This window comes from Cuculus canorus, chromosome 2, assembly GCF_017976375.1.
Source record: "Cuculus canorus isolate bCucCan1 chromosome 2, bCucCan1.pri, whole genome shotgun sequence".
Lineage (NCBI taxonomy): Eukaryota > Metazoa > Chordata > Aves > Cuculiformes > Cuculidae > Cuculus > Cuculus canorus.
Genome location: NC_071402.1, coordinates 37,315,999 through 37,604,356, shown reverse-complemented (window position 1 = coordinate 37,604,356; position 288,358 = coordinate 37,315,999). Strand labels below are relative to the sequence as shown.

The 288,358-nt window shown below is 41.3% G+C and overlaps 6 protein-coding genes, 1 long non-coding RNA gene, 18 other non-coding genes and 1 pseudogene across 39 annotated transcripts; 7 read left to right on the top strand and 19 right to left on the bottom strand.

Annotated features, from left to right (window-relative positions):
* Positions 1-16,919: 16,919 nt before the first annotated feature.
* On the bottom strand, positions 16,920-43,400 carry ARMC1 (armadillo repeat containing 1). Of its 2 annotated transcripts, none has more exons than XM_009570879.2 (7): positions 43,245-43,400; positions 40,876-41,079; positions 37,238-37,329; positions 22,153-22,342; positions 18,624-18,740; positions 18,467-18,541; positions 16,920-17,954 (listed from the first exon to the last, which is right to left on the bottom strand). In XM_009570879.2, the coding sequence occupies exons 2-7, from the start codon at positions 41,065-41,067 to the stop codon at positions 17,763-17,765; spliced, it is 858 nt and encodes a 285-aa protein (XP_009569174.1). In that variant the 5' UTR covers positions 41,068-41,079; positions 43,245-43,400; the 3' UTR covers positions 16,920-17,762. The 2 variants fall into 2 exon arrangements, with proteins under 2 accessions (XP_009569174.1, XP_053915589.1); XM_054059614.1 differs by having other exon boundaries at positions 40,876-41,076; positions 43,245-43,398.
* A 2,572-nt stretch (positions 43,401-45,972) lies between these two features.
* Positions 45,973-69,513, top strand: MTFR1 (mitochondrial fission regulator 1). Of its 2 annotated transcripts, none has more exons than XM_054057290.1 (8): positions 45,973-46,213; positions 53,151-53,293; positions 56,428-56,526; positions 62,517-62,635; positions 65,830-66,071; positions 67,835-68,093; positions 68,283-68,445; positions 69,292-69,513. In XM_054057290.1, exons 2-8 carry the CDS (start codon positions 53,228-53,230, stop codon positions 69,349-69,351), a joined length of 1,008 nt encoding a protein of 335 aa, XP_053913265.1. In that variant the 5' UTR covers positions 45,973-46,213; positions 53,151-53,227; the 3' UTR covers positions 69,352-69,513. The 2 variants fall into 2 exon arrangements, with proteins under 2 accessions (XP_053913265.1, XP_053913266.1); XM_054057291.1 differs by having other exon boundaries at positions 46,003-46,158.
* Positions 69,514-69,668: 155 nt separating this feature from the next.
* PDE7A (phosphodiesterase 7A) lies at positions 69,669-150,788 on the bottom strand. 6 transcript variants are annotated; one of them, XM_054057285.1, is made up of 13 exons: positions 150,209-150,788; positions 109,231-109,291; positions 101,908-101,991; positions 89,322-89,473; positions 87,612-87,675; positions 85,194-85,289; positions 82,409-82,509; positions 80,523-80,654; positions 80,242-80,333; positions 79,457-79,601; positions 78,518-78,614; positions 77,410-77,490; positions 69,669-74,899 (listed from the first exon to the last, which is right to left on the bottom strand). In XM_054057285.1, exons 1-13 carry the CDS (start codon positions 150,344-150,346, stop codon positions 74,688-74,690), a joined length of 1,455 nt encoding a protein of 484 aa, XP_053913260.1. In that variant the 5' UTR covers positions 150,347-150,788; the 3' UTR covers positions 69,669-74,687. The 6 variants fall into 6 exon arrangements, with proteins under 6 accessions (XP_053913260.1, XP_009569176.1, XP_053913261.1 ...); XM_009570881.2 differs by lacking the exon at positions 150,209-150,788 and adding an exon at positions 116,944-117,018; XM_054057286.1 differs by lacking the exons at positions 109,231-109,291; positions 150,209-150,788 and adding an exon at positions 105,958-106,129.
* On the top strand, positions 74,906-75,859 carry LOC128851117 (uncharacterized; annotated as a pseudogene).
* On the top strand, positions 150,194-152,919 carry LOC128851118 (uncharacterized). Its single transcript, XR_008448370.1, has 3 exons — positions 150,194-150,331; positions 152,364-152,431; positions 152,758-152,919. It is a non-coding gene; the product is annotated as an uncharacterized LOC128851118 (long non-coding RNA).
* Positions 152,920-168,638: 15,719 nt separating this feature from the next.
* DNAJC5B (DnaJ heat shock protein family (Hsp40) member C5 beta) lies at positions 168,639-209,972 on the top strand. The gene is made up of 5 exons (XM_009570882.2): positions 168,639-168,725; positions 171,238-171,368; positions 196,565-196,778; positions 200,531-200,705; positions 206,838-209,972. Exons 2-5 carry the CDS (start codon positions 171,262-171,264, stop codon positions 206,930-206,932), a joined length of 591 nt encoding a protein of 196 aa, XP_009569177.2. The 5' UTR covers positions 168,639-168,725; positions 171,238-171,261; the 3' UTR covers positions 206,933-209,972.
* Positions 174,009-174,097, bottom strand: TRNAY-GUA (transfer RNA tyrosine (anticodon GUA)). The gene is given in 2 exon segments: positions 174,009-174,044; positions 174,061-174,097. It is a non-coding gene; the product is annotated as a tRNA-Tyr (tRNA).
* On the bottom strand, positions 175,456-175,528 carry TRNAA-AGC (transfer RNA alanine (anticodon AGC)). The gene has a single exon. It is a non-coding gene; the product is annotated as a tRNA-Ala (tRNA).
* Positions 175,850-175,938, bottom strand: TRNAY-GUA (transfer RNA tyrosine (anticodon GUA)). The gene is given in 2 exon segments: positions 175,850-175,885; positions 175,902-175,938. It is a non-coding gene; the product is annotated as a tRNA-Tyr (tRNA).
* Positions 176,498-176,570, bottom strand: TRNAA-AGC (transfer RNA alanine (anticodon AGC)). The gene has a single exon. It is a non-coding gene; the product is annotated as a tRNA-Ala (tRNA).
* TRNAY-GUA (transfer RNA tyrosine (anticodon GUA)) lies at positions 176,888-176,976 on the bottom strand. Its single transcript is given in 2 exon segments — positions 176,888-176,923; positions 176,940-176,976. It is a non-coding gene; the product is annotated as a tRNA-Tyr (tRNA).
* Positions 179,499-179,571, bottom strand: TRNAA-AGC (transfer RNA alanine (anticodon AGC)). The gene has a single exon. It is a non-coding gene; the product is annotated as a tRNA-Ala (tRNA).
* Positions 179,879-179,967, bottom strand: TRNAY-GUA (transfer RNA tyrosine (anticodon GUA)). The gene is given in 2 exon segments: positions 179,879-179,914; positions 179,931-179,967. It is a non-coding gene; the product is annotated as a tRNA-Tyr (tRNA).
* TRNAY-GUA (transfer RNA tyrosine (anticodon GUA)) lies at positions 180,935-181,023 on the bottom strand. Its single transcript is given in 2 exon segments — positions 180,935-180,970; positions 180,987-181,023. It is a non-coding gene; the product is annotated as a tRNA-Tyr (tRNA).
* On the bottom strand, positions 182,253-182,325 carry TRNAA-AGC (transfer RNA alanine (anticodon AGC)). Its single transcript has one exon. It is a non-coding gene; the product is annotated as a tRNA-Ala (tRNA).
* On the bottom strand, positions 187,905-187,993 carry TRNAY-GUA (transfer RNA tyrosine (anticodon GUA)). The gene is given in 2 exon segments: positions 187,905-187,940; positions 187,957-187,993. It is a non-coding gene; the product is annotated as a tRNA-Tyr (tRNA).
* On the bottom strand, positions 190,954-191,042 carry TRNAY-GUA (transfer RNA tyrosine (anticodon GUA)). The gene is given in 2 exon segments: positions 190,954-190,989; positions 191,006-191,042. It is a non-coding gene; the product is annotated as a tRNA-Tyr (tRNA).
* TRNAA-AGC (transfer RNA alanine (anticodon AGC)) lies at positions 192,371-192,443 on the bottom strand. The gene has a single exon. It is a non-coding gene; the product is annotated as a tRNA-Ala (tRNA).
* Positions 192,765-192,853, bottom strand: TRNAY-GUA (transfer RNA tyrosine (anticodon GUA)). Its single transcript is given in 2 exon segments — positions 192,765-192,800; positions 192,817-192,853. It is a non-coding gene; the product is annotated as a tRNA-Tyr (tRNA).
* Positions 209,973-211,893: 1,921 nt separating the features above from the next.
* Positions 211,894-211,985, bottom strand: TRNAY-GUA (transfer RNA tyrosine (anticodon GUA)). The gene is given in 2 exon segments: positions 211,894-211,929; positions 211,949-211,985. It is a non-coding gene; the product is annotated as a tRNA-Tyr (tRNA).
* A 154-nt stretch (positions 211,986-212,139) lies between these two features.
* TRNAR-ACG (transfer RNA arginine (anticodon ACG)) lies at positions 212,140-212,212 on the top strand. The gene has a single exon. It is a non-coding gene; the product is annotated as a tRNA-Arg (tRNA).
* A 2,550-nt stretch (positions 212,213-214,762) lies between these two features.
* Positions 214,763-214,835, bottom strand: TRNAR-ACG (transfer RNA arginine (anticodon ACG)). The gene has a single exon. It is a non-coding gene; the product is annotated as a tRNA-Arg (tRNA).
* Positions 214,836-214,980: 145 nt separating this feature from the next.
* TRNAY-GUA (transfer RNA tyrosine (anticodon GUA)) lies at positions 214,981-215,073 on the top strand. Its single transcript has 2 exons — positions 214,981-215,017; positions 215,038-215,073. It is a non-coding gene; the product is annotated as a tRNA-Tyr (tRNA).
* Positions 215,074-218,767: 3,694 nt separating this feature from the next.
* On the bottom strand, positions 218,768-218,840 carry TRNAR-ACG (transfer RNA arginine (anticodon ACG)). Its single transcript has one exon. It is a non-coding gene; the product is annotated as a tRNA-Arg (tRNA).
* Positions 218,841-233,329: 14,489 nt separating this feature from the next.
* On the top strand, positions 233,330-271,400 carry TRIM55 (tripartite motif containing 55). Of its 7 annotated transcripts, none has more exons than XM_054059805.1 (11): positions 233,330-233,657; positions 234,132-234,304; positions 240,528-240,693; positions 242,403-242,498; positions 246,472-246,705; positions 247,756-247,778; positions 247,878-248,002; positions 250,163-250,386; positions 252,255-252,542; positions 254,824-254,914; positions 269,762-271,400. In XM_054059805.1, the coding sequence occupies exons 1-11, from the start codon at positions 233,469-233,471 to the stop codon at positions 269,770-269,772; spliced, it is 1,620 nt and encodes a 539-aa protein (XP_053915780.1). In that variant the 5' UTR covers positions 233,330-233,468; the 3' UTR covers positions 269,773-271,400. The 7 variants fall into 7 exon arrangements, with proteins under 7 accessions (XP_053915780.1, XP_053915783.1, XP_053915779.1 ...); XM_054059808.1 differs by lacking the exon at positions 254,824-254,914 and adding an exon at positions 264,740-264,861 and having other exon boundaries at positions 240,525-240,693; positions 269,761-271,400; XM_054059804.1 differs by having other exon boundaries at positions 233,331-233,657; positions 240,525-240,693.
* A 56-nt stretch (positions 271,401-271,456) lies between these two features.
* On the bottom strand, positions 271,457-275,947 carry CRH (corticotropin releasing hormone). Of its 2 annotated transcripts, XM_054059193.1 has the most exons (4): positions 275,790-275,947; positions 275,592-275,686; positions 273,179-273,287; positions 271,457-272,904 (listed from the first exon to the last, which is right to left on the bottom strand). In XM_054059193.1, exon 4 carries the CDS (start codon positions 272,887-272,889, stop codon positions 272,365-272,367), a length of 525 nt encoding a protein of 174 aa, XP_053915168.1. In that variant the 5' UTR covers positions 272,890-272,904; positions 273,179-273,287; positions 275,592-275,686; positions 275,790-275,947; the 3' UTR covers positions 271,457-272,364. The 2 variants fall into 2 exon arrangements, with proteins under 2 accessions (XP_053915168.1, XP_009569236.2); XM_009570941.2 differs by lacking the exons at positions 275,592-275,686; positions 275,790-275,947 and having other exon boundaries at positions 273,179-273,516.
* Positions 275,948-288,358: the final 12,411 nt, after the last annotated feature.

Sequence of the window (288,358 nt, the reverse complement as noted above, 5' to 3'; positions counted from 1 at the left end):
CCTTCCTATCTAGCTACTAGTCATGTTAATGAAACACTAATCTTCTGAGAATTTCTTTCATCCAAGCACAAAGTTATTGAAAGGAGTAGCAATTGCATGGTGCCATTCCATGCTTCATTTCAGCCATCTCTATCATGTGCATGTCTTGAGGGTGAATTGTTGGATGGCTGTAAAGGAACTTTATTTCCCTGCAATCTCATGAAGTTAGGTCTGGCTACAGAAACAAAACAAACACAAGTCTGTTCATTATTGCACAAATACAGAAGGAGAAAGGGACCTTCTGAAGACTGTCAACTGTAGATGGGAGTGGAAACTAAAAGCAGAACATATACAATTTGAGCAAAACTCATGACAATCATCTCATCTCTTAAAAAAATGGAATATGCTATTATTTTATGAGGTGCAAGCCATTCCTTTCAAAAATGTACAGAAGTCACCTTGCTGTTTTTTCTTAAGGTTGCTTAAAACCACCCCTATGGGCCAAGTCAGCCTGAATTAAACCTCAGTGACAAATGTACTCTAAGTACTGAAGATACTAGCCTTTCAGATTACTTAGATGAACAGGATTCTTGCCTGAACAGGAACTCAGTAAAGAGATCAAGAATTTTAACAATGGTTATGAAGACAAGCATGCAATTCTATCCACACATAACTTGAAACTAAATGCATCCAATACTCTATCAGAAAGATTAATTTTGTTATATGGATGTTTTTCCAAGAAAACTCTCAACCATAATTGGTACCAAGATGTGGGTTTGGCAGGTGTATAGAAAACTTCAATTTTTGTCTCTTAATACATGGTACTAGAGATGGGAAACATTTTTGCCTTCATACAGGACCCAGATGGCAAACTGTGAAAGCTTAATTTCACGAGCATTCAGGCTGACAGCTCTACAAGCAGCAAGCTGAATTTAACTTTCGTGATTATGACACATACACAGGACTCTTCAACCAAGTGGTCCAATGCTCTACCTATTAGAGGCATGCCTACAAGATCTGCATGTGCTGCCTGAAAGCTTTTAATGTGCAGATCAGATTTGGATTAGTACACTAGAAACCACAGGCACACGTGCACACAACATGCTTCCATGGGCTACCTTGTCAGCCAAGACATTAATTCTATTTCTGTTTTTGCAAGGAGTACCGAAGAGTCTCTACAGTCTCATAAGCAGGATCACTTTTACTCTCTACTTTACTTAAAGGACTTCACTCATGTGTGTTACGCCCTACTCAATTTCATGCTGGCACACCACCTACTGACAACCCAGCACCGCTTTCTGTATCAAGTGTTTCTTAAAATCTTGTCCCTATGTGAGCCTATGAACTCTGATCCTGGCAGTGCACAGCCAACACAATAGCATTTTTCAGGACTCTGAAAAGAGAAGGGATTGAGAATAGGGGCCTTTAGGGACCTGTTGGTGCTAAAAAATAGTAATTTCATCTCTACGCTGTTTCAAGCGAGGCAGTGAAAAACTAATTGTCTCTGAGCTGAATAAGGAGCAAGCAGTCAGTTTATCAGTAACGGGTTAAAGGCACAAAATTAACAAAAGGAATAATAATTGTATAGTGTTATCCCATCCTCAATTTCAGCCACATTCTTGTCTTCCTATTGTCAAGGTTTGTTCAGGTTTCTTCTGATTCCTCATTATTTTAAAGTGTTTGTGTGTTTTAGTGTTTGCAGATTTGCAAGCAGATTGTGATGCACAGAATAGAAATGTATTAAAGCACCATCTTTTTTTCCTTTCTGACTTCTAATTGTATACCGTTGCTGCACAACTCAATGAGTCTGAAGTTCTGTCCCTATTTTTGGCAATGTTTGATGTTCTTTGAAGCTCCATAAGCAGCACCCTTGAACCTCATAGGGTATTCTTGCTAAGAGGAAATCATGGCACAAGAGTTGATCCTGCTAGTGAAATTAAGAGTGTCTAGAGAGAACAGCCTACAACTAATGACTCTCATTTCTCCAAATTACAGTTGCCTGTATGTTAATCAGACCTTCCCGGACTTAATAATGCTGGAATTTGACAGATAATGCCACCTCATCCTGTTGTCTTTCACATTATTCGGTGCACCCTGCTCCACTGACTTTGCCACCTTCAGCAAGCCAGTGGTAGCTACTTGTGTCCCTTTCTCCTTGCCCCCCATGGCACAGTTATTTGGTCTGATCTCCAGATCTCAGTACATCTGTTTTACCTCAAATCGCAAAACTTGCTTAAAAGCCCTATTTCTAGAATTTCTAGTGCTAGGACAATACTAGTGATAAAAAAGGAGGGGGAGGCTCTTACACATCTAACTGACCTGAGGAGCTATATGACCATCCTCCTTTCCCTCTGCTCATTGCATGAAGGGTACACAGTTATACCAGTGGAACTCATGTTCCTCAGCAAAAAGATCATCAATTTTTTGTCTCTGCCAGACACGAAATAGCTATCTAGGGTAATAAATGAAGGGATATTTGCTGCAGGAAAAGTCTCTAATGTTGTAGTCTCTTGAAGAAACTAGTGTCTAGAAGTCTCTAATGTCTCTAATCACCTCTAGGGTCAATTGGAAAGAAGGCTGGTCTTATCCAATTAGAGGAGATTTGAGAAGGAAACAAAAAGAAGCTGTAGACTGACCTTTAATAAGTTCTCAGACTCAAGTGTGAGGAATTTATAAAGATTCTGCAGAGCTGCACGAGTATATGTGTATTTTATTATGTGTGGTCTTAGTGGGTCCACTGCTGCAAAAGGCTTTGTCCTCGTATTAATATTTCCCTGTTCGATGCATGTATATTAGTTCACATGGCACAGCATCCACTGAGCCATTCAACTCCCACTGCAGCTGCATTCAGTCTTGAACAGTGTCATTAACCTCCACATCCAAGAGGAAAGCACAATGATGCTTTCATTTTCCCACGTGAGAGCTGAAGTATGAAAGGTTTGATGGTTTGCCCAAGCCACCCAGGCAGACCAGGGAACAGAGCCCTGGGATCACTAATCAAAAATTATTGCTCTCAACAACCAACTTTTCTAACTGGAGAGAGAAGTAGCAGTAAGAGTTAATCCTAAAGTAGTTACACAAAGACCATCAGCAAACAAGCTCATGTTTCTATTGCACAAAGGTGTTGATATTTGTAGAAAAAAACACTCTCTTTACTCCAGTTTTAATTGCTGCTGATAAAATTTCATTAAATTGAACCATAACACTTGAAGATCCAGCAGATGTTGAATCTGTGATGTTTTATAGCTTTTTTTATTTAGGGAAAGAATCCAGTTTTGCTAAAATATTAATGAAAAAATGCTCATTTTGCTTCTGGATTCACTGAATGCTTGTGTTCAACAGTTTATTCCTGTTTTCAGTTCCCACCATTGCTTCTTCATCATGCCAGTGAGACAGCAACAGGCATAAATGAAGAACTAGTAGTCTCTGTGCATTGAACTGTTAGAGACATACTGTGAAGAGGACAACATAAAGGTTTAAATGGACATATTTTTTCCTTTACCAGTGTACCATGGAAGCCTAACTGAAGCAAAATTGAATTCAGTTCCCTTAAATTTCCTTTTAATTATGTCCATATAAGATGGACAACACTCTCCAAGTCTGGAGCTCCAGATCACAGATCTAATTTTGAACAAAATACCCAAGACTGGGTAAGGCATCTTGGAGGTTTTAATATAATGATTGTTTGACTTACCATGGAAAAAATATTGAGAAACCCAAACCAAACAAGTGTTGCACAATGAAACGCAATTTAAGCCACTGTCTCGCAACCACCCAGACTTGCCATGAGTCCTTTCTGCTTAGGACATTTCTAAAGACTGAGACTGAACTCTCTTTTCTGCCTGACTGCTGGGAGAAGACCTCTTTTCTGTCCTCACATTAGGAACCTCAATTTCTTTCATCTCCATAACATGCAATCCTGTGCCTGTTTTTTCCTGAATCACTCTGCTATACATGCCTCTCTGCTGTTATACATCTGTTGTGGCACAGGCTCATATACCCACTGTCATTCTGAGTCAGTATTTGTGCTTCTGTCTCATATTGTGATGAAAACATCTCTAGTGGCACTACACTTTAATTGGTATCAAAATATTTGGTAGCATAGTCAGTAACACCCACAACTTTCATGTATTGCTTCTCTCTACAGAATATTGGTATCATCATCCACTTTTACATGGCATTATTCTTTTCCTATTTTTTATTTTAGTGGTGAGACTCCTAGTTTTGAACAGTCCATTCTAGTAATCCATCTGGGACCCTTTCCAGGGAAGTGTCAAGAGACCTGAGAAGGGTATTTAATCCCTCTGCAAGCATCAGTAGACTTTGCACCAACACCTCCAGTTACACTTACACAACCAGGGTCATCGAGTCTGACATGAAGCCAGAATGGACCATAAAACAAAGGCAATCCTAAAGTTACTGTACGTCAGTCTTCTTGGTCAGCTATGATAGAAATAATATTTACCATGGGTGTGTGCCCTCTGTTCTACATGTTGCTAGAATATTAATGTATTTACTGCTGTAGCAGTTTGATGAATTTTAATCTTTATATATATTCCATAGGGTATGGCCATTGAATACGCATTAGGGCTAGGGTCCTGGGCATAGGGAAGTCTATAAGCACATTGTTGTCTATTTGGGAAAGTCCAGGTACCAAGAAGGGTTCTTTGAACTAACACTCATAGCATTTCTCACTAGTACACACAAATTCAACGACATCCAGCCATTCAACCTTTCTTTCAGCAAACCATTTTGGCCTACAAGAGGAAAAATGATTGTTTTTACTTGCTGTCTTTTAGAATAAAATGCATATAGGCCACCATGAAAAATATCAGTGCATCTCTTCTGGGTTCTAAATTAAACTCTCTTTTTGGACTTCTTCTACATTGATTGTCTCAGCCCAAGGGTGTGGAAGGGCAACACCTTCTGAAGAAGCAGCTTGGATCTCAAATTTTGACTATGTTATCCTGGGACCTAATTTTATTTATACCAGCAGAGCTGAAGGGCGCAGACCTTTACCTAGGCCTCTCCTTTGCCTCACACACCCTCCCACTCACCCATGGACCACCCCCAGAGCAGCAGAGAGGCACTTGTAGTGCCCATGCCACCATCGTAGGAGAATCAGATGTCTCTGGGAAGGGGAAAGAACCAATCCGCCCTCCCTGATGCCAGTGCTGGATGAGGCACAACAGTCCAAACCAGAGCAAACACACACAGACTAAACCTTGATCGTTTTTCAGAAACACTTTTTTGTGCCTTTCACTAATTCTTCACTTACATGGATGCTCTTTCAGTATGTACTGCCATGGGAAACAACAGAAAAAGTGAAGAGGAGGGGCCTTTCTCATATTCCTATATTTTAAAGTGGCAGGAGACTCCAGGGGTGTTGGGCAAAGGCCTGTTGCTGAAGGCTTAGTGGTGTGCTCTGCAGGTCTGAGAGCAGAGCAGCAGCCTCATAACTATAAGCCTTTAGCTGATTTTACCAACTAAACCTGCAACCTCCTGGGCAATACCCAGGGCCCGTGCACAAACGCTGCTCTGGAGGTTGGAACAAAAGGAATGTCCCAAAGTATGACCTAGAAGGGGGCACTAATTTGCAAATAGCCTGGGCTAAATTCTGATTTCAATTACACCAGGATCTTCCGCATTCAGGATAACACTAAGATTAAGTTAAGCTGCGTTTTCATTGCTGTCAGGTAGATCAGATCAGGACTTCCGTCACTCAAGCAGGTGGTACATACAGCATAAATATGCAGATATTTACACATGAACATACAATCCTCACTATCAGTTTCATTTCATGGGTCATTAAGATTGTTTGTAGCGCTGTATAGCAGCTATGAATAAATTAATTGCAAAAAAAATAAATGGCAGTCTTTAGTTAAGAGACAAAAATTCACTTCCAGGGGAAGTTTTTCTTTAAGAGAAAAACACGTTAAAGAAACCTAACAGTGAGATCCATGCGAGAACAAAGAAAGTACAATACTCCATCGCTCCGAACCAGACAAAATTGAGGAAAGGAGTGAAAGACAAGCGTTGAAAGAAATCAAAATGAATAAGATAGAGAGGGGGATCCCCCTCCCGGCTGCCCCCCCGCCGTGCGGGCGCCCCGGGGCTGCGGCGGCCTCTGCCGTGTCCATGCTGCCACCTAGCGCCCGCCCCGCCGCGCCGGCAGCGGGAACGTCTGAGGGCCCGGGGTTAGGGTGCCTGCATCTTTAATTTGCTCAGGGGCCTTCAACAGGACGAGGAGAGACCTTCTTTAAGCGGGCAGAACTGTTGGAGGAGGCATAGAATGCTTTGGGTTGGAAGGGAGCTTAAAGATTGTCCAGTTCCAACCCCCGTGCCGTGGGCAGGGACACCTCTGGCTTGGTCAGGCTGCTTCCAAGCCGCATCCAGCCTGGCCTGGAACACCTCCAGGGATGGGGCAGCCACAGCTTCCCTGGGCAACCTGTGCCACCACCTTCACAGTAAAGAATTTCTTCCTAACCTCTAGTGTAAATCTCCCCTCTTTCAGCTTAAAACCACTACCCCTCATCCTATCACTGCACTCCCTGATAAAGAGGCCCTTCCCATCTTTCCTCTAGGCCCCCTTTAATTACGGGGTGTGTGGGGGGGTACTTAGGTCTCCCCAGAGCGTTCTTTTCTCTTGGCTGAACAAGCCCAACTCTCCCAGCCGGTCCTCGTAGGGGAGGTGCTCCAGCCCGCTGATCATCTTCATGGCCCTGATCTGGACTCACTCTAACAGATCCATGTCCTTCCTGTGCTGAGGAATTCGGAGCTAATGTAGTACTCCAGGCTAAGCCTGGGGATGCCGCAGTGGGGGGCTGACAGAGAGACAGAGCTAGGATGTTGGAGCATTAGCCTTGCATGAAACCCAAAAACATCTGCTGGCTCACCTATCGCTGAAACAAATTGCCTGAAAGTAACTTATCCTCATTATAATGTTAAAATTGACACCTCTAAATATGATAATGAGCATAGAGGTGCACCCTTAACCCACAGGAGCTTGCATCGTGTGTTAGACAAAACTGCAAAACTTCGATCAGTTCTGTGTTAACAAGTGTTTGTCTTCCATGTTACAGAAAAGATGGCATTTACTAACCTGCGTGTGCTAACTTTGTGGAGTTACCAACTAGCACCCACCTCTACACAGACATGAAATAAACAAATATCTCAACCCTGTGGGTGGATTAGCTCTTTGCACACCAGGTAAAAGAACTCCGTTTGGGACAACAGTGTCAGCTGCTGCCTAGGAGGGAATAACCATATTTAATAGCAGTGCCAAGGGCTGCGCAATCCTACGTTTGATACAGGTATGCAAAGACCTAAGGTACGGCAAAAGTGTAGTTTCTCCCTATGCAGCAGGAGGTCTGCAGAGCCAGGCAGGCAATTAAAAGTCCTTTTAAAAAAGGGCAAAAAGACATGTTAGGATTTCAAAGGCTGAGTTAGAAACTCATAGTGAAAGTACATCAGCAGAAGGTGTTGCAGCGAGCACCTGGTTATGTGGGAAACTGGCTGACCCCAACCTCCCTTTGCTCTTCATGCAGGTGGTGGAAGCACAACTGGTGAAATGGAGACCAAGCCTCATGTCCCAGCAGTGCTGCAGGCTCAGAGACCCTGCAGAGGAGGAAACCACCCTTTCTGCTCCACACAGCTAGGGTGGGACTTTACTCTTTTCATCAGAACTGCTGCATAGCCCATAAAAAAGTGCCAGGTCAGCAGCTACCAAAAATACCTGGACTGGTAGTTGTACAGGGCATAAGTCCTTACTGTTGCCGTTGGTGGGTTGCACTAGCAGGCACCCAGGTACCTAGCAGGAGGGATACCAATACTTGGAAACACAAAATAAAGGAGTTTCTTGACATCCCACATTTTAGTCTACACAAGGGCAGGTGTTACAGCCTCTCTTTGTAATATTCAGAAAAAACTTTGTAGTTTCATAAGATGAGTGGGATAAGATTTGCTGCCAGACCCTCCACAGGCCTTTACATCCGTGCTGCTTTGTTGAGTGCCTCTGGTTTAATTCAAGGATTTCATGTGACTGAATCCCAAAAGAGCAGAGAGAAACTCTGCCTGTTGCCCTGGTTTACCTGGTTGAAAGTGAGATAAAGAGTTATGGTAAGCAATGCAGGGGGAAAAAAAAATAGAAGACCTTAAACGCTTCACAAAACCACTGAGTTAAGGATACGGGAAAAGGTAGCGAAAGAACAGCAGAAAGAAAGCCAGAATAAAATAGGCCAACAAGGATGTGGGTAAATTAGCAGAGTGAGAAGAAGGGTGGAAAGCTGGTTTAATCTTGTTACAGGCTTGGTTGTTTTGCTTTGTTTTGTTTTTCTGATGCTTGCTTTTGCAAAGCCCTGATTTGTAAGGGAAGCAATTCTACAAAGTCTCAATTCTCATTAAAAAAGCAAACATCCCTAATCCTCACAGCTGCAAAGAGGGTGAGAAAAAAAGGCTTGGAACTGCACTCTATCATACACAAATGGCTGGAGAAAATGAGCAAGAAACAAGATTATTATTTTTAAATCTTCAGGGAGTCTCAGTCCAATTCACACTGGGGCTTCGTCAACTACAATTTCTTATTTAGTATTACCAAGACTGATTGGGTGGGAAAGTACAATGACAACAACACAATGAGTATTGTAATAAAAGCAAAAGAAAGGAGCAAAGTGTGCAGTAGATGAAGCAGGTTTGCCCAAAACAAAATGCCTACTTAGTTTCTTAAGGATCTCACATTTTGTGCTGATCAGTGCTGGAGCAAGGTGAGAAGTCCAGACATAACAGTATTGGATTTATTTAGGTCTATGAAAGGGACTGTTAATTTTAAGTGTCTGAAGTTAAGGTCCTAAACAGTGAGTAGCTTAGGTCCAGAAACCAAAACCAATTTCCCTGCCTCAGTGCTGATCAAGCCGGTGTTTTAAAGGATGGCCCAGCAAGAAACACTGTACAATTTTGGTGAGTGTCCAGTTCTGGACACTCTGAAGAGCCCTCCCCTTGGCAGAAGAGAGATTTAGTTCTGTTTTCCATTTTGATATCTCACACAACAACTTAGCACTTTCTTTGCATGAACAGCCACCTTAATCAACTTTATATTCTTTTATAACACTCAAGTTTAGAGAGTGGAGGCTCCCAGTTATGCTGGAATTCAGTTATGTTGCAGGACAGTCCTAGCTGTTCTACACTCTGCTACAGGAAAAAGAAGTGGGAAAACTCCCGTAGAGAGGCCGGTAGCAATGATTTCTGAAGAAAAGCTGCTGTGAGAAGCAACCACTAATAACCAAATGGTTTCTTCAGAATTGCATTGCTTTCCCTTGCCAGATTTAAAGGCCAGCCCCAGAAAGGCATGAGGGAACTATGCTCTTGCCAAGAGAACATCCTAATATTAGAAAAGACTACTTAAGTGACAGGGGTGTCTTTGGGATATCGCTGTGCCACTACAAACCACTAATAACAATTAATATATGGCTTATAAGAATTGCAGCTTAGAAAAGGGAGACTGCATTACTCATGGACAAAATAAAATCATTTTTACAAGATTTATTTATGTTGAAGAAAGTTTCCCACTAATAGCAGTGGAAGATGCTGATCAGCTCACAGACGTCTTCTTTAAAATCAGCTTAAGGACAACATTGCAATCACAACAGCATTATGTGGGGGCATTTTTGTCAGCATTGACAATTTTATCCTGTACAAATGGTGGTGTTTAACAAAGACATATGTTTACACAGATGGAGGAGGGAGGTTGTAGTAATGGTGTGATTGAAAGTAAATTGGATTGGTTGAGTAGCTGATGCCAGCTGCCGTTTCAGTCTAGGAGTAGGTGGGTATGTGAGATGGGCCATAGTCATTGGGACTACATGTTGAAAGTTTGCGGGGTACCTGTTATTGTCCAATTAGGTGATCTCAAAATCATCGCTCAGCAGTCTCCATGAGCCCCAGAAGCGCTTTCACTACAGCTTTTGCTGCTGCTTCATTTGGAAGTCTTTCACAGGACTCCCTGTGCAGGGAGCTGGCTCGGGCCTCGGGATTCAGTTGGGCATTTGGCTTTGGGTGTTCCCATCCTCAAAGAAACAAACAAAATGTTCACTAGGGGCATTTAAGCACAAAGCTTTTTAGAGGCATGCACAGACTTAAGTATCCCTATAGCCCTCCAACAAAGACAACCATAGCACTGTTTAGGCAGAATAGTAGGACATTGATCTGGCACAAGAAAGCCACTCTTCTTGGAGCTCTGATGCTTTGGTTGGCCAAAGAAGGGCTTCTAAGTACGAAAGCCTGCTTTCAGGATTTGGTTCTTTATGAGCTATCATTACTGGAATATTCAAGTACTAATCACTGAAGAGCTGATGGGAAGGACACTGGCAGGCTCTGTCTTTTTTTACTTAATGCTAGTCTCACAGGAGCAAAGGGTCTACTTCCCCCCACAGCATAAGCAAAGGGTCTACTCCTCCCAACATCTCTCCTCTTGGTTTACAGGCCCTGTTGCAGTCAGGTGGTGATGTTATCAGACAAGGAGCAGAAAAGGACCAGAGAGGACTGGGCTACATTCAAGCTTTCACTTCATTTTGTGGCATTTCCTGAACATATATAAGTCCATGGGATTGATGAGGTGCATCCCAGAGACCTGAGGGAATTGGCAGATGTGGTTGCCAAGCCACTCTCCATGTTATTTGAAAAGTCATGGTAGTCAGGAGAAGTCTCTGGTGACTGGAAGAAGGGTGACATTGCGTCCATTTTTTAAAAGGGTAGAAAAGTCAACCTTGAGAACCATCAACCTGTCAGCCTCATCTCTGTGCCTGAGAAGATCATGGAACAGATCCTCCTAGAAGACACGCTAAAGCACATAGAGGACAGGGAGGTGATTAGTGGCATCCAGCATGGTTTCACCAGAGGCAAATCCTGTATCTCCAACATAGTGGCTTTCTATGATGGGGTAACGCAGCAGTGGACACAGGTAAACCGATGGATGTTATCTATCTAGATTTCTGTAAAGCCTTTGACATGGTCCCCCCCAACATCCTTCTCTCTGAATTGGGGAGGTATGGATTTGATGGATGGACAGTAAGGTGGATAAGAAACTGGTTGGATGGTCATATTCAAAGAGTAGTGGTCAATGGCTCAAAGTCCAGATGGAGATCCGTGACAAATTGTGTCCCTCAGGGGTCTGTCCTGGGACCGGTACTGTTCAATATCTTTATCAATGATCTTGACAGTCAGATTGAGTGCACCCTCAGCAAGTTTGCAGAAGACACCAAGCTGAGTGGTGTAGTTGCCACACCAAAAGGACAGGATGTCATCCAGAGGGACCTGGACAGACTGGAGAAGTGGGCCTGTGTGATTCTCATGAGGTTCAAGAAGGCCAAGTGTAAGGTCCTGCACCTGGGTCGGGGCAATCCATGGTTTCAGTACACGATGGGGGATGATGTGATTGAGAACAGCCCTGCAGAGAAGGACTTTGGGGTGCTGATTGATGAGAAGCTCGACGTGAGCCAGCAATGTGCGCTCGCAGCCCAGGCGGCCAACTGTATCCTGGGGTGCATCAAAAGAAGCGTGGCCAGCAGGTCAAGGGAAGTGATTCTGCCCCTCTATTCCTCTCTTGTGAGACCTTACTTGGAGTATTGTGTCCATTTCTGGAATCCTCAACATAAGAAGGATATTGAGCTGTTGGAATGGGTCCAGAGGAGAGCTACAAAGATGATCAGAGGGCTGGAGCACCTTCTCTATGAGGATAGGCTGAGAGAGTTGGGCTTGTTCACCCTGGAGAAGAGAAGGCTCAGAGGAGATCTTATAGCGACTTTCCAGTACCTGAAGGGGGCCTACAGGAAAGCTGGAGAGGGGCTATTCATAAAGACTTGTGGGGATAGGACCAGGGGGAATGGGTATAAACTAGAGAGGGGCAGATTTAGACTCAACATTAGGAAGAATTTCTTCACTATGAGAGTGGTGAGGCGCTGGAATAGGTTGCCCAGGAAAGTTGTGGATGCCCCATCACCAGCTTTCATTTACAGGATTCTAGCTTTGAAATGGGTGACATGCACGTCTTTGGTAATAAACACTGCAAAGTCAGATTTCAGGAAGCTGTTTGCACAGTGACAGCTTATATTAGAAAAACACTCCTTTTTTTTTCTTAGAACAAAATTTTGCAGGATGGTACAGAGCATTTTCGTTATCGAAAACACCACAGTGAAAAAGATTTAAAATCCAGTCATTATTTACTTTATCTTTGCTTATTCTGTTGTATAGGGTGTGGATATAGCTTCATTTAAATAGCAACAGAAGCCTTTGAGCACATGTAATTTACTGTTACAAACAGCAATGCATTTTATACACCAGAACATCTACACATATGGAGAAACAAAACCAGCTACATTGACTATAATAATAAGATTGCTTCAGCAGCCTAAATGACAGACTTAATGCTCAACTATGTTAAATGACTGCTATTTCCCTGTTATAGTCAGTGATATATCTTCATTGTTTCAGTAATGCAGCCAACAATTGAGAGCTTAAGTAGTAGCCACTCTTCACCTTCAGTAAGCTTTACAGGTATTTTATATGCGAAGAAATAGGCTCCTTAAAACATGCCACTTACTACATCCCACCAAATTACAGTGTATAAACAATAACAGCTATTTGCCAAAACATTACGGCATGTATTTGTTGTAGCAAAGGAGGTAAAGCCATGAAAACCAAGGACAACAGATGAGCTTAGTTTTGTACTAAGATCATGAACGTGAATGGCTTTGTCAATATTAGCAGCTATTTCCATATTAATGATATAGGGGTTTATAACCAAGAAAAAATCTATTATGGTAGTTTAAGTTTTTATTCACCAAAAGTTTAATCTTGCAATAATACGAATTAAATCATCTTTAGACAGTCTCGTGTAATGTTAAGTTAGTACTGTTCCTCTGGCCAGGAAGAGCAGCCCTTCACAAGTGGGAAGCCTGTTTCTCTGGGAATTGGCTTCCCGCTTCCCTTCCCTTCCTCCCATCCTTTCCCAAAAAATGAGTCCCCATGTTGGATCTTTTCCCTAACCTTCAAAGTTTAATACTCTGGATTCTCCCCCAGTGAAGAAGGCATGGCCAAAAGTCACACAATGAATGGGACATCTTGTGCTATCATTTTCAACCCGTGATCCAGGGGAGGAGGCAAGTTTAACTACAACAGGCTCATGAAAAGTAACTAAGAAGAAATACCACAGTTGAATCAGCTACATGATGGTGCATATATGGGGAGTCTATACAGGAAATCACACCTGAAAGAAGTGTTCAGGGATCAAAAACCACTAATGACATTAATTGCTGGAAAAGGTGTAACCTCTGTTGGGGTGATGTTTTAACATATGTGAAGACAGTAAATGCCTTGGGCATGTATTGCACGTAGCACTGCTGAAATAAATCAGCAATACTATCAAAAATATACATTAACATATGCAAAGACAGCTAAATATTTCTGGGGAAGACAACTAGAAAGCTTATTTGTTACCAAAAGTTCTTTCTTACCTAGAACTGCAACAAATCAATAAGGAGTATTTTGAGAAGAAAACTAGCTTACTTCAAACCAGCAGTACTCTCTTATTCTCAGTATTTACACTTAAATCAGCGTTCCCTGATAGGAAATGAAAGCAACAGTCCTGTCACATGGTGGTTTTGTGGTATTCAGTTTCCTATATCTGCTACTTAGAAGACCCTTTTCATGCCATTGTCATCCACTGTTGGCATGGAAGTGCTTTTCACATAAGAAGTTGAGTTGCAGTTGTGATTTTATGGAGCTTCTTGGAAATGCTGGTCAGATTAGGGATCAGATCACTGCCGACTAACTGAACTGAACTGTATGCACTGGGCAAGTGTTAAACACTGCTGGAAACTATTTAAGCTATTAAGTTCTGTGCAGTCTTCATGCAATGAAGAGAATGAGCTGCTGGAAACTTGATCCAGGCAGTAAACAACTTCTACGACAGCTGGCACAAAAATATGGTGGTAAGTGTGTGCATCTCCTCAGAGATGTTTTTGTATCTCCAGACAAGTTTAGCTGCTTTAAGGGATCTTAATTTATTCCACAGGGGAAGCTTTAACTCTTCCAGTCACTAACAAGCCTAGTGTAAGATGCACAGAAATTAACAATATCATGAAGAAATGTTAAAATAATGTAAAATCTGATGTGACACATGCATCAACTTACAGACGTAGTCCTTGCTCTCCATGTTTTAACTGATATACATGCTATGCACTACAAATTCAAATCAGCTATTTATTTGAACCCTATTCAAAACCTGAATGTAAATCAGGCTAAGCAAGTACAGCATTGCCTGCTTTGTGAAAACTACAAGAAACATGACAATTTCTTTTTGTTAGCAGCTTTATATTAAGCTTTAGAGCAGGAATCTTAGCAGCCAGTCTCACTCCCAAGGCTAATTAGAAGACTCCAGTGAGACTCCAGTGAAAAGTCTCCAGTGACCCCACCGCTTTTCACCAAATAATATGCTCTCAACTGTTTATGAAGAATTACAGTCAGAATCCGAGATGGATTGAGAGATTTTTCTCATCTCTATCTTCATTTTCAATCCTTAATTTTAACAAATAGATTTGTTCGCATTTCAGGAACTCAGAATAATTAAATACAGATGAAGAAACAGGAAAGACTTCACTGTCCAGCCTTCTGCAAAATGAATACAGCACAGAATGCAGCTGCTGATTTTTATTAGGTATGTTTTTAAACTCTGCTAGTTGACAGCTGGAGTGTTGTTCACAGGCAAAAACAGCACCCACATTTTATTTTACATTACAGGCAGTTACAGGAGTACTTCACACCTGCCAGTTTGCATCTGCCTAGGTACTCAATATTTTCTTCTGAATTATTTCCAGACAGTACTCTCCCCATCAGCTTACACGGCCTATGGCAAAACTCAACAACATCAGCTATTTTTGTACAGAATAAGCCATAGGTGATTGTGAAGTGGGAAAGCTAGAGTATATTGTATTTCACAATAGTGGAGAATGCTTACAGTGCTTTGACAGCTGTTCACAGAGGCACAGTTAGGAGCCTCAATTTTGCCTCTGCCTATCCCATCAGCACTTACTCTTATTATGAAGAAACATGGTAGTGATTACTCCATTATGCTGTATGCAGCTATAACCCTAGGACAATTCAAGAGCTTAAACCATGAGGTATGCAGTGTCTTCATTGCCAGTTGAGTACTTTGCAACTAGTGTGATGTGATACCGGTACTCTGTCTCCCAGTTCACCTTCTTTTTGGAAACCTTCAGTTTTGCAGTAATTTTTTTAGCCGCATCCTTAGGTCAGAGTAAAAGGGGTTTATTACCCTTAATCAGGCCTCTGAAAAAGTACAAGCATAAAATCAATCTGCTGTCTATTTTTTTTTTCCTTCACGTTTTTCAAAATAAGAGGCTTTTCCAGGAATATTGATTCTTCTTAATTTCCCTAATGAAATACGACCTACACAACATCAGTTAAACAAACAAGCCCTAAGAATGAATTGGAGATGATAGCCTTAAGTAGCTTCTACTTACTTGCTCCTTTAAAAAGAAGAAAAACAAAACTTTGTTAGAATGGTAAAAATATTCTAAACATACACAAAAGCCCCATTGTGAAACGCAGCAAAGGTCTCACTATGACTGGACATTTGCATTCCTCTCTGTTAAACTAAGACGAAAAAGATGTACTTTAATATCATTAATAGCTTAAAACAATGTCAGAACATTTAAAAAGGCACCAGACATTTTGTTTAGTTATATTATCCTTTATTATTTTACAATATATTTCAAAAACTTTTACAGATGCCTTAAACTGTTCTACAAGAGCTGCAATACTGTCATAAAAGCACACCTACAGACCAAATGCACAAACAAACTGTAATACCTACTGGTATTGAACCATTAATATCCAAAGGGTGTTGTCTTAGTAAATAGATGTGCCGTAATGCAAATGCAAACAGATGTTAATGCAGAAAAATAAAAGTCTGCATTGATGGCTATAAAACAGAGGACTTTTCAAACACATTTGGTACTGTAACATTCTAGACAGCAATATGAGTAGTATTACATACTTAAAGCAATACATGCCCTGAAAAGCCTGTATTTTCAATCTGTGCGTGTAAACCTGACTCAAAAATAAACTAGATATATTAAAAAACATGAGACATCTAGTCTGCCAACAAGCTTTTGTTTCTTTTTATCATAGAATGACAATTAACTTCGGTGGGTGAACTCTGACCTGCATTATTATTTTACATTATCATTTCCTCAGCATTTCTGCAGTATTATGACAGTCTGTGATTTTTTTTTTTTTGTTATTCCTTATGCACAGGGGAATAACCTCTATGCATTACTTTTTTTTTTTTCCGAGTCTCCAAGTGGTAAATATAATTAATATTATAGCAAATACATTACCACAAAAAAGCATTGTATAATGAGGTTTGTAACATTAAAGTTCTCAGCTGTATTTCTCTGGTGCAACAAAGCAGTGGCACTGCAGTTTTCAAGCACTGTGTATTGAATCCTCTCAGGCACACTGTTCATTAACAGCTCAGATTTATATTACTCTCTACCTACAGAAGATTTGCTTTTAATATCACTTCTTGTCACAGAAATTACCAGGGCATCTTTAAATCTATAGTGCCTGTAAGTAATAAGGTAAAGCCAATTGTCTGCATATGTTTTTAAGTCTATCCAAGCTGATGTATTTTCATGGGAATTTCATGAAAGGCATTAGAAGGGAACAGTAATTACATATCAGATTTGTTAGATAAAAAAGTAACAAGGGTTTAAAGTAAAACTTTGAGTGTGGCACTGTGGCAAAAGAGGCATTCAGTTCTGCTTTTTTCTTCAAGTTTAAAGTTTCAGTTACCATTAAATATTTGCTAACAGAAAATACCATTTCTTAACCAAACACAGCCTACATCCCTCTATTCTCTGCAGACAGAGCCGCAATGGGCCATCACTATACTAGACCACAGCTTCTTTGCCATAGTCTTCCCGGCTAGCCTAAACAGCAGTCAGTGGTATTTAGTAGTTATATATATCAGTCAGTCACACCCATCATTACAAATATGTACTAGTTTATTTTACTGTACAATGTATACATATTTGTGTTTATTCAATCCCTTATTTCTTACTCCCAAGCACTCCAATGGTTAAGGGCAGGCTGGAAAAAAAATTCAGTATACATAAGAGGGTTATAAATTTCAAGTCTGTAGTGATTCTAGTTTACCAGTAAAAGGGAAATGTCATGCTCACACTGTGAACACGGTTGGCAAAAATAAGGGCAAAAAAAGGCAGGCTATAATTTTCTCTGGAGTCAAGATCTAGAAAATTAAACAAAATAACACTAGTCCAAAGGGATGAGGAAATAAAAAGGGCATTTTATTTAATGCACAGCAAGAGCTATTAAGAATTTTCTTTCACGGAGGCCCTGAGACTTAAGTTAAATGGATTCTCCCTATCATGTGTTCCACGTGAAGTCAAACTTAAAGCTCTATATGCATATACATTTGGTATTTAACAGTGGACCCATTTTTAAAAAGTGAAGCAATAAAATCTACATGAAAAACAAATGAAAAAACAATTTTACTGGAGACCTCCGCCCTTTGACTCCTGCCCTATCATGCTAAACGTCCAATAAAATGTAAAATGCAGCATACATTTGCTTAATCTAAAATTTTTGTGATGATTTATTGCAAATTGCACTTGGCAGTTCACCACACCAATGGAAAACTGGCCCCCCTGTTGGTTCATTCACAGTCTTTTAACACCAAATACAAGTCACCAGTAGAAAGATCTTGATAGAAAGTTTGCTGCCGTGCTGAGCCAACTTGCTGCACCTTCTGGGTGTGACCCAACACGAGACACTGCTTTGTCCTGTTCCTTAGTAGGGCTTTCATCTTCTGGTAAATATTCAGGTAGATCTGTATTCTGCTCTACTTCCACTGGAGTATCTTGGAACGGAACGAGCATCTGATAAAATACAACAGATTAAAACTATGTTGTAACTTAATGAAGTCACACATATATACATACCCAGGATGACAGGCACACATGTTTTGAGACTCCTCTACATACCCCAGTACAGCAAGAATATAAATGGAACCTACTACATATCTGGAATCTACTATGCTTAGGAGAAACACAAAAAAATGTTTTGGCTTAACAAGGAAGAAAAAATACCAAATATATAAAGTCACAGCCCTTTTACTGTAGTCATGAAACAAAAACACTTCAGCAACTGCAATCAAAAAAAAAAAAAAGCTTCATGGTAATCCTTTTCATGTTATTAAGGAGAGAAACAATTTCAGTATTCTTGTCCTTGTTCTGAACAATAAGTTCTGTAAATCTGTTCTACGTATGCATGTCCTGGCATAGGATATCCTTTACTCTCCTTGTACTGTGTGTGTAACATTCCCAAACATCAGGTATTAAAGATATAGACGAGCTACAACAACTGATGCTTAGAAAGATATATTACCTACCTCCTCACCACTTTCACTCTTTACGACTTGCTGTGCCTTCATAACTTTTGTTGATGCTATTGCCGTTGCCAATGCCTACAAATACACAGAAAAAAACAAAAGCTTAGTGTGACAGAAAGCAATAATGCGACAGTCTGGAGGGTTATTGAGCACTTACCTCTGCTTTTAAGTCTGAGCGAATTCGGACCACACACCTTTGAACAGCCATTTGAAAGGTAAAACTAATAACACCTTTAATTTTCAACAATGCTTCTTCACAAAGATTCCTTCGAGACTGAAAAACAAACAAACCCCCACAACTGAAGTACTTTCATATTACAGCATGTGAAAATGCTCACAATTAATTGTCCAGGAATTCCTGTATGTCTGAGGGCACGTTGTTACTCAACTGCATTTTTACAAAGGTAAAAGAAAAACTGAGACTCACATTTTAGTGTACAAGTATTAGACTCCCTTGCCACAGGAAAAGAAAAAAAAAAGAAAAAAATTGCTTACACTTTAGAAGTCAAAGAAGGATGGAATCAACTGTAAATAATTAGAGAAAAGTGCTGAAAAGCAAAGAATGTTTTTCTCCGTATGATCAGCTAAACAGTCCCCTCTGGTTAAGTTCTGATTGACTGAAGTGCTCATTGATGAGTAGTTAGTGTTTAAGTTGCTATTTATCAGACACCTTGCCTCCATACTGACTGAATGCATCAAAGCAGCTGTTGTATCTTTCAGCTGCTTTGTCTGTGGCAGCTCACAGACACTGCTGCACAGCATAAGCTTAATTCTTATTTCAAAGGGAAAATATTTAGTTCATAACCCACAGAACATTATGTTTAAAGCAAATGACATCACCTACTGTGCTGTAACACTACATTGACCTGTACTAGTTGCATCTGTCCTACATTATCTTAGAATGTTCTATTAATTTTTTTTTCCTGTTAATATTTGCACAAGATGGTTGTAAAAAAAGGATTAAAATATACCCGGAGAGACTGCTAACACAGAAGGAGAAAAAAGAAAAGATGCACCATACCAGAAATGAACTAACAGTCTTACACAGGTTCAAAATAATGATGTATTTTACTGCAAGTTTCTGCAAGGTTTTAAATAGGAAGTTATTTCAAAGCATATTTATAGTAGTGATCAAATAATAACGGGTCAATATTTGAGACAGTTTCATGCACAAGTAAATTACATTATTTTAACCTCTGGAAGAGCTAACTGAAGCAGGTTTGGGGTTTTTTTTGGTAGATTAGCTCATATATTGAAACCTACCCAAATTAATTATGTATTGAAATAATTAACATTTTTGAGATTTACAAAAATAACTGCTGGATAGGCTACCTTTCTTATACACTGGGAATATTTGATAAAGATGACAGTCTGCCTTGCTTGAAAGTTGAAACTACTTTTGGACACAAGAAGCAACATATTCATAGCCAGTTAGCTTCAATAAATAACTTGTGCTTACATGTGTACCTAGCAATTCTGTGACAGAATTAGACTTTTCACTCTGAGATCCCAGGTTAAATCCTAGGCACCTCAGTTTAATTTGAAATGAGGCTTTCAGTGATCAGGTAACTGATGAATCACTTCTTAAAGACAAAACTTACCAAGGTCCACACAGACTCCTTAAAAAGCTGGAAGCTTGGCAGCCACTGGCCCTGCTGTACAAACGTCTTTACTAAAGTACATCTAACTATAGCAATTTGGGATGAACCTCACCAATACACAGCTCTGGAGTCCTGGAGCATGGGCACAGGGTAGGACAGGCACAGGGAAGAATATGTGAAAGAGGTTATTTTCTGACACGCCAAACCCCGATAGCCACATCCTAACAAATACTACTAAAATGTACAGACTAAAAAACTTACTGAGGGGGATGCCACAGATTCTGGCAGTGCTGCTTCATTTTTCCTATTTTAAGCTTATAAAATTTGATAACTAGACCTTAAAATTAAAATATCCAACCCCACAACAAACAACAAGTGGCCTTTCCCTTCTCTTCCTGAAATAATCAATATCTACTATTTGAGGTTTCAAAATCCACAAGCATTTGAAGGATTTGCAACCACTCGTAACAGCAGCTTCTTCTTCTAAGTAACAAAACACAGGAAAACTAAGAACACAGTGTTTGCTTACTACGCCTTTTAACACTCAAATGTGCCACCTAATATTCTTCGCTAGTTAAGTCAAGATTAAATGTTTTCAATGAAACTAAGCTGCTTTTATTGTTCACATTCTTCATTATCCTCCCAGTCCCAACTTATTGTAACATTTAAAATGGCATTACAGGGATGTTTAACTGCTCGCTGAGCACCTGGAGTATCACTAACAATTCTTTTAATGTTCTTATGAAATACAGAGCTATGTACATTAGCCATTTACAGCCAGTGCACAGTCAGATTTTTCTTTTCTTCAACAATGAGCTAAGAAAACATGCTGATGTGCTCAAGGCAACTACAGAAGCCTGCAGTTTTGCTCTCTGGAGCCGAGTATCTAAATATCCTACACTTTTTCAGAACGTCTTTCCCTCAGCATTTAAGACAGAAACTCCACAGACCTCGCTAAGTTCAATTTGTCGAAGAACACCAAGAAACACTTTTAAGATACATCGAACTATAGCCAGAATATCTAATCTCACAAAGTAGAAGTGGATGAAATTTCTTGCTTGCAGGTACCTGTAAACAAACAAATCAACTACAAACTTAGAAACAAAAAGCAGAACAAACTTAACTGAAGACAACTGATTGCAGTGAATTAAAAAAAACAAACCTTCAGATTACAAAAGCCAATGGTGTTGACAAAGCACTGCCTTTCCAGGCAGAGCAAGTGCTGGAAGGACAACACTGTAAAAAATATTTACTCTGTATAAAGTGAGCTAGAGCAGCATGTTATTTCTAAAGAAATTAACTATGGTCTTATGAAAACAGTACGATGGGTATGCCGTTGATAAACTGGGCCTGTGGACACGCTTACTTGGCAAAATGTAACGCAACAAAGCAAAGGATCAGGTTTGATCATTTAAAATGGGTACAAAACTGAAGATACAGAGTCCGGAGGGCACTTGTGGATAACATGCTTAAACAGTCTACATGCTGTTTGGCAGCCGTAAAAAGGCAAACATGGCCCTGGGGTGTTATCTACAGGGGTATGGTAGATAAATCCGTAGAAGTTATTCTGACATTACATAAAGACTCAGTGAGACCTCATTAACTCAAATGCCATTCTGGTCACTACAGTAGAAAAGATCTCACAGACAATGAAAAGATGTAGCAAAATTAACTCAAAGAAAATACAGCTTTTCTAAATTAAGAGTAATAATGAAAAAAATGTCTGAAATCTCTTGTAACTAAAAGGAAACTCTCAGTTCAACACACCTGCACAACCACAAGGTATGGTGTTAAATGGAATGTTTACTCCATTCTTGAAAAAAGAAAGAAAATTAAGAGAGGTGGAAAAAGAATAGTTTTTTAGAGTAATTGGAAAGCCATCAAGGAAACTACCTTAAAACATCTTCTTTAGATATTCTAAACGGATGCAAGATTTTATACATATCTTGTGATTCAAAACATGATTCACAGAAATTGCTGACAATTGATGATGCCACACAAGTACCCTGAATACATTATTTTTGTGGGCAAAATACATCTCAGTACAGCATGCCTTATTTGCATAAATGCTGATGGTTTCCTTACCGAATCATCAAGGCCATCTATATGCAAAACCACTGTTTTGGCACGCTTATTTGTGCTGCCAAGGAAAAACTGTGCTTTCCGTCGACGATAATTCATCTCATTCACATTGTCCATGTCTGACATGTTGGAAGACTGAAGGAGATCATAGACTTCAGAGGCTAAAAGTTTAGTCTCTCCTGGCGTAGTGGTCCTTAAGGAAAGAAAGGAATTAAGATTAGTAAACATTTGTTTTTGCATTAGTGCTCCAAATGGCTATTGACTATGTCCTCACAACTGTTATATTCCACGTGCTGCAGAAACACAATAATACAGTCAACAAAGCAAAAATTTTTAAGGGGAGAGAAATTAGGTGAAATTATTTCCTTTCCCATACTCCAATTTTTAAAATGCTAGAATTAACAGATTGACATAAAGAAGTCTGTGTTCTCAAACAACACAAATTACCTCAGTTTGACAAACAAAACAAGGTAGTAGATGCACACTCAGTACACTGCTGTTACTCAGTTTGCGTTGAGCTTTTATTCTTTTAAACAAGCTCTACAATTGTCTTGTGATGTTTCATTTCCCACTTTGTTACATGATAAAAATTACCTCTGTAGAAATGTAATCTTTCCAAATGTTTTCTTCTTCAAAGTTACTGAGCGTCAAAACTAAAGCAGAATCCCAGATTTTCTTAAAGGATCCAAAGGGTATTTATGATTAAACTAAAATTTATGGCATGAACTATATAATAGCATTTTTTAGATTAAAAAAATTGTAGATAATGGATAGAACATATTAATTTCTTATGATTAATTAACATTAATTTTAATAAGGTACTAATATAAATCTGTTGTCCAAATTCAGCCCTGTTTTAATTATGCCAGTGATTTAAAGCTATGTGTGGAAACACAATTATTACCGTATCAACTTGCAATTAATCTTAAAATGATGAATGACAGCTTTGCTGCTTTATTTAGCAAACACTAAGTAACAAATACCTTTAGATTTTTTTTTTTTTTACTTCTTTAATTACCATACATTAAAAGTATTTTCCATTCTACCATATGGACAAGAAAGAACACTTAAGCAAGCATGTTAGGAGTTCTCAACTTGTGAGGGACCCAGACAACCATTCCCCCATCTCTGCACCTTGCTTTGAACAGCTCCCATTTGGAGAGGAAAATGTGAGTTCCTGTTACCATTCAGTAAGTTGTCAGAATTCAAAGGAAAAAAGAAAGAAATAAAAAGGAAAAGAAAGAGGGCTAATAAGAAAAAATCAAGACCTAAAAGAGCAATGTATTTTGGCATATGTTCGATTTTAATTACATGCCTATGTTCTGCTTTCTTACAGTGAAAAAAACACTTATGGTAATTCACAGAAACAAGTGCTGGGAACTCAAAGATTTTAACTTTAACCTTCCATAATTTATTAGATATAGTAGTAAAATAGATGATAAAGCTGATATCTTGAGGTAGTAATAAATTAGCTTGTGCAAAAGTGATATTAAGGTACCAAGAAATGTACCTACCTGTTAGTTTTGGCAAATTGTTTCAACAACAAAAATTCTATCGCTGTCAAGTGATTTACAATAGAGGATTGGGGTTTTCTGCAAACTTAAATACAGTTAACTAAGCACACTATTGAAAATGTCACTATCCCAACTACAGCACCCAGTGTGCTGGCGGTCAGGCCTCAGAGTTAAAATTTCAGAAAGGAAAATGAGAAGTAAAATATACTTAATATTAGCCATACTATAGATATGCATATAGATACACATACACAAGAGAGAATTTAAAGTTATCAATATATCTACAAATATAAAATATGCAAGCATCTGAAATTAAAAAATTAACAGTGATTTTCATATGTTTTGTGCTCACAACATTATAGTTGGCATAGTTGAAAACGCCTGCTGATTTGAAAACACAAATTTAAGTCAGCTTTTATTCAATAAAAACATTCTAAAATATACCTTAAACAAGTAAAGACAGTAAGCTTTATGCATACGCACACATACATGCAAACTATTATAATAATGTCCTGTATTTTTCTAAATAGAGGATTACCACTCTCTGCCACAAAGTTATAGATGATAATGCTAGTTATGATACTCCTCTTACTTTTCTAAAAAAATCCTAAAGACAGTATTTTAAGCTTCTATAAAGATAATCTGTTGCATGAAAATAAGCAACTGTGTAATAATAAGCAGCATGAAACTCAAACTCTATACTACAAGGGCAAGAACTACAGATGTCACATAAGAATCAGACTTCAAAACAATCCCCTATAAAGGTATAAACCAGTTTTATTCCGCAATATTAAACTTTCAGCAACTCAGTTAAAACTGAGTTGGGGAGGTTCAGATTAGACATCAGGAAAAACTTCTTCACCAAATGGGTTACCAGGCACTGGCAGAGGCTGCCCAGGGAGGTGGTTGAATCACCATCCCTGGAGGTATTTAAAAAGACAGATAGATGAAGTGCTCAGAGATGTGGTTTACTAGTGGACAAGTACAGTTGGACTTGACGATCTCAAAGCTCTTTTCCAACCAAGGGATTCTATGAAAACAAAGACAAAAAATTCCACATGGTCTTCTACAATTTTTAGTGTACTGGTAAAATGATTGATGCAAAACTTGTATTCACTCTGTTATTCTTTCATTAAAGTAATTTATACAACAGCTATAAAAAGAATCCTTAATATCAGACTAGAGATAATCAAGACACTTTTTAGCACAAGGGTGGTGAAACACTGGAACAGGTTGCCCAGAGAAGTTATATATCTCAGATTTAACTTACACTCTTACCACAGAAAAATCCCAAGTACATCAGTGAACATAAAGGACTGAACGCACCATTTTTTTTTCTTCAAAATACTGGTTTGAGAGACTCCATTTCTAGAACAATCCATGCACCTTTCCAAAAAGTTTGAGAAAACTTAGTCCCGTAGAAGCAGATATTTTTATGTGATCCGAATCTTTTTAATACATGCAAGTACTGCCTCTGTAAGGCAGAACTAATATTTTTCCCTAGAATCCCAAATTGTGACATTTGCAACCATCATTTTATTGCTGTAAAGAACCTCACTCACTGCAATAGGATCCTATATGATACAAAAAGCACAAGTAAGATATCAGTGGATTGGCATGAATTTTATCTGAATACATTGTTGGGTAAGTGCAGCCATTTTAGAAACCTTAAAGAATATATTTCGTAGAGATTTATAATTTGATTTAATTATGGTTAAAAATGGCTAAAATAATTATATTAATTTCAACTATGCCTTAAGACCATTGATGTATTTGTTTTCAGGTGACCAATTTCTTTCAGAGCCTTTCATTCTTCCTATATTTAAAAACAGAAATTGTCCCTAACAATAACTAAAGGGAATAGTAAGCTGCAAAGAATTGCTACATCCTGTAAGGGGGGTTGGGAAATCACTAATCCTCAATTCTAGAAGTGATACACAGTGATTGACATGGTTTTGATGAAAACTTTGAGCATGAATGACAAGCCTAAAGAAAGAGCATGGTATTAGAGAAAAAGCAATCTGTTTCAAGACAGTTATCTGATCTGGCTGTTTTTCTGGCTGTTCTGCTCCAGTGCCAGGGCAAGATCCTTTATTTTCTCCAAGAATGCTGCTCTTTCTTGTGAGCTTCTAGTGCATCCCATGATACGGTAGGCTCACAAGCATATGGCTGCTCTCCTGACTCATTCTAGGCAACAGGCAAGTCATTTGAAAACAACTTGAAAAAGAGCATTACTTCAGCACACACTTTCTCATAGCCCCAGTACAGTGCTATTATGCTACCCATCACAGTACACCTCAGTTCCTTCCAGCGCCAAAACACCCAGTAAAGACCAGGTAACATTACACAGCAGCTGACAAAAAGGATTACCACGTGCTTCCTTAAAAGAATTCAAAATCATAAGGAACAGAGACAGCAAGACCCTTATGTTGGCCAACAACATATCAAGCACAGCAGTGGGTTAACAATAGGAAAGAAAAATTCATAGGCACAGAAAAGGAAAAACAACTGAATGTGTAGGACTGAGCAAGTCTGAAGTAACACACACAGAGCTGCAGCACTACGAATCTCCAAATCCAAAACCCAAGCACCTGGTCTGCTTGAAGGACCTATGCACAGCTTGAGTGCAGCTGTGTTATGACTGCACTCCAGTGGTATCAACCGTGTGCTACCTGTGTGCCATATTTATTTACTCCAAGGCCCTTGTGAGGTCAGACTGAGTTTCTACAATCCCTTCTAGACCTGCAAGATGCCTGCCATTTGCCAAGTCTTCCAGACTCTACTCACACTACTAAACCGTGACAATTTGACCAGAAGACATTACATTAAGCTTGGAATGTAACAGGGAAACCAGATATCTTGAAGTTGGTTTTGTACTAAACAAGAGATGCTTTCCTCAAATTAGGAGAGCTGGTTGGAGTGCCAGTCACATGCCTACTGGCCTTAGAAATTTAGGCAAACTCCAAGTATATTTTGGGATTGCAAGTTCTGAAGAATGCTGAAAAACAAAAGCATCTAAATATTAAATATAAGATGTAAAATCACAGTACAGTACCATTAACTGCTGAAAAAACAGTGACTGTGATATAATCTTACGTATTTAGCAAACCGAGTAATTACCCATGCTTAGAACACTTCTCCGATTCATTCTATTGTCCTTTGATCACAAGAACGATCTTTCAAGAATGGGATAACAGATTTTAACATATGCCATATGCTTAACCCAGCTATTCATCCAATTTTGTTTAACTCTTGCTATTTATATGCTAAATGGAAGATCAACTTTTGATCTTCCACAGCTTGGTATCTACCATATGGACACATTCTCCATCTCAAAAAAAAAAAAAAACCCAACCAAAAATCAAGGCCTGTTACTCAACTAAACTCAAAAGGCTTCAGAGTAGCATTTGCTAGACAAGAGTCTGCATAACAGACACAAACTCCATGTTGAATTTCACAGTAACTAGTTCCAACATCTTGCCTGCTAATGAACAGTAATAAATTAATGTACTTATATGGCAGAAATCACGTTTGTTATACGGCTACAACAAACTGTATCGAGGTCAAAACAAAAAAAGTAATATTAAGGGTAAACACTCTCTCCAGTCCTTCCTAGTGGAAGATATCAAATACTGTCATTAAAAAGCCAATCCTTACCAGTAATGCTGTAGTGACCAGGCAGAAGCATTGTTAGCACCGAATTAGACTCTGTACTGAAGCAGTTTAGGAACACGTTGAAGGAAGCCAAATGTCAGTGCTTTTATTATCTGTTACTACTTAATGCTAGCATTAAGTACACGATATAATAATATATGATGATAGTATGTAATTATCTGGAAAAGTCCTTTATGTCTTCAAAAAGCTCACTGTTTATTTGAATTTTGAGAAGTGAGCTTTATCTGAGAAAGTAAAACAAAAAATAGCGAGTTGCAAGCTTACAGGTAAAGGCTTCTCTAAACAAAACCTGTGTGAATAACAACAATTAAACTACAGCACCAACCTGTACCAGAGCAAAAAAGCAGTTTTAGTCTGTGTAGGCTTATCTACGTGTAAGCTTTTGATTGACTTGCTATTACAGTTAATATTAATCTATTCTGCAGACGCTTAAGTAGGTAAATTTGAAAGCAATGACTATTTAAACATCTTGTTTTCATGCTCTTGAACTACTTATTTGTTGGCAATGGATTTATTTTTTTCAAATCAAGCCAGTATTAGCAGCTTCACTGCTAACCAAACAGACAACGGTCATACAAAATTTGTTGAAGTGTGCATGAATGTTTAAAAAAAAAAGTTGTGTGAATTTGATGATGTAGTGCACAAATACAGAATGCATTAACAATCTTAATTTGTCCCAAGCTATTGCATAGGACCTTCTACCTGCAAAATTCAATGGAAATCTTGCAGAAAAACATACTGAAATATGAACTAAGTGTATCTATGCATATATGTTGTGTACACATGCAATATGCAACTAAGTATAAAAACACATTCCTGAATAGAAGCACACCTAATTCAGAAAAATATATTCTCTTTGCAGAAGTTGTTCCAGAGTGAAATATACTTGCTTTTGAAATAACAGCTCTACTCAAAAACTACTAACGAAGACTGTTTCATCATTAGCATTTTTGAGGAATTTTCTTTTGTGGTACTTATTGCCTGTAATACCCATGTAAATTCTAATCATGCAGCAGCACCCTCCTACATTTCTCAATTGAAGATCATTCAGGAAAAAAGAAAAAGAGTTATCTACACACAGTTATGGTTTAACAGAAAAAAATCTTTGATTTTTGGGGGATAAGTAGCATGAAGCTCAAAACCCAGGGACAAACATCATCTGTGGACAAGTTCACCATAACCCAAATGCAGACGTATGATAATGGCAAGAAAAGATGAGAAACCTCACAGTGCTAAGTATCTATCAACTCCCTTTTCATAGATAGATGACTCCAGCCTACAATACTGTCAGTCTGCACCTGCAGTAAGTATTAAATACTTCACAACACAACTTGCTACTTTTATTTCAAAGCATCTTAAGCCTTCTTTTAGTAATCTGTCAGAAAAAGTCAGCATATCATAGAACCTACCCCAGCACTTTCTCTTGTAAATTCAAATAATGACCAGTGAAGGTCACTGTATTCCTAAAATGCTTTCAGCATCAGCTGATGACAAGGTTTACTGAGTGCTAAAGGCACCCTGTGCTGCCATCACTATTCCTGACTCTTCAGGCTATCACTTAAAATCTGTTCCCTTCTACCTCAGTACCAAAAGCCAAGAAGACGGTTGCCTGTTGGTCTGCCATGTCAGGCAGAAGAGTCCAGCATGATGGCATCTTTTTTTCTTATCATACGGTTAGTAATTAGTGAAATGCCAATTCAGATTCTGTTCATTTAACATATTAGAACACTGTGCCACACTCTGTGAAGAATTTCATTTTTTATATTCACAATAATAATGTTTCTCAGGGTCCCGTATCTGTTTTAATACAAAATCTGAAAAAAAAGGAAGAAGACCACCTTAAGATTATACTGCCTTTTAAAATAATTAACTCCCTGCTCCAGCCAGTTTCAAAATAATGAAGAAACTAGCTAAGACATTGAGCACAAAAGGTTTTCCAATATATGTATTTTTATCAAAAGTTATTTTATACTTCACATACCTTTCTTTCAGTGTTTCGAAGCAGAGTGTTTTTTTATTCTGCAATGCTCATTACAACATTTATTGCCTATAATGAAAATCTATTGCTTCATTTTCTGACCTCTCAACTGATTTCTTCTCATTTAAATAAAAAGCACTCAAAATGGCCTCCTCTCTGTCAAAAAAAGCAACATCAGAATAAGGCCTATTCACTCAGTAACAGGTACTGAATATTCTTCTCCACATTTAGGAACCTATAATTTGGTAACATGAGGCTTTTGAAATCTTGTGTATAAATCACCACTGTAAAACTTCAGTACTTCAATGGTTAGGTAACGGGGCATGAAACTCACATTATGTGTTATCATATTCTTAAGTCAGTCACTGTAAACCAGCTGAAGGCCATCACTTTGAAGAACTTATAGGTAGCCTCTAATAGTCTCCAAATCTTACATTACGTAAATGACCAATTAAAACAGCCATTACTTTCTTTGTTACTTCACTATTTGGCAATTAGTTAAATCAGAATTCACTAAACACCAAGAAAGTGAAAAGGGACAAGAGAAACTGTTGAAATGCAAGAACTGTAGTGTCAGAGATGTACCAAGAAAGCTGTGCATTAACTGCAAGGGCTGCAAGGAAACCAATAAAAGTAGCTGGTTCGCTGTTTCACTGAGTGTGCAAGTGTACTGAACTAGCATACTAATAGCTGGTCTATTGAACTGGTATACTAACAAGTTTATAGATGTAAATAGTACCTGAATTAAATTGAGACAGACATGAGATGATGAAAAGTCACACAACCAACAGTCTTCATCCACATGCCAGATATCAAGTGGAATGTTGTAAGGTAAAAGTAGTAGTTTGGAGAACAACTACTGAAACCAATCTGTACTCCTGACTACAGTCAAAAACATTATAATAGGAATTGCACACACAACAGAAGGAAGAAAATAAAAATACAAAACACACAAAAGGCAAATCTAGAGGTCGACAACCACCTAAACTGTTGAGTATAGAAACCCTATTGATCATGTAGAGCTCGCTAAGCAAGTAAATTGCCTGCAAGAAGAAATAAGGACTTTGTAATACCTCTTTGACTACACAGAGGTCTCGAGATATAAAAAAACCAAACCCACAACAGAACATCAAAAGTACATCAAGAGAACATTGAGTACAACTTGTAGAGCACAGGGCAGACCTTTCCACTTGGTCATGCCTTCATATTTTTCTCAGTGACCAATTCTACACACACAAACAGAAACAATAACTCATCCTAAATTGTAATTCATAATAAACCTTCAGAGCAGTTATTTATATGACTGCTAATTTCCATTAACCTCTACAAAATAGAAATCCATCATAATATTTCAACATCTAACTTGCTAGTTACGTTTGAACTGTTAGCAGTCAAGTTTTGGACTACTCTTAAAAACAACATACATCTGTCCAAACCTTTAACACTTATCCTCTTACCTCACAAACCCTGTAAGATTCTCCGAGAAAGTCACCACACATTGACTGACATCCAGATTAACATCAATAATGTAAAATTATGATTTTCCACTATTTCATTTATTAATGCTTTTTGTGGTTTAATTATTATCAAACGTTCCTGTGCCCACATCTCTGTTTGGAGATCATGACTTCCCATGTCCTTCATAACTCATACTACAGGAATATTAAAAAAAAAAGTCATGAAACATTTATTTAAAAATTGATGAACTGTGAGAAAGTCTGAACTCTTGTTAGTTTGCCATGACCAACAAGCAAAACCAGCAAGAAGTTTTACTGAACTATTGCCTTAGTGATCTAGGTAGCCCACAGCATCAAACTCCTCTACCCTGCCCCTCCACTCCATGATTCCAGGAAGCTGTTTGATAGGCAAAAGGAGCATTCAGCAACTTAAAAAAAATAATAATATACTTGAAGAGTACAGATTGATATTTCCTACATTTCCTAATATCTCATTGGTTTTTTTTCAGCAGAGGGTGCTCTTTAAAAAATAACTTCCAAATCAAATCTGTTTCTGAAACTTGCAAGTTTAACAAAATATACAATAAAAACAATCCTTAAAGAAACTAGGGATGGGGGAGGGCCATATTAAGCCACTTTGCTTAACAATGCTGAATAAAACAGCCTACAGACCTTTTCCTACTGTGACCATCTATTATTAACAAGCACGTTGCTAGAGCACTGAATAGACTGGAGCCCCACAGCCCAAACAGATGCAGCAGCAACCAACAGTGTCATATTCTAGAAGCACCTACCTCTGTAGTGGACAAAATGTTACAAAATGGGTAAAACAAGGAAGCTCGGGAAAATAACAGGAAAGGCCTGGGAAGTTAACATGGAATACAGGGAGAAATGTGTGCTTTACTCTTTTTCCAGGTGATAAACTGCAATTTGAAAATTATTTCTAAAATTGAAGTTTTTGGAACCTCCTGCTCACAGGAATTTTTAAGACACTGGATAACCATGTTTTTCTCTAAAAACACTTCTCAGTACAGAATCCAAAAATAACCATGCAGCTTACCATTACCCAATCTCAACTATTTCTCAATTTTATGTGTAAAATCCCTCCACATTCTGAGGATTACAAAACTAACGTGACTAAGTGATTCAAGTATAGAAAAATAAAATCTCCATAGTCTGTAAAAGGCTATTTCCTTCACCTTTGTAAATTATAATTTAAGTACTCCAATCAACAGCATAAATGTATAAATGCAGTAAATATGAAAAGTTTACAGAATTTGTTAGCTATAATTTCTCATTAACTATTATCTTGAAACCAGTTATGATATAGCAACATCCCTTTTCATTACCATATGTCTCTTTAAATGTGTAGTTGGCCTTCTTACTAATTAATACATTGCCTTTGCCCAGTCTTCTCCCAACGATTCCACCCTTATCACAAAGGAGAAAGCAGTGTCACACAACAAAAATGATGAAATTATTGTGATGCTACATCCCTACTGTTTTACTTTCAGCAAATATTACCCAAAATACTTGGGCTGCCTTTTTTTGTCAGGCATCATAAATTCAAACTTTGCTGGTTTCAATGAATAATTAAATTTTCAAGAAGTATAGGTAATTAAGACTACCAAAAATTGAAATTGAGTAAGAAGTCAGCAATTATAGACTGCATGTATTTTACCAGATCTGCAAGGGACTCTAATTAAACACATATTAATTGCCCTAATCTTCTTAGGCAAGTAATAAATTGGAAGAGCTGATTAATGCACTGGATTTAGTTCAGCTTGTTAAATCTGACACCCTGGCAAAGGAAGACTATCTTGAAAAGCTCTTTTAGCCAAGTAATTGGATTTTTACTCTCAGTAATTTGCCGTTCCATAATAAGAGCTATTTAGTATATTGACTCATCAGGTTTTTTTTTTTTAAAAAAAATACACGTTAGTTATATTTAAACAGTACCATTATGCTGCTCGTAAAGATTATGAAAAATTATGAACTTTGACCTTTACTGTCCATCAAAAGTCACTTTCACTCTGAACACAAATTAGTATATTTCCTTGTAGGCTACAAATCCTAATTAATTTTAATTCTAGAAGCTGCTAATAACATTTTATAAAGTCCATACGGACACATTAAGTCCTCCATACAATTCATAAAGCCAGCAACCAAACCAGTTTTCAATATTAACTAACTGCTGATGACTGCTGGAATGCAATGAAACCCCGTTCTCCAATTAAGCCTCCATTTCTCCTCTCCTTTTTTATCCGTTTACGCAAGCACTTCTACACATATACTTAGTGGTACTCAATCACCTGGCAAGGGAGCCAAGCATTTTGGTGATAGCAATAAAACTGTAAGAGCCATTAAAGAATAAAAAGAATAAAAGTTTGGAAACCTGCAGGTAGGGATTTTAAAAGCCTGATTTCTCCTCAACGCAGCTACTACTCCTAGCTTACAACATGGAAAGATGCATCAAGCTTCACTTAAAATTAAGCAGATGTGGATAAACAAAAAAAGAATTCTCTGCTGCAATCGAAAACAAAAAAAACCAGCAAGTATAGAATAGGCCAACAGAAATTGTTAGATTTGAGAAGTGTTTTTAAGTATTCCATAAAACTTGAACAGCTTCTCATACATCCTAGAAAACGTGGAAGTATATGAAGTTTTTCAGATGAAGTATCTCAGAAAGTCATACATGTTCCAAATAAAGTCTGAAAAAAATCCTAAATACATAAATATCTCACTGCCTTCAAATTTTTATTCTGTACTCCTCAGAGCTGACATTTCATATTTCTGCTCTAGAGCCTGTAAGTTCCAGTTTCTACATCTAAAATATGTTACTCTTCTATTACCAAAAACTACTGTTCATACAACATAAAAATCACCGTCACAGTGAACAAGAAACCTGTCCTTTGTTCCACAGGTGAAATACAGTATCAACCAAGAAGTCGCCAAACATTCACTGTAAGCAGCAAATTAATTTTCACACGTGAGCTACAATGCTTATTATAAGAAGATACCAAAATGATGTTATGAGGGGACTGTTAAGTCATGCAGTGAGAAAGAAGGTACCTCAAAGGTCTACAGTTAAACTTGGATGTCTCTCAAATATTTCCTACCCATTTTCCATGATGCAGTATAGAGTATAATTCCATGCTTATCACTGAATAAATGGGTGCCACACAATTTCAACTCTCATCCTCAGCAGTCTTATGAAGGAAACAGTACTTTACCTTCATGATAACAAGTTTAAGCAAGTGCTATATTCTTCTATTGGTTGTGCATTACTTGTAACAAAAGGGGTTTGGCCTCTGCCTGAGGCTCCCATTTACTATTATAAGAAATCATAAGTAGCAAACCAACTCCAACTATTTTCCAGTTGATGGCATTGACCATTTAAAGATCTGTTAGACTGGTCAGCTGTGGGCAGGTTATGACAAGAAATTCCACACCGGAATATGAGGTCTGTAATACAGAGACTTTTAAGGCTTACCAAAAAAAAATGACTCGCATGATGAGAAAAAACCCAAATTTCAGGATTTACATAATGAAGCGAGGGGGAACTGGAATACTAAACAAACTCTTTGACTTCCTAAGCACTGTGTCAGTTCAGCCGGCTGAACATCAACTTAAGACTGAAATATGACATTTAGTTTGCAACTTCCCTCTGTGCATACAAGCTCCATTTCATTGCTTGAAAAGACATAATACAGCTACATCAGTGGCAGAATACAGTCTGTCACAATTCAGTATTGAGCAGGGAAAGCCACTGGATGTTATTTAGTTGGGATGAGAAGTCAATGAGAATGAAATGGGAGAGTTACAAAATCCTCAATGAAAGGGGAAGATTCAGACCACATGATGGGCTTAACTTGTCAAAAGCAAAATGCCAGTAACTACAAATTCTGATCCAGAAGCTGCTGGGTTCTGTCTTGCTTGAAAGAACTGTGCAATAACGGGAGAAGCAGAATACTGACAGTTCATATCTCTTTCTATATTTTGCTCACATTTTTATAACACATCAAAAAAAAACTAAACCCCAAATTAAATTGTGGAAATAATCTAAATATTTTAGATTATATAGAGCAATGAGCCAGATGCGCAGAGCCTAGAAAGTCCACTGGAACACACAGCATGAAGTCATTTAAACCAAAACATTTATGACTGGATTTATTAATGTTTATTTTCAGTTCAAAGGACTACAATGCATTCTGATAAACTGAAATCACATTAGAATCCAGAATCTGCTTTTTGGAAAGCAATTCTGAAGAAGGTAGAGACCTTGTTTTCTCCCCCACAGACTTTCTAACAAAAAAAAAAAAAAACCCACAACACCAAGCCATTGATTTCTTTGTGACAAAAATAATACTACATCTATCTTCTCAGCACTTCTCTACCATCTTTCTCCATATTTCTGCAGGCAATACAAAACTTAGCTTCAGCATTTCCTGTCAACATTAAAGCCTAAAATCCTGACAAGCACATGACAAAGTTTTGTGTTTGAAGATGCTATGTATTTAAATTTTCATGATATCACACTTTCCAAATGTTACAAGCACATAAATCAAATGTATGTTCTTACTCTTGCCAAAGAGCTTTCTAGAAAAAAAGAACACCTACAAGATTTTCAGTTTTTACTGACTTATCTCTCCTTTTCTGCATGTTCCTGAACTTCACACTCTTTTGGTCCTTGAAATCGAAACATAGAAAAAAGTGTTGTTGAAGACATTTCCATAAAATTCTTTAAACAAAAGTGTTATTTATGTTTCCCAAGTAATATTTGTATGCTGCAGAGACTGATAATGAACTACAATTTGCCTTTCAACAACTTAAGGATGTCTTCGTGCCCTAAATAGACATGTAATCAATACTAAAAGTAAGCTCTTCTGAAACACATGCTTCTGTTATTACCTAAATATTTCAGTTCTTATTGTTATTATAAAAGTAGCAAGCAAAGACTTCTGTACATTTTAACTTAATTATGCTCATCCTTAAAAATGATTCATCCTTAAAAATTTTAAAGACTTTTTCCCCATACATGCTATTAAAAATATCTGTAACTTTAAAGTTGTAACTATTTCATTCTTCAAAAACTGGAGAACTATTCTCTTCTGAATTCTAGTAATTTAGTTCATCACCCTATTTAAGACATTTATTTTAAGTCCTTCTGTTTTGGGTAGTCAGTGAATAATAAGGTGATACTTAAGTGTAACACCGAATTTCACGCCAGTACATCTTTTTAATCTATACAGAATGAAGGAAGAACTTAGAGGTAGATGGTTTTGATCTTCCTTAGATCACACACCACACAGGACTTGTGAGCAGGCCAGAATTTCCACTCCAGCTCTTGAGGTTCACACCTTTAGATAAACAGTGCCAGAGACAGAGATACGACAAGAGATGCACCACCAAAAAAGTGGAGGGGCTATGGGATAAAGGAGCTGGCATCTCTAGCTTTGTTGTTTTTTTCCCTAAAATAAAGTTGTAACTCATACCACGATTGATACCCTAGAGAATCAACCAACATATTAAAAAAGCTTTCCACTTTTTCCACTTGAATCTTTAATACACAACTTTTACTTGTGTTTCACCCTTTTCTAACTAGTTGTTTTAAACATGCCTCTGAGAGCAGCCACATGACTTTTCTCATCCCTCATGGAACAGTCCCTCACATCTGAAAAGCCCAGTTAATTACAGTACTATCAAACTACGTGTAAAACAATTTTTTGATAGCTTGATGGTAAATTAATTTTTGCTATGACACACTACTCTTTGAAGGAGGCTGGAGGATTTTTTTTTGCCTACAATGATCCATCTTAGTTCATCATAATAATTTCTTTTGATAAGTGCACATGTGCATCTTGCCCAGCACGCACATACCCACACAACTCCCAGTCCTCAAGACTCAACAGTTAGCAACCTTAAAATCCAACAGATCCAAATTAACACAAAAGACATAATCCAGTCTACAAAGAAAGCAGAGATCTCACTAACTTCTACTCCACCCACAAGATGTTTCCTCAACAGAGCTGCAGACACATACTTTCAAAAATATATCAAAACAAACACAGTGCATATACAATTTCCCTTCCCAAAGGTGGGATTCAAAGAATAAATGTGGGAGATGCCAACCAATTTCATTAAATGCATTGGCGCAAAACATCCTTATAATAAGGACTGTAAAAGAACCAAAAGGGAAGAGACAAAATTAGCCATCTGTAACAAGGGCAAGAAACCTGTTGTTCAGCAACTTACTTCCAAATGAATATTTCTTGTGGACTACAATCTAATTACCTTGCTATAATGTAAAATGAAAGCCATTAATTGCTTGTAGGCACACAATTTCAACAAGGAAGAATGCAATATTACAAATTTGCCATATAGATTAATAGTAAAAGTTCTACTTTGCATCAGAATGTCATGCTCACATGGTCTTTGGATCCAACAAACCATCATAAACTTACTTTTGTATTACATTCTGTAAGCTGAGCATCATACCCAATTCACTCTTCATCTTTTCTCTGTTGGCACGGCACTCTGCCAAATAGCGGAGAGCCTAAAAGAAAGGACCACAGCAAATCAGCAGCAAGTTCAGTACATTATCATTCATTTTTGTCAGTGTACACCTGCAAAACATTCACAATGTAAATTCTAGTAAGAAGATAAAGAGTATTATTACCAACTGTGAATGTTAAAAAATCGTTTTATTCTTATAAGTACACAGAAAGCACAGAGGATCTAATCTACCAGAAAAAGCAGTCAGTCTGGATTTGTTTACACCATCTAAGAGAGTCCAAGGGACAAGGAAAAGCTGTATAGTCAAAAAGCCTTTATGAAGATGATTAGACCAAATTTTCCTCTACAGCAGCAGATAATGTAACAAGGTGGAGCAGCCACAAATTGCAGCTTGGGAAGTTCAAATCAGATATTACAAAAAGTTCTCTCACTATGAAGGTAGTTCAGTGCTAGAACAGGTGACCTAGTGGGGCTACAGGATCAACAAGACAAGCTACAACTGACCTGATTAAGTGCTGGTGACAGTCCCAATTCAAGCAGGAAGCTGAAGTGAATTGACTTCCAGAAGTCCCTTCCAACAAACATTCACATATTCTCAGATCTAAAGTAATGTTTACACACTGTGCTTCCAGTATAAATTCCATCAATTCTACAGGCTCCCCCAGTAGTAGGAAATTCACCACCACCAAGTTTCTACTCTCCATAGAAAGAGGACTACCACGTTTATAAGCTTCTGAAGACTGATTGCAGTACTCATCACCCAATGCAGGAATCTGAATATAAGCAGCAGCAAGGTGCTTAGGTTACTGTCACCTAAGTTGAGAGGTTACACTTAATTGCTGCCCAGGGCTTTGTTTGTTTGACTCTTTGCACAAATTCACACTGGTGACCCCAGTCAGCAACTGTATACTTGGATGATCCTTCCAATATAACAATCTACCAGTTAAAATCTCAGTTGTCCTTTTCATGAGACGCCTCTCTATTGTTAGTGCTGCCAAACAGTTTTCTTAGAAAGAACCTCAAAAAATGTACTGTGCATTGATCTTCAACCAGTGTTTTATTGATGTAAGTACAAGAACGGCACTTGCAAAATCCTGTGATACACAAATATAACAGTTTATAAAATGGGTTTTGCGATAGCAAGGTTTAGAAGTGCACCAGTTTTTTAAAGATAGTCATGTAATAGCTACACTGTTCAACAGCTGTTTTAAAAATAACAGGCTCCTTAATCCCTTCAGAGTTAGACAGCTAATTATCTGGGGTATATTTTCCCCTTAAGTCATCTTCAGCACACCTTAGATACAGTTCAAGACCATTTTATTGCCTTTCGAGAAAGTCTGGCCACTGTCTGGCATGATAAAAACTCTAAATGTGATTTTTGCCACTTCCTGACATGGATCAGTATCAATAATTGCAGTTCATAAATAAATGTTGTATGTGCATTTATTTTCTTACTTTTTAACTATGGGAAAATACCTGAATGATTGCCTTGAACTACTAACTTTCATGTTAAGAGGTGTATTCTTACAGGTAGAAAAAAGCTTCGCATTTTTAATAGTCTCTGTACAGGCAACTTAGTAGGGACAAAGAAAACCCCATTCTCTTAACAGCTAATTATTTGAGTATAAACATAGGCATTTTACTCTCTGTTACATATTCTTTACACACAAATGTAATTTCCACTAATATAAGAGGAAAAACAAAGATATCAGAACAAATTAAGTGACCTGACTTTTCCACACTAGGAAGTCCTATTCCCCCACCCCCATGGCAGATACAAAGGTCTGTACTTTCGAAGAAGGGAAATAATTTATGCTCACTGAATCACAGTCTACTGAAGGCATAAGGAAGATTACTATTATGGACTTTAGCTCAGACTCTGTTTAGCAAAACACTTATCTACAGTGTAGATAACAACCTTCCCAAATTGAAAAACATAAAAAATGAGGACTAAAAAGGTAGCAGCAAAGATATTAAAAGCTACAGAACTTAAGAGGTTCAAGAACTCATGAACACAAGGAGCTTGAGTAGTAAAAAAAAACCAACCAAAAAAAAACATGTTTTCACAGTAAGCCAATGAATTTCTGACTGCAGGACCTCATATATAGCATGGTCTCGTCTAAATCCTGATTCTTAACCGACTCTAAGTCACTACCAAAAAGAACACCACAGCTGTCCACATTCCTATCCAACAAGATGTTCTTACATCACAACTTGAGTAACATCTGGAGCTGTGGAATCACACTGCAAACTGGATTAGCCCTCATGAATTTAAGTCAGTCTTTTTCATGTAGGGCTAACTCTTGTAACATGATCACAGACTGATTACCAAACCTCCTGCAAGCAGTGAAATTATACAGCTCAAAGGAACAAAGGAAGGAAAAAAGAGAGCAAGAACTCCAAACAAGATCCTCTTTTAAGACCACAGCATAAAGAAACTGCACGGGGAAGAAAATCAACACAACATACTCCCAGGAAGTGTAAACTCAACTCAAAGTTCTTCCAGGAAGAACGCTATAGTCTGACAAATGCTATGGCAAAGCTAACCTAAAAGCCAACTAGCAGGACACAGGTCTCCTGCATCAAGGGACATTCCCTTAACCCAGAAGAGTATCAGAAACACTGAAGTAATTCCAAGAAGTCCATTGATATCCACTATGAAGGTAAAACAAATGAAAAATACAGAATTATGCTACAGATAGGTACAAAGGGTACAAAGAACAATGTATACTTGTATGTAAAAGACAAAGCTCTTTCTTTAGTTTCCCATTGTTTAGAATTCAATAATGACATAAAAATAAAAAAGAGCATCCCATAAATTTTAGTAACTTAAAATCTTACTAGAGTAACTGAATTAGACTTTTAACAAAATCCTGACTTTTGTTTGTCCTGTTTCTAAGCAAGAAACAAAGTTAGTATTTAGATGAAGGATGAGAGATCAGGACTTTAGCACTTACGATTTAGAATAAGAAGAAACAAGCAAAAGTTAGATCAAGTTATATCAGATATAAACAGATTTGGGGGTTTCAGGGGTGTTTCTTTTTTTTTCATCTGGTTGGTTGGTTTTAATACTACGAGGGTGGTCAAATGCTGGAACAGGGTGCCAGAGAGGTTATGGAATCTTCATCCTTCAAAGTGTTCAAGAACCAAGCGGACACAACCCTGAGCCATGATTACACTTAATTCAAGCATGGGATTGGCCAATTTCCAACCTAAATTTTCCAATTTTTTTTAAATTTCCCCAGTACAAATGTCAAATCACTGGGTATATTTACCAAGCTCCACAACTACATCTTAAGAAAGAGACTTAAGGATGCTTACCTCCCTCCAAAAAAAAAAATGCAATAGCTGTATGAGAGGAAAAAAAGCAAAGTAAATTAATCTCTTCCAAAAAAGAAACTCCCTTGGAATATGGTGTCATTGTTAAATAATTTTTGAAATACAAATTTTTAAAAATATCACGCACAATGAATATCAACATAACATAAAACCAAGTTTTATTTTTCACATTTTCACTTGCTTAAAGACATATTAATGAAGTTACAAAATGTCCTACTGACATACAAATTTATCTCCAGAGACTTACTAGTAAAGCTGAATGAACAACTGGAGGGTTAGGATGGTCCAAAAACAAAATAAGACCTGGCAGGCATCCTTGATCCTGAACAATGGCCCGTCTGTTCAATGGATCAGCTGCTAGATCTCGAAGTTGGTTAACTACAGAGAGTGCATCAGGCTCCTCGCTCATAGTAGAATTCATTTTTTCTGCACCATGCATACAAAAAACCTGCTGGAAAAAAAAAACCCTTACTATTAATATCACAACATTTGCCATCAATTAAAACACAGGTAAGACAAAAGCATAGGAGAAGCACAGAAGTACAAAACCCCACAAGGATTAGAATTCATGGAATGCGGATGGAATTGATAAGGATCTGGATCTTGAAAACTGTGAACTGGAAATCTAAACTTCCTATGCAGCAAACAGGTAGGTTTGGTTCGTAATATTTTCATTTGTTTGCTATATATAATTTCAGATCAGTCAACCTTCACAGGAGTGTGCTTCTGTTGGATTTTTTTAATACTACTGACAAATATTTCTAAGAAATCCATAATTTTCTCATAACAAGGCACCCTTAGGGGTCTATAAACATCCTTCTATATAAACATACGTAAAATCAAGATAAATATTTTCTGAGTAACTCCAGCAATCATCAAATTTTACACAAAAATGAATGAGAAAAGACAGCAAAAGATTAACACTGCATGAAGAAGAGTGAACATAAAGTGTTAATATGGATCTACAAATCAAATAAGTAGTTTAATAGCATACTCATTCAAAGGCAAAAAGGGTTTCAGAGGGTGGGTTTGCGATTTTTTTTTCTTTTCACTAGTACTCTCTCACTAAAATGAAAGAAAGCGGGTCAAGCCTTGCTCTAGCCAAAGTTCAAGCCACCATATCAATTTCAAAGCAGGCACACGTTAGCTTGAGAGTATCAGATTCCAGACTTGTTGAATGAGAAATAACTACTTCACAGGCAACAAAAGCATAAATTCACTCAGAGAAAAGGCCACATCTTTGTGCAAAAAAAACTAGTTTCCTTCAAAAGACTGACAATGTGCCTCTGAAACTACTAACTGCTAATTGTGGTTCTAGTGCTGTCAGTACCAACACATGCAAGTAAATTTTCTTAAGGCATCAAAGGGCGAGTAAATAAGTGCTCTTCATTTGTATTCTCTCATTTTTTCCCCTGCATAAAATCAAAACAATTTCTTAAGTAGTCACATTCTTTTATCATTATTTCCCAAACAAAATACTGGTGTACAAACATTATATTGTTTTCTTACTGAAGGTAGGCCTTTCAGCAACACAAATTAATCACACTTATCAAAACCAACAAACCACAAATGTGCATTTTCATTATGATAACTTCTGATATTTTCACAGAGAAAAATAATGATATTTAAGTCACTGTTTTTATTCCCTTCTACCCAGAGTTTCTGACTTCCACTGCTGCATCCCAAGCACCAGATCATTCCTACTACTCTCTCCATCCTGATCACTTGTCATCTTTTTTCTTCTAACCAAAGTTTCTGACTTCCAGTTCTGCGCCCCAGCACCAGGTGATTCCTACAACTCCATCCTGATCACTTTTTGCCTTTTTTTCCTTTCTAACCAAAGTTTCTAACTTCCAGTTCTGCGTCCCAAGCACCAGATAGTTCCTACAACTCTCTCCAACCTGATTACTTTTTGCTTTTTTTTTTCCTTCTAACCAAAGCTTCCAAGTTCCAGCTTTGCATCCCAAGCACCAGATCACTCCTACAACTCTCTCTATCCTGATCACTTTTTGCCTTTTTCTTTTCCCTTCTAACCAAAGTTTCTGATGTCCAGCTCTGCGTCCCAAACACCAGATCATTACCAAAACTCCATCCTGATCACTTTTTGCTTTTTCTTTCCCTTCTAACCAAAGTTTCTGACACCTACCTCTGCATCCCAAACACCAGATCATTCCTCCTGTCCCATTAGATCACATTCACGTGCTCCCCAAACCAACTTCCCTCTCTCCTCAGTGACCACTGTGGAGACAACTGAATCCTGACCTTCTCCATCTCCTACAACATCCAATTTCAGAAAATGCGATACTCTGGGCATTGTTTTATGGAACAAAACCCCCCTAAACCCTGAACAATTAAGCAGTTCTACAAGTTTTCAGAAGTTATCTAGAACCCGGGGGCCTAGCAGAGAAGTCTGCCAGGTCCCGGCTCGTTTCTTCCTTTGCAGCTTTGAGCCCAGAGCTAGGGGAAGCACGGTTCCCGCCGGTCCCCGGAGCGGCACCACCGCAGCTTCACCGCCTGAGCACAGGGCTCAGCTCCCGGGCCCCAGCGGAGACGCGACCCTCATGCGCCTGAGCCCTCACCACTCCCCTCTCAGAGCCGCCCCCCTCACTCCCGTACCGTCGCACGAGACGCAGAGAGCCGGACGTCTCAGCCCCGCGCCGCCATGGCCCGGGGAGGGAGTGAGGGAAGGAGGGAGTAGGCCGGCAGTGGGGCCTGCTCTGACCCCAGCACTCCGCGGCCACACCGCGCTGCGATTGGCGCGAGCCCGACGGCGCCCGCTCAGCCAATCGCCGCGCGCTTTGTTCGTACCGAGCCACGATTGGCTGCCTGAGGGATGCTCCGCCCCTCTGAGCGGATGCCCCGCCCCGGCTGCCGCGCCGCTGTGCACGCCGGGAGTTGTAGTTCAGGGCGGCAACAGAGATCAGCCTTGGGGGGAACCACCGATTTCTTTTTTCCTTTTAATCATTTTTTTTTCCATAAATGGTCACCCCCCGAAACTTGAATTTACTACTCAAGCAAACTGTAACGTGCACTGTGGTATAAAATGCACCCAATCCTGCATGGAGGCACAGTACTGACCCCCCATTTCATGGAATCATAGAAAAGACGACCTTTGAAATCAGAAAGTCCAATCACACCTGTCCGCTACTAAACCATATCCCTGAGCACCTTGTCCACTCGTCTTTTAAATACCTCCAGGGATGGTGACTCAACCACCGCCCTGGGCAGCCTCTGCCAGTGCTCAACAACCCTTTTGGTGAAGAAATTTTTCCTTATGTCCAGTCTGAACCTCCCCTGGGACAGCTTGAGGCCGTTTCCTCTTGTCCTATCACTTGGGAGAAGAGGCCAGCAGCCACCTCTCTACAACCTCCTTTTGACCAGTTGTAGACAATGGTAAGGTCACCTTCAACCTCCTCTTCTCTTGGCTAAACAACCTCAGTTCCCTCAGCTGCTCCTTGTAAAACTTGTTCTCCAGCCCCCTCACCAACCTCATTGCCCTTCTCTGGATACACTCCAGCACCTCAGTGTCTTTCTTGTATTCAGGGGCCCAAAACAGAACACAGTATTCAAGGTGCAGCCTCATCAGCACCAAGCACAGGGAGACAATCACTTCCCTGTGCCTAATGGCCACGCTGTTTCTGATACAAGCCAAGATGCCATTGGCCTTCTTGGCCACCTGGGCACACTACTGGTTCATATTCAGTCAGCTGTCAGGCAATACCCTCAGGTCTTTCTTCTGTCCTAGGTGCAGGACCTGGCACTTGGCCTTGTTGAACCCCATTCAGCTGGTTGCAGCCCATCGATCCAGCCTGTCCAGATCATAGAATCATAAAATGGTTTGAGTTGGAAGGGACACTAAATATCATCCAGTTCCAACCTCCCTGCCATTGGCAGGGACACCTGCCACTAGATCAGGCTGCCCAAGGCCCCATCCAACCGAGCCTTGAACATCTCCAGGGATGGGGCATCCACAATGTCCCTGGGCAACCTGTGCCAGTGTCACACCACTCTCACTGTGAAGAATTTCTCCAGTGGTTCGATGTCCAGATGGAAATCTGTGACAAGTGGTGCCCCTTTGTGGTCCATACTGGGACCAGTGCTGTTTAACATCTTCATCAATGACATAGGCAGTGAGATTGAGTGCACCCTCAGCAAATTTGCAGATGACAGCAAGCTGAGTGGTTGCCACACCGGAAGGATGGGATGTCATCCAGAGGCACCTGGACAGGCTGGAGAAGTGGGCTTCTGAGAACCTCATGAGGTTCAACCAGGCCAAGTACAAGGTCCTACACCTGGGTTGGGGTGACCTGTGGTTTCAATACAGGATGGGGGATGATGTGATTGAGGGTGGCCCTGCAGAGAAGGACTTGGGGGTGCTGGTCAATGAGAAGGTTGACATGAGTTGGCCATGTGTGCTCGCAGCCCAGAAGGCCAACTGTATCTTGGGCTGCATCAAAAGAAGTGTGGCCAGCAGGTTGAGGGAGGTGATTCAGCCCCTCTATTCCTCTCTTGTGAGACCTCATTGGGAGTATTGTGTCCAGTTCTGGAATCCTCAACATAAGAAGGATATGGAGCTTTCAGAATGCATCCGGACGTGGGCTACAAAGACCATCAGAGGGCTGGAGCACCTCCCATATGAGGACAGGCTGAGGAGGGTTGGGCTTGTTCAGCCCGGACAAGAGGAGGCTCTGAGATCTTATTAGTGACCTCCCAGTACCTGAAGGGAACCACAAGAAAGCTGGGGAGGGACTGTTTACAAAGGCTTGTAGCGATAGGATGAGGGGGAATGAGTATAAACTGGAGAGAGGCAGATTTAGACCAGACATAAGGAAGAATTTCTTCATGATGCAGGTGGTGAGGCACTGGCACACAGGGAAGCTGTGGCTGCCCCATCCCTGGGCGTGTTCAAGGCCAGGTTAGATGGGGCAGCCTGATCTAGTGAGAGGTGTCCTTGCCCATGGTGAGAGGGCTGGAACTGGATGACCTTTAATGTCTCTTCCAACCCAAACTACTGTATGATTGTATGACTATGTCTAGTCTAAATCTACTCCTCTCCAATTTAAAGCTATTCGCCCTCGTCGTATCGATACACACCCTTACAAGAAGCCCCCCCCCAGCTTTCCCGCACGCCCCCTTCCTACTCTCGAGCAGACCGCCGCTCCCACCCCACTCAGTGCCCGCACACGTGCGAGGGGGGAGCCATTGACCCGCACTAACTAAACCCCGAAGGCCAAAGCCGGCACCACGCGCCCCCGCCCCTGATTGGAGGGCGGCGGTCACGTGCCCCGGCGTCGCACGCGGCGGAGGTGGGGGCAGCCCCGCCCGTGTCCCGCGGCCGCAGTGGCCGCCGGGTGAGGTCGCGGAGCTGCAGCCGGGACGAGTGCGCTCGAGGTTCCGCCTCCCGCTCGGGCCATTGGCCGGGAAGGCGCCGGGGCTGTTGCCGATTGGTCGCCGGGAAGTGGCGGGGGGCAGGGGCAGGAAGGGCACCGAGCCGCGGTGGCAGAAGCGAGTGAGAGATCGCGGCCGGCGGGTGAGGCGGGGACGGCGGGGCCTGGGGCGGCCCGCGGGCTTCTCCTTCCTCCTGGGTAGCGCTTCTCATTGCGCCCGGTGCGGGACGGGGGGAGGGTGCGGGGGGGGACGCGAGCCGGGCCGGGCGGCGTCTGCGTTGGGTGTGCCGGGAGAGGCCTGGGCAGCGCCTGCCGGCGGGCAGGAGCCCTTGTGCGCGCGCGCGCCTGTGTCTGTGCCCGCGCGTGTACCTGTGCGTGCGTGTCTGTTTATGCGCGTGCCCCTGTGTGTCTGTGTCTGTGCCGGCGCGTGCCTGTGCGCGTGCCTGTATGTCTGCGCCCGCTCATTTCTCTGCGCGCGTATCTGCGCGTGTCTGTGGGCACGCCTGTGCCTGCGCGCTTGTGTGCGTGTGTCTGTGCGCGCGCGTTTGCGCGTGTGTCTGCGTGTGTGCGCGTGTGGCTGTGTATGAGTGTGTGTCTGTGCGGGTGTGCACGTGTGTGTGAGTCTGTGTGTGCCCGTGTCTCTGTCCCTGTCCCTGTCTGTCCCGTGGGGAGCTCCCGGGCGGGCGCCGAGGGCAGCAGTGGGTTCGGGGCGCTGAGCGTGGCCTGGCTGCTGCCCTAGCGGAGGGATGAGCCGCCGCCGCCTCCCGCTGGGAGCGTGGCAGCGCACAGCCAGGGCAGGGCAGAGGAGCGGAGCGGCGTGGGAACGGGCCCGGGCGCTGGGGTCGGAGCTGTCGGCTCTGCAGGGAGGCTAGCCGGGGCTGAAACCCTCTTGCCGTGCCGTGGTGGGGAGTGACAGGTTATGGGAAGTCGTGGAAATAAAAGATAATCTGGAGATAAAGTTTCAGGGAAGTTTTTGTGTAGGAGGCTTATAAATACCGAGGTAGCATCTAGAGCCCGGTCTTAAGGAGTCTGGTACTTATTTTCCTTTTCTATAAACTTCTGATGCTTGCTTTTTATACCTTTAGTGATGCTGCTGCTGTTCTTAGGTTCTTCTGCAGTTGTCATAAATAAGTAACTTCCTAGATGCTTGATTTTAGTTTGTTTAACAAGCTGTTGAAATTCCGAATACTGAGTGTGAATGCTGACATCAACTGTAGTGCATCGATCTCTGTCTGATAGCGTCAGCGAGACTTGATTAATATTTACATGCTGTCCTCAGGCAGCAGTAGTCCTCTGTAGCTCTTGTGAAGATGAGACTTAAGACTAAAGGAAGTAATTCTGTGTTCAATACCCACTGCTTTTAACCTAGATGGTAATGAAAAAAAGAAGAGTGCTGAGTTTTCTGCATGTCAGCTCTAAAAGTTCCCATTAACTGTCACTGAACCAAAATAATTTTCTCCACAGAGGTTCACTAGCTGAAATAGCCAATCACCGCACTTAGGAACTCAACACAGAGAGAGATTTTTTGGGAAAAAAAATTGAACATTTTATGTGCTTTTTTTTTTCTCAGACAAACATACCTATTTCTTAATAGCATTTGCATGTTTTTGTTTCTCGAAGATGTAGCAGAAGGACTGGCATTTGCAGCGATGACTAGGGAGGCCTGTATGTCTGTCAGGGAAGTGTAGGTGTGTGGTTATGTCTGTGTAGCATACTACTGTATGGTTTAGAGACATTGAAGGATTTCATTTTGCTCTCCATGGTGTCGCATTGCAATGCATAGGTATAAACTCCACCGAGCAGAGGCATTTGATTACGCTAGTGTTTAAACATGGGGCTTTTTTTGTTCTCCATCCTTAGTTTGCAAGGTGTGGTAACTTGAGTAAGATGTAATGATAGTTTTGCACTTTGAGGTATATACAACCAGGCTGTGTTCTTACAGCTCTAACAACCTTGCTTGTAAGTATGTATTCTTTTCAGTTCTTGTTTTAGATTTCATGCTGTTATTTGCTTACATAAGCCTTTGATCGTGTCTGTAATATTCACTGACTTTTGACTCTATTTGCATGTCTTTCCAAACAGGTGTTTCTGAAAGTAACAGGGCACTTTGTTATTTGTAGTTCCCAAGCTAAAAAGTAGTCCTCTGTATTTGGCTGTGTGATCCCTGCCAGTTACTTCTGTTACTTACACCTGGTCTGTGTTGATTTGGAAGAGGGTCTGGTCCTTTATCAGAAGATTCTTCCTACCTGCTTGGCTTGCTGTTGCTGTGATAATTTTTTTGTTGGCTTTAATTTTTTTTTGTTAAACCTTTCATATGTTTCCTTATGGATATAATTTCATTAAATGACCTTGGGTCACCTGCCGGTCTTAAAGACTGTGAGGATATGTTCTTAGTTCCCTGCTAAAATAAGGAAGAACCTGCTCTTTTTGCATGTGATTTTTTTTATGTGGTTGGTTTTCCTTTGAAACCATACTGCTTTGAAAATTTTGTACCTCTTCATGTTAGAGGTACCCTTTCAATATAGAGACTAGATATCTAATTTTTCAGGTTTTGTGCATTTGTTTATTCTTTGTTCGGGCTGACCTGCTGCGTCAGGCCCAATAAGCCATTCTCTTTTATTTTTGTGTAGATCTTGCATAAATGGGAGAAAATTCCTTTGGTAAGAAAAACATGAATATTTCTTTTTAGAGTGAGAACTCATGATTTGGAAGGGAGAGACTTGGACAAATACAACATTGGAAAATGCACACAGAAGAATTTCAATATGAAAGCAGTTGCATCTGATTTTTCTTTTAATTTTTGATCTGTAGGACTTGCTAGAGAGCCTGGCAAGGGGCTCCATTTCATATTTACAGAGAGGTGTGCCTTATGTGTTCAGCCTCCAGCGCCTTTCTGTTTATTTCATAAACATTTTGTGGTGTGTAAGTGGTGCTATCCCTCAGCTTTATAGACTGATATTTGATATGATAGTATTGAATGAAACCTGTAAAAGTTGGGAAAAGTAGGGGCAAAAGAGAACTCAAGGAAGCTGAGGTGAGAATCATAGAATCATGGAATGACAAGGTTGGAAGGGACCCACTGGGTCATCGAGTCCAACCATTCCTAACACTCCCTAAACCATGCCCCTCAGCACCTTGTCCACCCATCCCTTAAACACTTCCAGGGAAGGTGATTCAACCAACTCCCTGGGCAGCCTACTTCAATGCCCAATGACCCTTTTTGCGAAAAATTTTTTCCTGATGTCCAGCCTGAACCTCCCCTGGCGGAGCTTGAGGCCATTCCCCCTTGTCCTGTCCCCTGTCACTTGGGAGAAAAGGCCAGCTCTCTCCTCTCCCCAATCTCCTTTCAGGTAGTTGTAGAGAGCAATAAGGTCTCCCCTCAGCCTCCTCTTCTCCAGACTAAACAACCCCATCTCTCTCGGCCGCTCCTCATAAGACTTCGCTCATAAGAGAACCCTGACACTCAGAAATATACGTCTTGTTTCTGAACCAAGGAGTTTCTGCATATTTCCATATCAGAAAGAAGATTCTTAAGCATTATTAATTTCCTTGTAAGTAGAGATTTGTAAATGAAGAACCCATGGAATTCCAGCCCCCGAGGTCAAATGTGATTCTTTGTGTTATTACTCTTCCAACCTCTTCTGGGAATCTTGCCTGGGACTGCTGCTTATGATTGTAATAGTTTTGCTTAAGCACAGCAGAAGGATAGTGTTTTACAGCAATATTACTGTTACTGGGCACATTTTATTTTATGAGCTGTGAAAGTTTTAGGGGGATCAAGCTACTGCCATTTTTAGTTTAGGTAGCATGAAGAGGATAGAGGATAAATAAAGCAAGCAACAATATTTAAAAGAGGTCTTATTCTGTCTTAGCAAAAGCAATAAGCATTTAACTCCTGCTTCTGAACTCCATGTATATAGAGCATGAGAGAAAAAATTGCTAATGTCTTCATTCTTCCTGTCCAGCAGTTTCATTTGGAATGAACTCTTTTTCTTCTTGGCACATAAAATAATTGTGAAATAACTGAGATTTATGAAGAAAGGTATGGTGCAATATAGTCTGGAAGAAATTAGTATCAAATTTTTCTGGGGATAATTCTGGAAAACTAATATATCTCTTAAAAATATCAAGCTGATACACTTATCAGCATTTTCCTTTTAGGTCTTCTTTTAGATAACAAATTAGTGGGAGGTTGTTAAAAGATGGTGGGAACCAAGGAAAGTAATCCAGGAACTGGATAGTCCTCTGCAGTCTTACAGATTGACTTCTGTCGCTTTCTTCTGCAAAAGCAGACAACAAGTCATTGACAAGAGTAAAGAGCTAATGACCCCTGTCTTGTGTACTTCAGGTATTTTGGCTACAGAAGAAACAATGTTTTATAATATGAACTATAAATAATCATTTTACTGAAGTATTTGTTTTGCATTTGCGTGAATGCTCTTCTGTGTTCGGTCATCCAGGTCTTGCAATCTGGAATTATAAATGGTTACCTCAGTGTTTTTGGGCAGGGTATGTATCTTGAACTATTCCAAATGCTTTATGTCCTCATGCTCCTTCTTTTATTCCTGGGTCTTTTGGATCTCATTGAACAAGTTTCTAAAAGTAATCACTGATATTTCAGAAATTGCTTTGGCTCAGTTCTGAGCTGTTCAAGGTGAATTTCATTAGACGCTTGTCCTCGGGGCTTATGACTTTTCAGAGCTGTCTGTAACACATTCTGATGTGCCTCTTTTGTTTCTACCATCTTCAAGTGAAAACACAGAATATACTATCTATATCACTCATTGCTTTCCTTCTTTTCCTGTTATAACATGGCTGTGTCTCATCTCCTGCTTGCTCCTAATACATGGGTAGGGTGGTTTTTTACACCGGTGAACTGGAACCCATTTTGCGCCTTGGTGTTTTTAAACTTACTACTTAAGTAAGTTATGCTATTCTGTCACCCTAATATTATGCTTCTTTCTGCATCTGCTTTTGTGCCTTTAATTGGTTACCTTAATAGTTTTTGTGTCATTTCTTTACCTCTCTGCTTCTCAGTTCCTTGAGTTCATGGAAACTTTCCAGACCTCCTCTGACTTCCTCATAGGAAGTTATAAAGCCCTCTTCTCACTTTTACTCAAATTGTCTGTTTTTAAAGACTCAGTCCTCCCAGTTGATCAGAAACAAAATAATACCTTTTCTTTGCTTCCTGAAACAAAGCTTGACTCTGGCTGCATCTTGGGATTTTTAAACTAATGACCTGGCCGTCTATTGAAAGGACAATGTATCAGGACACAGTCATCCCTTCATAGCTCTGTCACTTGCCTTTACCAGCCAGCCCTGTCCTCGGAATTGCTCACAATTACTCAGCAACAGCGTCTCTTATCTTTTTTCTCTTTTGTTTGAATGTCTTGCCACTGCTTCCATTTTTTTTAACTTTAAAATCCACACTTCATGTTCAGCAAGTCTGAATTTCAGAATGAGGTGAAGTGCATCACATGTATCCCACTTTCAGAACGGATTTCCCCTTTTGAAGGAGCTTTACTGCCTCTTATGTTGCTGCACGTCTGTAGTGTCAGATATGATGCCAAACCTAATATGAGGCATGTAGAAAGACTTGCATTCTCCCTGTTTAAAAAACACAGCAGGTGCAGTGTGATCAAAGTTCTATACAGTGCCTACAGTAGCTTGTCTAAGGGCAGAATACCTAAACAGATACCTAAAACAGGAATAGATCAAATAGACGGCAGTGCTTCCCTAATAGACTTTTCCTTTTCCATAAATAAGTCATGTAGCTTATTCATGGCTGTTTGCTAAGTAGCCCATTATTCTTCCCCATTGGTTTTCTTATAACAGTTGCAGTTTCCATTCTGATCTCGGGTGGTCAGTTGATTTTTATTTTTTTTTAAATAAATTATTCTCTCTGTCATTTCATTAGTCTTTCTTTAGCTGATAGATTCGTAGTTTCTCCCTAGTTTACTCAGAAACAAAAGAAAGTCCTGTAAGGAAATGTCTTTTGCTTTCCATGATGATGAGAAACTGGTATTAAGTTCCAGGGGTTTTTTAGGCTGTCTAAAAAAAGATAACTGTAGAGTTGCACTGTTCCTGCCAAGTTTCCACAAGGAGACAGTTATTATTAAGGAACTGAAAACCGTTGAAAGAAACATTTATAATGCTGATGATTTAACTGTAATACTGGGCATTTTCAAACAGCATAGCTTTTCCATGTCCTGATTTTCACTTCCTGATACTGGTTCCTTGCTGCTATGTTGTTTGAGTCATCACTCTGTGTATATATAGTGGCTTCAGCAAGACTGTTCACATTGCAAGTATGTTGTTCAGGGTGGTTCAACAGAGTGTTGTTTCTAGCCCAATACACAAAACAAACGTAAACCTATATCTATGGCTTCCTTTTTGTTTTTGGTGGCATACGCTTCTCAGTGTTGTCCAAGTTATGACTGGTGTAGAACACAGTTAAAGAAAAGCTATGCTGTTTTCACTGAAGGAGCAATAAAACCATCTTGATTTAAGTGAATGGTAGTACATAGAAGTAGACGCAATTTGAAATCTGTCCAATTTTATAAATCACTTGAATATTTTCAGGTCCCACATGTACACTGTTTCCTGTCGGTTGATTGCGTTAGTCATTTTTCCATGTTTGCTTTCTGTCCTCAGTTGTGGGAAAAAGGAGTAAACAACAAAGCTGTCAGAGAATGTGAATGAAGAGAGGTGATCAGTTTTCTATAGTTTGTTCCCACATAGAAACAAGTTTTAGATAAGAATATGGCTGGCCCTTTAACCTCAGTGCTAGTTCTCAGCGACAGGCATTCCATAGTGTTCGGTGCTTACTTTGGGTTGCGGAACACTGTTATCTGTCCAAGCTCAAGTGATCAATCATTTCCCCAGCTTTTTAATCGTTAACTTTGCAACAACTTTGATTTGATAAAAATGATACTAGTAAAAGTCTTTGTCACCTGTATTAAGTAAATGCCTTTTGAATGCCTGTGCTTTGCAGTGCTAGGAATCGTTATCACTTACATCATGTCTTGTTTCCAGCAACTGTTTCTAAAGCTTGCATTTTTATTTTTTTTTTTTTTTAGGAATACATATATTTATGCTGTTTACTTCCATCTAAAATTTTTGTTTCTCCTTTTAGAAGTACTATGGAACCTTTGCGGCCCTGTAGATTCGGAAGGCTTAAATCCAAGTCTGGGACGGCTTTTTCCATTCCAAATGATTTGCTGGCTTAAGCGCTTAATTAGGATGGCTTTTGAACAAATTGGATTAAACATGGAATCGGTAAGTGTTTCAAATGTGCTTTATGTTTTCAGAAAATCAAGTACTGAAAGGACTTAATATATTTTAGTTTGTGGTTATCTGTTCCGGCAGAACACTTGAAGTATGCTCAACACTTACATGATTCTGTGTGGCTGAGAAAGTATCAAGTTTACTACTTGGACACTGAAGTGTTGAGTAATAGATGTGTTAAAAATACCATGCGGTTCCTTCTAGTTGTAGTAACAAACTGTTTACGTTGTAGACGCCACTTTTCATGCTGGACATCTATGTGTCTTTTGAAGCTGGAGGAAAAGTTTCATGTAGTTTTTTAATGGTGATGTTCTTAAATAACCTGATTTCTTTGCTCTTCTCTTGGAGATATGAAAAGCCCCATGAAAATGAGATGGTGATGATTGTGCTGTGTTTAGCTATCCTGAAAGTCTTACAGTACATGAGTGCAGCACAGCTTTGTCTTTACTGGGGAAAGAGGAAACTGCATACCTAGCTCTCCACTTGGAGGAAAGTGTATATAGAGTTTTCTTTGAATGCTTAGCGGAGAGGGAGGGAGATCTGGTACACACCAGTTGCTTTGTCCCTATGATCTTTAGGAAGCTGTATTGGGTAGAAATATCAACCTCAATGCAGTAATCCTTGTGTTGTCAAAATACTTTAATGTTTTAACAGTGGGGAAATCCTTAACTGAATCTGAGACTTCATGTAGTGAAACTTTGAAAATTGAGTATGAGAATATGCTGGACTACCTCAAGTGTTGCTGTGGTCATTGTCGGCAGCATCTTTCATCCTAAACAGGGGAGGGGAAACTCTGTTCCCTCTCTCTCTACTTGTATCAGACTCGTGATAATGCAGTTACCTTTCAAATGTCAGATAGTCTGGACAACAGCAAAGCACTGATGCAGTAGCAGGGAATGACTAAGGAATATTTTGCAGACTTGCTCTGCCAGTTCTTCAAGTCAACAAGAAGTTATGTGGACTTGGGTAGAGTAGTGCTGAGACTTAGCTCAGCTTAGCAGCGTGCTGACTTTATTTGCATGCCTTGTGGCACAGCTTGCATGTAGTTTTCTGAAAATGTTGTCCAGGCATATTTTGAATTAGCAAAACTGAGTCATTAAAAATTTTAGTGCACCAAACCACTGTGTTAAACAACCCCAACGGCATTTGGGCACCAAATAATTTTGAGGATCTGGGTGCCAGTCAGTGTTTTGTCTATGGTCTGAGCAATCTCTGAACAAGTTTTGCCACTTGTTTAAAGTGTGCTGCACTTACGTTGGTAATACAGCACGTCGTCTGGGCTCTTTTTTTGTTGCAGAAGTAATTCTGTAATTAATTAAGCCTTCCTTTGTCGAGTAGTGTTTTTTTTCCAGTGCAGTGTTGCTTTGAGGCTCTCGACAACACTTCTGCCTCTACCATCAGAATCTGTTGTGAATAGTGAGGCTGCATCACTGTGGTGATGTTTGTCAGTGACTTTTTCTTGAAGGCTCCTGAACTACCTGATGCTTGCTCAGACATATGGAGGAACAGTAATGAGATAGAAACAGCCGTGATGTCTTTGTTTGAGGCATCCAAAATGCCGGATCAGTAGAGTACTCTGCATGGAAAAAATTTGTGTTCAAGCTTCAAGCAATTTAAGCAAGAGAATGTGTGTTTTATAGCATGGAAAAAATGAGTCTGAGTGTATTAATGGCAAAGTTGCAGCTCTGATGTGAGGATCTCACACAGCATATGTACAGTGCACATCTGTTTTGTCAAAATATATATATTCCAGTAAAGCCAAAAGAGGGAAGGATAATTACTTATAAATGGGCAAACTGTTTGTGTGTAGTTTCTGAGATAATATAATCTGAGGGTAAATCGTACATGATTTCTTTTTTTAATAGAACCTTCAAAATCTAAGAGTACTCATCTTTGCTCAGTATATCAAAATGTTTTTCAGCTATGTGTTGTGAACCTACAGTAATCATACAGGCAATATTGCCATGCCTGATGAGGGTTGTTTCAGTGTTATTAGCCTAGATTTTATTTAAGTTTTCTTTGTTGGGCAATCTTCTAACAGGATGTTGAGTTTCCTTGAAGCTATGAGCCTTTAAAAATTGAGGTCCAAGTGGTAAATTCATATCTACAGAAATAAGTAAACACTGGCCAATTTTTTTTTATTACTTTACGGCGTTCTCAGTGTTTACTAACAGCGTACTCTGTGTTAGAGTCTTCCCATTATTTTTTCTATTCTTTGCATGTTTTTTGTTGCCTTTCCCTATGCTGAAATTTTTCCTACTTCTGTCTGGGGTTTTTGGTTGTTTTTTTCCCCTAGGATTTAAGTCTCATTTTATTTTGTACAACTTTGGTAAATAGTAGAGCAAACACTCTTGTCCTTAAGTACAAAAAAAGAAAGCAAATTCAATCCCTGATGAGAGAAGATACAAGAAATCTGAATGACGGTAGACACAGTTCTGATTAAGCCAGTTGTGCTGAGGTGCTATGTGCAATTTTCTCTAGGTAAATGTATATTTTTTAATCAAAAATTTCATGTTCATATATTTATTTTCCACCTTTTCTTTTTCTTTGTTCTTTAATTTCACAGTTACATGTTCATGCTTATGCTAGCTGATAGTTATTCTTTTTAAACCAGTAGGCAGTGTTCCTGTGTTAGAGAAAAAAAGGAAAATAAAATAATTAAAAAAGGAAAAAGATATTTTGGGAAATGCAGAATCTTGTAACTTAGGATTATTTGTGATTGACTGGCTTGTCTTGAAACTCCTTAAAAAGAAGTGTCTGACCCAGTGCAGATTCTTCTTGGAAATGGACAAATTATGCTTTTTAAGATGCTTCCAGCTCCTGAATTCTTGGGTGTAACCAGATTTATTACTTGGAATTGAAACTTAATGCAAAGTTTGCCTTGAACTTAACAATAGCTCTGTTGTAATTACAAACACAAACTTTGTACCAGTTTGGGTGTAGATGTAAGGAGTTAGAACTGATAGAAACTTCAGTGGCTAAATACTATATTCTCTTCTCTTGAGAAACGAATAACTTGAAATATGTTTAGCACAAGCATGGTATGGAAGGATAAAAGAGAACTATTACAATATGATATAAAACTCAGTTACCTGACAGCTGGCTTCTTTTTTCTTCTCATCTAGGTGCTTTGGTCAAGCAAGCCTTATGGTTCATCTCGAAGTATTGTAAGAAAAATTGGTACTAACCTCTCTCTTATACAGTGCCCAAGAGTTCAGTTTCAGGTAGGTGTTCTCAATGGTTTGGAATACGTTTCACTTGCATCAAAGGATTTTATGCAAATACACAGTTCATTTAAATAAACGACTAGATGATTTGCAAAAGCAGAATATGATAAACTGAGCACATAGGAGAATTAGTTTACTTCATTTCTTCTCACTTCCAGTTCAGATTTTTTCCAAATGTGGTTTCTTCAGCTTCTGTACTGCCTAAAACCTGAATCTGTGTTGCTGTGGCACACATAATGAAACTTGAAACAATTCTTTTCCTAAGGAAACTGGAATTTCTGAAGTGAGGCAATACAGTATGAAAAGGTTATTCTTGTAAAAAAATGTATTACTAAAAGAGAAAAATGTTTGGAACTGACTCCTAAAATAGTGCTTATAAGCTAGGCTTACTATGCATGTGGAGATGAATAGCGTTACCCAAAAATATTTGGGAAAATAAACAACTGTACCAGAACGTAAAAAAAATTTGTAACAAGGTAACCTGAGTACCCAGTTTGCTTTGTTTTAAATGTAAGGCTAGTGCTGTGTAGGTGAAAGGGGACAATGGTTCTGTGCAGCTTTCTGACTTGTTTGCTTTTAACTTCCACTGTGTATAGTGGGAGGGTAAAAGCTTAAGGAGGAGAAAGTCTTTGCTTTTTATAACAAGTCTTTCAGGAACAGATGGGAAAATAGAAGCTGTTACACATAATCTCTTCAACTCTGTGTGTGTTAGGGATATAGGGGGTGGGTATAGAATTGGAGAAATTTAGTGTTTGAAACTCAAGATGAGAGAAAAATGGTCTTGGGCTGAGCAAAAGTGCAGAATGTAAATATGAATGGTGGGGGATCATCACTAAGACAAGGCGGTTGCCGCATAGCTAAATTTTTCAGTGTTTAGTATCTTTATCCTATATGAAATGTATGAAAAATGTTTAGATTTGACATTATAGTAGCAAAATCGAGTAGTTTGGATTAACAGAGGCCTTTCTGCTGTGGTAGTAAAAGCCATGGTAACGTTTTGGCCCTCTTCAATAATTACATTGAGGAACTAGGGGTGGCAACCATCTCCAGCCACTGGCGGCTTGGTGAAATTTAGAAAATAAATACATAGATTGTGGGGGTGGGGATTTGTGCAGGTGAGGAGGACAACAAAATGGCACGTTGGATCTAAAGTTTTGGATATATAATTAATACTGGTTATGCCAGCAGTAAGGTTTTGTGTGCTTCAGATTTGAGAGAAAGTGGAGTTGTCTTATAATGTGTCTGTTTTCTGTACCGTAAAGGCCGTACAAGGGAAGTAGCTGCTCACTTGCAGATAGGTTGTCAAATACTGCCCTCTTAATATGGTACATAAAAGAAGACATTTCTTGTTTACGTACTTGCAAAGAGCTCTAAGATACATCTGGGAAATCTGTTCCTGAATATTTTTAGTGTTGAAATAAAAATACGGATAAGTCTTCATCTGAGTTCTGTGTTAGAATAAATACAATATTTACCTTTTTTTCCTCTTAAAGAGACATTCAGTCATTTTGCTTAGATTTTATGCACACCAAGTATAAACATTCATCTTCTATCAGTGAAAGAAAAGGATCCTAAAAATTAGAGCTACAGTTGTCAGAGTTGATTGAATTAGAAATGCCAGTCTCAAAATTTGAGCCTTGAAATGCATTAAAATTTATATGGCTTATACAGGCTTTAATCTACTTTAATATATAAACTGCTGAACATGTAAAAATATGATGCTAACATCTTTTTTTATATCTTTATCTCAGCGTTAAGATTCTGTAGTGAAGTTCAATACTGACCTCAATTGTTTTTATGCTGTTTCACCTGATGCTTTCCTATAGCTGTCTCTTCCTCTTTCTTTCTTGCCAGCTTTAGCTATATTATGAAAGGACCATGCACTGAACCTTGCTGTAAGTCACTTTATTTAAAAAACAAAGCAAACCTTACTTGCCTCGTCTGAGGGTGCATGTATGTCTTCAGTGTTTCTAACCTCATCTAAGAGCAACCAACTTTCCACAGGTCTTCATTTTCCTTATGATAAATGGATAAGAGATACTGAAAGAATATCTCTGTTCTGTTCATTCTTCTCTGTTCGGGTGTTTTTGTTCAGTTAGTCTGAAAAAAGAGTAGCAGAACATTCTGAGGTCTACTGTCTGTTGTGTCTGTAGTCAACATTTACATTAATTGCTAAATGCTGCTTATGTATTCAGTAAATGGTGTTAGAGCTTAGCTTGTATACTCTATATGGCATGAACAAATGAAAATGGTTCATATTCATATAGTTCTTTTGTATGCCACATTTTTTAGGTTTATCTGTAGTCTTTAGGAGAAAATAAAGTTAAATCTACCAATATAGCCTAGGTAGATTCAACCAAACCTACAATAATGTCTCTCGAGATAGAGATGCTGCAGCTGAAGAATGCTGTTCTAGCCCTGTGCTTCTCCTGTTTGTCTAATGGAAACCTGATACTCGATAGAAATCTCATAAGGAGTTGATGTGCACGTAGCAAACATCAGAATTTACTGGACTAATTTGAAAAATCATAGCAAGTTTGTCTTACTTGAAGAAGTATTTCCAAATGTTTAATACCTAACTGTAGTAGTAATTTGAAATTGGAGAGTTTATTCTGCCCTTAAATGTATAAAAATATTTGTTCTACTTTCCCCTTCCTGGAGCAAACAAAAAGTAGGAATCCTGCTTTGTCATCCTCCTAAACAGCACTTCTGTAGAGTAGTGGTTGTTGTATTCGCCTAACACACTAAATATTCCCTGTTTGAAACTGGATGGAAACATTGGTAGGGCTGACTCTCTGGGAGCTGGATTCCATGAGTCTTTGTGGGTCCTTCCAGCTCAAGGTATTCCATGATTCTGTGACATCAGCCAAAACAGTACAGCATGTGTAGGCTTTTTGCATGCGCAGGCACTTCCACTGTTCCATTCAGTTCCTGCCATCCAGGAGAACTGAGCCTCTGTTTTAAGCTATCTGTTCTCCATTTCAGGTGCTGTAGACCAGTTGCCCAAGTTTTTTTCAGCTGAGATTAGCTGGAGGAATAGCATAGCGAGAGTTATCTAACCATCATTTTGCAGACAGGTGGAGGTTTTAAGACATGGGTGTTGACTTTTAACCCGTAGATTAAAGTAAAAATCCTGCTTTAAATTGAAATTTGAAATCCACTGCTGTGGAAGGCCTTGTTGTTTTTAGGGATAGAGAAAAGAAACATCTGTATATAGGGTAACAAGCAGATTCTGTTTACGTATAAATACAATTTAAAAATAAGAGGAAACTTGCATCACGGTATAACAGAAGGCTTTCTACTAAATGTTGGATTGGAAGCTATTTATCTTGCAATGCAGGAAACCTGGCAGTGGTAAATGCATTCCTTACTGTTATAAATCAACAGTACGTGTAGTGCCTTTATTTAAATGTGCCTTCAGTCTTTTCATGGTAATAGTTCCTCATGTGGCCATTACCATCAGAAAAATCTGTATCACCTGCAGGAAGTGGCTAATGTAGTATGGATTTTTTTAAATTGCCGTTAACATCAATACAGAGGCTGTGGGCATGAAAATTTCTTTTTATACTAAAAAATAGCCAAAGAAACCTAAACAATGAAAATCCTAACATGCAATATAGTATTCTCTAGACTGTTCTAAAGTGAGGCAGACTGTGATGGTATTAGGCACAACTGTTAATGTGATAAACATATTACCATCTGTGCTGATGCTACCTGGAAAAAACCCTGTTGTTTCCAAATGATCTGATGGTGCCAATACACACTCCTGGGAACTGTGATAAAGGCTCACATACAAGTTGTGAGAGTGTGAGGTGAAGATGAATAATCTCCATTTCCAAAGCTGTTTGTAACAACTCCTGGGGAAGAAACCTACCCCAAAGCCACAGCTTTTATCTTCCTGGGATTTATGTATCAAAGGCTACAACTAAGTATCTGTCAGTGTTCTTCAGAAATGGTTTCACCTCATCCAGGCTACAGTCCCAGTGTGATAGGTCTGCTACAAATTCAGGTTAATGCAAATATTTCATAGTTGCTGCTACATAATAGTTACCTCTTAGAGAGGACAATTGCCTTGAAAATAGACTTAAGTGCTAGCAGGCTAGATCAAAGCTGTGGTTACAGACTGTAACATGCTACCACCATATTTGTCAGTATTACTAGCTTCTTGGCCACTACCAGCAGCAGGCAGCACTTAAAAAGCTGCAACAATTTATGTGTGAATTTAGCCTGTGGATTGTGTGCAATACAAGCAAAATCATAGAATGACCTGAGTTGAAAGGGACCCACAAGGATCATCTAGTCCAATTTCTTTCACTGCGTAGGACAACCGCAAAATTCACATCATGTGTCTGAGGGTGTTGTCCAAATGGTTCTTTAGTATTGTCAGGATTGGTGTCATGCCTACTTCCCTGGGGAGCCTGTTCCAGTGCTTCACCACCCTATGAGTGAAGAACCTTTTCCTAATATCCAACCTAAACCTCCCTTGGCACATCTACCTGCCATTCCCTCCGCTCCCGTCACTGTTCACCAGAGAGGAGAGATCAGCTTTTGCTCCTCCTCCCCTTGTGAGGAAGCTGTAAGCTACTCTGAGGTCCCCCCTCGGTCTCCTCTTCTCCTGGCTGCACAGACCAGGTGACTGAAGCTGCTCCTCATACAACTTGCTCTATAAAACCTTCACCAGGTCTGTGACCCTCCTCTGGAGACTCTCCAGTAGTTTGATGTCCTTTGTATACTGTGGCACCCAAAACTGCACACAGTACTCAAGCTGGGGGCACACCAGTGCAGAGTAGAGCAGGACTGTTGCCTCTCCTGACTGGCTGGCAGTGCTGTTCTTGATGCACCCCAGGACACAGTTGGCCCTTTTGGCCACCGTGGCACACTGCTGGCTTGTGTTCAACTTGCTGTTGACCAGAACCCCCAGATCCCTTTCCACAGGTCTGCTCTCCAGCCTCTTACTCCCCAGTCTGTACGTATATCTAGGGTTGCCGTGTGGCATAGTTGCATTGGAAATAAGTAACTCAAGGAGACAGACTGAGCAGAGACAGACTGAGCAAAAGAAATTGCTGAAAGATATTTCAGTAGCTTTTATGTGCTAAGATATTTGAGACCAGGCTCCTGAGTAGTCAAGTAATTGAGTGCACAAGCCCTTGTCTAACCTGGGGAAGCAACCAGTATTTCAAAGTAGATTGGAAACCATATTGTTGTGGCTATGGAGCATGTATTGATGGTTCAAACAATTTCTCAGATCTCCACTCAGATCACTTAACTGTAAATTTAAGAAAGATTCCAGTCTCTTCAGCATTGCTCACCTTTGGCTACAAACAGCCATAAAGCTACTGGCAGAACCATGTTGGAAAATGGTCAGTTTGCTTGGCATGCTTAGCAAGTAGTGTGTTGTGTTGTGATTGAATCGAGCCTCTCACTCAAAGTCTTTATGATTACTGAGCTAGTAGAAGTGTTCCTCCCTGCCCATGTAACCTACACACCTTTATTCTTGTACAGAATTTCTGGAGGTTGTAGGGGAAGGGAAACACACTTTAACAGAATTTAACTGTCAAGGTAATCCTAAATCAGAGCAAAAGACTCTGGTAGCCTTAATGTCTTTTTTAACTACTGGACGTGAATATAATCTAGAAACGTATTATTTGAGTCGGTATAGCAAACTACTTGAGAATGTTGATGTTTGTTTATCTCTAAGGTAACAATTTGCATTGGATTTACTGTTCAGTGGTGTCATGTGATAGTATATGTAGTTAGTTGTGAACCTCTGTCAAGTATTTGCAGACTAGAACGAATAGTTTAGTGTCAGTGAAATGGTTCTAGATTAAGCCCAGGACAGAAACAAGTGTGCTAAGTCTACAGATCTCTGTGGTGCACGTATGTGTTAATAGCTACATGTAGCCTCACTAGAAGTATTGAGTAAAATAACTGTGACTTAGGCTGGGAATAGTGACTCTAAAACCTTTAATTTTGTCTTTAAAATTTAGCTTACTTCTCATGCCACAGAAGGAAATTATCCTATTTATCATAGAGAAGATGCAGTGGCCTCCTTTGCAGATGTGGGATGGATTGCCCAAGAAGAAGGTGAAGCCTCTACAAGGCTCAGGTATAGTCCTTACTTCTTCTCTTAGAACTTCTGAACCGAGGGAAGAAGCCTAGCTTCTCTCCAGTGAGTATCTACTGTGCATCGCAATTAATGGGAAGTGCTTGAATGCTGGGAGAAGAGAGAGGGAAGAGTGATAGAAAAGGTAGGGTCTGGATAAGAAGTAATAGAGGTTAGACTAATAGGATTATGAATGAAAGACTGGTTTGAGAACATATAGGAGATTCACTTTATACAAGAAACAAGAAGACTGTGGGATTTATTTACTTATTTATTGGGAAGGATTGCATGTGACAGCTTCAAGCAGCCTTGTCCCCATGAAAATGTCTGCTGTGGAGTGCCACAATTGCTAACTCCGATTGTCCAGCTCTCCTGAGAGTTTCATTAATATGAGGTGCTGTACTGTGCAGCATTGTAATTATCGGGAATTGTGACAATCCAGTAATTGGCACATTGTTTTTTCATCTTTCTGGTTAAGGCTCTGCAGTCTGCTAACAACAATTAAAAATTTATAGATTTTATAAATGTATCTTTAATTTTCATAGTGAAAACTGGCAGGGAAGCCTGCGAACACCTGTGTCCAGAATGACAGAACAGGTACTGTTTTGTTGGGCAAAGAGCACTGCATAGCACTGCAACTGCATTAAACAAGGTTGGCTGAGGTGGTTGGAGTTCTTTATTCCAGCTTACCCAGGCTGCCACTCAGACTAGCCAGAAGCAAAAGTACACTTCCGTAGCACAGAGGAAGTTCTAATTGTCAACAAACTATCCTTTCAGAGAAGGGTACAGATTGTTGGCTTCAGAGATTACTGAAGGATACCGTTCCTAATTTGAAAGCGTGAAATAGGTTAGTAATGACCTAGATGCCCTCCAACATGACTTGCCACAGGAAGCTTTGCATAACAAGCATTCTGGCACTGCCGCATTAATTTCACAAACTCAGAGGGGGGTCACAGAAACCAACGCTTGTTTGGGAAATACTATTTATAAAGTCTGTTTGATGCGAAGGGAATTAACTGGCCAATGTTACTTTTGCTTACACAGACACATTTTATTTAAGGATTGAACTGTAAAGCTATTAACATTTAAGGGACAGAATAGGGAGTATGGCTCTTTGGGGCTTCAACGAACCCGTTATGAAAGATGTAGAACTTGCATATTTTCTGAGAAGTCTGCATGTGCAAGGGAGAAGGTGGACAGATGGGTGTGGGATGGGACTAAAATAATTTTGCAGATACATAGTGACCTTAAGGCAAACAGCTTATAATAGAGCATGGTAGTGAATTACTTAGCAAATATGAGTATTTCACTGTGCGCCTTTTATTATATCTGTGCGCAGTATTATGTAGTGGAACTAGCATGCATTAGAGGTTTTCCAGGCATTTGAAAGCCTCTGTCTCAACAAGATCAAATAGTCAAATATATATTCGCTGTATAATTCAGTAGACAGTCTTGCAGATCTATTTTTTTCTGTCAATGCAGTTTTACAGAGGAAGCAAGTAAATGAAAAATCACTTTTCCCCTCTCCTTAGTCAGAGCAGTAGACAAATCAGGCATAATATTTTTCCACAGTGTTAGGTTCCAGTCAGGACATTTCCTTAAAACAGAATTGCTGCTCTGAGTGGAAAATACCCTTTGTTGTTTAGCTGTTCTCCTCCTTCAAAGAGTCTCTGGAAGGTAGGTTTTAAAGGGTGAAATGACAACTGGCTCCTTCCACCTAATATATTTAGGGAGAGCAGGGAGATGGCTGCTGTAGGAAGCATCATGTTTGTTTTTTTGTTTTTTGTTTTTTTTGCAACTCTAGTTGCTCTCTATTCCTATTTAGGTAACAACACCTAAATTTTAACATCCTTGATAATATTTAGTTCTGCCTGATCAGATTTCTGCAAGTTGTCCTGAAGTTTTCTGTCAGTGTCGTGGAAGACTCAAAAGTGTATCTAATCCCAGATTGAGGTGCCCAGAGCACAGTGCTTGTTGTAGCCTTAACTCTTGGCTCTTGCTCTAAGTCTGGCAGAACTGCACATCTAATATGAAATGCATCCGGAGTAGCTTAACCCATGAATCTAGAGCGATGGGGCTCTAAAGTTGTGTTGGTCTGGAGCTCTTCTACCCATCTTGAAAAGTCCTATCACTGTTATTACTCTTATGTTGGAATAAACAATGGAATCCTGACATGCCTGAGATGTTTTGGGATTGAAGTGAAGGAGGACTGAGGAGTTAAGTGCATAGTTATATTTTGCTATTATAATGTTTCTGGTAATCTATTGTCATTAATCCTTATAAATTCTACTTACAGAATCATAGAATGGATTGAGTTGGAAGGTAGCTTTAAAGGTCATTCTGTCCAGCCTCCCCTGCAATGAGCAGGGACATCTTCAACTAGATCAAGTTGGTCAGATACTTGAGATAAATGGTTTGAAAATTAGTATAACTCTCTCTAACTGCTTATTTGACTGCAGATGTTCAGTATTGCCTAAGTGTTTAACATAGACTGAACTTTGGTGGGTAATAAAGGATAGCAACGGAGTTGCCTTTTCTTACTTTCGTGAGAAAGAGCAGGGAAGCTTACAGATTCTTTAAAAGTCTGTGAAGTTTTCTTCTCTATAGTTTTATTTGTTGTGTTAGAAAACTAGATATAAAATGCTTTCCGTCTGATAAGCAGCCTCTGTGCCACAAAGCTGTTCCATGTGCTCCGTACTTCCAACACTGCTAAAATGGTGAACTGTCCCTTCAGAAGTCCAGAAAGTACAAAAATGTGCTGTGGAACAAAGAAACTCTTTGGTTTTCTTCAAATGAGTCAACTACTAGTGACTATTTGCAGCCCATGGTGGGTGGAAACAGTAGCATTTGAGTGAAACACATCGTAAATCTTAATTCCAACAAAAAATACAATAGGTATGAGTCAGAGAAATAGATTGAGGGTGAGGGGGAATATGTCCCTTTTTAAATTCTGAAATCAAGGATTCCACAGAAAGCTGGATAGGGAAGGAGAAGAAATATAGCTCTTGAAGCAAACAGAAAGGAGGTGAAGCTCTTATTTACTTTCAGCTATATAATGTGTTGGTGGAAGTGATTGTGTAAAGCCAATTTTAAAGTCAGGCCTTCACCTTGCATTCCTGGTTTCTTTGTAATGGTGCTTTACTTTTTGTCTTTAAAGAAGCCTTTAGAAATGGGATCTTGTGATATTTTTGTTACAGGTCAGAAGTTTGTTCAATACCAGCCCAGCCTCTTTCAGGTGAACTACATCATTCTCGAAAGTCCCCATGCAGACAGATGTCCTTGCAGAGCCCGCTGGAAGAAGAACCAGTGTCCAGGAGCATGGTGACTGCAAATGAAGAAGCTCTCCAGAAGATTAGTGCTCTAGAAAACGAACTAGCCACCTTAAGAGCGCAAATAGCCAAAATTGTAATCTTACAAGAACAACAGAACCTGACAGCAGGTATTAAATTTGCTCTACTCTTTGCACAACTTAGTTAATGCATTTGTCCCTTTTATAAGTCATGATGTGCTAATTTATTTTTCGAAATACTGCAGCACTGAACACTTCTCCGTATTGTTTTGGTTAGTTTGGTAGACAGACGTAGCATACTCGCCAAGGAATACAGAACAGGTCCTGAAGACAAGAGACCTGCCAGATTTTTTGTATTTCCTAGTATTCCAAAGGTCTTCGTGTTTGTGTGAAACTCTGCCAGAATTCTGAATCTGTGTGTAAGTAAAGAACTACTGAACAGCTTTCAGAGCAAAGCTCACGGTAAACATGATGGCTTAAACTAAACTCAGAGAATGGAATGGAATAGGCTCTCTGAGACCATGAAGTAATCATACAAGATGCTAAATATGCTTTTGGAATATGTAGTATGCATCTGAAGTTCATGAAATAAATAACAGAAAAGGAAGTTAATTGTTTAATGGAATCACTGGGATCAAAACACATTGTCCAGATGGAACCAAAAATGGTGCACTGTTTCTGGTAATTCAGAATAATTCTTATTTTCCTGAGTGTCTTTCTTTGCTTTCCCTCACCTCTGACTTCCAGTTCTAAGTCTACCATCTCCAAAGATTAGTGGGAGGTGATCCTTGTCGACTGGAGATGACAATCATCTGGGTTTCAGTCTTTCCTGGGGTCACTTAGCAAGTATTTTTTTTTCCTGTTTTTATCTATAAAATCATGTACTCCTTCTTCACATGCTCTTGTTTAGTTTTTGTCTGTGAACTCATAGCAGTTACTTTATTTTTCCTTAACTGTTCATATTCAAAACTATGAAGTAGTTTTAATGATTACATGGTTTCACTTGTGAATTATAGTTATTGTGGCGGGTTTTTGAAATAGCTAAGAACTTATTTTTCATTATCTTCCCTTTACGTCTATTTATTCAGAAAGTTGAATATTTATTTGATTTTATCATCTTTACCTCCCTCTTCTGGTAGAATATGGCAATGACTCTCTGTGGATGCCTGCATGTACGCAGACTAGATTCTGCTGTATTACTTGTATCTTCACTCTCTTTATACTTCAAGCCTCAAAACTGGTTCTGTCTGGCTTTGCTGATTTCTTTAAAGGTGCATTTGAACAGAGGTTTCTTCATTTCTTTTCAAGTTATTAGTGCTGTTTTATTTACAATATCAATTTTTACCTGAGGAGTATACAGAACTTTAAATCAAGATTAGGGTGAGAATCTCTGTCCTCAGACAGATGATCGGGTGGCCTAAAAATCCTTAACCTCAGAGAGATGGAAGAAATTCCAGTTCCAGCCTTATTTGAGCTCTGAAATTTACATCTAAAAATCTTGTGTGCTGATTTCTTATTTGTGATAAGTGGGAAGAAACATTGCTGACGTGACAGATTGTACGTGACTTCCACCTCAGTACCTGCCACTCAGAAAAAGGTGAAATTCTGGTAATGTTAAGAGCAGAACACAACTAAAAGGTCTTGTGACATCAATCTCATTGCAGTAAAGGTATGAATGCAGCTAGAACTTGGACTGGAAATTCAAAGAACACTTCTCACCCTTTCAGAAAGATTTTTGTGTGGCTTTTCAGTCGAGGCTACTTAGGTGGCTTAGGAATGAATAAATTACATGATAATCTAAAGGCAGAGGGGAGGCAATTGAATCTATTACAATCATATTCTTCCCCGAGCATTCGTTGGATATAAAGGGGATTTACAAGTAAACTGACGTGTAATGGGTGTTTTGTTTGTAGTTGGATCAAGTCTGGTTGCTTCAGTTGCTCTCCCTGTTGCACCTCTTCCTCCGCCACCACCTCCACCGCCGCCACCACCACTCCCTGCCCTGGGTCTACAACAGAGCATGTCTGCTATTGAGCTCATTAAGGAAAGGAAAAACAAAAAAATGAACTCTGGACACAATCTGACAGAAAATGGGCCAAAGAGGCCTGAAATACCAAACATGCTAGAAATCCTCAAAGACATGAACAACGTGAAACTGCGCTCAGTGAAAAGGTAACAAAAATAAATATAAGGAAATATAACTGTATTACCGTTTGCACCAGTCATTTGTTTTTATGACTCGGAACTATTTCAAGATGAGACAGATGGTGATGTAACACCTGACAAACAGAATGCAAAAGCATTCACAACTTCTAAAGCTTTGTTTTGGACTATATTAATACTTCTCATTTTCTTTTCTAGATCATCAGAAGGCACAAAATCTAAAACGGTTGACCCAAAAGATCCTGCAGCGTTAATAGCAGAAGCGCTCAAGAGGAAATTCGCTCATCAATACGAAAATGATAGCCAAAGTGAAACAGAAACAGTGATTCCAAAGACTGAAACAAAGACTGAGGTAGTGATGGTGAGTATTGTCATTCTGAACAAGTGCTCAGACTAAATTATAGTTGTCATGAAAGCTACCAGCATATGCAAATACCTGCCAGTTAGCATCCCTGTCCACAAAACCCTATGCAGTACTGCTGATACACTTAGGATTTGTGGCAATCATGGTTTTAGTATCAGGTCTTAGGATTGTCTGTTCTTTTGGCCCTAGGCTTAAGAAGCCCTGTTGCAGTTCCCTTATTTTTATTAAACAAAAAACCAAATATCTTTCTGTTGCCATGAGGATATGATATTCTGAAAATTTGATTCTTAAGGGTTCATACGAGAATAAAATCTGAATTGAGTTTGTCTGTTGTTACCAACCATAACCATTCAGATAATGCATGTGAAATTTTGAAGCAGGATCCTGAGATGTGTCAGCCATTCCTAGGAACACAGAACGCCAATTTTTCAGAACATTTGCTGGATTTTGGTCTAGGGAGTTTCTTCAATTTGAAATATTGGCTCTCAGAAAAAAATCCTTCACAGAAAGAGTGGAAAGCATTGGAACAGGCTGCCGTGGGAAGTAGTGGAGTCCACATCCCTAGAGGCATTCAAAAAGCATGTAGACATAGTACTTCAGGACATGGTTTAGTGGACACGGTGTTGTTGGGCTGACGGATGGACTGGGTGATCTTGGAGGTCTTTTCAAACCTTAATGTGATTCTGTGATTCTAGTTCCATATGCAGAGCAGCAAGTTGATAGAGGGAATTGTCCATGCCTAAGTTCCCAGTTTACTTACTTTACTTTACTGCTTGTATGGATAATAGTTCAAGTAGGTTTTTGTTGAAAGCAATCTGAACATGTTTCTGGTTTCCTTCTCAGTTTGGACCACACATGCTGAAGCCTACAGGAAAAATGAAGACTTTAATTGAAAAATCTTAATGTATTAAGATCACTACACAAAAGACTGTTAAACTGTTTTGTCTGAAATACTTTATGTTGCAAATAGCACTAGAACCGAGTGGTCTCATACAGTACAGGAAAAACCTGATGTGAAATGTAGAATTGAGTCACTAAACATGTGTGTATGTGATTTATCGAGGGGAATAAATTTGACCGTTATACTCAGGTATTAATTTTGTATTCAAGCCTGGATTTCTACTCAGACTTAATGTGGTGGGTTTAGTTTATTAAACACTAAGTTACATATCCAGTATTCTTTGTGCATAACTGACCAACTTAAAAATGTGTGTACGTGTTAATAATGAGTGATATGCCCTTCAGTAAGTATCAATCATCTGAGCTCTAACTATAACTGGCACTAAAATGTTTAGTTTGATACTGAATTTTTCATGTTGAAGTCTTTCTTTTAAACTTAATTTAAAGCAAATTTTTAGCCCAAAGAAAACCTGAAAATGTTCTGCCTCCTACTAGAAAATAAAATTGAAATCTTAAATCTGCTGCAGAGGTCACCTGGTATGAGACATTTGAAGTACCAGCGCATTTTTGTGTGGGATTGTTTGTTTGAAATAAGCTTGCAAGGGTGAGAGTGTGTGACAAGTGAGTAAATCATGCTTCCAGTGTATTTGAAACAACCAGCAGAGAGCAGCAGAGTAAAACAATTAATGTCAGATTATGTGTTAACTAGCGTAGAAGTTGTGTAGTTAGGAAAAAAGGTACAAAGTACTGTGGGGTGCAAGTTGCCAAAAGGGTGTTGCTCTTCTCAGCTGTGCTAAGGGATACTCACAGACACTTTTTCATCCCGAGCTGTCTTGGGCCCCTGGATAGATTCCTCGCAGTTGGGGACCGCACAAGCTCTCACGGTCCTATTTCAGGGAAGAGATGGTAGAACTGTTGCACATAACCTGTTCTTCAGGGGAAGCTTTTCCGGGGTCATCTCATAGAGCTGCCAGACCTGTGCAGAGCTACTTCATCAACTGAGCTCCTGTCTCCAGCCACAGGCACGGAAAGGGCTAAAGCTAAAAGTAAAATTCAGGTTAAAAAAAGCTGGTTTGGACCGAGAGCATTACAAGCGAGCTGCACACTTAAATGAAGCCAAGGTTTGCTCTGACTGTAAATGAGCCGAGTCGGAAGTATTTTAGCCCTCTAAGGTGATCTGGCTGCTGGAACAAGTACAAGTGCCTCTTGGAGTTTGTTTTCTAGGGAAAGCAAAAAGCAGCACTTCTTTAATAAAGACAGGTGAGTGGCTCTGGCTGGGTGACTGAGGATAACTGAAGCTTTGCTGCTTTTAACTGGAACGTAGCCTGTACGATTGAGGAGGATGGTTTCTGGTGTGAAGCTTGGGTCGGTGTTAATACGTACGCAGTGTAACTTCCTTCCAAAAAACACTGCCATCAGTCTTACTGATAGGCCGTTACATCTTTGTATTCTTCTAAATGCCTTTGAAACACCTTCAAGTTTTGTATTTAATGCTGTATTGTCACTATATACAATTAAAAGCAGTTAAGATAAATAGTGTGTATGATTTGTGGTACTGTGCAAACAGTAGCAGCCAGACAGCAGCCACAATAAAGTACAGGTTATGTTCTAATTATAGTGGCTGTAAATCAATGCAGTGACAACTTACTAGTGTCTCTTTCAGGACTGGGCTAATTACCTTGTTGCACAGCAGGACTAACAGTAGAATTGGTCATAGAACAACACAGAGCTAACGATTCAGTTCGCTCAGATGAATAAACAGATCAGGAACCCATGAGAAGTTTATGCCTCATCACAAACTTAGCAGGAACGTACTCACTTAACTGTCTCCCTATCCCATGTATGCTGGGTTCCCCGGACGGCCCCCTGGTGTGGCACAACTCCCCCCACCCCAAGGTGCCACAGCTTCAGAATAGGTGGCCCAGAAAAACGTCAAGTCCTCATCTTCTTTCAGAGACAAAAGCTCTGCTCACTGTTTCACTTTACATGATTTTAAACGTCAAAGTGTAAGTGATGTACTTTGGTCCAATTGCATCATTAACTTGTAAAACTTAGGACATCGCTTGACCTGTTAAGCGAGATTAAAATGGGGGGAAAGCACCACACCAAACATTTAACTTGAACTGAGGTGAGGTGCAGGGATCCAGCACCAGAAATACAGAAAAGGTGGCACAGTTTATTCAGTGACGTAAAATTATGGTGGAAGACATCATGTGTCAAGAAAATAAAATCATAAAGCTGCCACCAGATAATTTATTTCATACGTTTCTGTATCTTACTCTGTCTCTTCCACGTACCCCACACCACTGCCCACAGAAACGCATCTCAAGAAGTGCTCAAACTACAGCTCCTGGTGCGCCGCTGGGCAGAGACCTCAGCCATGCCCCAAGGCCTCTTTGCAGCTGTGTACGCGAGTGAACAGCGCAGCTCACCAGGAGCAGAGCTGTCGATTAAAACGATTTGTGGTGGGGACTGGGCCACCGTCCTGTAATGCATTTCTTGACCAGTGGGTGCCCTCACAAGGGCGCTCACGTGAAACGTTTAGGCTGTAGGAATGTTGGAGTTCAGTGTACATTTGTAGAAGGCATTTCTAGAGAGTGTGTGCAGAAAACAGCATTAAACTTCCATTTTCTTCTAATTCAGCCAAATGTTAGACGCTTCCATGTACACCAATAGATGGGATTAGAAGCAGCCTTTCTAAATCCAGCCTGGTAGGAGAAGACAGAAGCCCCTTTCCCGGACTTAGAACAAAACTAGTCCTGTTTTACTCTCTCACCTTGGCAAGTGGTACTGGTTCCTATCAGAGCAGATGACAGCAAGATTGCACAATGGTAAAGAATCAGATTGTTTATACATAATTGAAATATTGCTATATTTGTAAACTTTAATTAATTTCAATTTTCATTAAATTTACGTATTAAAATACCCTTATAACTAGGCTGTGACGAGCAGCGAGATTTATCTCACTGTGGAGGCCCCATCTTTAACCAAGTCATATTTTAAAAGAAAACATGAGTCACAGAAGACACAATGAGATACTGATTTTAGTGGGGATCTGTTTCAAAAACGGCTGCAGGCTTCGAATGTGCTTTATTCAAATAAGTGGAAGAAGAATCAATCCTCTTCCACGCTGAACGCTACGGATCTGTACAGGCTGTAGGGAAGCTTAGCAGCGGTCTCGCTGTGGTCATTTACTCCTACACAGTCATCGCCTCTTTGTCCTGAGGGCTCCAAGCACCGCTGGCCATCATCCCCCTTCCAAAGGCAACCTGTTAAAGTCAGGCTCCTCTGTCACTGCGAGTTACACCCCCGGCTCAGGATCGCGTTTGGGCCTTCTCTGTTGAAACCGAACAACAGCAAAAACTGGCACTGACGGCAAAGGAAGTTCACGCGGGTTCCAAAAAATGGTTTCATTATAAATTTATTTCTTTAAACATGGCCGCTTCGAGATCAACGATACTACTTCGGGGAACATGAAAGAATAATAACTTAATCTCAGAAGGGAAACAATCAGGTAAGTCAGGATTTGCTTTCCAAACAGTAAAAGGCCAAGCTCCAAGAGGCAACAAATTTTGGCATACGAGGACCAGTATTTTCAAATCCGAAAGTTGGCTTAGTTTTACATTGGAAGCTGACTGCAACCTTAGCTACCTTCCCGAAATGCTGGACTCGGTTGTAACTTAAATGTACAGGAGCGTAATGTGAAAAGATTTTTTTTTTTATTAATTAAAAGTTAACAGCAACAGGCACATATTAAAATGGATATGGCAAAGCCTTTACAAATGGCTTTACGCTGAAGCTCTCTCCCAAAAATGGCTGTTGCAACAAACTGTAAACAGAATTAATAAACAGTCTTTTACAATAATAACAGGGAAATACAAATGAACTAAAAGAAAGCACCAGTTTCTCAAACTAGATTACAGTTGTGCTTACTGTACTTAAAACAATGTAAAACAAATTACAAAAATGGAATGTTTTAAGTTCAAAATTAGTCCTTTAATTTTGTCCTAAAAAACATTTTCTCCTTGTCCCATCAAAAACCCATCAGTGGGTGAAGTTTCAGTAGAGGGAGGAATAGGTAAACAATGCACTTTTTTTTTTTTTAAATTATTATTTTTCAAATCAAAAACAAATTTGGTCACTTAGCTTTGTGCATAGTTTAAGGCATCTGTAGCAATTTGTTACAGTTTCCTCCCCGATGTGGCTGTTCATGAAATTGTCACATTCTAAAAGAATAAATAAAATTAAAAAAAAACCAAAACAATAAAATGTTGCCGTTCAAACCCTTCCCGGTTCCCTCCCGCCCTCCCCGTCCCAAACATACTCACACACCCACACGTACACACACGCTGCAGCGAAAGGGGCATTTGTACCCTTGTTCTGAAGGACACGCTTCCCATCCCACTTTTATTTCAGATTGGCAAATACCCTGAGCTGATTATGGTGTTTAGACATTCCACCTTGTTCTTGCATGTGCAGTTCAAGTGTACAATAGCGAAAACAACATGCGATGTTTCCACTGCAGAATCGCAATGCAGTTCGGACGCTTCCCCCCCACCCCCACCCCTTCCCTTCCCCAATTCAGAAGTGTTTTCCGCTGTTTAAAAAACTGCATTCCCATATAGCACTGGAGTAAAGCTTGGCTGTGCTCTATGATGAATGCTCAGTTCCCAGTGCACAAACAAAATTATGGCAAATGGGAGGCTTTTCTGGCATCCAAAGAAACAAGAGCTGCAGTCTCCAATTTGATCTTTTTTTTCTTTTAAAAAAAGCAAAAAAACCCAAGTTAGTGGTTCCTTCACAGCCATGCACAAAGGTTAAGTCTAGAACCAATAGTTTCAGAGTACATTTGTAAACATCAAGTCTTGCCAGAGGCAGCAGAGGATGGGCACTTCACATTTCCGTATTAAAACAGGGACTGAGTGGAAGGTTTGCTTTGAACACATTTATGCAAGTCTTGCTAAATTCCAAGAAAGTGGAACAATCCATCTCGAGTCTTAGATTTGAGGACCGTATTCCAAACGTCACCAAAAAAAAACCAAAGCCGTGTGGCACAATGAAGCTTCTGTACTGTTCCTCCAAGGCTGAGTCACTGCTGTGCTTTGCATATTCAAGGTTCCGAACAAAAACCAACTGAGGCGTATGCATATTGCTCTATGTTCAGATCTTGCAAGTTAAAAAAATTCTGGTTCAAATGGTCTGTGTCAACGAAAACTTGGAAATAAATAATGCTGGCATCATTTTACCGTTTTCTTAAAACCTTGGGCTGGCAAGTTATCTCCTTTAATCCAACCGTGCAGATACCAAGAGAAGAGGCAGTTTTGTCATGAAGATTGAGGTCAGGACAATCGAGGTTCCTGAGGTAATAGGTCTGAGTCCATTTCTTCAAAAGCAGGGTCACCATCGTCACCGCTGCCAGACTGTTCCCTCTGCACCCCCTTCCAGCTCGCCTTGTTCAGTCCCAGGTGGCCAAGCATGGTCTGCGACAGCCTGGTGTTGGAAAACCGGGCCCATTCCCCAAACAGTGGTTCCACTAAGTAGGTCATAAAACCTTCAAAAACAAGCCAACAAACGTATCCAAGTGAAAAAAAATATATATACTCACATTAAATAGTTTAAATAAAATTCAGGAGCAAAAAATAAGCAATGAGACAGATTCTTCTCCAACATGCATTTAAAAATTCATTAATATTTAGGGCATCTTAATGAAATTCAGGGATCTGAACAGGCTGGACTGCTGGGCCGAGACCAATGGGATGAGGTTTAACAAGGCCAAATGCCGGGTCCTGCACTTGGGGCACAACAACCCTATGCTGTGCTACAGACTGGGGGAAGAATGGCTGGAGAGCTGCACGGAAGAGAAGGACCTGGGGGTGCTGGTTGACAGCCGACTGAACATGAGCCAGCAGTGTGCCCAGGTGGCCAAGAAGGCCAACGGCATCTTGGCTTGTATCAGAAATGGGGTCACCAGCAGGTCCAGGGGTTATTCTCCCTCTGTACTCAGCACTGGTGAGACCGCACCTTGAGTACTGTGTTCAGTTCTGGGCCCCTCACCACAAGAAGGATGTTGAGGCTCTGGAGTGTGTCCAGAGAAGAGCAACAAAGCTGGTGAGGGGGCTGGAGAACAAGTCTTATGAGGAGCAGCTGAGAGAGCTGGGGTTGTTTAGCCTGGAGAAGAGGAGGCTGAGGGGAGACCTTATTGCTCTCTACAACCACCTGAAAGGAGGTTGTGGAGAGGAGGGAGCTGGCGTCTTCTCCCAAGTGACAGGGGACAGGACAAGAGGGAATGGCCTGAAGCTCCGCCAGGGGAGGTTCAGGTTGGATATCAGAAAAAAATTCTTCACAGTAAGAGTCATTGGGTACTGGAACAGGCTGCCCAGGGAGGTGGTCGAGTCGCCTTCCCTGGAGGTGTTTAAAGGACAGGTGGATGCAGTGCTGAGGGACATGGTTTAGGGAGTGTTAGGAATGGTTGGACTCGATGATCCAATGGGTCCTTTCCAACCTGGTGATTCTGTGATTCTGTGAAATAATCTCTCAAAATGTAAAAGACTTTGATGTTCAAAAGAACAGCATTCAATTGGATTAGAAAGTAATCTCTTTTCTTTCACAATGTTAAGCAAATAAAGGAAAATATTGGAGAACGGGGGGGGGGGGGGGGGCAGAATCTAAACATCATCAAACAAGTCACACAAATTAATTTAGAAAACCTAAATTTCTAAAAGACTTTATAAGAAATTACTCCATAGACAGCCTGAATTATATTACGCTAGGGGGGGAAGAGAGGGAAAGAACTACATATATTCATTTCACAAGCTGGCAAAAAATACAGATTATAGAAATTTTTCAGCAAAAAGCCACAAAATGTCAACACAGGAACATTTATATACATGTGTGTATATGCACATGGGTGCTTATTTATAGTGTCCTTTTTTCCATGAACCAAAAACTCAATGGTAAGATGACCAAAACTGAATCTGTCAATTACAGAAATGTATGATTTTCTAGCATCCTAAATTAAGAGTGCAGCTGACTGAACAGATCAGGTTTTGTCTCTAATTTAAAGCTCAAACTCATACTGTGTTTGTGGTTAAATTTATTATGCTCTTCACCGTGCTTTAAACTAAGTCCCATTCAATCTACATAAGCAACTTTATTAAAAATAATTGTAAAGAGTTATTTTACTGTTCTAAATCCAACTCGAGTTAACAAAAAAAAAGTCAATATAATGGCTATACACCATTCTCCATTAAATCTCTGCCCGCCAACCTTCTTAAGGCTGCATTTATAGAACCACAGAATTATAGCATCATTAGGTTGGAAAAGACTTTGGAGATCACCTCACACCATACCTGTCCACTACTAAATCTACTACTAAATCGTGTCCCCAAGCACCTAATCAACCTGCTTTTTAAACACCTCCAGGGATGGCGACTCAACCACCTCCTGAGCAGCCTTTTCCACTGCTTGATGACCCTTTCTGTGAAGAAATTTTTCCTAATGTCCAATCTGAACCTCCCCTGGTGGGGCTTGAGGCCAACCCCCCTTGTCCTGTCACCTGTCAGTTGGGAGAAGAGACCAACACCCACCTCTCTACAACCTCCTTTTAGGTAGTTGTAGAGAGCAATAAGGTCTCCCCATATTTGAAAAGAATGCTGACATTCCAGAGAGCCTTAAACCCAGAGAGCCATGCTGCAACCTCACTGCAAAAGGCACCCAACACTGCTCAGGCAATGGGAATGAACGCTCCTCTTCCCCAGCTGGCTGCTTCAGATGAGGAAAGTTCTGGGCAGCAGCACAAGTCAGACAGCTGCTCCCCATGCTGTACCTGCTCTGTGAGCAAACAGAGACGCTCTGGTCCCGGGGAAAGCACAGCCCTTTTCATAAACAATTCAAGGGAGAAACATTACCCAGCAACTTGAAAACCATTGCTCTTTGTAATAAGGAAGCGCTGCCGCACACGCACACAGAGCAGGTCTGATCTCTAGGATATTCATCTGAAAGGTACTTGTGTCAAATTGCATCCTGGAAGAAATCTACTGAAATAAACTGAACTGTAGTTACCAATCTGGATGTTGGCAATAGTTTCTGTCTGTCGGTCACAAAGTGGACTCACACCCAAGTGATATTTCTTTTCAATATCTCCTAAAGAAACAAAAGTATAATACAACTGGTGAGTCAACAAGTCCAGACCCAAATGAAGTCAAATCCAACCAACAGTGAGCTGTGTGAGCTGCTCAACAAGGATGGTATCTTGCAGCTGGCTGAACACACTCACTTCCCTTCTCCATCTCCCCCAAAAACACAAGTAGGTCTGTCAGTGAGACCAACAATTCTTTCATCAGGTAATAATTAAAGAAAAAGCATCATATCACAGGTTTCCTGAAGGATTCATACACCTTCTTGCAAAACCTCCTAGACTGCCACAGAAATGACAAATTAAGATCCTTAACAATGACAAATTGAGACCCTTAGCAATATGGAAGAGGACAGCTCAGCCTTGAGAAATTTCTCACCGAAGGAAATTTGTTGTTCTGCTCCTCCATCACCTTTACCTAAGAATAAGCTGTATGTGATTAGCACCAAATAAAGCCGTCTGTTCCCCGTTTGTTGTTTCCATGCACAAATTAGCATGTCTAAAGTCAGCTAAAGGAGCCTTAAGAAAGGAGAAGCACACTTTATCATTAGAACAATTAATAATGGAGCAAATTCACTCAATTTGTCAATTAAAAACTTTATTTTCTGCTCACATAAGTAACCAGCCTTAATTGCACACCAACTAAAGTCTCCTCCCTAGTTCTTCCCCACTTAGTGACAGGCCTCACAACCCAAGTTCAAATGTTGAAGATACATGATGAATACATTTCCTAATCTGCTGAAACCACCAGGTAAATGTAAAGTGAGCGCAATCATTCATCTGAAGCTCCTTTCAGGCTGAAGCATCTATTGAACCAGACTTAGATCCTAAATAGGTTCTCCATTGGCTTTTAGTAACACCAACCTTTTGCAAGAAGTACAACCCATGAAAGTAAAAAAAGAAATCCCATACTGTACTGTAAAGCTCTGAGTCCTAAATATAAATCTCTTTATTTGCAAGCAGCTATGACTCATGGTCGCTCTCTCCACAGCATTAATACAGTTTGTACCAACAGATACTTCCACTCTTACTTGCCTTGATGGAAGAACTCCTCTGTTACTTTTTCACTCCACTGCTTACTCAGCTCCCACGTCCGACATGGATTACAAATATCGGCACACTTCAAAGCCATCTAATTAAGTTAACACAGTGTTAGTTCACCTTTCCCTCCAACAGAAACGTGTTTCCCAACAGCAGATTATTTAAGTTTTGTGAATAACAAACCTACCTACCATTTGTGCTTCTCTCTAAAGTTATGTTCTATAATTGTTTAATACAATTATAGAATGCTACCAAGGAACTATCAGGTCTCATGATCATCTCTGAGCAATATGTAAATTCAGTCAAAGTAGTTCAGGGGCGCTATATTTAGTATATTCACTAGTACAGGAGAGAACAATAAATTCAGAAAAAGAAACATCAAAGCAAGCAAACAGTATTTTACATTTCTGGCTCTGAAGTTCACATCTTAAATAATGGTTTGCACAGGACTGAACTCATCTGTTTGCCCACTTTCTTTTATAGTTCTCAATATGAACCTAATAATAAAAATGGCTATAAACTCAAAGAGACTCTGAAGGCTTTCATTTCTAAAGCTTGCTAAATCTCTCTCTAGCACAGCTGCAAGCATTCATAACAGTGGTGCTTTCCCTCCCTGAAACACTTCACAGCTCTAAGACTGCACTGGAGTCATCAGAAGAATCAAACCTTGCATTAGAAACAACTCCCTTTGGTTTAGTAGCTCTAAGTTACCACAGTCACCAACACACATCATCACTTGGGAGAAGCACTTGGAGAGGTGGAAGACTGAAGGTGGAGGGAAGAAACTTTTTGTGATGAAACAAAATGAGTAAAAGAAACCTCCACTTCATTTTGAAAGTAAGAGATAGCCTGGAAGAAGTAATATACGGCATTTTAAGTAAGTAATTTTCGATGCTAAGGTGATGTTTTCAAAAATATTACCAAAAAAATCACCTGTAAAATGAAGTGACGATGGTTCGCATTCTCTAAACATAGGTCTCCTCTGTCCAAATGGGAGCGAAACATGGACAGATACTCATTTTGCTGACTGATGTCTGTGGCAAGGATGAGATCACCTATCTGGCTTTCCATCAGCTGCCTGAAATGAGTGATACCAAACATTCAAAGAGCATAACAATCAAGAACAATAGCTATCACTAGATTTACATGTCTTTTTATCATATTCATTATTATTTTATCACATTCATTATAATAAAGTCACAAGCTTTATAACCAGCATTTTTTTTTCACTGCGCTATTTCTTTTCTTGGTTTGTTTTCCCTCTGAAAAATTCCTACAACATCCACAGAAATACCACAATGTTTCACTGGCAGCTTTCAGGAAGCCTAAAACAGTTTTTAGATTCCCTCCCCCCTTTTTTTTTTCCTTAAAAATGCAAACTAACTTATTAAAACTTATTTCTTCTTAAAGTAGGTGAAGGGGGTCTACTTTAAAGTACAGTTGTGGTGGCAGAACGAGAAAAAGCTGCCAAGTTTAATGTAAGCAGGTGCTTGACTATAGGAATACACTTCTTCAGTGTGCTCACAGTAAACATTATTCTTCAAAGATCACATTGCACCATGAACTGCTCGACTCTACCAGCTCAGTAACCAGGAATTCTTAAAATAGATCATAATCTACATTTTGTAATCAGAACTGCTGTGCAATAATTTCGCTTATTTTGCAAGGCTGTCTTACTTATGTCTTAAACTAATCAATACTATTTTGTATGAACATACCTGTTTTCTAATGACATATGTGCAAATAAACCAGACTCTCGCAGCAAGCCTACTGCTGATCTCCAGTGATGGTTCTCTAATACTGAGGTATTCTGTGAACAAAAGGGGTGTTACAGGTATCAGTCAAAGCCTTTTTCTTAAACTGAAGAGCTATATACTAACAGTGGCATCAGATATTTTTGTTGGGGTTTGGGGTGATGTTTTCTTTTCTTCTTTTCATTTTTAGAGGAGGGCAAAATTCACAAATCATCAATACTTCGTCAGCTGTATTTCGCCCTTACCTTATATAAAGTTGCTAAGTAATGGTTTGTTTTAATTAGGAAAGGTTGGTTAACACCTGGGTGATCCAAATCGTGTGTGGCAGCTGCTATTAAACTGAGCAGAACATCCCATGGAGTTAAAGATTTGGAAAGCTGTAAGATAATAACAAGAAATGTAATTCTGTTAGCAATGCAAATATGCCCTTAGAAAAAGCGCATGGGTATCGCATTTTTAGTTTTCTTTTTCTAGTAATTAACAGCCAACAGAAACTCAGAGAAAATTTTAGTAGAGCAAAAAGCTAATATTCCACTGACTTTTCACAGTATTTGCCTCTCAATGCCACAAAATTTCAACAATGGTTTAAGCATTATTCTTTCTGAATGGAAAGGTTCAATTTTAAACAATGCTGGCACACAAAATGCTACTTTCTGGCTCATAATGAAGTACTATTTCTAGACAGATCCTGTAAATGCAGCAAATTCTTAAAATTAGCTCTCCATCTCATTTACTAAGTTTGCCCATATGTGTCAATTCTGCTTTAAATACATGATGCATTCAAAAACCATAAAAAACTTTGATCTTAAAAGGAATAAACTAATGCTCTTTAGACTTTAGAACTGCTCAGAAAGCATTTCTACTCTTAAGCAAAATTATATTTCTAAGCCTACCAGGAAGAGAACCAGAAGGGGAAAATCTGCCCCAAAATAAATAATTTTTCAAGAAGTACATGAGTGTCAATTCAGCATGAAAATGCAAGGACTTATTTTCACTGCTTATAGTTGTTGCTTCTTCTGTCTGGGAGGTTGGTGGGTTAAATACAGTAGCAAAGTCCAGCTTGCACTGAAACAGGGAGGATAGTTCTGCCTGCACAAAACTGAAATGCAGCAAACATCCTGTGATGACAGGAGTTTATATTCCCATTGCATTTGCCATCTATCATGCCTCACATGTTTATAATGTACTTCAGTGCAACAGAACCAGTAGCTGTACACGTTACTAAAAATATAAAGTCTATATTTGTAGCTGAAACATTATAAAAATTCCAGCACGAGTATTAAAAAAATGCTTAGAGCTTCCAAACTGCGTGCCATAAAAAAAGCTCATTACATATCAGCTCTGATTTGGCTCACTGCATTAACAATTGATTCGAGAGCAGCGCTGAGAAACCAAGTGGGAGGAGTGGGCAAAGCACCTTTGAGAAACATCCACAGAGCCAGAACTTACTTGGTTTTACCTCTGAAGCAGAACACAGAGCTCTGCTAGTCAAGAGAATACCACATAATCTGCATCAAAGCAGGTAACTTGTCTCACCTGGCTAGAGAGCACTACGGTTTTCCATTTAATACATAATTACGGGATTTAGCCCTGAAATTGTTTAAGGCATACAGCAAACTGCCAGCAATCCAAGTAATGAGAAACACTCAGCTAGCTTGGCTTCTTAGGGACTGTCACATTGCCCTTTTCAAGAAACAAAAGCCAAAGAGAACTGATGTCTTGCTTAAAGGTACATCCAGCAGAAGCAAACTATTCATTAACATAAAAAATGAGCAAAGCAAGGGTAATGGTAGTTTCTGGAGGAAAAAAAACACCCCACCCAAACCTTAATCAATTGCCTACTCTGGTTCAAGGTGAAGTCACGTGAAAGACAATACCAGCTCAAAAGATGGGGGAAAAAGAAAACCATAGTGCTAAGTGTGAACCCATAGCCTCAGCAACATGGAGAGTAATTCCCTGCTTTTTTGTGTTCAAAAGTAGTTTTTGTAGGGGTTTTGGATGGTTTACTTTTAATAAAAGTGTGTGTGTGTGTTATATACATATAGATGTATATGATCAATTTAAGTATACACACACAAATACATATATTTCTGTATGCACATGTAATGTAAAACTGAGACCACCTCCTTACCTTGGGCTCTTTTAAGTAACAGTGCATGGCCTGAGTCACATCAGCAGCATGGACTGCATTATGATAAGGGTTTTGACTATGATAATCTTCTTGAACCATAACTGCAGGAAAATAACAAATATCCAAATTTAAATAAAATAGCAAGTTTTTCAAGTACTATTTTATATGCCCTTGTTAGGCACAGAAATATCCAATATCACAAGTTACATACACATAAAAGCATCAAAGCCAATAAATCATCAGTTGAACCAAGATCCAGATTTAAAAGATTTTTATGTGAAGCAGTATTTTCTAAAGGAAATCAACTCCATGTAAAATCATCTCAGAGCAAAAATTAAACAACTTCAAATCTATATATAATCTGAGATACTTTCACTTTGAGAACTTCTCAGGACGGCTCCCTTTGATAATCTAGCCTGCCTGAAAGTTGAGGCAACCTGAAGTAAAAAAAATGAAGGTGAGACTATTTACCAAAGCATCAGGATGACTTCATATCCTGCTTTGAAAACAGACAAGATCAGAGGAATTAAGCATTGCTTTCCTGTGATATGAAGGGTTTTTCTTTCCCTTTTAGGGAAAGAAAATCATGGGAATCCACCTCTAGATAGTTCAGGCATCTTCTCATACTTGTACTCAGGCAAATTTAAGCCTATATTCAATTCAGAAAAGAATCTCATTTAGATGATGGTCTGACTAACCACATATTTTTATGTAACTTCTTCCTTGCTTTCCTCCTCTTTCCTTCATCTTCCTGGCTGTCTTTAAACATCATAGGTAGAATACTTTAAAGGACATCCACATTCGCTTGAATATGTAGAGTAAAAGAACTATAACATTAAAAGGATGGACAGGGAGATCTGAAGCACAGCAATGGAAGTATATTCACAAGTTTTGCCTGATATGACACATTAGCTCTTTCAAGCAAACTTCAAAGAACATTTTCCTGGCTGACTACAGCCTGTGAGTCCCATTCAAACATGCCCACAACCTCTTTTCCTACTCAGTTTACAAGCCAGTATTCCTGATGTGATTGTGAATGTAATGTTGGAGCATTACTGCCACAGTATTTGTAAAGAGCTGACACCTCATATGGAAAGTAACAAAAATAAGCACCTTTGCACCCTATTAAATCTGCAGTAGAACTCCCTTTCACCTGCTCCTCACATCCAGTGCATGAATAAGGACTTCCTCGGCCTAACCCTCACTTCTTTGTGGCTTCATAGGCTGATGCAGCCACCTGAAGTCAACAACTCTCTTAAATGATTTATTTTAAAAAAGAAGACCTGGGATAATATTTTGATCACAGTTTGCCGGAACTAGAATGGCACAATAACCCTGTGTTTCCAGGAAGGTAGTACTCTTTGTAGTTCATGTCCCCCTGTTCAGGTCTGGAATAAGACCTTGTAAACACAGCAGGACAAGACAGATCTCCAAGTAACCTTAGGAAATCACTGAAAGGCTGCGTACGTGTATAAATACACACATATGTACACACATATACATATGCAATAGATATATATACACATAAACATAAAATGTTGAGATCCTATTGAGTACTTAAATAAAAAATCAGATTTCTCTCCTTAAAAAGACTGCATTAAGTTCTCAAATAAAGTGAATATTTGGTGGCACTATGGACCACTTGAGCTGTCATAGTCTTCTGGGATTGGATCTTCAGATTTCTTTGGACTAGGGTATAAGATGTAGCAAAAGAAAAATATGAACTGGGCTCACGCTAAAAGCTGTTTTAAAAAGAAAGGTTCCTTGATTGGACAGATGAGCAAGGACAGAGGTAAGAAATATTTGTCTTGCTGTTATTAAGTAGAAGGAATCAATGAAAAGGGAAAGGTAGTGAATTTCAAAGCTGTAATAAAATTTTGTCTTCCTCCAAGTCCATTCTCATTTTAGTGACCTATGGCTTTGAGCAGTCATGTCTAGTTAAGATTGTTGTTAACTTTTGATAACCATTTAACTAATCCAGTAACTCCTACCTAACTCGGTCTTTCATTTCAAACAGCTTTTTCCTAATCTCAACTGATCAGGAAATAAGCAGGATGAGAATATCAGAACACTCTCAGTTACAACTTGAGTAGCCTAAGACCAGATTTCTATAATCATTTTCTTCACATTCCAATATATTATTTCTCAAGACCAGCTGAAGTAACTTTTTTAAAATGGAAGAAATTGAATACACTTTAAAACAACCTGAAATGCAAGACAGAACTGAACTTTTTTAAAGCTGAAAGAGAACTAAATGATGAAAACAAAAGAATTCCCTTATTTGAAAGGAAGGAAAAGCCTTCCAAGGTGATTTCTCCCCTAATCACAGTACAGTGCTTATTTGTAGGAGTTTGAGTGAGCAAGCAAGAGATACCAGCGAATTGGCACCATTCAATATGGCCAAGCTGACATGTTTAATGAACCATGAACTTCGGAAATTAAGACTAAAATGACTGAAAATCAAAACAAGGAAGGAGCTGTCCAGCTTTCCCCACAAAAATGTCACAATCACGTATATTCCTGATTATTTAGATTTAATAAATACAATACAGTAGTTGCTTCAAACCACTAAGCTTGTTGAAGATGCTTGTATTTAACATTGAGATTTCGGTACGCATACAAAATTTGTGAGATTGTCTCAATCAATCTAATTTTAAATCACTATACAATCTGGACTGCATCAGTATTCTTCAAATTTTATTGTTAAACTATAATCAGCACTTCAGTTAAGGTATGAAAATACGGATAAACAGCAGTATTTATCATAATAAAAAGCTGTATTTACCCAAAAATCTACGAAGTTTCATCGTATCTAACTGGAAGTGTTCAATTAGTCCATGAAGATTAAACAGATGAAAGGTTAAGCTGACTAGACTGTTTCCTAAAAATAAGATGAAAATACTAATTCATTGGAAGCCATGAAATCAACGATTCTTTCATAAATACATTATTTCAAACAAATTGGTCACAAAAACTATACAGGCAAATTTCTCTACACCCATAATCATTTAAATCTTACTGCATGACAAGATTCCATTAGCTATCTCTTCAAGTCATCACCAGTGTTTTTGCATAAGTATAATGTGTTCACTAATTGTCCACTGTCAACTGATAGGAGGAAAAGGTTACTGAACACTTAGGAAGCAACAGGTTTCAAAGTGCAAACCTGTTACAATGGTATTCAACTCCAAGGTATGCTGCATCATGATATTTATAAACAGACATGCAGCTTAAAACTGAATACAAAAATAATGAGGCATAGAAAAAAGCCAACGAACATTACTGATTAGTATACATTGTACATATGATATCTCTCATTTTCATCATGTATTTTGCTAAACTACTCCTTATTTTCCCCAAAACTCAAAGAAAACATATTAAGTTTCTCTAGAAAATGTATGCTATTACAAGCTTACAACATAAGCTACTCATAGCTATAATGTTATAATGACTTCTAGTAGTAAAACAAGTAAAACCGTACAAGACAGAGAAATAGCCTGGAAATGTTCACTTGAAATACCTTGCCCATTATTTACTCCGCAAACAATGTGTAGTGGTGGATAACTCAGTTTTAGTGCATTGACTCTGACAATCTTCATTTCATGGGAATTAAAGAACCACAGACAGAAACCGAGGTACAAAAGGACAGAATTTTCTACTAAATTCAGCTTGCTGCAAAGCTTAATGTACTCATTCGTGCACACAACTTCTTCACAATAAGATATGCAATTATTCAAACATCTACTGAGTAACTGATTTCTTACAGGCTCATCCAGGGCAGCTCACTGAGGAGAGTTTTACATACAGCATTCTCCCTTCACAAACTTTTAAGAACAAGACTGCTTGTTCAAAATGTCCTCGTAAAATGACTAAATTATGATGCAAAAACAATGGTATAGGAAGGCTTCCACAATAGAAGCTGTACTACTAGTGTCTAAAACGTATTTGAAGAAAGGATATTTAAAAGGTAGAGAAGGTCTCACATAAAAAAGATCATATCAGATTACTCCCATCTGAAACTAATCTGAAATAAGCTATGCTTGCAAACAGGTTAACTTGCACACATAGCTTTTTCCTCATTCAGTTATCTAAAGTTTATTACTAATATAAACAATCTAGCTGTAAAAATCCTCGCTGTTCTCATTTTTTATATTCATTTTCTGTATTAATCAAACTGTGAGGATACTACTTTTACACTAGACTAAGCCAAGCATCCCTTCAACAAAACATCTTTTGGCATCATACTTTCCTTTCTGAACTGCATTTCTCTTTCCTTCTGTCAACCTTAAACACTGACTGCATCTCTGCCACCAATTCCACTTGACTGATGTAAAACCTGCCAGAGCTGCCCTCCATTCGCTTCCCACCCTGGCACAAACGTTGCTTTGGTGCTGGACTCGCTCAGCTCCTTCTTCCATTCTGTTCAAAACTCGGCTTCCATTGCTGCAGACTATAATACAAAGCTTCACTCTATCCACTACAGCGGCCTTTCCTCTTCCTCTCCAGCACATTTACAGATCTCTTGTCTGTCTGTCCATAACTTAACCAATGCTTTAATTGACTCTGTTTTTTTCAAAGTAACTACTACTTTGGTTCCTACCATTATTTGTAATGAGTGCACAAACCCAACCGTTACCTTTCCTTCCTTTTTTCATTTGTATGCAAGCTATATGTACAACAGTTTCCGTCTGCTCAACTCCTAATTCTCTCAGTATTCCACAAGATATGATAATCATAATGCGCTCATACAACCTTGCCTTCTCAATGTATTGTAAAGGAATAGAATTATCCTAACTAACATTAAATTTATCAGAAAAATATTTCTTTAATGTAACTGACCTTTTGGACACAAGCATATAGATTAACAGCACTATGTAATTTAAGAAAAGGGACTCAATTAGCAAAATTATTTGTCAATTTATATTGAATTACTACTTATAATAAAAGCGAGAACAGCAATCCACAAAGTACAAGAAATGTTTCTTCAACAAATCAGTGATTGCTACCAGTACTGACAGTGATGGCATTTTAACAGAGTGGCCTGGCAAGCTAGGATTTAGATTAAAAACCATTAAATCCAAAAGTACTACTCGATGAAATTTGTGCTTTTTAGTGAAAAAGCAATCAGCTACCACAACATAGGAGTAATGGTTAAGTTAAACTAAGAGGTAAAATACAAATCAAATAGCAAAAATAAACTCACCATTTGTCAGTCTATCGAAAAGAAAAATATCAAAATTCCAATTTCCAACTTTCTCCAGCATACACTGAAAGAAAACACAGAGGTTGTTCACTTTTTTCTCAGTATATGCCTATCTTCCCAGAGCCCAGAAAAGTATTTAAGATTTCAGAGACTGATCCAACTCTTAGGATTTCTGTATACAAAAAACAGTATTAAAATAAAAACTAACTTTGATAATTGGAAAACTTTAAAATACATGTCACAAATTGGGAAACTGAAAGACATGAAGTGCCTTGGCAGTACTGGTTTAAGATTTTCCCATCATCCTTCACACAATTTCTTCAAAGAAATAAAATTGAGAACAATTAGGTTAAAAATTGAAACAGTATGATAGAATAACTGTGTTCAGACTTCTTCCATTTTTAATCTTCGCAGAGAGCTAGTAGTTAAACTTTGTGTAGTCCTTCACCTCAGTTTCTCTTTCCCTTGTTTCTGATACAAGAGAAATAATATCTACATACTTTACTAGACATATGAGCCAAGCATTTAATTTCTTTTTTAAAGAAACTGACTTTTGACTTTCTACCTCACTGAATTAGCACTTCTTCACCCCTGTTCCACATGAACTGTTAGGCCAGCAACAGAGATGAACAAGAACAGCAAGCAACACTCAAGGCCTCACCAGAGTTCATCAGTTATAGCCCTTCCTTCCCCTGCCTCTACCACAAATACCTACCCAGCACGTTTTACAACAGGTATTTGCCTTCTACTCTATAAGATTGGTAGAGCTGTTTCCATGATCCAGTTACTACATTCTAGCTTTTCTCCACCAGCCACTAAAACTCGGCTGCCAGAAGAAATAAACAGCATTAACGAGGTCTTTCTGCTGTTTAATTAAACATAAAATTTTTTAAATCCATCATCCAGGTTATCAAGTTCTTCGTAGGCTGCAGTTTGATTGTGTGCTGTATTGATACATTATATTATAATGATAGTCATTTTCTGCGTCAAGCCTACGAACAGGAAGCTTTACATGTAATCAATCATTAACAAGACACAGCCTTTGGGATCTTGAAAAACTTGTAAACTTCACCTGCTCATTCCCTTTTTAGCTCTACCCATCCTCTGTCCCCAGTTCGCTAGCCCTTCATCCAACCACTGGTCCAGTACCATCCGTGTTCCCAGTGTGCCTCACTGCAGTGAGGGTACATTACAGCTATCATATTTCTCTTTTTTAAAAGAGAACCAAATCAAAGAAAAACCAAAGAAAAAGTCAATTTGGCATAACAATCTTCTGATAAAACCATTTATGCATCTTATTGAGTTTTCAGTAGTAGTCATTCTTGCAGATGTTCAGTAATGAGGTTGGACTAAAACGGGAAAGGGGGTGAGGGGTAATAGTAGTCCAAATTGCTCCATTTCTTAAATATGGTTACATTTTTTTCCCTTCACTTTTTTTCAGTTATTACAGTGCATCCTCTGTTCACTGGAGTTATTGAACTACTCTAAAAATCATCCCAGTAAACTTGTGGGAGGTGAACAAGTTTTTAGAAATTAGGAAATTTTGGCTGGATTTTGCCATGATACAAACATACATCTACACGAATATTTATGTAAAAATACATGCTTAAGATTTGCATTTGGCTGCACTATCTCTTAACATAACATAGTTATACACTAGCAAACATTTTTTTAAAACATGCTTCAAAACCATATAATCAATCAACCAACCTTTGCTTGTCCATTATAATCATCATCTAAAATGTTTGAAGAATTTGGAACAGTGATACCACGGAAAAAACGGGAAGATCTCAGGTATCGCTGGAAACTAAGCAACCTTCTCACATTTCTTGCAGACACAGAGACTTCAATTTCAGAATTTGCTACAAGAAAAACAAGAAAATAAATACTGTCTCTAGTAAACCTTTACAAAAAAAAAAAGACTGTTCTGGAAAGTTTGACAGAACAAAGGCGCTGCAATTTTTTTAAATTGGTGTATCAAACATTTCAGATATTTATTAATAGGAATTACAGAGCCATGGCTTAGAAAATAGCTTTCTATATAAGCACCCTGTGAAGAAAAACCAATATTTAAATCATAGCTGAAATTTTTCTTTTTAAGGAACTATGTTATTGAAAGGACAAAGTATTTTGGAAATTGTGTAAAAACACACACAGTATTCCACACAAGCTCTTTTGGAAAAACTGCTCTCACCTACACACACCCAATCAGTGGCCCTAGCAAACCATATAAGATACGTACACCAGCAAGGAAGTATCAGTAATACTCTGTTGATACAGGAGTTACAAGTAGGTTCTGAGCAGGTACAAATAACTTTTACACAGATTTCTAAAGCTCAGAAATTCTCTTAATTTTATTGGTAAAGTTTTAAACATACTCAAGCGATTTTGTTGCTACTGAAGATAACGATGCTCAGAACCTTTCCTCTGCCGAACAAGTATGTATACCCTCACAGCATATGGAATTCCCTTCCCAGTACAGTGAAAACACTACTAGAAATTGGTTTAGCCTGTTTTCAAAGATTAATCCAAATATTTTGCCTTACTCTTATCAGGCTGACTGGTTTATTCAAATGGTTGGTGCTAGCTTATGTTCAATTTCACTTCATATGCTTAAAGTGTTTTTCAAACCTGAAGATCAAACTACAGATAGGTACAGTTTCTTTGACACAACAGATATTTTCATTCTGATATATGCAAGGCTAAACTTGGCCTTCACTTTCTCTTCAGCAATACCCCCAGCAGCAGTTTTATGTAACTAATGCAGTCAATAATCTTGATAGTCCCTCATTCTGCACAAAATTGCACATTTTTTTTGGTTAAAAAAAAAAAAAAGAAGAAAAAAGATATTAAGTAAGGAAGTCAATGCAAACACGTTCTTTCAAAAAAATGCAAATCCTCAAAGCCAACAGGAGCAGAGCTTTGCAGCACAGACCTCTTGCCCTTCCAAGGATAAGGCATATTAGCAATTAGTGCAGTAAGCAGTTACAATTTTTGTTCTTAAAAGTCAGTCTAAAATACTGAACAGGGACGATTTTTAATCTCAATTAAAAACTTCAGTAATTTCTAATAAAAGCAGTTTAATTCTACGTAAAATAAATCCCTTATCATTCTTGCAGAAATTTAAGTGTATTTTCTGTCCTATATTAACTTGTTAACATATTAATTTCCAATCTACACTAACAAAATGCCTCTGAACAGAACTGACAATTGCATGAACATACAATATCTAATGAAATGCAGCAGCGCTTCACATGAACAGTCTGCACTAACAGAGATTAAGCTAACAAAACTGGAATACTCTTTCAGGCATGCCTGAAACAATTCATAAAGAAAGTGAAGGTCCCATCAGTTTCAAAGGGCTAACACAGACAACTTCACAGGAAATACCTTTCTTCAAACCGTCTTACTTAAGGCCAAGGGCACTTCCTCCGAAGACACTGGTACATATATATCCCAGTTACGTAGGCAGGTGTACTGCATATTGTACAGGCTGCTTACAAAGCAACATTCACATGTACAGCAGACAAATAAACAGATTCTGTTGTGATATGTTACTCTCACCAGTATTTCTAACCACATCTGTTAACATGAGGTTACAGTCTGAGCACTGCCAGCCTGCAGAACAGGAAAGCATGGAGCAGCAGAGATGCTCCTGTTAACAGAGTGTAGATTTCATTAATAAGATTTTCCCCTCTCCATCTTCATTCAGTCCCTTAAAATCCAAATTGCAGAATTCATTAGCTTTGAAATAAAATAATATAAAAGGTATATTTAGGTCATGTCATGAAGTGATATAAAATGTCCACAAAGTCACAAACAATACCCAGGAACTTCATTAAGTCTCAGTAAAAGAAAATATTTTTCCACTGGAGAAATCAGCACTCCTCTGGAAGTACCGAGAGTTTTCTTGATCATACATAGTCTTTTACGGATCTATAGTTAACAAAATCCTACTTTTGTTGTCATGATACAAGTAATTCTTACTGACACCCATTAATCTTTAGCAGAACAGTATGATGTAGGTAGTACAAGTAAAACAGCAGCTTTTATCAGCAAAATGCGCAACAGAACACAAAAATGCGATAATTTAGCAATATAGGCCTGTATTCAACATACATTTGTGTTTTGGGGAGGCGCACATGTTTTTGCTTCAGTATTTTTTCTGATGATGTGGGTACAGAGGCAAATGAATTACTCAGTTTTCTGTGGAGCTGCACATTCATTCTCTTTACTTTGTAATACGCTATTGAGATATTAATCTTAAAACATTTTTAAATTCTAAATTATCATCAGCTTGTATAGTTTGTAAACCATTACTCTGACACATTAATCCTACTTTTATCCTCCTTAATTAAAATAAAAAAGTAAAGAAGAAAAAAAACAAGGAAACAAAAAAGAGCACTGTTCCAGCTGATACAATGCAAACAAACAACAACAAAGCCTAATTCATTCCAGCTTTCCTAGCAGCAATGCTGCTATTCCAGCATCACAGAACAGCTGAGGTAGGAGAGGATCACTGGAGGTCATCTGGTCAAACTGCTCTGCTCACGCGGGGCCACTCCAACCACATTGCCCAGGACCATGTCCTGGTGGCTTCAGATCTCCACCAGTCTTTCGGAGGGACCTGTGCCAGTGCTCAGTCACCCTCACAGTAGAAAAGCATTTCCTCATCTTCAGAGGGAACCTCTTGTGTTTCAGTTTGTGCCCATTGCCTCCGGTTCTGGCACTGGGCACCACTGAAAAGCACCTGGCTCTGTCCTCTTTGCACCTTCCCTTTGGGTATCTCTATACATGGGTAAGAATTCCCCAGAGCCTGATCTCCAGGCTGGACAGTCTCAGCTCTCTCAGTCTTTCCTCATCAGCCCCCTTAATCATCTCCTGACCCTTCACTAAACCCTCTCTAGCAGGTCCATATCTCTTGAGTGCTGGGGAGCCCAGACCTCGACACAGTACTCAAAATGTTGCCTCGCTAGTGCTGAGGAGAGAGGCACCTCCACTTGCTGGCTCCCCTAATACAGCCCAGGACAGCATCACTTTTCTTTGCCACGGGGGCACATCACTGGCTCGTACTCAACCATATTTAACCCAGCGTCTACCAGGACTCCCAAGGCCTTCCCTGCTAAGCTGCTTTCCAGCTAGTCAGCCCCCTTCCTGTCCTGTGCCTTGGATTGTTCCTCCCCAGGCTTTATGCTTCCCCTTCAACTATACTATTCATCCTATTTGTATATCCCAAGTTAAGTAGTAACACCTTGACCAAACATCCTACCATTTAGACTTGCAAATGAGAAAAGAAACTTTTGAGTCCTGCCAGCCAGCCTTCTGCAGTTCCAGAACACCTAATTCAGGGAGAATACACCAACCCAAAAAGTAAATTGCTCTGTCTTACAGGACAATTCAGAATAGGTGAGTCAAACGTGGAGGTTTGACAAGCAATTAACTTAAAAAAGCAGCTAGCTTTCAAGGAAGAGAGGGGGAAAGGACAAAAAAAAAGAGGAGGGGGGTGTCCTTCAGCTGCAGGAACACCAACAGCATCCGTGCTTGCAGTTTTCTGTTCCTCACAGATAAATTACTGTGAAGGATACAAAAAAATGAACCACGCTGTAGTTCTGTCACACCAAAGACAAGTTCATGGGAAGGACTGGTAAACTGGAGTCAAAAAATGGAAACTTGGTATCGCCCTCCTGACACAAGCAGAAAACTCATTCCCTTTATATGCATGATTAATAAGAGAATGCCAACCCATCCTCTTCTATCATGAGTCATGAAACAAGATGCTAATTTCAGACGTCCTACCAAAGCAAGGTTCAATAAGGTATTGATAATGGAAAGAAGGTGAAGAGTGAAGAGTGCAACACATTTGCTCACGAAAAAGCATGTTGCAAAACATCCTTCCTCCCAGCTGTAACGTCCTTCATTTGTTTTGAGTTCACCGGGTGCTAAATGCCTTTCCAGTGGTAACCATTTGCACATAAGAGATAAGGAGACATGTATAAGTCATTTACAGTCTTGAGAACTGAAATGGAATGAAAGCAAAGTCAGGATGCTGGGCATGTTAAGAAGGAAGGTACAGGATCCAGAAGTTATCACCCAAAGTATTTATTACTTTCAAATTATTGTTTAATAAAATTATTATATTCTTGTTTCTAAGCATTTTAAGTGAGATGCCAGTATAATAAAAAATGTTTCTTTAAAATAAAGAAAAAAGTTATTTATTAATGTCAATTATTTTGCCAATGTTATGCATATACAGCAAGAAAATAATGCAAGTTGTCTCCATGAAACAGATTTCATCTGCATGCTAAGACACTTATTTTAATCTCTCTTCCCACTCCCAATCTTTTCAGTGTTCTGCTTCACGAAAACCTAAAAAAATAATTTTCTCACATTTCACAGGGATGTTAAGTATTTATTTCTCTCATGTTGAAATAAAAATACAAAATAAGTAGAGAAAAGACAAGTGTCAATCACTTACAAAATCATAATATACAGATATATTTATTCTCAGAATCTTTGCATTTTTCATATAGTAAGGACAGACAACAAAAAGAAGAATGACAACTTAATTACGGTTGGGTTTGATTTTTATTAATAGAAACCTTAAATCCTGGCAAATTGCCTCAACTTTCTTTTAATGTAAAGATAAAGACTTGCAGCCTCTGATGGAGCCCTGGTTGAAACAAGGGTATTCAGCCTAAGAACTATACTTCTATTTCTTCCCTGCTACAGCCCAAAAGGTAAGCAGGGAATTATCAATTATAAAAATCACCGAATTTTGCTAGTACCAATAAAAACAGCTTAACTGTGGATCTCTGGTATCACTGCCACAAACAGAAAAAGGAATTACAAAAAATACTGAGAGGATGGATCTTCCTTATATTTGAATGTGAAACCTGAAGTTCGATGCATGTAGTTCAAAAGGAGCTTTCCTAAAAAACTGAAGGAAATCTCATCTTTTCATAGAAGTAATCTCTCACAGCTTTTCCATTTGAAGCAAAGTTACATGTTTATCAGTTTTACATATCACAAACTTGACATATGTGAAAGTTTCCACTACCTGTAAATATATTTGTTTGAAAGAAATATTCAATTTCACGTGTCAATTATATCCATATTTCTAAAGGCCTTCCAGGATACAAATAATTTTCTATTTAGGAAAATTTGAAAGTATTATCTAGCATTTCACACCACTAGAGGGACCCATAAGCATTCTAATTTCACAACTTCTCCCACTAACAAATGCATTATATCAGATCTGTGCACATTTTCAAAAAAGCTACATCAAGTCCTGTTATTTAGCTTTTCTTCAGATTTTCCACTCATCATTCGCCTTTGACGTACTTTTAAGACATTCAGTACAAACCATGATTTTGTTTGGAAGATAAAATTTCAGCAAGGATTTAAAAAAGTTACATATAAAGACTGTTGGTGTCTAAAATGCCTGATTATACTCCCAGTCTTCCTTAGAACCACTCCAAAACCCTGGTTAGCATCACTGTAAGGCACTAGACCCCCTTTTCTGCTTAAAAGCAGAAAGAAGAAAAAAGAAATGAAAAAAAAAATTTAAGCCAGACTGTTTTGGTTTTAATGTATCATATCTTTATATACACATTAATACTGGGGTTTTTTTTCCAAATAATAACGATCACCAGAAAATATGCTGTGGGTTAATGATTAGTTAAATAAACATGTCTTTGCAAGTGTCCTCTGACTAAGTGGAACCAGAAAAATGTGTTAGGTTTCAAGAAACTGTAGCAGTACCAAAACTCTGTTGAAAACTCTAGTAGTCTTCAACAGATCCTCCCCGATTGGAGGACAACTGCTAGGAATCATCACCACCAAAAGAGAACTCCTTTTCTAAAGGATCTCACAGAATGAAGTACCGGCTTAGCAAAGTATAGAGCCACAGAACAGCAGAATAATTTAGGTTGGAAGGGACACAAGAGACTTCTTAAAGTCCTTTGGTCAAATCCTCTGCTCAAGTAGAGCTAAACTGAGATAAATTACTTGAAAATGCAGAGATTAAAGTACTTCAGTATGACTTAAATGCTGATTCTCCAATGGTACCGTAAGCCATTACACAGCAGTAAAAGTGTAAAGGAAACATCGTGAAAAGGTATCTAAAGGATTCTACTCCTGTAGAATTTTGGCTCCTCTTACTATTTCTGTAAACATCTCGTGAAGGATACAACATTAAGTGAACTGAACAGTGTCATTCCTATTCTAGACTTCATAACCTCCAGCAGGCCTGCAGTTGTGTTTAACCTGAATCTACCCATTGGGCAAGGAAAATCCGTAGCTCACAGCAGCACAGTATGAGCTAACAAACCTCAATAAGGTTTTTGTTAAGGTATTTACAGGAATATCATCAGAATATATATATATATATATATCTCCCTTACAAAAAAAGGTTACACTGTGTTAAGATACTGATACTCTTGAAGAACAAGTACACAACACAAAACAGTTCAACTCTTTTCCCAAAAAAAGTAAAACACATTCCGCCATCATCAAATCCTTTTCGTCCAAGGAACCATCATCCTTTGGGGTTTTAGAATTCTTCATTCTATGGCCATGGAATGACAGAATCATTAAGTAATCCTTTTTGGCTGTTTTTCACCCTCAGAAATGAAAGAATTCAGACGTAACACACTGTAGTTGACAGAAAAACTATATCTGTTGAAAGTTTGTACGACTGTCAATAAAAAAGTCCAACTGGGTGCAGAGATTAAAACAAAAGAATTCTTATGTACTTTATGACAAATTGACCAGCATAAAAATTAAAAAAAAAGAAAGCCTTTCAAAATAAGGTACTTGGATAAGGAACACATTGGAGAGGTTCAAAAGAAAAGAAAAAAATAGGATGTAGCTGTGTCTTCTCCTAAAGCCAAACTTACCTCAGCAACAAAACACTGAGTGAGCTGTACCAGTGCAAGACTCCAGAGCACACATGTTTTACAGAAATTTGAAAAGATAAACAAACAAGCTAGGATAGCAAAAGAAAGGGGGGGGAAAACATGCCCCCCTACCCCCCTCCCCGCAGTTCTATATTCTCAATTGTAAGTTTTTACCCTGAAATCTTCCCTAATCAAGCTTACTTTTCACTTCAAGTTTATCTTCATGGTCTTCTTTTGGCCAAAGCTGTATTTAGGACATTTTCTGTGACTTTCCCGTGTGTGACTACATTCTCCACAGTAAGCAGAAGTCAAAATTTCTCTCACATTGAAGAAAACAATTTGAAAAATCTGGATTGTGAATAATTAGATGACAATTTCAGAATGCATTCTTCACAGAAAGTCATCTTTTTAAGAAATCTAACGAGTGCAAAGCTTTTAACTCCTTTCACAGTGAAATGTATACATTCAACCTATGACCACAGAAACGTCTTCTTGCATGACTTCATTCACTGCGAAACCCACCCTTCCTCGCAGCAGACTGTTGAACAAGATAGACAATTACTCTGAACCAGATTCATCCAGGCAATTTCTCTATATTCTTGAAACAAAAGGGGGCATTCAGCTTCATCTGGACTACGCTCATTTTATATCAGTCTCTAGATGGTATTGTTGAAAGCACGATTAGGTGCTGTTACACAAAGATTTCCCCAGTTTTTTAAGGGAATCAATTTGAACTCTTCTCTCTTCTTTGACTTCTGGCCTTTCACCCAAGGGAAGTCTATGTTCATTGCCCAAGGTAAAGCTTTTTCAAAGATTTGTGAGTGAAAAACTGGAAAGTTCAAAACAACATTACCAACAGTAGATGCTGACATCCTTGCCAGATCTCAAAGCAGCACATAAAATGTCCTGTAAACTACAATTTCCAAGTGAACAGTCTGAAAGTTGTACACCAAAGAAAATGTGGAATTTCTTCATGTGTTTGCACTCTTAAGAAAGAGAATTAGCTGTATCCATCACCCATAACAATCACCTGAACTCCTCCCTTCTTCACTAAAAAGGCTCCATGTACCACTAAGGAGAACCATCTAAGTCTTAATGAAGTCTCAAGTTCCCATCACATCATTTTCTCTCCTATGCGAAGCACTGTACTGCATGCAAGCATCAATTTGATTCAAATTAAGTCATTCCCAAGTATTTACAGAAATACACTGATTCACTCAAAAAACCTTTCTTCTTTCTAAGGTATTTTAACTCACAGACGTGACATTTGGTTATCTATAAAACACAAAATAGAGCCACACGCACTGGCAAACCACCATCTCCCCACAGAAGCACGCTCAGACTAAAGTGGCATGAGAGAATTCTAGAAACCTAACAGACAAGATCTTATCTATTCTGGTGCAGATACAACAGGAAAAACAAGAAGAAAAAATGTTTCCTCTCCATAAAACCAAAGTATTCGGTTTTTAAACAGTTCTTCCAGACCATATCCATCAAGCCCTTCCTGATAAGGACGTTCAAAATCATTAAAGTTGTATCTGCAGAAGATACTTACCAATATTTTTGCTGTGGTCCTAATTATTCACTTTAGCTTCACTTTATTCATTTTGGCTTCACTTCCTTACTATAACATACTGCACAGATCACTGACACATTGGCTGGTCATTTTTTTCCAGGAGAAACAGTGAGTGATTGGGGCATATTATGTATTCTTCTGTTTGTGAATGCTAGAAAATCCTCAGAAGCATGAAAGTTTAAGTATATTTGTGCATGGGGTATATACAGACACATATATAAAAACCAATATAAAAAATTCTAATTATTGACAACCTCTCAATAGCAGGAAAATAAACCCTAAATTTTGTTGCTGATTTGCTAGTTCTAAAAAATTGAATATTTTCGTACTATCATCTACCAGTTCTTCTGAACAAAGATTTCATTTTGCATTAGCACCTATGAACATATTCGATCAACACTTCAGGATAAATTAGTATCTATGATGTCTTCAGTAACGTAAAAAAAAATAAAATTAAAAGTAATCATGTTAACTGTAGTCTGTTTGTAAGCCAGCAGAGAGCAAGAGTGGTTATAACCATTGCAATCACTTTTTTATTAACCTCCCTGAAAACCACACATTACATGCTGGGTTGTCAGACAGTAAACTGTCAAACTCCCTCCTTGTTAGCCGAGGAGTGAAAAGTAGATCCAGTGCTCTATACTCAACCCAATGGAACACTGAAGTATATGTAATTTACTGTGCAACTGTGAAATATATACGTCCACTGAACAAAACCAGACTCCTATATTTAATGTAAAAAATTTACTTCTGAAGAAGAAAGTTGCATGGTTGCTCTCGCCCATGGTCTTACACAGACAATCAACAGACCAGTAAAAGAAAAACTAATTGATGTCCCAATGTTAACAGATTACCAACCAATGTGAATATAATCCTGACTTTCTCTATTCATCGGGAAGCAGTCTTGCTGAAATAAAAACTTGTTTATTGAGCTACTCCTCTTGCAATTAGCTATAAAAATGTGACTTTTGGAATAATGGATAATAGAGACGGAAAACTACCACCCAAACTTAGGTTGACGATCAGCCAAATCCTGCAGTTAATAAGCCTCATATATGACTCCCATACCACCATCTCTAGTAAGAATGAAGACATTTTTCCAACAACCACTTTAAAAATCAGATTTCCTAGAAAGATGTTACCATTAAGAATAATTCTAGCAAATTTAGAAACTTGAATATTCATATGCCAATTACAGAACTCTGCAATGAAGATGCCGACACTGAGTTTATAATACTTAGGAAACAAAAATGGTCTTAAAAACTAAATGCCAACATGCTTTAATTTGGTAGCACTAGTTGAAATTGCAAGTAAAAATAATGTTATGAAACAGAAGTGACCTTTTCTTAAGAAAAACACAACAAAATAACAGCAGCTTCACAAAAAGAGTAATGCATCTAAAGTTCAGTAGTCCTCAAACCTACCAAAACAATACTGGGTTAGAAGCCTATTAATACAATACTGGAAAAAAAGAACTGGTCAGCAGATTATTAGCTGGACTTGTTGCAAGACGTTCAACCTCTTCACAAGACATCACTGACAAAAAGAAAAGAACGCTAAACAACAAAAGCTAAGCAAAATACAAAATGGCAATAGTGCTTCAACACTGTGAAAGACAGCCAGTATGTGTCATCTGCAAAACAAGTAAGCAATGATCATAGCAAAATATTTAGAACAAAGTTAGTTGATAGTAGAATAAAATTACAGTCAAACTTTACAAACACCATGAAGGAAGCACGTCCATGCATCACTGATGTTCAGGATGCAGCTGTGGTGGGTGGTTGGAGGGAACCAACACTCAGATGGTTTAGCTTGCTGCCCACAAGATCCTTTTCAGTACAGTTTTTGCCCCAAACAAAGGGAGCTGACTGGTTCAGTTGGCTCCTCTCACAAGTTATCTATTGCTTATAGTCACAGGCACATAGGTCTATGTGGCAAAATCTCCTGGAGTTACTGTGAAAGGGTGGGGAGAATATTCTTAAAATAAGGTCTAATCCGACTCCCACTACTTCCCTCTACCAAGAGTCTGACAATGAGACACATAACTTCTTTTGCTTAAAACAATTAAGGAAATGCTGATCCAAACACAATTAGCGTTGCAGAGAAAAAAAGAAAACATTTTACTGATTTTTTAAAATAATAAATCTGTAAGTTAATAAATAATCTAGTGGTATATTGAGAGATGAGGCCAAATTCCTTACTGACTTTAAAGAAAACATAGCAGCTCCATAATGTAGCAGGAGTTTGAAGTCAAGGAGTGTTGCTGCAACAGCCCACAATCCTGATGGGGAAAAAAACTGACTATAACATGGCAACTCTGAAAACTGCCAGAGCAGCTGACTCAAGAGGGAAGCTACAGCCAAAGAATTTTTTTGGGCCTCCTAGCAACATTCTTTGCTGTCATTAGACACCACAGTTCATGGTGCTAAAAGTTGGTGCCGGTGCCTGAACAAGTAGGGGCAAGAAGAAAGGGTGTGAAAATCCTTTTCCTGATTAGTCATGTTCTGTCTGATGCACAATCATCAGAATGGAAAGAAAACAGTAGTATGAGTCCCATAGAAACTGCAGTTCATTTGACAGCAGCAACAACACCGTACAAGACTGCCTTTTAACATGTAGCTCCTTTAATACTTCTGTTAGTATTCTCCCACATCAGCAAGAAATGCCACATATATATACACACAAAAAGGCATAGTTATGTAATTAATAAATTGCATGCTATTTCTACAGAGAATGTTTATTACACTCAGTAGAATTATCAGGACTTTGAGATGGAATTTTTATCCTCTACTGAAAAAAATTAATATAGCATACTCTTCAAACTTTGTTTTCTCACCTATTTTACTAACTTTTGAATTAAATGAGAGTTTAAGAGTTCTAAATTTAAGTAGTAATCTACTTTTAAGAAGAGTAACTTCAGTTAAGATCAGAATATTAAGTAGACCAGTTTCTGCCACTCGTTTTTATTAAGGTAATTACAACAACCACACTTGTTACCATGAAATAAGTTTTTCTAAATGTCTCCACTGCATTCAGAATACTTGAAATTGTGCTGATACAATGGTATTACAGATACTTTATGACGCTTAATACATTAATATTATTGGCATAATTTAATTAAGACTTAACCCCCCTGCACTTTTGCTGCATATTGGTTTGGTTATTGAAGCTTTTATATTAAAACAGCTACTGATATATTTAGTTATAACAATATAGGTGTAGAGAAAAAAGTGAAGTTATCTGACAATATTATTCTTACAACACTTCTGAGGAAAAAAAACGTTTCCTAAAACATAATAGAAAAAAATTAGTCTGTTTTGTTATAACACTTTAATCTTTATTTAAGGTTTGTCTATGTCCAATAATATTAAGGCCTAGCTACACATTTGAGTATATGTAATGTTAATTGATTATCATGAGGTCAAGCATATTGACATCTACTGTAATTCTCTTCAGACATCACCCTGGACCAGGCAAATCTGCTGTTTTATGAAAGCAAGAAAGTATTCTTCTCAACTGATTGTGTCTGCCAAGTGAGAACTTGGCACACACATCAGGAGCTGTATACACGATAAGTCTTCAGTTCCAGAGGGATTCAGGTCTAAATTCAATGAGTTTAAACTACATTTTTAAAAATAAAAATTTAGCAGCCAATATTTTCCTTTTCTATTTTTGGTAATGAAGCAGCATGAAGGATTTTCCTAAGAATTATTAAAAAAATGGTCTCACTATATAAGCTGCTAACTTTATTTTTAGAGGCTCAGTGGTTAAAATTAATGGAAGCCTTTGTTTATTTGTCAATTATCTGCTTTTAAATACTTACAGTGAAAAATACGGAAATCAATGTATGGATGAGAACCTCTTCTCTCTTTTTCAAATCCTGCCCGACTTCTTACTCGCACATCTCCTAGAAACAGGGTCAAGAGTGAAATAAAAGTGTGGAAGAGTGGCAGAGATAAAATGCAAATGAACATAGCCTGGAGGGATAAAGATTCATGTACTTAATGGAGGAGGGTTGTTCAAACAATAGGCCTACTTCAATGCTTTTTGTTTTTAAAGGTGAAATTCAAAACAAAGTTTGAAGACTTGTTAAACATGCAATCGCATGCTTTCTTGTCAAAATCTCTCCTGCCTAAGCATACGTTGCCAGAAGCATGTGATAAGCATTCAGATGAAATTAGGAACAGCTTGCTACACCAGTATGGCAAAAATGCACCTTAATATGACAGGAAACAAGAACATTAAAAGTTGATTTGTTCCTCAGTAACACACACAAAACGATAACACTTTGTATAATACAAAAAAGATTCAGCTTCTAGGAATGGTAGCTTTTAGCAAATAAGCTAGTTACAATATGGTTTGATATTACATAATAGAATATTTTCCCACTAGCATTTACTTACTTGTGCTCAGCTGTTTGAATATTACACAAGAGCCTATTAAAATACCAAAACTCAGTATTAAAATTTTAATCAAACTATTTTGCACTGCAATTAGCTTCAACCTGAATCTTTTAGCATGCTGGTTGATGTCTACTTATGCATTTTACCAACTGAAAGCTGATCAGTATTCTTTCATGAGGTATTTGTATGCATTAATGTAAGCAATTCACCTGGATTAGAAAGCTTTCACTTAAAACCCCTTTTGCAATTACAAATCTGGGCAAACCTTTGAGGATCAAATGCAATAGTGTCTGCAGTAGTGCTTCCCTCCTCAAATCCTAATTAAAAATAGTGAAATTTAAGATGGGAAAACGTTCTGGTTTCCAATTATGAAAATCCTTGAAGCGTAGTATTCTCTCCTCAAACACAGCAATTTTCATATGAATCAAAACAAAGTATTTAACACAAGGAATTAAAACAGATTTTATATGAACAAAATAAAAATATAGCTGTTTAATTTTCAGCAACTGGTACCTTGATTGTGTTTTTTGCTTTTCTTCTCCAACCTGCTAATTTGTAATGCTGAAGCAGGCGACTTGTCAGACAAAAGCTAAAGATACTGACTAAAACTTCAGTTTTAAAACCTAACAAGTATCTTTCTAGAGATACATATCTATAAACACTGGCATATCTACAGTGACACACTTCCCAAGAATGTTGTCTTGTGAGGCACCCTGGAAAGACCACAAAAGATAAGCAGGCACAGGGCTCCCCAAATAACGAATCTATGGTTAACATATCAGTAACAAAATGAAAAATATATCTGGTTTTCAGTTATTATTCCTTCTGTTTTTTTTGAAGCTGAAAACCTCAACAGGGCTGCAAGGGAATTTTACCCAGTCACTACCTGTGAATATTTTCAGGCCACTGACAATACATTACTTATAGAGGTTTCAGGCATTCATCTGAGCAGAGTGCATGCTCCAGGCAATACAGAGGCAGCAAATTGTAGAACTCTTCTGTTAGGCATAAGCAACTGGTGATTATAATTTATAAAATAAATCGATAAAAAGGAAAAAGAAAGGAAGTTTTTGAAAAGAGGAAGCGCTAGTAGCTGTGTATGAAAATATTTGTTTTCACAGAGGAAAATGCAACTTTCATTACCTTTCACTCAATTATATCTGGGAAATCAGTCACAGCTACAGCCATGTGAATGAGTTCACCAGCTGAATTAAAAGAAACATACAATTTTTAATTGAGGTAATTTTTTTACAGAAAAGGTGATACAGCTTCTGTAAATTATATTTAGTTTTCAAGGCTTGGCTTAACTTTCAAAATTTATGTGAATTAGCAAGTAGTTTCAGCCAGTGTAGAAATAGGTTTTGGTGAACCTATTCGGGACACTTAGAACAAGTAAATTGGAAAGTTCACAGAAAAATACCTCAACTTATGGCAACTTATTAAAAAGGTAATTGTAGTAAGATAAATGTAAAATGAGGATATTTACTTGCATACAAATGAAATAAGAAAATCCCAGCAAGGAAAGTAGAATTTTGTTTAAAAACTACTTAATGAAAACTATTTTTTCTCCTTGATCATGGTAGCAGCAGATGGTATTTTATTAAGAATCAAAATACCAACAATAGATTCATTTTTCTAGAATAAATTTGGATTTATTTTGGAAAAAGATATCACTTCTACATGACTGGAATTTATCACAGTAGATGAAGCAGAAATTCCTGCTAGGCCAATATGAAGACAGAAGAGCTGTCTCTATTACCACTGTACAGAACTACTGCATTTTTCAAGATTTCAGACAATAAACGTGCTTGGAAAAAAACAAGTAGAATTCGAAGATACCATACATCTTTCTGAAGTTTCTGCATATATAAAAGCAGAAAAAGGAATAGCATCATACTGGCTGCACATTAGCACATTATAAAACCATGTGCTATTACCACAGCAAAACTAATCTCTATTACATATGTATAGTTAGTCCTGAAACATTCAGAAATACTGGACCACGATTACGTGTTCACTGTTCAGTTAATCTGACTTGCAAAGATCAATAGACCCCAAATGCACCCACTTCATTGTGCTTGCACACAACAAAATATTCACATTGATTTGCGTGGGAAATCCTACACAAGTTCTTCGTAACCCTATGACTGATATAATACAGAATTTAATTTTAAGGAAGAGCCACATTTTTCATAGGTAACTTTAAAAAAAAGGCACAAGACATTTTAGATTTAAGATTACTTTTGTCAGACAATGGGATGCTATTACAGAATTCCTTTGAACAGCAACACAAGCCCACCCTCAGAGCCAACCATTATTACGGTAGCTGAAATATAATTAAGAATCAACACCTAAACCAAAATAACCTATGACTAGTTTTCATTTATTTAGGCCTTTTAATAAAATGTCAAAACCGTTACAAAATCTTTTGAAACCATCAGATCGCACCATTTGCTTACAGGTAAATTTCCTGGGGCAGAGGGGTAGAAATGGTAGGAAGCTGACAGTTTTTAAGTGCCCCTGCTTTAGTCACTCTGAAAAGACTCCTCTGTTTCCTGAGGGCAACACATTCAAGTCCAACATCTTAATGACACCGGACTTCCAGGAACAATATTTTGCCTCTTTGAGATTTTCTATGAATACAAAAAAAACAATTTAAAAAAATGTGAGGGCTTCCTTTCAAAATCTGACTTTGTGCACCAATATGACAAAATATCTGTTGGCTGAGTACTTAACTAGATTTTTTTCCAGAACAGTTCTACATGACCAGAATTACTTGCATTTTTTAAGAAAAATGCCATAAAGGCTGAAACCCAATTGAAGACTGAATCAATACTGGAAGAAGAAGAGGAAGGTTTGCAGCTGCAACTGAAAACTGAAAAGGAACCAGGGTTGTAATAAAACTTACCTGGAGAGGGATCATTTAGTTCCTACCCCTCTCTCAGATTCCTGTTCACCCCACAAGGACAGCTCTGATACTTACGAGGCAGCTGAAATGCCACAGCTGACATCCCTGCGCGTTAGGGTTACACAGCACATACTTCATGCTACCCTAATACTCCAGCATGGCACAGTAACAATGCAGCAGCTGCTTGGGGAGCTGAGGCCTTCTGGAGCAGGGGCAGAAATCTCAGAGCTCATGGAGGACAGCTGGGAGCAGAAATTACGACAGCCACCTCACGGTAAACCACTCAAGTCAAAGCCATGAAGTTGTGAAGAGCAGGGTTTCCAGAAAGAATTACTAGTTTCACAGATTAAAGTTCCTATTAAATTCGTTGGAGAAAGAGACGACAGGTCAGCTGAACATGGAGGAAATAAAGCAAAAGGAACACAATGCAACAACCACTACCAGAGAAGATCATGCACCTACATTCCACAGTAGCTTGCCTCCAATGTTTCGTATTTGAAGTGATCAAGACCTCTAGAGGAGGGTAAAATACTCCAGTTTTAGTTGTGAGGTACGTGCTTACCAATACAACCAGTCAGTGCACCACTCTTTCTACTCCATGCACAGCAGCAAAACTTCCAGGCAGTATAAAACAAGAAACCAGAAAAGCAAAGAAGAGAAAAATCAAGAAAGTATTGAGACCATACAGAAGCGCTAAGAGGAAACTGCGTACTCCTCATAGTTGTTTAGAGAAGGTGCTGACTGAGGTTATGCAGACATGTCACCCCTTCCAAGGTCTTAAAAGAAAAATTCTACAATGCTGCATCTGTATCTATATTTTAAAATAGTAAATAAGCCACTTGGGAGTGGCTTAGTGTATATTTTGGGAATGGGGCATGACAGATGAGTCATTAGAGTCAACGATGTTTGTTTACATTGACACCGATGAAGACAGGAGTTAGTTGTTTGTTTTGTGTGCCCCTAAAATTTGGTCTTTTAAATTGACCCTGGAAACACTACCATACCACAGGAATTTCTATTTACTTGGTGCAAATGAATTACCATTAGATCCCTTTGGAACAGCCTGAAAACATTAAAGGAAGCAACTCTATGGCCAGCACAACTAAGCAGAGGCAGAGGGACGTGTCCCAGATACTCTCAGCTTTATATTTTTAGTCTGCTAAAATAAACACCTTACTGAGGTACCTTTTATTAGTAGATACAGTCTGTTTGAAATAATAATCACGTAAAAGGCAAAACCTCTCATGACTGCGCCTAACACTTCCCATTAAGTTACAGCCGAGGACTCCTTACAGCTTACTCTGCTAAACTGTACTAAAGATAAATAAAAATACAAATCCCAAACCCTCAAAATACTGTATGGGAAATGCAACACTTTACACCTCTTGCAAAAAATTCTAATTGAATATATTCATTCTTGAATCTACTCTGATAGGAATGTTTCTACATACTGATGCGTCTAACTGTTCAGCTTTCAGGCTGGTCTTTAAAGTCCAGGTACAAATACAACAGTAATAAGTTTGTAAATAGTTGCTAACTTGTACAGTATAGCTTACTAAGTGATCACCAATAAGTGAGCAAGTAATAAAAATTTAACATACCGATTCAAGCAACCAATGAGCAATTTTTTGCTTCCTTGTTAGTACCCTCCTCCCCACAGCTGAGGTTAGTTCAATCCTCTAAAAGCCCTACTGCCTCTGAATAGCTAGCATCGCTGAACAACGAATTCCCGCAGAAGTTATGCTATTCATAACAAACACCAATCATACAGTCCAATAATTAATTCCAATGAGAGAACAAATGAAAATTTAAATTTACTTAACATCATATTCTGAATATATTCCAGTTCTGCCTGTAAGAATAATCAAAGATTTCAAAACAAATAAGATTTTTCCCATCAGTTCATGTGTATATTCCAAGGAAGTCATACTTTCTTTTCCTCTAGATTTAATTGATTATTATCACAAGTCCTTTTGCAGAAAAATTGGGCCTATTTCATGGCACAGTTTAACTTCCAAAGTAGCAAAAGAAATCTGATTATTCTCCCTAGAAATTATTGTCTTACAAGCTGAGTTTCTATCACTAGCAAATTAATTTTCAAGACATACAAAGACAGACATATACTCACACTAACTTTAATTCAAGCATATCAGTGCCTTTTTTAAATAAATACATATATATGACCCCTGTCGTGGGATTAAAAGTACTCGATGTGTAGGATTTTGAAGCAAAAAGAGGGAATATTATCTAAATACAGAGAAAAATAAATTTAGTTTAAAAAGAAAATATCACAAAACCAAGCAAACAAAACTACTTCAGCCCTGAATTTACTTTCTTATTCTAGTGACTACAGCAGAAAAATCACACTTTGAACAATTCTAGTGTTCATCCCACAAAAAAGGATGATTAAAAATTAAAGTTATTTTAACTCATGAAAATTAAATAAATCTATTTCCAACAAGAAAAAAAGAAGGCTGCAGCTTTTTTCAATAAATATTTAGAAACCAGCATCTTCCGTTCTCCTCCTTTTACAAACTTCCAAAGTAACCACATTCTCTTATCAGAAACCCTTCAGTAGGCAGACAGTGCTATAGTATTAACTTCACAAACTTGAAAAATCAAAATAATTGAAAAACAAAAATGTGAAGATGCTAAGTCAAAACTGGATTTTTTTTTATATGTGTGCATGTGTATGCCTGCATACGTAGGTTATGACTATAAACTCATATATAGAAACACTTGTACACATGCATATAGCTTACAATTTTAAATTCATAGACAATGCAGTTATGAATTTCTGGGGATTTTAATACATACAATATACAATTAAATTGAAAAGACTCAGGACATAAAAAGACATGTTCTGGCTGATTTAGTTGGAGCCAGTTAAGAATTTATAATCACTAGCTGTTGATGTTCATTGAGCCGTGCAAGACATCATGCAAGCATTCATAGTCCATTTCAACACAAAATCATAGCTCAAGATGGCTTCAATTAAGTGGCATAATTTTGCAGCGAAACAGACTTAGAGTACATACACAGTCCCCATGCCATCTGCACCACCAGCAGCCTCCCGAAGAGGTGCAGGAAGTTCTGAATCCAGCAGCCAGATCTGCAAGAGCTTTTCGTCTTTCTCCTCTCAAGGACTAACCTCAACCCCTTCCACGCACTCACTATCACAGACGGGCTCCCCCAGATGTTTGCCCCTCCTGATACTGTTGTTCCCTTTTAATTCGGTTTTACCCTTTATCTAGTTGTGACTCTGGAAACATCCTTCAGCAAACTGACTGAACTACTGGCCCTGTGACACGTCCTTTCCCTTCTCAAGTCATCCAAGATCAATAAGAGAAGTATTGTTTAAAACTGTATAATTATTTCAAGAACACCTCGAGCATTTCATAGCCTCAGTATCAAAGTTCCTTGAAGCGTGTGGCAACTCTCACACAAGTGTTTCCTAAGCTACAGTTTTAACCAGAAGGATACCACGCAAAAGTGATAAATTCCATCACAGGAAGTGAAGATCAATCGTGAGTCACTTGGAAAACTTAACTTCTACCAAACATATTACATTAATTATAAGGTCTTTCTATTTTCTTTTTAATATAGGAATAAAACAGCTGACACAATGGTTAAATTGGGAAGCAAAAAAGAAAAAAGGCAAACCAAAACCCCCAAGTCAACACAGAAGAACCCAAAACTCTCAAGAGTCTAACCAGAATATTATCCAGGAGAAAGGGAATGATAAGCTTAAGAATTCAACACTCAATAAAACCCCGTTTACTTTAAATTGGTCATAAATGTTAAAACTTTGCAATATAGAAACTGGTATGCTTACCTAGCATACGAATGTACAACGCAGTCTGATCAGAGCTGTCATAGGAAATTGCTCCACGTCTCTGGAAAAAAAAAAAAGGTATATTTTATGCAAGTTAGAAATGAATCATTTTTAAATTGAAATGAAATATAAGTTGTCCATTTCCAATTTAATTCTCAAAATTAACTTTGGAAATTTGAACATGTATCTTTCAAATTTAAACGTGTGTGTATACTGATTTTAATTTAGGAGGGGACAAAGGAAGGACAGGAGTTGGTGGTAAGGTGATTATGAAAAACAGTACAAGAGCGCGAAAAGAAAAATTGCCCCTAAATTTCCTCCCAGATGCTCCTCAATCAAATCCTCACAATAAAAAAAATGGCGCAGAACAATAATAAGTAGACAAAAAACCCATCCTCCTCACAGCCTTCTAGAATGTAATACTTAACTGCTTACAGTTCCTGGTTTATTTATTTACTTTTACCTATGGGCTATTTCCATCTTTCAAAGCTAAGAGTAGATTTAAAAGAACTAAAAGAACTCAAATGACACCACTACTGCAGTCCTAGGAATTCAATCTTTATTCTGCAAGGGCAGGACTTGGTTGCCACACAGTCCTTTCATTCCACCCAGTACTTTCCGTAGGCAAATTAAGATACTACTAAAGCAGGACATCGTACATAAGGGTATTTTAAAGAAAACAAGCAAGTGGCATTTCACACTTGAGGACAGAAGTCTAAAAGAATCATCAAGCTATCCACACATGACACTGAGATACTCCCATATAGACTGCATTTCTTACCCACACAAACTACAGATGTTCCATACATATTCAGCTAATGCAATAACAGTTACAATCTAGAAGTCTCCCACAAGCATAGTGAACTGGCCCTCTGACAGCTAAAAACTGGAGGAATGTTCTCACAGTTACACAACACGAGCATCACATAGCCTTCAAAGCTTGACATGATCTATCACCCAGCTTCACACCTTGCCTATACTATGCTTTCTCCATCTTCTGCCACTTCCTAGGGCCTTTATTAATGTTACTCCTTAAGCTGAGGACCAGAGAATCACCTTCACAGCGAGACTTCTGTTTTGCCAGTTCACAATATTTGAAATAAAGAAATAAAGACTTTTTGTGTGCGCACATCAACAAACTACTATGATGTTGCCCTGTCCACCACTTCTCATTTACACTGAAGACAGTGAAGTCCTTGGTGCCACAGAGTCATCACACCCCTTTGAGAATTTCAGATAAAAGCCAACTTACAGGTGAACACCATCATCCATTTTTAATTCTGTGTAGTAGGAACAACATTGTACCAGCCTAAAAATGTGTAAGTTCAAAAGACAAGAAACCAATTCATGTCAGAAAACAAGATGGGAAAACCAGATGTTGGCTACTGAAAAGAATTCTAAAAGAAAGAAAAAGAGATAAAGAAACAAATTACTTGAAAGTGGGAAAAAGCAAAAATACTTATACTCACCCATCTACAGAACAAACTGAATGCACACAAATAAAGACTAGAGATTAATCATAGAATGGTTTGGGTTGGAAGGAAACTTTAGATCACCCAGTTCCAACCACCCTGCCATGGGCAGGGACACCATCTTCTCCTAGGTCCGACTGCTTAAAGCCTCAGCCAATCTGTCCGTTAGCACCTCCAGGAACGGAGCACCTACTGCTTCTCTGGGCAGCTTGTTCCAGTGCCTCACCCTCCTTACAGTAAAAGATTTCTTCCTTCTACCTAATCTAAATTTCCCCTCTTTCAGCTTAAAACCATTACACCTCATCCTACCACTGCACTCCCTCAAAAAGAGCCCCTCTTCATCTTCCCTTTAGGGCCTCTAAGTACTAGAAGGCTGCTAAGGTCTCTTTGAAGCCCTCTCTTCTCTAGGCTAAACAAGTCCAACTCTCCCAGCCTGTCCTCATCGGGGAGGTGCTCCAGCCCTCTGATCATCTTTGTGATCTATGTTCCTGCAGTGCTGAGCACTCCAGAACTGAACACCATACTCCAGGTGAGGTCTCACAAGAGCAAAGGGACAGAATGCCCTCCTGTCCCCTGCTGGTCACACTTCTTTGGATGCAGCCTGGGACATGGTTGACTTCCTGCATTGCACACTGCTGGCTCACGTTGAGCTTCTCATCCACCAACACACCCAGGTTTTTCTCTCCAGGACTGCTCTCAATCCATTCTCCTCTCGGGCAGTAACTGTGCTTGGGATTGCCCCGTCCGAGGTGCAGGATCTTGCACTACTAGCCTCCAACAGCGTGATTTGTACAACCAATGTGCTAAGACTCCAAACACGGATGTTACACGTCGTTGTTTTAATGTTTTTCATGTTAAAAGAAGAAAGAAAACCTTACACTTGAAGTCAGAGAAGTTTTTCCAAAGGTAAGCTTAATACTTAATTACAGAAATGACCAAAGACCACTTCCAAATGGGGCCTAATTGTAGTATCCATTGTAAAGAATATAAACAAGAACTCCCTGTACAACACTTTTATGTTGTCACTGCTTTAGTGGTACTTTTACTTGGAAGAAAAACCATGCAAGTAATCTTTCCCTCAAAAGATGTTTGTACAACATTTCTCACAGCAATGTGCATGTCCTGATGGGAAACATAGCAATACAACCACTCACCAGGCAGAAATTGATGCTGATTTTCCACTAACATTTTCAGAATTTCTTCATACAACCTACCTTTGAATTTCAGCAAATCTCGTCTGAATAGATTTTCAGTAGCCTGGAACCGTTCATATCACTGACTAGGTACAATCAGTAAATGCAATTTAGTGCTAACTTGCAATTTGCAACTTTCTGTCACAGATTTCTGGACATGTCCTTTACAGTTCTGTAATCTAATACAGGAGAAAGCTAAGCATAGATGCAGCTAGAAGAACCACACCCAAGTGAAGCATTAGTCTCGAGAAGGAAAATAATATGTAAAAAAATTACTGAAAAATAAATACTTTTGATATGTTGATTCCAAATTATAACTTGCTTTCCAGAAATATAATTTGCTAGATAAAGTAGTACATTCACGTATGGTATCAAACACAAAGCACATTTTTAAAGACATAAATCAGTTGTTTATACAAACAAGTGATTTCATTCTACAAGGACTCTGAAAGATTGCATAGGAATCTTTGAGCAAAGTCTTTTAAAATTACCTTTCAAAGTTTGGTTTCCTGACGAAAAAGAGACAATTTATTGTGCAAAATTATTTATTCATTTATTTGCTAAAAGAATAGAGATCCTAAAGATAATTCATCCATTTAAATTTATTAAATAAAAGAGGTAAGAGGAAAATATTTATTAGCAAGTTCCACCAAGGGACAGATCCAGAATGACTGATAAGCGGTCAGATCTTCATACCTTTAGACCAGGCAAACAAGTGAGGTAACGATAGCTGGGAGCATGGTGGTGGGCAGACAGAGACAGAGGAGGAAGCTAATGGTACAGAGGTTTGTAGTAGCTTGTGATAGGCAGGTGAATTAAATAATATTACAGTCATTCAGTCATGGATTGCTTTGTGTCAGCTTACGCTCCAAACAGGTAACATACTATGTACTGCAGTTCAAATACTGTCAGCGTATTTGTTACACTATTCCCTACACTACTCTAAATGCAAGGAAAAACAGCAAAAAAAGATAAGTAATATAATCTACCCTGCCTGTGCTTCTTTAAGATGCTCTGCCCAGATTCCACTTTTTAAATCCTGTAAACAAAAAGACGAGATTTAATGCATCAGCCTCTACTGCCATATGAACAGTCAAATGCAGCAAATTTGTAAGCAGAAAGGCAAATACATCCTGGAGAACTGAAGTTTCCGCAGAGCACTTAACAGTTCAAACAATTTAACGACCAGGTCTCTACCCCGTTGAGACCAAAAAAAACGGTCATCAGGCACTGGTAGAGGCTGCCCAGGGAGGTGGTTGAATCCCCATCCTGGGAGGTATTTTAAAAGACACATAGACGAGGTGCTCAGGGACATGGTTCAGTGGCAGATAGGAATGGTTGGACTCGATGATCCAAGAGGTCTTTTCCAACCTGGTGATTCTATGATTCTCACTGCTAATCAAAGGCCCACTCTCTGTAACCTACACCAAGATATCAAGACTATAGTTACACTAAAATTATACCCGAGATGACTGAGACGACTGTAGCATACACTGTATCAGCCTACAGGAATCTCAGCTAAAAACTTCATGGACAGAGCTTAACTTCTGGCACTTTAAAATATCATTATTAATACTTTTAACTCATTTGGCATAAAATTACTGCCACCTCTTCAGTCTACCTGAAGCCTTGTACCTGTTAATAACCCGTAAAGCATATTGAACTCCTTTCCCTCTGCACAAATCTCAAACAAATGAGCATCATTCCAACATGCTGACAGAATTACTAGTGCTCAAACTGAAGACAATCCTAACGTGTTTTAGCAGGTTCCCTTTTCAAGCACAAGGACAACTTGGTGAAGGGGGAACATCAGTTGGGTTCCAAGTGATTCAACAAATTCCTCAAAAGATTAGTGAGTTTCCCAATAGCTCCACTCTTTTCCTGACTTGAGCACAGCCATCCGAACCGGGTGGGCTGGTGTACTTCAGCAGTGAGACAGATGATAAAGATAATTGGGAACAGGTTTTTTTACACTGGACTTCCAGTTTGAAAACCTGACCATATATTTCAGTTTCATATTAGAGTGTCATTTATTATTCCAAAGGGCAAGACAGTACAAAAAGCTTTCATGTCTCCTTTCTTCTGTCATATCTTTATGGAAGGTGAACAGAAGAAGTTCAAACTAAAGCAGAAGATTCATTAATCCTTTAAGAACAACATTGATAGAAAGAATCCACAAAAACAAGCAAAAGGAGTATCTACCAAAAGAGAGATTTGTGAAGAGATTTTCAGAAAAATCTGACTCAAGTATAGGAAGTTATTAAAAGCCATGCAATGGGAGTAACGTGCCAAAATAGCACACAGATATATCTTCAAAGGGAAAACACTTTGGTGATGCTAGGGAGTACAGCATATGCATGTAACACTTGGAAACAGAGCACCTGCTGCTGTTTGTGCCAAACAGAAACGTTTCCATTGACGTATCAGTTTTATCACAAGGACTTCCCAATCCAGTTCAGAACACAGCACCAGCACTGCTGTTAGGCACTCCATTTTGGCAAGCACCAGCTAACCCGCTTTCAGACTGTCAACTGAAACAACTGCTGGTCTCGCTCTGTAACAGCAGCAAGAATCCAGCAGCACTGTTGGCCTTTAACGTTCAGTACCTCCCATCAGAAAGAACCATAGACAGGTTCTGGGAGTACGCAACCCTCATTTTGCAACCCAGTTGTTTAGCCAGAAGCTGGGAAAGAAAAGCCAGAGGACAGCAACACAGCCAGCCAGGCACTTGTTCCTATTTGGTTTTCCTGCCCAAGTTATTTGCCCAACAATTAATCAGAAGACTGTTTTCAGATAAACTGAGAAGTTTGGAGATGTTGTCATATCACGACAACTGCAATTTACTGGTTATGCTGCCTCAAATACACACACTTGCAAACTATTTAACATTCAAAGACATTTTATCAACCAGAAGTCCCTAGAATAACAAACTAATTAGATCAGATTTTTCCAACTATTATTGGATTTCAATAGCAAGACTGTAATTTATCAAAATGTTTAGAATTGTTTCAAGTAATTTAAAGTCCAATGCTAACATAAGATCCACAGGTTCTCCAAATTTTTACTCATTAAAGTGTGGAAAATGTTCTTTTAAAGCACTTAAACTGTTGCTGAACTCAGGTAAGCCACTGCAAAACAGTCCTATTACTGTTTTCTAAATGTTTCAGAGGACTTCAAAGCAGAATTTTCAACATTTACCAAACCAGCAATAAGAAAATGTAGTTAATTTCAGGAATGCGATACTAATGAGAATGAGATAACGCACACCTCCTTCAAATATCCAAATGTGGCAATTTGAACATTTTCTTCTATAAAGGTATTTCACATGATTGTCTCCCAAGACAGACAGCAATAATTTACGAACCTAGCTATTGTCTGAATGACAGTTATCCATGATAGTGATAAATCTACAAGCAGTCCGAAAGCTATTATCTTTTATACATCTTTTATACACCTTAGATGTATGCACCTAGGTAGCATCCTAAGATTTATGAAAAGTTCTATCAACATAAAGACTTCAAGACTTAACAAAAATACACAAACCAAAAAGCTTGAATATTTATCAGAAAAGAAAGCATAATAAAAACCAGCATAAGTGATTGATTTAAGTGAGGACAGAAACACACAAAGATAGCACCTTTAGAAACTAATTCAGAATGGCAAAAGGACTCAAAAGCGATAGCAAAATAGGATAACTGGATAAACACAAAAAAATTCTTTCAAATAAACAACCATTAGCACATTTAAAAACGCAGCCATAAATAGCAGAAATTTTTATGTTTATTTACATTACATCAACTACCTGGAATTCCTGTGTTTCCCATCTTAACAGAATCTTTGACCAAACCGAATTACAGGCATCATCCTTAAGCAGGCTTTCTACATCAGGTTTCAGTAAACCAGCAATTTCACAATATATCAGTAAAATGTGGGCAATGTATTAGGCTAGCATACTGGCTGTAAAACTTTGGCATTTAGAATCTGCTTCCAGTCACAAGTGAACATCCATTAGGATATCCTGGTATTTCTTGATGTCACAAAAGTTATTACAAGTGCTAGCAACTAAGCCTGACTGGTTTTACATTTAGTAAATTTAGAACTGTGTTACTGGCAATGACTGAAGAGTACAGGCATAGATATCTTCCTTGCAAAGCTTTTTTTCACAACAAATTCAAATTTGTTTGTTCAGATTCTCTTGTTAATTGTACAAAAATGATCTAGTAAAAAAAAAAATCTATCTATATATAAATGCATGAACTCTGATTCTCCCTTCCCCCCTCCCATTTCCTTCATTATTTCCAATTACTCCGGCTCTCTTTCACAATTATAAACATATTTATTCCTCCTTTTGGGATTAATTCAACATTACGCAGCAAGGTGTGCTGAGAAGAGCCTGGTCTCATCTCCAGGCTCCAATTCCACCTATATTTACTACCACAATGTACATTACGGAGATAGTTGCATTCTTTACAATGAGAGAGTAAGAACTCCTAATTCTGTCCAACATTAGCACACATTTTTTAAAACACAGGCACCTCAAATGGAAAGGCGACAAAGTGAAGTAGCCAGTATTTCACCTAAGCAAACAAAACTGGTATTTCCACTCCCATAATCCTGAAATCAACAACACAAAAAGGATATCCTGTCCAGGAAGCAAAATACACTAACTTGTATTATTCTCACTGCATTTAAAAATTGTTTTTCCTTATTTTCACAAAGTCTTTAAAGTGCTATAAAACTGCAGACCTATTAGTAAAGGAGGCAAGCACACTCCTGCCATTCAAAAGCCATTTCTGATCCCTTTTCCCCATCTCCTAACTGGCACAGCTACAAACACACTCTTCCCACTTCAAGGCGGGCAGAAGTTAAGTGCTACAAAACCATGTATGAACACTTAAGAAACACAATTTTAATGACGAATGATGTGTTTCCAAAACAGATTAGATTTAAAAAAGGAAAATAAGTATTTGCAAAGTTCTTAATGACTTGTTTTCTCTCGGGCTACTTATAAACCTAGTTAGTCAAAACAGAATAATAAAATGGCCTACCTTAGAAGTAATCCATTTGATAAGGATCAGAGCTAAACACCAGAACAACGCAATTCCCATTGGATCACCCCAAAGACCCAACACATATCTCCTCCCGGATCCTGTCAGCGCTGGAAGCTGTGTGAGGGTGTCAGAGTCGGAGCAACAGGGTGCAGCAGCAGGCAGCAGCCGCCCACCCTGCTGGCAGCAGCAGCTGGGTGAAGTCAGCTGCCAGCCCCACGACCTGCCTGGCCGAGCAGTGCTGCCCCGTACACCATGCTGCCAGCTCTGTACTCAAGAGTTTTACAACCACAGGACACAGAAAATAGTAAAACCTTACCAAACCCTACAGAAATGCTGAAAGGAACAAAAAAACCCACCCAACATGATTACGTGCTTTTGTAACTCATATTTTAACACAACAAAGCTGGCTGGACTACAGGATCAAACTCCAGTACTAACACAGACTCAGCTAATTCAGGATACTGCCTTGCCTTTAAAGCTATGAGAAGTCCATTTCCAGCAGATTTCACCATAGCTAATATTAACAAGTCCCTTTCATTCTGCCATCTGGAGAACTGCTATGAACTGAACTTCAAAATACATTTCAAGGTTGCTTTTATAGCAACTTACTATAAATCAAGTTAATGAAAGAAAGTTAATTCACTGAATACATGTAACCACTGAAACCAATCACAGTTCTCTAATCTCCTCTTTGTCCACTGAATACTAAGCCATCCCGCATAGCGCCTTTCTAGCCCACACATACTCATGCCTGAACTGGCAAGTTGCTTTGGTTTATTGCTCCAAGGGTTGAACTTGCCTGTGATTCCCCCCATCACCTGCCTAGCAGTTTTCCAAGACTGAAAAGCAAATTAAGTTCCTAGAGTACTGATAATGCAGCCAAGCACTTCTATATACTTGGAGCAGCCTTGAGATTTATTTTAATTTTTGCCATTTTAAGCTGACAAAAATGTTTCACTTCAGAAATGCGAAGAAATCTCAAAGAGTTTAACTTACAAAGTTCAACAAACCCAAATGCAAGGTCCTGCACCTGGGTCAGGGCAACCCCAGGCACAAATACTGCCTGGGAGGAGAATGAATTGAGAGCAGTCCTGGAGAGAAAAACCTGGGTGTGTTGGTGGATGAGAAGCTCAACATGAGCCAACAGTGTGCACTTGCAACGCAGGAAGTCAACCATATCCCAGGCTGCATCCAAAGAAGTGGGACCAGCAGGGGACAGGAGGGCATTCTGTCCATTCACTCTGCTCTTATGAGACCTGGAGTATGGTGTTCAGTTCTGGAGTGCTCAGCACTGCAAGGACGTAGATCTGTTGGAACAAGTCCAGAGGAGGGCCACAAAGATGATCAGAGGGCTGGAGCACCTCCCCGATGAGGACAGGCTGGGAGAGTTGGACTTGTTTAGCCTAGAGGAGAAGGCTCCAGGGAGACTTTATAACAGCCTTCTAGTACTTGAAGAGGCCCTACAGGGAAGGTGGGGAGGGGCTCTTTTTGAGGGAGTGCAGTGTAATAGGATGAGGGGTAATAGTTTTCAGCTGAAAGAGGGGAGATTTAGATTAGATAGAGGGAAGAAATTTTTTTACTGTAAGGGTGGTGAGGCACTGGAACAAGCTGCCCAGAGAAGCAGTGGATGTCCCATCCCTGGAGGTGTTCAAGACCAAGTTGCCTGAGGCTTTGAGCAACCTGACCTAAGGGAAGAAGGTGCCCCTGCCCATGGCAGAGAGGTTGGAACTGGATGGCCTTTAAGGTCCTTCCAACCCAAACCATACTGTGACTCTATGAGTTTGGAAAAAGAGCAGATACTAAGGGGAAAAAGAAACAGACTGTGAGATACTGAGAAGTTCAAAAGGCTGAAGTTGAATAATCTAAGGGAAATCCACCTAAAGATTCTGCTCTTCCTATAGTTACTTTTTTTTATTTCAAAGATATTACAAATTCCAATATGCGCAAAAATTACAAAAGTTAGCACAGATTACCAAAGGAGTAACTTCAGCACTGAAAAATTAATTTCCTCTTATCCATAAGAAAAGGGGACACACATACCACAGGGGATGTTTACAGAATGAAGAAGACTCAGTAAGTGGGATAGGGCTCTCATTTTATAATACGATTCCTAATATTTGTGCTGGCTTTTAACCTGTAACCATGATCTGGGCACCAGCTGTGGGTTCCTACAGCACTACTACATTCCAAACACATATACTGCTCTCCCCCTTAGCCATGCCCCTGAAAATCCATCAGATCAAAACCATAGGCAAGAACATTCACAATGGACATTTTCGTACTTCACTTAATAACATAGTGCTTATCTAAACATCTTTTCAGTTCCACCCAAAATACAAACTGTCACAGAGGTAGATTCAAAAAACACTACCATTTTAAAACACTTGGGAACATTAAGACACCCAGACCATTTGTCATCATCACTCTGATGTTACTTGTAAAAAAAACAAACAAACAAACAAAAACCCCCAACAAACAAACAAACCCAAAACAGCCCACAATAAATTGCATTAAGTTATACTTGTTTTAATAGCTTGGCACAACCAGAGCAAGTCAAAACACAGCTGCTGCTGAGATCTTTACACCTATACTATATGAAGCCCAGGAGTGGGTTTTTTGCAGGCCACATTGAGTCAAATTGCCTGAACCGGACTCTATCCCAGGAGGTTCAAAGCTGTCAAAAATGACCAACTGATCAAACCTCTATGACCCTACTGAGTATTAGAGTATATTTGGTGCAAAGGAGTAGAATGGCTTAGTTTGTTTTGAAAGGAACCTACTTCGCACACACCGAAACCACTCTGGAAAACAAACAAATGGGCATGATAAACATGGACAATTAGGTGATTTGCTTCAAGACTGAACTCTCCTCCAAACAAAACTCTAACACAAATAGCCTTATACCCTTTGAAAGGCCAAGCATTTGTCACCATCATTTTCAATTCCTGATCAGTCTTCTCATTTTCCTGTCTCAAAATACATGAAAATGTTCTTGGAGCATGTGGATGGTCTTATTCTGAGTGCATGGAGCAAGCCTTTCTTCAAACAATATCTGAAACACAATATTATCTTAGAGAACAGATATACAATAATCAACCCCTCTCTTTTGTCTTTCAAAAGCAAGCAGTTTAATTAATTAGCCTTCTCTTATTGAAAGTTTTTCTTGTCTCCTGCATAAGTTCAATACTAGAACACAGAAAAAATATTTTGCCATCTGTTAAGAACCACTCCAGCAATATTTGTTTTAATTATGGCCTGGAAACGGAAAGACTGTTTCAGGAATAGGATTCTGAATTTGGGGAGAAAGGAAGACCAAGAAGTACACTTAGAATCACTAGGCTGGACAGGACCCACTGGATCATCAAGTCCAACCATTCCTAACAATCGCTAAACTAGCCCCTCAGCACCTCATCCACTCGTCCCTTAAACACCTCCAGGGAAGGTGACTCAACCACCTCCCTGGGCAGCCTGTTCCAGTGCCCAATGATGCTTTCCGTGAAAAATTTTTTTCCTGATGTCCAGCCTGAACCTCCCCTGACAGAGCTTGAGCCCGTTGCCCCTTGTCCTGTCCCCTCACTTGGGAGAAGAGGCCAGCTCATTCCTCTCCACAACCTCCTTTCAGGTAGTTGTAGAGAGCAATAAGGTCTCCCCTTAGCCTCCTCTCTTCTCCAGACTAAACAACCCCCGCTCTCTCAGTCACTCCTCATAAGACTTGTTCTCCAGCCCCCTCACCAGCTTTGTTGCTCTTCTCTGGACACACTCCAGAGCCTCAACATCCTTCTTGTGGTGAGGGGCCCAGAAATGGACACAGTATTCGAGGTTCGGTCTCACCAGTGCTGAGTACAGAGGAAGAATAACCTCGCTGGACCTGCTGGTCACACCGTTTCTGATACAAGCCAAGATGCCATTGGCCTTCTTGGCCACCTGGGCACACTGCTGGCTCATGTTCAGTCGGCTGTCAACCAACACCCCCCAGGTCCTTCTCCTCCAGGCAGCTTTCTAGCCAGACTAGTCTGTAGCACTGCATAGGGTTCATGTGCCCCAAGTGCAGGACCCGGCATTTGGCCTTGTTAAACCTCATCCCATTGGTCTCAGCCCAGCGGTGCAGCCTGTTGAGGTCCCTTTGCAGAGCCTCCCTACCCTCCAGCAGATCCACGCTTTCACCCAGCTTAGTGTCATCTGCAAACCTGCTAAGGGTGCACTCAATGCCTTCATCCAGATCATTGATAAAGACATTGAACAGAGCTGGACTCAGTACTGAGCCCTGAGGAACCCCATTTGTAACTGGCCTCCAGCTGGAGTTACCTCCTTTTATCACCACTCTCCAGGCCCGGCCATCCAACCAGTTTTCCACCCAGGAGAGTGTGCACCTGTCCTGGCCAGAGGCTGACAGTTTCTGAAGCAGAATGCTGTGAGAAACTGTGTCAAAGGCTTTACTGAAGTCCGAGAAGGCTACATCCACAGCCTTTCCCTCACCCAGTAATCGAGTGATTTTGTCATAGAAGGTGATCAGGTTAGTTTGGCAAGACCTGCCTTTCATGAACCTGTGTTGACTGGGCCTGATCACCCGGTTCTCTTGCATGTGCTTCATGCTAGCACTCAAGATCACCTGTTCCATACTTTCTCCAGCACTGAGGTCAGACTGATAGGCCTGTAGTTCCCTGAATCCTCCCTGCAATCCTTCTTGTTTGTGTGAGTATGAGAAATCAACAAAAAAGCTAACGTGCCTCTTTTGGGCAAGATATGACGTTGAATAACTCCATTAGCAATTCTAAGGTGAAAGTAAAATAAATTATGTTTTACCGGTATATGAAAGAAATTATCATTAGCAAGTACAGTAAGCCCTCAGGTACAAGATTACATAAAAACAAGAGTACTAAGTTCCCTCTGTGATAACATACCACCTAGTAAGCTACCTAAGTTCTGGGAGTGCCAGCAGAGATGCTTGGGCTGCAAACATCACCATCAGTCTCTGTTTTATCTTGAAATGAAGGACCACCATATATTGCATTTTTTGGCTTTTAAAAATTATAGGAGCTCCAAAAGCTGTTCTGTTTTCTTTCTTCTTATCTTTCCTCCACACTATTTAGCAGATTCTTTTTCAGTTTTTCTAAAATTTATTTTCTCAACACATGCAGAGATGCCACATTTGATAAGGCAAGATTTCCAGTACTTAACACTCACATTTAACATACAAGTCATTATCTAGTTCCTTCGTCTTTACCACCAGGTGAAACCTACAATTGCAATTGCTCTCTTACATCCCAATGACTTCAATGTAAACTTGAAGCACTCTAGATGCATCTAAGCACACGCATGTGTTGATACAGTCTTTGCATTTGATGAGTAAACCTCTCTGTGTCATTCCTTATGAGACAATAATTCACTATCGATACAGTAGAAAGCATCTGGGGTCTTGCAACAATAGTTACAAAGATTCCGCTAAGCAATTTGCAGAAGATACCAGTTTGCTCTCATTGTGAAACCAGCATCACGCGAGATCCAAGTAGCTCCCCATAGTGATCTGTAAGGATCCAATTATTTCCATATACACCCCTAGAGATCTCCAAGGCTCCACATGGAAACCCATTAGTTTCCTATCAGCATACTGTGTTATTTGAAGTACCGAATTCAGGATCTCGATTTTACTCGTGTATTTCTAAATACCCACCCGGTTCCAATCTTTTTTTTTAAATACCCACTTGGTTCTGATCCTTTTTTTGGGGGTTTTTTTTAAATAAATCCAAGCAGTCTTGAAGAATGACTCAGTGTTGCCTCACAAACCTCAGTAACTACTTTATCTACAGAAGTGTCTTAAAATGCTCCCCCCAAAAAACATTTCAATAACATTCAGAGGAAATCCAGAGTTGAAGCAACAGCCCCTTACTTCACAGACATTACTGGGTCTCATATGATGCTCCTGTTCAAATGCAGCAGGGCTTCACAGACATCTACTACCATGTCATTTTTTTATGCAGAAGTTTCAGGCCCATTACTAAACACTCCTGCACTCCAGAATGACCTGATTTCACATGCATGCGCTTGTACATCTGGCCCAGAAATGAGAGCTCTGTACCTTCCAGAACAGACACAGAACAGTGGCTCGTGGGACACCAATTTCCAGGATACATTCCCTGACTGGCGTTGTACTCGCTATAGGCCAGTCAGGGAACTTCATCATATTTATATCAACACTATGTAAAGATAGCGGAGGAATAAGCCTATAATTTGGGGAAGGGGGGAGGAAACCACACCTCTAAACTAATGTCCATCTTTTCTTCACTTTTCTACCTGACATATTATCACTTGTGATCTGCCTCTCCAGCAGATTTAACTAACAAAAAATTAAATTTTGTTAGTGAGCTATGAGAAGTGTTCTTCTAACAAACGTGCATAACTATTGCTGCAGCCTGACCCAACCACTGCACTCATGGGAAATAGGAGAATGCACCATTGTTGTTACCAATATTGAGAACAGGCCTTTTAGAATTCCACAATGAATACACAGTAACCACCTTTCACAAATGCTACTTCTGTTTATGTCTTAATTTAAATCGTTATCCAATCATTTTAATTTCAATTGAGTTTCTTATCCAAAACATTTGTCATATTAGATTATGTTGCAACAAGGTACAAGACTCCAACTATTCTAGCTGCTTGCTAATAAAGCTACATATCAGCTAATAAGCAAACATGAAAAATGAAGGCAAGTCAGCAAAACTTACCTTCTTTCATACATATAAATCACCATAACTAGTTGATTCTTGGCAACTAAACTCAAAAGGCTGGCTGATCTTAAACTAAGGGCTTAGAACTCCAGAATATGAACTTCTAAAACCATGGACAAATATGTATTCAGGAAGTAGAATTCTGCAATTTCCTTAAAGAGCACCATTTGTTTTTATACATCTTCCATTTCAGTGTTCCATAAGATAGAAAAAGAAAAAGCCCGCTTAGAGGCTGCCCCTTAAAACAAAAGCATCCAGTGCCTGCAAGTGAAATGAAGCCAACAATCTTACCTTTCTATACCCCACCATCAGCTGCTCTAACATAGCAATAGAAAACTGCCAGGATCATCCTATTTGCTCTGCATTTCCACAAGGGGCAAAGATAAGAGGTATTCTGTATTTTATAAACAAATTGCATAAATCTGTGCCAAAGCAAGCACATTATTGAACACTGCATTTTTCGGCTGGCTCTTTTGAACCTTTCATTTTATTTGTTCATCACCATTCTTATGCAGGTTAACAGAAATGGCTGCACAACACTGAAAAAGTGATTTGGCAAAAGTGAACATATTTTAGTTGAGGTTTGGATGATAACGCATTTTTAATGTCCTTGCATAGATTAAACATCTAGAAAAAAATTACTTCCAAAATGTTTCTTTTGCAACAGAAAGTAGAACACTTTCAGTGCCTCTGTCATAACATGAATTCCAGTTAATTTGCTGGTGATTTACTGAACAGAGTGAATTTCAGAGTTTCTACAAAGAACATACCATTACACGTGTAAAGGATCTAAATTAGATAATTTGTCACTGCACCAGTTTGTACCATATATAACCCTTGTTTTTACAAAAACATATGTAGCCAAAGAACTGAAGCTCTACTGTACAGTATTCTTCCTCATGTTTTTCAGACACCCATTTTTCCGAGGCTGCTTACTTAAAATTGCATTTTAGGGCTTTGTTTAAATTAACAGAACTTAGATATCTGCTTCTGTCCAGAAAAGAGATGTTAGTAAGAAGCTGTACTCCACTTTTACCAAATACTCTTCAAAGAAACAAAATAAGAAAAAGTAATTAAGATAATAGTCTACGCACATTTTTGTTTTTCAACCGCCTGTCAGACACAGTGAGGCATCACCTTGGACAGAAAACTGTTTTGTCATGGTCATACAGATGCTTATCCAGCATTGGTCTACATCAGTTTGTATCTTTCCACACCTGTTTGCAGACACTCATTCACAAAAAGTCTGTAGCCCAGCAAGAAACTGGACTGGTTTTAGAGTTCAACACCAATGCCTTCACCTGTGATTCTGAAGAACAAAAAAAAAAAAATGTTGCCACTGTTACAAGACAAAGTAGCGTTGGGGCCTCAGCCTGCAATCCATTCGCTAAAGACAGACTATTATAAAGGTCAGATACAAGAAGGCAAATTTTAGCTGCTCTGAATTACCGTGTTTCATTATTAAACACACCTTCAAAGACTGAATAGTGTATTAGAAGCAAAACAAGCAGTAATGTCCATTCCCACATAACTTTAATATTGCAAGTACACTGGCTATATCAGTGAAAACAAATTAACAGTAATATGTTACAAGAAAAGCTACCAGTGTCTTAGACTTTGTAATAAAACATTTATATTCTATTTCTAAAGCACATCCTCAGAACAGCAAAAGCCTATCCTACTGCCTCTCCTACATTTAACTGAAAACCTAAATAAAAAACACTGAAGTCACAATCTTACAGAAGGACAACATCACAAAATTGTCGACACATCCCAACACCAGTAAGAAGATTACAGAATTCACACTTGCATCTTGTAATTCTTCAAAAATTATCTGCAGAAGATGCAAAGGACACAAGAAGTTTGTCCTCTAAATTCAAGGCTTAAGCTTTTTCCCTTGGAGAGAAGCTTCTCCAATAACTTTTCTTTTTATATGAACACATCTCTGCAGCTTCACAGCTCCTAGAGGCGCATGTGTGGAAAGGGGGAGCATAGGGAGCAATTGGGGCCTCCTCAGACAACAGCTGTATGTATGAATTTCCACAGATGTGTCTGTCTGGCTAGTGAACCCAAAGAAGTGATCAACACAGTGCCATGAATTAAGGCTAGAAGGCATGGAAGGGCAGGGTACAATGTGAGCTGCAGTTTTTGATTTGCTCCCTGCCTTCCTTCTCATTTGAACATGAAAAGCAATCAGAAATTATTAGGTTGAATAAAAAAAACCTAAGCACTTCTATTTGGCTCCCATATGATGGGTAAAGCTCCGTAACTATGAGGGCTTACCTCTCTCTGAGCCTCAGAAACATCTGCCTGCCTGCTTCTTGACTACAGATTTCTGCAACTCCAGCACTGCCAAAAGGTACTTTTAACCCCCTTAGACACACTGGAATTCATAGGATATATTTAAAGAGTAGTTTACACAAAATTAGAATATTGACATTTATTGAGACTCCCCAGGCAATAAAGCTTCCATTTATTACAAGCAGGTATTTATGCAAGGATTTTAGATATCATTTTCAAATACTATTTTTCAAAAATTGAGTTCCCACAGAAAAAACATACATTCAGCATTTCCCTAGGCACAAAGACACATGCTGAAGCTCAAACAACATGCCAAAAATTTAAAAGGCAGTAATAAAATCATCTTTGTCTCTGGTTCCTTGCTAGCCATCACACACAACCATTAAACTATGTTGACAAAAAAATTATAAATTTCAAGAGGAAAGCTGGAAGTTTCACATTAAGAAAGCAGAGATGGCAACAGAACATCTGAAATTAATCAAGCCTAGCTGTTATTTTTCTATTCTGTGATCATTTCCATTAAAATAACTGAATGACTACACAGGACAAACACTGGAACTAGTTACACCATCTGCTGTCAAATCCATAAATCAATACAGTATTTTATTTATAATATGATGGCATTACAAATGAAAATAATTAACTTAAATAGTCACTACAGAGTTTATAAAGATTAAAGCGATTCAAAGAAAGATCATATTGGCTGTACTCAGGCACTCACAAAAAAGCAAAGCACTATGAAGCAACATATAGTATCTTAAATACAAAAAAAGAGGAAAAGTCCCATTGGCCAGTGACATTTAACTTCCTTTCACCTCAAAAATCTAACATTTTAAGCTTGCAAATAAAAGCCCAGTAGCAGAGCTACAGTTTTTACTACAAAATTATTTCCAGTGAAAATTCACCTGGAGACTCATCTGCAGTAGACACTAATTTCAGAACTTGCTTACGCACCATACCCAAAAATACTTGTAGTCTTCCATGAGTTTTCCCAAGAACTAATTAAACCTACACCCAATTAAGGTTAAGCTGACCAATTTCAACTGAACTGGTTAAGCAGACCGATTTCAGCTGAACTAGTTAAGCTCAGAAAGCCTCTAATGAGACTGTAAGCTGAAAAACCTAACCTTCCAAACCCGACGGTCCAACACCTGCCACTGCAACACCTTCCCTTGTTTCCTGGCTGGAATATATTATCGCCAGCTTCACACCCTTTATTTTATTGAGCTACTGATACAACCTTGTCTTACATACTTTGAAATTCTTCTCCTCTGACCTCTAACAGATGCAAATTAATTATAGCAAATGCTTTAAAAACTTTCTAGTAAAGTCTAATAAAGGTATTTTCACACAAAACTGATTGTTTTGTAAACATTTACACATTCAAAAAACATGTAGTTATTGCCTTCCATTAATATTCTGTTAGCATGTGGGTGCTGGCAATCCATGTACCCAAGACTTTTCATCAAAAACCTTATCTATTTATTTCAGCATCTTCTCCACTATAGATAAAGCTGACCCAGTAACAGAGAGAGCTTTTCAGTAGTGTTGTGGCTTATATCTGCAGGTGTTAAGCTGAAAAAGCCTACTGTGTTTGAGACTGAAATACACTGAAAAGAGTCAGCCTTCTATTAGAGAAATGTCAGAATGGGAGGGGGGGGTTGTTTGCATAAAGAAACAGTTTTTATTTTTAAAAAACTACATCAATGCTAAGAAAGAGATCTGACAAAGGAACAGAAGAATTACAACCTAGAAAACAATATAAAAAGATTCACAGGCAAAAAAAATCCATATAACTGCAAAATCCAATTAGGGGGAGGCATGGAAGGAGGTATGGAAACAGGCATATATAAAGAAACTGTTCTATTAATATTTTCTTTTATACACTTCACAGGTCACACATTGACATAGAAAAAAGGAGGAAAGCTAGTAGAATAAAAGTTTAGGAGCTTCTTCAACCACAACTAATATCCTTCTAGTCTTCTCAAAACCACAATATCCTTGTACAGACCTCTCATTATTCAACCTGAGTGTGTTTTATCGTATTTATAACATTACAAGACCACCTACAATTAACAACCATTTTCAAGTAATTTTTCTTGCACGGATTTCACAGCAGCATACCTCTGATTTTGATGTCCCACTTTTGAAGGTGACAAGATGCTATTTTCATTGTAAAGCTTACCCATTATACTGAAATCAAATTTAAAAATCTAGCACTTAAAAGTTATTGAAATAAGATTTTAAAAGATTTAAATTTATAAAATTAAGATCTATTTCAATTCGACTTAGTTTTCCTGCAGGGATGCTGAAAAAAAAAAAGCCATACAATTATGATATTGTTTCTTAAAGAAGCAAGAATTGTAGCAGTACCACCAAGAATGTTTATCTTTGAAGCTCCTTGCCACCCACTGGACACCTGTCAGTCTTGGCACTGGCCTTTATGTGCCCATGTAAAGAAGATTTTGCATGGCATAGCCCTCTCTTGACCAAATTAGGCTAACCTCATCTGCATTGACATCAGTGCCTATAATTTTGGAATCTCATCGACAGAAATAGCTTTATCACAGGGCCCAGCATACAAATTAAGCATCTGTATAGGGCATGCTGAACTTGTGGAAGTGACGAAAAGCTGTAGTGGAAAAATCTTAACTTATACTTTGAAGCTATATCTAATTAAGGCAACAGTCAGCTTTGCTGGGTGAATTTATTATTTGAAATCTCGATTTCAGTCCACTTTCAGTATTTTCTGTTTGCACACAAACTAGCGTTATAACCTTTTATTTTAACTGAATACCCTGAATGGTAGTTCAGCTTAGTCCATTTAAAAGCATTTAGAATTTCAGGTACAAATTTGTATTACCACATCCCAGTTTTGTCTTCAAATTCAGCATCACTAATCATTCTGTTGTTCTGCAAGAAGCCATTTCAGCTTGCTACAGGATTATCTCCAGTACAAAATGTGTGCGTGACAAACTCAGAATACCAAGACAATTAATTTTATTAATGCTATATGACAGTAAGGGGAAAGTCTAGAATTTTGGATCATAATTTCCTTATGAATGTAGCGATCTAATTTTATAGTATGACTTTTGTAAAGAAGTAGAATGGCAAAACAATCAAGCTACGTAAGCAATCTCTGAAATACATTTGGAAAATGAGGAAAGAGAAAGAGAGAAGTAACATGCATGACTGTAGCATAATTCCAGGTTCCTCATCACCCTGTCAGAGCTGTGAATTTACAGATGAAAAGGCGTACAAGCACTGCTTGCCCTGTTCTCCAGAGAAAAGGAGGATCTGCTGTCAGTTACTTCTCCAGATATGATGGAAGACAGACACAAGCCTCAATATAATTGAAGCTTTTCACACCTTATGAAGGAATTTTAAGATTTACAGATGAACATACAGAACTAAAGAATAATAGAAACACTAAAAACATTCTTTGGTTTACAGCAGTTACTGAACACATATCTTACTCTCCTAAAGGGAACAACAGTACTGGAAGCACTGAGCTGCCCCCAAAGACTTACCTAGGAAAAATAGAAAGAAATGCAACCAGGCCTGTAGTTCAAGATCTTTCAGGGAATTTTGGGGGGGAGTGACACAGGAAGTTGATCAGTGACATACACAACAGAGCCTTCTTCTCACAGCACAAATCACTCTACCTTCACCACAATTACTCCAACTTTCTCTTCAGTGCTTCCTACACAAAATTACAAACTGCCCTTATGCCTTCCAACCAAAATTGTCCATGTGCAAACAACTCACACTGAACCTACTGTCCTCTTTTCCATTATATCCCACCAAATAATAGTGTAAGAGAACAGGAAAATAAAGGTAACACATGCTGTTGCTGACCTAGCAGCCTGGTCAAACTCCTATTGCATACTATGTCAGAGAACTTCTCCTGGAAGTCACTGGTGAAACCTAACTCTTGGTCTTTCATTTACTTTCCAAACTGTGAAAAGCAAAAACTTTTGAAATTTGGACAATAATAGATCAGTGTTCAACAATGAACATTTATTTTGCTTTGAGGGATATGAGTATTTCTATTAAGCAATTTCTATTTATTTCAAAAAAGTTCCAGCCATGTCCTTCTAAACGAGCAATATAGACATTTTGGAAAATATCCTGCACTGAAAGGTATTGATGGCAATCATTCATTAGCCAACAGAGTCAGTTGCTTATAACCCATATTTATGATGCTCTTAATTTAACCTCACACCTGAAAAATATTAAAAAAAAAAAGGTTACTGGTGTATCTTAACTGAATTCTCTTACAGCATATACATTTTGGATTTTAATAGACCAAAAGTAAGATTCCATGCTGATTTCCCACACAGCTCTGAAGTCAATTTACACACATAGGTTGTTGCTTCCATAATTAAGTCACAATTCTTATAATGAAAAGTTAAAGGTCTGAAATGCCAGTAGGCTTCACGTACTATCAAGTGCTCAAACTCTGAAGGCAGAATTAATTTTCTCAGTGGCTTCTCTAAAGCACTCATCAAAAATATCAGAGCACTTAACAAGTATTCATCTTGAACATCCCAGCCCAGCAAAAACAGAGCCCAAACATCAATCTTTCTGGAAACCCAATCTAAGACAGCTAGAATTGCATACTTCCATTGTTTTTTTCAATCACATACACTCCCTTCATAGAAGCAGAGCTCTCCAGCCCAAGCTTTTTCCTCGGTTGGGAGTGGGTGGAATGGAGGAAGAGGGCAGGAAAGGCAAATCAGGCTGCAAGATCTCTCACATCAAGCACTTAACAGAGGAGAAGCATACAATCAAGATCCAGGAAAAGCTTGATTTACGTGTCTGCACTAATAAGCAATTACAAGATAGAAGCACAAAAAATATCTTTTTCTCCAGAGTGACACTTAACTGCCTTGGAAGTACACACAATCCTCCATTCTTCTTAGTCAAAAAACAAAAGGAATGGTTATAGCACTTCTCACAGCACAAGCAAGTATGTTTTGTGCAATAAAGAAGGCAGAGTTTTCCTGGTAAATATTAACAAAATTAAAACCTCGCAATGCATTGATGTAAAGATTTTAATGTGCATGGCACAGGCAATCCAAATGCATAATCCCCAAGTGCTGTATTTCTCTTTAGCATTGCATCCATTAAGAAAACTTATGATGTAGCTGTTTCACTTCAATTAAAAAAAAGAAAAAAGACAAAATCACAAAAAAAATCCCCAACAATCCAACAACAAAACTATGAAGTTTTATCTAGTGATAATCCATCGAAAAGTTTAAAAAAAACCCTCTTTGAATGTTATAAAGGTTATAAAGTTACAAAGGTCACAGAAATATCCCCCACAAAACCAGCTGAAGGGACAAGAATATACTTTGCCCTGCCAGATGAGATTAGCTGAATATTCACACAATATTTTCATAAAAATCATTCCATATGGAATTCCGTATGCAAAATTAAGCAGTAGCTTATCAGCCCCAAACTCCTTCCTCCATATAAATTACCCAACAAATCCCTCAAAAGAGGAATTTAACTGTTATTCACAACATACTTATTTTATTTTTTCCCAGATACTTTATACTATAAAAAATACGCTAACAAACTCACCTGATGGATTATTTTGGTATTTTTTCCCTCCTAACATCTATGCATTAATTTCTGTGCAAGCTTTAAATTCATCCTTCAGAAGTGAAAGGGTGGTGACTTCTACAAATGTCAGTATTTTTGTTATTTCAAACACACAAAGGGGTGAAATGCAAGAAAACTCAATGAACTGAATGCTCCTCTGCAGCACTTCAGATTAAACCAAAAATAGGTGAGAAAGTTCAACATCAGAACTGCTTATCATTTTTGTTTGCTCTTAAGATAGAAAAAAATAGGAGGAGGAGGTCTGAACAAATTTTTGAGACAGAAATATAATTTTCAAGGAAGTATGTTTGGGTTGCGTTCCCCCTAACCCCCATGTTACCTTATCTATTTAACAGAGGTTTGTTTATTCCATTTCAACTTCAATGAGTTGGTTTTTTTTCTTTTTTTGCAAAAGTGCTACCAACCTACATATTTCTGGAGAAATACATGTATGTTCCTCAAGCCCAAAAAAGATGACATACTCAACAGTGCTACTTAGTTGCTCCTACTTTTATAGCTTTCATGCTTCGGGGAAACCTTTCTAAGGAGGTCTGCAAACTGCTCAGGAAACCAGACAGTAAGACAGTTCACTAACCAGGCGTTTAGTAAATGGGAAACTAGGGAAACCCACTTCAGGCTTGTAACGAGGCACAAGAGTTTCTTCCAAGATAAGATGAGCAAACTTTCTGCAAAGTCAGAATAACTCAACCCTTTAGAGGACCTGGGAGAAAAGGAGCAACTGAATTCATGAATCCATATATGTAGCCAGCATGAGTACCCTAAGAAAGGACAAGACAACATCCCTGTGCCTTTCTTTAACTGCCACTCATGACAGTTACCTAACTGCAGGTAGGAGCTGAACCTCACCACCACCAGATGAATGCAGAAGAAACTTGGGCTACACTTCACAGTTCATGCAAACAGGGAACCAAAAGAGAAGCCAGGCATATTCTTGCTCCCCTCAACAAGCATCAGGAAGATTGTTTTTCCCTGCTGCGTGATTGCTTTTATTTTTTCCCAGATACTTTGCATGCATATGCAATAGCACATCTATACACTGCACCAGTTTGGATAAAGTCCTTAAGAAGTAGCCTATCCAATTTCCCTACATTTATCAATGTGGATTGCCAGATATCTGGGAATCCTTCAGAGGTCAACTCTGTATCTAACACAGCAAATCAGCATATTCTGGGCACCCAGATCACTTGATACGATAGATTCTAGAACAGACTCTGAGCTTATAAATATGGGAACAACCTACATGTACGCACTCAATCTATGCATGTCAAAGCCTGCTACACATGTGCAGAGAGCTCCTCAGATTCCTAACCACTTTCTCCAATAGAGAATACTAGGTGACTCATTTCCTTGACGTGTACATGCATCATTTCAGTGTAACATAAGAGATCTATTTTTTTCCTCTTCTTTTTGAATGGCAGGTGTCCACCACACCAAATCAGCATCATACCAGTGGCATCCCTTGAAATTAAAACAGTCCCTATGTAAATAATCATTTACCATATCTGATACTAATCTACATTCCTGAAAAAAATTATTGGGGGGGGGGGGGGGCAAGAGACGTTGGGGAGAAAGGTAATCTGGCTTTCTAGAAAAACATTTCTTTTTTTTCACCTGTGGTCAAAACTGATAGCCAAGCTACCAAAAAACATCCAGCAGCACTAAAAGCATGGAAGCATCATCAGATCAGGAGAAAAAAGGCAGTGAATAACTAGAAACAATATATTATGTCAAGCATTACAGAGATTCATACATATCTTAAGCTTTCCAAATAGCCAAGAACTGCAAAATATCTAAATGTCCTATCAATTCTGTAATTACCAATGAAGTAACTGGCCCATTATATCTGTTTACTATAAAAGGCTAATTCACTACATAAAAAGGTAGTTTTATCAATTTGTTAAAGATTAAACCATCTTAGATATCTTGATTCAGATGCCTTCTAAATCTACAGAATCTTTCTCAGGTATGTCATCAATTTTTCTTTTTCTTGCACTCCTCTCTAGATTTTGCAGAATATCAACAGCCCACAACTTAAACTGTATGTCACAAAGAAGGCCCCTAAGATATCAAAGATGCCAGATTCTGGATCTGTGTGATGATGACTTTACATCAGCTTTTTTATTGTGCTGGTAAAAGAACAGCCTGTCTGCCGATGGAACCAAAATCGTGAATCTACACAAGACTTTCCTTATAACAGCACAGAAGAAATCTAGCCAGGCATTAACCAGTGAGACTCCTTCCAGCTCTTCCCCCTCCTCCCCCATCCCTGAAACGGCAGATCCTCGAGTTCCCTTAGAAACCCTCTCTTATGAGATTGCTTTCAGGAATAGCACCAACCCATGCTAAAATATGTTCAGAATAATACATTTGGTTATAATATAATGGCTACACCAAAAAAACTTATTTTAGAAAGGTTAAAACTCCTGAAAATGTAATTATCGCCTACCATTTTAATGATGCAACTTCTATCAAGGTTTGTAACTTAAAAATACTAAAATTAGACTTTTGCTTCCCCTTTTTCCATCAACAGAAAACCACCAACCAAAGCTAATTGTTACAGAGATACTGAGCATTTGATCTGAAATCTTCAAGAGTTATTGAAAACATGCAATCTTTTAATGAAAGCTGAAAAAAAGAGGGGCTGACTAAAAAATAAGAAAAGAACATGCTCTTAACTTTAATGCCCTCTACAAATATGAATAAAATCCCGGGAATAAAACGCTTGTGCATTCCAACGGCTGTAATTACATTTCACCTATTGTATTTGAATGAAAGCAACAGGATACAAAAATAATTTTTATTTGCCACAAAGGATATTTTAAATCAAGTTATTTAAATGAATGCTACCTGCAAATTATAATGAATGTATCATACTTGTGCAACAGTTAACTTTTAAGGAAAAAACTTAACCAGCTTATGTGAACTTGGAAACTCCAAGAGAGTAAAAAATATTAAAGTTCCAACTGCCATTGTTTACATTTGTCAGTACAGATACAGCTTCTGGAGCACTGGTCTGTAAGCCTTCAACGCACAGACATGCCTATATTCCAGGCAGCACTTAGGCAGCTAGTATTACCCATAAAAAGTTATTTTTCCAAACAAAAAACCACAGACTCATCATAAACCAGCCTAGAAGTTCACCTTCAGAGGGAAACAAACATTGATTTTTCACTTCTGCATACTCTGAAACCAGTTTGCAGAGAGACCAAATATCAAAGACATTCTGTAGGTCTCATCTTCCAGAACCAAACGTAACCAGCAGCTTCTTCAGCATCCGTTCCTCCTGCTCAGTTTCTTACTTTCCTTGCCCATATGTGAGTTATCACAGATTCTTAGGTAACTGACATAATTTCCAAAGACAAATCACCTAGATGGCCGGACAAAGCTGATTAAGAGGATACAGTACAGCCAACACCAGCTTCATTTGAATGTGTGGGAAGAACAAACGTTGGTGCCAACACATTCATGTAATGTGGTCCCTGCAGATGTTCAAATGCTTTGAGTCGTCAGCTGGCTTTGGAGATACACATCACAAAGCAAATTGTCAATTTAAAGAAGAACCCTCCAGGTGGTATTGTGTGGATTTTAGCATGGCGAGACATCTTGAGAAACAGGCTGGGATATCTACCTTATAGAACAGGAATTTTTAAAAACCTCAATGACACATTCACCATGGGCTAACGAGAATTAATTTGTGCCCTACGGCCTCAAGAGCCACTCTTAGAATACTTAAAACTCCTTAAACATCTTAAAGAAGGCATCCTTTTGCCATAATTTGGTCTGTGATTGCAGGACAATTTAAAGTAGCAAACCTGAAAATTCTTCATTCCATAGCTTGTCCATCCACACATAACATTTTCAATTGTGTTTATTTCCTGCCAAAATGTGTGTCTGTGTATGTTCACCCGACAGTGAATGAATGATCTAGTCTGTCCCTTCACCACTGGCAACAGAAACCAGCAGAGGGTTGCACTTGGACCACTTCTTTGTACCCTTGTAGGGAATCCAAGGACAAGACTAAAGTATGCAGTTTCTTAAATACAACTGTATAGGAACTTCGAACTCAAATATCTGAAAAATCTACAAGAACGCGCCAACGCTCTCCCCACCCCATTCTTTTCCTTTTAAATTTGAAAGTGCTATGCATTTTACCTATCTTTACTGCTAGCTTTACACATTCAGATTTTTTTTTCTCCTTCACACTACTGTTGAATTATTTTACCTCTGTGTATTTAACATCAAAAAGCATAGCTCACACTCCTAAACACTACATATTTGCTTGACAAATTCTAGTCAAAAGTTGTGAGGTAAGAAAGGATTTTTCTTACATGAGACAGCAGAAGATGCAAACTTCTGTGTGTCCCATTTTGCGAGTATGAAGGACCAATAATTAGAATTTTCACATAATATGATGAAGAGTTAGCATTACCAAGCGCAGCCCTTATTTGTCTGTCCACTAGCTGGCTTCATTGAAACCCTACTTGAGAACTTCGAAAATAAGCAGCTTGGCAGTCCTTCAGTCTTCCCTTAGCAGAAGGCCTATTAAAGACAGTTAAACAGAATAATTTGATACTTAAATATTTGAAATGTATTCACAAAGGTGAACATTCATGAAAGACAAATAAAGTTCCTTTAGCAGGCCAACAGCATTTTAATGTCTATGGAATAGTGAGGCAACATTTTATTTTAAAGTCCACCAACCAGAGATTCGTTCTACAATTCTTTCCACCTCTACCTAAAGAGGTAGAAATCATCACATTGCTCTCTGTAGCAAAAACATGCCCAGTAATTGGAATAACCCATGTCTGCTGCTGGAGGCTTGGAGATCCAGCATAAAGAAAGCTGTTACAAAAGTCATGTCCTTACCTCAGAGTAATTTTTCACAAATATGCATAAAAGCATTGATTTAAGTTAGTGAAAAAGCAATATTCTACTAGAACAGTGAACTGCAGTTAAAAGTGGAAGCAGCACCATAAAGTCTAACACTAATGCTTACTACAGTATCTGCACCAAAAATTTCTTATATTTTAATCTATGGGCCCCATCTTACATCATCAGACACTGGAATATTTACTTGTGCCTTGGTTCCCAACCTTTTTCTGTCTCAGACAGCAGCATGAAGGATTACAGGTTCATTTCCAAAACCATAATCCTCTGTCTTTCTCTGTGCCTTTCCATTTTCAAGTTGAGTCACTTCATTTCTAACCAACAACTCCTCCTCTTCTCCAATGACTGAGCACTGTAACAAACCATGCTCCAAAAGACACTGTCACTCCATAGTTGGAGCACAACTTCTTACACCTAGTATTGTATTCTGCACCCACCCAAACTCGGCCCACGATCCACAGGCTGACACATTCGCCACTGAAACTGTCAGCAGATTATGTGCTAGGCACACCTCAAATGCAGCCCCTTTATCCCTGCAGCATGCAGGCAGCAGTCCTGGGGGCACAAACTGGGAGCACAGATAATTCTATCATCTGAGATGTGAGGTCCCAGGATACGGTTACAAGACCACTGCAACAAAAGAAGAGCTGTCTCACTGCTTTGGCAGTGCTGGAAGCCACTATATGGTTTTAACAAGGGTGAGAAAACTGATATAGAGACACTGAAGAAGCAACTGAGAAGCAAGCTCAATGTTGGAAACCGTAACTCAGCAACTACTGCCTCGCTGGAGGGCTCTCTGTATTGTGTAGGCGCTGCCATAGTCTCTGCAGCATGATCTTTTTTACATTCCCTGCAGAGAATTAGTGACATAGCCCAAAGACAAAGAATATCACTGGTGATGAAAGTATACACTTCTATGTGACAACACACACAAGCCTAGGTGCCCATGGAAAAGCTCTAGAAGTCCACAGCTTTCTCTTTCTGACCAGAGTTGCTTCCTTCTTCTGAAAGCAATGAAATCAGTTGAAGTCATAAAAAGCAGAGATCTGCTTAAAATCTTTATTACCTATTACTGTAATAAATAATCCACATATTTGCAATAGAATAATTTCTTTTATTTACTGAACTCATTTTCATTTGCACTCTTGGAGTCAAGTACTGGGCCTCTTAAAAACACCTGAAACCTTCACAGAGGGTGAGGGGCTGCATCTGGGGCTGGTTCACCAGGTAGGAATGTGAAGAAAGCCATGCCACAAACCAGGCAGTAGAGGTGAGAAAACACAGCAGACAAAACAGATTGGGATCAACATGTGCATGCAACAAAACCATGTTGCTTTCAAAACAATCTCACAAAACGCAGAGGTAATATTATGCCATCAAGCACTTCACACAAGTTATCTGATTATCTGATCTTCATCTTCTCCCTAGGGCGACAAAATCTCAGAGGCACTAGTTGCACGACCTCATACACTGCCTTCAGCGAGTCCTCATTCTTTGCTCTCACAAATATTACAAAGGAAGCTTCAGGGAAGACCTTTACACAGCATCTTCTACAACAAACATGAAGAGCTACTGAGAAAGGATGCCTATGCACATTGCTTTTTCCATCCTCAAATTTTACTTCATCTGCAGAACAATCATCTGCTACTGAACAATCCCCTGCTCAAAAATGTCAGCATGCATGAAATGGAAGCAAATACGTTTAGTGCCACAGCTTCTTCTCTTCTATCATGATCCATCAAATGGATCAGCAGTATGGCCTATTTTATTTCTCCTGTACATTGACAGTTCCCAGGAAAGTTTTCTTGATGCTGCACTGGACAGACCAGTATATGACTTCCAAAATTCTTCTAGGACATGGGTTGGGTTCCACATAGGCTCCTAATGAACCTATCCACAAATACCTCCACAGAACTGGATGCACTTCAGGCTGGGATTCAAAATCATTCTGCCAATCAACACAGTCGGCACGCTGTGTGCTCTACTAAATTCAGCAGAAACGGGTGGCTGAACAACTGTGCACACATGTACTCAGTCAATCCAAATTTGTTTGACTTGGCAACTCAGTAACTTAAGAGAACAGCTATTATAGTATGACTTTCCTTGGCCTAAGATACGCTTCAAGGCAAGTTCTACAAAGTTGGAAGGGCATACCTAGCAACTAGCAACCCGGAGAAAGAAAAAAAAACGACTAAGAACAACAATCCAAACAGTTACCCAACATCACCCTAAAGCACTTACAACAGTATATAACTATGTGTCTTTATCTATTGTTCATCCTGACCAAGTGCTTCTAAAACTCTACTATAAATTAAAAAGACACGTGATCTGCTCAGAAAGATCACCTGAAAGCAACACATCTTCCAGAAATTTTTAGATTTAGGATATGATTTTGTCCTGGGCCTTGCTGGACACAGGGCAACATTGTAGCAAATGGTACAATGAATGCTTCCCCCCAGCCTTTCCTGGATCTATACAGCATTCACCATTCCCTTACACAGTTACTGCGCTTTCATATATATATATATATTTATTTTCATATATATACACACACATACATATATATATACACATGCACACCCACATACACACACTTGCAAGCATTTTAAGTATTCCAAGCAATTCTCCAAAGACAAAAGGAGAGGATTGATCCTCATGTTCTGACACGTTTCATTTATGAACTGTAACAACCATAGCTACTTTTCAGTAAAATGCAGAAAGATACTTTCATTTTCACATGAAAACAACCTTTCATTGGTACATTATTTCTGAATGCACATAGATGTGAGAAAAACAAAAACCAAAATTTCATATTTTGAAGAAGTCTATTAACCCAAGTCTGCAAACTGGATGTACCTATCACTCATTTCTTCAAAGTTTAACAGCAGCCCTTTTAAAATGTTCTTGGTTTACCAAGTCAAATCTATCCAATATCTGAAAAATATAGAAGAGTGGATGCATATAATAAAGCTGAAATTACAGATTTTTGAAGATATGGGAATAATAATATAAGAGACATGGGGTGCACAGGACTTTTTCAAGAATACTAAACAGCAGAATACAGTGCATTAGTTAGTTTGAATAACACTAGGGAATTATTCAGCCCACTCTTGTTTGGGAAGAAAGTGAAACAATTCCAGACAGTTGTCAGCTGTTCTGGACATTCCACCAACTGTGGTGGAAACAACTTGAGTCACTGTTGCCACACACTGCCTGCCTCTGACTGCAGGTCTCTGCTCCTTCCCTTGCACCAACACTCCTCAGATTCTGCAAGAAAGCCTGTGAGAGCCAAATCACCAGAAAATACTGCCGCAAAGAGGAAAGGGCTTTCTGCTTCTTTAGCTTTGTAAACCAGCTCTCCGCAGGGTCAGAGGAGTGCAAATGTCAGCACAAGAGAAATAAAGGCACACAGATATGAGCAATTAATGTGCAAGCACTACTTTTTAACACCAAGTTAAAAAGGGTACATTTAACACCCAGAGCACCCTGAAATATGACATTAAAAAAACTCTTTCATGAAAAAGAAGAATTTCTGTTTAAAGTAATATTAGTAATAAAAACTATGGCTCCAGTCAACTATAATTATCAACCACCACGCCTCTCCAAGCAAGAAGTGCAGCGTCAGTGTCAAACAAGGTAGAATTAAAGAAATTGCCCTCCTATTTTTCATGACACATTAAATGCAAAAATCATTGTACTTAACTTTAACAATCTTAATTTGAGGAGTGTCAGAAACAAAAAAACATCTGAAATGTGTATTGTTACATTAAGAAAGGAGCTTAAGATGTATTCTTTAGCTTACTGATCTCTGCCTCCTGCTCGTACCCTAACCACGACACATTCAGCGTAAGAGTAAAGTTTGCCCTCTTAGCTCCCAAACTGGTTACAATACAATCACATTTTTTAGTATATAGTCTCTTTCCTATGCTCTCATATGAATGCAACAGTAGTAAGGATAAAGAAGACAACCTTAAACTTCATTAGTCGTAATAGTCTTTCCTACTTAGTCAACCAATCGCAAATACTAACTTCTCATCTAATCCTCTCAAATCATCTGTCCTAAAAAGCTCATGCATATGGATTAGTTTTGTAGTGAACAGTAGATTATTTCACCTACACTCTATCATATCAAAAGATTGTAGTCAAAAGAATGTTAACCAAGGGCCTTTTATTAAGAAAAAAAAAAAACATCCCTTTGGGCCTAACCTTAAACTGGAGAGCACTGGCAAGAACAATACCATAATATCACATGAAAAACATCAAGGTAGCCATAGCTTTAACCATTCAACACTCCTAGGAAGATGCCTTTCTCCTCCCTAGTAGAGCCTAAAACTCAATACAGACTAGGGTACAAGTCTAAGATTCCCTGCAAGCAAAAGTTAAGGAATTCAGTACCTGCAATTTGCTGTTTAACTACCAATCTTCATTTATGTTAGAATCATAGAATCACCAGGTTGGAAAGGACCCACTGGATCATCGAGTCCAACCATTAAAATTCTCACACTAATGAGAAGTGACAGCGATATAAGTAGGATGACTATTGTGAAGAAAAGTAGTACCCCTTTTGAAAGTATAAGGAAAAAAAATGGGGGGGACAATTATTTTGGAAATATTTGGGACATTCTGCAATTCTCAACGTAAAAAGTCCAAGTTCACTTTTTTTTGGTTTTGTTTACATTTAGGCAATAGATAAAATTCTACCATTTCCTCTGTCAGTCTGCGAGCTAAATACTAGGAGTTTTATCTGGACAAAGATATAACCGGTTTTATTTCCTGCAAATGAAGACAAGCTAAGAAGAGCTGATGAAAAATACTGTTTAAGTCCAGTGAAAAGTGCAGAAATTCCTATTATCACTAAAGGAAACATAGCCCTTAACAACAGAAGAAATTACAGACCTAAACTCCATAAAGTTACTCTCTTGATCTCTCATAATAAGCAAAAGCAGAGAAAACTCATCTTTACTTACATACAGAAGAAACATTTTATTTAGCAGTTTCACACCATATTTGCAGCTGTAAAAGAAACTGTACAGATTTTTCTTTGCCCAGTATGAGAAAGAGCTCAATTATTGCAGTTGCCAAAATCTAAAATCTAAAATTCCACAAATAACAATAAGGAAATTGAAGTACTCCAGACTTTTTGAAAACCAGTTACAGATCTTCACCACTCTGAAAGAGAAGCTAAGACAGGGCACTAGAGACAAGACCCCTCCACCACCACACACACACTTTTCAGGAAGTTTGGTGAATTTTTTTTTTTTTTTTTTTAAAACAGAAGCACTAGTTCACACCTGACTAAACACGAAACCCCTTCAGTGCATCAACTGTAACACCAATATGGAGTGTGTAAGATACAAACATAAAGCAAGAAATAACGTGCCAGCAGCATCACTCCTGCCATGACAGCAAAGATCACCCTGCTAGTGGACTATACTAGAAAAAAATACTTTGTTTTTTAATAAGTGTTAACTTTCTCTGATCTAGATGTATAAATTATGTCCTCAGGAAACCACTTGCGTGTCAGCATCCCAGACCTGTACCTCAATTTCTAAGACAAGAAGAACCACCACCATCAGATGGGAGACCTGCACATAACAATGCTAATCCCTTCCTGTACCAAGGCTGATCCACCTACTTTAGTCTCAAGCCTCCCATGACAACCTTTTCCCTCGCCCTTGGAATGGTTCCTGTATCTTTTCTTGTGTTTCTTCTCCCCTAGGAATAAAATTGACCCTTTGCCCTAAAGCAGGCAACAAGTTGTATTTTGCATATAATAAATATCCCCTTTTAGTACAGTAGCCTCCAGCTATGTTTATACGGGAAAGAAAAAAAAAAATAAACCACTGGTAGTGGAGAGAAAGAGGTTGTTTCCTCATATCTCAATCTGGCAGCAAGGAGTGGGAGAAATCATAAAGTCTTCTGCTAACACAGAGCTACCCTCATATTTTCATAGCAGCATACTTCCTCTGATGCTCAAGCAGGAAAAGGAGGGCCTGCTGCAAATTTTGGCTCCTTCATGCTTTCAGCTAGGAACTGAGAAAAGAATTTGCCCTCTATCTTGTGACGGAAAGCAGACTCCAGGAATCTCTTTAATTATAATTATTGTAGCAGTATGGTCAGGAAGATAATAAATCAGATTGCTGTATCACAGGTGTACAAAGTGGGGGGAAGTGGGAAGGAAACAAGAGTTTGACTGCTGCAACAGAAATAAAAAATTCTCAGGCACGGAGGAGGGCAGGGAAGGTGAGATAACAGCCACAAGTTTGTTTTCAACCAGAAAGAAAACAAAATACTTGGCTACAAATTCCTTACAATACACCTAGGATGCAATCATACAAACAATTCCCCAACTAACCCTTAAATCCAGATTTCCAGAACTGCATTTTTATAATAAAATATTTTGTCTTTGGCAGGCTGCCTGGCTGAATTACACAGGGCGCTTATTTACACTGCAGATACTTGTTAATGATATAATCAGAACAAACTGAGGAAAACTTCACATCTCATGGAACACAAACTCTTCCAAGTTTTCCTATGAGGATCTCTGTGCATAACACTGAACAGGGATTTGAGAGGTCTAGGTTCAATCCCCAGTCCCAGACACATGCTTCCCGTAAGACCCTACGTGCATGAGCATGCACACACCAAACATCTGTATCTGCTTATACAAAAGAATTTTCTCAAGTAGAATGGAACATTTCATTTAGCTGTGAATGCACACAAAGGACTATTTGCACTAAATGCATCATTTAGCATGATTTCTAAGATTAAACTCTTCCAGTTTTTCGCATGCCCATCCTCAGGCCTTCATTTATAGGGGAAGGAAATTCTACTTACCAGAATACACTCCACTCCTTTAAGCGTATCATGAGATATGTGAATTTTTATCTCAGATACTCAGCTGTACAATTCACATATGGAAAGTACCAATGTGTGTTAACAAAGATTTGCACAGTACAGGACAATCAAGTTACTTTGGTTTCATACTTCTGGAAAAAAAATGTTCTAATTTGAGCTGCCAAATTTCCATGTAGACTCAGTGAATTTTTGAGAAAGGAAAACCCAGCAGGTGTTCCTTACATGTGAGCCATAACCTGGCAGGACTTGGAAATACAGTTATGAACTTGAGATCCTCCATGCCTGAAAATGACTGAGTATATTCAGAAACCTATAATTTTAGCAGAAAACAAGTGGAAACTTGTAGATGCTGAGTGATGAGGGAAACACGAGAAAACAATAAGCCAGCGGTCACTGACATGACGGAGAACTGCTCTAACAAATCACCATTCTATTGCCAGGGCCTTCTTACCCCATAGGCTTTGCAGAAAACAAAAGAACTGAAGAAATAAGGACTCAGCTGCAGATGTCCTCAACATTATTTTCCATGCCAAAACAGTAGAACAGAGATGTCAGAAAACTGCATGATTTTTATGATACTTTATTTTACCTCATAATTGAGCATATTACCATATTGACTCAGAATTAACCTAATTTGGATACTGTTGCTTTTCCCAAGCAACCTAAAAACAGACTTATTGAACAAATGCACGTGTTTTTTTTATCAAAAAGCTGCTGACACGGACATCCCATACAAACCACTAATTCCAACAAACTATGCTTGCATTGTATTATTATATTATTAGTTCATATGGAATACTGAATATTCTCATAGTAATGCCAACTTCTTGTAAAACTGTTTCATGGTTAAAATTCAATATTTCACAAATTAAGGGGCATATAGCTACAATGTCTCTTTTCAAACCAATTTCTCTTTAAAGATAGCATCAGAAAATTGAGGTTCATATCAAACACAAAACATACTATTAAACAGTCTGGACAAAGACTTCTGCTGATTTAAGACAATCTAATTAATGGAGACCTTAAACTATTACTCTGCTTAGATCTTACATTGGCAATTATAGGCTATGAAACAAGCTGCTATGACCTTTTGCAGAATGAAAGTACCAATGTTGCTTTACACTACAACATATGAAAAAGTTAATTGGTCATAAAACTCAAAGGGCATTTTAAAAATGAACTGCCACATAAAATTACTGTAGTGCATGAAATCTCCAACCAGAACTTGTCCGTACTGTGCACAGAGTCAGAGTCAGTCTCTGCCTCTCATACGAATAGATGCAATCTCAGCAACCAGACACAATAAATACAAGATGAAGGGAATGGCAAACATAACAGCAACACATAATTAATTCCAAAGGCTAGGAATCACACCATGAAAATTATCTTATTATTTTAACTTGTTAATTATTCATGAAGCAGAGATATGGGAAATGCCAGGCAAAAGCAAATACAAGCACAAGCAACTGAGAAACACTGATGGGGAGGATTAAAAATATATAAAAGAAAAGTTATGAAAAACAGTGGAGGAGGAAAGGAAGGGGTTTAGGGTAAAGTTCCACTTTAAATCACGGGGCATACAACCTAAGGCATTCCTTCCGTCTCCCCATTGCTTGTTACTCCTGGTCTACCCCTGTGGCATACTGTTTCCTCCTTACTAACAGGCACAATCATTTGTGAAACTGTACTGTGAATCAGTCAGGGCCGAAAAATAACCAGACCAAAAAAAAAAAAAAAAGACGTTGACACAACTAAGAAGAAAATGCAGGGCAGAAATGAGCAGCTGCAAGGGAAAAATAGGTCATGCCAACATTCTTCCTGCAAAAAGGTGCAACCATTGGATTCAAAGCAACTGCCTATGTTCAGACCATAAAAATACATCTCCTAATATGTCTTAAAACTTGTAACGCTACATACAGAGTGAAAAATGTTTGGATCATATCAGCTGACAAACACTGAAAAGAAAAGTTACGCAGCAAAATGTAGCCAAATCCCTTGGCAGACCTTGTGGAATTCATTTTTCAGAGGAAGTATGTACCTTTCACTAAAGAATACACCAGTGCAGGACGTGTCCTGCTGCTCTTAGTGACTTTTTTTCCTCACAGCGTCCTTCTCAAGTCAAATTGAGGATTCCACATTCATGACCTGCAGTCTACTGTTCAGGTGTATATAACACAGACAGTGACAAAGCATGATGCTATATTGGTTAAACGCATGAAATGGAGATACAATAAAGTGAGATCATGAACCAGGTTATCAAATACCAGGTAGGAGTACCTGCTATGCAGTAACACTTGGCACTTCAGCGAGAGACTTAGTGCCTACATTTCTGAGACTCAAATGGAGTCTTCTATTATTCGCCCCATTCCTGCTGCATACACTGTCATCCTTAGGAGGTTATCTTTCCTTACCATCACTAGTTTCACTTTGGAACAGAAAGGCCAAAACTAAATCTTTACTTGTGTTCAGATTCTGCTACGAGATACCACTGATGCCATTTTGAAGGCACTGAAGAGAGTGCAGAACCAATAACAAGGCAGGAGGATAGAAATGAGTCAAAACCAGCAGATTAGGCCAAACTTTTCTTATTCGTTTGCGATACATTTACATCAATTCAGCTTTTGGTAGTGGAGGTGAGGACAATGCAGGACACAAACTAAAAGTGCTCACAGCTACATTTATAAAGTGGTTTCCATTATGAAGTCTTATTCGTTGAACAAAACTCAGACTAAAAATTTTCACTCTAAATAAGTACAGACGGTTTTAGAAACTGTTTTTTACTGCTATTAACAACAGAAATTAAAAATCAGATGAGGCGGAGAATCCAAAATTGCCCTTTGAAAGTTCAGATTTAATTTAACAAAATATCGTTCTGTAACATTTGGAATGAACACTCTTAAATGCACAATCCAAGCTCCTACTTAACATCCACTTGATCTTGCAGTGAACCTAAATTCAAACTCACCAGTGTGAAATGTCAAAGTCATTTCAACAGTTACCCATTCAAGCACCCGTAAAGACAGCTTTTAACACTAGAATTTAAAATTATTAAATGTTTAAAGACACTTATTAATTCAAACAATTTTAAAAACTTGTACAACAGCAGCTCTTCACTCGACTAGACTTAAACAAAAATATCACAATAATCTCTGGGTAACAGATGTAGCTTTTGTTGTTTAAATTAAAGAAGACTACAGGGCAATGATTCATATATAAAAGAAAACTGCAAAAAGAAAATCCTTAAGTTTTTCTCTACATTTACTGGGGATAGTAGCAGGTGCAAATCACCACAAGGAAGAACTAAATTCAGTATTAGGAAAGAACTCTTAAGAACAGTTAAGCACTATTAACAACAGTTAAATTGCCTAGTGGGATTGCGTAATTTCTATTATCTGAGGCTTTTATTAGTTTCAAAAGCCTAGTGGTACCATGCGTCCCTTTAAATCAGTTCTGACAAACTTCGCTAAGCCTATTTTATCCAAAGATATGCCAGGCAGCTACCCAGTTTCCTGCTTGTGTTAGTTTTCTGCTGTTTTAGTGAACTGAATCAGCAAACACTTGACAAGCACCAGAGATGGCATAAAGGAAGTAGTAATAATCCATGCCCAATGTCAGGACTTTAACCTTCCACAACAATGAGTTATGTCTGCTCACCGCATCTCATAAGACTGCATCTTAAAAAACAGATTAAGAAAACAGATTAGACAAACATCTGCTAATAATACAGTAAGTACAATTTATCCTCCCTGAGGCTGAGAGGAGTAAACCAGAATTCTTGAGGTCACTTCAGCACCGTTTTGCAACACAGAGCCCATTTTGAACCCATTTAGTGAAACTTTAGCAAACCATAAAAAAGAAATCTCACTTAATATATTAAGAAAGATATATATTTGCCTGCTTAGCACTGTCACAATGAAATGCCATGTCTAATGTAGCACACATTTGTCTCACTTGTATTTCCCATGTAAAATACCTCCTTACTGAAACGATAAGCCTGTAATGTCTTATGCCTGAATCATTTAACTTTTAATTTGTAAGTCAGAATCCAGTTTTCAAGACCTTACATTGTTTTTTAGAAAATCTGCCAAATGTGTATTAACTGTAAAATGCTGGCTGTACACACCAGCTTCTGGAGTTTGCTAATACACATCTCTGGGTTTACTCTTACTGCTCAAAGCTAGCCCGAGCAGAAGACTGTGAACAACAGCCTGGTAAGAACTCAGACCTCTCTGAACAGCAGTGGAACTGGAATACCAGGAGTCTTCCAGATTTGTAAGGTGAAGTTAAGTTCAGAAATTACAGAATCAATAATCTCACTCGTTATGCTTCTTAGCCCATCATTTACACCAGCCTGTGACTGCAGGTCTGGTAGCCATTCACATTCTATTATCTGTAGAGGACTTCAGGAAAAGCAAGCAAGCAAAAAAAAAAGGTAAAGAGAAAAAAAACATAGCTGTACTCTAATCAGGCGACCAGTGTAGGCAAAGACTTCCTCACTTAAACATCCTAATTACAATTAATTAATGCATAAACTTATTTATCTGGTTTACACTAAGGAAATACTATTTGGTCAAGCATACATATGCACATACTGTTTCATTTTTCTACAAGTTATTCAAGCACCTCTCTCTGACTCACTCTAACATACCTGCAGCATACTGGGAAGAAAACAAGGTTTGAGAAGCTTGAAAGCCAGAAAAAAAGACCCACTTAAATGTCAATACCATACTGAATTCATTAAGTTTGTATACACTTCATGCCTCATCTGCCCTAGAAAATAGGCAGAAAAGGAATAAATACAACGTATTTATAACAGACTGCACTGTCTATTACAACTATTCCTTTTCCCAGAAGACTATGAATGCTTCAAACAAGACTTCTCTCATTTGCTAAATTAGGTTGGACTTTAAAGAAGACTTGTACATATGGAAAACTCACAATTATCAAGTAGAACTCAGATCAAGGTTCAAATAGAAAACATCCTAACACAGCTGCTATGTGGAAAATGAATTTGTCAAAAAAAGTTTTGTCAATTATTGCATTCATAGGGAAGGAAGGTTCATCAGCATATGTTCCTCTATATTTGCTTACTAATAATTATTTCCATATGCATCCAAATTCCCAATCATTAATGCACTGTCCTGTGATTCTTCCTTCCCAAACCTATGCACACCTAACGCTCACATACAGAACTTCATTGATACCAAACCAGGGACAAAGCCAGAAGAGGCTGTCACCTCTAGATTTTCTATATATGCATATATGAGGCAGGGCAAGTAATGAAAAAGCAGAATAACTTAATAAGATACCCCAAAAATATAAACAACAAAAAACGACCATCACACCTGTAAAGAGCAGGGATGGCATCTTCTCTAAGGACAACATGCTTCAGGGCACGGAAAAAAACCTAGACCTTAGAGGAAATCCCTAGAAGCCAAAACAAGTTGACTACCCACCAAAACACATGACATAATTCCAAATTTTCTTGAGAGCCTTCCACCAGAATATAATTTTTTCACTGTTTGCTGGGAAACCATACCAACGCATATTCAGAAATTTAGGGCAGCGTTCTCAAGAAAAACCTCCCTTTTGTCCTCATCATGATAATGACCCTTTTTGTAGAATTTCCAACACGATCAGATGAAACAAAATACAGTATTACATCTTGTGACTGATGTAATGTGGGCAGGGAACAATACCATGGAAATGAAAAAGCCAAGGATCTTTGTCTCTTTCTAGACAGATTGCCAAGTCTTAATAGTTGGAAGGAGAAATCGCTTAGCATCCCAAATAAAACACTGCAGTGCATGTTCGTTATTTCAGTATAGTCACTGCAGCTTTTGGCAGCCCCATAGGAAACTTCGACCCTATAAAGAAAGCCCAAGCTAAAATGCGAGAAAACAACCCCAGATTAACAATTATGGAAAAAAACAAATAAAGCACTGACTCTGGAAATAAACCCCACAGAGTTCACCGCTCGCCCTCCAGCCGGTGCTGGAAAGATGACCTCGACAGCAACCAGCCACAAGCCTATGAAACGTCGTATCTTCTCACCGCCACCAGCTCTTCCAGCGGCGGGGACTGGGGCTCGGGCACCTCCAGCACCCAAAGGCAGCGGCTGGAGCCCGGCAGCGCTGCGGCGGGGACCCCGCACTCGGGCAGGGCAAAGAGGGGTCCCCGCACCCCCCAGGGCAGGGCAAAGGGGGAACCCCGCACCCCCCGGACAAGGGAAATTGGGAGGGGGAGGTGTCCCTGTATCCGACAAGGACAGGGTAAATGGGGGACCCCGCAGCCTCCGGCCAAGGGCAGAACAAAGAGGGAGTACCCGCATCGGACAAAGATAGCGCAAAGGGGGGGGACCCCCGGGCAAGAGCAGGGCAAAGCCTGGGGGGTCGCCGCAGATGACAAGGACCGTGCAAAGGTAGGGTCCCCGCACTCCTCAGGCAAAAAGGCAAGGCGGGGGGGGAGATGGGTCTTCGCACCCCCCCCCCCCCCCCCCGAGCAAGGGCAGGGCAAAGCGGGGGGAGGGCTGTCCCCGCATCAGACAAGAACAGGGCAAAGTGGGGGGGGGGGGTGGTGTCCGCGCACCAGACTATAACAGGGCAAAGGAGGGGAGGGGGAATCTTCGACCCCCCCGGGCAGGGCAAAGACGGGGAGAGGGTCCCCACATCCGACAAGGGCAAGAGATCCCCAGAGCTGGGCCGGCCAGGAGGGACCTGTGGGCCGCCGAAGAGGCAAAGAGAGAGGCGGGAACCGTCGAGTGCCAGGGCTGGTCCCCGCCGTCCCCCCGGGGCACCTCCGTCTCCCCAAGGCAGCGCCCGCGGGAAGGGGAGAGGCGTGAGCCCGGCGGCGCCTACCTGCGAGAGCTGCCGGGGGTTGGGGCAGCCGAAGAGCGCGGAGCTGGAGCTGAAGCTGATGGCCCCTCTGCGGCTGAGGACGTGCTGCGGCACCGGCCTGTCCAGCGGCAGCACGGGCAGCTGGTAACATACTTCCATTGAAGCCGGCGGGGCTGGGCGCCCGCAGCACCTGCCCGCGCGGGGGGACCCGGGGGCGCCCCCTCGCCGCCCCCGCACCCCGCGGGCCTTTGTCCTCCTCCTCCTCCTCCGCCAAAGCCCGGCGGGAACGGCGCAGCGGCACCGGCTGTGCCAGCGCCCCGAGGCGGCGAGTCCCGCCCCGCGGCCGCTGCCCCGGAGCCGCTGTCAGCCCCGCATGGAGCGGCGCGGCGAGCCACGCGCGATCGCCCCTATTGTCCGGCCCGGCCCGGGGGAGGAGGAGGAGGAGGAGGCGCCGCACGGCCCCGCTGCGCCGCGGGGAAGGGGCCGGGCCCGCCGCGAGGGGACCCGGGGAGGAGGAGGGAGGAGAGGAGGAGGAGAAGGAGGGAGGCAGGCCGGGCCCCGCCCGCCCCCGCTCGGAGCAGCCCCGCCAGCCCCGCAGGAGGCACAAAGCCGGGCGGACGGGCGATGCGTGGGTCGCGCGCCTGGCGACACCGCAGCGCGTCATCACGTACAAACGCCCGCTCTGCTCTGCCCCCCCCCCCCCACCGCCGCGCCGCGGGACCGCGCGCGACACGCGCATGCGCGCGACCTGTTCGCGCCTTCGGGGGAGGCTGGCGGCGAGGCCCGGGCTGGGGGGAGGGCACTTCCCTCCCTCCTTCCACCCCTCCCTCCCTCCTTCCTCCCCTCCCTCCCTCCTTCCCTCCCTCCCTCCCTCCCTCCCTCTCTGTCTCTCTCTCTTCCTCCCTTTCCTTCCTTTCCTTCCTCCCTTTCCTTCCTTTCCTTCCTCCCTTTCCTTTTTTCCTTCCTTCCTTCCTTTCCTTTCTTTCCTTCCTTTCCTTTCTCCCTTTCCTTCCTTTCCTTCCTCCCTTTCCTTTTTTTCCTTCCTTCCTCCCCCCTTCCTTTCCTTCCTCCTCCCTTCTTTTCCTTCCTTCCTTCCTTCCTTCCTTCCTTCCTTCCTTCCTTCCTTCCTTCCTTCCTTCCTTCCTTCCTTCCTTCCTTCCTTCCTTCCTTCCTTCCTTCCTTCCTTCCTTCCTTCCTTTCATCTCCCCCTTCATTCCCCTGTCCCCCCGTCCTCTCCCTTCTTCCGTGTCTCACTTTCCTCCCTTCTCTTCCTCCCTACCGTCCTCTCTCCCTCCTCTTTCCTTCCCTCCCTCCTTCCTCTTTTCCTTCCATTTCCTCTTCCTCCTCCTTACTTTCCTTCTTCCTTTTCTTCTCCTTCTTCCTTTTCCTCCTTCTCCTTCCTTTCCTCCTTCTCCTCCTTCCTTTCCTCCTTCTCCTCCTTCCTTTCCTCCTCTCCTCCTTCCTTTCCTCCATCCCCTCCTTCCTTTTCCTCCTTCCCCTCCTTCCCCTCCTTCCTTTTCCTCCGTCCCTCCTTCCTTTTCCTCCCTCTTTCCCTGCTTTCCCCAGTCCAGCTGAGCATATGCAGTGTCCAGTGCTACCTGGACGAGGCCTGAGGGTGCTGGGCTTGGGGGCACAGCAAAGGACGAGGGTTGGAGGTGGCAGTCGGGGGAAAGGGGTTGCCTCAGTCCCCAGGCTGTTCCCTGGGGAGCCTCGGGGAGGGGTCAGTGTGCTGCCCAGATGGGATCTGGCTTCTGCAGGCGCTCCTGCGGGAAGCTGGGCATTGGTGGAAGCTGGGTGAGCATTCATTGGATAGCCAATGTGCGTGGCTCCTCGAAGCTCAAGCAAGGGAAGACAATTTTGTTTAAAATACATTGTATATCAAAAGCAGTGCATGGAGGATTTTGTATTTGCATTTGAATCCCTGCTGCTCATTTTTTAGAGTGTGGAGGGGTGCTTTTTTTGCAAGATGAAGAGGTAAAACCATGTAATTTTTGTTAAGGTAAAGAATGAGATTCTTGGCAAACCACACTATTCCTGCAAACTGGACTTTAAGGAAGAAACAATAATTCATTAGGTGCTCTGGTCTGTGGCTATGTACATCGTGTTAGCTGGGACAGTGAAGATTAACCTTTGGTTTGTTTTTCAGGACTAAGACTCCTTTTCTTTCTCCCTGCAGCTGCTCTTTTTTCCATCCTTTCATCTCTTTTCTTTCTCCTTCATAAAATCCTAAATATAGCATGGTAGGTAAGGGAACGCTTATGTTCTTTGAATAATATATGAAGTGCCTGTACCCACTTAAAAATTGGATTTTGCAAATTATTCACAGGATTTAATTTTGCATAATACATTGTTCTTCTGGGTTCTTGCTTACTGGCAGTAAGGTTTAGATTTCACATGATAACAGTTATTTATAGGCAATGACATGGCTTTGGAGCAACCCATTTGGAAAGAATAGGTGATTTGTCTGAAGGAATTTCATCTGAACTAGTTGTAGAAACATGTAGTTTTATACATGTGACTGATGATGGTTTTACTTTGAGGTACGAAGTTAACAAATGCATCTTTTGCAGAACTGCAATTCCCGTTGTCTTATGGATAGCTGCAAGGACGTATGGACATATGACAGAGGGCCCTGGATCACCTGCCTCATCTTAAAAGCTTTCTTCAGCTGTTTTTCTCTAGTTTCATGAAAATAAAAATGTCACAAGCATTCACAGTATGATTTTATAATGTACACATGCAATAATTAAAAATATAATTGAAAGTAAAATAACATGCTCAGCCTTTTTGTTTTCAGCAATTAAGGTATGTCAGATTTTCTTCCTCGTTCTTTGACGGTTTACTCATCTTTGGCCTGCTTACATTAAATCAACGGTGCATTTGAGTTGCTGATAGAACTCACCAGCTTTGCTTGGAGTCAGGATTTCTGTCCCCCATTCATTTTTCTAAATTACTGTTGGTTCTTTCCTACTAATAACAAATTAGTTTTCTGTATTCAGATAGGGTGGATTTTTACTGTAGTCAGTCTAAGTTTCAACTTGTGAACAATATATCATTTTTTTTTGGGGGGGGGGAAGCATATTCTTACTATCACTGAATATAGAATGTATATTTCAGTCCTACGATGTCAAACTATGAATAAAAGATTATTGATAAGGTCGTTTATCGTTCCAATCCACTCTATGTTCTTTTCATCTGACTAGTTGAAACTAGTTCTTTAAAGTCATATTAGGGCTCAGTCTGAGCTAGTATGTTCTTAAATAATATAATCAGCATTTTCTTTTCCCTCGCTAATAATCAAATTACCTTTGATCTCTAATTAATGTTACATAAACACCTTTAAGGAATCTGAAATACATTCTTATGAAGTAAGCATAGATTTTTTCAGGCAGTGACTAATTCCATAAATGTTCCACTTTCAGGACACTAATTACTATTTTTAATAAATACAGAAGTTATTAATATTAGCCAGGCAATGATTTCTTGTACGGGTTTACAAAGAAGAATCCCACCTCATGATGACAAACAAAGCCTTAAAATTATGACATAAGTCACATATCTTCAGCATAAACGCATTCATTACAAAAATAATACATGTTCTATGCCTTCTGCCTGTTCTGTCTGCTGTCTGGTCCTGCTGCAAGATAAGAGTTGTGGCACAGGAAAGATGTTTTTATTTATTTTTGTTATAGAGGTGTAGTAACACCAAAGTGTTCACTCACAGCATTTTGTTTGCATTAAGTTGTTTTCCTTGTGAACTGTGGAGTTCTTTGAGCACCACAGTGCTTGAGCACTTACTGAAAGCATCATGGCATCATGAGGGGCCGTAGTTCACCTGCGTAAGCCCTGTGTGTTGTGGCTTCTTTATCATGGCAGATACAGCCTTAAATAGAGACTACACATCAGGATTTTTTGAAATTTAGTGTTAATAAAGTTTTAATTCTTTACATATTTATAGTTAGTGTCTTTTACACATTGTTATCATTTTCAGGGTGCTGTGAGGCAAGGAAATAGTGTTATTGATGATTGGATTTGTCACATAGAGGGGTACTCATGAAACCAGAGAGATGGAAGATCACAAAATTGGAGTTAGTTTAGTGTCCTGGTTACTGTGAAAAGAAGGTGAAATCACATAGATTCACCAGCAAGACATTCTGCTGGGCTAACCACGTGGCACGGAGTGCCACTCCAAGGCACAGCCAGCTAATGCTGGGAGAACTGAACAGTCTCAATGGAAGAGAAGATGCTTTTCCCACAGTAGATAAGGATCCTCAAAGGCGTAATGTGCTTGTACTTTGAAAAAAAAAAATAAGAACACAGAATATCTTCATCTGTACAGGTACACGATTGAGACGAGCACAAAAGAGTTTTTAGTTTCTCTTGTTACCTGAAGAAGTTGCATGGTATATAGTGATAGGTTATTTCTATAGACAGGAGAAATGTCTTTTCTTTTGTTACATGCTCAGTAACTGCATTTTTACACATTCATTTTGGCATGTGCCATTTTTCTGGCACATGCTCGGATAAATCCTTTTTTTTGTACCCAGTATTATTTTTGAGTGAACACTATATGTTTCCATAATACTTCCAGACACCTGGAAGCCCAGTTAAAACACACTCCTTTCCCCATTCAGTGTGTCCCTTCCCCCTGCCTTGTCCTGGGTCTGTGTCGGGCTGGCTTGAAGCTCTGTGGCAATACAACATCTTGACTCCTGTTTGATTTGCCATTCCCTGCACCGCCAGATAATTTTTGGCAGAAGCGTTACCCATCCCCTCAGTGTTTTTGTCCTTCCTGAGCGGGATAATTTGCGCTTGCTTTTACCTGGGTGCACTGTGATTTCCTCAACCCGTTTTTTTTTTTGTTTGTCAGGATTGAATACCAGTCCTGTAAGCATTCCTCCAAAACCAGCTGGATCAACGAGGAAAATTCTATGAATGAGTGTGTCCAAGATCTGGAAGAGTCCTGAAGAATGATATTTAATGTATCCTGCTGACTATTGCTAATCCCTCTGCGGATGGTTTCCAATCATTTTTGCACCCATATTGCAGTAGCTTTGTCTACTCTGGGGCCCAGGTTCATCTTTCTTAACTTTGGAGTCTTAACCTAAAGAGCAGTTGCGTAACGCTGATTTCATAGTCGATAATTACGGGAAAGACAGCAGGCCATTCAAGATATTCTTTGAAGATACCTTTCTCTTCACTGCAAAGAAGGAACACAGAGCAGCCTTTCTCCTGATTTAGACGCTTAGGTTTGTGTCCATGAAGTCGATCAGATGAAGTGGGATAGGTGCTTTTGTTTACGGTAGTGTCAGAGTGGACTGTGTTGAAGGGCAGTGTCAGCGAAGACGAGCTAAGTCACGTGTACTGTGTTTCCATTAACTGCAGGTTGTGTCACTGCTGGAGAGGCAGATTAAGTCAGTTTGACTTGCTTGGGCAGACTGCTTGTTTGCTTTTGCTTCACTTTTTGGTATTTCAAATATTATACTGAAAACTATTTAGAATATTTTCAATATTTGCAATAACCTCAGTTTCACTAAACTGACATTACCTAATGGACATGTACTAATTCTGCGCCAAAACCAGCAAGCCAGAGCAGAGAGTTAAAAAGACTGATCCCCAGGGATTTCAGTTTTCCTTTGCTTGCAGCCCTAAGAATTCCCCTCTATGCTTAGCTTAAGACTAGAGTTTTACTGACAAGTTATAGCCCCCAGAAACAGGGTCTGATCATAGAAACAAGCTAACAAAAGTCAGTTCTGAACACAGCTGCAGACTGTCAGAAGTTTACTATGGGTTCAAAGGCAGCTTAGTGTTACTCCACTGAAGATATTATTGGGAATAACTGCATGAAAAGGTGATTTTCTTCACACTGTTATTCTTTCTTAAATGCATTTCTAGAAAACTTGCTGGAGTGCACACAGCTTAAATGGTCTCAGTTCTGGTTTTCTTGGTGATTATGGTTGTCTGGACAAAAATCCTTATTTTACAATAGCGTTGATATGACTAAGGACGTTGGTGTCAGCAGAAGCCTGTGGAGAAAGCTTCTCTTTGTGTCATTTTTAAATGCATAATAACAGTTGATGCGCAGAATATTTTTAATATCAGAGTGGGAGGATATGAGAACCCCAGGTGCAGTTTCAGAGGTGCAGCTCACAAGTTTAACAGTGTCATTAGAAGCTGAAAATTCACAGCTTTTTGTGTTGGCAGTGGAAGTGGGTTTGCACTCCTATGAACAAACTTAATGAATGCATTGCACATTTGCCAGCTGAATCATTTCTCAGCATACTGCTCAGCATACAATACCTGTTAGCTGCCATGATAATCACCCATTGTGTATGTAGAAAATATAGTGGTTTATTTTGATTTGGCTTTGTACCTGGTTTTAATGTTTTGTGTGTTTTCCCAATATCTCGTTACAATTGCACATCCTTTCTAGGTTTCTTTGCATGTAGATGTAATTACTATTTTCACAATGGCCTTAGAAAAGATTTTCTAAAGCAATTTTGACTTGTATTTTTCAAAGAGTTAAACAAGCATTCCTATAATTAGAGAATGAGAGGTAGGTTTGCATTTGGAAATCACGTTTAGGTCCAAAAGATTCCTGCTGCCTGATCTGATTCTTCATTGGCCTATCAGGAGATGGTAAAGATGTTTTCTAATATTAAAACTGTGAAGTAAAATAATGAGCTAAATTTCCACCATGAGAGCTAGACTGAAGCAACGGTGGCTTATCTCACTGTGACGTGTTGTCAAAAACTAAAGAAAAGCACTTTGTTTTGTAAATATAAAAAATGAAACATTTCTTAATAACACAAGAATTTTTCAAACAAATAACATTTTAATTTATTTTATTTCTACATAAGTTAGAGTTCACTTCCTTGTTGCAGAAGCTTATTTGTGTGAGAATTTAAAATAGTTGCTTTTTGATACAGACTAAAATTATTGGAAAATTTCTAGCAACAAAAAGGACAGTTTATCAACAGTCTCACTTTGGCAGATGAAGCAAATCAGAAATGGGAACTGGAATAAACTGCAGTATTTGCACATCTGATGATTTGGATGACTACATGCAGGAACCTAGCAGTCTTTCTCTTACGCCTACCTTCCTCTTGCACTTTGGCTTTTTTACTGTTCAAATTTACTTTTATTGAAGTGCCATTTTGTGCAATTATTCCCTCATAAAAAGAGGTATGTCGAAATAAATATTAACGATAATTAGAATTAATAATTACATTCAGAGAATCTCATTAGTAGTAAAAATGTATACTCATTGGTACTCAAATTAAATTACGCCATTATATTCCAAGTAGTTATTCTTTCTGCCTTTTCAAAAGTTGCTCAAATTTACTACTTCAGTTTCTCCATTAAGTTTCATCTTGCATCAAAAATTAATCAGGTATTTCATCTTTACGTGCTTGTTTTCTTAGCTAACTGGTGGGACTGCTCTTCTATCAAAACCTATAGCAGTAGGAGGCAGTCCCATTCAGGTGAATAGAAGTGAGAGGATTAAATATTGGCAGTAACTCATGTTTTCCCCCCATGCAGCATCCTGACATTTTTGTGTGAAGGAAAGAATGTGTCAGGGTTGGCATTAGCATGTCTTCTCCTTGAAAGTTGGGGAAAACATCTGTCGTTCTACCAGTCTTCCCATTAACTACCTGAGCAAATGCAGTGAGGAGATGTCATGACTTTCAAGAGACTACCTCTGGTTTTATTTAGATTTATTCTTTGCTAGACCTTTTGTTTTTAACAATAGCAAAAAGGTGGCTGGAATATTGTTTAATTTACAACTCACTAAATATATACGCGTTTAATCCAATTAAAACTGGAAGGAATGTTGCCAATATGTCGATAAAAATGCAACAAAGCGATGGGAGGGTTAGTTTACAGAAATTCCTGAATTCCTTTGTCTTGACCAAATGAAAGAAAATTGTTCTTGTAAGACAAGTGCATGCTGAAAGGATTAACTCTGATAAACTGACTTTTACGTTCAGATAAAAGCCAGTCTGAGTACTAGGAGAACATTTTTCAATCAATTTCTTACAAGCAGCTTTGCATTTAATTAGAAATTAGTCTCTTGTTTAAAAGCTGGGGAAGAGGTTAGTGCACAAAAAATCAGGTGCTGGGCCTTTTGACAGTGTGGAGCACACTGGAAATGTGATTTCGAAATATATCGGTGCTGAGCTAGATGCTGCTGTGCAGAGGGGCCATACTCCTCCATCTCACTCCTGGCTGTTTGCTCCTACCAGTACTGATACTCAGCCCTAGGGTAAACCGAGAGAGTTCAGGGAGTTAAGCTGGCAGAAAGCAGAATTTAGTCCCCTTGCAAAGAAGTGGGACCAGCCAAACAGTGCAGCTGGGACAAGGTGCAGGTATAAAACTGGTGGTGGGAGTGCCCATTTTGGAATCAGCCCACAGTTAAACCGCACTGTCTATACCGTAAAAACTCGCCTACATGGTGTAAATGAGAATTATGTAAGGGTTTACTCAGATACTGTATAATTCGAGAAGTAGTTCTTTTCAGAAAACCTAGTTTTAAAATCTCACATAATTATATTCTTTAGGACATACGTGTAACATATATTGAAATATATAACAGCTGGAATGTATAACACGGAACATAACATACACGTGGATTATATATGTAACATGTTTATGATACAAGAGAGGCATAGCAGTGTTCGCAGTAAAAATTCAGGTTAATTGGCATAAAGTGTTTAGTGGTACAGCGTGTATACCTAATTTTATGCATGTTTTTACATGCTTTGCTGAGTTGGGATTATGGAGAACACCCTATAGTCATGTGTCAGAACACCGGTTACATCTACATAAATCAATACCATGTCAGCAGTTTTCAACATTAAATTACATGACTAGAACTTCGTAGACTGCTTTGTACAAGTATAGGCAGAAGAAAATAAGTGACTTTGATACTGATTACTCTTAACTCGGACTCTGAATATTTGTTAATATAATTCTTTACTAAGCCTTTTCATGCTAAAATGTACAAAATCTGAATAAATAAACTAGTTTGAAAATTGTTCAAAACCTGTCAGACAGCATATTTTGTAAAATACCTAAAACCAGGGTAAAACATGACATTTGCTTAGTTGTATGCAGGAGATATTACTTATACCCTCAAATCATGATTACACAAAATAAGTAGAAATAAAGAATTTTGCAGTACCTCTAATTTGTCTAAAAAGACAAAAAGAGTGGAAAGCCTCTAAAGAAAGATCCTGATACTTTACCGCAGAGCACAAAGATTTGAGAACCAATAGGCCCAAATACCTTAATTTGGTGAAAGATTGGCTATATTGCTGCTGATATTGAACTAGATGATCTGTGGGCAACCTACATGTCGTTGCATCTGTAGCCAAGATAATCAATTCCCAGAGAACAGGGAAATGGAATTTAGTTTGTTAGAAGTGAGAACTAATTCTAATGCACTGCAAGTCAATACCATTTGTATTACAAGTGACTAATTTATTGCAAGATATGGAAAAAAATGTACAGCTTGAAGATGTGCTCCCAAACAGTGTATGAACCTAAAGTGTAATCGCTTTGTAATTCAGTTTCTTTTTTCTTGCCGCTTTATCATATATACATGCATGAACGTCCATTTGCAGAAGCAGTTGATGAAATCATCTTTCTAAACACTATTTGGAAAACAAAAAATGTGATTTTTAACAATGCATTAATTTAAATGGCATGTGACTTTTAAATAATATGCAGATAGGAAAAAGAAGCATTGGTGAAATCCATTATGGCAAATCATCTGTTTTGAATTGTGACATCAAAAGTTGATGATGAAAGATCACAGTCAGGTACCTCGCACCAGCAGAGGAGATTGCAATGTGAATGAACAGTAGCAGCATATACTTACTTTTACCAAGCAATACGTGATATGGATTCTGTTCTGATATAGCACACATACGACAGCAAATTGTTTCCCCTTTTTATGTCACCATTCACACACCAGAAGCCATGATACAGCCTCATTCCAGCCAGAGGGTGCGGGTGGCCAATTCCTACTTTCTGTAAGGAGAAAGTTTTTACCCAGCTTCCCAGGAAAGCTTCAGACCTCCAGGTTTGTGATTTTAGAATAGAATAAACATGTAACAGTACAGATTTGGAGAGCTAGCTGTTATTCAATAGCCTGATTTCCATTTGTTTGTACAAAGCTTTGTGCATGAGCTGACACAGGCTTAACCCTGTCTCGGGGCTGGGGGTGCAGCAGTGCAGCAGTAGTTCCCAAGGACTGCTCATACCTTTGAAAGAAGCTGAAGTACTCTGATGCTAGGATAGCACATTTGGGAATCCCTGTCTAATATTTGTAAATTGTTTTGAAATCATATTTTGAAATAACATGGAAAAATGTATAAATAAGAGCTGCAAATGACTGGGTACTCATTTTCTGTCAATCTCAACTGTGAGTCCTGTCACCAATTTATAAAGGGCTGAGGTCTCACCTTCTGAATAAAAAGGACATTAAAAATTATTTTGTAGGTTATATAGTGGCCACAAAATCCTTTATTGAATTCTGTATGATTTCCATAAAATTCACAGCACTTCTCAATATAATAAATGCCTTGTAATAGATCTGCCTGAACTAAGAAACAAGAGTTATGCTAAGGCTTATGAATGTTTACCCTCAAAGATTGTTTTCTGGTAAAGCATATTTCTTTATTTATCAGTAGCAATTACCACTGAATTCTGTGGCCTGAATTTTCTGTTGGAATCAATAGATAAATTGTAAAGTTGAAAAGTTCATGATGTTCTTTAGCAGGGAATTAATGCCAGAGCTCTGTACCTTTACGTTTATATTGACCTTATTATGGACAAATCATCCCACTTGGAAATAAGCAACTATTAAGCAGCGGCCATAATTTTAATACTGGTTTCTTGCTCGGAAGAACAGCCCACGCTCTGTTGTCCCTGCTGCCTAATTGGAGTTTGATCACACAGCTGGATCACACACCAGTGACCGCTTTGCGGCTTTGGCAACTCATTGCTGTTACACTAACTTTTTGTTTCTCAATCATAAGCAAATTAAAGCAAGCAGCTGCAAAATCATCAATAGGTTAAATTCATTAGCTGTTCTTGGTGTGAAATAAACAGGAAAACGAAGCTCTCCTTGGTCTTAATTAGTTCTTATAAAAGTTGGCAGGGAAACAAAGACGTTTGTACACTCCTTTATTTTTATAAGAGACTTGCCCGAAAGAAAAACCTCAGATGTGTAATTTCCTTTTTTTTTTTTCCTTCCCCTCCCCTGCTTAGTGCTCTCAGTCAGAGGCTAACCCAGCACCCTCCTTCTAAGGGTAGAAAGAAAAGTGGTTTGGCAAGGGGTTACTCTGTCTCTTTCGTGCGGAACGGGGCATGTTCTGGAGAGCCTGCACAAGCTGTTTCCACAGTGATAGGCCACATTCTGTATTTACAGTCTCCCATATGGGTAATTCATTTGCAGGAGAAGCCTTAGCTGAGCGCTGTGGTTCCACAATCATCACCGCTGGCTCTGGGCCATGCCACATCACCCAGCAGTACAAATTTGATCTGGATCAGGTGTGGGCACATGATTACATTTTTGTCAAATTAGCAGAGCGCTTCATGAGGATTTTATGCTGCCTGTCTGCTTTTATCCTGGTTACAGAGGAACACGCGATGCTGGAACCACAGAGGGTTAGGGCTGTATGGGCAACCGATTGCCTGTTGCAGCAGTTATCCCGCCGGGGCAAAGTTAACCTGTCAAAGTTTTGTTTGAACAAATTGAATTGGCAGAAAGTGTTTCAACAGGAACAGCATCTTGTGTCACGCACCCACGGCACTGTAAAACTGGCAACAGAAGCCTTCAAATTGTTTAATATGATGTCTAACTTTGGCCTATCCTATAGCCACAGACTAGTATTAATTCTCCTAATTTGTGCTATTTTCCACATAATTTACTTGTACTTCACACTTACATGATGTTCTGGCCTCCATCTGCTTTTTAAGGTGTGGTTTTGTGGTGAACTGAGGACAATGTAAGCCTTTACTCTTGCTGAAAAGGTGTGATGTCACCACTCCCATTGCATCAGCTCCAGTAATGATGCCAGTCGTGAAGTGAGTCAGACTAGTGAGCTGATTTCACTGAAAACCAAGAAAAAAGTAATAAAAAGAAAAAAACTGGTGACAGTTTGGACTGCTCCCTTGCTAGCAGCCCTCGGAGAGACTTGAGCCAACCATAAGCCCACAGGTTCAGACTGGAAGTTTCAGCTCTCAGTAGTCTGACCTAATGGGATGTGTCCCTGCCCAGGGCAGGGCAGTTGGAACTAGATGATCTTTAAGGTCCCTTCCAACCCAAACTATTCTGTGATTCTATGGTTTTGCAGCTGAAATGTCTTGTCATAATAAGGGACAACCCCCCACTGCAGGAACAGTTGTGATAAATGGTTAACAATGAAGTTAATGCTTTACTGAAATGTTAGTCTGCTGAATCATTGGGAAATATTTCCAATGACTTTTTCTATGCCTACTATATGGACAATAGTATTAATGTTTATGTTTTTGCTTCTTTACTTTATTAGTGAAATATTTATTCTAATGAAATAAATTTCTAGGGATTTGTACTTTCTCCCAGTAAGTGACGTAGATAAAAAATAAATATATTTGAGACTTCTGCCTTCTCATCCATTAATCTGTAATTCCTCTACCCCCAGGACTGCATATTGTTTTAATTCTTGATTTTTAACTTAAGCACTGGACAGATATTCCTATCTGAATCTAGATAGCTGGATAAGTTAAGATTACTCGACACTTTAGAAAGAGTTTGCCTTTCTCAGCTATCAATTAAGTGAGCATTTCTATGGAAGAGTAATAAAATCTGTGTGAGGCGTAATGAAGTTTTAAGAAGAAATAGCTACTGACTGCCATCTCCTCTGCTGCATTCCCTCCCTCCTTGGGACAATATAAGTAAAGAGCCAGCTTGTAGGAATTTGGGATAGAATAGTTAGGAGATTGGTGCAGGATAGAACTGAAGATTATATTGAGCATTTCAGAAAAGAGCTTGCTTAGACAAGACTGCAGGAGGTATCAGAGTCGTTTAAGAAAACTGTGTGAAGGAGGAATAAGTGGAGAGAACTGTTAGGTGCTGGAGAAAGGTTTTACTTGGCAGGGGGGGACTGAAAGCAGCTGTTGATTCCCAGAACCAGGTACTGAGAAAACGTGGTACTGCTAATCTGTTTCTGGTAAAATGAGCTTAAAAATAGTTCAAAGCACTCATTTATGCAGTTAAAGCTAATCTTACTGATGCTTAGCTGTAGCTGATTAGGCTGTGCTAGAACGAATAACTGCTACCAAAACTATGGGTTTGTTAGCTTACAATAAGAAGCTGTAGAACGATAGCTTGAAGTGCTACGGCTGTTCACAAAATAAAATACCTAAATAAGGAATTAGGATACTCTATTACTTCACTTTTAGTTGAAGTCCTAAATAACTCACCTGAGTTGTCAAAGCTATATAAACTGGAGACTTTCTATCCTTTGCTTTTTTCAGAAAGAAACTTAAATTAAAGCCTGAGAAATTATTACAATTTACATCATAGTTATGGCTACCTCCCTGCCCTATTTTAAAGTAGGGAGGGCAGACAGAACTTTCTTCTAAACTGCAGATGAAAATAAAATTCCAAGCATTCCACTGAGTATATTGATGAAAGAGTTAAGTATGTTGCTATTACTTAAAACTTAATTTTTAAGACTCTAATTTAATTTTCAGGGAAAAAAAAATATATTTATATGCACATCATTTAGGTAGTCAACCAAGCCTTTGAACTGAGCTTCTGGAATGAGACAGGAAGTTACAGTTCCATATGGCTTATCTGTGTCAAACTGACCACATAAAGGCATGAGCAATTTGGATATGCAACAGACTGTTCATTTAAGGTTCATACTTCTAGAGTTTGCTACTTTTTTCCCAATACTGCAGTTGTTGAAAGATATTAAAAACCCAACATAGATTTAAATCGAGATATTCTATGTGAATAGTAACAGAAGGTCACAATATGTTCAGAGAATTCAAATATATGAATGTTCTCTTATGAATACTTAGTTCTTGTATAGATGGAGTCGCAGATGGATTACCAGATGGAATACCTTCCTTCCAATATAGTTACATATATTTAAAAATGGATGCAATGCAATCATATTATTTAAATAAATTCTGTTATTACTTTTGAAGCCATAATGACAGCACCTATTCTGTGACAGAGAAATGTGGCAAGAGGAATGTAATTTCTCGCTGTAGAATTGTTGGGCTCCTCCAAGGTCTTAAAAGGCTTGCTCTGAAGAAAGGACCATAAATCAATCCTCTCTTCTTCAGGAGACTGGTTGAGTATCTGATAGGAAGCATGCCACACAATTCAGAACAGGGCACTAGATGTCCAGGAGCATGTGAAGAAGAACTGGCTATAAAGAAATGACAAGAACATTTTGGTACACAGCTGCCACAGAAGTATTCTTCCCTTGTTAAAAAAAAAAAAAACCAGTCCCTGTCCCTGAGCCAGAGGCCCAGCAGGTCTTGGCAGAAACATCCTTTTCCACTTGCTCAGTCTTTTGCCCTTTGATTAGCTTGCTCGGCTGGGTGTTATTAATGTTGACATCACCATAGCACACGATTCAAAAAATAAAACATAAGATATATCTTGCCCAAAGAGTGAAAAAAACCAGTTCACATTAACACTACGTACACCCTTTCTCAGTGTACATGTTCCCTGATCTCATCAGCCTATTGTACTTTACTTATATCCTCATGCTGTATTTCTTTTTTTTTGTTTTTAGGGTTTTTTTTCAGACCACCATTCGTTCATCCATGTGAAGCCATCAACTAGCAAGAGCTTCTATTTCAGTCTTCTCACTTGCCTTCTGTCTCTTGTCATTTCTGGTCAGTCACCATCACATATTTTAAAATCCTTGCTGATGTTCTTACCACCTTTTTGGCAGAATAAAGCACAGAAATTAGTGATTACAGTAATCACACTAGGGAAGTTAATGGGAAAAGAAGCAGTGCCACCTAAAGCCAGTTGCCCGGGAACATGTTCAGGCAGCTTTATCTCCACTGACGGCAACTCCACAGCCTCTCTGGGCAGCCTGTGCCAGTGTTCAGTCAGCCTCGCAGTGAAAAAGCGTCTGCTGATGTTCAGAAGAAACTTCCTGTGTTTGTTTCAATTTGCACTCCCTGCCTCTGGTCCTGGCACTCTGAAAAGAGCCTGGCTCTGTCCTCTTTACACCCTTCATGTATTTATAGATACTGATTAGATGGCCTTGAACTTTCTCTTCTCCAGGATGAAGTCCCAGCTCTCTTAGCCTTTCCTCATAGGAGAGATGCTCCAGTCCCTTCATCATCTTCATGGCCCTTCTCTGGAGTCTCTCCAGAATGCCTACGTCTCTCCTGCACCAGCCCCTGACCTGGACACAGCACTCCAGGTTTAGCCTCACCAGTGCTGAGTAGGGAGGAATGATCACCTCCCTTAACTTGCTGGCTTCGCTAGTGTGTGTCAGCAAGACTGTTTAGCTCACTCCTCAAATTCCTCTGAGTAAAATCAGAGATTTTTTTTTTTTCCCCTGCCACGATTGGAAGAAAGAGTCTGAAGCTGTAGGTTCTCCATGAAGGTCAGGAGTGCTCTGCCTGACCACTTATACCTCCTACACACTTTGATGATGCAGTATGAACACCGCCGGATTAAAAAAACTAAGAAAATAATTCAGCTTTTAAAACTTGTCTTTCCTTGCCTGGGAAGCTAAAAATTCACACCACCGTTGAGCAATGATGCCAGTCCTTTCGTGCGTGTCTGTGTACCTACTAGTCTTTCAGCTCATAGTTCCTGAATTTGCTATGAGCCAGGAAAAGGAGGGAACAGTGGAAGGAAGGACCGGAGTGACTCAGTTCTTCAACTTTTAGCTCTGGTTATGTGTAACAGTAGGGTTCTGAAGCAACCCTGGACCTCCTGCTCTGTCTGGGCCATGTTTCAAATATTTGTAGGGTGATACGCAATTTCACATTTCCAAACATGTTCTGATTTGTCTGTTTTGAAATGCATGCAACTTATAAATGAACAGTAAAGTGCAAGTAAGGCTTTTTACATACAAGGTCCTTTGGGACTAGACTGTCTTTTAATTCTGCATTGCTTGCTACAGTGAGGCTGTAGTGTACTATTATGTGTTACAATACAAAACCCATCAAAATAATGAGGAGAGTGAATATGTATTGTTACATGTTTTATTTTTCTAAATAACACAGCTGATCCCATAAAAGAGTTATGGCAATTCATTAAAGTTTAAGTCTTATAAAGATTCATTACAATGTACTTAAAATACAGGATCCACAAAGGAAAAAAAAAATAGATTTGCAGAGATTGTGTTCATTTCCTTCAAAGTAAACGAGTGCTCGTAAGAAAAGCAATGTAGGTTACAGAGCAGCGTTAGCTCAGCACACCAGAGGGAGCTGTATTCACACAGAACCGTGGGTCTAAGCATGTAATAAGACTGCAGAACAGTGATGTTTTTCTTGGTGACAGGATGCATAGAAGTATTGAAGATTGGGGTAAACTCAAAAGTGCTTTTATTTTCTTCCTTTTATATTTTTTCCCCCTTAATGTCTTCTAGCCATTAAAAAGTGTATGTTTTGTTTTGATTTGTTTTGTTTTGCAGAGAAGGTGAAGGAATTGCAAAGACTGAGATCATGCAAGATGATATGGAAGTTCACATAACGTAATAAATAGAATTAGCTGTACCTGCTCTGTTGTTAATGTCCTGGAAAAGACATTTTGACTGTGCTGTTGCCTTGTCCCTGTACAAAGCTGAAGTTTGATGGAATGTTTCAAATTAAAGAATATGCTTAAGACTAAGGGAAATATTAATATCATATGCTTCACATTAAAAAGCATCCACTTAATTTTTTTTGATCAGTTGTCACAGCTACGTTCTTCTTATAAACAATGTTTCTATGTAAGTGTAATTAATTACACTTGTTCTTTTTTTAAAAAAAAATACTGATTTATAATTCCAGTATTGCAATCAAATCCAAACACAAACTCGTTAACTCTTGCCCAAGCAGACTTTACTGGGTTATGGGGCTCCATGAATCCATTTGCAGCCCATTATTCTACATAAGGTGTCCAAGGCAAGATTTAGGTAGCAAGGGCTGTAGGAAGGCCCCTGTGGAAGGAGGTCAGGGGCAAAGTCAGAGAAGAAGGAGGAGATCCTCCAGATGCCGAAGCAGAAATTCCCCTGCTGCCCATGGAGAGAGCCACATTAGAGCACATGTCCACACTACAGTCCATCCACCTCAGGGTAGAGAAGATGGATATTTCCTGAAGGAACCTTGGTCCACGGAGAGGAGCTCACGCAGCAGCAGGCTCTCCTGACAAGATGTGGCCTATTCCCCTCTATTCCCCATGTGCTGGTGAGGGGAAGAGGGTTTGGAAATGAAAGAGAAATTGAGCCTGGAAACAGGCTGGTGAGGGGAAGGTGGTGTTTTGAATTTTGTCTTTGTTTCTCACCATCAAAATATTTTCTCTTTGGCAACAAAGTAAATTGATTTTCCTCGAGTTGATCTTGTTTTGCCTGTTACGGTAATTGGTAAGTGATATCCCAATCTTTATCTTGATCCATTAGCTTTTAATCTTATTTTCTCCATTTGTTCTGTTGAAGAGTGAGTGTGAGAGAGTGACGGGGTGGGGGTAGGATGGGGGGGGAGGGAGGAGCAAGGTCAATCCACCACAAAACCAGATTATTTGGAATTGAGGAATGAACTGGGAAATGAACTTTTTGAGTTCAAAGGATGAATTATTTAGTTTCAAGGATGACATATCAAGCCCAATTGTTTTTTCAAGTCTCTGGTATTTACAGTCCTCTCTATTCCAAATGGAAAAGAATGGCTCTTCAGACTTTTTCGTTATATAAGTTAAAGGAGAAGCTCCATCACAATAAGAGTATGCCCTACCTCTTCTGTTTTGATGTAAAACTTTACAGGAACTTGGGAGAAGTCCTAAAAGGACTTCTTCAGTTAATTGTGTTCTGGAAGAGATTATATAGTAGACCTAAGCCATGGCTGATCTCAAAGAAGCGAGGTTTTCAGCAAGACTATACCCTTAAAGAAATGTAATACATTCGTGTGGGAAGAAAAGGCAAACTGAAGACCCCATCAGGAGTAAAACACAGAAAAAAACCCAAGTATATGTGTGTCCCATATTTTTTGGTGTCATTAACTCTCAGATATATCAGCCTTTAGGACTATTAAAGTTTTATTTGTTCTTTCAGAGGTCTTCCTGAGAGACAACCAATTGGATACTGGACAAACAAACAAAAAGAGTAATCAGACTCCACTGACCTGTTTAACCTTGATTGTGAAGGATGAAAAGCAGCAGCTGCTTTCCGTGGAACAGGGCTTCTGGTGGCACTTGCTTATTTCTTTTTGGATTATATTGGCATAAAGACATCAAGATACTGAACAGATAAAGTTGTGAGTTTATACATGCCAGACTGTGTCCATCACACCCGTTTTGAAGCAGGTATGTTCTTGAATCACTTTTGCCTTCTTTTTCAGTGCAAATCCAAATGAATGATAAGCATGGTAGAAAAAACCACGTATTTTACAGCTTCTGCATAAGATAGTTAATCCTGGGTAGTATAAAATGTATGCTTAAAAAGTTCCCATCCTCTGAGGAAATGTGCAATTGTTATCAGAATTTGAATTGTCTTTTAATATATTTTACTGTCATTAAGGGAAGAAAACAATATTTTCTTGACTATTCGACTGGAACAAAAATATGTAGCTTGAAAGTAGGATTCTAGTGTAATTTCAGCCATCAGGAATAGTACAAATCGTAACTGTTACACCTTCTTTAATAAAGAGAGTATAACTTTTTCTAGAAAAGTGTCATCTCATTGTACTTCTAGTATTTTATAGGACTGCTTTAAATAAATAAAACATAAATTTGGATAACTAGACCTTCAAGGTGAATAATCACTACTTTAGGCTAGTGAGTTTAAATTTCCGTAGCTAACTGGGTTATTAAAATTATTTTCTGAAAAGATACAAACTAGATGATTTTTTAGTTCTTCAGAATAAAATCCATCAGAACTTTAATTTTTGTTTTATTCTTCAGGGTTGCAATGTAGTTAATCAGCAATATGTAACAAAAAGATTAAATAATGCCATATACCTGTTACTTCACAGGACTTCCCACTATTATCTTGTGCATTACCAGGCTTGATGTGTCTTACATGATTCCAGTGTGATCAGGATAGATCCTAGGATGACATCAAATACACTCTCATTATTAACAAGTAGCATTGCAACTACTGAAGGTGCTAAAGTAAAGTAATATCTATAAGCTTGTATATAATTTAATTATTAATTTAAAAATGAGAGTTCAGTCCATTTAGTTGGTGGCTTGTGTACGACACTTAAAAGTATGGAATTCTTTTTCAGCAGATCACAAAACCCTGAATTGTGTGTTAGATTATTAGAAGAAGAAAACATTGAAGTAAACATGAATAAATTTAGGTCATTTTGAAATCAGATACTATGGGTCAGAATTACTCAGTTTATTATATTTATATTTATATGTGTACTTAAGTGATATTTGATTTTCTTTTCTGTATTGAACAATGCTGAAGAGCTTAAAAGTGTCACATGGCTGGTTCTGAACCAAAATGTGGCCTAGTAAATAATGTATGAATAATGGCAAGATAGTGTTTCTAGCTCGGCAATGAGAAGGGTGAAGTAGCACAGTGAGTAGCCTTACCTAACAAAACAGGTTGTCAGAAATTTTTCTTATCACTGTGGCTTATGTTTTTTCTGTGATCACTTCTCAGCATCTGGAAAAGGGTGCAACATACGAAGAAATAAAGAGGTTGTGGTGACAATTTTGTTGTGGCAAGTATGACATCAAAGAGATGGAGCTTTCTCTTATTAATGATAGGTATCTATACCTGGTGTTTTAAATTATGTTTTATATGAGTTTCTTCATGTCATTGCCTAGCATTAGCTAGGTTTGCTTTAAAAATGTTTGATTCTTTAAATCCAAAAGGATGGCCTATGAACTCTAAGGAGGTCGTAGAGGCACTCAGCGGAGAATCACTTGTTTGTCTGCTTTGCCTCTGTAATGAAAGAAGGAATGAACGACAGATCTGAAGTGAACTAAACCTGTCATCCTGTGCTTAGCTTTTGTTTGCACTATTCTGTAAGAGAACCTTGTTAAATCTATCACAAGCTTGTGAATTCAGCCCAAATCTTGTGTCTCTAATCAAATACAGTATTTCCCTGTGCATAATTTTGCAGTAAATGGTTACATTTATAATATTGAGGTCAATTCTTGTTATCTAGTCTCATTGCCTTGTTCCAGATTCATTCCGCCTGTCCTCAGGCACATGAGTTGGGAACACAGATATCCTGAGCACTCTTTACTGTAGACGTAAAAGGGAGAAACTCCTCAGTCAGTTGTCCTCCGAGTATGCATCTCTGTCTGTTGACAATATAAGGAGTTTGACTAAACTTCAAGCTTAATCCCTCAAAAATTGGTTAGGCTGAATCTGAGTGTTTGTGTTGAGAAAGCAAAAATTCACCGTTGAGATGTGTTAGGTTATACTCAAAGGTACAAATCTCTTACCACACTGCGCAAAGACAATAGCCTTAACAAATGGCAGAATTATTCTTCTAAGACTTGGGAAAAGATAGATGTAAACAAACACATATAAAACTACTGGAAATACTATGTGCATTAATGCTGTAGGAAATTCAACCATTCGTGTCACTGAGAGAAATCTCAAGCCTTTAATATGAACAGTGATAACTAATACAAAAGCTTCAGTTCTTTGGTTTTTGCTTTTCCATTTTCTCAAATAATTTTAAAATATCTTAAAGGACTGAGCATAATTTAGAGGACATTTTATTCTAGTTTCACTTTCATGTATTTTTAACCTCTTTCTACCTAAATAAAATCTATTAAAATGAGCAATAAGAAATATCATCCCTATATACTTGCAGTCCCTGATATTTTATATTCTGTTCTACATTAGCAGCTTTGGTAATGCGATGTTAACATGGCTGAACAAAGGCAACGTACTTTGTCAACATCAGGGGAAGCTTTATATGAAATCCTGGCCTTAGAGAAGGGAGCAACATATGGTGAGATTAAGAGGTCCTACAGGTAAGTAAAATGTGCTTTGCAACATACCTAAAAATGCTTGTGTGTCTGGCACGATTATGATGGTAAAACATTTCAAGTAACCCGTACTGTAGACATTCATTGTTAGAATTTTTTTATTTGCACTGTGAGCCTGAAAAATATCAAAAGTGATGTGAATCTATCTGTTAATTCTATCTAACAAGTGGTCTGTGTACTTCATCTAAAATGTTTTAAACCGGCTGAATGAGAGGTCAGGCTGTTAGCATTAAATAATGCAGACTATGCCGGTGCAGTCTTTGAATCCTGCACCCAGTTCTTGTGTTAACATGTTTTCCTGAAGTGTGTTGAAAAGCAAAGCAAATGCAGAAAAGCACTGTAATAACAATTCAAGAACCAGAGTAAGAGACATAAAGAGTTTGATCAGTTTATTTTGTTGTAAAGAAGACCGGTAGATTATTTGATCATATTGTGTAACATGTTTGGCAGGGGAAAATGCTAAGTGTGAGAGAGTGCTTCACTTTTGCAAGCAAAACCAAAACCAGTGCTTTGAATTTAAAAGCAATTTGGCCTGAAAAAGAGGTACATGGTTATAACAGTGAGCGTAACCAGCTGCCAGAACACATTGGGACAGGAAATGATAGATTCTGTATTGAAAAAGAAGAGAGGATTTTAAGGTAAGTTTTACTCAAACAAAACTTCTCGACATTCTCAATATTTTATTGTTGAAATGTAACAAGAACTAGAAGTAAGACTTGAAGATTTTATGGGTCATTTTCCTTCTAAATCTGTTCTGCTGCTATCAAAAGAGAAATAACTTTAAATATCATGTGTGAAAAAGATGTCCCTGACACTGAAATATGCTAGATGTGTACTTGCAGGTTTAATAAATACAGTAAAACTTCTATTACAGCATCATTATGGGTGTTGTTGGTTGCACTGTATTACCAGTTGAACTTTAACACAGCTTGCTTTTTCTATGAAATGCAAGAATATATTTGAACTGAAAAAGAGGTTATGAAATAGACCTACTTGCATCATTGTTTAGTTTGACTTTTGTTGGGACTCTTGTCTGTGTTTTTGAACAAATGGTATCTCTCAATCTTTCTGTTCCTAAACACATATATTTAATGGAGGGGGGAGAAGTACTGAATGTTCAAACTCTTCACAGAATGGAAGGAAAACTATTGACATCTCATGATTCTGTTGTCTTGCATAACTATACCACTCGAGGATAAACTTACTACAGTATCAAATTTACTCATGACTTGCACCTTCTGTGTCCCTGCAGTATAGCCTGGCTGCAGAAACCATCTTCTGTATCAAACCTCATGTTTTCCTGTTGGTTTTACATTTAAATTTATGGAAAGAAACCTTCTTTAATCCCCAAAGTAGAGAGTTGTCATGGAGGAATGTAGAATGGAATTAACTATATTTAATGCTGAACACGAAGAAGGATGATTTACAAAGTGATCTATGGTAAAACTGACAGTGGTGCTTTATCCATCTTTATTAGTAATTATAGTAAAAAAAAGGCTGCTTATGACTAAAGTGGAAATGTCAGAGGGATTCATCGTTAATGGAGTAGCTGTAAATATCTGCAAGATAAAATGATGAGTCAGTCTCATAGATACGCTTTAATTATCTTTTAATTTATGATAATCCAAAAATCTGCTGCTGAACTGGTATTCCCTAGTACAAAGTATAAAACCAGCAATACCTGATTCTGAGTTTTCTGCCATTATTAATTAACTCAGTATTAATCATAACACCACAGCCCAGGGCAAAATTTACTTTTTAATAAACATGACAGAGGTACATCTTTGTGATTCTATTTGGAGTTTGGCAAACTTTAATTTATAAAGGAGTTAAGCTAACCAGCTTCTAATCAGCAGATTTTCAAAGGTTTGCTTATGTTCAAAATCCTACAAAAAAATCATTAGAAATGTTTTCTTTTTTTTTTAGCATAATAAATTAAACTGCACTTAGACATGATTTCCAGCCTGACATTGAAGTAACATGCAGAGAGATATTGTATATCTTATGCTTCTTCAGAAAATGAATAAGATTAAGTAAGATAGACTCAAAATTTCCATTAGAAAGTGTTCACGTCATATCATGACTTGCAAACAGACAGATAAGCGCTTACCTATGCCTGAGAAATTGGCCAGTGCTTCTCAGGATGGAACCTAGGATGCTCTCAGTCTCTGGGAATACACTGAGGAGTAAGCTAAAGGGCTGTGCATGATGTCCAGGGGAATGAAAAGCATTGCAGAATGCAGGCACTGATCCCACTACCCATCACGTGCTAAGCGAGTGCTTTACAACTTGAGCTAATTCCCCAACCCCCAGCCTCTCCTTGAGGTCCTCTCCCCTCCCAGGCTCCCACTCCACATCGAGCCTGACCCACACCCAAAGCCTGTGTCTCCCATTGGCCTGGCTCTCACATCCAGAGGCAGACTCTCCTTTTCATCATGCAGGTGACCCAGAACAACCCCAGTGCTCAGGACCACTAGACCCTGCCCAGGGTTCACCCTAAACTGCCTTGGATGATTGTCTTCCTCTCCAAAGGAAAGGGCCCAAGGCTGGGCAGCCCTTGGTGGGGAGCCATAGGGGCAGGGCCAAAATGAGGTGCTGGTGTGTGGGCCGGAGGCAAAAGGGCACTCCTTTGAGCTGGAGTTGAACCAGCGACCTAAGGATGGCCGTGCAAGGGAGCCTACAGTCCTCCGCTCTACCAGCTGAGCTATCGAAGGAAGCATGGGACCTGGACACCTCATGCTTTCATCATGCACTCATCCAGCCATTCAGCTCTCATACCACACCCGCACACCCACACAACTCTCCTCAGCAGCAAGAAAGAAAGACATGCCTTGCACCTACATTGTCCACAAACTCTCAGGCCCATCACACCTACCACGACACGCCCAGACACGGTGGCTTGCACTAAGGAAAAATCAAAAGCAGAAGGCATTAGTGTCATAGGGGGAAGGGACAACTCTATGACACAAAGCATCTGCATAACTCAGATGAAGGATCACGCCCAGTGAGTTCCTGAAACGTCCACACTGACAAGTCATGGAAGAGGTCGAAAAAGCACATGTGTCTGCAGTCAGGGTCACGTTCCAGGGTCAATATGACTGGAAATCACCATGGCCATGGCCATTGCTGAGCTGCATGGCAGGACTCCTGTGGTGCAACACAGACAGAGTGAACACCTACAACTAAACAGAGAGCTTCTTGAAACAAGGGTGGCTCTGAAGTTCATGCAAAAATGTGGTCAGGGCCACTCAGGCTCTTACAGCATTAAGGGTCTGGAGGATGTGTAACAGCAGCCATGGAACGGAGCCGGCGGTCTTCTGCACTACCAGCAGTACTATTGATGCAATGGCAGGACTCCATCCAAGTTCTGCCTCCATGACAGAGCCGATAAAAAGCCATCTTGGATGACACCTCAGCACATGTCTCTTCAGACATGCTCCTCCAAGATCCCCCTGATCAAGGATGGCATTGGTTTGCTGAAGGCTTCAGCCAGTCAGCTCATGCCAACTTGCAAGCACGGAGAATGCACAGCACCAGAGTGTACCCTTCTTCTCCTGCCTGGCTGTGCTGAGGGTAAAAGAATGGAACCTGTCCTGATACACTTGTGGGCCATTGCTTCTCATTCCTCTAACAAACTCTGACAGGAAAAAGCGCAACTATGGAATTAAAACCCGCATGCTAGGCATTTGTATAAACTGCTGTTTATCCCCTGTAAACACCTATGTTTCCCAGTCTCTGGACCAGCCCAGATTTATTGGCGTCTCCTCAAAGGGCAAACATGCCTGCTCCAAGCCATCACGGCAGCCTTGTTCTGAAGGCACTGCACTTGGTCATTGTCTCTCTTCTACATGGAGACTCAAAGTCAGTAACATTAATCCAGAGGGTGTCAGACATGTGCTGAGTAAGAGTGGAGGAATTCTTCCCTCAAGGCAGAGCCTGTGCTGCCCTTGTTGCAGCTCCAGATGCTGTGGTGTTCTGAGCAGCCCAGGTACACCGTGGTGTGGCACGGTTCCCAGAGGACATGGAAGCCAGGCAAAGGATCGTGTGTACAGGCAAGAGCAATGAAAAGCATTGGAGAATGCGGGCATCGATCCCGCTGCCTCTCACATGCTAAGCGAGCGCTCTACCACTTGAGCTAATTCCCCAACCCACAGCCTCCTTCTGAGGTCCTCTCCCCTCCCAGGCTCCCACCTCACATCGAGCCTGACGCGCACCCAAAGCCTCTGTCTCCCATTGGCCTGGCTCTCACGCCCACAGCCAGACACTCCTTTTCCTATTATAGGTGACCCAGGACAACCCCAGTGCTCACGATGACCAGCCCCTGCCCAGGGTTCTCCCAAAACTGCTTGGCTGTTCATCTTCCGCTCCAATGGAAAGAGTTCAATGCTGGGCAGGCCTTGCTCTGGAGCCATGTGGTGAGGGGAAAATGAGAGGTGCTGGTGTGTGGGCCGGAGCCAAAAGGGCACTCCTTCGAGCCGGAGTTGAACCAGCGACCTAAGGATGGCCGTGCAAGGGAGCCTACAGTCCTCCGCTCTACCAGCTGAGCTATCGAAGGAAGCATAGGACCAGTTCTGGACCTTGCCTCCACACGCTCATTCAACACTTTCTCATCTACTCTTCTGCAGGATGCCTCTGCTCCAACCTCCTGCTTCAAACAGCCTCAGCTCCAACACCACAACACCTTGATTAACCCTCCAGCCCATCAGATCGTGCAGACCACAAAACACAACAAAACCCACCAGATCCTTGCTGTCGTCTTCTTCGGCTGGACTGTACTCAGTGACAAAAAGACTTTACCCATCTTTCCTGACAACTTTTCTCCATCTGATTTTGCTCTAATGTCTTCTGGACTCTCAACAAACACCAGACTAGAGGACAAAATTTCTCCTACTCAGCCACCTCCTCTTAAGTGCTGGAAGGTAATGCGTAAGCCGTGAGAACTTCGCTTTCACCCATCCGAACACTGCTGGCATCCTCAAACCTTCCTACTACAGACCAAATTACTCGTGTTGGTCTTGTGACACGCTGGGATCTTGTCCTGCTCTTTGCTGCTTGAGTGCTCTGAGAACTCCCACAGCTACCAGAGGACATGAAACCCAGGCAATGAAAAGCATTGGAGAATGCGGGCATCGATCCCGCTGCCTCTCACATGCTAAGCGAGCGCTCTACCACTTGAGCTAATTCCCCAACACACAGCTTCCTTCTGAGGTCCTCTCCCCTCCCAGGCTCCCACTCCACACCGAGCCTGACCCACACCCAAAGCCTGTGCCTCCCACTGGCCTGGCTCTCACACCCACAGACAGACACTCCTTTTCCTCATGCAGGTGACCCAGGACAACCCCAGTGCTCAGGATGACCAGCCCTTGGCCAGAGTTCACCCAAAACTGCCTTGGATGATCGCCTTCTGCTCCAATGGAAAGAGTTGGGCAAGCCTTGCTTGGGAGCCATGTGGTGAGGGGAAAATGAGAGGTGCTGCAGGGCGTGGGCCGGAGCCAAAAGGGCACTCCTTCGAGCCGGAGTTGAACCAGCGACCTAAGGATGGCCGTGCAAGGGAGCCTACAGTCCTCCGCTCTACCAGCTGAGCTATCGAAGGAAGCATGGGAACAGCTCTGGACCTCGCCCTCCACACACTCATCCAACACTTTCCCAGGTACTCTTCTGCAGGATGCCTCTGCTCCAACCTCCTCCTTCAAACAGCCTCAGCTCCAACACCACAACACCTTGCTTGACCCTTCAGCCCATCAGATCATGCAGACCACAAAACACAACAAAACCCACCAGATCCTTGCATGTCATCTTCCTCAGCTGGACTGTACTCAGCATCAAAAGGAGCTAACCCATCTTTAAATGAAACTTTTCTCCATCCAATTTTGATGTGACATATTTTGCCCTCTCGTCAAGCAGCAGGCAAGAGGACAACATTTCCCCTATTCACTCACCTCCTCCTAAGTGCTGGTAGATCATGCGTAAGCCTTTTGAAATTCTCTTTCAAATGACTGAACGTTACCAGTGTCCTCCGACCGTGCTCACATAGAAATCCCTGCATTCGCTCAGCTTCTTGGTGGCCTTCCACAGAATTCACTCCATTTCATTGATGCCTTTTCTGTAGAAGGGTTCTCAAAGGTGGACATAGTTCTTGAGATGACATTTGCCGTCTGTCACGCACAGAGGAAGAAAATAAGTTCCCCTGTTAAACAACTCATGCTGGTTTTGTCACACATTGGCATCTTGTTCTGTTCTTTGCTGTCTGAGTGCAATGTGAGCTCCCACAGCTCCCAGATGACACTGATCTCCTGCAAAGGGCCACGTGTGCAGACAAGAGCAATTGAAAGGCATCGGAGAATGCGGGCATTGATCCCACTGCCTCTCACATGCTAAGCGAGCACTCTACCACTTGAGCTAATTCCCCAACTCACAGCCTTCTCCTGAGGTCCTCTCCCCGCCCTGGCTCCCACCCCACATTGAGCCTGACTCGCACCCAAAGCCTGTGCCTCCCACTGGCCTGGCGCTCACACCCACAGACAGACACTCCTTTTCGTCATGCAGGTGACCCAGGACAACCCCAGTGCTCAGGATGACCAGCCCCTGCCCAGGGTTCACCCAAAACTGCCTTGGATGATCGCCTTCTGCTCCACTGGAAAGAGCTCAAGGCTGGGCAGGCCTTGCTGGGGAGCCATATGGTGAGGAGAAAATGAGAGGTGCTGGTGTGTGGGCCAGAGCCAAAAGGGCACTCCTTCGAGCCGGAGTTGAACCAGCGACCTAAGGATGGCCGTGCAAGGGATCCTAAGGAAGAGTGGGGCATGGACACCTCATGCATCAAAAAGCCTGCGGTCTTCTACTCTACCAGCAGCACTATTGATGGAACTGCAGGACTCAGTCCAACCACTGCCTCCATGACAAAGCCGCTAAATATTCATTTCGATGACACCTTAGCACAAGTCTCTTCAACCATCCTCCATGCATCAAAACCAGAAGGCACCAATGTCATAGGGAGGAAGGGACAACTGTATGACACAAAGCCTCTGCATAACTCAGATGAACTACCATGCCCAGTGAGTTCCTGAAACGTCCACACTGACGAGTCATGAAAGAGGTTGAAAAAGTACATGTGTCTGCAGTCAGGGTCACGTTCCAGGGTCAATATGACTGGAAATCACCATGGCCATGGCCATTGCTGAGCTGCATCGCAGGACTCCTGTGGTGCAACACAGTGTGTGAATCCCCATGGCTAAACATAGAGCTCCTGGATATATGGCTGTCTGTGGAGACCTTGAAAAAAAGTGGTAGGATCTACTTGGGCCCATTAGATCATTCAGGGCCTGAGGGACTCGTAAGAGCAGCAATAGAAGGGAGCCTGTGGTATTCTTCTCTACCAGCAGTACTATTGATGCAATGACAGGACTCCGTCCAAGCTCTGCTTCCGTAAAAGAGATGCTAAAAAGTCATTTTGGATGACAGCTTAGCACATGTCTCTTCAGACATGTTCCTCCAAGATCCCCTAATCAAGGATGGCATTGGTTTGCTGAAAGCTTCAGCCACTCAGCTCATGCCACCTTGCAAGCATGGACACGACACAGCACCATACGATAATCCTTCTCCTGCCTGGCTCTGCTGAGGGTAAAACAATGGAACCTGTCCTGCTTCACTTGTGGGCCATTGTTTCTCTTCCCTCTGACAATTGCCACAGTAAAAAGTCTAACTCTTGACTCAAAAACTTTCTGCTTGGCATTCTCATAAACTGCTGGGTATCTGCCCCAAAACCCTCTCCTCTCCAGTTTCCGGAGAAGCCCATATTCATTGGTGTCTCCTCAAAGGGCAAACATGCCTGCTCCAAGCCACGATGGTGGCCTTGTTCTAAAGGCATTGCACTTGGTCATTGCCTCTCTTCTACGTGGAGACTTGCAGTTAATTGCATTAATCCAGAGGGTGCCAGAAAAGTGCTGAGTAGCAGCGGAGGAATGCTTCCTTTAAGGCAGAGCCTGTGCTGCCCTTGTTGCAGCTCCAGATGCTGTGGTGTTCTGAGCAGCCCAGGTACACCGTGGCGTGGCACGGTTCCCAGAGGACATGGAACCCTGGCAAAGGGCTGTGTGTACAGGCAAGAGCAATGAAAAGCATTGGAGAATGCGGGCATCGATCCCGCTGCCTCTCACATGCTAAGCGAGCGCTCTACCACTTGAGCTAATTCCCCAACCCACAGCCTCCTTCTGAGGTCCTCTCCCCTCCCAGGCTCCCACCCCATGTTGAGCCTGACCAACACCCAAAGCCTGTGTCTCCCATTGGCCTGGCTCTCATGCCCACAGCCAGACACTCCTTTTCCTATTATAGGTGACCCAGGACAACCCCAGTGCTCAGGATGACCAGCCCCTGCCCAGGGTTCTCCCAAAACTGCTTGGCTGTTCGTCTTCCGCTCCAATGGAAAGAGTTCAAGGCTGGGGAGCGATGTGGTGAGGGGAAAATGAGAGGTGCTGGTGTGTGGGCCGGAGCCAAAAGGGCACTCCTTCGAGCCGGAGTTGAACCAGCGACCTAAGGATGGCCGTGCAAGGGAGCCTACAGTCCTCCGCTCTACCAGCTGAGCTATCGAAGGAAGCATAGGACCAGTTCTGGACCTTGCCTCCACACGCTCATTCAACACTTTCTCATGTACTCTTCTGCAGGATGCCTCTGCTCCAACCTCCTGCTTCAAACAGCCTCAGCTCCAGCACCACAACACCTCGATTAACCCTTCAGCCCATCAGATCGTGCAGACCACAAAATACAACAAAACCCACCAGATCCTTGCTGTCGTCTTCTTCAGCTGGACTGTACTCAGTGACAAAAAGACTTTACCCATCTTTCCTGACAACTTTTCTCCATCTGATTTTGCTCTAATATCTTCTGGACTTTCAACAAACACCAGACTAGAGGACAAAATTTCTCCTACTCAGCCACCTCCTCTTAAGTGCTGGAAGGCAATGCGTAAGCCGTGAGAACTTCGCTTTCACCCATCCTTCGCTTTCACCCATCTGAACACTGCTGGCATCTTCAGACCCACCTACTACAGACCAAATTACTCGTGTTGGTCTTGTAACACGCTGGGATCTTGTCCTTCTCTTTGCTGTCTGAGTGCTCTGTGAGCTCCCACAGCTCCCAGAGGACATGGAACCCAGGCAATGAAAAGCATTGGAGAATGCGGGCATCGATCCCACTGCCTCTCACATGCTAAGCGAGCGCTCTACCACTTGAGCTAATTCCCCAACCCACAGCTTCCTTCTGAGGTCCCCTCCCCTCCCAGGCTCCCATCCCACATTGAGCCTGACTCGCACCCAAAGCCTGTGCCTCCCACTGGCCTGGCGCTCACACCCACAGACAGACACTCCTTTTCCTCATGCAGGTGACCCAGGGACAACCCCAGTGCTCAGGATGACCAGCCCTTGACCAGGGTTCACACAAAACTGCCTTGGATGATCGCCTTCCGCTCCAATGGAAAGAGTTGGGCAAGCCTTGCTGGGGAGCCATATGGTGAGGGGAAAATGAGAGGTGCTGCAGGGTGTGGGCCAAAGCCAAAAGGGCACTCCTTCGAGCCGGAGTTGAACCAGCGACCTAAGGATGGCCGTGCAAGGGAGCCTACAGTCCTCCGCTCTACCAGCTGAGCTATCGAAGGAAGCATGGGAACAGCCTTGGACCTCGCCCTCCACACACTCATCCAACACTTTCCCAGGTACTCTTCAGCAGGATGCCTCTGCTCCAACCTCCCCCTTCAAACAGCCTCAGCTCCAACACCACAACACCTTGCTTGACCCTTCAGCCCATCAAATCATGCAGACCACAAAACACAACAAAACCCACCAGATCCTTGCATGTCATCTTCCTCAGCTGGACTGTACTCAGCATCAAAAGGAGCTAACCCATCTTTAAATGCAACTTTTCTCCATCCGATTTTGATGTGACAAATTTTGCCCTCTCGTCAAGCAGCAGGCAAGAGGACAACATTTCCCCTATTCACTCACCTCCTCCTAAGTGCTGGAAGATCATGCGTAAGCCTTTTGAAATTCTCTTTCAAATGACTGAACGTTACCAGTGTCCTCTGACCGTGCTCACATAGAAATCCCTCCATTTGCTCAGTTTCTTGGTGACCCTCCACAGAATTCACTCCATTTCATTGATGCCTTTTCTGTAGAAGGGTTCTCAAAGGTGGACATAGTTCTTGAGATGACATTTGCAATCTGTCACGCACAGAGGAAGAAAATAAGTTCCCCTGTTAAACGACTCATGCTGGTTTTGTTACACATTGGCATCTTGTTCTGTTCTTTGCTGTCTGAGTGCAATGTGAGCTCCCACAGCTCCCAGATGACACTGATCTCCTGCAAAGGGCCACGTGTGCAGACAAGAGCAATTGAAAGGCATCGGAGAATGCGGGCATTGATCCCGCTGCCTCTCACATGCTAAGCGAGCGCTCTACCACTTGAGCTAATTCCCCAACTCACAGCCTTCTCCTGAGGTCCTCTCCCCGCCCTGGCTCCCACCCCACATCGAGGCTGACCCACACCCAATGCCTGGACAAGCCCACATTCATTGGTGTCTCCTCAAAAGGCAAATGTGCCTGCTCCAAGCCACCACGGTGGCCTTGTTCTAAAGGTATTGCACTTGGTCATTGCCTCTCTTCTACGTGGAGACTTGCAGTTAATTGCATTAATCCAGAGGGTGTCAGGCAAGTGTTGAGTAGGAGTGGAAGAATCCTTCCTTTAAGGCAGAGCCTGTGCTGCCCTTGTTGCAGCTCCAGATGCTGTGGTGTTCTGAGCAGCCCAGGTACACCGTGGCGTGGCACGGTTCCCAGAGGACATGGAAGCCAGGCAAAGGGCCGTGTGTACAGGCAAGAGCAATGAAAAGCATTGGAGAATGCGGGCATCGATCCCGCTGCCTCTCACATGCTAAGCGAGCGCTCTACCACTTGAGCTAATTCCCCAACCCACAGCTTCCTTCTGAGGTCCTCTCCTCTCCCAGGCTCCCACCCCACATCAAGCCTGACCAACACCCAAAGCCTGTGTCTCCCATTGGCCTGGCTCTCACACCCACAGCCAGACACTCCTTTTCCTCATGCAGGTGACCCAGGACAACTTTAGTGCTAAGGACCTCCAGTCCCTGCCCAGGATTAGCCAAATTTACCTTGGCTGCTTCCCCTTCCAAAGGAAAGAGCGGAAGTATGGGCAGCCTTTGAAGGGGAGCTTTGTGGGCTGGGCAAAATGAGAGGTGCTGCGGGGTGTGGGCTAGAGGCAAAAGGGCATTCCTTCAAGCCAGAGTTGAACCAGTGACCCAAGGATGGCTATAGGAAGGGAGCCTACAGTCCTCCACTCTAGCAGCTGAGCTGTTGAAAGAAGCATGGGACCTAGATACCTCACACCTCCATCATGCAGTCATACAACCATTCAGCTCTCACAACATCCCTATATAACCACATAAAACTCTTTGGCAGGAAGAAATAAAGAATGACTATACTTTGACCCACATTGTCTATGAAATTTATGGCCCATGCTACACGATCAGGAGACAACCAGCCATGGTGGCTCACACCAAACAAGCACCCAGAGCTGAATGCCCTGTCATCATGGAGAGGAAGGACAACTCACAGCTAGTGAGTTTCTGGAAAGTCCACACTGACAAGTCGTGGAAGAGGTCAAAAAAGAACATGTGTCTGCTGTAAGGGTCAGGATTGAGGGTCAATATGAATGGACATCCCCATAGCCATAGCCGTTGCTGAGCTACATGGCAGGATTCCTGTGGTGCATCACAGAAAGAGAGCGAACACCCACAACTAAACACAAATAGAGCTCCTGGACGTATGGCTGGATGTGGAGATCTAATAAAAGACTGGCAAGAGACACTCAGGCCAGTTACAGCATTAAAGGCCAGGAGGACATGTAAGTCCAGGCATGCAAGGGAGCCTGCAGTCTTCTACTCTACCAGCAACATTGTTGATGGAACAGCAGGACTCCATCCAAGTTCTGCCTCCATGACAGAGTCGATAAGAAGTCATTTTGGATGACAGCTCAGCATATATCTCGTCAACCATCCTCCTCCAATATCCTCCAGATCAATGATCACCTGGGTTTTCTGAAGGCTTCAGACAGTCAGCTCATAGAATCATAGAATCACTAGGTTGGAAGGGACCCACTGGGTCATCAAGTCCAACCATTTCTTACACTCCCTAAACCATGCCTCTCAGCACTTCATCCACCCGTTCCTTAAACACCTCCAGGGAAGGTGACTCAATCATCTCCCTAGGCGGCCTATTCCAGTGCCCAGTGACGCTTTCTGTGAAAAATTTTTTCCTGATGTCCAGCCTGAACCTCCCCTGGCAGAGCTTGAGGCCATTCCCCCTTGTCCTGTCCCCTGTCACTTGGGAGAAAAGGCCAGCTCCCTCCTCTCCCCAACCTCCACTCAGGTAGTTGTAGAGAGCAATAAGGTCTCCCCTCAGCCTCCTCTTCTCCAGGCTAAACAACCCCAGCTCTCTCAGCCACTCCTAAGACTTGTTCTCCAGCCCCCTCACCAGCTTCATTGCTTTTCTCTGGACACGCTCCAGAGCCTCAACATCCTTCTTGTGGTGAGGGGCCCAGAACTGAACACAGTACTCAAGGTTCGGTCTCACCAGTGCCGAGTACAGAGGGAGAATAACCTCCCTGGACCTGCTGGTCACACTGTTTCTGATACAAGCCAAGATGCCATTGGCCTTCTTGGCCACCTGGGCACACTGCTGGCTCATGTTCAGTCGGCTGTCAACCAACACCCCCAGGTCCTTCTCCTCTAGGCAACTTTCTAGCCAGACTTCTCCTAGTCTGTAGCACTGCATAGGGTTCATGTGCCCCAAGTGCAGGACCTGGCATTTGGCCTTGTTAAACCTCATGCCATGGGTCTCAGCCCAGCGGTGCAGCCTGTTAAGGTCCCTTTGCAGAGCCTCCCTACCCTCCAGCAGATCCACGCTTCCACCCAGTTTAGAGTCATCTGCAAACCTGCTAAGGGTGCACTCAATGCCTTCATCCAGGTCATTGATAAAGACATTGAACAGAGCTGGACTCAGTACTGAGCCCTGAGGAACCCCACTTGTAACTGGCCTCCAGCTGGAGTTACCTCCATTGACCACCACTCTCTGGGCCTGGCCATCCAACCAGTTTTCCACCCAGGAGAGTGTGCGCCTGTCCAGGCCAGAGTCTGACAGTTTCTGAAGCAGAATGCTGTGAGAAACTGTGTCAAAGGCTTTACTGAAGTCCAAGAAGGCTACACCCACAGCCTTTCCCTCATCCAGTAGTCGAGTCACTTTGTCATAGAAGGCGATCAGCTTAGTTTGGCAAGATCTGCCTTTCATGAACCTGTGTTGACTGGGCCTGATCACCCGGTTCTCTTGCATGTGCTTCATGATAGCACTCAAGATCACCCATTCCATGACTTTCCCCAGCATTGAGGTCAGACTGACAGGCCTGTAGTTCCCTGGATCCTCCCTGCAACCCTTCCTGTAGACGGGAACAACATTAGCCAGCCTCCAGTCCAGTGGAACTTCCCCAGTCAGCCAGGACCGCTGGAAGATGATGGAAAGGGGTCTGGAAAGGACATCCGCCAGCTCCTTTAATACTCTTGGGTGGATCCTATCTGGCCCCATAGACTTGTGGGTGTCTAGCTAGGCAAGCAAGTCTCTAACCACCTCCTCCTAGATCATGGGAGCCTCACTCTGCTCCTCTAACTCCTGGGTTTGTAGACAGGGGGAACAATTTCCCTTACTATTGAAGACTGAGGCAAAGAAGGCATTAAGTACCTCAGCCTTGTCTTCATCCTCTGTCACTGTTGTTCGTTCTGCATCCAATAGGGACTGAATATTCTCCCTAGTCCTCCTTTTCTTGTTAATGTATTTGTAGAAAGATTTTTTATTATCTTTCACAGACTTAGGCAGTTTGATTTCTAGTTGGGCCTTAGCCCTCCTGATTTTTTCCCTGCACAATCTCACTTCCTCCCTGTAGTCTACCCAAGACACCTGTCCCTTCTTCCAAAGCTCATAGACATTCCTCTTCTTTTTGAGATCTCTCAAGATCTCCCTACTCAACCAAGCTGTTTTTTAACCCCGCCAGCTCCTTTTCTGGAACATGGGAATGGCTTGCTCCTGAGCTGCTAGGATTTAATTTTTGAAGAGTGCCCAGCCCTCGTAGGCTTCCTTGCCCTTAACGACTTTCTCCCATGGGACTTTGCTAACCAGCCTTCTGAACAGTCCAAAGTCTGCCCTCTGGAAGTTTAATGTGACTGTTTTGCTAATCCCCTTCTTCATCTCACTGAAAACCCTATCATCTCATGATCGCTTTGTCCCAGGCATCCTCCAACCGTCACATCCCCCACAAGGCCTTCTCTGTTCACAAACAGCAGGTCCAGGAGGGCACCCTCCTTTATTGGCTCACTCACCAGCTGTGTGAGGAAGTTGTCTTCCACACACTCCAGGAATCTCCTAGACTGCTTCCTTTCTGCTGTATTGTACTTCCAGCAGATATCAGGAAGATTGAAGTCTCCCACGAGGACAAGAGGTAGCGATCTAGAGACTATCCCCAGCTGTTCATAGAAGAGTTCATCAGCTGCTTCTTCTTGGCTGGGTGGTCTGTAACAGACTCCCATCACAATGTCTGCCTTCTTGTGGGCTCCTCTGATTTTAACCCACAGGCACTCAGTCCCTTCCTGACAGTAATTGAGCTCTAGGGTATCAAAGCACTCTCTAACATAGAGGGCTACACCACCTTCTCTCCTACCCTTCCTGTCCCGCCTGAACATTTTATACTCCGCCATGGCTGCACTCCAGTTATACGAGTCGTCGACTATGGCAATGACATCATAGTCACCTTGCCCTACAATGGCTTCCAACTCCTCCTTCTTATTGCCCATGCTGCGTGCATTGGTGTAAATGCACTTCATCTGGGCTGTCAAACCTTCAGCCCTCATAAAGGGAATAGAGTTCATTCCCGATTGACTGGTCCTCGGAATAACTAACTCCCCAGTGCCAGTTTCATCCTTACTGTCCCCAGGTACAGTCGCCCCCACTTGCTCTGAGGTGATGTACTGGTGGTCCTCTCCAGCACACCATCTCTCAGTTACTGGAGTCCCACTTCCAGGCTCACTCCCAACTTGCTGCCATTCCCCATCTCTTGTTGCCCCAACCTTACAGTTTGCAGGTGGGAGTTGCTCAGCCGCACTAACTCCAGCAGCCTGCTGATTTTGTGAGAGGGCGCTGCTCTAGTGATCTATCTCCCTCTCACATTCCCTGATCGTCCTTAGTCTACTCAACTTCTCCCTCAGCTCTGCCACCATGGGAAGTAGTTCCCCTACATGGCAGCTTCCACAAGCGGAGCCAGTGCCAGAGGCGTGAGCTAGCCTAGGAGGGGGGCATTGCCTACAGCCCAGGGTCTGGGGAGCTGCATGGGCCCACTGAGGCTCTGTCTGGGTGGCAACATCTACCCTGCTCACTGCAACATTCGGAGCGGTTTTAATCTTCTGCCAGGTGGCCACCATGGTCCATGGTCCTTTATGACCGGCGGCCGGAGGCCGGCCTCCAGCCCTGCCCCGCTCGGCCCCTCCCCCTCGGCCCCGCCCCCCGTTACACTAACACACAACACTCCTCTTCGCTGTGCTCGCAGGGGACGGTTTAAATCTCCCGCTGTAACCGCCGGGATCGCCCCCTCCCGTCAGGCACCGCGGGGGACCGTCCGCTGCCGCGCGTCATGAGTCGAGCGCCGCCCGCCGCGCTTGGGGCTGTGTTTTCCTGGGCTTTTCCCGGTTCAGGGAAGGGCCCCACCGCAGTAATCACCGTCCTGCCGCTGGATGCCGCAGAAAAAGCCATCTGGCAAGCAGGGAGACTGCATGGCACCAGAGTGTACCCTTTTTCTCCTGCCTGGCTGTGTTGAGGGTAGGAAAATGGAACCTGTCCTGCTTCACTTGTGGGCCATTTTTTCTCATTCTTCTGAAAATCACGGCCATAAAAGCCTAACTCTTGACTCGCAAACAGCCTGGTAGGCAATCTCATAAGCTGCTGTTTATCTCCTGCAAAGCCTTCTGTTCTCCAGTTTCTGGACAAGCCCATATTCGTTGGTGTTTCCTCAAAGGGCAAACATGCGTGCTCCAAGCCACCATGGCGGCCTTGATCTAAAGGCATTGCACTTGGTCATTGCTAAGCGAGCGCTTTACCACTTGAGCTAATTCCGCAACCCACAGCCTCCTTCTGAGGTCCTCTCCCCTCCCAGGCTCCCACCCCATGTTGAGCCTGACCAACACCCAAAGCCTATGTCTCCCACTGGCCTGGCTCTCACGCCCACAGCCAGACACTCCTTTTCCTCATGCAGGTGACCCAGGACAAACTCAGTATTCAAGACCACCAGCCCCTGACCAGGGTTCACCCAAAACTGCTTGGCTGTTCGTCTTCCGCTCCAATGGAAAGAGTTCAAGGCTGGGCAGGCCTTGCTTGGGAGCCATGTGGTGAGGGGAAAATGAGAGGTGCTGGTGTGTGGGCCGGAGCCAAAAGGGCACTCCTTCGAGCCGGAGTTGAACCAGCGACCTAAGGATGGCCGTGCAAGGGAGCCTACAGTCCTCCGCTCTACCAGCTGAGCTATCGAAGGAAGCATGGGAGCAGCCCTGGACCTCACCCTCCACACACTCATTCAACACTTTCTCATCTACTCTTCTGCAGGATGCCTCTGCTCCAACCTCCTGCTTCAAACAGCCTCAGCTCCAACACCACAACACCTTGCTTGACCCTTCAGCCCATCAGCCCATGCAGACCACAAAACACAACAAAACCCACCAGATCCTTGCATGTCATCTTCTTCAGCTGGACTGTACTCAGCATCAAAAGAAGCTAACCCATCTTTAAATGCAACTTTTCTCCATCCAATTTTGATGTGACATATTTTGCCCTCTCGTCAAGCAGCAGGCAAGAGGACAACATTTCCCCTATTCACTCACCTCCTCCTAAGTGCTGGAAGATCATGCGTAAGCCCTTTGAAATTCTCTTTCAAATGGTTGAACGTTCTCAGTGTCCTCCAACCGTGCTCACATAGAAATCCCTCCATTTGCTCAGTTTCTTGGTGACCCTCCACAGAATTCACTCCATTTTATTGATGCCTTTGAGGGCAATAAATATGGGCTTGTCCAGAAACTGGAGAAGAGAGGGCTTTGGGACAGATAAGCAGCCATTTATGAGAATGCCAAGCAGGTTCTCAAAGGTGGACATAGTTCTTGAGATGACATTTGCCGTCTGTCATGCACAGAGGAAGAAAATAAGTTCCCCTCTTAAATGACTCATGCTGTTCTGTTCTTTGCTGTCTGAGTGCAATGTGAGCTCCCACAGCTCTCAGAGGACATTGACCTCCTGCAAAGGGCCGCATGTGCAGGCAAGAGCAATTGAAAAGCATTGTAGAATGCAGGCATTGATCCTGGTGCCTCTCACATGCTAAGCGAGCACTGTACCACTTGAGCTAATTCCCCAACCCACAGCCTCTTCCTGAGATCATCTCCCCTCCCTGGCTCCCACTCCATGTTGAGCCTGACGTGCACCCAAAGCCTGTGCCTCCCATTGGCCTGGCTCTCACACACAATCCCTGCCCAGGGTTCACCCTAAACTCTCTTGGCTGCTCATCTACCCCAACAAAGGAAAGAGCCCAAGGCTGGATAGCTCTTGGGGAACCATGTGGGCAGGGGAAAATGCGAGGTGTTGCAGGGTGTGGGCCAGTGGCAAAAGGGCAGTGCTTTGAGACAGAGTTGAACCAGCAACCTAAGGTTGGCTGTGCAAGGGAGCCTACAGTCCTCTGCTCTACCAGCTGAGCTATTGAAGGAAGTGTGGGACATAGACAACTCATGCTTTCACTGTGCACTCATCCAACCATTCAGCTCTCATACCACACCCGCACACCCACACAACTCTCCTCAGCAGCAAGAAAGAAAGACATGCCTTGCACCTACATTGTCCACAAACTCTCAGGCCCATCACACCTACCACGACACGCCCAGACACAGTGGCTTGCACTAAGGAAGAATCAAAAGCAGAAGGCATTAGTGTCATAGGGGGAAGGGACAACTCTATGACACAAAGCATCTGCATAACTCAGATGAAGGATCACGCCCAGTGAGTTAGTGAAACGTCCACACTGACAAGTCATGGAAGAGGTCGAAAAAGCACATGTGTCTGCAGTCAGGGTCACGTTCCAGGGTCAATATGACTGGAAATCCCTATAGCTGTGGCCATTGCTGAGCTGCATGGCAGGACTCCTGTGGTGCGTTACAGAAAAAGAGTGAATGCACAGAACTAAACTTAAATAGTGCTCCTGGATATATGGCTGGATGTGGAGATCTAGTAAAAGACTGGACAGGGCCACTGAAGCTAGTTACCGCATTAAGGGCCTTGAGGACGTGTAAGTCCAGCCATGCAAGGAAGCCTGAGGTCCTCTACTCTACTAGCAGCACTATTGATGGAACTGCAGGAAATCCAACCTCTGCCTCCATGACATAGCCACTAAATATTCATTTTGGGTGACACCTTAGCACAAGTCTATTCAACCATCCTCCTCCAAGATCCCTCTGATCAAAATCACGTTGGTTTGTTGAAGGCTTCAGCCAGTCAACTCATGTCACTTTGCAAGCAGGGGGACTGCACGGCACCATAGGGCACCATTCTCCTGTCTGGCTGTGCTGAGGGGAGGAAAATGGAATCTGTACTGCTTCACTTGTGGGCCATTATTTCTCATTCCTCTGACAATCACCACAGTAAAAAGCCTAACTCTTGACTCTAAAACGACCTGCTTGGCATTCTCATAAATGGCTACTTACCTGCCCCAAAGCCCTCTCTTCTCCAGTTTCTGGACAAGCCCATATTCATTGCCCTCAAAGGGCAAACATGCCTACTCCAAGCCATCATGGTGGCCTTGTTTTGAAGGCACTGCACTTGGTCATTGCCTCTCTTCTGTGTGGAGACTCAAAGTTAGTTACATTAATCCAGAGGGTGTCAGACAAGTGCTGAGTAGGAGTGGAGGAATTCTTCCCTCAAGGCAGAGCCTGTGCTGCCCTTGTTGCAGCTCCAGATGCTGTGGTGTTCTGAGCAGCCCAGGTACACCGTGGCGTGGCACAGCTCCCAGAGGACATGGAAGCCAGGCAAAGGGCCGTGTGTACAGGCAAGAGCAATGAAAAGCATTGGAGAATGCAGGCATCGATCCCGCTGCCTCTCACATGCTAAGCGAGCGCTCTACCACTTGAGCTAATTCCCCAACCCACAGCCTCCTTCTGAGGTCCTCTCACCTCCCAGGCTCCCATCCCACATTGAGCCTGACACGCACCCAAAGCCTGTGCCTCCCACTGGCCTGGCTCTCACACCCACAGCCAGACACTCCTTTTCCTATTATAGGTGACCAGAGACAACCCCAGTACTCAAGACCACCAGCCCTGCCCAGGGTTCTCCCAAAACTGCTTGGCTGTTCGTCTTCCGCTCCAATGGAAAGAGTTCAAGGCTGGGCAGGCCTTGCTTGGGAGCCATGTGGTGAGGGGAAAATGAGAGGTGCTGGTGTGTGGGCCGGAGCCAAAAGGGCACTCCTTCGAGCCGGAGTTGAACCAGCGACCTAAGGATGGCCGTGCAAGGGAGCCTACAGTCCTCCGCTCTACCAGCTGAGCTATCGAAGGAAGCATGGGACCAGTTCTGGACCTTGCCTCCACACACTCATTCAACACTTTCTCATGTACTCCTCTGCAGGATGCCTCTGCTCCAACCTCCTCCTTCAAACAGCCTCAGCTCCAAACCACTACACCTTGCTTAACCCTTCAGCCCATCAGATCATGCAGACCACAAAACACAACAAAACCCACCAGATCCTTGCATGTCATCTTCTTCAGCTGGACTGTACTCAGTGACAAAAAGAGTTTACCATCTTTCCTGACAACTTTTCTCCATCTGATTTTGCTCTAATGTCTTCTGGACTCTCAACAAACACCAGACTAGAGGACAAAATTTCTCCTACTCCACCTCCTCTTAAGTGCTGGAAGGTAACGCGTAAGCCGTGAGAACATGGAGCCTAGACACCTCATGCATCAAAAAGCCTGCGGTCTTCTACTCTACCAGCAGCACTATTGATGGAACTGCAGGACTCAGTCCAACCACTGCCTCCATGACAAAGCCGCTAAATATTCATTTCGATGACACCTTAGCACAAGTCTCTTCAACCATCCTCCATGTATCAAAACCAGAAGGCACCAATGTCATAGGGAGGAAGGGACAACTGTATGACACAAAGCCTCTGCATAACTCAGACGAACAATCATGCCCAGTGAGTTCCTGAAACGTCCACACTGACGAGTCATGGAAGAGGTTGAAAAAGCACATGTGTCTGCAGTCATAGTCACGTTCCAGGGTCAATATGACCGGAAGTCGCCATGGCCATGGCCATGGCCATTGCTGAGCTGCATGGCAGGACTCCTGTGGTGCAACACAGTAAGAGAGTGAATCCCCACAGCTAAACCTAGAGCTCCTGGATATATGGCTGTCTGTGGAGACCTTGAAAAAAAGCGGTAGGATCCACTTGGGCCCATTAGATCATTCAGGGCCGGGGGATGCATGTGGCTGACCCACACCCAATGCCTGGACAAGCCCGCATTCATTGGTGTCTCCTCAAAAGGCAAACGTGCCTGCTCCAAGCCACCACGGTGGCCTTGTTCTAAAGGCATTGCAACCAAGCCACCACGGTGGCCTTGTTCTAAAGGCATTGCACTTGGTCATTGCCTCTCTTCTACGTGGAGACTTGCAGTTAATTGCATTAATCCAGAGGGTGTCAGGCAAGTGCTGAGTAGGAGTGGAGGAATCCTTCCTTTAAGGCAGAGCCTGTGCTGCCCTTGTTGCAGCTCCAGATGCCGTGGTGTTCTGAGCAGCCCAGGTACACCGTGGCGTGGCACGGTTCCCAGAGGACATGGAAGCCAGGCAAAGGGCCGTGTGTACAGGCAAGAGCAATGAAAAGCATTGGAGAATGCGGGCATCGATCCCGCTGCCTCTCACATGCTAAGCGAGCGCTCTACCACTTGAGCTAATTCCCCAACCCACAGCTTCCTTCTGAGGTCTTCTCCCCTCCCAGGCTCCCACCCCATGTTGAGCCTGACGCGCACCCAAAGCCTGTGTCTCCCATTGGCCTGGCTCTCACGCCCACAGCCAGACCCTCCTTTTCCTATTATAGGTGACCCAGGACAACCCCAGTGCTCAGGATGACCAGCCCCTGCCCAGAGTTCTCCCAAAACTGCTTGGCTGTTCATCTTCCGCTCCAATGGAAAGAGTTCAAGGCTGGGCAGGCCTTGCTGGGGAGCCATGTGGTGAGGGGAAAATGAGAGGCGCTGGTGTGTGGGCCAGAGGCAAAAGGGCACTCCTTCGAGCCGGAGTTGAACCAGCGACCTAAGGATGGCCGTGCAAGGGAGCCTACAGTCCTCCGCTCTACCAGCTGAGCTATCGAAGGAAGCATGGGAACAGCTCTGGACCTCGCCCTCCACACACTCATTCAACACTTTCTCATGTACTCTTCTGCAGGATGCCTCTGCTCCAACCTCCTCCTTCAAACAGCCTCAGCTCCAAACCACTACACCTTGCTTAACCCTTCAGCCCATCAGATCATGCAGACCACAAAACACAACAAAACCCACCAGCTTCTTGCTGTCATCTTCTTCAGCTGGACTGTACTCAGTGACAAAAAGACTTTACCCATCTTTCCTGACAACTTTTCTCCATCTGATTTTGCTCTAATGTCTTCTGGACTCTCAACAAACACCAGACTAGAGGACAAAATTTCTCCTACTCCACCTCCTCTTAAGTGCTGGAAGATTGTTGCAGCTCCAGATGTTGTGGTGTTCTGAGCAGCCCAGGTACACCGTGGCATGGCACGGTTCCCAGAGGACATGGAAGCCAGGCAAAGGGCTGTGTGTACAGGGAAGAGCAATGAAAAGCATTAGAGAATGCGGGCATCAATTCCACTGCCTCTCACATGCTAAGCGAGCACTCTACCACTTGAGCTAATTCCCCAACCCACTCTACCACTTGAGCTAATTCCCCAACCCACAGCTTCCTTCTGAGGTCCTCTCACCTCCAAGGGTCCCACCTCACTTCGAGGTGTCCCAGCATGCAAAGCATTTTCCTCCCATTGTCCTGACTTTCACACCCAGAGCCAGCCACCCCTTTTCCTCATGCAGGTGACCCAGGACAACCCCCATACTTAGGACAACCAGCCCCTCCCCAGGATTTGCCCAAAACTGCTTAGCTGTTCGTCTTCCTCACCAAAGGAAGAAGTCAGTGATTGGAAGGTCTTGATGGAGAGCCATGTGGTGAGCGGAAAATGCGAAGTGTGCAGGGTCTGGGCCAGAGGCAAAAGGGCACTTCTTCAAGCCAGAGTTGAACCAATGACCTAATGACGGCCTTTCAAGGGAGCCAACAGTCCTCCGCTCTACCAGCTGAGCTATCAAAGGGAGGGCAGGATTGTGTGTGACACACTTCGACACTCCATACCCCCGGTGCATCTCACCTTATATCTGCCTCCAAAATGTTTTTTTCTCCACTCAAATGTATCTTCATCAGACCTATCCCTGCAGAACGGTCCAGCCTGTTCGCTTTCTCATCCTAAGCTTCCGACTGACGGAGGTGTTGAGTGTATTTCTCTGACTTCATCTCTGTAAGTGCCGCATCTGCCTTGTGGAGTGGCTGTTTCTGTGCTTGTTGCTTTTCTTTCCCAAGCACATCACATTGCTTGCTGCTGTGAAGGGCTGCAGTGGTCTGTGGTCCCAAAGTGGTGAAGGAGAAAGCCGTTCATCATGAGAAAAATCATGATGGACATAAATCCATGTGTTTGGTATGGGAAGTAGCAGCAAAATCCTTTGTTCATGGACTAGTTTTTTTGGCTGCTTTTTTTTTTCTTTTTTTTTTTCTGTATCAATTATCCTGTAACTGGGAATATCACTTTTCCAGGGACCCACGGGGAAGCTTCTATATAGCTGATATTTCTGTTATGTCACATAGTTCTTGTCCTTATTTTTATTGTTTCTTGGGTTGGAATTAATGGTCTTTTTTCTCAGTCACATGGGTTTCACTACCAGTATATAGATCTCTTTCTTGTTACTAAATCATCTCCGATTAGTATATGTTGTCTTTGAGTGAAGGGAATTGTTTTGTTAACATACTGGTTTTGGTGAGGACAGTTTTCCCAAAGTCAAAATAAGAATATATCTCATCTTTTTTTAATTGTACTATGTTGAGAATCGTTCTGTTAGTATACTGAAACAATGCTAAGTAAAGTGAGTGAGCAGCAATGTTTTTCACATTTTTGAAACTAAATTTTGTTCAAATTCTTATTTTTTTATGAGATTGTTTGGGATATGGAGAAGGCAGAAGATATCTTTATGGTTGTGAGAAAGGAAAGAAAGGCTGGAGAGTGGTTGCCCTATGCCTGCAACCACAGATAGGTTTTGAAAGTAATACTTCTCCCTTTATTTTTATTTAATCCTAATTGTTGGAGGTTTTTTTCAGCTAAGAAAATGGATAAATTGCATAAGCTACTTAAATAATTAGATGGCACATCGTGTCATTGAGTCATGCAAGACTCAGCTTGTTTTTCCAGTTCTCCTAATTAATCTTTTATTACATTTAAGGTTCCACTTGTTAAATATGACTGAAAATTTATGTTAAAGGTGCCACAGGTGCAGTGTATTAAATATGACTGAACGTGAACCCCTTTATGCTGTTACCTCTTGAAGACACGTTTAAGGAGTTATTTACTATCTATGAGAAGATTAATTGGGTTCAGTGTACAGAACTGAAGAGATCGTTGGCAGAGACTGCTCCCAGACTCTTCTTAATCTTGATATTGGCTTAGTGTCTCCAAGGCAGGATCTGTCATCAGGAGCAAAGTAGTTAGATTTTACCAGGGAAATAACCGGTACTGGGTCTTCAGTGGAAAGTCAGGCAGGACCCTACTCTGAGGATAAATTTCTTAGAATAAGTGTGGGCAAACTGCCTTCACACTCTAAATAATATATTTTTGGCATAACAGTTATGGCTAGCTCTGAAACACTCAGAACATTTGCAGAACGCAACAGAGCTCGACTGAGGTGAGGATCGCAGAATTTACAACACTAACAAGTCACTTTTGTTGCCACTAGAGGTCAGCACTAGTCATTAAATAAATGTCCTGGAAAAATCTTAGTGCCAGTTCTTCAAAGGGAGTGAAGGTTTTTTAAAAGATACACTGCCGTCTATGCTTGTTTTACAGGTATGTGTGGGCTCACACTGCCAGTGCTCCAAAATGGCTGGAAGCAATCTCTTCCTTCTCCAAGCTATGCTTCCCTAGCACTGCCCATAAGCCAAGAGTCCCACACTGTTCCTTTCAAGCTGTACCTATCCCCAGATGTCGTAGTGCTGCGTGCAGTCAGGGGAAAAAGACAGCACTGAGCTATGTCCCAGCCAAGGCTTCCCACCAGCATGAACAGCCCAAACAATTGACGATCAGTGCCCATTGTTTTAAGGACTGTCTCGGAAGCGTGACAGTAGGGAATTAGGCCCAAAGACAGATAGTTGAAACTAGGGCTAACTCACTATGCTTTCCCACCTCGTGCTTCAGAAAGATGCTTCCTTTCTATTGCACCTCCTGTGTTTTCCGTCATCCCTGCCTGGGTTTCTGCATAGGCACTGTTCACAAAATTTTAATGTAGTATTGATAGGTAATCAACTACAGCATTTCCTCTGCTGTAAGCAAAGGATAAGCAGGGTGATCATCATGCTTTTAAACAACCTTTTAAAAAAATCTTTATCTTTGTTGAAACCTGCTAACTGATGCAAATCAATTGGCAATCATAATACAACGAGTGTAGGTGATTTATTATCATGCTGCGATCTGTGCTTCCAGCATATATCACTGTCTCATTTAACATGGTAGCTGACTATCAACACACTAAATTCATGCTCAAGATGATAGGAACAAGTCCCTCACCAAAACTTTCACGTTCAGTCACTTTGAGTCACTTTTCTTCTACTGAGTACATCAGAGCCGGAATAAAGAAGGCTGGACGTGCTGTTCAGAATGATTGTATCTCTACTAAAATATTTTGTGATGTTTTGTAAGTGTCTGTATATGTACACACATACAGAATATTTATTCTTCTTTTGGTTTTTTTTGTATCATTTTAAGAAAATTGGCTCTGAAATATCATCCTGACAAGAATCCGGACAATCCAGAGGCTGCAGAAAAATTTAAAGAGATCAACAATGCCCATGCAACACTGACTGATCTGCCTAAGCGAAACATATATGACAAGTATGGATCATTAGGGCTCTATGTGGCAGAACAGTTTGGTGAGGAAAATGTTAACACGTACTTCATGCTTTCAAGCTGGTGGGCAAAGGTAAGTTGTTACATTCTGTTGGAAATCAAATGTTACAGTGTACACAGACAATTGCATACACAAGGAAAACCCTGAAAAGCATAGTCTCTCTACAGGCCTAACAAATAGTAGGATCTGAATATAAACTACTAATAAGAGTTTAATTAGAAAACGTTATCTGGAATATCAACAGTGGCAAAATGTAACATCAGATCAGAATAGTGCTAATATAGAACATTTTCTTCCTCTTTTAACTTGGTAAGTAGTTAAATAAAGTGCATGTTTTGTAACACTATCAGACATTAATTAGATTTTCATCTAGTGCTCTAGGTCAATTTTGACTTTCTTTTCAGTAATGACTAAATAAAAATGACTCATTGTTCAAAAACGAGAAGTCCCACTTATGTGACAACCAGTTAGTAAGTTATTATAGTACAAATTTAGCTGTGTTCTTTGCTTTATATAGCACACAACATAAGTAAGCAATAATAATAAATAACATTCTGTGATTATGGTGTCATATATATGCCCTGGTGGGGTAGTGAGAGAAAGGAAGTCAAAGAAAAGTTGAGAAGGGTGGAGTGGAGGAAGAGAGCAGGGAAGGATGAGAATGATGTATCAGAACTTGGCACATTGCTCAAGGAAAAACACATCATGGGCTGTTCTGGCATAAAGGAGTTATGTTCATGTGCTGTCTTATTTCACTGGAGTCCCCTGATGTTTGCAGATGTCAAATTTCAGTGTTTCTGTGAATACTAAATGTTACAGAAATGTAAAAAAACAACAGAAATACAAGCACGCAAAATAAATACTGCTCCCAACTATTTCCAGCCACAGAAGCACAGGAAGCCAAGGACTGTGCTGGAACACATAGAAAAATTATCTGTACTATGTGAAGCAAACACACTATAACAGCTTTGATCTGAGAACTGTGAAACATGGATTCCTGCATCCAGCATGGATCTGGCCAGTGCTTCATTGCCATGCAGTCCCTGTTCAGACTAGGAAGTTGCTTGGGCACTTCTATAGGTCCGAGAAGCCATAATTTGCCTGCTGAATCAGGATGAGATGGGAGCTGCTCAATGCAGAACACTGAATGAAACTAATAATAAAAAACCGATGCTGAAATTCCACTTGCAAAGGTGCAGTTGCACCCTCAGAAGCAGTCCGGAGGCTGCCTGCTGGCAGCTGCCAGTAGACAACTCCTGCTGCAGGCTAGACTCCTTGCCACAGACATTATCTTCTCTTGCTGGATCATTCTTTCTTTTCTTTGCTGTCCACTCCCTCCTTCAGCCTCTTTGTCACAGCTCAGATGCCAGGAAGCATTGCCGTAGAGATGAGAGTGCAGCAGAATTGACTCCTCTAACAGTCTTGGTAAACAAGGTATTCTTCACTGTTTTTTGCTTCCTTAGCGTTTGTTTCCTCTTCTGCTTACCAATTTTTAGCGGGGATTTTATGAAGCATAAACTCCTCTGTGGTTAGAAAATCAGGAACAGAAATCATGACTGTCTCTTTGACTCATAAGAAGAGCGGTGGAGAGTATAGAGAGGAGCTAGTAAATCCCTAACAGCTATATCAAGAATGTCTGGATTTTTTCTGGAAAAAAATCTGAAATATGCACATAGGCTCATTTGAGGATTGTCGCAGGTGGTCTTTCTATCCCTCCCCAATGCCAAATCTTGCATAAACAGACCACCAAGTGTTTTTTGCAAGCTGAGCTCACTATTCCTTAACTCTTTTTAACTCATGCACAGGTGCTGGGTCAGTTTAAGGCACTTATATTCACCATTGTAATACTATTGGAGTCTATTGTTGGACTAGATGATCTCCAGAGGTCCCTTTTCACCCCTACCATTCTGTGCTTCTGAGACATCATCTGCAGATGACCTCTGGACCTCTAATTTTCTCCATTCTGGTAGAAGACAGTAGGGACCATGAGCTTTTACTTGTTATCTCCTCTTAAACTACCAATGTTCCTAATAAATCCTCTTTCTTACACTGAGAAAATCTGAGAATTTGAGGAGGTGTATCATTAGAAGTAAGCAAACTCAAATGAAAGAAGAAATGCGAAGTGAAAATTACTTTTTTTTTTTGGAGTGCCAGACTTCTTAGCAGGCATATTGAACTGGGAACATACTGACATGGGTAATGGGAACTTTAACTGCTTTTCCACTGAGAGGCATAGAGGTTCTTTGTTCAACTGTTTGAAAAAAAAAAATTCTTCCTCTGCCATGAAGACTATTTATTGACTACATCAATATACTGATTTCTGATTTACCAACTATGATAATAGATGCACAAGATATCTGGGAACATGCAAGGTATCATGAGTGCATTCAAGTATATTTTGCCTCCATATGCTTTTATTTTGGGTTGCCTTTTTTTTTTTTTTAATTCCATCCATTGTGGAGATTTATTCTACTTTATAACATAAATGATAAACAGCCAGGTAACTTTTTTTAGGGGTTATGGGATTTGCTAACAGTTTCAGGTGTCTGTTGGAAGGAAAACATTTTAAAATAAAAAGTCAGAGTCGTTCTTTTCATTTAAAAGCACCTCACTCATTCTTGATATATGCCTATATTAATGTTTGGCATGTAAATATTCTTATTGCCTTCAAAGATGTTCTAGTTGGCCCCCACTAACGTTGTCTGAGACGTGCATGCATAACTGAGGATTATTTACATAGCTTCATTGTCAAAGTTTGACAATACCCTGACATTTGTGTTTACTTTATTCTTCAATTGCATGTTTTCTTATGAGTATAACGAATAGTTAGTGATGGGCAGACTGTGTAACCATAATGCTAAAGTCTGGCTATGCCTCCCACCCATATACACCTGGTGGCCACAAAGCTGTGCTGGCTCTACATATGTTTCACATACCACCTTTAATTCAGAGTTCCAGGAATGTCACTAGCTTTCCTTTGCTCTTACACCACTATGTCCATGAAGAGATGTGGAGATTTCTTCCTTAACACAAACATCTCAGCAGGCCTGGATTCTCCCTGGACCTGGAGCCAGGATGCCATCATGTGCCCATAGATTCCAGGGCAGCAATACCAGACGGTCGGCTCCCCTCCTGCAGCCCCGTCCCACTGCTGCAACACAGCATGCAGCTCCCAATGCAAACACCTGCAGAGCTGTGCTGTGAACTCAGGCAATGACCTCGTCTGGAGGAAGAAAACCTCTGTAAATTAAAGTTATCTGTCTGAGATCTCTGATCCCATCTCCAGGCAACTGCGCTAGCTCTGCTGAATCCTCTGTGCTTTGTGCCACAGGGACAGGAGTAAGACGAGGGCGATGCAGGTGGGAACTTCTTGCTGCCCCAGTCCCCAGATGAAGAAAACACAGCCTGAGGAGTCTAACTTGGGAGCTGTCACATGTGTGCTTCTGCACAGACTAATGGAGAGAGAGAGATGTATACCTTCAATGAGCAATTAAAATTCTCTCAGGGCTGAATCACTCTGGAAAGGTCTTTTAACTTCCCATTGAATGTGTGGGGAGCCTGTGGGATCTACAGTCCTGATTTAAATGCCTTAGTTCAGTGACTAAAATTCTGTGGGATGCATCTCGGTCTTTGCTTCTTTTTCTCTCAGCTTTGTTATTAACAAGAACCTGCCAGTAAATAAGTATTTGCAAAAATGAACTTGGGCAAATGAGTCCTTTTAAGGTTGGCAGGGTTTTGCATACTTAAGTTCTTCTGACAAGGCTGCCATGAGTTTCAGTAAGGTCATTGCTCATGGGGTTTTCCTCTCACTGTGTTTAATCCAGGTCCTGTTTGCAGTCTGTGGTCTGCTGACCGGCTGCTACCTCTGCTGCTGCCTCTGCTGCTGCTTCAACTGCTGTTGTGGGAAGTGTAAACCCAAAGCACCCGAAGGGGAAGAGCACGAGTTTTGTGTGTCTCCAGAAGATCTGGAAGAGCAAATTAAGAATGACATGGAAAGAGGTGTGTATTACAGGGGCTTACTGTGTGGCAAAGCTGTTGAAAACAATCTTTAAAGCTTGTAGACCAGAAGTTCTGCTCACAATTCTGAGGCTGTTTCCAGGCAGCAGTGTAGCCATGCCAATTCATTCCAACTAACACCACGACCTGACGATCTTCCCAAGTTGTGTGTTACTGAAAAACTATTTTGGCACTAGCAATCAAATATCTCCTCTATCACTTATAAGATACATCAGCCTCAGAAGTCTCAGGGCTCCTAGATCCTGAATTTATAGATTAGGGTCTACCTTGATTGGTGCTTGCCACATTTAATCTGCCTAAGAAGTCATTTGGGTTTTTATTCATGTAAAAGGCTTTAATAAAAGATGCAGTACTTCCAACAGTAAGGTTGCACCATAACTTAAGAGAGTTTGCATGTGAGCTGCCACCATCCTGCCCCTCTCCCTTCCAGTCCCTAAGCTGCTCACTGTCTTCTGCAATGGCAGTAGCGATTGTGCTGCCTTACCAGGAGCCAGATTTTAGATACAATCGAGGTGAAAACTAATCCTTTAAAAAATGTGTGTAGTTCCTTGCCCATTCAATTCCCTGCCATGCCTCTTAGTGGGGTAGGCCGAGTGTTAAGGCCAGCTCAAAGAACAGAGCAAGAGCCCCCAGCCAGGAACATGGGCTGGGGCAGTGGGACCCCCTTTGCAGCAGGTGACCCTCTTTTCTTGTATTTGCTGCATCCCCCAGCTGCACACTCAGGTTTTGGCTACACCAAAGGATGATGGTGGTGGTTTCCTAATTTGACACTAGAGTGGATTGCAGATATTGAACAAAGAGTCCTGTCCTAATCTACTGAAATGGGGGACAGTTGTGCCTTTACCTTTAGGGATGGCAGAAGTATTTCAAACTGGTTAGGTTTAGGTACACTTGCAGGACAGGCTGAGAGAAGCAACAACCTCTGCTTCAGCAGTAAGAGGCCAAGCTATCAGGGTAAGACCTAGGCCACTTTTCAGTTGCAAATTTATATAAACTATGATTAAGATTACACTTGTTTATGAAGAAGGACCTAGGCAGTCAGCTCACTCTTTTTCTCTTCCTTTGTTACGGAAGGTCTTACGGTTATATTCTTACATTTCTTTATGCTAAAATTAGCACAACCAGATTGCACATGTCAAGTTCCCTTAGCAGGAATAATTCCCTCCCCAACTTTTCACACAAATTTACCCTTCCATAAATATGTAACAAAACACTTGTAGTAGTTGAAACAAATGCTTTTTATATAACCGATATACGAATGTGTGGTGGTGGTTTTAAATTGGTTTTGCCTAGAGGCATATCAAGCTAAACACAGCTCAAAAAGTTATCATATTTGGTCAGTCTCTGCAAAAGGAACAAAAACTATTAGTGAAAACTTTATAACCACAATGTGTTATTTGAAATAAATATAATATACTCTATGACATTAGGTACCTGAAAAGGGCAAATGTAAATGGGTCTTGATATTTATAGTCTTTGACACCAAAGTCAAGCTTGAAATATAAAGATGGAATTTTAATGGAAAGAATGGTTTAATTCTGCCTTTTTTTTATTTTAATTTTTTTATTTAACAGGTATTTTGCTTTCTATGAATATCCAGCACAAAATTCCCCAGTGTCAGAAAAAAGTGTCTCCCTCCTTTCTGACACAGGTGGTATTTATTGGCATTCAGTAATCTTAGGCCACTTTCCCATCCCTTTATTTCTGCCAAGTCTCATTGAGTTATCAATTTTAAAAAAATAATTTAGCAAAGTTCCAGTCTGAAAAATTAATTGAATGTGCAATGGTGTGTTTAATTATTTTGAGGACAATGTTAAATATATAGGTAGGGCTTGGGAAACAAGTAGATATTTCTGCTTTTCCTACCCTTCTCTTCAATATTACTAGATTTTCCTATCAATCAAAACCGGCTTGCATCAGTAGAGTAGAACTCTCGCTATTTTAAAATTAGATTATAAAACAGCAACATATCAGGAATAAAAGTAAAAACTTCATGACAGAGGATAATGTGGGCATCTTTTCTGCAGCTGAAAGGAAAATATTAGGCATTGTATTTAATAAAAATTAATGATGACCAGCTCAAATGGCACTTTTTCCCTCCCTCCTCGCTCCCTCATCCCCCTTCAGATTTTAGGGATGCTGACCAAAAAAGTGCAGCTGACTAAGAATGACATAGATTGAGCTTTTCCACCAGACATTTTTAAATATTCAGTCATAGAAATTAAAACTCAGTGCTTACTTTGTGTAAATAACAGAAATGCTCCTGTAGGTAATTCAGAAACAAACTATAATCCCTCCTGCAGGAGAGTTCATTTTGGAAGGGGAAATCCTATTAGGATCCAAATTCTCCACATGCCTTCTGCCCACAGACTGAACATTCTAGCTGGCAATTAATTTCTTTGCTTCCTGCTGTTGCCAGTAGCCATATTATTGCTAGCCAGAACTATTTTACTAAGGTCAAAATGTAGATTCTCAAGCTAAGGCCATACTTTAGTTTATCCAAATATTTTGTAGTCAGTCATAGCTTTTCTCAGGAATGCAACATCGATAAGGTATCACCATTCCTCATGCTAAAAAAGCAGCATGAGTCTCCATCGGTTGCTGCTGCACTCAGTGGAAGCTGCTTGGAGCTGGCCCTACTGTGCAGAAGAGGCAATGTGCATATTGTGGGAGTCTAGATTTAGACTTCATCTTTTGAGTTGGCGCTACAGGAATAATTTTCAGAGTCCTCCACATTTCTCCTCAACAAAATCAAAGTGTTACACAATTGATTTCATTCCTCAGATTAACATACCACATATTTGTTAGCAAAAAAAAAAAGGTGTGTGAGGCCAAAAATTCAGGGATCCATTCCCTAAAATGTAAAAGGTCCTCCACATTTCTCCTCAACAAAATCAAAGTGTTACACAATTGATTTCATTCCTCAGATTAACATACCACATATTTGTTAGTGAAAAAAAAGTGTGTGAGGCCAAAAATTCAGGGATCCATTCCCTAAAATGTAAAAGAAAAGCAAGCTGCCGCTAAAATCAACTCAGTCATGTCAAAGGCTTCAATTCTGATGAAATGGCACATTCTTATAGAAGAAAGTTTTATTCAAATATATTTGACTAGTTCCAGTGCTCAGCTAGTTGTAGATGCGCTATGAGAGATTAATTTCACAGCGTGTACTCCCATGAGTAGCATTACTATCAGAACTAAAGAAACACAGGGATTTGCAAGACCTTGCCTGCTCTTAGTTTACAGTCATTTCTTCTTTTCACTATTGATTTGTACCACAGAAAGACTGTGGCTTAATGTATGATGGAAGACAAAAAAAGTAAGTCTTATATTTAGATTGTACATTTTAAACATGGCATTTTTTGGCTTTTCAGATCAAATATGACATTAAAAAAGTGTAAAGTAGGGTAATCTGTGGTATCATGCTATGATGTATGGGTCACCTGAGAAAACACTCTGGCAGAGGGTCTGCAGCATGAACGTATGAGTGGTTCATCGCTTTCTCTCTCACACACAGGGCAAGTTGCCAGATTAGTGAGGCTGCATCTCAAATACTGTGTTCAGTTTTGGGTCCCTCGCTACAAGAAAGACATTTTGATGCTGGACCGTGTCCAGAGAAGATCAATGAAGCTGGTGAAAGGGCTGGAGAAGCGTTATGAGGAGCAGCTGAGGGAACTGAGGTTGTTAAGCCTCAGCTTAACTGAGGTTGATTAGGAAGCTGAGGGGAGACCTTATCACTGTCTACAACTATCTGAGAGGAGGTTGTAGAGAAGTCCGTGTTGATCTCTTCTCCTAAGTGACAGGTGATAGGATGAGAGGGAATGGCTTCAAGTTGCATCAGGGAAGATTCAGATAAGACATAAGGAAGAATTTCTTCACCAGAAGTGTTATCGAGCACTGGCACAGACTGCCCAGGGAGGTGGTTGAGTCACCATCACTGGAGATATTTAAAAGACAGGTAGATCAAGTGCTTAGGGATATGATTTAGTAGTGGACAGGTACTGTTGGACCTGATGACCTCAAAGGTCTTTTCCAACCAAGCAGTTCTGTGATTCTATTTTGCTTCCACTGAATTCAATAGCAAATCTTATGTTGACTTTTGTGGTCTCAGAGGAGACGAGGTTGGAATTTAGATTGCCTTGGTACTTCAGGGTGTAGTGATGCACTCAAGTAGTTTAGCAGGTTCGATCTTCTCTCCTATTTGGTTATCATTGTAAGAACAAAGTAAGTCATTTCTAGACCAACTTTCATTTTAGAGAAAATGAGATCTGGGAGAAAAAAGGAAAAAAAAAAAAAAAAGAAAAAAAGAACCTGAATAACAAAGTATTTTCCCAACTCAGAAGCAATAAGTTTTCAGCACTTCATTGTCTCCTCCACACTCCATATGATACCAATGTAGGCGAACAGTAAGCAAGAGCTATCTATAGAAAACAGTTTAAACTGTGAATTCTGTGGCACCTCCACTCTGCAGATCTCCGTTAGCAGGCTATATTTGTATAGTTTATTATACCATGGGTCTCTGTTCTGAAAAAACATCATACATTTTAGAAGGGTGTGGGCTTGGGGAAGGTGTCAGCTCAGATCTGTCTGCAGATCAGCTGGAAGCAACTCGACAGATTTGCAGTGGGCCCTATTCCCTGGTTGCACGTCTGGGTATCACAGCAAAATGAACTGCTAGACTCTGCCCTCCATCAACAATCTTCCATAAAATGAACAACTTGGAGGCAGCAAAGGGTGGGAGGGAGTGATGCTCAGAAATCTAGAAAACACATTGCAACCTAAAAATGGATTGGGACTGCCAAACTACTCTGTGCCCAAGCTGAGTTCCAAGCATTAATTACTCATAGACTTTTAGAAGTTACAAAACATGTCTGCCTTTGACCTTGTATCTAAATACAGAATTGCCTATACAGAGAAGCTGCCTGGCATTTAATCATTCTTGCCTTTCACCTTGACAGACTCAAAGTTGTTTTACCCCCACTGAGGGGAAACCGTATGGCACGCAATTAGAGTCCTGCTCTGGGTTAAATCACTTCTGTACATTACATCTTTTGCCCATGATTCATCCCATCAACTGTCATGTAAACAGGAAGAAATGTCAGATGATTTCTTTTTCTTAACATTCGGTCATTTGGCAAAAAAAAAGTCATCATTTGTATTCAATTACTGTGAAGGCTGTGCTAGTATCAAGATATAGATAGTCCAGAGCTTTTCATATGAAGACACTTCACTGAGATGGCTGAACCTTTCAAAGTCAGTCTTTGAGTCTTGATTCCCCTCCTCCAACCCCCTACTCCCCCTGCAAAATGGTGGATTGGAAAGAGGCCCAGGAGAAGGGCAGCCAAACCTTGTTCATTGTCAGAGGGAACACAACAGCCATCAGGGAACTCTGTAAGGATTTCACTTTCCTCCACTCTACAACAAACACATTCTTTACAAATATATTAGGAAACCAAACACATTAACTGCATGGAATGAGAAAGTTATAAGCAGCAAGGATTTATGTAGTGATAATGTGAGTTTTTGGCGGTTCCAAACTCATTAAAACAGTAATTCTCAAAATTCTATCCTAAATATATTACATAAGACTTCAAAATGCAATTTAGCATTTTTATTTAACTAGCTGGCTTTCAGGATCTATATGATTTCTTGCCTCTAGAGTATATTACTGCTCATACATTTTTTTCCTTTTAAGTCTTCTTTCTTTACTATTAACTTTGCCTTTTTCAAGACTCATTTCTGGCCCATTCTTGCAAACACTGTCAAGGTTAGTGCTTGCTGACTCACAATAGTGCTCATTATATTCAGACATTTGCAGGAACAAGCACTTGCAATTGGAACAAGCAGGGACCCTCATCTTGCAGTCTGTGCAAAGCACCAGGTACAGCTAATGTCCAGTTTAATAACAGCAGCAATAGTCATCCAGAAATCTGCCATTACATATGGACAAGAAGTAAGAGCATTTGTAGACTCAGTGCCCTCACAGATTCTGTGAAGGCAAAATAAAGCCATAGCCAGAACAGTATATGAAATGTTGTGGTGCTAACAAGAAATCTGACTTTGGTAGCAAGCAAAGAATTCTTAAAGTAGTTTTTGTTTTCCTCCTCTATTTAGATGGTGATGCTCCTATTGTGCTTCAGCCGACTAATGCAACAGAGAAGACACAGCTAATAGGAGACAGCCATCAGAGCTATCACACAGACTCCTAGAGCGGGCAAACATGATCAGTTGGTTCTTCCCACTAAGTCTCACAGCAAGAAAAAGCTCTGCAGCCTATACTTCTAGTCATTTTTAAGCTATTCAACAGTAACCCGAGAGTAATTTCCTATCAAGGCAGAATTTCTCTCTAGGCCACTTCCAATAGGTTGATATCTACGCTGTGCAAGGAGATACCTATGGTCAGCATAGAGCTCTACTGACCAGCATGCTGGTGTCTTATGTCTCCAAACTGCCAGGCCCAGTATGGTCTTTCTCTAACGACACTCCGTTTGGTATAGCTGCTATCCTCCCTGCCTTCAGCTAGGGCTTCACCTCTCAGGCACAGCCCCGAGTCCCTTTCTGTGCACACTGGCTCTGTCTCTTCCCCAGGAATGGTCCTCACATGCAGCAGTTTTGCTGGATCTGAAATGATGTGAGGAGGCTCTGGAGATGCTCTTTACTGGACCCTGGAGGGAAAGGCAGTGGCAAGGCAGTGGGGCTGTCCTTCCCAGAGAGGAAATGCTCTTTGGAGAGCAGCTAGCAGCTTGTTGGGGCCCAGCTCTGGCAGTTATAAACCTGAACCAGGATGAGGTGCTCGGATATCGTTCTGCTGGTGTTTACAACACAGGTTGCTCCAAATCCAGGAACCTGACCCAGTGTCAGAGGTACACATAGACTCTGTGTCCTCCCCTGCACAAGCTGCAAACCTCGGAGATGGGGGACAAACACCCCATGGAGGGAGAGGCTGGCCCTGGGCTTCTCCAGAGCCTCACTCAACTCCCTGTAGCCAACGGCAGCCCCATGGCAAAGTTCCCCTGATTCTGCATGGACAAGCCTGCAGCCCATGCCCTAACTTCTCCAGCTGTAGCTGCAAGGTGCTGCAAACTGCACCCCAGCCAACAGCTTTCTGCCAGCTTGCTTATTCCGTTGTGCCACTGGCTGCTGGCCCTGCTGCCCTGCTGGCACTGGGCTGGAAGCCATCGTGCCAGCACTGGCACTGGGACTGCGTGAGCAGCAAGGACTTGGCAGGGCAGGCAAGCTGAGGAGATATCATCCTCCTCACAGCCAGGCGCATTGTAGTGAGAGGGGTCCTCCCCTCTGCCCGAGGCACAAAGGCTTTAAGAGCACATGGTGTCATTTTAAGTAAGGAGATAGGGATGAGATGTACGTTCAGGTGCACCACTGAACAAATCAGCAGAGATACACATGGTGTGGCTAAAGCAAGCATGAAGAAATTAGGCCTCTTAATTTGTAAGAGATAAAGAAATACCTCCGAGACCTTAAACTTAGCATTTCACTCATTTGACATAGTAGTTTAATTCTTAGGCAGATTAATTGCTCTTTATTAATCATGTTACATCAATCATTGTCAGTTCTGTGCAATTGCTATTTTTGCTCCTCTAATCACAGCGCTGTGGTCCAAAGGGGGTCATAATGTATCACTGAGTTATATAGACCAGTGAATACACATCTAGTCAGAAGTCTTGTTCCCTTCCTTAAAATGGGATCCTGTGATTGTGAAGCATTATTGCCTTCCCTCTATTCTCACTTTTCACATCTAACAGCATTCAATGAAAGCTAAATATATGAGAAAACATGTGTTTCATCACACTAGCTCTAACTCCAAAATCAAGAAATACTACTTTTAACATTTTTTTGAAGTTCCCATAACACATGGATGTTTTAAAAGCCATTAATTCCAGTTCAGGTTATATGTCTGTTCTCCAGGTGCAGGCATTGGAGCCAGATAATGCTTACATTGCCCTCAAAAAATCCCTATTTTTCTGCTTCAGAGAAGAGGGGAAGCCCCAGCATGACTGGGCCAGTGAACAGGCATTTGCTCCCCTCCTACCCTTGAGCTCTTCTTGTCTTCAGTTGCATATTGCAAACAATTTTGGAGGCCACTCATACATATGCAAGTCCAGACCACTCTCCTGCCTGCCCAGGTGTGCCAGGGGGATGTGCCCATCCATTCCAGTGGTTCAAGAGAATGGGCGTTGGTGACACTATCCTGCTGCAGAGGAGATGTGACCCTGGAATGCATGTTCCTAGCAAAACTTCCTGCTGGGCAGCTGGATCAGCATTGGGGTGCTGGTGCTCCAAGATGGGCAGGACACAGCACACTGTGTACATGCCAGGGGACACCAGCAGACACTCAACCCATCATACACATGCACCCCCACACCTTCTGGCTTTTTTCACTATTCCCCTTTGCACATGGTTTGCTCTGGTGTACGATGTTATCACCCCATGGAGGAGCATGGAGAACGTGTAGCATGTGACAAATTGGCAGGCTAAGTGATTTCTGAAGTTTTACTGTCTGGTAGAGAAATTCACTGTGAATGTGTGCACATGTGACATTGAATATTTCCAGCAGACATGGAAAAGGGAATGGGAAAGAAGTCTAGCGTAAAGTTATATGTTATATCTTGAATCATTTGCCATGTGAAATCTCTCTTCCTGCTTCTGTGGAACTGCACAATTGATTTCAACAACAGCTACAGATCAGGTCTAAAGCTGGGGAGGGAAAAGTAAATCCCAGATTAGCAAAACCAATTGGGGAAGTCTTTCCATGCAACACCTTTGATGCCCATCCAGATCCCACTCTATGGGGCAGAGCCAAAGTTTATTGAAACCAAGGAAGTTATTTTCATGGGCTCGAGATGTGCTGTAAATCATGTGGTTCCTACTCACTCTTTCTAAATGAGAGACTTGGGAAAGATTTATGACTTGATCTTGCAATGTGATGCAAAGAAGGACAAGCTGCTGCATGTTTCCAAAGCCCTCTTACAGACATGGGGATCTCTACAGAAGAGGAAATTTAGTTTTCAGAGTACCAGAGCATTTGCTTCTCTCACCACTGTCAGGATCAACTATTCTGATGAATTTACTCATGTAAATCAGCCGTGATTTTACTCATTGGTTTGCTTTTCGGAAGAGTTCCTAACGCAAACACAGCTATGCTTGCCTGATCTGTTTCCATGTAAGGGTCAGTTGTACACCCATTAATCTTTTCAAAATGTACATATCCTCAAATTTTTTTTTTCTGTTTTGCCGCTTTTATTTATATATGAAGTACTGTATATTCAAATCTACCTTTGCTGGTGACCACTCTGACTAATAAAGATTGTATGTATGAATTGTAGCACTCTCTTTTTGCATGCTATCAACATCTCATGCCGGTAACAGCTAGAAAAGCTGTTGAGACAGCTGTTCAAAATTATGGCTTTGCACCCTGGGAGTGGCAAGCAGCAACTCAGTGTTTCCCTGAACAGGAACTTGGTTTTGGATTGCAGCAGATGTATCTACCTATGCAAAGCAGCCAGAGCTATAGCCACACATTGCAAATCCTCTGTGTCTTTGTTTGCATTAAAAAAACAGCAGTGTGATGAAGTTATATAGTTTTACTGGCATCAGTTCCTATATGGAATGATTTCCCCCAGCAAAGGGTGTGGGCAGAGAGTGAAACCACTGCCGAGGACAATGGTAGAAGTCCTGTGAACTTCCCTGAGGCTGGCATCTCACCCAAGGGTTTTGCGTCTGTCCAAGAGCCAATAGAGAGTGCCAGATAATCTGGGGCTGCTACAGGACTGGAATATTTCTCACGAGGATGGTATCCAGCCTCTGTGAACTCAGAAGCCCATGCTTTTGAAAAATGGACAAGAGGCAACTGTTTTGGCTGGTTGTATTCTCAAAGAGCCATCCCTTTGTGTGTTTATATATTAACGCATACCCAGATTAACTCAAAATACCAAGTGGAAGAGGCACTGTGGAAGATTTAGGCCTACCAAGAGTATAACCTGTTATTTAGGTAGTTTGTGCACTTTTCTCCCCACAACAAGTTTCTACAATAAACCACTCTGCTTAAACCAGAGAACATCAAACGTAATTGTATGTCATTTAATTTCATTACCTACCTTCCCTCAGAATGAATACTCAAGGTATGGGTGTGAATTCAGCCAAAAAGAATTACATTTCTGCCTCTTTTTAGAATGAAATCATTAAAGAAAAATGACAAAGCATGCAAAACCGAGCACAATTAAATTTAACAATTTCTTTTTCTGTGCAATCATTTTCTATAGAAGAGAAACTGTTCATTGCGCTCTTAGAAAGCAGGGAGAAACATGACAGGGGACAGCAGCCGCCTTTCTTCCCTCCATGAACTAAAGACACCTAAGTCAGCATCTCCTTTCGTTTTGAGAGGGATGAATGGGCACAGAGATTTGTCCAGGAGGACTCAGTCTTTTGTGCCAGTGTCACCTGCTCCAGGGTTGGGAAGGTGACAATATGGGGTAGCCATGTGGTAGCCAACACCTACAAGATAATCTCAGGAAGACTCTGGTAAAGGTCATAGAATGATAGTAACACCAGGTTGGAAAAGACCTCTTAGATCATCGAGTCCAACCATTCCTATCTGCCACTAAACCATATCCCTGAGCACCTCGTCTGCCCGTCTTTTAAACACCTCCATAGATGGTGACAAAGATCCATCATTTCCCACTAGCAGAAAGAGTTAACATGTGCCAAGTATCACCTGGCTGGATTTTAAAATGTATTCCTCTGGTGGCAGCATGTAAATGTACAAATATTTCCTTATCCTGGAAGAATAGTGTCTAGACATTTGAGGGAGAGAAGAGGCTTGGGAAAAAGCCCCTCAGAATTTCAACATCCTAATTAACTGCAGTGAGATGAAGAGATCTCGACGGGTATCATCCTGCACTGACTTGCTTCGTGAAGGCTGGCAGTGAGGTGGAGTAAGAACATGCATTTTGCTTGCCTTTAAAAACGAAAGAGGTGTTGGCAGGCACCTCTGCTCCCGCAGCAGCAGCTCCTGCTGCAGCTCAGCGAGGCACAGCAGAAGCGGTTCGGCTTGCAAGGCAGCTGCTTCCCCCGGGTTAAAACCCAACCGCAACCGCCACTACCTAAAAAGCAGCTGTTTAAAAGCGGAGGGATAAAGAAAAACATGTGCTGTTCCTTCGAGCCGGAATCGAACCAGCGACCTAAGGATTTCAATGAGGAATTATTCTCTACAGTCCTCCGCTCTACCAGCTGAGCTATCGAAGGCAGCTGGTTGGTGGTTTTCCGCCACACACCAAGACCTCAGCGCGCCGCCGCCTGTTACCGCCAGAGCATGCGCAGTGCACTCCCCTCGGGGGCGGGAAGGGGCGGGGCGGATGTTGTGCTCTAGACTAAAGCGAGAGGCAGCTTGTTTTCGTGGGGGCCAGTGGCGCAATGGATAACGCGTCTGACTACGGATCAGAAGATTGTAGGTTCGACTCCTGCCTGGCTCGCTTTTGCCTCTCTGCTGAGGATTTTTTCACCCGAGTATTATCATTTAACACCCTCTGTACACCTGGCGCACAGACGGATTATCTTCTGTCGAAGTGAAAATGATAACAGTATTAAGTGTTAAACGCTGGATTTAAACTTTTCAAATGGTCTTAAATAGGCTTTTGATCGAATGCATTGCCTGTGGCAAAAAATGAACCCAATTAAAACACCGATATGCTACATGTGGGAAAATGCTTCAGGCCTTAGGAGAGAAACTGTGTGCTCACCATTGGCCTGGCACAATATGATTTGTCTTACAAATCATGGAATGGTTTGGGTTGGAAAGGACCTTAAAGATCATTCAGTTCCAATCCCCTCTGCCATGGGCAGGGACACCTCCCACCAGACCAGGCTGCCCAAGGCCCCATCCAACCTGGCCTTGAACACCCCCAGGGATGGGGCAGCCACAGCTTCCCTGGGCAACCTGTGACAGAGCCTCACAAGCCTCATAGTGAAGAAATTCTTCCTTACGTCCAATCTAAATCTGTCCCTCTCCAGTTTATACTCATTCCTCCCTGTCCCATCATTTCAAGCCTTTATGAACAGCCCCTTCCCAGTTTTCTTGTAGCCCCTTCAGGTACTGGAAGGTCACTATAAGGTCTCACTGGAGCCTTCTCTTCCCCTGGCTGAACAACCCCAACTCTCTCAGCCTGACCTTGTATGGGAGGTGCTCCAGTCCTCTGACCTTCCAACAGCTCCATATCCTTCTTATGTTGAGGATTCCAGAACTGGACATAATATTCCAGATGAGGTCTCATGAGAGAGGAATAGAGGAGCAGAATCCCCTCCCTTGCCTTGCTGACCACTCTTCTTTTGATGCAGCCCAGGATATGAGTGGCCTCGTTGGCCGGGAGCGCACATTGCCAGCTCACGTCAAGCTTGTCATCGACCAGTACCCCCAAGTCCTTCTCTGCAGGGCTGCTCTCAATCACATCATCCCCCATCCTGTACTGAAATCGGGGATTGCCCCAGCCCAGGTGTAGGACTTTGCACCTGTCCTTGTTGAGCCTCATGAGGTTCTCACAGGCCCACTTCTCCAGCCTGTGACATGATAGAAGATAAGCAGGAGGTCTCCAAAGGCAGCACCACTGTGGTGAAGAAGGTGATTTTCATGGCGATCACCCATTAGGCTCAGGAAGTGCAAAAGCATCCCTGTAGTGCAGCTGAGCAAAAAGTACATGATCTTGCAGAAACATGTTTTTGACACACACAAAGGCGAAGCTAAATGTGAAGAGCAACTTTGTACCAGGAGAGGTGAGGAGGACATCCTCAGTAATTAGATCTGGGAATGCTCCATAGCTTCAGAGTAAGCACAGCCTGTGGATTCAGTGCACCTTTACCGCAAAAAGTGGTTCATGTTGTTACAAATAAACAACTGACGTAGCTCATTAGTGCTGCTAATGGTTGAACTTGCTATCCTCGTCACAATGCTTGGTGTGCAGGCAAGTGAGAGGAAGCACAAGGAAAGCGCACTCCGTCGTGTTATGCAAAGCCCTTTAGACCCTTGTTGTTGCTCGCACTTGTGTAGGCAGTCATTGGGAACGCTTGGTTTTTGATTCCCATTTTCTATTCTGTTGTATTGTCATTCCGTCTCCTTTTCCCTTCAAGCCTTCTTTTCCATTACACGTGCCGTGTGGTGTGCAGAAAAACACGCCTGGCAACAGCTTCTGGCTTGGAAGAAGTAAACGTGCCCAAAGGCTGCCAAGGCATATCTGGAACACTTTCTGGAGAATACATAAGTGGGGAGATGTCTGCTTAGAAGGGGGTTGAAAAATGGGCACATCCAAGGACGCTGTGTTTTGCAGGTTTCTGTGAGACGTGGTTTTGGTGCCCAGCTCAGCGTGCCTGCTGGGGAGGAGGAGAGGCAGTGCCTGTTTGCTTTTCCTCTCTGTGGGTGAGGAATGTTATTAAATGTTATTATTTCTTGACTGTTGTCAGTGTATCTATTTAAAATATTTTAATATTGAATATTGAGTATTGTGAGCACACAGCTCTGTGTTCAGCTGACAGCAGCTGTCTTGATTGCCCTCCTAGGCACTTAGACAGGACTTTTTGCTTGCCAGGATGTTGCGCGGAGCAGCCCAACCTGTGTTGTTTCTGCAGCAGAAGCTGGATAAGCGGGCATCATCCAGGGTCAGCCAAGTTCGAGTGTGACAGTGGAAAAGTGGAAAATGCTGGGAATAAATTTAGGAAAAATGCTGTGAATAAACTTAGGTGCTGTAGGTTTCTGGTGGGGCTGTAAAAGATCCATATAATAATGAATGTTTTTGAAAACTAAATCTGTTTTGAGACTGAATTGACCCATTGAAAACGTCCTAAGGCTGCTGAGCACAATAAGTGTCTGGTGACCTAATAAGAATCAATCCCTTGGTGAGGAAATGTATACTTCCCGCTTTTCCACTGTTTCCTTTTTTCGCAAGTTTGCCACCTCTCCCTCCATCCGTGCACGGTTGTTTGGTAAACTGAAAGGCGGATGGATAAAGCGAGACAGGATGTAAAACGAACTAAAGCGAGCCAGGCAGGAGTCGAACCTACAATCTTCTGATCCGTAGTCAGACGCGTTATCCATTGCGCCACTGGCCCCGCACGTGGGGGACGACCGCACCCACCTCCCCCTCCCCGGGCTCCTGAGGCGCCGCGCCTCCCCCCACCGCCTGTACCCACGCTCGGAGCCCTGCGACGGGCGGGGCGGCACCATGAGCAGCCTCCGAGACAGAACAGGCAGCTCCCTTCGATAGCTCAGCTGGTAGAGCGGAGGACTGTAGAGGTACTTTCACCCACGGGAATCCTTAGGTCGCTGGTTCGATTCCGGCTCGAAGGAGAGGCGGTTATTTTAACTCCTTTAGCTTCCGTGATGTACGGGGACGCGGCGGCCGCGCCGCCGGGCTCATAGCTCTCCTTTTTCGGGAAAAAAAAAGAAAATCATAAAATCACTAGGTTGGAAAAGACATCGTGGATCATCGTGTCCAACCATTCCTATCTGCCACTAAAAATGCTGTAAAGAGGTGGCAGACCTGCAGTAAGCATTGAAATCCATGTCACAGCAACGCTTTTGGACGTGCTTCAGTGTTTTCCATAATAATAGTAATAATAATACATGATTTAATAATTGTAATATAATAATAATTATCTATATTTGGCATTATCCTATGCAAAGCCAAAAAGATAGGCATTTTTAGCTCAGTCTTGACTAGCTTTATCAGGTCTTCTTTTTCAGGGTGGTGCCAGTTCAGCTCTGGATAGGCTCTCTACATTTTACTTGTTGCAAAGTCTTTACTGATTTTGCTTTATATGATGCCAGATAATCCTTACAAATGAGGGCTTTGAACATCCTGACTGATGGGACTGCTCCACAGACTCCTGACTTCAGGTGACAGATCTGAGGTTTCATCCTGGCCCTTGGTTGTGCCATAAAGGGGGATGACCTAGGAGAAGGCGGAGCAGTAAGAGGAGCCATAGAGGTCTTCTATACAGAAGGGGTGTAGTGCAGATGGACATAGACATGCTTAAGATGTAATAAATAATAGGGCCAGCACTCATACTCTTCTTTCATTCCTGTTTCCTCTTCCGTTCTATCGCCATCCCCTCTCCTTTTCCCTTTGAATCTTCCTTTCCATTACACGTGCTGCGTGGTGTGCAGAAAAAAGTGCTTGGCTCCCTCCTGGCTTGGAGGGAGTAAATGTGTCTGAAGGCGGCCAAGTCTCTCTGCATAGCAGGGGAAGAAGTTCTCTCCTTCAAAAGAACCCAGAATGAGTCTTCTCTGGGTGAGAGTGTTTCTCTGGGGTAGATTTCAGATATGAGAGCAAGGAAGACCCAGGATCTGTGGGAATATGGTACAAGGAAGACTATCAGCAGGGAAACAGATATATGAAGCTCAGCAGGAGTCAGACCTGCAAGCTCCTGCTCTGTAGTTACAGGCTTTATGCATTACATTCCTGGCCCCAGCTACCTCTCTATTAGTTGGTATGCTTTTGTGCATGCATATGGACATGCACACAGTAACCATTTTTTTTCCTCTCTCTGTCAGTATGGTGCAGTGCATCCTTCTCAGGAACTGTCTCGGGAGAAATCTGGGCATGAAAAGACTGCCTGGCAAAGAATGGGAACAGTCTGGTCAGCAGAAACTGAGGGAAGGCATCCATTTCCTTAGATGTCCGTTATCCATACCTGTTTGCACACACTAGCAGTCAAATCTGAATCCACAGTCCAAAAGTACATCTCTTTGCCCCTCCCTTGTGCAGGACAGGGCACAGTGTCTATCCAGGGCTACAGGACTAATTCTTTCTCTTGGTTAAGATTCACTTCTACTTGTATAATTGTCTCTGCTCCTATTTTTAGCAGAAGTTCCTGCAAATTCTTTCATTCCTTTTCACCTATTCCGTTGCACCCCTTTCTCCTTGACCCAAAGGATAGGTCACAAAATAAAAGCACATCCAGAGTTTTTTCTGCAGAAGGGACCATCTTTTTGCCTCCCCCACCTTCTTTGCCAAGACATTTTTTCCCTCCCACCTGCCTGGAAAGTGTTGACATGCATGAGTTTCTGTGTAACTGTGTATTACCTATACACAGTGAAAAGGAAGGCAGAGGGAAAAAAAAATAAAAAAAACCCTACAACATACGTAAAAATACAACAGAGTGAAAGCCAGAAAAAACCCCAAACCCCAGAAAATGTATGCACCAATGTCAGGACTTGCTACATGCTAAGAAACCATCCTGCCTCTTGAGCTGTGATCCTGTTACATTAATGTAATTACTTGGCTCAGCTTCCCACTTTTCTGGGACATACTCATGCATTTAAATGTACTAAATGCTTTTTACTACAACAGGAACCGAGTCAGTGCTTGAACGATAGTGTAGCTTGCTGAATACTTCATTTCGGAGCAAATTATTAGTGACTGGTCACCTGGAAGTGCTCAATTATTTCTGTACCTGGCCTCCAGCAAGGGCCAATAACGAGCTCTGTGTGAGTACCTATTTAATAATCTGCATCACTTAGCAATGAAAGATGTTAGAGATTATAAAAACCCGATTCATAAGACATTTCAGTCTGATACGCTGGGTCACCAGCGTGCGGAGAGCAGGGAAACAGATGGATGGGGGTTGTTAAATGGCCTGACAGGTACGAGAGGATGACTGCTCCAACAAACAGAAATTTTCAGCTCCTGTGTTGTAGGAAAAGGTTTGTTTGCATTTCAAGCAAAAGCTGTCTCTTCTCATGAAGAAATCTGAGACAGAATAGATCTCAGAGATTTAGAATATGATGATAAAAAATTCCAGGCTGCCTGGAGGATTCCAAAAGAGAGATAGTGAAAACATTACTGCATGACAAGATGCTGGCTGATGGATACATTTTGAGATACGTGGCATGTGCACAGAAGATATCTGTCTTGCTGATTACATTAGTGGGAAATGCCAGGAAATGGGAGACCATCCTTGCTGATTCTGTTAGTACCTGAAATGTTATTCTTTCTTGACTTAGGTACTGCTGTCAGACTATCTATTTTGAATACTGTAAGCACACAGTTCTGTGTTCAGCTAACAGCAGCTTACTTAGCTGATATCCTAAGAACTTAGACAGGACTTTTTGCTTGCCAGGATGTTGCACGGAGCAGGCAAACCTGTCTTATTTCCACAGCAGAAGCGGCCGTCGTCCGGGGTCAGCCAAGTCTGAGTGTGACAGCAGAAAAGTGGAAAATGCTGGGAATAAACTGAAGTGCTGTAGGTTTCTGGTGGGCCTCTAAAAGATCCATGTAATGATCGTGTATCGTAATATAATGATTCTCGTAATAACATGTAATAATCGCACCTCAAATACTGTATTCAGTTCTGGGCCCCTCACCACAAGCAGGGTGTTGGGGCTTTGGAGTGTGTCCAGAGAAGAGCAACGAAGCTGGTGAAGAGGCTGGAGAACAAGTCTTATGAGGAGCAGCTGAGGGAACTGGAGTTGTTTAGCCTTGAAAAGAGGAGCCTGAGGGGAGACCTTATTGCTCTCTACAACAACCTGAAAGGAGGTTGCAGAGAGGAGGGAGCTGGCCTCTTCTCCCAAGTGACTGAGGACAGGACAAGGGGGGAATGGCCTCAAGCTGCACCAGGGGAGGTTCAGCTGGATATCAGGAAAAAAATTTCATGGAAAGGGTCATTGGGCACTGGCAGAGGCTGCCCGGGGTGGGGGTTGAGTCACCATCCCTGGAGGTATTTAAAAGACAGGTAGATGAGGTGCTCGGGGACATGGTTTAGTGGCAGTTAGGAATGGTTGGACTCAATGATCTAAGAGGTCTTTTCCAACCAAGCAATTCTATGATCTTTGAAAAATAAATCCATTTGGAGTCAGAGTTTGAAATGCTCTGAGGATGCTGAGCATGAGACGTGTCTGGTGACCTTATAAAAGGACCCCCCTCGTGAAGAAATGCACGCTTTTGGGTTTCCAACTTTCTTTTGAAAGACGCGTGGTTGGGTGGTAACTTGGGAGGGAAAGCAGATGGATGAGGCAAGCCAGGGTGCAAAATGTACACCTTCGAGCCAGGCAGGAGTCGAACCTACAATCTTCTGATCCGTAGTCAGACGCGTTATCCATTGCGCCACTGGCCCCTACTGGTATCGTGGGGTTGCTGAAGCCTAACACCAGCAAACAAGTCTGTAGCAGAGAGCCTGGCTACTGGAAACAAATTCTGCATATTTAGTTCTAGCTTCATTAGGCAAATAAACAAGTGAAAACCCCCCACTTAGCCAGCTTTGGACATCAGGGAGCGTAAAACCTCATGAACAGCTCTTTTGTCCATTCCTTAGGAGCAGCATGGGATTCTTGTAACCTACTGCCAGGGAAAATGTCAGGAGCTGTTAGAGACAGATCTATCTGCAACCCTATCTGAACATGCATTGCTACTGTATCTCCCTCAGCAGCACTGATTTTGCCATACTACTGTGATAAGTGATAGCTTTTGGCTTGACTTGCTTGTAAGCACACTCCTTCAAGTCATGAACCATCTTTCAGGCCAGTGAAGGTGTCATACACTGGACAACAATGATATTGAGACTATATTGAAAGAAGGATGAGACTGTTCAGCAGCTCCTTGCTCGAAAGTAATAAGTCCTCACTCCTCCTTCTCTCCACTGTGGTCAGCTACACATTTTGCCTCGTCCCTGCTCCGATTGTCTCTGGACACTCCCATAACCTGAGTCAATTTGATAACCCAGCAAAGAAGTGGGTAAGTTTCTAGTGTTCAGTGAGGTGAATTAGCTCAGCTGGTGCAAAAGTGATGGGAGCAGACCTTGCCACCAGGGCCAGCATGAAGAAAGCAAGAGGCACAGGCTCCCCCATCCCACCGGCCAGAGCAAGCAGCTCAGCTGCGTGCTGTTGCTTGTCAAACTGCAGCCTGAAGGAGGAGGGATGTGCTGAAACAACAAAGCAGAAGACATTGAGTGGGAGCAAGGTGTGAGAAGTGGAGAAGGTACACAGTAGGTGAGAGGTTTTCTGCGTCCGCAGATACCTTACTTTCAATCTGTTATTTCCACGCTCTCTTCATTTTCTTTTTTATTCTCTTTGGGGTTTTTTTTGCAGGTGCTAGTAAGGTGGGTGGTGAAGACAAGGCCAAATTCCTCCTGATTGCTGCAGGCTGGTGTAGAGAGGTACACATAGACTGGAGCAGCTCTTTCATAAGCAGAGACTTGCAAATGCCTCCTCTTCTGCAGATGAGTTTTGGTTCTTTCCCCTGAATTAATCTTGAAAAACCACAAAGTGAATGAAAGAGAGTGAGTGTGTCCAAATGGCTGCCGGGCATGTAGCAACAGGAAGAATGTAATTGCAAATAGGAGTTTGCAGGGGTGGAGGTAGCGCCTTTTTCTAGTTGGGCAGCTTGGACTTGCACCTATGATCCACCGCATGCCTAGACCAGGCAGGATAGAGGGTTCCCACCTATTTGCTCAGAGATCCCAGGAACATTACCCCTACTGTGATGATGGGATGAAGGATGGTGTTAGAAAAGATTTCCATGCACTTCTAACAGAATTGCTCTGAGCAAAGACACTCAGTTTTGGCTAATGAAGCATGTTCTATATACAAGAATATCTGTGTTGTGGTGCCCTGCAAGTCAGAAAACATGTCCCAGAGACGTGGGCCCTGCTTGAAACTTGGAGAGGGCTGCAGCCAAGAATAATGATTTGAGGCAAAGCCTTGGTCAAGCAGGGAATCATTCTCATGCCTAGAGGAAGCCGGAGCCAGAGCTGGGAAGTCAGTCTAGTGGAAGGCAGAGGGAGTAAATACAGGTAAGAACTGGAAATAGGAAGGAGTGATACATCTCTAGAAGACACTTCTCCCCTCTTGGCTGTGGTCTGTCCAGGGGGAGCGTGCAGCTGAAGGAAGGCACACGCAGTAATGCTTTGGATACTATGGAGAACAAGCTAGCAATCCAGAGTGCTTGTAAGGTGCCCCAAGCTCTGCATAGAGATTTACCACATCCTTTGGCAAGGAACAAGTCATTAGTATCCAATTACACTGAAATCATATTTAATTCAAGACAGGTTAAGGCAAAAAGCAAATAAAAACATTTACTCACATGTGCCAAGATAGATAAACTTATGAAAGAGGTAGGTGGAGAAATGAGAGAAAATCAGACTTCATTTACTGGCTTTGAAGATTAAATCAGCAAGGCCATTCCCTCATATCCAGACATTTTGCCGAAGGCAGTCTTGATGCAGGGAGGAGCAGAGAACCTATCTTCCTCCACACCTTACACCTCAGGCTGTGTTGACCAAGAAGTATTTCCTAGCGAGGGAACAAAATGCCTCTCATGTCTAGATTCCTCCTAAAACCCAAATGCTTCCCTTCCAGAGATGTCCACTGCTTTAGCATGGAGCTCCTCCTATTTCTTCCCTTCCCAGAAGACACATTGGCCCTTTCTCTTTGCAAAATATAAGATTATTTCGTTCATTTAGCATTACCTGGCCAGATAACAGTACGTTGGCTCAAGTGCTAAGAGTGTGCTAACATGGGAAAGGCTCGATGCCTTAATGCCACAATTTTCTTTTTTTTTTTTTTTCATTTTAAATTTTTTGTTCTCTAACAATATCGACCTTCTTTGCCGTGTCTTGTCATCGTTACTCTGGTGGGCACACAGCAAAGCGTGTGTGCCTAGTCAGCCTTGGTTTGGAGGGAATGTCTTGCTTCGAGGTGGTTCTGGGATCACAGAATCACAGAATCACAGAATCACAAGGTTGGAAAGGACCCATTGGATCATCGAGTCCAACTATTCCTAACACTCCCTAAACCATGTCCCTAAGCACTTCATCCACCCGTTCCTTAAACACCTCCAGGGAAGGCGACTCGACCACCTCCCTGGGCAGCCTGTTATCAGGAACAAGGAAAGTAGTTTCTACCCACTGGAGCAGAGGCTGCTCCTTGGTTTGCAAGATTTGTCTTTCCCAAGAAAGGGTGAGATGGTCCATTCCCTTCATGGCAGTGGGTAGAGGGAGCTGAAGATTGATGTGGGAAGGAGGAAAAGCAGGTTGCTGTGGTGTTGTGAAGTAGAAGAGGAGGTGGAGGGGTTCTGCTGGGCTTTAGGGAATCGGTTTAAGGAAGCAGAGGACAACCAGGGACTGCTGTGTGCTGACCTCTTTCTTATGCTGATATCATGTCTTTTTCCCTTTGCATCTTCCACTTCCCTTTGCAAACTTTCTCTTTCCAGTTTTACAAAGTGGTCTCACACAGGGACCACACAGAGATACCCGTTTGCCTGCTGGCAGCACAGTTTCCTCCCTATCCTGGAAAAAAATGGTCCAGCACTTTTCTGCCCCCTGCAGAGCTCCTGCCACACACTGGGACAGGAAAAGAGTGCAGACAACATCAGCCAGGGCTCTGAAAGCAGAGGCACTGATCCTGCTGCCTCTCACACGCTGGATGGGCATGCTTCCCTCAGGAACACTCACCAGCTGTAAAATGAGGGAAAGGATAAAAATGTCTTCATCAAGATGGAAAAGGTGGAGCTTCCTGACCTACATGTTGGCCCCTTCAGATGTTTTATTTCCTGCCTGGTACAACCTGTGAGGCTTGGCATAAAGAGCATTTCACACAGGAACATGTGAAGGAGTCAACAGAGGAAGGATACGAGAGTTATCACCTTCTTCATGCCTGGCTGGGTGACACTTGGCTTGATAAAGAGCCCTTTGATTCACACTGGAAGTAAACAATAGGTGACTTCAGTTCCTGGGAATGAGCAGCCAGTCTGGACATATTTCAGATTAAAGTCTGCGAGCGGCCCAATAAATTTGCTGTGAAACCCTACATATCAGGAGCAGCCCAATGAATGTAGTCAGAGTTAAGACATGCAGAGGAAGCTTTTAAGGAAGCACTGTACCTTCTCAGGGCAATCATCTGCACAATGGCTGGTGACAGGTGAGATGTCTTTCTGATTTAGGTGAGTAAGTGTAGGAGTCTACTAGGCTTTTTAAAGTATTCCATAAATAAAATATATTTTAGATGCATATACATTGTTTTGTCATGGATTTATTTGAGGTTTTGCTTCATTTGTCCATGATTGAATGGGATTTCAGTGTTACTGGTTGCCCATTGGCATTGCTTGCTGAAGGTTTCAGTGAACTGTGGTCACCCAACACATGTCAGGATCCTTGGCACATTCTCTGGAGTGCACATACCTGCCCCGTTTTGGCTGCAGGAGTGAGGTCTCTGGTGAGTACCTCTGATGGGGTCAGGGATGGCAGAGGCATCGTCTGCTGCCAGAGGTTATCTGGAACACCATTTAGTGTGGAGTGAGAGACTGGCCCTGGGCTCAGCTCCTGAGGTTCTTCAATGCGTCTGTCAGGAGTCCAATAAGAAGCCCAGAGACAGGGAGGAACCTCACTGCCCACAAAAAAAGCCCACCCCAACACTCTCCTTTGAGCTGGAATTGGAACCAATGACTAAGGATTACTTTGAAAGCACCACAACCCTCCACCCTGAGAGCTGAGCTATCAGAGGATGAGAGATGCAATCCTGAGAGGGGCTCCTGGCAGAAACCTGCAGCGGCCCCAGTCCCAGCAGTGTGGTGGCAAGTAGCAGATGCATCATTCTGAGATATGGGGAACCGAGGCCTAAAAGGCACCTTGAATACAAATTTCTCCACAAAGTGATGGTGTTGCAAAGCTGTCGCCTTGCTGTGAAGTGCTTTAGAACAATTACTAGGAAGAGATGGAATTTGTAGTCTACATGTACATAAATCTATCATTACTCCTCTCATATTTGCATTATAGTCTTTAGGATTATCAAAAGCAGCAGAAACACGCCGTGTACTGCTCCAGCCTGTCATATCCCAAGGACTCCCTGAAGCAAGATTCCCTCCATGCATGCAATGGGATAGAGACAACGGAGATCTGACCGCACAGCATTGGAAAAACAGCAACACAAGTGATATGAGGAGGCAAAACTTGCAATACGCAGATCCATCAGAGGACTGACTTTGCACCACCTTTTCTTTCTTGCAGACTACATGTAGTCAACTATGTGCTTCATTAGCAGCGCGACTCTATATGCTGTGGTAAGAGAAGCACATTGCAGCTCTGGCACCGATCCTGCACTCTGTTTTGCCACCACATCCCAGCCCTTCCCTGCACCCTGAAGATACACATCCTCAATCCTGCTCCCTTCTCCAAAGAGCAGCTGTGGTAGGGGAATATAGGATTGGCAGTGCCAGTTTTTCTGGCTTCTTGATTGCAGTGGTAGAACAAGGGACGTCAGGCATCGCTGGGTCCTAGCAGCATTCTTAGAATCATAGAATCATAGAATAGTTAGGGTTGGAAGGGAGCTTAAAGATCATCCAGTTCCAACCCCCTGCCCATGGGCAGGGACATTCCACTAGATCAGGCTGCCCAAGGCCCCGTCCAACCTGGCCTTGAACACCTCCAGGGATGGGGCAGCCACAAATTGCCTGGGCAACCTATTCCAGTGTTTCACCACTCTCATGGTGAAGAAATTCTTCCTAATGTCCAGTCTAAATCTGCCCCTCTCCAGTTCATACCCATTCTCCCTCGTCCTATGACTACAAGCCTTTGTGAACAGTCCCTCTCCAGCTTTCCTGTAGCCCCTTCAGGTACTGGAAGGTCGCTATAAGATCTCCTCTGAGCCTTCTCCAGCCTGAACAAGCCCAACTCTCTCAGCCTGTCCTCATAGAGAAGGTGTTGCAGCCCTCCAATCATCTTTGTAGACGTTCCAACAGCTCCATATCCTTACATTGAGGATTCCAGAACTGGAGACAGTATTCCAGATGAGGTCTCACAAGAGAGGAATAGATGGGCCGAATCACTTCTCTCAACCTGCTGGCCACGCTTCTTTTGATGCAGCCCAGGACACGGTTGGCCTTCTGGGCTGTGAGTGCACATTGCCGGCTCATGTAAAGCTTCTCATCGACCAGCACCCCCAAGTCCTTCTCTGCAGGGCTGCTCTCAAGCATGTCATCTCCCATTGTGTGCTGAAACCATGGATTGCACCGACCCAGGTGCAGGACCTTATACTTGGCCTTGTTGAACCTCATGGGGTTCTCAGAGGCCCACTTCTCCAGCCTGTCCAGGTCTCTCTGGATGTCATCCAGTCCTTCTGGTGTGGCAACTACACCACTCAGCTTGGTGTTATCCGCAAACTTGCTGAGGGTGCACTCAACCTCACTGTCTACATCATTGATGAAGATATTAAACAGCACTGGTCCCAGACACCACTTGTCACAGATCTCCATCTGGACTTTGAGCTATTGACCACTACTCTTTGAATACGACCATCCAACCAGTTTCTTATCCACCGTACTGTCCACCCATCAAATCCATATCTCTCCAATTTAGAGAGAAGGTTGTTGTGAGGGACTGTCAAAGGCTTTACAGAAGTCCAGATAGATCACATCCATTCCAGATAGATCATATCCATTCCAGATAGATCACATCCCTTCCCTTGCACAAAATGCCAGAGCAGCCTGCTGATAGCTGGGGTCACCAGGAGGGCTGATGACAAGCTCTGCTTGGCTGGTTAAGGTGGAGGCAGAGGGAGAATTTGGGATGGGGAGAAAGAAAGCCCAAAACTCTTTGTCTTCTTCACAGATCGTGATATCAGATTGCAAAAAGATGGGAACCAGGGAGGTAAAGCCCCTCCCACTGTAGGGGAGGATCAGGTTCATGACCACCTGAGAAACCTGAACATATATAAGTCTATGGGGCCTGATGAGATGCATCCCAGAGTGCTGAAGGAATTGGCCGATGTGCTTGCCAGGCCGCTCTCCATGATATTTGAAAAATCATGGCAGTCAGGAGAAGCCCCTGGTGACTGGAAGAAGGGTGACATTGTCTGCATTTTTAAAAAGGGTAGAAAAGATGACCCTGGGAACTACCAACCTGTCAGCCTCTCCTCTGTGCCTGGGAAGATCATGGAACAGATCCTCCTAGAAGCTATACTAAAGCACATGGAGGACATGGAGGTGATTAGTGGCAGCCAGCACGGCTTCACCAAGGGCAATTCCTGGATGACCAACCCAGTGGCTTTCTATGATGGGGTTACCAGAGTAGTGGACATGGGAAAACCAACAGGTGTGATCTGTCTGAACTTCTGTGAAGCCTTTGACATGGTCCCACACAACATCCTTCTCTCTAAACTGGAGAAATATGGATTTGATGTCTGGACTCTTTGGTCAATAAGAAATTGGTTGGATGGTTGTATTCAGAGAGTAGTGATCAATGGCTTGATATCCATTTGGAGATCCTTGACGAGTGGTGTCCTTGTCCTTGACAAGTGGTGTCCTTCAGGGGTCTGTGGTGGGCCTGTGTCTGTGCTTCATCAATGATATAGACAGCAAGACTGAATGCATGCTCAGCACGTTTGCAGATGACACCAAGCTGAGTGGTGCACTTGCCACACCAGAATGAAGGGATGTCATCCAGAGTGACCTGGACAGGCTGGATAAATGGGCCTGTGTGGATCTCATGAAGTTCAACAAGCCCAGGTGTAAGGTCCTACACCTGGGTTGGGGCAATCCGTAGTTTTGGTACATGATGGGGGATGATGTGATTGAGAGCAGCCCTATGGAGAAGGACTTGGGGGTGCCTGATTGGAGAGGGGGATGCAACAGCATGTGTGTGGATGTGGGCTCACGTGCTTGAGATGCTTCCTAAAAGGATAATTCAAAAGGACGCTAGACTGTTGGTTGGTACAGTGAACGTGATGTCACTGTGGATAGCATTCCTGCTCATACCTTAAAATCCATTCATTCAACTCCTGCCGTGCTTGAAGGCACTTTTCCCGGCTGTTGTTGTCATTGCAAACACCTGCATCTCACTCTCTCATGCACTGTGCCCCTGTACACTCACATGAATCTCACGTGAGGGAGTTGAGGAAATAAATAAGCTGGAAAATGTCTAAAAGGCAAATTTGCTCTTCTAATCTGACTTGAAAGAAAAAAAGGCATTGGCACTCAGAAATGAATAGTCATGCTGGTTTTGCTATACACCTAAAGAGCATTTACAGGGCAAAGAAAGAAATGACAGGATATCAGAAGTCTGAAAGACAGCGGACAGAAAAAAAACTAAAGGAGAGAGGTGCCACCACTGCTATGATGATTTGACATCATCAAGTCAGATGATGTCTTGCTGTCTGAAAACTTTCCAGCCCACTACCCACTCTCTGCTCCATGTTTTTCCTTTACTGTAATGCCATAATATTCGATCCTTTGTCTTCTAGCACTTACTCTCTATCCTGTCCTGGAGGAGCGACCCTCAAGATGGGCATGGATGATAATATAACCTAGATCAGCTTAGGAAGCTAGGATGGAGTCTCAGCAGGTCTCTAACGTGGTATAAAGTCACTTGCTGAGTGTAACTCTTAAAACTAGTCTCCCCTGTGAACTACAGACCTAAGCATTGTCCCGGAGAAAAGAATACCCGCACTCCTCTGCTCTGCCAGCTGAGCTATGTAGGGGATGTACTGAAATAGCATCGAGAGTGGCTAATGTTGAGCGGACTAAGGCTAGGGAGAAATATGATACTGGGTCAGGACTGTATCTCTGCGAGGTGATGAGCTGACGCCAGCTAGGAAGCCTGAGCTGGGTCTGTGCTGTGGAACGCGAGTCACTTCTCTACTGAGCATCACTCTGCTTTCCTAATGACAGAGCTAGGGGTTATGGTAGTGGGCTTTAAAGGGAGCACTATGGCCTGTTAAGGCTAAAGCAGAAATGAGATCTTTTCCTCAGGTAAAATTCCTACTGTTAAGCCTCTGCAACTGCATATCCCTTAAACTCTGGTGTGCTCAAGAAGCCCCCTAGCACTGCCATTGCTTGTCACCTTTGTCCAGCCCCAATGTCAACGTACTGACTCCTCCACTGCTAACCCAGCACTAAATACGTGTATTACTCCATAAATGCAGGAACTCGGAAAGGAGACATCGGACCTTCCTCTCTGGTAGCAGAGGAGACATTTGGTGGTGATTTACAAACAGGCTGCTATACGACACTGTGATAGAGGGGAAAGCATTAAGGCATCATGGCTGTATTTGAAAAACAGAGGACTGTGTTAAAACACTAAAGCACTTGGTCACTTGTTTTCAAGAGAAAGTGCGGTTCTCCCATTTTGCTAACTGGTTTTGTTTTATTTATATCCTTTCTTCATTCATGTCCCATTCTCACTGCAGGGCATATCTGGGGATGTGGAAAAGCCAGTCTGTGCCTGTTATCTGTGAAACTTGTCCCCGAAGCCCTGATAAGGACCTATTTTTAGGCAGGCGGTAGTGCAGGGCTATTTCTCCCCCACATGCAGTGCTTTCTCCATACAGTACTTTGAACATACTTCCACGTCTTTTGTGTGAAATACAGTCTCCTTCTAGAAGTAATGTGTTCAAAGGATGAGGATTTGGGATCCTCTGGGCTCATAAAGTTGTGTACGGCTCAGGGAGATCCTGAATGGCTAATCTAATGTTTATTTTTCCACAGCACTGGCTCACTGATTTTGAGACTTTTGAGAAAACAGATAATTGCAGGAGAGGCTATAAACACCTTGTTTTGAATCACCGTTTGGGGTCACCCTGCCTGCCTGAAGAGTATAACCCGACCACTATTTCTCATTCTGATCTCGAGGACTGTGTGGAAACCAGGGCTTTCTGTTGTAAGGGCTTTCTGTTTCCATGTGGCCCCTCAAGCTGGGTGACACTCCGGTCCATGTTGGCCTGCTGGCATTGCTGGAGGGCAGCAGGAAGACATGGGACCCTTCTTCTCCCACGCAGGCATCCGGGAGCAGCGACCCCATGGCTTGGTGTTCTGAATGGCAGAACCATGATGTGGGGAGGTGACTCCCTGATGGAATTTATCCATGGACTCCTCCTGTTTCAGAGTCTTTTAATCCAAATCTTCGAGGCTTGTCTGCTATCATTTGTGTTTGTACCACTGATGAATCTGGAAGACAAATTATAATCTAGTTGATCTGCTCTTTTATCCCACATTTCTGACTGTTTACTGCAAACCATGGGAGCTCTTTGAACATGGATAAGCCCAGAGAAGGCCGCTTTTGAGGACAATTCAGCTCAGGTAAGTGTCCATCTCCTACTCAAAAGAGAAGGGCAGACATCATCCCTCTGGTCTTTGTAGCTTGTCCCTGAAATCCTGTGCTCCTGTATGTTTGATGCCTTCCCAGTGACTTACCCTTAGAAATGCTTTGAGCTTGCCCCTGCTGCTGTGATTTTGTATGTGCAAAATGAAATTTTGAAAAACGTTGTTACCCCCTGTGCTCATCCTTGTTTTCCTGGAGATCTGAAACCGTCTCTCAGACTGTTTTTAGAAGGTCTCCAAATACTGGCCGCACATGGCCTATCATCAGGGATGAGGCATACTAAGACAAATGTATATGTTGAGTGGAAAAATATCGGTCTCAAAAGGCAACTGTTTCTGAAACTACTTGTCTCTATTGGAAAGGCCCTCTTTGGCTGCATCAATTGAATCTCATACAAGAGTAGTTTCTGTGTTTATCATGGGATGTTTAGTGATCACGGTAAAATCATGCAATGCAAAATACCCTTTGCAGTTGTGCTTGTACCAGTTGGAGGGCTTTGTCTTAGAGCTGGCTCATTGGCCTAGTAAGTTGTTGCAAATGTAAGTGAAATTTGAGTTTCTGCAACATGCCATCTGTAGATAGGAATACCACCATCCACTGCTCAGGGACTGCAGGGTGAATGGACCCAGATTAAAAGTGAGATGGATGGAAAGCCTCACAGCTACCAAGGGAAGCTTGGCTAAAAAGGCAAATATTTTCAGTCAAAACAACGAGCAGAGTTTGCAGGATGGGGAGAAGGGAAGACAACATTGTCATTTGACTCTAAATTGCACATCCATGTGGGCAGAAATGGAGGCAGCCACCTCATTTTTAATAGGACGTTGTATTGCTTGGGCAGCCAGGACTTCTTACTGGAGGTGAGCTCGGCAAGGCAAAGCCAGAAGGAGACAGACACATGGATCCAGGATTGCCCCCTTCTCTTGCCCTGCAAAGGCTCACACCATTCCTGTCCTCTTCCAGCAGCTGAGCTCTCATGCAAAGCCCTCAGGTGAACCTTGCCAATCTCGGGAGTGCAGGGACCTGCTGGAGGCAGTGGGCTGGGGGTGGGTGTCCATCCCTGCCCAGGGAAGGATGGGCAGCTGCCCACCTGCTTTAGACAACTGCCAGTGGAGGGGTCTACTCATCTCTGGGCTGGGTGGCAGGGGTCACAAAATCTTGCTTGTCCCTGAGGACAGGTGGAACTTGAGGCACCATCACCCCATGGACCAAAGATGCTCTGTGCCACCCACTGTGCCCAGGTGAGGATGCCTGGGCAAGGAGCCTGGTGCTTGCAGACTGGGCTTTGTCTCTGCTAGTTTTGGTGGGCAAAAATACGCTTTTTCTCTTTGTTTTCCAATCATGAAAGAAAGCCACAGGGCAGATTTTCTGCAACTGATACATGGGAGCTTCACAGCGTTCATACAAGATAAGAGATTTAAGAGGGGAACTCTGTGAATGCAAAACCCAGGGATGTCATTATGGCACTGAAACCTGAACCTGGACATCACTCAACCTCTCCTTCCTCCTCCAAATCCCTCTCCTAAACCCACTGCTTTGCAGCCAGCCTTCCAGGCTCTCCTGGCTGTCAGTCTACAGTCCACAAGCTGTTATTCAGATGTGAAAATAGAGGAGCTAGAAGCAATGTCTGTAAAAGCAAGCATATCTCTAGGAACTAGTGTTCTGATTGTATCAACAAAGTCAGGTAACATTCCCAGGCAAGCAATACTGAAAAAAAGAAAAAAAACCATTATAAAACTTTATTTTCTTCTTGGTGATGGCTGGCAACCATCCAGAGTTTCTGTCCATCAATGGGGTTAAAGCAGGTTCTCCCAGTCTTTGTTAGTCTTCAGAGATGGCCGGACTTGGTGACTCTGTGGAGGTGAAGAGCTATGCATGCTGATGGTGTTCCTTTGCAGGTGTGGAAGCAGAGAAAGGGTAACAAGGCTGCAAGGAGAGACAGGAGGATGCCAGGCTCTTTTCTCAGCACAGATCCTTTGAAGTCCAGCCTAAGCAATCTCTGCTGAAGACCAGAAGTGGGACTGTGCTGTGGTTCTCAGGCTTTGCTCCTTTCTTTCTCCTTGTTGCAGCACACTCATACAATGTGTGGCTTTACTGGAATTTCTTATCCAGCCTTCACAAGCACAGCTGAGGCTCCGCATTTCTTTACTTAGCAAATGGTTCATAGTTCTTTGACAGAAAAACCTGTGCTAATTGTTCATATCTGAACTACACATTCCAGCCAGAAACATATCTCAGCTTAGGCCTGTCTGCAGAAGGTCGATTTATCTTTATATTGTCAGCTCCTTTTTGTGATGGTGCTGTTTATTATCTGGTACATATTAGCATGCTTCAGCACACAGGAAGCGGAAAACCAGCAGCAGTCTATCCCTCACCTTGTTGCCATCAGGTATTCTCTGCAGTTGCATCAGGTGTCACATTCAGCTTGTTAACAGAAGGTTTTTATGGGCTACCACACGGAAATATACAAATTCACCAGAATAACATCCCAGAGGCACATTACACCCTGAGAGGTACCTCAGTTTGTTGTCCTAAAGGTCAGCACAGCATCATGATCCTCCAGATTTTTTCCGTGCCAATAACACCCCCTTCCCTACATCACCATGTGCAGGTGTTTCTGTGCACTGACTTTTCTGACTTTTCCTCCCAGAATTTCTCTGTTTCTGCCTGTGCAGTGAGGTGGAAGTGCCTGCCTTGCCAGGCAAACATGGCTTTCCTCATCTAATTCAAAGCCCCTAATTAAAGCAGGTTTTGATGCACAAGTGGCAGCTGACTCAGAGTTTGAAGGCTAGGAATGAGACACTCAAATTCCTCCAGACGTGAAAGTCACCTCTGACCCAGCCACAGAGGGGAGGGGAAGAAGAGAAATACCTTCTCACTGCTGCCAGGAAAGGCTCCCCGCCAGCATTGCCAAAGCCCCAGCTGTCTGCAGTTCAGCTGCTGGAGCAGCTTCTCCGGCTTGGCTCCAGGCTCTTGTCTGCACCAGGCAGTTGAAGCAAAGGTGCGATTTCAAATGGATTTAACTAAGCGATCTCAAATTTCCCATGAAAACAGGAAATTTTTTTCCAAAAAATCTATTTTTTTTTTTCATGTGACTGCTGACAAAAATGCATATTTACATAGGGGAAATTCCAGTTTGGTGGGCTGCTAACGGGTACAGGATTTCACCCAAAGACTTAGAGAGTATGCGAGGCATTGAAAATAAAATAGTCAATGAAACATTTAATTTGTGATTCATTGCCGTTACACGCAGAAAATAGTACTCATTTTCGTGTGGACATCAATGAAAACCTTTGCTTTTATATTTTTCCCAAGTCTACAGTCTCCATAGTGGTGTTTCATGCTGATAAAGGGCTTTGGAGTCAGGGTTCTACCCCTAAGGCACGCTCATACAGGGTACTTATCCTTTTAGCCGTTCTATAGTATATTTCAGATGCAAGCCCTATACAGTTATAAGGTAGAATAAATATGAGAGCTTTCTACAAGACACTTATCAGGAAAGTATTGTAGTTATTGATTAAAAAAGAAGACAATATTCTGATTACATGTACAGTACAGTGGCAAACTGATTTTATACAGTACATGCGGGACATCAACTTAAATTTGAGGATGAGATATTTACTGCTTGTACAGTTGTGTGATAAATTATTGGCAAGTAAAATCACAGATGGCTTTCCCTTAAGATCAGGCATCACATGCCACAGATTATCTGGGAAATTGTCGTTTTAAAAATAACTCTGGAACAAGTGCCAAGCTGAGAGGGATATCAGTGTCTAATAAACAGATATAAACACAGCATTGCCCAAAACTAAAATATATTTGAATTAAACTATGTGGAGAAAGCATATACAATTAGCACCTATTCTCTAGTAGTACAAATGAAAGCCTTTCATACAGTTTTTCTTCTGTCTCTTTCTCATCAGGAAATTCAAATAATGCTCTTGGTGCATATTTAAGCTGCTGTAGAGCTACAGCTTGAATAGTCATGTTAGATTCTTATGTTGCTGCTCCTAAAAAAAATCATATTAGGGGAAACTTAAGCACAATTAGAGGCAGGCAATTTATTCCAACTGGTTTTGAAGGTGGTTTACTCCCTGAAGGGTTTGAGCTCCAGCCCAGTTATCACTCCTAATGTCTTCTCCAGCAACAGCATGTGCTTCACTCATTGGAAAAGCAAGATCCTGGAGCCTGCCGGAACACACAGGCATGTCCTTGGCCACAACTGCTTGCTCAAAACAGAGTATTTACTGGGATGTAGTGTGTGACTGGGCAGATTGGGGCATCCCTATACTCCCTGCCGCCATGCAGAGATAAGCGGGGTAGGGATTGCATTTGCTTATCACTCACCCTCCTACTCCTCAAGAGGTGAAGGCCACCATGTGTGAGTGAGGAGAGCCAGGGCCCCACCGGCCACCCCCCCGTCCCCCATCAGCCGTCACCTGTCCCAGCCTGTCCTCCTCTCACGCTCTTATATGGGCACAGCAGGATGGCATCTTGTGACGCTGCGCTGCTAAAAACAGCCTCAGCTCCCTTCAGCCCCTCGTTTAAACAATGTCCTCCAGACAGAGCAACCCAGAGAGTCTCTGATCACAGCATAGCCTTGGACATATTTCAAAGGAAATTAACCCAGAAACTCCTCCACGAGGCCATAATCCTGAGCGTATGCCCCTGGAAAAGCTAGGGATGAGCACTTCTCTGAACTACAAGTCCTTCTCCAAAGAGCAGCAAACCATGGATAACCTGGAGAAACAGCTCATTTGCCCCATCTGCCTGGAGATGTTCACCAAGCCTGTGGTCATCCTGCCCTGCCAGCACAACCTCTGTCGGAAATGCGCCAGTGACATTTTCCAGGTAGGTTTCTTCCCACAGAAAGCTCCGCTTCCAACGCGGCACTGAATGAAATGAATGAAAAAGGAGATTTTTACATGTTTCAGTGAACTGTTTTAACAGTCAGTAGGACTTGAGGGGTGGGGGATGTGATTTAAAGGAGAAGTTAAGCATCTGTGGGGGCCAGGGATGAACTCTCAGCAGGTGAAAGTGTCGCCTGTTGGCTGCAGGGACATGGCCACCTGTGCGAGCTGAGCAATCAGTCCCTCACCTTGCAGTCACCATGTGCTTTCCTGGGGGTGCCTTGCTGGACCTGTCCTCTCCTTGGGCATGTTGGCAAATAGAATCACAAGGTTGGAAAAGACCTCTTAGATCATGGAGTCCAACAATTCCTATGGTTTGCTGTAAGCATGGGTTTGCCCTAGAGCTTTTGAAAGAGGTTTTTGTGGGTTTTGCATGGCCTTACTCACCTCTCCCTGTGCTGCTTGGCAAGAGCAGGCCTCCAACCCCTACCTGCCAACCAGGGGAGGCACAACCGTGGCATCGGGAGGCCGCTTTCGTTGTCCCTCCTGCAGGCATGAAGTGGTCCTTGACCGGCATGGCGTCTATGGGCTGCAGAGGAACCTACTGGTGGAGAACATCATTGACATCTACAAGCAGGAGTCCACAAGGTAAAGAGTGAGTGTGTACCCTTCAGAGGACGTTTGCCACAAAAGCAGACATGGCCTAGGAGACTGGTGGCCTTTTGTCTTTCTGTTTGTCACAAGTGAGGTTGATTTAGTTGTTTCTCTTTTGGAAATGCAGAAAGGGATCATGCTGCCATGAATGCCTGTCTGCTGTGCCATGAAGTCAGCTCTCACTGAGCACAGAAAACCATATTCAAATAGATGCTGAATTTCCCTGCTGCCACGCACAGCAGAGGATTATGCTATTATAGTTCACATGAGCAACACTTACCCATGCAAGCGAAGCCCTTGAGGTCAGCATAGCTACTCATATGAATAAGGGAAAAGTAGCTAGGTTCACATCATTTATTTTAAAAACAGTTCAGATTATTTTTATTTGTCTTTAACCTGTGTGTTCTTGTGCTAAAGAAGGGAAAGAAATTTCAAATCTTGCTAAAAATCCTGAGGGACAGACAGTGCAAACAAGAAGAAAACTGAATTTCACTCAGAAGGTACCATGCATCATAATGTCAAATCAAATGAATAAAAAAGAATCTCCATTCCTGTCAGCTTGCAATGTGAACTCATGAAATCAGCTCTTATTTAGGACTCTGTAAATAATGAGAAATAGTGTATATCGGTGCTGTGTGGCTGAGCATAAAAATCAGAACCCCAGGAATGGGTTAATCCTAAAATATAAGATTATTCCTGAATGTTAATTGTCTTAATTGGCTGTATAACAGATTCAGTAATAGAAACACGTTTCTTTCTCATATCTCTTGCCTTCATATGGGTCGAGAGTGTGGTACGACCTTGGGGAACTTAGAAGGAGGGAAGCTAATCCTGGTTCCAGGGTGCCAAGCAAGCAACTCTCACCTGGGGAAGCCCTTGTTGTCATCAGCATGCATCTGTAGGTCTGGTTTTGTATGGCAAGGTGTTTTGAACACCTGAAGGAATGTGTTATTCTGGCCATGCTCCCTGATAGTCTTCCCACCCCACCCCAACAAGGAGCTGAGTTTCACAGAGACAATGAGGTGATATCAGCCAGGTGGACACAACCATGGGAGCCAAGTATCTGGGATGGCTTAGGGCACTTCTACCCTCCTCCAGCAGAGGAGGACAATCATTAGCAGAGAGGCCGTATTGGAGCCCAGCGTCAATATTCTTGGCTGTTTGAATCCTTCCAGGTACTGCTGTAGCTGGATACAGGTTGGAGCTCCAAAGTGTCAGAGGGCACAAAGTTGGCTTAAATTTATCCTTTCTATTGTCCTTCACACTCAGTGCCAAGGGAAAATCAGCTACCTCTGTGTGTGTCATTGATACCCAAATATTACTTTAGTCAGGAAAATCTCAGAGGAAATGAATCAGCAGAGCTACGGTGGTGGATTTTGTATTTCACCAAATAAGCTGGATGTGTGCGGCCTCATGTCTTTCTTGATTTGGGTTTTTTTCAGCTCATGGCTGTATTTAACTTAAAAAATAAATAAATGCAGTTGGTTTTCCCATGTAGATCATGGTCAATTGAAACAAAATTCATTTAAACAGAAATGTAAGAGGTTTAGTAGATCTTTTCTTAAAAAAAGGTAAAGTAAAACACACAGAAGTAAAACATGATGAATAAAAGAGAATAGAAAAATATAAATATGAACATATATTTGCTTAAATATTTATCAAAAAGGTTAATTTATTTAATCTGTTAAGGTGTTTATTTAACCTTCTTGTATGTCCTTAGAATGAAAATTTTTATGAGTGTTACGTAGCAGCAGCAACGCATAGCAGCACTATCTAAACTATTTGGCACTTAGTAGGCCTTCACGGCTTATCTCCCTCCACCTTACATCCCTCAGGCTCTCATGAAAGCCATGGCTTTACTCCATGCTGTTCCACCGGAACCAAAAATACAAGGGAAATCTAGTCTTCTCCACTTCTTCCTTTTGTACCAATCTCTTCCAAACTGAGGGCTGGGGTATGGCAGAGGAACATAAGAGGAAGGGTGAGAAATGACCTATGCCTCCTTGTTTCTTCCCAAGATAACCCTTCGAACTGGCAGCACCTGTGATTTCCACATAGGATCCTCTTTCGCTGAAGTCCTCTGGTGGGTGTCACTCACCATATCTGTGTGTGCCAGAATGATGCCAGCTCCCAGCTACATTTCACATGAGCTTAGGAGAATGAGAGCTAGGAAGCAAACTTTGTCTCCTGCTTATGCAAAAATAGTTTATTTCAAAAATATTTCTTTAAATTTGATCTTCTATTTAAATAAAGGATTTTTTTTAAAATAAAAAAGCTCGGGCAGTTGCTGGGCTATATGGTTGTGAAAGTCTGCCCAAGCCCACAAATGCAGCCCCTCCTGTTACTAAAAATCACATCATATGGTCTTTTATCCCACTGCTCATCAAATTCCAGCTGATGACAGCATAGCCTGTTGCCCAATTTAGAATCTATTAACAACACAAGGAAAGAAATCTTCGAGCAGGACATGGCTCCTACAGAGCCTTAAAGGAGAGCAAAGGACTGAACACAGTGGAAAGAGAGTTAGCTAAAGTATTAAACCAATGTTTGAATGTCTGTAGGCCACTGATTATCAGAACTATCTGAGGAACATCAGAGTCCCTGCTGCCACTAAGAAACGGTAGCAACAGGAGGCTGTGATTTCTCACAAGCTCTGTCAGCCTCTAACAAGCTTGGCAGGCTATTCCTGATCAAAAGATCCTTTGGGCTTTGTTACTAGCTGAATCCTGATCAGAGAGGGTTGAGCGCTCTTTATCCCTTGCACCTACCAGGGATAGCCCTAGGTACAGGCTGTCCTTACCGCCCCGAGCACAGATGGAGCAGTGCCTGCAGCAGTGTGCACAGCAGGGATGGTGCCGTGCTGAAAGAAGTAAGCATGGGCTCTGCAATGGTAACCGTGCTGCAGGATGAGGTAGGCAGCAAGGCCATGAACAGCTATCCCTGACACCTCAGGGTGACATCTCAGCCAGAGATCCTGAGGGAGGACATGGGTCTCCAGGATGGGCTGCAGGGATGCCTCAGGATGTCAGGTAGGCTTAGCCAGGGGGATGGGCTCCCTGCCCACAGGTCACCAAGCAAGGAAGCTGCAGAAAGAGTACCACAGACTGTGCAGCAAAAGAGATGAGGAGAGAGAACTCCTGGTTCTTCTCCAACTCGAAGACAAAGCCCCAGGCTCACCTGTGCCAATGGTTTTCTTGGGCCAGGCATTCATGGTAGCACAAGTATAACAGAGCTGCAGGAATCCCCGTGTTCATATGAACTTTTTTGGTCCAACCTGAGCCAGTTGCCCAGGACCATGTCTAGATTTTTTTTAATATCTTCAGGGAAGGGGTCTCTACAACCTCTCTGGGCAACCTGTGCCAGTGTTCAGTCACCCTCATAGTGCAAAAGTGTTTCATGATATTCAGAGAGAAATTCTGGCATTTCAGTTCGTGCCCATTGCCTCTGGTCCTGTCACTGGGTGTCACTGCAAAGAACCTGTCTCTGTGCTCATTACACCCTCCTTTCAAGTATTTAGATACCTGAAAGTATTGATAAGATCAAGGTCATCGTTAAGATCCCCCTGACTCCTCTCTTATCGAGGCTGAAAGTCTCATCTCTCTCAGCCTTTCCTCACAGGAGAGATGCATTGGACCCTTAATCTTATATTCAAGGCCCTTTATTGGATTCTTTCTGATATGTCCATGTCTCTCGTGTACTGGAGAACCCAAAAGTGGACCCAGTACTCTAGGTATGGCCTCACCAGTGCAGAGACCTCTCCTTTCCATAAAATATGCACAACACTGCACATTAAGGTCCAAATCCAATGGTAATGGGAAAGAATAAACCTGTAGCAGTCAAACACAGACTCAGCATCTCAAAGAGCAGAGTCAGAGAACAAGAGCACAAAGCTATTAGGCCATTTCAGCTACCTGCCACTTCTTTGGCCACAAGCACATTTATGATGAATCTTTTCTTCTACTAAACCCATGCTGCTGTTTTCCTACTGGCTCCAGAATCTTCCATTTCAGGAGCAGTCACTATTTTAAAGTTAAGGGGTCGTGTTTTGGCCTTTGTTATGCCTACACAGACCTAGAGGATCTCCTCTGAAGTCAAGCAATGTTCTGCTATAAACCTCTCTTTTTGCAAAGCCTAGGAAAGAGACTATAGATGTGTCCTAGTCTTCTGTCTCTGTCTTGAGGGGTCTACTAGCTGACAGACTTCTGCCAGGTTTCTTTCAGTTCTTTGTGACACCTTTGAAGGTTGGCTACTTCTGGTTGAACTTGCTTGATATCGTCAATTTTTTGCCCTGTGTGACATGTCTCTCATGCTAGTGGCACCATTCCAGTGTCAAATAACAGTCTAGTACTAGCTCCTGGTCTGGTCTTGTAAATATTTACAGGAAGAGCAGACATTTCAGGCTTAATTAATCACTAACATGCAGGCACTCCCACTGGTGCACTATAGTATGAACATATTAGAGGATGTTTGCAGTCATGTGCAAACAGCATAAAGCATCCCTCATAGAGGAAACACATCTCTTTTGACTGGCATTGAAATTACACTGGATTTGACACACTGAGGGCCTTATGCAAATATATGCTGGAAAGTTAATTCAAATGATAAAGGTTTCCTTCAGAAATGTCCATCTTATTTTATTCTGGTATATCATGTTGTATTGCAGATTACAGATTTTCCTTATGAACTCCTTAAATTCCTGTGCCCTCCTGAAATTAAAAAATATGAATGCAGGAGATATTGTCTTTTGTGCTTGATGTTTTTTAAATGCATCTAATTTATCATATTCCATTCCCTTCAGAAGGGAAAAACTGTACATTGTCGTTAAAGAATAAATGCCATTTCAATTCTACCAAATGATATGGAAAAATTCTATTGTAAATAACCTGAATAAGGATCTTTGCACAAATTTTTGAACTTGTAATAGAATGACTGGTTGCCTTCTTGCTACTAAACTCTGTAGAATGGCTTTAAAAAAAACTGTTGCTCTTTAATTCCATGAAATACTATAGTTTTGGAAAATATTTTCTATGTAATGATGGAAAGATGTATTTCTGTGATGCCATTGTTCCAGTGGCTGCTGGTCATAGTCATAGTTCTCCTTCCAAATGGCAGCAGAAGGGGATAACAGCTTGTATTGGAAAGACTTAACTTTGCCACCTTTGGGGGCCTTAACTCCCAAGCACCCTTCCTCCATTGATCTACTAACTCTGTGCTCCAGTATCACATCCTTACAGTCTCGCGTGCTCGCTGCAGACATGCTCAGGGTGCTGAGGCTGAAGTGTGGGCTCAGGAAAGCATCTGTCTGCCCACATGGACTGGACCAGAGCTTTCACTTACCCTGGGAATGTCAGTTAAATGGCTCATTTAAAGGAAGTTACAACTAAATTCATTCCTAAAATAGCAGAGATTGACTTGCGTGTATATGGCTAAATCATTTTGAGGAAGAGAAGCTCAGGACTGAGCTACAGTCTGGTGATAGCTCTCAGCTTAACACAGGAGGTGAAAGCTTCTTTGTGAGCCATGCCCTTGGTGGCTGGTACAATTGAGTACCTACTGTTAAAAAGCTCAACACTATACAAGCTAGACATGTGCCACTCAGCTAAAATTAATTTTTGTGAGGCCCTGTTTTAGTTGTTGGCCTAATGTAAAGGCCATAAGGACCCAATTCTGTCTGATATTCATAGCCCTGATCTGGGCCTCACAAAACTCAGCAGCAGAGATTTAGAATTAAGCACGTGAAGGTCCACCAACACCTACAACCCACACTTTAAATCAACCCCCTGAATAAAAGCTTTGTTGCATTAAGGCCAAATGCCCAACATTGTGCATGATGAACTCTAAAGGAATCACATATGTTTCATATTTCAGACAGATGTTGGATAACATGCTAATTAAAGTACACAAGTAGTCTGAGATCAGTCTTAGTGAGGTTATTTACATTTTTAAATATGAGTGAGGGTTTGTCACACTCCCAGCTGGAATCCCCATATGAGTCATGTTACTATATTGTCATCACATCCTGTTGTGTCAGGATATTGAGCTGTACCACTGTCTATAAGTATTTAGTAATCCTGTATGGCAGGTTTAAGATGATACTGCATATCCAGGACAGCCTTGGACACTCTGTACAAATATATCCCTTTTCATGCTGATACCTAAAAAACCTAAACAAAACTGCAATCACCAAGTTTGTTTTAAACTTGTTTTCTTTTAGTAGACCTGAAAGGAAGTGTGACCAACCAATGTGTGAAGAGCATGAAGATGAGAGAATTAATATCTATTGTTTGAACTGTGAAATGCCCACTTGCTCTTTGTGCAAGGTCTTTGGTGCCCACAAGGACTGTCAAGTTGCTCCTCTCACAAACGTTTACCAGCAACAGAAGGTAAATACCTTTTTGTATCTCATAGTCCTCCCAGCAACTCATATGACCATCAACAAGAAAGTATTCCCGTGGCCTTCCTGCAAGTTTCCAAAGGTGCCTGGGAATGCCTTTGCCATTACTATATGTGAATTAAAGGCTCATACAAATCTGTAGGAACTGATTAGAAACACAGGAAAATAAATTTATGACAAACAACATAGAAAGATGTTACAGTGTCCCATTTTTGTTAGTATTGTGAATAAACATTTTAAACAGCGATTTGATGTGAAGCTGAGGACCTCTCTTCCACGGTTCTTAATCTCTTTTTTTTTCTGCCACTTTTAGATCAGAAAGACAAGTGGGATTTCCAACACATGAACTGGAAAGAGAACAAACCATTACAAATCAAATAGTTATCTACCAGGCACTTTTGGGTTTAAGAATCCTATTTTTAAGAAAAGTTAAGTGAAAAACCTCTTTCTGCAAGTGAATGCAGGAATATTCAATAGTTGGCAGCACAGGATGTACCTAACATCCTCTGCCCTTGCTGTCACCAGGAAAAGATTTGTTTATTTTTAATACAGTATTAATTTAAAACCTGACTCACTGGGTTATCCTCCTGAGATAAACAGCTCATTTTTTTCTGGAGGCTCCCTGTGAGGCGAGCAATCAGTTTGTAAACTCAGACTCTAACTTTGTTTCACAGATGCTTATATGGGGAAACTACAAATGAGAAGTTGCTTTAGGAAAGTAGTTACAAGCATCCTTTTCAATCAAAAATAGGAGGGAGAAGGGAGAGAAGTGTCTTGGACCAAATCCATGCCCCTAAGCACTCCCTTTGCATGGAGATTTGCAAGCAGTGATTTTCTTCCCAACATGCCTGCAGAAAGGAGCTGTCATGCCCAAGACCGGAGGCGAAACCTGCGGACTGCAGGATGCATGCTTCAAAGGATCATTTACAAAGCTGTGGAGGCCCCAGACACAGCTGCCTCTATCACTACAGCAGTGTGCCAAGGTCTCCTCTCCCTCCCCAGCACACTCACCAAGTTCTCTTCTAGGGATCTCTTTCTCTATCAGTCCCCTGCTAAGGATGCTTCAGTCATCCCCCTCCCCACACTCAGGCGGTTTCCTTCTTCCACTCATCTCCCTCAAACCAGTGGCTCATGCTCCACCTTCTTCTCCTTTTCTCCCCTCCCCTCTCACCACAGCCCCAGCCCCACTGCCTTCATGACAGGGGCTCTTTAATGCCCTGGTTTCTCCAGGTCTATGGGCCACCTCTTCTCCTTTCCAGGAACAAGAGCTACAGCCCACAGGGAAATACCACAGCTAGACCCAGACACTAGAACAACAACCTCTCAAGAGACAAAGTCTTTTCTCTCAACAAACCCAAAGGGACTATTTTGAGGCTGTCAAAACACAATGCTTCAGACAAAAGCATTTAGAAGAGCTTTCTAGAACAAAGTGCTTCCTCCTTTCCAAACCATGTCTTCTTCTCCATTAGAGGTTTCAAAATGTCAATGTTTTCACAGTGTTTTGGGAAAGGAAATGATATCAAAGTACTAGTAGGTAACTTGTGGGCAGGCAAAGGTCCATTTTTCCTTTGTTTTGGTGGAAGAAGACTTAATACCCTGGTATGGCTCATTTGCCCCCTGCTCCCCACTGTTAGATGTGCCACCATGAAGTGGAATGGTGTCTAACCCCCTCCTCCTTGCTCTCCCTTTACTGCCTAGTCTGAGCTGAGTGACGGCATTGCAGTCCTGGTGGGGACCAATGACAGAGTGCAAGGGATAGTCACACAGCTGGAGGAGACCTGCAAGACAGTTGAGGTAGGTAGCATTGATATAAATGCAGTTATTTCAGTGTGAAGTCATATCTTTTAAGCTGCTGGACATTATCAACAGATCTCACTTTACCCAAATGCATTCCCACTTCACTTTACTAAACCATTACCTGTGGCTTTTTACAGTATCAGACATACTGTTTCAAGCAGAGGATCTGTTCTGCATGGCACCCTGCCTCTGACATTGGCCACGTTTTTGAGGACAAAGAGTAAGGATAATGCACTTCAGCATATCTTGCTGAGCATTTTTTGTTTCATAGGGTATCACTGAAGTTAAAACCAGATCCAACAAAGTGCCATCAATTCCCTGTTCATTTAACATCTAAGTTCAGATGCTAAAGCTGTAAAAGACCAGCACTAGTCTAAGGCCTGACTGGTCCTGTGAAAAGAGCCTTAGTCTCAGCCACAGTGCAGCCACAGCATAGCTCCCCAGTATGTCAGTGAGCTCTGCATTTGGTTGCTTTGCCTCCTGTGAAGAAGTAGTTATTTAATATACTTATGCTGCCCTTTAAGGAGTCATGTTTCATTGCTCATGGGAGGGAAAAGCTTGAGTTCTTACTGTGAGAACAGGTAACGGGTAACGGGTTTACTCTGACAGAGCTGGAATAACTTTTGTGTCATTCAGTACCAGAAGTGGCTTTCATTTCCTCCGAGGGTTTTGCACCAGCAAAGCAAATACAAATACCAGCTCTGATGAATTGGAGCATCAGGAAGCAATAGGCTGAAGGAGCTCATGGAAACTGATTTTATGATCAGAGTTTGATGAAGCATCTAGTGAAGGAGTTGCATCCCTCTCAGCTCAATTAGAATTATATTGACCCCTCAGAGCTGGAGAAGAAAAGAGAAAGTGCAGGAAAAAAAAGAATTTAATCCAAGATGTATAGATTCTAAGCGGTAAGAAAAAATGATTCCATTTTCTACGTACACAATGCTCAAGGCTCCTATATCCTCAGAGCAAGAAAGAAGAGAAAATGTCCACATTTGCTTCAAAGAACATAAAACCATTAGCCCAAATAAATGAGAGAGCACGTTAGTGGCAGTCAGAACTTTGTTGTCAGGAAGACTTCACGTCGCAAGGATGAGATTGGCAGCTATCGGGACTTTGCAGACAGAAAGAAGCCTTTCAAGTAGGTTAACTGCAGAAATATGAATGATACAAAAGCAAAAGCTTACACCCATTTAAGTTGAACCAGCTGAACCAGAAAGAAAACTTCAAACATCCGTTCTGAAGTATGGAGAAAACACTCTGCTAAAAATACCTTAATAAATACAACAGTTTCAGAAACGAGCTTCCTCAGAGTCATCCACTCATTTTAAAATCTAGCCTTTAAACTCAAAGCCCAGAGAAAGTGCAGTATTTTACTTTCATATGTTTTAAAAGGCTTTTCACCTTTAAAGACAAAGATTGCAGAAAATAGATCTTAGAGCTTAGATTGGCACTTCCACGTTACATTTCAAGAAAATCACATTTCCTACCATACAAGAGTTTTGTCTGACGTGACATCAGTTTGTCCTTGAAGATGAAAAGCCACAGCTGGAGCTTAGAAATGTGCACACATGGAAGTAATGCTTATAATTCAGGATTGTCTCTTCTCTCTGCTTAACACTTTGCAGAGAACAATAAATATCAGGTTTAGCAGAAAATACATGATCATTTTCCTTTCAAATGGAGTAAGAAATAGCCCAGAGCTCTATATTTGGGTATTAATCCTATCCAAGCCTAAAACCAAAACAACATCCCCTAAACAATGATTAATACTTGTATAGCTGTTAACTGTTTGAAAAGTAGACCAAATTCCTGTATTATACTGAAAATAAAAAGGGGAATATAAAATGCTAAATACTCAAAATAAATAATAAAAAAATTAAGTACTGTTTAGGCTTGTAAACAAGACGAGTCAAATAATGCAGGAAAAATTACAGTATTTCTTTCAAATGCTAATAGATTAGGCCAGTCAATACAGATACTTCATAACAAGTAGTGCAACTGTGCTCAGTGGCGAGTACTCCTTTCTTTTTGCTGTAGTTATGCTTTAAAAACCAAAAAGTCTGAGAACTTTTTAGAACGGAGAATAATGTATTTGTTAACCTTTTTCATTACTCAGTATCTGACTTGTGTGATTCCATCAGGCAGAGAGTTTTTGTGGGAATATTTCATACAGAAAGGGAATATTTCAGAAATGTTTCAGTATTTGCAGTTAGGAACCTGTTTTGCGCTCTCATTCTTGAGTTTCACAACTCAGTACTGTCTGTTAGCAGAAAATATTATCTACTGCAGCTTAGAGATAGGGAAGGATCTCTCAAGGCATCCTGCTATCACTTTCTCGTTTTTCTTCCCCTAATGCTTGTCCTGTGTCAAATGACAAAGATAGCACACACCTGTCTTGAAATTAAGGTTGTTTTACAAGTGATCTGAATGACATTTCATAGGAGGTCATTGCAGACCAAACCAAAGAGGAAGCCAGAGCAAGCAGAAGTGCAGGAAACACTGGGAGAAAGCTAGGAAAGGAGCAGAAGAGGAGAGGGAGATTATTTGAGTTCTGAACAGTAGAATGACACTCAGGAATTGTGGCTCACTTGGTTCAAAAGCTTCCTTATCCCTACCCTATAGTTCACTAATCAGGAATTTCTAGAAAGTCGCGAGGATCTCCAGAAGGGAAGGACAAGCCTGCCTTCCTGCAAGGAATTTTAAACTAGGGCTGCCTGTTTAGTCTAGTCTTTCTCATCAGGGAATGGAGGTGAATACTTGGGTCAACGCATCAAGATCTGTATTTGCTTCCCACCCCTCAACGTAGACAGTGATTTTCTGTCCACCCATTCGTCTTTGAAAGGCTTCCTCCCTTGAATGATACAGCACAGACTGTCACCACTCGTAGGAAAGAGCTCTGGCTGAAAGTCAAGAAAAAAGTGGGATTCTCTCTTTCCAAGAGCTATGAATAATCACTTATCACTTCCAAAAGTACTGTGGGACTGTTAATAATCCTGTGCTGCCAGGATCTCAGCATTATGCCTTAAGGGACAAAGATGAGGAATTGATTCATCTTTCGTTCCTAAGACAGAGGTTTAAACAATCACCACCACCTGCAACCACATATAACCACAATAAGGTTATGCCCATCTGTGTGCCCTGGGGCACACAGATGACTCAAGTACATCATTTAGTAGACCTCAGACATTATAGATAACCTGTCTCCTATTTCCTCCCCATAAATCCTCCTTTGCAAGTGCAGCATGTTCCTATTAGAGAGAGCTCAATGAAGCAGCCATCAAACTCATCCTCCTTACTCAGTGAAATAAGGTATGTTGTCTGGTTGGAAGGACAAAGGAGTGCCTCCCCAAACGGTGTGAATAGTGCCTGAAGGTGGGGTTGGAATCTGATTCCTCCTCCTTATCTTTGTGCTTTTGTCACACATAATTTTCTTCGTGGTACCTCTGCCTCCTTCAGTGCACAGTAAATGGGGTATAATGGACACCTATTGTCAAAATAGAGTTTAAGAGGGCGTCTGTGAAAATCAGCCAGGACACTTGCAGGTTCTCTGGTAGAAAAAGAAAATTCTCCAGAGCTGGATTGAGATGATCACTCCTTTAAAAACCGTTGTGTTTTTGCAAATGAATCCAGCTGCTAATAAGGTGGGGGATTTTGCCTTTTCTGCAGACTTACATTTATCACTATAGACATCATAAATACCTCTCACAATTTTTTAGCAGACCGACAAGTTATACACTAACCTGTCTGGGGGCTATCAGTGGCTTGAAACTCACGAGTTTGAGAACGGTTTTAAAACTTTTTATTCCAGTAGCTTGGACTTTGAAAATTATAAAAGTCTCTGGGGTCATTCAGTATCCTTTGCACTGTTCAGAAAGAGGAATTTCTTTGATGAAAATGCTTCCAAGTAACTGTAAAAATAAACACTCTTTTAAGAACATAACATGTTTAACATAAACCAAATGATTCACAGGAATGCTGCAGACGACAGAAAGAGCAGCTGTGTGAAAAATTTGATTATCTCTATTCTGTACTGGAAGAAAGAAAAAATGAGATGACACAAATAATCACTAGAACCCAAGAGGAGAAGCTGGAACACGTCCGATCCCTGATGAAGAAGTATGCAGATCACTTGGAAGCTGTGTCAAAGCTGGTTGAATCAGGAATCCAGTTCATGGAAGAACCAGAAATGGCTGTGTTTCTGCAGGTATAAAGTCTATAAATAGAGGTAGAAAAAGAATGATAGGCTTATCAAAATACTATTTAAGCATTTCTCAATTTTAAGCAGATTCAGAGTTTGGTCATCATTGAGTGAACACCAATATTAACTCATCTTTTAAACACTTGTATCAGCACAGACAAATGACTAGTTCTTCTTTTGAATAGTATTCAAACCAAGAAAGTGAGTATTGGCTATTTGCCCCAAAATATACTATCCCATGAAAGAATTTCTTGTCCCTAAAGAAGAAAAAGGGATTTTAATACTTTCCAACGTGTCTTCATTGTCCCACCACTATAATATATGTGTACATGACATTCTGTGAGTTACAGCTTTCATTTGCGTATTGACAGAGTGAATAGCATTCTAAGAATTAAATATATATGTTCCAAGTCACATTTTCATGGCTTTACTTCATTTTTTTCTTTTTTTTTTTGTTTTTACTATAAACTTAGGAGAACTGATTAAAAAACCATTAGCAGCCCATCCACTGAATTCATTGATGCAGAATCTCTGTCCTGCAAGTTTACAATTCCTTACAATATTAAAGGCTGTAATGATGTTTCTACTAAAAAAAAAAAAAAAGACAAACCTTTATTTTCATCAAAGAATTGCCTTTGAAGAGTACAATATTCTTTCCAGACAAATAAAATTTTGTGGCTCCAGAAATAGGTCCTTATGGATAGTCAAAGATGTAGTTGCTGTGACTGAAGATGGTAATGGAACAATTGCACCCCACCACAAACACACAAAAAAAGAAGCAAAGATATTTCCATTTAATTTTTTTAGAAATTGTACATATTTACCATCATATTTAGATTTTAATATAAAAGGCTTCAGTAAACTAAAAGGTTTACTTGGCTGTATACTAATTAGAGTCCAAATTTGATCTCATTCATAGATCTCATGGCTGTCATTTATGAGTTCCATATTAGTATGTTCAGAAGCAGCCAGTGCAAGAATTAGATCTCAATGCATAAAATCACTGAAAAAATTGAACCATTTAAGAAGTCAGTTATTTCCTTTTTGTTTCCACAGAATGCCAAAACATTGCTGCAAAAGTAAGTATGCAAAATTGAGACTCTTGCTCACTATAATGAATTTCAAATTATGAATTTATCTGAAAATTCGAATGCCAATAACCAACCTTTCTGGTTTAGAATTACTGAAGCATCTAAAGGATTTCAAATGGAAAAAATAGAGGATGGATATGAAATCATGAACCAATTCACAGTGAACCTCAGTAGAGAAGAGAAGATAATACGAGAAATTGATTTTGACAAAGGTATGTCATTCATTTCATCTAAATTGCTTTTTTAAATATCAACTGTGTGTAATTTACATGATGAAACTGAGTAGGAAAACCTGAATCATATATTGCTGTCCATCCCAAAGTGTAACAAGACTATTTTGTATCAATTATAATCAAAAGCGAAATCCATCACAGTCAAAAAATCACATAAGTTCTTGGCACCATTAATCTTCCCTTTCATGTGGCCTCAACATTTTCCTAAGCCCGTGATATTTACTGATGCCTCATGTGAAGGAACCACAAAATTAAGTTTTTGTCTCAGTCTGTAAAGTCATTTTTTCCCTAAAAAGTGCCATTATTGTGTGGTCTGTCCGCTCTAGAAAGTCATTAGAAAAAAGAATGCTTACTGAGAGATTTATGAAATATTTTTTTTACTCTTTTTATAAAATAATTGAAAAATGTTACAGAAACACAACTGAAATCCAAAATCACAATGTCATAGAGGGAAGGAAAAATAGTACTATTCCATGCATTTAACATCTTTTGTCACGTCATTTGTCAAGACATCATGACAAATCATGCTTAATATGTCTGTATAGTAATACAAAGTTAGAATTTTCCAAAGTAGCCTGAAATCTAGGCTCATTATGCTTTACCTTACAGAGTAAGGCACAAGAAGTTAATCAACATATATGTTTCCAATAAGCAGATCTCTCCTATTAAAAGGCAGCAGTAACAGCAGTCTGGATATCTCTAATTTTCTCGCTAACTGGATTCTGCTGGTACATTTACAGTTACCCTTATCAGTCCAGTTATGTCCGGTGCAGATGACACCCGTTGCTTCTTCCCTTTCCACTGCTTATCATTAACTTCACAGAACGGGGCTGCTCCCTGTGAGGGACCCTGCATGCCTACTGTGCAGATCTTGGTCTGTAGATGGGGATCCGTGGACTCTCTGTGCTTGGCATAGGGGCGCGTGTAGCAGGACAGCAGCTGCGGCACCAGTCAGCGGCAGGGGAACAGGTGCTATATTTCGGGGCTGTGAATCTCCAGGGATTTGTCCTGGGAGGGACAATCCCTAGTCACAGCCTCGTGGCCAGTTTATCCCTGTGATCAGCCACAGCTGCTACGTCCCTGGCACATATGTGCATCTGCCAAGATCGTGACCTTGCGCTCCGGGCAGACACTCTCATCACGTGATGGGGAATGTGACACTTACCTCTTGGGGACAGGACATTAGCAAGTGCTTTGGCAACTGGGAGTTCAGTCCTGTGTTTGAAACTCCTACTACAGTCAGTGAGGTCTTCTGCAGCCAGGGGACGTGGAAGCAGAGATTCAGTGCTCTGCTTAGAGCAGTGTATTTATCTGCAGAAACTTTTCTGCATTAGGAGGGCTTTACTTACTTTGCAGGTCTAGGTTTCTTCAACATACTCAGGCAGAACCATAACCTGTGCAAAATGCACCGCCTATGTGGAGCTTGAGTTAACATATCCATCTAAGTTTATTTCTTTGAAGTGCTAGGATAGCTCTGAACAACATCTGACGTTTGTGAGGATGGGTAGTGTGATTGTGCAAAAGAAAATGTATTGTTAGAGGGCTCCCTCTGGAAATGAGCCAAGCCAGAAATGCTGACAACAGGACGTGTCAGACAATGCAAAAGCAATGGTTTGACTACATTTGACAACCTTGTTTTAGGGAGGTTGGTATTCAGAGCCTCCAGTCATGTGTTGCGAAGCACTGACCTAGTAAAGATTTATTGTGATGGCTTCAATGGTGTTTTAAAAAAATATACACATAAAATTGCAAGAGAGACTTTTCCCGACAGATTGTGCCAGACCAGGTACCCTCTTCCCAAGAAGTGCAGGGCTGTGCTGCACTTCTTTCATGAAGATAACTGCATTGTCACGACTTTCCATCCTCCTTCCCATGGAAAGAAATGCCTTAAGGTTTTAACAAATGTTTGTTTGTTCTCCTCACTGATAAGAAGCTCTTGCTGGCAGCTCCATGGCAGTGCCCAGTCCAGGCTGGTGAAAGAAGGCTCTTCACCAATGCCCTTTTTCTGGCCTGCACCTTCTGCCAGGCAGTGGGTTATCAGCATCTTTGCCATGCAATTGTAAACGGCTTTTTTTACATGAAGTCCGTAGACATCTTCATGTGGTGCTCAGCCTTGTCCTTTTCTGCATGTCTTATCAGAGGATGAGGGAGAAGAGGAAGAGGAGGAGACGGTGGATGGTGAAGATTTGGATGAAGTCCACACGGAGTCCTCAGGAGAGGAGGAGAAGGAAGACGAGGTGGAGGAGGAAGGGACTGAGCGAACATCGCAGCCACCTCAGCAGGACCCTGAACCACAGAGCACAGTGGGAGACCCCCCAACTGAACCCCCTCCAGTGCAATTGCCTGCTGCCCCAGCTGGTCAGGTAAGTGCCCTTGGTGTTCCACTGCCCTGCTGAGAATGCCCTGTTAGGGAAAGAAAATGCTCCTCTGCGTCCTGTAGGCACTGTACAACAGGAGAATGGCTGAGGGAGCCAGTGCACTGGAGAGCAAAATTATTTATTGCCCTGGTGCACATGGAACTGTACCCTGCCCTCTCAACCTGCATATGTGTCGCTTGATAGACAAAAAATTACCCTGCTAGTTAAACTGATATACAAATATATATATACATGATACATAAGCTATAAATAATAGAGATTCATTTGGGGAGTTAATTGCATTACCATGGATGCTCTGCTTCTGTGATTTAACTCTGACTAACTATTATAAATGAAATGGTTGTTAAAATATTTATACTAAGAGAATTTGGCATTCCCTCAGGATTTAGTGAGCTTTCCACCACTAGTCTTTAGAATATGCTTTGGATCTGTTTTCTGTGCCTGATGTTTGCCTTCTTCTGCTCTGGTTATCCAAGGGATGTCATTTAGATGGGTGCAGAGATATCGCAGTCCAAATAGTAAACTGTCTCTTATAACCTAGCAGCAAACAGGTTCAGGGTGCGAATAATTTAGGCCAGCACTATTTGTTACGGAACATGATTAGAATGAGACCATGATTGCCGCATATTCTGAAAGATCTACATTAAAAAATATACTTGATGTGCTACTTTAGCTGGCCTTACATACAGTTAACTTATTAAATTCTTCGCTTATGCAATATACCCAGTTAAGTTGCTGAGTGGGTAAAGGCTGCTGTGAAGATATTTGAGGAGGTCAGCATGAAAACAAGAGAGGGCATAAAGAATCTTTCATTGTAGCAGCTCCTCACATAAAACAAGGGAAAATAAATACTGTAGGTCCATTCTTGCTTTGATTTAAAAACACACACGAGTTTACACCAGTTGTGTGAAGATGCTCTTAAATGAGACTTTATTCGTTTAACTGAAGTTTGTCTTTTGAGGGTTTGAACTGACTTAACTAAACTTGTGTTGCCTAACTGATGCAGGTTTTTATGCAAACACGCAATCCTGCCCTCTAGCATGAGGACACTGATTTCTAAGGATAAAATGGGAAAAGTACAGCACGCTGGTGTAGCAATTGCAAAATGCCATCAGAGATGGTCAGATGTGGAGTCAGACAGGGCACGTGGGCGTTGTGGTGTGTGGGATACCTGTATTTCAGCCTTTGCCTTCTTGTGTAAGAAAGGCAAAGCAGAAATGCTGTGGTGATAGCAGGCACCATGCGGGTGTGACCCAAAAGCCTGACGCAGGTAGAGAGGTGCAGCTCAGCTGGCTGCTCCTCTCCCTGGCAAAGCAGCTGTGGTTGGCTTACGGCATTGATGGCAAGGCTGGTGGACAAATGTTTCTCTCTTGTGTCTGTGTTTCCCCCTTATTTTGACTGCTCGTATCAACAGATGGACTGGCAAGCGTGTTATTTTTAACCCCAAACCCGACAAACCATTCAAATGTACCTACACCTATCGTTCATGGCTGGTACCAGTTCATGATGCTCTTATGTAGAATTTCTTACGTTCTTAGGATAAAATGAGGCGTTTATCTGAATTAAAGAGACTCTTGCTCACTCCTTTCTCTGTCAGCATCCTCCTCCCTGCTAATTCTACTCTCTCATTCCATATTTTAGGATAGCTTACTTTCTTTCCCGTATCTGTGTTATTCAAATAATAGTTGCTTTGGCTTCACATTTTTTATTGCAATTCTTTTGTACCATGTATTAGGACAAATCAGTTTCTTGCAATGAGATGCAACAAACATGTCATGCAGAGCAACATGGCTACAGCAGGAAGGTAACATGGTGCACTCTGCTTGTTCTTCTCTTTATCTGTCCTGATTAAGGATGAGGTTGTGACACCAGGTGGTTCTCAACAGACCCCAGAGTCTGACACTCGCGTGCCGGCCACAGCAGAAACCATCGATCCCTTGTTTTACCCTAGCTGGTATAAGGCTCAGTCGCGGCAATCAAGCAGTCCAAGCGCAACCCCTGTGAGTGGGTTGGGGAAAGTAGGGCCTCCTGTTTCTCTGGAAACAAGTGCAAAGAAGGCAGAAACACCAGCAGCGGCAGCAGTCGAGGAGAGTGCACCGGGGAGTGGTAAGGAAAGTAATGCCACTGCAGCAACATCCAAGGTCAGTGTTACCAAAGTCACTCCAGAGGGCTGTGATGTGCAGCAAGGCGGGAAAGGCAATTGTTAAGGAAAATATGACTTAATTTCTCTCTGCATGCTAAAGAATAAGAATAATTACAGATAGTTTCAATATGTGACAGGCTGACTTTTCAGCTTCAGAGTAGCATGCTGACAGTTGCTTGTGCTTAACTGCCAGTGCACCTCACTTGTGCGAGCTGTTATCCAAGTTGCTCATGCATACGCTCAGGAGCTGTTAGAAAGGCTGGCTATGCCTCTGCACAATCAGATACTTGCATGTATTAGTAGCAGACAGACCCTGTGCATGGGATTATTCTTGTCACCTGTTGAAAGCCTGTGTAAAATATATGCCATCCTATCACCACTGCCAGAGCAGCTATGGTTTGGCTTTGCCTTCTGCAGCTCTGTGGCTATGCCTGGAGTGTACAGCTTCCCCATGTGAACATGAAGCTATGCAGCTGACTGGAGCCCTCTTGAGTATTTGATAGCCTCTAGTAAGCAGTGTGATTTCCTGTGTTTAAAACTGAGAAAGAGGGTTTTCTTTGAGGAATACTGGAGCTTGATTAAAGGAGAGCATGAAGATAATATATTCCAGTTTTGTGTTAGACTACCTGCATCATGATAGGATAGCAAAAACTGACTTGCTGGGTACAGCAGAATGTTTCCCTGAAAATTACAATGTTAGAGTTGGGATGACCTGAACTTTAATATTCCTGCTTATGCATATGTATACAAAGTCCAAATTGGTCAAAGATACAAGAAACAGAGCTGAGGGAGCTGTGTGTGAAGAGTTTGCACACCACACCTGCTCCTGCTCTAGTGCCTGGCTACCAGCCCATGAGCAGCACTCTCTAAATTAGACCATCCTTAAGCTTTACAAGCTTAAGCTGGATGTTTTTAAAAAACAATTACCTGTAAGTGTGCAATGAGAGGTGATTATTTGTGTGTGTGAAAAAGCATTAGTGAGTATCAAGTAATTCATGCTGTTCACTTGAAAGTTGGAGTCGAACATCTGGCAGACGTAAGCAGCCCTACCATGACAAACCACCATGTGGTGAGTCAAAACTCAGAAGAAGAGGAGCTTATACAGATATGATAACAGGGGCACCTATCTTTTAGTTGGCAGCTTTAGTCAGTAACACTTGAATTTGGATCCTCGCCAACTTCAGTCTTAACAAAAAAATTTGGCCCCCAGATTTCAGTAGCTATTTTTCAAGTGAGGGCTCAATTCAAGAATATTTGAGTGGAATAAAAAAATATAAAAAGAGTATTTTGAAACTACCAAATTGACTATGACCTTGTCTTCTTAAGTATATTCCAATAGGCAAAAGCAGGTAAATTCACAGTGAAATTAATTGCTGCTGTTCCTTTGTATCAGCTTCGCTAACAGCTGGGCAGCCCAATCTCTCCACAGGCAGGTAAAATCCTTACTGGGTATGTTCATTGGGGTCTTGCCTGACTGTGGTCTGCTTCTCTGGGTCCTAGTTTACCAGCAGCAAGTAAAGGAGCAAAACTAGAGGTGTGATGTGGCAAACTGACTGGCAAAAAAGTGGCAGTGGTTTTCAGTCACACTGAAGCAGCAATTTGGTACCCAGATCTCTTCATCATTGGGGACCAGGAACAAAAATAGGTGTATGGGAAAGATGTCAGTTCCAATTAATGTGTGAATTTGGAGGTACTGGGTTTTAATAATTTCCCAGATCATGAGTGACATTGCCATGTTGGGAGAAGGAGGATATTGAGAAGAGTAGCACATGGTTCTCGGGACAGGTGGAGGAAGGAGTACAGGGTGCAGCTGAGAATGGTGTTGCCCCTGGGCTGGAAACAGAGAGGGATAGGAAAGCTTGTGAAGCAGAAAGGTGCAGAGTGTGCTGAACAACAGAAAAAGCAGAGTGATCATGCTGGGAAGGATGATGCCATAAGACAATGCTGTGGTCAATTTTGTGGATCTGAGCTGAAATGTGTCTATGTCATGAGCAAAATGGCCTCTGTCATGTGGCAGTGATCATTTTTAAGTATGCAATCTTTAACTTTGTTTTTTCCTGCATGTGATTTTTACACAACCCACTGTGAAATGGCATATTTGTTTATTTTTTTAAAACCCTGGCTGACGTTCCTCACAACACTGTTTTTACTCCCTTCCTCCAATTAAAGGATATCATGTAAAAGTGCTGTGGAAACAGAACTTTTTCACTGAATGTAGTGATAATGACTAGTTTGTGTCATGACAACATTGGTGAAGCACTGTTCTTATTTTCTCACAGGAATTAGCATTCTGCATATCACTTTTGGCATTTCTTATCATACTACATCATCTTTGGAAACTGATTCAATACATGATTTGTACTTTCATGGGTAGGAAATATTTCATTTTACCATTAACTAACAGTTCAAATAGTGTCTCTGGTGATGTTCCTACATGGTTCTAAAGGAATTTTTTCCCTTTTCCTCCCATCCAAAACCATCATGCTAGTTTACAATACAAGCTGCCTAAAACATTTCATCCTCATACCTTCGAAACACCACCCTTCAGCTTATTCCTGCATGGTTAAACATTGCATCTGCCTGGTTCAAAACAAAAAGTGACATTTACTCCTTCAGATATACAGGCTTATATTTCAGTTGTTATTCAGATGACCAGCAGAGAACCTGTGAGTTAATAGGAGATATGAACAGTCCTGAGCTTGTTCAGTCCATCAAATGGAAGAGGAAGATCTGGAGAGTAACGGTTGTCATCAGAGGGGTAATTGTCAGGAATAAAAGTTCAGTGGATGACCCTGCTGACAGTATTCCCACTGCAAGTAAACCACCAGTCCTCCCTCAGGGGGATGGACCTTCAGGGAGTGGGGCTTCAGCTGTCCCCCTGAGGGAGAATCACTGTATAGAAAGTCCCCTCACACCCCAACCTACATAGCACAGTCCACTTGTGGGGAGTCCTGTTTAGATCCTTTTTCCAGCAAAAGGCATCCAAAGCCACTTCTTCCATGTTCCCGGTGAGCATAAGGTACCAATGATTGTCCTGAAATGCGTTCCCATGCGGCTGGGGGGGACTTTGACCCTTTAGAAACCTGAGACTATGTGTATGCTTTTAAATATCTGTGCATAAAAAACTGTTTTTCAGTAGACAAAGGCTTTTTTTCTCTTAGGTCACATTAATTAAGAGATGAAATATTTACAAGATCAAGGACTAAGAACTTCACTATGCAGTGAAGTTGCCTCAAATGCAAATATTGTAAATGAAACCTTAATTATTCTGTAACATCTCTTCTGGAGTAGCTCCTTTTTGGTAGATACTATCCATGACTCAGTTCTTCCAGCTCTGAATTCACGCCCCTCTTAGGTAAGACATATGAGTATATTCAATTTCCAAAGTGATATGGCTGATCTGCAGAGAATTCTGTTTTACCATTGGGGTATTTAATCTTATTTACTGAAGACCAAAGACCTCTGACACAAAACAAATGAAGTTACCTTTGGTTATTTGCTTTAATGACAGAAGAATTTTATTTCGGTCAGCAAAAAATGCTTGGTTTTCCCTGTTCACTTTCAGTGCTGCACCCTAAGCACTGTATAACATCACATGGTGCACCTATGAAAAGTGATAAATTCCTATTTGCCTTTTACCTGCAAAATTTCCAGCACTATGACTAAAGTATTTCTCTCCATAAGAAAAGGGAAGGGGAACTATCATTGATGCTTTTGTTGCATAAGTTATGCAAAAAGATGCACCGTCTGATGGTAATTTGAATTTTAAAAACCTTCTACACTGTGAATCTCATTAAATTTATGGATCGTAGTTTAATTTTTATTTATTTTTGTTAGGTTTTGAAACATTCTTATCTTATTACAAGAGGACATAGACTTTGCACTTCTGGGAAATAAGGCATGCAAATAGCATTATGATCTTTTTTCTTTCTCTTTCTTTTTTACTTCAAAATACCTTTTGAAACTAAAAATAGACAAATGCAAAAAGGTCTCATTTCTACAATTTGAGACTTCTTTCTATGTGGTCTCTAGTGACAGCTTTATTATTTATTTAATCATGAAATAGAAAGGAGGTGAGGGAGAAAAGCGTTTTGGTCTCAGACTCTATTTGCATAAAAAATATTTTCTTCTCCATGTGTAGTGAGGTGGCTGCTTAGACAGTTTGTCTGTCTTTATCTTTCCTGTGAGATATCAGGTCACTGCCCTTTTTTCTTTCTGTGTGATACAACTCTGAAAGACAAATAAATTTACTTGGAATAACTGTAAAAATAATAATAATAATTATTAATAATAATAATTATTAATAATAATAATATAAATCTCCATGACAGTCATCATAAAAGCATCATATAATTTATTTTCAGGCTATTTTTAAAGAAGGCACTGACAGGGATTTCCTTGTTTTTCAGCAGCAAAAAGAGGCCAGTTCCACCTATTAATCCCCCAAATTTACTTTATTTAAGGGCCATTTCATTCTAAGAAAGGGTATCAATGCATCAAGAAGTTTTTTCCACAGTGCATGGGGGTGTATCAGCAAGGATACAGCAACAGGAGGTGTAGCCCACTTGTGTACAGATTGCTTGGTCTAGGAAGGGACAGCAGGAGAGGATTCAGCATGATCAAAATAGGAAACTCCAGACTAGAGAGCCACATCCTGCTTCAGGGAGTGCCTAAGTCAGAAATATAGTCACCGCAGGCTGCTTCTGTGGTCAACAGAAGACAAGAGGCATCTCCAGTAAGGGAGACAGTTCACCAGCTGCTGCTGGTTCACACTTGGCACCTCTTCGCATCTGCCTCCTGAGTGCGAGGTGACATTGCTCTTAACCCAGGTGCCTCTGCTCAGAGTGTCTAAAGTTTGGGGGCAGTTGAAGTGAATCTGAGCCTTTGCAGATGACAACCAGGAGTGAATGATTAAAACACAGCAGCAGCAATAACATCAATGAGCTGCCTTGCCACCAAGGGGAGTAATGTAGTAATGGAGGGTGACATAGACATTAACAAGCAGCCCTTTCCAGTGCACGGAAGAAACAGATCTTGGAGTCCAAACCAAAAACTTAGAGAGCTTAGAGACGGTGTGTGTAATGGGTCACAGAAGGAGGTGAAGCAAGCCTTCCACTGAGTCTTGAGTTTTCTTCTATTTGGGCTCAGGAGACAGTCTGAGTGAGCTAGGAAGAAGAATATATAATTTGTGCATTAGATTTCAGAAACTCATTCATCCGTTTGGCATTTCTGTACTTGGGCGTGTGGTTTTGTGCTCTTTATACCTCAAGGATGCTACCAATGGCATATAAGCGTGGAGATTTAGGCATATGAAGAAAGGTGTATGTGTTTTGTAAATGCTTGTGATGTCTAACTGTGGGACTGGCATACCTGAAGGGGCGTATGACCTTTCTGGCTCTTGGAAATCTGACTTTTAAATATACATTGAGTCTTCTTTAGTAGTAAGATTAGTTTGCAGGGGTGCTGAACATCTGCCACTTCTAACAGTGCAAAATCTCAATATTCCTACATCAAAACCCAGGTATGTAATAATCCCTTCTTGCTGCCCAGCGTTAAGCAACCAAACACGAAAAGCTGGCCCAAAGTTCTGCCCTTCAATTCCCTTGTGCAGACCTCTGACAGCCAGAGAAAATCATGCACATTAAAACCAGTAAAACCACTTTCCAGGAATGTGTAGTCTTTAAAAATATCTTCATGTATGGAACAACTCTAGCCCTTGATTTGTAATAGAGGAATCCCTAAAATCAGCAGTGACAGGTATTTTACGATAAAACTTACTTGTACTGCCACTGGAAGAAGGCAGATCCCAAAATAACTTGTATCTGCTCAAATTATTTCAATCTTGTTAAAATACAGAGGGCAATGGATGCATAAGGAGAAGTTTGTTCATTTTTTCCCTAATCAGAATTTTGTAGGCATCATCTTTCATGCAGTAACACTGTATAGATTTGTGAGAGTTTGTGAAAGTCGTGTTCCCACCTGGGTCTCTGGTTATTCAGTTTATCTAACCTAAGATGAAGTACTGGACCTTATATTCTGTTCCTCAAATTCCCAGTCAGAGAAGTGCCTGGCTGTGGCTCCAAAGGACTGAAGTACATATATTTAGTTTGAAAGGAAATGCAAGTTAATAATCCACAAACAGTATTTTGATCTAATTTCCCTTTGCTGCCAGTAAGTATAGTGCTTTAATTCCATGAGGATATAAAATATAATCAGGACTGAGCTGTTTGGGAGGAGAAATATTAATGGAGTGGCCTATGTTAATCTTGTTTCATTAGTTTTAAAATTTTCTATTACTTGCTTGCAACCTTATGCCATCTGCCAGAATTACCATAGGGACAGTCCTCTCTGTATTCAGGTGAAGTAATTCTCTTTGCCCTGCTGCTGAATACTTCAATTTCAGCTGGTGATCCTTCAGATATTTTTCCGTACGACAGCTTTAAGTCACATGTCACAGAGGTCAGAACTTAGGATTGGTTGTCATGTAAATATGCAGACAACATGGGCAAAATAAGATCATCTAAAACCAAAATAAGCCTAAGAGAGATCATGCTGTGCTTATTGCCCATCTAAATCTGCTTTTCCACCAGTCTACAAAAGGTACAGTCCAGCATTTTAGCACAGTGCTGCTCCGGAATGATTGCACAAGTGTAGTAGTAGTATGTAAATAATAATTTCTTTTCTTTTCTCCAAACTGGAAACTTGGTCTTATCAATCTGCTCAGCTAAGGAAGATAAGTCCCCCCTTCAAGCAAACTGCCTCAAGAGAGAATATTGCTTTCTCAAGAGAAGGCAGTCTTGCAAGGATGAATCTTGCAGGAAAGATGATAAACAAGGTTCTCTCCTGTCTCTGGCCCACACAACACAGCCTTCCCGCAGCTTGCCCCCAGAGCAAGACGTCTGTTTGTGTCAGCAGCAGGCGCATCCCAGGCAGCGCCCTCCCGGGAAGCCAGCTGCTGCTCTGAAGGCTCTCTGCCTCCTGCAACAACTCTGTTTAGTGTTAATGAACGATCTGGGAATGAGAGAGCGAAAGTCAACTTGATATTTGCCATGTATGTCTGGATATACTTGTGCTATATCTTTCCTTAGGTAGAAAACTGGATGGGTTTATTTATATCCTGATAAAAAATCTGCAGATTTTGACTGTATGAAAAATGAGTCTCCTGTCCTCTGTGAAGCTGAGCCTTTTATAGGAGATCCATGAATCAGCAGGTATACAAGTTCAAATCAAATTTTGCTTGAAGCTTCCTCCTAAACATCTCTTAAATTTCACTTGGAAAAAAAAACTGTGTTCAGACAGTAGCTGAAATACAGGGCAAAGGCAAGAGTCTCAGTTAACAGTCTGAAAATTCTGCCTTTGCTGCTCTGTAATTGACTTAGGGAGTAGGGATCCCCTTGTGAGACCTCTTCTGGAGTGCTGTGTCCAGTTTTGGAATCTTCAACATAAGAAGGATGTGGAACTGTTGCAGCAGGTCCAGAGGAGGGCTACAAAGATGATCAGAGGGCTGCAGCACCTCCCATACGGGGACACGCTGAGTGAGTTGGGCTTGTTCAGCCTGGAGAAGAGAAGGCTTCAATGAGACCTTATAACAACCTTCCAGTACCTGAGGGGGCTACAAGAAAGCTGGGGAGGGACTGTTTACAAAGGCTTGTAGTGATAGGACGAGGGGGAATGGGTATAAACTGGAGAGGGGCAGATTTAGGCTTGATCTAGTGGGGGGTGTCCCTGCCCATGGCAGGGGGTTGGAACTGGATGATCTTTAAGGTCCCTCCCAACTCAAACCATTCTGTGGTTGTATGATTCTATGATCCATTATAGCAGCCAAGTGTGAGTCCACTCAGACTGATGTTTAGTTGGTGGCAAATTCTGCTTGTAAATTTCCCTTTTGCATCTTTGTGCTTCACGTGAGATCAACACCTTCTCCCACTCCTCAGTTTAGCAAATACATGCAGAGAAAATCAGGAAAGTCTTGATTGTTTCTCTTTTAACACCTCTCTTCTCCCTTGCTTCTGAGAATTATCTGAGTGATTCAGAGGCAGCAGTGACAAGTCGTGAGGGCAATGCATTAAGACTGGCTTTCAGAGAACAGTTTCTCAAAATTAATATGAGAGGCAAATACTTCACCTAAAGTTTTTCCTCCAATAGTCTGCCTGTGATTTGTCTGGTGAGTCATAGATACAGTCTGATTTATGGATATTTCCTTTTTTTGCAGTCCATAATAGCAAAAGGACCTCCACAATGACAGCATGGACAAAAATATTTCTCATGTTCAAATTAATACTAAACCAGACTCAAGTAGGTGTTGTCTTTCTGTGATTAGCTCATCTAAATAGTGAAATTTGCTTCCACCGAACCTTCTCTTCCAAGCATCACTCGTTCCTCTCATTATTAAGAAGACTGGAAAGGAAAGTAGAGTGTAAACAAAAAATATTTCTTAGTCATGGATGAGCTGTTGCCATTTTACATGAGGTTATGGTAGATTTATGTCACAACAACACAAACCATGTGTTTGGAAAATATTTGGTTAGTTGTCATCCTACTGCTTTGAGATAGTTCACACTTTCAGTGTAGTTGTATGCTCATCCATGGAAAGCCGTGCTTGTAATCCTATAACCATTAAAGACAGATCGCCTGATTGAAAATCCCCCTGGCAGCGGTTAGCAAGCTGGGCGTGAGTCCTTGTGCTTGGATGTTGCATCATGCCACTTCTAGGCTTTCCTGACTTGTGAGCAGCTGAGGGGCTGGACCACAGCACCCTGCAGGATTCGATGCCCACCTACCTGGTGTTTGAAGTGGAATTACAGGTTGGGTGACTGCCTGTGCAGGCAAAATGAAACAGAAAAAAAGAGAAGGGCATATCAAGCAGCACTGATTCAGTCTTAGATCCCTTCTCAGGTGATAAATATTCCTGACATCTTTACAATAATTTTCAGATCATTAAGTAAGAGACCAGTGACTAATTCAGAAAACCTGTTATCCCAGGCTACTGGCCAATGGAGATAGATAGATGCCGCAATGTTCAAACCATGCTACAGATTTGTGATATAGATATCACTCCTTTGACTGAGCAGAGAATGAGGATGTTGAAGTCCTGGAGACTTAGTGATCTGAATTTCTCATTGTTCTTTTTAGTTTAGAGAGCATCCTATAAAATCTGCCAGAGTCTGTCTCAGCTGCTGAAGACGGTGATCAAAATAGACCCAGTCTCTTAGAGCATTCCCGGCTCAGCACTTTTTCACACAGAAGTGGCTATTCTTCGTGATTAAACACTTGCTATTTAACTTGCTCTGGCTCCAAATGCCTTATTGAGGAAAGGTAGTTGTTTCCCCCATAAGTGCTGGAAAGCATTTTCAATGTCTGGCACTAGCTTTATTTTTTAAAAATATATTCATTTTTATATTTATGTGCAATTTCATAATTCAATTGCATAAAATAAATTTGCTGGGGGAAAAAAAAGATGGAACTAGTGCCTGCCCAGATACAGGCCAGTTCCAAGCTTGTCTCTGGTGACAGTCGCCTGTGATCTATGCTCTATACTCCATAACAACCCAGTCAATGACTGTGATTGAACCTGAGGTTTTAAGAGCAGTATTTATCACTTCCTTGGACTTCACCTGGGAAGAGTGCAAAGTGGGCAGAAGGAAACTTGATTTAATATCCTGCTCCTCAGTTGTCTGAGTGCTGCACAAGCAAGCCAGTATTGCTAATGGGTAAGCAGAAATGACAATGTGAGACATGATATGACAGACATCTGTCCAGGAAGTCACAGTGCTGCTCGCTGAAAAATGTATTGTTGGAGCAGGGTCATTTCTTGGCTACAAGCTTCAGTCACTGTGCTCATGGCAAGGAGGAGATTCAGGCAAATAAAGGCATGGAAAACTGAGCACAGTAAGGAAAAGGGGCAGCAGCACCAAGTGATGAGGGGAAAATGGTTTAACTGTGGCCAAGGGTTTCTTTTTCTGTTACATCGTGGCTTTTAAGAATGACAACCTGTTGCTTTAGCTGATGCCGCAACTTTTCTTTCTGCATCTCCGTTAGTGTGGTTTCATCTTTCAAAGGTGTGTTGTGTCCACAGCTCATATATGCCACCCTCTACATATTTACAACAGCCCAACTAAGTCAGATATTCACAATGTGAGCAGTGCTCCAACCTCTTAAGCATGATACATGTCTACACACTCCACAGCTATGCTGGCTCTGTTATCTGATCCTGTGAACGGAGCTCTGGGGTGAGTCACAGTCTGAACTGGCACTCTGTCTCATTCACTGGATTTACAAAAGTACCATTTACAAGAGGAAGAAAAGGCTTTAATTTACAGCACTCAGTATTACTCAAAGGAAAGGCTACATGACAGAGACAAACATGATGTTTAACATTTACTAGGTTTACTACTTCTCTCTGAAAGCTAATAGCGAAGTTTCTTTGACATGTACTAGATGGGTTACTGCCACAGAGATGTTCTTGGAAGGTCTTCATGTTTAGCTTGGTGATCTGAAGTCTTCCCTACTTGTCTGATGAAGGAGAAGTAGAAAGAAGAGGGGAGAACTGGTAGCCGTGAGTAGCTTTCTGGCACTTGTGGCCAGTGTATACCACTTAATCCTACACCCTCTCAAGATGATCCTTCCTTTGCTGGACAATTCTCCAGCAGGGCTGGAAGGGAGCAGAAAAAATAGATGGCTGATTGATCAGGAGGTCCTCAAAAAATTCCTTGTGAGAGTAACAAAGAATGAATGTATGGATAGATCCAGGAAAGACTGTTCTGATCATGCAGGCTTAATATTATTGCGTTTATAAGACAGTCCTCCTGGGTTTCCTTCATTTTCCTGAACAGTGGTGGGACTAAGTTGTATGTAGAGCTGTAGTTAATCACTCTCAACAAAAAGTGATGCCAGTGAGGAGCAGCAATGGATGAAATATTAAGCAAGTATCTTATTTCTGTTTTTTTTTGTTTGAGTCATGAAAAAGATAAGTGACATAAATAAGGGAATAGTATTTCCTCTGTCCCCAGTAACAGTTAGAAGAAAACCACTTTCTCACACCATTCTCTAATACTGTTTCCACCACTGGTTCAGCTGTCTGGATTGCCATATTCCAAGGCAGATCCTATACCAAAATAAGATACCTGAGTTGTTTTTCCTCTGAACTGTACTTGTTCTCTTTAAGGTCATTCTGTAAAACGTTGCATTAGGCATTAACCACATAATGTTAATTGTAATAGAAAGGAAATCTATCGGGAAAGAAGACGTTTCCTCTCAACGGACTTTGAAAATTCATTACTGTCCACTATTAAGAGAGTGCTATATCTAGTACTGTGACTGAAGGATCTTGTCTGTGCATATTATTTTTTCTGCCACCAGATGTATTTCCGTGGCAGGTAATAGCAGCAATTATTTCAGAAAATATTTTGTCAGTTCCCACTAATAAAAAGAAAAGATTCATACAAAATAAGCAGCCTCTTAGCTTGAAACAATATTGTTGTGATGCATGTGACAGCTGACAGGTGTTATGCTGAAGGAGCTGGCATATTTATGCTAAAAATATGAAAACAAAACACTTGAACTAAAGTTTAAACTATTTAAAAATAACCTGTTGTGCTCCTTTTGTTTCCACTGCCTGGAAGTGTTGAGTGCCAGAAGTGTAACACTTGACATTTGAGGCAGACAAACAGAGCCTACAGATTCTGTGATGGCTTTGCGACCAGCTAGCATTTTTAACCGTGCCTGATCTTGTGAACACTGCGGGATGTTTCTAAACAAGCCAATTAAAATATGGGAATTAACTTTAATTTCTCACTCATTTTCTGAGGCTACAGAAACTGTAAGAAGAAAGAAGTTTGTATTTTCACTGTTTCTCTCTCCAAGACTCACATTTTCTAACAAATTCACACCCTTATTTTCCTGCTGGATCAAGTGGATGCAGTAAAAGCACTGGGTAGTTCACATGCCTCTGCGGGTGTAGATTGATTTGTTTCTCTGGCAGCAAAGGTGATTTAGGAGTTTCTTGCCAAACAGCCCTGCTTCTTATTCCTGCCCAGATGCCACCACTCACATGGCATTTGTGCCAAGGCAGCTGTATGTTGGGCTGTGCTGGAATCAAATCTTTCAGATCGTCAAGGTTTAAAAATATCTTCCTTCACCTCAAAAAACAACAAAAAAAATGATGTCATTTCAGTAACATTCCCATTCTTAGCACAGCTCTGCAAACAGCTGCAGCAATGCAAATGGACAGTGAACCATGGAGGCCAAGCGGGAAGGGATCAGTGGGAAGCCAAGGGGCAGGACCTGTTTTGGTTAGCAATGTTGCTCCAGAATATATTCATATAGCTGCATAAAAGGGCTATTTGTAACTAACCAGTGCAACCATGTGCATAGTTGTAAGAAATAACCCCCTTTCCTAGTGCATACTGATTCTAATAAGCCATGCACATTCTTTCCTCACTTATCTTAAATCTTGACCTCTCATTAATGCAGTCAAAACTGAGACCGTGATTCCAGAAAGTGGTAAATATATTTTTGAAGAATTCAGCACTAGGTCAGAAATAATGTATTCAAGTGACACAAAATGTTCAGCTACTACCAATTCACCAGGCAGAACCATATATGTTGAAAAACTGTGAGGTCATTTTTGCTTTGCCAACAAAGGCAACCTAGCCTCTGAGAGGACCACTGTAACGATAGTTTCTTCAAATCCTACCTTACCAGAAGTCACCAAAGATAAGCAAAATATTTGCTAAAACAAAAAACAAACTGAAGAAGACTATGAAGACCCTTCACCTTTCCTCTTCACTTCCTAAATCTAAGAGTTAATTATCTTGTAAAAAGTAATAGTGCAATCAAAGTTCTCAGCTCCTATCAAAGAGTCTTCTGATATCCTGAAATATTTGGCTGGAATCTTTCTTGTGTAATTACTCAAAAGCCAGATCTAGTCTAAACTGGTCACCAACACTGTCTCTACAGTCAGCAGAGAGAAATAGGCACCTCCAGAGAGCCATCTACCCTACAGACACTTCTTTTAGGACAAATCACCCTCTGGTGGTGCCTTTCTCTCATCATTCCCATTGGATGGGATGAATGTAGTTTGCTTGAGGGGATATCTCACTTCTGTATGACTGAAATTTGGTAACATGAAACTCAGTCTTAGTACCTAAAGGCTATGAAGATTAGTGGTTGTAAAATACAAAACGGTGTGTGGACTTCATTGTATTTCAAATATCTAGAAGGCCTAGGCTGCCTATTTTTCCCTGGCATAGAGTAACTGCTGGACCCTAATAAATGAAAATGTCATGACGAAGCTGTCTCACTCACCAGTTTCCTTCCCTCCTCAGCGTTTACAAGAACTTCAAACAGATTTAAATAGTGCCTTGCTTAAGGAAGAAAACGTTGAAAGATGCTGAATACCTGCAACTTTGATACAATCGTCAGGTTAAGCTCTGGGATTCTTATACTGTTTATTCATGCAAATTCTAGTGTGACAGATGATGATGAGTGCTGAATGTTTGCTGAGTGGGAGTTGTGGTTGCTCTGCACCTCCAGGGTCTCAGCATGTAAACTCCAGCCTGGACTTTACTTATGTGAAAAACAAATCCAACCGTCAGTCATGCAGGGTGTGCTTCCCTCCTCACTTCATGAGCTGGCCTGGTGAAAATTCCTGGTGCTTACAGAAAGCATCATCTGATGTCACTCGACACCAGAGAGGAAAATATAATTCAAAGCGTAAGTATTCAGCAGTCTCTCAGCATTGGCCTGATGTGATTAATGTAATCTGAGGTAAACCTTTTGGTTATTCCATATTACTCTTAGGGACCCAAACCAAGGGCTGGAACTTATTATTTATTCCAAGTAACATGAAAAACAAGCCCTACCCATGAGATCTCAAAGACTAAGATAAACTTTGGGTAGTAGCTTAACAACAGTTACCTAATAGCAATGGACAGACACAATGAAGTGTTGAACCTGAACCATCTGAAAGGCATGTACCAATTGTTGTGCCATGCCCAGCAGAAAGCTTTTCTCTGGCAGTGGAGTAGAGCTACGGTAACACAACAGCGGGGTGATCTGGGATGAGGTTGCAAGGACTTACAGAGTGGTCATATGCCTAAATTCCATTGACACTGGGGAGATCTGCTTCTGCTTTCTACCTTTCAGAATCACCTCCTGATTCAAAACAGCTATTTTCTGTAAAAGTCTATAGCCAAAATCTTTGTCTCAGAAAATCCCAGTACACTGTACAACTCTGAGTAGTGTGGGCTGCCACTGGAAGTGGGGAATGGACTTAACAACATGGGCAGATCTGCTTCTGGCACCTTTTGATGATCTCTTGCCTCATATGAGGATAGCATATCTCAGTCACTATATGACTCAGAGCACAAATACTGAACTGTCACAGATGTGAAAACACAAGTCTAAGAGCCAAGGAATGGCCCTATTGTCAGTTTTGTGCTTGCTTCACTCCTGGCAGAGCGTGATGGCAAATGATTGCTCTTGGAAAGGCACATTGAAGTTTTGCAGACTGGCAGCCTGCTGAGTCCACTGAGGTGTAGGGAGTAAATGCTTCATCCAGCCAAACCCAGTGGGAATACATTGGAGCTCTAACATTGTTCTGCTGACACAGGAAGATATCATCACAGCAGAATATGAAGAACTTAACACATTATGAAATACAGTTTTGCAGTGACTCAGACAAAGGTGGTTTTGTTTGAAATGCAGTACCAGCAGTGTTGGTTAACAAGGTAAAGCAGTCACCTGGCCGGATGCAGTCATTGTGTTGTGCTTTATTTTTCCTAACACTTTAGGTCCAAATCCTATGAAATAATCTACTAATATTTAAGTCTATAGATAGCTCTTTGCTTCAAAGTAAAGCTTCATTAAATGTATATGTTCGGATAATGGCAGGTTGAAACAGTAAGTGGAAGTGCTAATAGAAGCCTGTTTTGCACAGGTAAAGAAACTACAAGGTGACAGTGTGATTTTAAGTAAAAAAGAATAAAAATGTGGGAAAATATTTTTTTAAATGTCTTGCCAGTCCTGTTCCTTTGCAGGGTGAGAAGGGCTGTCCCATGCCTGCTTACGCTCACTACTAAGGGCTCAGTGCATAAAATTGCACAACAGATTTCAAAATGACTTCTAGCTAGTCCAGGCACTGCAGTTGTCCTTCCAAAAATAAAAGGCAAATTTTTCAGCAACACGGAGGATTAATAAAACACCTACTATGCCTGCATCCACTAAGATCAAGAAAGCACAGAAACCCTTACTACTCAGGAAGTCTAGCCATGTATTTTCCGCTGATACCTGACTTTTGTAATTGGGATTGGGACATGTCAGGTGAAAGGTTTGCTTTCAGCACTTTCCTGGGCTGAGAGGCAGTTCTGCTTTAAATGGGACTAAATTAGCTATGCACTTTTCACCAAAGATCTGGCCTCATGGCCCTGATTCTTTACAATACTTTTCCATAAGCCTGGAAGACAGCGCTTCTCACCAACATTGCTGAAAACGGACTTCTGTATTCAAGTAGGCAGCTGTTTCTCACAGATTTTTCACCATGAGAATTAAAGTACATGGTAAAGTTAGCAAGCTAAAGCTATATTCTTCTGCAAGAGCCTTATCCATAAAAATCCTTTCTGAGCTCTTTATTTTGCAGGAAGTAGCACTGACAGCCCTGCTTTGAAAATACAAATCTAAGACAAAGATTAGTCTCCATTTCAAATAGTAAAGCAGATTCTCAGATAGAATTTCCTTAGAACAAGTAAGGCTATCGCAGTCTAGAGCAACTGAGGATCTAGGTCTAAAAAAGAAGCTATGAACTCTAATTAGATATAAATTAAGTCATAGGGAGCTACTTTTCTTATACCTCCATGCTGTCTTGTCTGTTGGTGTCATGACACTCACACGGGTGAGGGGAACTGAAATGAAGCCCAGTAACTATTTTATACTTAACATACCTTTAGTCCTTACTAATTCCTGTAGTTCCCTTTAGCAGTAAGCACTTACAAAAATGATTAAGAAAATCATTCACCCCATGCTTCAGTTCCTCACAAGCATTCCTGCTGCGTTGTTTGTTCCTGGATATGTCTGTTAGCATCACTGCTTTGGTAACTTTCCGTTTTCAGACAGTATTATAAATGATTGAGATGTTAAAATTCAGGGGACACTGCTCTCTCATTTTCCCTCTATCAACTAGCATTTTGACAACAAATAGTTCTCCTGAGATCACACTGAACTTTCCAAAGTAAGTGAAACCCTACACAGAGAAGGCTGGCATTATCAGCTATTTTCATTTTAAGAATATACAATAATGTATGTGGATATCAAGGAATGAAGAGAGGAAAAAAAAAATCCTGTCTATTGCACATAAAGTACTGATTTTAATTATGAAGACACAAGGCATCTCTTAGCTACCAAATCACCTGGTTCTCTATATTTTATCTTTAATGGGATTTCTGATACTATCACAAAGATGGTCTTCATTCTCTGCCAAAGAGATCTGAAAACACTAGAACTAGTAAAAATATTTCTATATATAATGCTGACTTGTTAAATATTGAGCTAATTTAAAAACCAGTAATAATTCCTGTAATTAACAGCTACAGCATATCATGTCCAGATTACTTTTCTTACTACAAGCGTAGGTTACCCATGCAAGCAAAATCTGAATTTGACCTGGGATAGAAACAGAAGCTTATATGTTCCTATTATTTATTTCCCGCTCCTGGACTGAGTAAAATTAAAGTTAAATAAATATTAAAAGATTTAAATAACAACAACAACAAAAAAAAAAAAAAACCCACACATACAAGTCAAATTTCATGAGAGCAGAACAAGTATCATTTTGAGTGGCAGTGCACTGACAATAACTTTTGGCTTCGGTCCACATCAATCTGGAGGCCCGGCTACACAAGCCAAGCTGGCTCAGGATCACTTTTAAACAAGCAGTTATCACCTTCGGTGCAATAATATTCCAGAGGTCCAAATAGTCAGGACTAAGCACAAGGTGCTACACACTCACCTAGCGCAATCCTTCCTTTGCCATTATCCATGGCAAAAGTCCCTCTGACTTCTCTGGTGTTAGAAGTCTGGCTGGCCTTCCCAAAATCTCATTTTTCCTGGCTTTTCCCCCTCTTTCACACTTCACTCTGTTGTTGCGCATGTTCTGAATTCTTAAGGATTTTAACGCAATTCATCTTTTCCTTCTCCATTTGTCAATCTTTCCTTCTTTTACAGACTGGTTCTGAACTGTGCCCTCAAGAAAAAGTGGAAGAAACTCCCATGAGCAATGAGAGGGGTGACGAGCCGGCTCGTCATGTCTTCTCCTTCTCCTGGTTGAACTCACTGAATGAATGACGACTCACTCTGGCTGCCTTCTGGTGTGCTTCTCCTCAGAGGGACTGCAGGCAGCCTGGCTGCAATTGACAAAGAAACTGGCCTGGAAAGGCACATCCGAGCAGGTTTTGTTCCCAGGAACTCGGTTAACTTCCACATCATACCTGGCCCTTGGGGCCACAGAGTCCTAAAAGGGATGGGAGCGTGGGGACAAGTTGCTGTATTGTATCCCAGCCAGAGTATTTTCCAATAATTTCTTGTTTCTAAGGGAAAAATAGCTTCACCACCGCTGTAGGCTGAGCACTGCTAATGTTTTGTTTTCCAGTTTTTGGCATGTCCCTGTGTAGGTGTAAACGCTTCACCAATGTTGTTAGCTAAAATGCTGGTAAGATATTCACTAGTAGCATCCTTTGCCAACACATTTCTCCTCGGTACTCTCCTGCATCCCCACTCATCAGTGCTATTGACTTCAGTGACACTATTGCACCCGTGGCACCCCCAAGTCCGGACTGTGTCTAAGCATCTCCCTGTGGTCACTCGTAGTCCACAGGGTACCAGTGTGTCCCTGGCTGCAGGGGCTGAACACAGGAGGGGAGAGAGAAGCTGTCATCTCTTCCTTTGCACTTGCTCGTACTGCTAAACCACAACAGATTACACTAACATAGACAGATTATTTGTAGGAAAGGTGCCCGGCAGCAGGGATGAGGAGGATGCACATGCAGAAAGCACTGGCCACCCCCCAGGTGTGGACGTGGGACACAGCTCTGGGCGTGTGGGGCAGACACTAGAATGCTGCCCAGATCTGCCTGGCTGTAATCTGTATTCTGAGTCATCCGTGTTTGTAAGAGAAGGGGCATGTTCTTGCATGAAACCAGGATGCGGTGAGGCGGTCACAGGTATTCATTCGAGGTTTAATTTGAAGGCCCTGTGGTGTGCTGTAGAAAAGGTGGATGTGAACGTCCTGTTCCATATGTGTGGCAGATGTTGAGCCGTTTAATGAAATCTAATTTGTCTTAAAAGAAACTCTACAAGTTGTACTGAAGGTGACACTCTGCAAGTTTTGTCACTGAGGATGGTATGTCAGTACTCAACAGTGTTTCAGAGAGACTGGCAGGTTGCGGGGAGTGCTCGGTGCCACGGGGGACCAGGAGTCAAGCTCTGTGCAAGGGTTAAGTGTGGATTTTTCCAGGAGCCCTGAGTCAGAGCCTAAACATGTACTGGCAGGCAGGGGCCTGTGTTGGAGCTGTGCTGTGCCCCAGTAGGACAGTGAGCTGGCAGTGCCCAGTTGGCAGACCGTGAGGGGTCAGCCCCAGTCCTCACCATCCCTTGCTACAGGGCTGAGTCACAGCCCTTGTCTGTATCTGTTTCCCCTGGAAAAAAGCTCCTTCGAGAGAAGTTTTGGAGGGCTGCACAGGTGAGGTCTGAGCTTTGAGACTCACAGAGATGGGGCGAGCATCGCTCCACGCCACCAGCACCGCTGCATCCCCTCCACCTGCTGGAGCAGATTTATTCCCTGGGATCTGGTTTGAGGTGGGGGAGTCCCTATGATCCAATGGGTCCTTTCCAACCTTGTGATTCTGTGATTCTGTGATTTTATCCTTGTTGTTCTGCTAGATTTGCCCCAGTTCCCCCCGGGAAGTTTCCCCACAGGCACCACTACCTCCCCAGCACCCCTCAGAGGGACCTGGCTTGGGCACGGCTGCCAGGACCAGGGAGCTGAAGCAGAGAGGAACCCACCCTTTTGGAGTGGGGGAAAAATGGGCAGAGCTAGAAAGAAAACAGACGAGAGGTGTGGGAGTGCCGCACGTGTTTCCCATTGCTGCATGATGGCCACAGTGGCAGGAGCTGGGGACACCCCTCGGGGGGCTCCCTGGGATGGAGAACAAATCTTTTCCAGGTGTGGGTTTAGGGCTCCCTGTGGCTCTGGGTGTCTGTGGCCATGGGTGCCCCCCGGCCCAAGTAAGCTCTGAGGGAGGCAGGGCAGCCCTCGGGCGTCTAGGCAAGAAAGTCTATCAAACCACCGCTACTTTGCAGCTTTTATTAAAAATATAAATATTAAACATTCTCTTACACAACAAAATCGACCGAGCGCTGAAAAGATGTTTTATTGTGAAAATGTTTACAAGGAAAAAAAGTGGATTTAAAGTAGCTTACAGAGATTCCCCCTCCCACCTTCCTGCCCCCAGCAGAAAAGTTACCTGTCTTCTCGGCACCATTTCTTCCAACGCTCACACATCCCTACATAGTGATGGCACTAGAATAACTGGGAAACGGAGAAATAAATAAAGGTAGGGGAGGTTACGAACGACACTTGTGTTTCTGCACTTGGTACATGGTTGTGCATGCTAGTCAAGGGACAGAGGCTGTTCGGAGTACACCCTTCTAGGTTTAAAGCTATATAAAAATAAAGAGATGACATCAGAGCAGCACTATGGTACATCGGACGGTGTAATAATTCTTGTGCTAACCGCGGAATCTCTTTGGCAAGGCGGGAAGGGGCCGTTTCATTTCCCGATTATCTCCATCAATTTCCTGTTGCTGTGAGCTTGCTGCGCTAACTGCTCGGCTCGGGCCATCTCCAAGACTTCTCGCAGGAGGTGGAAAGTCAGATCCAGAGAAATAGGGGGCTCCTCGGATCGCTTCTCCCTCTCCATGGCCTCCCCCTCCTCGGCTTGGCCCTCCTCGGGGGTCCCCAGCGAGCCCTCGGGCAGCTGCTGCAGCTGTTGCACCGCCGCCCCCAAAAAGTTGCTGGCGGAGGCTTCGGGCTGTAGGTGGTTGGTGCTGCTGGAAGAGGCGGAGAAAGAGCCAACGGGTCTCTTGTTGAGGTTGCCCAGGCGCAGGAAATACTCTTCTCCCATGCGGAGCAGGACGGGCAGAGTTTGCTGCTGCTGCTGCTGCTGCTGGAAGTAATCCGGCTGGTGCAGAGCCCCGTGGGCGGCCACCGGGCTCTTGCTGAGAGCTCTGCACTCCTGGCAGGGCAGGAGGGAGACCAGCAGGATTCCCGTGGACACCAGCAGCGGGATCTTCATGGTCGGGGCCCAAACCTGCGGGAGGAGAGGGGGGACGGTGTGGGGGGGGGGGCGGGTTACACGGCCGAGCCGGGGCGGTGCGGGCAGGGGAGGGGGCGCGCGCGCTGCTGCCGCTGTTCCTGGTGCTGAAACCGCCGCCCCGCGCCCCTCCGCGCCCCGCACGGCAGAGACTCCCGCCCGGGGATGGGGCTGCGCAGCCCCGGGAGCCCCAGGCGGGTGCGGGAGGGAACGCGCGGTGGCTCCCCGCCGCCTGCCCCGCTCCGACCCCGCAGCACAGATCCGCACCTACCTGGGGCGGCGGTGGCAGGACAGGCGGCGGGGCTCGGCGGTGCCCGGCGTCCCTTCCTCTCGCTCTCCCTCGGAGCCGGCTCCTGGCGAACTTGGGATCAGGTTCGGTCCTAATCAGAGCACGGGCGCGGGATTTTTATAGCTTAGACCCTCTCCTGGAATCACGCAGAACTTGCCTAATAAGCTGACGCTCTCCTGACAGCCCGATTGCGTGCCCCGATCCACTGCTGAATAAATCATGGGGGCCCGTCGGAGCGGCGATGGGCCGAGTTTCGTTATCGCAACCCCAAATCTCACGTCCAATTATATCAACAGATATTTATCGCCTCTGCGGTGACGTCAGCCGGGCCGGGGGCCGGGGAGCGGGGCGCCCCCCCCCTCCCCTCCACCCCATTGACAAAAATACTTGAATGAGATTTCCTAGGGGGCGCGTACTATCAGAGGTCGCTCCGGGAAAACTTTCCATCGGGAGGGACGCGACCCTGCCGGGAGCGGGGCTGCCGCCCCGGGCTGTGCCGCTGCCCCATCCCCGGTCCCACCGCACACGGGATCCGCTTCGCATCCCGGACAGCGCTTCCCCCGCGGAGCGGGGAAGGGACGGCAGCACCTCAGACGCTGTTGCAAGGAGAGCTTCGCCACCGGGAGAGGGGCCGTGAAGCTCTCGGCGAGCCCCGGCCGTACCGGGGCAGGGGCAGCATCCCCGGGCACCGCTCCTTCTCCCCGGCTGCCCGGCCCTGTAGCTCCCACGCCCTCCTTCTGGCCCTTGCCTCTCCGTATCGTCTTCCTACTTCTTGCGTCGAGAAAGCAACTGCTCTTTTTTTTCTTTTCCTTTTTTTCTCCCTTCTTCTGGGTTCTAATAGCTGACCCTCCCCAACTCTTCGCCCCCGTGGCCATCTGTTTCTCTGTTTGCCCTCCGCAGCCTAAGCCCTACTACCCTACAGGATGTCCTAATCCCTCTCTGAGCTGCCTTTGAAGTGCTTTTCCATCTCCATTATGTCTGTAGGCTTCAGACCATATTCCACCAGTGTCTCCAGCTGGGTTGTGCACCCTCAGATCTTCTCTTGCAGGAGGCAGTACTGCCCATAGAAATAATTCCTGCTTAACGTCCATTGTATGTGTAATGCAAGTTCTTCAGTTTTTGCAGCCCATCAGCCTTGCCCTTGTATCTCAGTCCTGCTTCTTCACTGCTTCGGTTGCAGCATTAATCATGTCCTTCTCTTTAAATTGTAGAATTGTACTGAAAACCTGCTTGTTTTAGCTTGCCCAAACCATAAATGCTTGGGTCATGCACTTATAACTTCCACCACCGTGAGGAGATTTAAGAGACCGCAAAAGGCGGAATATAGCTACTGATGCTAAATCAGTAATGAATCTAAAATTCATTTCCATAATAAAATAACAAAGTTCAAACAACATAATGCATGAGGTTGGCCAGAGCTCAACTCTGAACATCTCCTTAGGGATGCTATACTGCTCAGTTTCTTCTTATACATACCTCCAGCCTCAGACACTGTTGGTAAAGTGCCAAAGAGCCAGATCTTGTGCATCATAAAGAAACAAGTGGAAAACAAAAGTAGTAATACCAGAGATTTATCACCACATTTCCTCTGTTAGCTCAGGCATTCATGAACTCAAATGCGTATTACAATGAAAACAGAACGGAATATATTGTTTAGATAGTCACTGCAGAAGCTATTTGTATGCTTTTACAGCATGTCAGCATGCCTTTCCATGAGAACAAGAGGTTCAAAGAAACAGGAGCTAGTTCAATCAGTTGATGGAAAACGTAAGAGGCACTTTTATTAAACTCAAACCCTCCACAAGTGCTCTGGGGTAGGTTTCATTACAGTGTTTCCATTTTTAGGTTTAACATACCTTTCACAGACCGTGAAACCTCTTAAAAGAATGTAATCATAAATGTAAAGAAGGAAGCATTCTGACCAAAATACACTTTTTAGTGTCATGGGTGAAGTCTGTACACATAGAGTTGCATCTCTCCAAAAGATTGATAACAGTGAGAATTGGCTCTGATGTTGGGTTTTTTTTCCCACCATTTACAATACTATCTTGGTCCTTTCAGGCAGAGAGTTTCGTCCCTTGAAGAATTACAGGGATAGCAAATGTAGCATAGGAGTGGGCCAGGAGAGCTCCTGCAATTTCCACAAGAGCTGAGCAGTCTGCCAGGTTCTTCTCCCCTTTTTCCTGACCCCTGGCTGTGAGCAGGGTCTGCACTGTCTTACACACACTTGTTTATAATCCAGCAAGGTCATATTGCCCCACTTTTCTCATAGATCCTGAATGATACATGAGAGGGCTTGCAACAATTCAAATGCAGGGAAGAGTATGAGACATTTGGATGCCTTGATAATGAGGAATATAAAATATTACAGGTACACAAACCAAGAAGTACTTACCTCAACACTTCAAATGTAGAACTGACTGCTGAGGAACCCAGAAGTCCTTTCTCCGAAGAGTGACCAGTCTCTGGGTGAAATCTCAGCTGTTATTCCTGGAGGAGATTACAACAGAAGAAATCCTGGGTACTCACCAGAGGTGTGAAAGGGAAGCACAAGGAAGATTATGCTTAGTGCTATAGTCTGAGATTAGCATACCTTTCATAAGAAAAGTATTCATATTTGACTCATTCTGCAAACAACAGAAGCAAGCAGAATTTTTGCAGTGAATCACAAAATAACATTGTCTTGAAATAAAATGTGCTAGCAAGGCCCTTCTCCTCCTCTCTGCTGACTTGGGTTGGGTACATCTGCCCTTTAGCCTTAGTGATCTCAAACTCAGACACCTACTGAAAGGCAATTATAGCTCTTCTGCTGGAGCTAATGGAAAGTAAAAGCATGCCCACAGCATGATACATCCCATTGCAAAATAGCACCTTCAGGCTTCTGGAGAAGCTCACCTCATCCCCTTGTCTATACAGGGAGTGTAGACAGCTACCTTAGCTGAGTCACTGAATTTTTTGATAGCTAGTGTGAAGCAAAAAGTATTCCCTCCTTATCAATTGACCATAGCAGAGAGATCACGTAGTCCTAAAAATACCAATACAAGAGTGATGATATTAAACTGAGGGCATGGCTCTTACCCCAGGTATTTTTGAAGATGTCCAACTACAAACATGGAGCAACACACTCTGGTTGTAGATCAGCTTTCTACCACGGTGCAATATTTCATTACCACTCCAGCTTTTGTCAGAAGGTGGTAAGGATTCCTGGTATTGTTGCCTTCAGCAAACTTTTCCACGTCTTCTCACATGACATTTTATGTGATCACCATTGCCACTTGGTCCCTGTGATCAGCCTTCTAACATGCGAGTCTTACGTACTGTGACTATTTCAAGTATACTCTGTGCATCTCACCCACTCTGAGGCACCAGCAGTTATACAGTGGCATATCCACACATTACATTTCCATTTCACTCTTTTGTACTCCTGATACTAAGAAATCAAAATCTGATGGTCATAAATGTTATGGATTATAGGGTCATCTAGAGAAAAAGAAAAAAATTGTGAAGGTATTTTACTATGCCTGAAGTTGATCAGTCATTTTAAGAACAAATTCCTCAGCTGACTGAGTTTGCTAGAGTCATCATGGACAACATCAATTAAAGTGATTTATTAAAAAACCCAATAAAATTAAATCAATTAAATACAAAAGAGTATGTTCTAAGTCAAGATGAAAACTAAAACTGATAAGGACCTCAGCTATCTGCCTTTTCTTCTGACCTAGTAGTCCTCAAAATCCTTTCATTCAGTTTTAATTTCTCTTTCAATTTTTCAGTGATCTCACTCCAGGAAGAGAATCACATACTCCTGTCACAAGGATTTTCTGTGGTATGTCTCACCATCGTATCAGAGCTCCACCTATAGCTCATAACAGGTTTGCCTACAGTGCTGTGAGAGAGGAAAGCACCTTAATTTCCCAAACTCTCTAGTGGGGAAAAACAGCATGAGGCAACGAAGAGATTTATCCGATGTCTCTTAGGGATTTGTGTATGAGACAGAAGTAAATCTGCATTGTCTGAAACCAAGCTCTTAATCTCAACCAGAGGACTATTTTAATTCATGACTTAATGCTCATTCTCTAGATCCCAGATGGCTGCCCACAAGATACACATCTTTGGGCTGCAGGTCCCAGCAGAAGGGTAAATTCCTTGGGAATATCTTCTTGGTTCCATAGTGTCTGGGGAGAACACAGCCGTTCACACATGGGTGGATTTGCAGAGATGGTTTTCCCCTCAAAGCCTGACCCTCAGCTGAGCGGAGGCCAGCACATGCCACTCGGGAATCTCAAGCATGGACCTTCTGCCCCGGTAAGGGCCTTCCCTATGCCCAAAGACCCACACACCTCCGGGAGGAGGAGGTAGTCCCACTAGCACGTGTAACATGGAGACGAGCTCTGCATGTGACCTCTTGGACATCACCAAAAAGCACTTTGGAAGGGCTCACAGCCTCTCTTTCTCCTTCTGAGCTGCAAAGGGAAGTTGCAGAGGCAGACTGGGAGAAGCATGCAGGCAGCAAGGGCTGCGCCTTCTTCCTCCTGACAGCTTTCATCCAGGGAGGCAACAGCTGACCTTTATATTTACTTCACAAGACTTGTCAGTTGCTATTCTTGCTTTTGAATAAGGGCTAGAGGAGGCTGTGTGGGTATGTGTGTGAGCCCTCTACGTCATTAATGATAATGCTGCAGGAACTCGTCTTACAATTACTGGGAACAACAAAGAAATCCATCAAACAAACACTCACTGAGAGCGCTGTAATTGGTATTCCTGGTTGTCCTGGTGTCTGGGTACATTTCACCATGAGAGAAACTTTGCTGGCTAGGTGAGCATCTGGTCTGTCTGTGTTTGGCACAGACCAGGGCGAGAACAAGGTATTGAGTTTGCATCTCACACACATCTGGAACAACTCACTGAAATCACCAGGTTCGTCCTAGTTCTCAGTGGCAGAGACAAGGACACACACTACTTTAACAGGCATCAGGCTCAGCTGAGCAAGAGGGGGAAATGCTGAACAAGAGGAGGGCAAACGTTGGGCACATGGGCCAAGCTGCCAGCCAAGAGGAGTTAGGAGAGACCAGGATGGTCCTGCAAGGAAGGGTAGGTGAGAATATCCACATTGCCTCTTCCCAGGCACATCCCTTCTCCTAGGAAGTTGGAGCTCATAGCTGTCCCTTTGTTCAGCACTGGAAGAGGGGCACAGAAGGGAGCCCACCACACTCTGACCATGCTGCTGATGGCTATTTGAGGGCTTGTTTGAGAAAGCCTGCCAGAAATCAAAGGCAAGAATCAGATGAAAGCCTCTTTGTATAGCTACGACACCCCAATGGAAAGGGCCATTGAGCAAGTGATGGCTTCAACCATCAAGCGCACTGCTGGTACCAGGGACCTTGCCCTGCTCTTATCACATGCAGAACCAAACCTGCCATTAGCCCCTAGAGTTAGCAGCAATATTTAGTTCATAGAGATCTAATGTTATAGCCATGTCACAAGCATGGGGAAACCGTGCTGCTGGGGTGGTGGATCCGGGCATCACTATGACAATCAAGTGAAACATTTGAGCACAGCTGGGCTGGTGTGGCATTTTCCAGCATCCAGGCAGAAGCAATTTGAGCAAATTGCTGGGCTATGTTTTTTTCAGTGGCCAACCCACTGCTGTCCAGCTGGCGAAGAAGATAATGAGAGAAAAGTTGGAGCTGGAATTTGCAGAAAGCTCAATCCTTACTCAGTGACAAAACATCCACTGTGTGTGTTTGTTGTGAACAAGGATTTCCTTCTTAATGTAAGACACATGATACATTCACATGTAAGAGCATACGCAACATGAGAATGAGACTGAGAAGTGGTAACTGAGTAGAAAAGGAAAATGATCAGTGCAATTTAAAGAAGGTTTGTGATACCAAGGGCAACTTCTGCTCCTAGAATCCTGTTACAACCTCAACGGTTGCCAAAAAAAAAAAAAAAAAGTTTAGCCTTCAAGCTTAAAGATGTCACCCAGCTATAGCATCAGGGCTGAGAACCCCTAAATAAACAGCAGAAGAGCTGAGAATGTAATCTTCTTTAAAAATACCATGATTCTGAAAACAATCTCAATATCTGGGGGAGAAGGAGATATTGGCAGCACAATTTTGGAATACTTGAGGCTAGAGATGTTGCAACTGCCTTCTCACTCCTTTCAAGTGAGAAAATATAGGAAGAAATACAAACACACTATCTGTCTTGAATGGCTGGGCAACAGGCTATATATAGAATCTGCTCTGTCCTACTTAAGTTATGACTAATGCTAAACAATTAGAAATTCAAATGTCTGCATATTTGAAGGAGAAAACATCTCTAATGCACCATTTGTTGTTCATTCAAAAATGGAAGAATCAAAGTCTCTCTAAGCTCCGACTAGGCTGCACTTATCAACAGGTACATGTTGCTGGAAGTGGAGCCCCATGAGACTAATTGCAAGGGATAATGAACAAGATGAGGCATTTCTTGGAAAAAAATATTACTATCTTTATAATGACCATACTCATGCCAAAGACTGTAAATTCTTTAGGGAAGGGACTTTCTTTTTTGTTCTGTATCTGCCTAGAGTCTAGCACAGAGGCGCCCTAATCTGTGACCAGGAATCCTAAGTGCTACTGCAATTCAAGCAGTACTTTATAGTAAACAGTAGTATTAAATTAGCTCAGAACATGAAGGTGGTTTTCATCAGCATCTCTGAAGTACAGGATCAACAAACATTTCTCTAAGCCAGAGGCCAATGGAGTTTTATTTGAAAACACTTCATTTTTGTGTGGAGAAGACAATGCTAATTCAAAACTACTGTGTAGTCTCAGGAATTTGGCAGAACTTCTCATTTGGTTCTTCTAATTCAGGGCTGCAATGTCTGGAATCACTGGAGTGGGTTTTGATATAGCCAGGATGAAAGATTGGAAGAAGGAATCAAAGTACAGAATAAAAACACAAATCATGCCAGCCAATAAATGGAAGAAATGATCAGTCTCCACTGGACAAAATCTTCACATTTCTCAACTGTTCCCATTGTCACTGTGAGTGTTATTGCAAAGCATATTCTTAATTAATTTACTCATTGGATGGTTTCCTTCATCTCTCTTCTGCTTTGTCATCATTACGGATGTAATGACAGGGGCTATGGATGGCACTGCCACACATCCATCATCACATATTATTCTTTTAGCAAATGAGGAAGATTTTAATCTGGAAGAAAATGCTGGCTTTATTCTTAACTCCAGATGCTGGGAGAGTAAAGACGAGTGGCAATAGAGGTGTTGTTGCTGCTTCTCTACAACAAGGAGCCTCTAGTAAACTAAGAAGCAGATATATCTTCTGCCTGAGGTCCGTGAATGATGAGATGTCATTAAAAACCCTCTGTTCCAGGGTAGTGGTTATGGAAAACAAGATGGACTATGAATATTCCTAGGCACTAAGTTTTTGATGTATCCTTTACCAGGAAAGAGCAAGTGCCAGTGGCCTAACATCAGTCCACTTGATCAGAAGCAGATCTCAGATTGCTTTGCAAATATTAAACTAATTTTATTTAGCATTGAAATATATTCTGCACTGAGTGAAACACAGCAGCTTTGTAATGTTCCAATCTACTACCAAGCCTACTTTGTTGCCATAGAAAGCTAAGACTGTCCAACGCCACCCAGAATTAAGTCCCGCAATCTGGGCTAAAACTAGCACCAGGATATGTGTGTATGGATACTGCATCCAAGAAAGGCTGCAGAACAGGGGTGTTACAGGCAAGCCTACCTCATGTAATGGGTGCAGAAATGCTTAGACTCCCCAGTTTGCATCATACTGCTCCAGCAGTGCAATGCTGCGTCTGATGTGAGAGACCTGCTGAGGGCTGGTAGCGCCTCACTTTTCTTTGCAAGCATAAGCACATGGGTTTGGAGCAGCAGTAGCTCAGCTCATTCTCACTGTGCTCTGCTATACATGTCCCTGGACCGACAATTAAACCGAAACTTGGCTAAAAACGTGTGGGTAAACGCCAAGAGCTCTTCAGCACCCACCTCTGATGTAACCTGGCTTATCCAGATAAAGCTTTTACTAAATGACAGAGGAAGAATGAGATTTTAGGAGTGAATAACTAAAGCTAACAGTCATAGGGTAACTTCAAAGACATTAGGAGTTACACATTTGCAGGTCCTCCTAGCTTTCAAATAAGAGAAGACAGCTACCACCAGAGCGAACAAAGTTTTTTTTAACTTAAAAAATGACATCAGAACTGTAATCAGTAAATAAATTCTAATTTTAAGCAATACTTGAGTCAATACTGTCTCTTTTGAGGCAGCCACATATATGGGCATACAAAGGTTGGGAATGTCCCTATAAGGCTTTTTCAATTCCCTCAGTGAAGGCTGTGTGAAAAACAATTCTAGAGCAGCCAAATTTAAGGTGTTAACAGTGAGTGCCATTGACCTTTGGGTGTTGTTGTAAGACAGCAGTGTGAATAATAATAAACTCCCTGAGGTTGTTCTCTTCAGTTTTCTATGAGTATCTTGTGCTTAGGGAAGATTTTAAAAATCCTTGGCTCAACCAGACAGATGCCACCCCAGGAAGTCTGCTCAGAAAGGCCTCTACCATGTAAGAAGGATTCAGAGGAACCTGGAAAGACATTTACTAAAAGGGTTGACACAAAATCACATGGAGCTTAGTCAGAATTGCTCTTAGGCTTGACTGAGAAAGGACTCTCCCTCTGCTAGTAGGAGAAGAAAGATGGTCTCTGGGTATAAAGTGGAGAGTACATCTCAATGCCTCGCTTGTCCTACTTGTATTAATGATCCTGAGGGGTAAAAGGTACTGGTTTTGACTCAGAGTGGATGAAACTGTGCATCCTGAAATCTAGGATTTTGACACTGACTGTAATTAAACTTGTTTTGGCCTCAAACTGAAAAACACACACTTTTCTCCTATTTGTCTTGGCAGAGCTTTTGGCAGAGCTGTGTGATGGAGGCTGGCTGACTGTTGCAGAACAGGAATGGAAAGGAGATGCCAATAACAGGCAACTGGTGAACTGGAAAAGAAGGACAGTGGTAAGTGAACTGACTTCTATTCAGCAATATGTGTTTGAACTGCACTGTCATATCTTTGTCATGTCATCAAGAACAATGACAGTAGGTACATATGTGTGACAAAATATCCTACAATTTCACTACTACAGCGACTGTGCCTAAGAGGTGAAATTTCTCTCTGTGTCCTTTTGCTATTTCTATTAACAAAACTCGAACTAAAGAAATGAGCAAAAAGGAATATTGTACATTTCACAACTGACAAATATTTCCAGCGTAACTCTATCTAAACCTAGGAAACACCCAAGCAGTCCTTCAGGGAGCGAGGAAAAGAGGTACTAATCCATTCTGAAAGCAAAGGAATTTTGACATGTTTTATTCTGTTGTAGCTGGGAATTGTGTCTCTTGCTGTAAGCACAGGACTATACTCCCTCCTTCAGTTGCTTACTGATATGGGAGGACAAACTCTAATAAACAACGGTCGCTAGATACCCGTCTAAGGTGTAAATATACCAGTCTTGGCCCCTCAGAACAGATCTTAATTTCAAAAAATGAGCCACATGATAATCCCTTCAAAAATCGATTAGAGTTAACACTAAGGAGGGTCAAAATGGTCTGATTGTAAACAAGGCATTATTTGACTCTTCTTCCGAGCAAACAAAAATCCTTAGCTTGGGCTCAAGGCCGGATTTCAAATCTTGAACACCATCCTGAAGTGCAACCTTGTCTCTGCATTATTCTGCTTGAGATACTACACAGGTATTGAGGCAAAGGCTTCTCACACTCCAAAGAATGAATGCCATAGATATATATCTTTACATACTATCTGCCATTATGACTGCAACCACAAGGAATAAGTTTTCCATTTGCAAGTATTTCCACCACAGCATCAGAGAGATCCTATTCAGATTGACTTCTGTCTTCTAAGAATTGGACCCCAATGATGCCAACCGCAGAGGAGTCCCAGACAACAGTCTGGTGAATATTTTCGTGTTCGTTGACACCTACTGATAACCAATCTCTGTTCATTATCAAAACCAGATAGTCTACTTATCCTTCAGCCTTCAGTTATGGCTAGGATGTAGCTTGAGACAGGCTAAGATGTTTTCAAAAATCTAAACTGAAATAATTTTTCCAATGGCTTGTCTCTTCTGACAGTGAATGAACTAGGTCGTTGCGAACTCCTGGTATATACAACTCCTGGCGGTTTTGGATATAGAAAGTAATATTTCAGTAACACTGTTTCAGATGGGGTACCACGCTTCTTCAGTTTGCCAGGTACAGCATCAGTATCATGTCACTACTCAGGATGCCAATGTATTCCCTGAATGCACTCATACTGAGTTCATTTTTGCTTGGGAACTAACAGATGCCTCACTTACTAGCCATAAACTAGCTGTGTCTTCAACTGTCCTATCCTTCTGAGTCCTAATGAAGTAACAACTATTATAGTGCTTACCATACTTCACAGACACAGCATGGGTCTGTCTTTAATTTTCCTGAGCCGTCAATCAGACATGGCTCTCTGCCCCATGCTCCACATGCTAGGGCTTGACCGCGCAGCTCTGTGCACAGAATCTCTGATGCGAAACAGTCTGTGGCGTAGGGACTTTGTGATCGAGCAACAGGTTTTATGTTTAATAGAATAGAATTTGAATAGAATAATATAGATTCTTCATTCGTGAATCTGTCTGAATATAGACTTATTGAGAAGTGCCCTGGCTGTGAATGACATTTGGATTAAAAATACACTATCCCCATAACAGATCCTAACATGTAACATTACTGTGATAGGAAAAAGAGAATTTCATTTATACAACCTACCTGTAAAATCAGTTGAGATCCTTCTTTTCCTAGGACAGATGTCTCTGCATCAGACTCTGCTTCCCGTTCACTGGCAAAGGAAGGAATTTACCTTCTAATTGATTGTGGAAGTCCTAATTCTTCCACAACATTAACAATGCAGATGATCGCCTAGAGCTCAGTTTTCCAGTGAAAATAACAGAAATTGCAGCAGTGCTTTGTAAGGCTGATAGATTGCTTACTTTGTTCTGAGGAAATAACATCTCTCCAAGAAGAACAGAAGAATCAAATGCTCTTTATCCAAAAGAGCTAAGCTTCCTGACTCCCCATTATTCATTCATTTAGCTCGAATCATCCCATACCTGCAGGTGGGAGCCAAGAGGTGGTGCTAGAACTCAGCTATCTTGTACCCAGCGAACATCTATTCCATCTGGTTTTCAGGTGGAAAGATGTAAAAGATGGCTGTGCTCACTATGCTTCATAATATATCCAATCTGTTGTTTGATGTCTCCCAGCTGCCTGTACCATTAATAAGAGTATAACCGGTTTCGTAGTTTTAGGGTCTTGCTGTTCTGGAAAGCAATCATTCTCAATTCTTCCTGCTTGCTTCCTAGAGTTCTTGAAACTGTTCATTCCTCGGCTACATCCAGAAGAAGCCATTATCAATATAATCAGAACAACCCTCAGATGCAAATATTCATGAGTTAATCTCTTCTCATTGTCCCTAAATTGAGCACTAGAGCAACACACTACCAAATACGTATGAGTCAAATCATGGTTAAAATTAACACCAGGCCTTTCATCGGTGAGAAATGTCCTACTTTGGGAGTGAATTGACAGAAACTCTTACAGTGACAATGAATGGCGCTACATTTCGGGTTAAGGGCCTTGAGCAAGACAGCAAGAACACCAGAGATACTTACAGCATCACTGGCAGGAGCACCTGCCATAGCCAAGGCTTTTATTGCACCACCGGGGTATAACTGGACTGGGAAATAAATCCGCTAGGAATTGTTCCCTCTGTGCACCATCCACAAAGGAAATTTTGGTGCTGCCAGTGGAACTTTGAGCAATGCTAGGAAGAAAAAGTATGTCTCTGCTGAGAGAACCACACAGCAATGTTTCAGTGGTAGATTTGCAGTGCAGACCTTTCCAAATCAAACTAAGCAGAGACCAGGAGAATAGTGAATAACCGTTTTTATTATCTGCTAATAGTACTTATCACTTGTTACCTACACCACTCTCTAGCAGCTGATGTTAAAAGGCCTCCAAAAGAACCCTCCTCTTGAAGCTTCTAGTGTGTTTTCTATATTTATGTCCATTAAAATCTGGACAATTAAGCCTCCTTCATCAACTTCGTTTATTCTGTGGAAACAGCCCACTGAAGACTGTTACTTTAGAATCAACAAGAAGTAGCTAACACATGGTAGCATCACGATCAACGGGTAGGGAATTTCTTGAAGAGCTCCTAAACAATTAGCTGGTAGAGCACTTGAAGGGAAATTTTCATAAGCTGCTCATTAATAAAGTTGGGTTTATTTCATCATAAAAAGAGCATACTGAGATAACAAATTCAAATGCTAGGATATTATGTAATTTGTCATAATTATATTCTTATATAATTTGTATAACATTGCATTGTTATGCACTAGACCAGCTTTCTCTGGAACAAATGAATGTAACGGCCACCTTCCATTTTGGGATAAATGTAAGTATCAATTATAGTACTCCAGGGAATCAGACAATAAATGATACTATTCTCTGTCCCAAAATGCACACACGTCACCAGCAAAGCCACATATCCGCATAACTAGCAGGAGAAGTTTATTTTACATTGTTTTTGGAGGGCTACCCACCTGAAAGAGGCTGAGAAGACTGAAGCTGCTAGATCAGAGCAACCTCTGGGCACGCAGCTCCAAGTACTTGATACTGCAAATCTGACCTGGTGCCTGCCAGTATTGGATCAAGAGTGCTGCAGCCAGTTGGTACAAAGCATTGCTGGATCATAATTCTTCAAAAGCAAGTTAATTTTGTACCAGTGGGGTTTGTGCTGGGTATCATCTGTTCCCCCTAAAACTGGCACAGAAGATGGATGTAGTATAAATACCACAGCACGTGATAGGAGTAATTTGACAGAAGTGGGAGCATATATTCATGCTCCAGCTGGACTGGTGGGTGATATGGTGGTGAGCAGCTCTTACCAGCAATGAATATGGCACCACAACCCAAAAAAGAAAGAGGACTTTCAGACTAGGAACTGACTGAAAAAGGAGTCCAAACTACAAACAATTATCCTTTGTCGCTTAATTCTTTCACCAAGGTTTTAACAAAGGAACACCATTTTGTCAGCGTTTATGTTTCAGTGGCTACAGGCTCATGTCCAAAAGGGGAACAATAGTACATTTAGACTACAACAGAATATTTTGCTTAAAATAGCCCATTTGGCAACATGTAACCAAGTTTCATAATAAAAAAGCAAAAGCGTAGTTATTTGGTATTTTTAATTAACTGAAAAGACCAATGCATTTCAAATAAGATAGAAACCAGCAGATAAAGTGTTTCGAGCTGTCATGGTCCCTCTCCCTGCCAAAGAACACACAAATAAAACCAAGTCACAAGACAGGAGATGATTTCTTTACTATTTTTTTTCCCCTAAATCTATTCTATTACCAAGCTATCTTCTAAAGGCCTTACTTCAATAGAATGCCCTTCTCGATTTAGAGTTTGCCCATGACTTGGTGGAGGTAACTGGCAGATGTGTTTATCCCATAGGAAACATCAGGACCCAGCATTTCCAAGTGGGTTCTTTCGTTAACAACTGATGAATGCTTTTAATACATTATCACAAGAATTTACCCCACCAGAAAGAGCTCCTGGGGTAACCCACAGGCAATTTTTTAGTTTCTGGTCTTCCCATAATTGTGTGCTGACCACTGTCTTTTCTGAGAAGTTTTATTTCCCACCTTTTTCTGGACAGCCACTTCCACCGTTGCATAAGAAACAAGTACTAGAGTTGGCTGAGACTTGGAAGACCGATGCTCAGCTCCTTTGTCTGCCACTGTCATCCTAGGTGACTTGGAGCAAGCCACATAATGTTTCAGTGCCTGACTTCCTTACTTCTGAACTATTCTTTCTGAAGATGCGTACTGTAAAGAATATTGGGTACATAGGCATTACTGCCCTGGAAGCCCTATGACCCTACATGAGGTAGACATGGCCCAGCAGCTTCCTAGTCTCTCAGTGCTGTGATCTTTCCGCCCTTCCTACCAGGTTTATTTTGGAGCTTACAGATGGATGTCTCTGTAGAATGCTTCTAATCAGGCACAATATTTTGCATGTAGTTAATCATTCATATGGGACTCTACATTTCAAACAGTTCAGATTTTCCTAATTAATGTTTTGCATCATGATCGTATTTACAGTAATTGGGACTGATATTTGAAGTACAGTAAAAGCTGTCATCTCATTCCCTCCTAAAGAAACCAATTACCTTCATTTGTTAGCAAATTCATACTAACATTTGGGTTTATTACACTTGACAACACAAAGCCAGCTCCTTCCATGACACAGTTCAGCAGAGTGTTATCAGCTCAGGCCTAAAAGATGCTGCAGACCCAGTCTTGGAGGCTAGAGTTCCTTTGACAAGAATTTCCCTTTTGCCCATGCAAGACTTCAGCTCATGACTACTGAGAAAGATCACGGCTTTTTCAATTAGCCATTTCTCTGATATTCACGTGCTACAGGAGACAGCTTGTGCCCAGGTTCACTCAGCTCAACTTCCACCTAATTCCCTATGCCTAGTGTTTTCAATTAGCACCTCTGAAGCCTAGAGCCAGCCAAGAGGAAATACTAGACACAGAAACTGGGGCAAAAGTCAGACCACATGAACCAAAGCATTGGTCTTTTTGGATTTTCACACCCCTAGATATTAGCCCTAAATGACGGCTGCAGAGGGGCATATGCTACTCATGCCATTGAAAGTGATAGCTGTCATTCCATCAAAAAGTTAATGTCATGATCGAGTCTTAAAATGCACCTGTGTACATGGCTATGTCATATAGTCATATACACCTCGCAGAGGTGTTTACAAGTGTGCTGCACGGGCACTTCAGAGCGAGTCAGTGATTCCACAGACGCGAAAGAGGATGGAAGAGTGCCATACTTGTTTCTCATTCTGGGAAGTCCTATTTTAGCTACTGATTATTACCTAATAACCTAATCAGCAGTAACAGCAATATTTGACACTTTAAAATACTTTATATTGGAATAGTTGCATGAGCAGATTAGGTAGAAAATTAATCCCTAACTAATTATTGAAGGAAGCAAGCAAAACCAA

Coding starts and splice junctions, on each gene's coding strand:
- ARMC1 (XM_009570879.2), bottom strand. CDS start 41,067: ATGCATGGTGCAGAAAAAATGAATTCTACTATGAGCGAGGAGCCTGAT. Junction 22,343..37,237: donor TTACAGAATGTAATACAAAA/GTAAGTTTATGA, acceptor TCTTTCCTTAAG/GACCACTACGCCAGGAGAGA. Junction 18,542..18,623: donor GCTCAGACTTAAAAGCAGAG/GTAAGTGCTCAA, acceptor GTGTATTTGTAG/GCATTGGCAACGGCAATAGC.
- MTFR1 (XM_054057290.1), top strand. CDS start 53,228: ATGATTTGCTGGCTTAAGCGCTTAATTAGGATGGCTTTTGAACAAATT. Junction 56,527..62,516: donor GCCCAAGAGTTCAGTTTCAG/GTAGGTGTTCTC, acceptor TTTAAAATTTAG/CTTACTTCTCATGCCACAGA. Junction 68,094..68,282: donor AAACTGCGCTCAGTGAAAAG/GTAACAAAAATA, acceptor TTTCTTTTCTAG/ATCATCAGAAGGCACAAAAT.
- PDE7A (XM_054057285.1), bottom strand. CDS start 150,346: ATGGAAGTATGTTACCAGCTGCCCGTGCTGCCGCTGGACAGGCCGGTG. Junction 87,676..89,321: donor ATTATAATGGACAAGCAAAG/GTTGGTTGATTG, acceptor GTTTTCTTTCAG/TGTATGCTGGAGAAAGTTGG. Junction 78,615..79,456: donor ATCGTCACTTCATTTTACAG/GTGATTTTTTTG, acceptor TAACTTAATTAG/ATGGCTTTGAAGTGTGCCGA.
- DNAJC5B (XM_009570882.2), top strand. CDS start 171,262: ATGGCTGAACAAAGGCAACGTACTTTGTCAACATCAGGGGAAGCTTTA. Junction 171,369..196,564: donor GAGATTAAGAGGTCCTACAG/GTAAGTAAAATG, acceptor TATCATTTTAAG/AAAATTGGCTCTGAAATATC. Junction 200,706..206,837: donor TAAGAATGACATGGAAAGAG/GTGTGTATTACA, acceptor TCCTCTATTTAG/ATGGTGATGCTCCTATTGTG.
- TRIM55 (XM_054059808.1), top strand. CDS start 233,469: ATGCCCCTGGAAAAGCTAGGGATGAGCACTTCTCTGAACTACAAGTCC. Junction 234,305..240,524: donor TACAAGCAGGAGTCCACAAG/GTAAAGAGTGAG, acceptor GTTTTCTTTTAG/TAGACCTGAAAGGAAGTGTG. Junction 264,862..269,760: donor ATGTTGCTCCAGAATATATT/CATATAGCTGCA, acceptor CCTTCTTTTACA/GACTGGTTCTGAACTGTGCC.
- CRH (XM_054059193.1), bottom strand. CDS start 272,889: ATGAAGATCCCGCTGCTGGTGTCCACGGGAATCCTGCTGGTCTCCCTC.